The 257,185-nt window shown below is 39.7% G+C and overlaps 6 protein-coding genes and 1 long non-coding RNA gene across 38 annotated transcripts; 5 read left to right on the top strand and 2 right to left on the bottom strand.

The window, feature by feature from the left end:
- Positions 1-29,493: 29,493 nt before the first annotated feature.
- On the top strand, positions 29,494-39,331 carry LOC148222658 (uncharacterized). The gene is made up of 2 exons (XR_015805732.1): positions 29,494-36,818; positions 39,208-39,331. It is a non-coding gene; the product is annotated as an uncharacterized LOC148222658 (long non-coding RNA).
- A 5,412-nt stretch (positions 39,332-44,743) lies between these two features.
- Positions 44,744-188,556, top strand: DLG1 (discs large MAGUK scaffold protein 1). 29 transcript variants are annotated; one of them, XM_088170838.1, is made up of 26 exons: positions 44,744-44,777; positions 45,044-45,175; positions 59,295-59,461; positions 96,220-96,384; positions 129,965-130,057; positions 133,093-133,146; positions 135,547-135,597; positions 136,521-136,645; positions 137,736-137,905; positions 138,426-138,562; positions 140,008-140,152; positions 147,562-147,688; positions 149,447-149,603; positions 150,666-150,768; positions 161,201-161,315; positions 167,635-167,811; positions 168,599-168,668; positions 173,626-173,659; positions 175,230-175,271; positions 176,824-176,859; positions 178,409-178,459; positions 180,477-180,578; positions 180,822-180,994; positions 184,524-184,633; positions 185,000-185,091; positions 186,828-188,556. In XM_088170838.1, the coding sequence occupies exons 1-26, from the start codon at positions 44,759-44,761 to the stop codon at positions 186,932-186,934; spliced, it is 2,754 nt and encodes a 917-aa protein (XP_088026964.1). In that variant the 5' UTR covers positions 44,744-44,758; the 3' UTR covers positions 186,935-188,556. The 29 variants fall into 29 exon arrangements, with proteins under 29 accessions (XP_088026964.1, XP_088026962.1, XP_088026961.1 ...); XM_088170836.1 differs by lacking the exon at positions 173,626-173,659 and adding an exon at positions 172,886-172,982; XM_088170835.1 differs by lacking the exon at positions 173,626-173,659 and adding an exon at positions 172,883-172,982.
- Positions 188,557-188,697: 141 nt separating this feature from the next.
- MELTF (melanotransferrin) lies at positions 188,698-210,357 on the top strand. 3 transcript variants are annotated; one of them, XM_014891688.2, is made up of 15 exons: positions 188,698-191,462; positions 193,957-194,111; positions 197,644-197,743; positions 199,090-199,272; positions 199,584-199,740; positions 200,602-200,669; positions 201,353-201,540; positions 201,723-201,903; positions 202,854-203,005; positions 203,267-203,363; positions 204,220-204,414; positions 205,557-205,713; positions 207,822-207,889; positions 207,987-208,174; positions 208,985-210,357. In XM_014891688.2, the coding sequence occupies exons 1-15, from the start codon at positions 191,417-191,419 to the stop codon at positions 209,261-209,263; spliced, it is 2,214 nt and encodes a 737-aa protein (XP_014747174.2). In that variant the 5' UTR covers positions 188,698-191,416; the 3' UTR covers positions 209,264-210,357. The 3 variants fall into 3 exon arrangements, with proteins under 3 accessions (XP_014747174.2, XP_088026987.1, XP_088026986.1); XM_088170861.1 differs by having other exon boundaries at positions 188,698-194,111; positions 208,985-209,183; positions 210,181-210,357; XM_088170860.1 differs by having other exon boundaries at positions 188,698-194,111.
- Positions 210,358-211,263: 906 nt separating this feature from the next.
- Positions 211,264-215,871, top strand: PIGZ (phosphatidylinositol glycan anchor biosynthesis class Z (Gwada blood group)). Its single transcript, XM_014891680.2, has 2 exons — positions 211,264-211,408; positions 211,821-215,871. Exons 1-2 carry the CDS (start codon positions 211,291-211,293, stop codon positions 213,380-213,382), a joined length of 1,680 nt encoding a protein of 559 aa, XP_014747166.2. The 5' UTR covers positions 211,264-211,290; the 3' UTR covers positions 213,383-215,871.
- Position 215,872: 1 nt separating this feature from the next.
- NCBP2AS2 (NCBP2 antisense 2 (head to head)) lies at positions 215,873-216,555 on the bottom strand. Its single transcript, XM_088170862.1, has one exon. The coding sequence runs from the start codon at positions 216,544-216,546 to the stop codon at positions 216,292-216,294; it is 255 nt and encodes an 84-aa protein (XP_088026988.1). The 5' UTR covers positions 216,547-216,555; the 3' UTR covers positions 215,873-216,291.
- A 59-nt stretch (positions 216,556-216,614) lies between these two features.
- On the top strand, positions 216,615-220,177 carry NCBP2 (nuclear cap binding protein subunit 2). 2 transcript variants are annotated; one of them, XM_014891692.2, is made up of 4 exons: positions 216,615-216,860; positions 216,950-217,131; positions 217,861-217,999; positions 218,574-220,177. In XM_014891692.2, the coding sequence occupies exons 1-4, from the start codon at positions 216,780-216,782 to the stop codon at positions 218,643-218,645; spliced, it is 474 nt and encodes a 157-aa protein (XP_014747178.1). In that variant the 5' UTR covers positions 216,615-216,779; the 3' UTR covers positions 218,646-220,177. The 2 variants fall into 2 exon arrangements, with proteins under 2 accessions (XP_014747178.1, XP_014747177.1); XM_014891691.2 differs by lacking the exon at positions 218,574-220,177 and having other exon boundaries at positions 216,661-216,860; positions 217,861-218,567.
- An 11,134-nt stretch (positions 220,178-231,311) lies between these two features.
- LOC106862580 (carboxypeptidase B-like) lies at positions 231,312-250,470 on the bottom strand. Its single transcript, XM_014891689.2, has 11 exons — positions 250,325-250,470; positions 250,155-250,230; positions 248,409-248,533; positions 246,007-246,106; positions 245,365-245,466; positions 244,372-244,473; positions 241,975-242,085; positions 241,802-241,892; positions 240,918-241,120; positions 232,818-232,902; positions 231,312-231,574 (listed from the first exon to the last, which is right to left on the bottom strand). Exons 1-11 carry the CDS (start codon positions 250,405-250,407, stop codon positions 231,387-231,389), a joined length of 1,266 nt encoding a protein of 421 aa, XP_014747175.2. The 5' UTR covers positions 250,408-250,470; the 3' UTR covers positions 231,312-231,386.
- Positions 250,471-257,185: the final 6,715 nt, after the last annotated feature.

The following is a 257,185-nucleotide window of genomic DNA, read 5'->3' as shown; positions in this document are numbered from 1 at the left end:
CTGATTTTCTCCAGAATCCCAGCAGTGATAGCTACATCTTAAGTGCAGGGCATATTGCCTGTTTTCCAATACAAGGACTCTTCTCTTGGACAAAACATGAGTATGAACTACCCAGCAGTCACAAGGACTCAATTGCAAAGCAGTGCAAAATCCCTGGATAACACTGTCTGTTGCAGATGACACAGCAGAGAGAGAAAAGCCTTTACAAGGGAAGTTCTTGCAGTCTAAAATTTAGCTCTTAAAATGTTAAGTAGCATAAAAAAATGATGTAATTCCACCTGGGAAGCTAGCTCCCAGTTTTACTGCTGGGTTTTAATACAAACATCAGTGGAGTTAGAAATGGAGGAAACTCAGCCAAATTCTCTCAGTTTAGCTCAGAGACTCCGGGAGCAAGCGTAAACGAGCAAAGGTGTTCAACAGTACTGTGCTCATTCCCTGCCAGAAGGATAAAGCTGAGCAGGGATAACTGCACTCACATCTACATGGCATTTCTTCTGGAGCCTCCTGAACTTTCCCATGAGGTGGCCCCAGGGAGCTCTGGAGCTGTGCCACTGCGCCAGGGCCGGAGGAGATGTGACAGCCCTGCTGCCCTGCAGTGCAAGTCACAGGGAGCTGTGTGGTTTCATATGATGGGGAGGCAATGGCTGGGGTGCTCCTGTGCATCCACAGCTGTTCTAACATTTCTATGTGAGTTTTCCTGAGACTGGGAGAGTTTGGCAGTGGATCTGTGGTCAGGAGGGCAGCAAGCTGGCTGGTTTTTCTGCTGGGATCTTGGCAATCCCCCGATTTCAGGGTTTGCCCTGAGAAGCGCATTAAAAGCTAATCCCTTCTGGGTTTGCATGATTGTCCTTTTGACTCAGAGCACTTGAGCTCTGCCTGCACGGCAGCTTCTGTTCTCTCAGGAGGAGCTGGGTAGCCTAGAGGGGTCAGTTTGTAGGAGTGCACACACCTGAGCTCCAGTCTGCTCGCAGCTCGCTGCAGGAAGGGCTCTCTTCCCAAATTTCTTGCCAGGCGAAGACCCTTGGCAATGATGCAACAGATCTCACTGTGCAGTGTCCCTTAGGCAACCTGAAGTTAAAAATAACTTTCCCTTGGGCGGTGGGAAGTAGCAGAGATGGAGTAATTTTAACTACAGCTGTTACATCTTGTTCTGAGCCTTAATGTGGAAGTCATGAAGTCCTACCCACTTCAGAAGTCCTACCCACTTTTTGCTACTGGTGATGAGGGTAGTGAGTACCAGCCTTTAGTGACTCCTTACTCCCACCTTATCAGGATGAAGTGCAGGGATTTCCCAGTTGAACAGGAGATCATTTCAAAGCCAGAAATTCATACACCTTTAGGAGATCTGCTCCCAGGCCCATGCCTCAGCTCCCACATCCTGGCAGAGGTCTGGCTCAGGCTCCCTCCTAGGTCTCAGCCCCGTGGGTCTGGCTGAGACTTACCCTGGAGTGGCAGTTTGGAAACAGGACTGCTCTGGAAACAGAAAAGAGGAAAAGACTAGTCATGTTCAGGCATTGTTAAACAGCAGAGCATAGGATGTCTTCCCCAATTTAATTAAATATAACAATTTATATAGATCCTCAACTAAACATAGAAGTGGCTCAGTTGCTGAGCTACAAAGTCAAATCCCTTTTTGTCTGTTCTGAGGTTGGACTGAAGCCAAGGGGGCCTTGGTTCAAGGTGTTTGTGCAGCTGCTGTCACTTCGAGGTCTGTGGCTCTGAAAAGGAGGTATCTCTCCAGAAACACTTCCCTGAGAAGATACTCTCAACATCACTGCACTGTTTTCTCTCTTCTTTCCCAACAGTGATGTAGGGTTTGCTGTGCAGCCTTGAGGTGCTGTGGACTTAAACTGGCACTTCCCTGTACGAGAGGAAGTGCTGGCCTGGTACCATCAAAGCAGTAAGCAAGGAGTTCTTCCTCGCTGGGCAGGAGTGCAAGAAACAGGAGATGCCAAGGCCAGGAGCAGCCTGTGCACCTGTCACATGGATGGCCACCCTTTGCTTATCCCCAGCCGTCACCTGAGCATCGCAACCCCCTCTGGGTGGTGGGTGCAGGGGCTGCTGTGGGTATGCCCCGATGCTGGCAGGCAGATGGGGCAGCACATCCCCACTGTCAGCTGCAGGGACAGACTGACTGAAGCAGGCTCAGCACTGCCCCTGCCAGCAGTGAGGGTGGTGAAGGCAAACACAGGGATGCCAGCTTGGCCTGTGTTTCTAGGGACCTCCACCCCCACAATGCAGAGAGGGACATGCAGTGGCACAGATGCCATCCTGCAGCTCTCATGCAATCAATGAGGGGCAGTGGAGGTGGTTGCCTACCATTTTCTACTTTCCAAAGAGTCTCAGGACCTCAGGGCTGCCTGAAAACCACAAATCAGGCTGCTCTGCTTCCACAGCCAGCAGGCAGCTCCCTGCGGTCTGTGGGGAGCATAGGGGTGAGGAGTCTGGCTAAGGTGCAAGTTATCTTAAAATAATTTTTGCTAACATAGTTGTTTTGTTTGTGGTTATTTGAGGATGCCTTTTTGTCAGCATCTCTCCCTGATCACGTATTTCTGTCTTTCTGGGGCTCTACCACCATAACGAACTGCAAGAGGGAGTGGACTTGGCTACAGCCTCCTCCAGTCATCCTCTCCCTCCCTTCCCTGTCACAAGGTTGTGCAATTATTTGTGTGATTTCTACCTTCAGCAGAAAAGCTTGGGAGACCTGTGTCACCACCCACACGAGTCCTGGGGAAACAGAGCTCTCCCAAAGCGGGGGTGCTCTGGTTTCTCAGCCATGCAGCAAGCGGGTCAGCCCACCCACAGACCAGCTGGGATCTGTGGTGCTAAGGAGCTGTGCCCTGGGAATTGCAGCCTCCCTGCAGCCACCCCAGACAGGTGTAGGCCTTGACAGGGACTTCGGCTGTCCTCCCTTTGCTTGTCTGACAGGCTTCAGTGTGCTGGTCCCTGGGATGTTTGCTCCCCTCACTGCTTACCTCTCCATCAGGAAATGGGGCACTGAAGAGAGGGCTTGTCTTTCCCAACAATCTAGTCCCATGAATTTAGTGTGTCCAAGGAGGACATAGAAAACTAAAATCCTCCTCCTAATCTTGTGCAGGCATTCATCTATTTTCCAGCCCGTATTGCAAGTTGGGAACCAGAGCCTACTCGCCTCCTCTCCGAATACCCACACACCAAAAACCCCAGAAAGCTCCTTGCTGGAGCTGGAGGTGAAAGTGTAAATGTTCCCATCCTTGTTTCTTCCCCTGCTGTGAATGTCAGAGCCTAAAAATGCAGTAATATCCGGAGCGATCACTGTGGTGGTATTTCTGGCTTTGCCTGGAGCAAGCTGAACCATAAATCTTGTGAGATAACATGTTGCCACAGAGACTTCCAGCCAGTTTTTCAGGCCTTAGGAGTCTTAATGCTGCCAGAGCATCCAAGCCAGCCCACCCAGAGCTGGGTATTACTAGCACAGAAAGCAGCAGCTTTCTGTCATATCCATGAAAATAGGGTGAGTATTTGCTGCTTCCCCTATCTGAGATCTTGGAGGTATTGTGGGGAACTTTACAAGGATCCAATCTACCATACAGTGAAACTGGGGTATTTGTTGTCATGAGACTGAAAGTGTGACTGGTCTGAAGGACAGACCAGAAAAATTATACATTGGTTAAGCAAAACTTTTGGTTGTTCTTGATGTCTCACCTCTGAATCTGCACTGAGTTTAAAACCAAAGATCTTACTCCCTGATGGGTCGTCAGGACCTGGCTAGTGCCAGGTGGAGTTTCCCACCCTGACTATGGCTCAGGATCCCATTTCAGCCCTGCCTATGGCTGTGAATTCCATCTGGAGTGGGGATGGAGAATGCTGGTCTTCAGCCTCACTGGGCTGGATTCATCCCTACAATGCCTGCCTGACACCTCTCTCCAACGGACAGAGCCCCTGTTCCTGCTCAGGGCAGGAGCAGCACTCTGGGACACGGGGTGATCTGCTCTGATGGGGATGCTCCTGGCACGCTGACACTGCCTGCACTCAGCCTGCTGCACTCAGCAATGGAGCTCAGCACCTCTCTCTTTGTCCTGCCTCTGCTTCTTGACCCTCCTGCTGCTTCTCCCTGTGGAGAAGCCCTTGCTGTCCCCCTGTAGCCTGTGGATGTGGCTGTAGTGCATGTGCCTCTGGCTGGCTGCTGGCACACAGCAGAGGGTGCTGAATCAGCAGTAGCAGAGGGAGCTGCTTTCCTCTGGCTGGCAGTGCTTTCCCTGAAGCTCCTCTGGATGCCACCCTGCTCCTTGCCTCTCTGAGCCTGCTCTGTGGGAATTAGCTGTGCTTGGCAGAAACCTTTGCAGTTGAGGGAATCACCTTCCACCCCATAGAGACAGGGATTTGCATCCCCTTTGCTGATGTTTTGGGACAGCCCTACCTCTCTGTGTTGTTATCAGGAGTTTTCTGTAGCACTGAGTCCCTCAGCAAGGAGCTCACCTGCTTGGAGCAGTACTTCCCACAAGGAACACCACTGGCCTGCCTGGAAACCTGGGTTCTGCACAGGAGAGAGAGTGCCAAACCCCAGCACAACCCAACCCAGCCCTGCTTGGATTGATACTGCCTGGACAGCATTCCTAGAGATGCAACCCTTCCTCTTCACCTTTTGAGTCCTTCTGAACTCTTTCCTTGTTTCTCAGCTCCTGGGAGTTCCCTTGGGCCAATTCTCAGCCAGATCAATGCACTTGCAGCTGTGTTGTAGGCACTACTGAGTGAGTGGCTTGGCAGTATGAGTTGGGATGGTGGGGCAGCAAGAGGCTCCCAGGCTTTCCAGAGGTTGCTAGATATTCTTTTCTGCTGTTATTTCTACAAGCAGGTTTCCTGTGCACACTTGGTGCTGTTGGGAGGTGTGGGTGGGTGTTCTGTGGGGCAGCAGGGGATGCTGCAGGATGAGATGGGCACACAGGGATGTGGCAGGGGTGCCAGTGGGGGACAGTGGTATCTTGAGGAGGTTACAGGGATCCTGCCATAGGATGGGTGTGTGTCCTGCTCTGGCTGCCACTGGAAGACGGGGGATGGTGGTTGGGAGGACAGGCTGTCCCCAAGATGCCGGCCCTGAATTGAACCCCCTGGAGTCCTTCCAGCCACCTGCCATCAGTGCTGTGGCCCAGCTGGGTGTCCTGAGTGCTGGGTGGAGGTGAACAATCATCCCCAGGCCCTGAAAAGTTCCCTTTCAGCCCTGGCAGATGAGAACAAGGGGTGACACATCTGCCAGCGACGATTCAGTGCTGGCACAAAGCACAGACAGAGCAGAGCCATGCACTGGCGCTGCTGACCAGGCACGGGCTGGTACCACACCACGGGGCTGAGCCCCAGCCACCACCCTGAAAGGCCCTTTGTGGCCCTGGCTGCTGCCCCCAGACCCTGTGCCACAACCCTCGCTCCCAGCCTCTCACTTGTGGCTGCATCCTATACACAGATGCCTTTGTGACTTTCTGACATGCTGCAGTTGTGCTCTGGCTTGCACCACAATAGAAACCCAGGCTAAAATCCATCAGAAATTCCTCTAAGTGGAGTGTGAAGCAGGAGACGTGAGGTTTTGGGGGTTTCCTCTAGATGTGGCCACTCTCAAGCTGTGCTGAGCAGAAGGTCTCATGTGCCAGTGTCTGGGCTGTGATGCCCTCCCAGGACATGCATCCCATCTGAATGTCACATGTCCCACATGGCACTGAGGGTCACCAGCTCTGTTCCTGGCAAAGACCTGTGCCAGAGCTTCCCACATGGCCCCAAGATCTGTGTGCAGGAGCTGACTTGGCTCTGGGTGCCCACTTGCACACAGCTCTGCCCAGCAGCACTGGGGCTTTGCTTTGCTGCCCTGTCCCTCCCTGGAATGGAGAGCTTGCTGCTAATGCTGCTCCTTGGGAGCAAATGGGGCTGTAGGTGTCCCTAGGCTGGGCTCAGGGGTGTGGCTTGGCACGTACAGGGGGGTCACACTGGGGAGGCAGGAGTGGGCAAATGCCCTGGTGTCTGAGAATAACATCAGGCATTTTTCTTTCCCCTCCCAAGGAAATGTTAGGGCCCTGGAGGGACTGCACCTTCTGACTGCTGTTTCCTCTCCTGTGTCATTCTTTAGGAAAAACATCCAGGCATGCTAACTCCATCCCAGAAATAGAAGAAATGTACCATAATTCCCAGCCCAGATGATAGCCAGGTCTCTGAGGAGGTGGGACACATGATACAGCCTAGCATCTCCAGGGGATGTTCACCAGGCTGAGCTCCTGCTCCTGGAAAGCACCACTCCCTCACAGCCATCCAGCTCCCAGACATGGAGATGGGACTGCCAGGACTGCTGAGATCTTTTAAAAGTGCTTTTTGACAGGATTTGTTGTGGTTTGATAAAGCAGAGAGAAAGGGAATCCCCCAGGAATTACCCAGTGCCCCGTGAGTGTCTGTTAGACTGCAGTGAATATGAAAGCAGATGAAATTTTTTTAGGGCTTGGCTCCACTCTCGGCAGCACTTTGAGCTGTGCTGGCAGCTTTGATCCCTTGAGCAGTTGGGAGCACATGGGAGCTTCTGAGGCACTGCAGTGGTGAGCAGAGGGCAGACAGGGATTTTGCTTTGGCAATGCTGCTATTAGCTCAGTCACAGCTGTTTTGGAGAATTTCTGACAGCAAACAGGCAGAGCTGGACTTTAGCCAGCTGGTAACCAGGTGGTGGACGTGTCTTCAGCTGTAACTGTACCGGTACACATTGCAGCCTCACAGCAGAATTTTAAAAACATCACATTCCTTAAAAGACCTAATTTTAGAGGAAGTATGAGTGCCATCAGTGCCAACACCTACTGACTGAAGTGTCTGCAGCAGTCCCTGTGTATCCAGAGGGAAATGCAGATGTGGCAGTTTGTAGATGCTCCTCCCAGCCTCTCCTCGCAGTTGGGAACCAGCTGTGGGTCCCCCAGCAGAGGCTGTGACCCTTCTGACAGGCAGATCTGTCACCCTCCTGCCCTTTTAGGATCAGCCCTTCTGCAGCCTGATTACAGGCCTGGCTGGAAATGCAGACAGCGTGGTTTTAGTGTGAGTCACAGAGGGTTTGGTGGCTTCTCCCTCCTCCAGCTCTTGGCCCTCTGCTGCCAGCAGCAGCTCCTGGTCTCAAGGAGCAGATCTGCAGCAGATCTCTTTACTTGTGGAGAGAGGTTTGTATGAGTACTGAGCAGGCCCAGGGGAAGCAACTAAGAGTGCCAAGTATTATTCTGGAGATCTTTCATCTTTTTTGGGAGAAATGATCCCAGAGATGGGTGATGGAGAGGCTGGACTTTCCAGAGCTCCTCCGGGGGGGGGTCTGCTCCTGTGGCCTGGACATGGTGCCTGCCATGCTCCCTTTCCCATCCGTGAGGCAAGCAGAGCTTCTTGTCTTTCCTGGGAGCACAGAGACCTGCCCAACTTGCTCCTCTCTGCCAGCAGGAGTTCCTGATGTGCCTGGTTTGCAAGCAGGGGTGGGTTTTTAATTAAACTAAATGTTACAGGTGGGGGACGTGGACAAGTGAACAGATAGGAGAGCCTTTCCCTGTCAAACGGAAAGAGAAGCAGCATTTTTGGTGCACAGTGCTGCTCCAGAGGTCACATAACATCTGGGAGGTGAAGGCAAGCCTGACTGGACTGGTCAAGGAGCACTTCAGGGAGGGAATTTCTTGTTAGTGTGGTGTATACTGACTGCTGCATTTTATTTGGTGTGCTGTGTGGGGTGGGCACCGAGCTACACCAAGGTAGGGACCCACAGCTCAGCTGCTGGGAACAGGCACTGCCATCAGACATATCCTCTGCTCCCCAGTCTCCTAAACCCTGACAGGCACGTGTTTGAGCACCAAGTGTCTCAGGGCTGTGATGGATCCTGGTGCTTCCAGACACAGCTGCTCCAGACAGGCTCTCACCTGGAGTTTGCTCAGGTGCAACTGTGTCTGGGCCCCACGGTGTTTGCAGCACCTTCCAGCTCTGCAGCAGGCACTGGCTGTGCAGGACCCCAGACATTCCTCATCCCCTGATTTGTCTTTCCTCTACCCCTCACCCTGCTATGAGCCTCCTCCCTGGTCTGCAGCTCAGGCATCTTGGACTGTCCTGAGCTCCCTGCTCAGACTCTTGCCACTTTCACCAAGGCTTCTGCACCATCCAAGACTGTTCCCAACCTTGAGAAATGCTGATAATGCCCCACTTAGTACTCAAAGGCTTAGAGAACCTTGCAGCAGCTGTGAATTGTGGCAGCTGTCTTTTGTGTAGAACAAATGTTATTTTGTTTATACAAGAAATAGGTTGGAAGAACAACTAACAGCTTTGGAAACACATCCCAAAACAATATGAAGTATCCCAGGGTGCATATCCACAATGGGCGCCACCAATGTCCTGCCTGAGCTCCCACTGTCTCCAGCACCGTGTCCCCAGCTCCAGCATCAGTTCACAACATCAACATAAGCCTCTGGTATAATAGCAGCCCTGTCATTTGTGCTCACTTAGCAGTCTGTCTGTAATATTTCTAATCAAGCCCATTATTTATTGGTACAAAATAGGCTACCCAGAGCAACTGAAGGCTGCCCAGGGTCAGGAGGAACACGAACACCATTTTCTAACTCTGACACTCTGAGGCTCCCCACAGTGAAGGCTGTCAGTACTATTTGCAGACATCACTGTGCAAGAGGAAGACAATTACTGCAGAAGAACCACTTCTCCTGGGCTTGGTGATTCACCAGCCTGTGTGGGTGCCACTAATCCCCATGAGAGCGGGGGCAGGTGGCCTCACAAACACGCTGTTCTCTGATGGAGCATTGCAGTAATGCTGGCATTAGACAGGTTCCCCCTGCTCTGGGGAACCTTTTCCCTCTCAGAAAATACTCAGAGAGGGTGCAGGACTGCTCTGCAGCTCATGGCACGTTAGCTGGACTATGCTGTGGGCTTTTCCAGTGATTCCTGCCATCCTGCATTGGGAATTCTTTCTTGCCTGGCAATCTTTGCCATTGAGCTTTTCTCTGCAGCAGCAGCAGCAGCTGTGCTGTACAGAGTGAGGTGAAAAGCTCGTCATATTCACTCACCTTATAGGAGTTCAGGGAGCTCCTAGACCCTCTGTGGTTCCCCACAGGAGTCATCACAGGTAATCTTCCTGGATGAAGCACCTTGAGCCCCCTCCTCACAACAACACTGTCTGTGTTGCAGCCCCTGTGCCAGCTCCCGGGCCACTAGGGATGCTCCTGTCTGCCCTTGCACCCCTGGGGTGTCTTGGCTTTGGCAGTCAGGTCCTGCACCATTCTGCACTGGCTGGTCTGACACACACAGCACTTGGCACGAGCCATGGAATAGTCAGTTTGTAATAAAAATGTTGCCTGCAGAACTCCCTCTGCTCCTCAGCAGCACCTGAAATCTCTCTGCCTTATATTACATGGTTTGTATGAAAACATAGGTGATATCTAGTCACAAAAGGCACAAAAGGATTAAAGATAAGATGATACACAGATGAACTTAATCAGGGGAGCAAGCTGAAGAGATTCTCCTTCCCAGCAAATGCTTGTACTGTAAAAAAATCTGTAAAAATGATTTACTGACTGCCTTTGCAGAGAGGAGGCTTGTAGGAAAAAAAACAAACAACACCTTCTTTTTTTCCAAGCTTAAAAAGCCTGGAAAAATTCTGTGTTCATGTGTTATTTATTGCCAGAAAATATTTGTCTGAAAAATATAATCACTGCTAGTATCTCCAAAGTGTCTAAAGCTTAATTGCCTGATCATTTTTGTTAGCAGTGTGATAATTCTTGCCTCAACCAATAATTATCCCACAGCAGCTTATAGCACCTGTGTGCAGCAGCTCTGTGTGCTCAGGAAAGGCCATTTGCCAACTCTCCTGTGAGCCTCCATGAGGCATGGCATGGGCTGCAGAGCTGTGCTGTGGGTGGTGATGGAGGTGAGGAAACCTGGGGGAGGAGTGGCTGTGGGGACCAGGGAGGCAAGCAGCAATATAGGAGAGACAAAAACATGAAGAGTTAAGCCAGTGTGGATTCATCTGCCAGAGAGATCCACTCAGAGAGTGATGAAGTGCCCGTGGGCTGGTTTGTAGGGTTCCCTGGCAGGGTGCCACTGGGGCCGGCAGGGAGAGGAGGTGCTGCTACCCCTCAACACTGGGCAGAGAGGGCTGCACCCTCCTCACCCTTGCAAGAGGCGCTTTTGCTCACCTGAGCCCCAGAGATGACTCGGTGCTCACACAATCCCTGCAGCGACTCCATCTCGGGGCTCCCTTGGCAACGGCAAAGCCAGAGGAAAAAGTAATTGCCCTCTAGCATGTTCCAAAAGGCAGCATGCTGTAAAATTCATTACCCTCAGACTAGTTTTAGCCCTCCTGTAAAATACATTTTGTGTCTAATCTTGGTAACGTGTCGTCTCTTTGCCACCAGCCTGGCAGCGCGTTTCACTGCCGATGAGTAAGGAGAGAAGCCTCACTGCGGCAGGCACATGTGGTACCCTGCTCCTGGAGATGTTTCCAGGCTGCTTTGAGCTTTCTTGACTTGAAGTCAGCAGCCCTCGTCTAACAACGCATCCATCACGCGGCAGGTGCGACGCCGCCTCTCCGGCTCCGGGGGCGGATGGATGCGCCCAGGGATGACGAGCGAGGCTGAGCTTGGAGTCCAGCCCGGGCTCCCACAGCCCGGAGGGACACATGTGGCTTGCATCCCTTCAGGTCTGTCCTCCAGAATGAGCTGTGATGGCTGTGTCGCACCAAGACACAGTTCATTTGTCCTTGTGGGCACCTACAGCCCGTTTAAATCTATTTGAAGTGGTCTGCGGAGCGCAGCATCCCTCAGGCTCGGGGGCTCTGCTGAAACCAAACACCGAGGGAAGGCAGAGGAAATGCTGCTGCTTATGGGGGACCTTTGTTGAGAGAGGAAAGACAAACTCTCCTGGCCTGTATGGGCTGATGGATTTAGCAAGGAGGAAGCCAACCCCCGAGGGGCTGCAGAGCAGCCGAAATCTGCGCGTCCGGGGCCGTGGCCGCAGCTGCAGCGCTCTCCGCCCTCCGAGCCCCCGCTGCCTCCCGGGCCCTCCTCGCCTGCCCTGAGATGATCCCAGCCACAGATTCCTGCTTGGCTCCCGGTTTGCTGCAGGGGAGGAGGTTGTAGCACCCGCCTTTCGCTGCCGTCCGTGCTACGGAATGAGTCACGGTGATGAAGGAGCCGAGCGACTGGCGAGAGGCTGATTGGCCTTGTGACGGTGATTCAGCCCCTGCGGGGGGTGGCAGCGTGAACAGAGCTATTGTTTCTCCCCACCAGCTGATGACAAAATTGTTCTTGCCCCTCTCATTGTAGAGGAAGAAATATGAACAAATGATGTGTAAAACAGTGATGAGTGATGCCCAGGATGCCAGGGAACAGCCTGGGATTCTCAGGCTGCGCTACACGCGGGGCACCTTGCTGTGCCAGCAGCCAGCCCCCAGTGCCAGGGACGCTGCTGCCAGGCCAGGAGAAGCTCAAGGCACGCACGGGCTGGAGCTCCCAGGACTCAAAGGGACAGGGCTGCTCGGTCGGTGGCTGGGACAGCCTGGAAGTGCCATGCCAGCTGTTCCTGCAGAGCCAGCAGCAAGTCCCTGCAGCTGTGTGTGTCACCCAGCACCCTGGAGACACCCCCTGGAGCATCCCCTTCACGGAGGGATCTGCTGGGCCACGGCACAGCCACACACTGCAAATGGCATCTGGGATTTGGGCACTTCTACAGTCTACAAAATCAGTGAAGTCTGATACAGCCTGATGCTGTGACCAACAGGGAGTGGTTATCCTCTGCTTCTTGTCAAAAGAGGTTTGAGGGCATCAAGTGAAACTAGCAGAAATATGTTCATCGCAACAAAGGAGGAAAAACTCGTTTAAAACATTTGTACTTAAGTTGCTGTCTGTTGCATGGCAGAGAGGCTACAAAAATCTTACCAAGATTCAAAAAATGATTCATTGTATTTAGAGAAGATAATACCTGGTGGTCACTAATTCAAATACAATCCCTCAATTAGGAATTCCTTGAACCAAGTGTCAGTAGATGTGAGGAGAAGATGCAGGAGTCATGTTTGCAAACTCCTCTGGACATTCACCCTCCCCTTGACACACACTGAGGGACTGGAGAGGTTCTGCCAGTCCAACTCACTGTTTCCACATCCCTTTGCTCAACATATGTGTGAAATTTGTAGGTTCCTGCATAAGTAATATGTGGACTTAAAAAAATGCTCCAAAATCCAGCATGGCAAAATTAATATGAAGCTGAGCTGGAAAACCATAAATCATCTTTTACTGACTTTAGCATTTTATTCTCCCAGTTATTTACATTTTGCTCATTTTGTACTTGCAATTTAGATGAAGCCCAGGGAGCTGCATGTCAGATTAATGCATGACTGATAGCAGCTTCGGGATAGTCAGACAGCAGCAATATGTGTATCATTGACAGTGAATATTCATAGGGATAGATCAGCTTGGAGGATTAAAAGCCACATCCTAGAGGGATGGATATAATGAAAACAGGAGTAATCAAGTAAATGAAGCAGAAAAAGGTGTAGCTTTATTGGCTTTTTATAGTTACTGTCTCAGAGCCTCCTTCAGTTCCTAATTGCTATTGCCGGAAGATAACAGCTCTTAGCAGTGGCTACAGATCCTGGGCTCTTTGAAGTCCCGAACAATAGACCACAGGAGGTGCTACAGGACCTTCTTCATCTTCTCCCTAGTCTACACCACCCCTGGGTCATGCAAACTGCTGATGGCCGCTTCCACCAGCAGCGTTCCCTGTCACCTTTGACTGCAGCCACCCTTGCAATAGCTTCAAGGAAAAGGCTTTATTTTGATGGAATAAAAATAATTTGTTGCCTGATCATATAAAAACAACCCTGAGGAAGGCAGTCCCTGTATCTGCCTGGGCAGGGAAGGAATGCAAACTGTTTTGGGCAGTGCTGAGATCTCACAGGGAACCTTCCCCGCTCCTGACCACCTGGTTCAGCCCAGTGACCACAGCACCCCAAATTTGCCTTGGCCATGGCCATGTATGAGTGTGAAATAAAGCATCAGGCTCATTGTCAGATCCAATGGGCACAGTGAGATTCAGAGTGCACAGAAGGTCAGCACTTACATCTCAATTAAACCCGCAATCTAAAAATTAAAACCAAAATGGCTCTTTAATTCAAGTGTGTTTTCCTTAATTTCTAGGGAATTATAGGTTCTTGTTGTACACAACAAGAGCCACAGATATGTTTAAATTTCTCCATAAGATAAAAACACCTTCTAACCGTTCACCATATGTTTTTGCCCTTGTTTCACACCATTAAGATGTTAGAACACACAGCCCTTTTTCCACACACCACTTAGGTACAAGCAGATGTTTGGTTTCCTTGTCCACTGCCAGCTGATTTCATCTGTTTTGTCTAGGGCTTTGCAGCATCAGTAATAAATGATTCACTCTGAGCATGGGGTTTTTATGCTTTCCATGTGCAGAAACTATGGGAAGGATGGAGCTCTCCCTTCCTACGTACCTGACACCTGCCAGGTGCTGCTCATTCTGCAGCATTTTTGCACAACCCTTGTTCCAGTCTAGGAGCCCCAGCATCAGTGTGGCACAGCCTCACTTTTTACCTTGCTCTCATTCATTTGCACTGTCAAAAATTCTGGTGTTATTTACTGATTAATTGTCACTCCTCACTGCTCTACCTCTTCATCTGGCCCTAGGCTGTGCAGCTTTTCAGGGCTCCCTCCCCCATGAGCTAGAAGAGGCTGTGTGGATTTTCTTGTGCTACCAGCAAGTCTGTTTTTCCTCTGTGTTTGGGTTCAGCTTTCCCTGGGCTGTGCAGCACAGAGCTGCTTGGCTGCTGGTGGTGCTGCAAGCTGTCCCTGTGGTCTGGAGCTGCCTGTGATTCTGCTGTGTAAGAGGTTTCCTCACATCCCTGTTACTCTGAATTTTTCCTGCTCCTGTTACTTTGCCAGGAGCCTGCTTTGCCTTAGAAAACAAGAGGAAGCAGAGACAGTAGTGGCCCAGCTGTGTGCTGGGGCTGGCCTGGACGTGGACTGGCTGTGACCTGGGAATTAGCTGGATAAGGGCAGGTCTGTGGGTGGATGTTTGCTGGGAGGACATAAGTGAGGAGCTGTTGGAAGGAGTCTGGGCTATGACAGGTTTTATTGCTGGTCCTGGCAGCCCACACTAGTGAGTGTTCCCTTTTTTAAGCCTTTTATCAAAATCTCTAAATTTTTGTGATTTCTCTGCACTCTGTGGACTTGTGTTTCAATTTCTGATGAGCTGTATAAGGCTGATTTTTGCTGGAGTGTTTGAAAGTTTTCAGATGTTGCAAATGCTGCTTCTGTCCAGGTGTGAAACACTGCTCTGTGTTGGTGATGGGGAGCACTGCCCCAGGGCTGGGGCTCTAGTGTGACTCCATCAGAATCTGGCTCACAGGAGCATGCCAGGCTGACAGCAAGAAGGATGGGAGAACAGAACTGGGGTTCAAAATAATGACTAACTGAGGAATTCTTCAAATCTAGACTGTATAGTATATACATATACATATACATATACATATACATATACATATACATATACATATACATATACATATACATATACATATACATATACATATACATATACATATACATGTATGTATGTGTTTTCACTGGACTTGTGAAAACATCAACTTTATTCAGATTTTGCTGACATAAGTTGCTGTCAAATGACTTTTCCTCTTTCTCTCTGCAGTCCTATATTGCTGTAGATGTTGTCCTGCAGCAGGAGAAGCTGTCCTTGATGGCAGCACAAGAACTCTCTTGAGGGTACACTGTAGTGGGCGGCTTGTGGTGCAACCACCACGAGGTGTCACAGGTGTTACCTTCTGTACAGTTTTTTGGTTTTGTTATTTTTCCTGCCCTGATGAAGACCCCCGTGTGTTCTAATACTGTTTTGACTTTGTTACAGCTCTCACCCTTCAAAATGCTCTGTTGCTTTCAGGTTAGCCATCCCCTCCCAGCTCAGTTAATCAGACTCTCATTAGCTTTGGTCCCCTGCTGCTTTTCCCACTCTGCTGCTTTAATCCTGCTCTGATCTGACAAGCAAGGCACATGGAAACAGTGGCTAGGACATGTTCTGGAAATAGTTCTGCCCTTTAAAGCCCTTGGTCACGTTTTTCTCTGTGGTCCTGAAATCGTTCCGTATTGACCACTGTAATCTGCCACCAGAAACCTTCTCATGGAAACCACTGGTGCTTACATCCTCCATGATGTGTCTTGGGAACCCACGGGGAAAACTGCGTTGTTTTGACTGCAGTGAAGATGCAGGGGAATTGTTTCCTGAAAGGCAATCCCGTGCCATGTGTCCCCAGGGGCTCCTCAGCACCCTTGCTGGCAGCTCAAAGGTCTTGGCTCCTTTCTGTTCAGAAGGAGCTGACAAACATCAGCTCATGAGCAGAGCAGAGGCTGAGGCTGGCAGATCATCACAGGTGGGGCTGGGAGGCAGGAGAGGGGCAGCTGCACTGCAGGAGGTGCTGGGTTAGAGCCCTCAAGGGAGCAGCCTGGGAAACAGGGAGGGCTGAGTGGAGCACTGAATAGAGGCTTAAACTTTACAGTTTTTTAGGATTTTGCAGCTCTGATATTCAGTCAGAGATAAGTGTTCATTCACTCGATATCTTAGAAGCTATTGAGAAAAAGAAACATTATATGGAGTGCTGTTTTGCTTAAAAAATAAGTATTGATGTAACAGTGACAAAATTGTTCTAGCATCAGCTGACATATGCTAGTCAAAAATCTATTACGTGGAAAATCCAGAATCCAGTGATGGTACCTCTGTGACATGTGGCATCCTGTTCCTGCATATTCATTTTTTCCATGCTTTTGAGTTTTCATTCTCTTCAGCATCTGATGTGTGATGTAGGAGAGAAGGGGGAGAGATGAATAAATCAGAATAATGAGCAAGAAAATTTTCTCTACTTGCAATTCAGAGTTTTGAACAGCCTTTTTGATGAAACGCAGAATGTATGAGTGCTAGTTGTCAGCAAGGAACAGACAATTGCAAAATATTCTTTCCACAGGAAAGGGTCTTGCAGCCTGAGGCAATATTTCCACAGTTTTCCAATGTCTCAGGTCACTTATAATAGGTTTTCTCTGTTTTATGCAGCTGTGGTCTGGCATGCTGTATGACAGGGAAAATTTTCAACTTATGGTTTGCAGACACTGGATTATTTAATAAGTCCTGTGCAGACAGAATAATGGCTGCCTGTGGGGTTTTTCTGGTTTGGCTTTTTTTTAGATCCCTTCCCTGAGTTGGAATAATTTCTTTCTCAAAACAGCTCTGAATGTCTTTGCCTTTTCAAAATGCAGGATGATTCTGTCCTCTCTGGTGTGTGAAAACATGCAAAGAGTCATTCCACCTCCACTCCTAGCATGCAGGGTAGGGTGGAAAGGCTCCTGGATTTTGACTTCTGCAGAGATTACATAACTAAGTCATCTAGTCCTTTTTTGTGCCTATTTATGCTTGGGACACTTACCTACATTCCTCATATCCTGAAAAGCAGCCTGCAGGAACTGGGGTTCTTGTGCTGCGGGTATACAGAGCAAACAGCTGCTGCTCTCCTGTCGTGGTGCTGAGGGAGCAGGAGAAGTGACTGGGCAGGATGGGGCTGCTCCAGCAGCCAAGAGCTGTGCTCAGATCTGATGCTGGCAATGTGCACTGTAAGGTATAGGCCTGGGACTTCTGCCTCCTAACACTGAGATTTTATTTTACAACTTGATGGACAGAGCCAACTCTCCTTGTCAGTGCTATGGACAGCAGAGTACAGATGGATGCAACCATGGCATGGTGGGGCCCAAGCTCATAAAGGGCAGGTGTGATTTGCACAACATTCCAGCCTGCACTGACAATGTTCTTGTGGGGTGTAATGGCAGCTTCAGAAAACGCCTCATCCTACCAAGGAAGAGTCCTAGGCAGTAATGCAGAAATAATAGGTCTGTATTGATCCATAAAAGGGGAGCCATAAAGGCTGGGTTTAGCTTGTGCCACGGCACAATGGCAGGTGTTTGTTCCTGATATTTCCCTCCTTCATGCCTGGTTCCTGGATCCCACCTCAAAGTTGCACAGATGTAATAGTTCAAAAGACTTGTGTGAAAGAAAATCCAAGGAATGAATAAGGTAGCAGGAATTCTACTTAATCTTTATGATAAAAATTTTCTTGGGAGTAGCTCCCGTGCCCTCTTAAACTCACAGAGCAGCCCTGGGTGTCACTGGGGCTAGTGTCTGTCTCTAGAACTGTCTTGAACCATGTTTCCAGGCACTGACCCTCTGCAAGGCCTTGTGTCTCTGCCAGGTTTGGATTTGCAATGGAGGCAGCCCCTACCATCCCTCTACAATGCCATATTAATATACAGTGAATGGCAAAACTATGCATTAATAGCACTGAAAATTCAAAGCAAAGTATCCTGAAGGGTGTCCAGTTTCACCTGGTGTTGGAAAGGGAGTTTTTAAATCAACATCAGTGCTGCTTGTCTGGAGTGAAGAAAAGAGCAAGTTAATTATTCCCTGCTTGACACAGAACTGGTTTTGCGTGATTTGCAGATTCTGATCCTTGTCTCCTTAATCAGCCTCTTTTCTCTCTCACCACCCACACAAAGCTTCTCTTTCTACCTACTTCTAGTTCCTGCGTGATGATACTCGTTATTACTCCCATTCATGTGCCAGGCTCAGAACACTGACATCAGTCTCCTGCCACAGCTGATGGAGGCAGCCCTGTCCTGCTGGGCACCTGGGCAGAGCATCCCATAATCCAGGGGCTGGCCTGACCTGCTGCATGACCACAGGCACTGCTGAGCACCAAGATCTGTCCTTCCACCAGCACAGGGATGGATGGCTGCTGTGCCCAGGGCATTGCTGAGTGTTCTGCAGGCAGCACAGCTGTATGGCCATAGACAGGCAAAAAAAAAGATAACTGACTTGCAGCCTGGAAGATTCTATTCAAACCTAACCCTAGAAAACCTGTCTGACTCAAATAGAGACTTACTTTTGTGAAAATTCTTTACAACACCTCAGTTGCTCCTCTGTGTGCTCAAACCTGGAGGAATGTGTTGTTTTCTGCATAAATATACACAGGAACAGCAGCAAACAAATTTCAATATGAGTAAGAATAAGATAATATTGTATATGTGAAGTTTTGCTGATGTTGTTTCTCAGCCAGGGTGTTATACTATGGGTTATGGCTTGGGTAACCCAGAAAAAAGCCTTCACTGTGTATTGCAAAAACTCATTTTCCGTGAACAAGCCATGTCAGAGATTTCTAGGAGATAATTCTACAGCTACTTTCTGTACTCAGAACAGCTGAGTAAACCTCTTTTACCACAATATAAAGCAGTTCAGCAAATGCATGTCATCTGGAAAGCAGTTTTAAGACATGGGATCATGAGGCCAAATTCCAGGAGCAGGAATGTTGATGGTCTTGTACCAGGACATTTTGTTGGAAGATCTGTCCCCACCTCTTTGCTTCCTGGAAAGAGATGTGATACTTATGGATTTATAACAGAGGAAACCCTTGCTCAGATGCTCTGACTTTTTAGAAGAAACCCTTCTAATCTGGAAGTCAGGTGGGAGGAGGGGCAGTAAACACACAAGTGATGCTGCTGTAGGAATGCAGGTGTTCAATCTGCTGCTGCTGTTGTCCCTGAAGAGCCAAGGCTGGATGGGGGAGATGTTTTAGTGTGAAAAAAGATTAGGTTATGCTGACTATGGGGTGAAGCAAAGTCTTGACTCAGATTTATCTGGTTGGAGGCTGTGCCAATTAGCACCATCTCCTAACCTGCATCCCCAGCCATCTTTCTATACCCACTTGATGGTCTCAAAAAGCATCCACCTTCAAAGATGATGAATCCCTCAGCTCCTATTGGCTTTAAAGGTGGTTGTTTTGTGGTTTTTTTACTGCTTGGTACACTGACTCATGTTTCAGGTATTATTAGCATGTACTTAAAGGGTATTTTCTAGGTGCTACTTTTAAGATCTGTCTCACTGAACCAGTACAATCCTGTTGTGTTTTTTTAAAGTCAACTGGTAGAAAAGTTATTGCATGTGCTCCTGAGGTCCTTGGTTTTGCCTTGTATTTCTGGTAGGAGGTAAATCAGGAAGCTTTTGGCAATTAAACTCAAAGCTTTTTCTTTACCTGCTCCCTTCTCATGCAGACAACAAACCAGAATCAAGTTGTACTGATTATGCCAAGGAATTGCTGCTTCAGACAAAAATTAGAAAGAGAATTGGGGGTACAACCTGAAGTTATTAATGTGAATTTACGTATGAAAACTTGTTTTTAATAGCTTTCCACATCACAAAAATTTCTCACTGGAGAAATAGGTCACTTGAAAAAACTTACCTATTTGAATATTTTTCTGGTTCTCCAGGAGGCTTGCTATTTTGACACTGCAAATATTTTGATGTTAATTCAGCTGGCACTGCAGTGAGTTATAGCTGTTGTTGAAATAAGTGCACAAGAAGGGAAATAGAAGAACAAAGATGCTTTGAAATATGCAATTCTGTGAACACAATTACTAGAGGAGACATGAATATAAAACTAAACTTCACTATTAAAGTGAGTGTTTATTATTTCTCAAGGTTGTTGTTTTACCAAAAAAGAACAAACACGTATCCTTTTGCTGCCCAGATGTTTCCAGAGGTCTGTGTCCAAGTCATTCCTGCTAAGTGCAAGGCAAGTGAGGCAAGGAATTAATGGGCAGCAGAACAGAGAAATGCTGTGGTGCTTGCAGGGGAGGATAATGACCCAGGACAAACCCTTGCTCTGCCCCAAATGCTGCACGTGCATCTCCCTACAGGCTCCTGAAAAGAACAGCAAATTATTCTCTTCTGAGAAGGGTTTATGTAATTGCTACTCCAAGTGAAAGAAATCTTGTAATGGATTTAGAACCAAAACTGTAATTTCCAGTTTTCCCCTGCCCTAGCCTTCTATTAGAAAGATTCAGACCTGTTTGGGGAGCAGGGGACCAGATTGCTTTTGTTTCTGGCTGTTGCTGCAACAATGCTCACCTTCCCCTCCTTCAATCCTGTCCCCAGGGAGTCCAGACGGAGCAGGTGGGACCTTCCTACCCTTGATCCATGACAGGCAGCAACAAGTACACCACAGAAATGCAGATAGGGTGTATTTTTTTCCCCTGTAGAAGCCTTTTGGCATGCCTGAGCTCCTCTTTGAATCCAAGCTCTGCTCCTGAAGGGCGGGGGCTGCTCTGCAGCGGTGGGTGGGACAGGGGTGTCTTTCCTCTGGTATGTCCCTGGCTGTCCAGCTACCACTTGTAGTGTCTCTGTCGGGTTCTTCTGGTCACTGCTGCAACCTTTCCAAAACTGTTGTTTCCCCAGCTGTTTGGCAGTTTCACTGTGACTGTGACTGATGGAGACTGCTAACCTGCAGGAACTGGGGCATTACCAAGAGACAGGATTTGGGAGGTAGAAAAGTTGTCCCAGATTGCAAGGTTTATAGACTGTGAACAGCATTCATTTATGGATTTAATTGTGACTTCACTGTCTTGCCTGGCAGAGCTGAAGTTGAGTGGTATCACGGGCATGGATAGCTCTGGTAGATGTGGAGAGCTTTGGGGGACACAGCTTGGGGCTGTTGCTTGAACTGAAGGGCTTGAAGGTATGGAATAACTGAGGGTCCTACAAACACATACAAATAATAAGCTGCCCCACTGCAATGGCAAAATGTCCTGGTGCTCAGACCCTATGGATAATCTCTCATCAGCTCCATGAACTGAATGCAGCCTCTCCATTTATGTTCTGTGCCATCAAGTGCTGAAGAAACCTGGTGTGGGCAGCACAAGGGAAGGCTGGGGAAAACTCAGCTCTCCTTCCTGAGCATGGTGGTGGTTTCAGTGTTGCTACCCAGGCTTGCTGAGAGCTTACTGGCACTGAGAGCTCATCGTTTTAGGAGCAGTGCGAGAGCTCTTTGCTACCTTGACAAAAACCACACTGGCTGAGCAGTACTTGGTGTCCTTGCAGCTGTCTGGTAGAACAGAGAACTTTTTAAATTGTTATTATTAGCAGTAAATTATAGTGTCCAGCCTCTGAAAGGACTGGTGGTGGTGGAGCAAAACCCCAAGAGATTAGTGCTCCTGCTCTCACTGTGGCACTGCTGGGATGGGTGTAGGACCATGTGGGGACAGCCAGAATGGCCCCGCTTAGATCAAATCCCTGTCTGAATATTGTTTTTTGTAGAACTCTGCTTTTCTGCTCAGTTCTGTAATTCTGAATTGCAAAGGCACAGTCATGACTGACTACACTTCTAAATATTGTGATAGTAAAAGTCTTTTCTGCTGCTGGCCTGACACAAAGCACTGCACCACTAGCAGGCAGCAGCAGCTTTAGATGAGCTCTGCAGACTCAAAGGGACAAGATGATGGCTCCAAAGGGGATATAGCTTTAGGGTGAGGGCTGGACAGTCTGTATGACCACATTAGTTAAATAGTGATGGGGAAATGGCTGGTGAATGTCTGAAGGAAGCTGTGAGGGAAAAGCACTAGGTGGATAAACGTGTTGGGAAGTCTGGTCTCTGGAGGAGATGAAGAAATCTCTGCACATTTCCCACAGTTGTTTCAAACCAAGAATTTTTAATTTTCTGGCTATGCAATTAGCCTTGCTGTGAAGCCTCAGCAATAGATATTTTACCATGTCCCTTGGGAACATTAGTTCATTAGTTAATTAGTTTACAATTTTAATTAAAATTGTGCTGCCTAATTTCTTTGAACTGTACTGACTTCAGTGGCGTGGTGCCATTATCTCACAGAACAGAAGGACACACCTGATGCTGGCTGGTTCTCACCATTGCTATGTGCAGGCCCTAAGGAAAACCAGGAGGTCCAGGGACTTTTAGTGCTCACAGGCACATGGTGTTTCTGGGAGCATTTCCCTGATACATGGTGATTTCACCTTCTGCACCCAGCCAAGGCACCTTTGGGTCCCATTGCTTTTCCCACCCTTGCTGAAGAAGTCCTGGATTTACTTGGTTCTGCAGAGCTCTGGACATGTCTCTGGTGGTGAGGAGACAGGTCAGAGATGCAAGGGGCAGAAAGGCAGGCTGGGTTTGTGCAGTCTCATAGTGTGCTGCTGGCTGTGGAGATGGGACAGAAAAAGAACCTATGGGTAAAGAGCTTCCTCTACACCTTAACTGGCAATGCCTGGTTGGTACTCAGCCACATCAGCCACAGCCTCTACTGGAGATTAACAGGGCAGAGATGTATTAAGTGCTCTGCAGAGCCTGAACAATGTAATTACCCTCCAAGTAAGGCAAGAGTTTGTGCCAAGAGATTTTTATCTTCCATGAATGAGCTGGAGGGTGAAGGGCTCCTGGCTTTTATGAAAGGCAGGAAACTCCAACTCTCCAACTACTATTTTATGAGCCAAGAGATTTGACCACCACGAAGCAATGTCTGTGTCATTAACTTGGCCAGACAGCCAGAATTTGTCAGGACAAGGGTGGTGACTAACGCTGCTAGAAATGCTCCTGAACTACTCGTAAGCTGCTGCTCCTGGAGCACCTGCTGTCACCAAGGGGTCTGTCCTGGCAGCACCAGAGCACCTTTGCCAGCTCCCAGCTCTTGCTGGCAGTGCTGCAGGTACTGTGGCCCTACAAGCACTTTGGCACAGTCTGAAGTGAAGCTCCACAGGAGGAGAGAAGCAGGCAGCAAGAGAGGAATGGCGTTTCTAGGGAACGGGAGGACTTTGCTGGTGTGGGTGTCTCTAACTGCACCCAATATCCTGCCCTGTCTGCTGCTCTTCACAAGTGAATCCCCTTTGGTCTGGAAATGCGTTTGGCTTCTTGCCCTGCTGTCCCAGTGGTGGGAGGGCTGCTGCTGCACCCCAGCCAATCTGGCCACTGCTGCTCTGAAATAACTGTTTCCTCTCTTGTGCCTGCTCTCTGGTGTGTTCTACAGAGGAACGAGGTCTCCCCTGTTGTGTTTTGCAGAACTATCCAGCCATTTAGTCCTTGCTAGAGCAGGCTGGTTTCCTGCTGGTCTGCTCTTTCATGTCTATTGAAATTAATCCAGCACTCCTTAATGTGGGCAGCAAGAGCAAACTTCTCTTGTGCCAGAGAGACAAACTACACATCAGACTTGATGGCAGACCCTTATGGACCCGTGATAGTGATTTCTCTTCAGGCTCATCCTGCCTCTCTCAACACTTGTTTCTATTTCCTCCCTCGTAGCCGGTTCCTTTTTGTTCCTTGTCTTTTAGCAGAAGCATCTTCAGTTTGTTAATCCCCCTTTGATGGCAGGTCATCTGCTTCTCTGAAGTCCAAAGGGATGGGCTCCAAGTCTTCACTTGACTTTCAAAGGAAGAAAGAACAAAGTCTGGCAACATTCCTCTTTGCACAGTCCACATTCATTGTTACTGTATTCTTAATTATCTATTTCAAAATTTGTTTTAAGGTCTGGCTTTCAACTGCAGTTAAACTACCAAGCCTCAACCTTTCCTCATCACTTCTTCCTTCTTAAGATCTTCTCAAAATCCCTTTTTAAGTTTTGCATTTCCCTAGTCACATCCTAATGCCCCAGATGTGCTCAAACCCTGCTACTTCTGCAGCTTGTTATGTCAGTGCACTCCAGTATGCAAAACTATGTTTTTTTTTCCCCCGGAAGATGGGCTGAAAAATGGTGAATTAGTGTTTATCACATTATCCATCTTGCTTCTTACATCATGTCCAGCATTATTGGTTTTATATTGTAAAGTAAGGCAAAGAGTTAACTTGGCTTGGGGCCATCCTGAGATTAGCATTTACCCCATTTTCTCTGTAGAAAGACCCTCCCTTCTCCCTCCTTTGATCTACTTTTTCTCATGTAGCTGACTAAGCTTGTCTGCTGTGTAATACCTCCTGTGAAGTGTCATTTGGTCTGAGGATTGCCGGAGGTGATAACCAGATGCTTTTGACCCGTGTTTATTGGTGCCTTTTCTCTTATTCCCTATTCTCTTCCATTGCAAATTTCTGCATGCTCCAACTATTCTTCTGAGGTGCTTAAGTGTGCCTTTGGCTGCTCTGCTGCTTCAGACCCTTCACCTCTTTTGCAGGAGATACATACCACAGCAGCTTAATAGCTTTTCTTCCACTTTTGGTCTTGAATTCCTCAGCTTAGCTGATTTCTCATTTCCTAGAGATGACCAATTTGCCTTTTGGAATTGGGAATTTGGGATCATGTTTCTTTGAGGTTTGTTGTAAATTAGTATGTGCTCAATGGATAATAATTATTGTTATCCACTCCTTTTCACAGGCTGTGCCAGTGCATGCTGCAGCACCCATCACCATGTGTCTCTCTGCAGGGTTCCATGGATCCTGTGGCACTGCAGCCTCCTGTCTCTCTGCACTCCCTTCTCTCTGTAATCATCCTCACCTTTGTCTCTGTTTCTGAGGCAGATAAATCTCTGCCCTCCTGTTCACTGGCTGGTGACTGCTTAACTCCTTGGCTCCCCTGCCTGCATCAGCCCTGCCCTTTCAGTCAGGGCTCAGCAGTTCATGGTCCACCAGCTGGGAGTGAAGCTTAAAGAGGAAAAGGCCTATTCATGCGGATCAGGTGATGGGGCACTCCTACAAAGCCTTGCCTGGGGAACAAAGCATTTTTGGGGCTTGCCAAGTTGCCTCTAAGGATGCAAAAACCACCTCCTGTGCAATTCCTTCCCTTTACAGAGGGAATTTAAACCTGTCCACACAGCCATGTAGTGCCTGTGATTATGTGGGCACAGTGCAACCTTCGTGGCTGCTGTGTCCTTAGAGGAACTGGCAGAGAGGATCACAGCTGGTTTCAGCCTTCTCTCTGTCAGCTTTAGCTAAAAATTAATAGCATACAAGCTTCCTCCATACCCTCAAACTTGGACAGCCAAAGCCTTCCCCCGTGGCAGTTTGCAGATATTCACATTCTGGTTAATGATATAATTGAGATGTTTCTAGTGATTTAAAAGACTTCTGACTAAGCTCTTGGCATAAAGAGGAAAAAGTGAAAGCCAGAGTCGGGGGGAATCAAGAATTCAACAGAGCCTTTGAACCAGCTTTTGATTTACATATGAATAACATCGATCTGCAAAGGGAATTGTGTCCAGTCATCTCCAACAGAGGCGCCAGGCAAGAACTGGTTCCATGCTGGGAGTCTCCCCCAGCTCCTACTAGGATTATTTTCTCCACCGTGCTTTTGTGACTGTGCACTTCTGCCTACTTACACAGGATCTCACACAGATACGAATTCCCTTGATCTCAGGGGCAGTGAACCACAGAGTCCGGAGTGACAGTGGTATGCAGAACAGGGATAGATGTACAGTCCTGGAGGTCTGAAAGGTGTCACACGATGATACAAAGAAGGTGTTTCAGTGGCTCGGTGCCTGTGCTGGTGGTGGGACAGCCCGGCAGGGACATCTGCTCTGCTGCCAGGCAGTGCCTCTGTGCTGGGTGCTGACCCAGAGACTTGTGTCAGCTCCTTGCCTGGCTTCTTGTCAGTTCTGCTCCTGAAGGTGCTGGAGATGAAGGATTTTGCAGGTTTTTACTTAGAGGAGGCACTCGAGCAGAACGTACAGCCTATAAACTGCTTAGAAGCCTCTAAGCTTTACTTACCGTTCCTTCTGGGGTAACCAGCGTCATGTGCCAATCTGACTAATGCTTTTTAAAATGCACTAGATTAAAGGTGAATGTGTTGTTATGGATTTAGCATTGGAATGACAGCATTTCTCACTGCTGTTCACATACAGCTTATCAGGGATGATGAGCACTTCCTCTTCCTGAACTCTGCCAGTCATCTCTGAACGTGACAACAGCAGTTCAGTGATTTCATCCCTGCCCTTTCCACACACATCCATAAAACACACCTGCATGCTGTCAGCCCAGCCTCACACTACATGAGAATATATTAGCAAGCCAAACCTAGAATTCTCATATCTAGGCGTTCTGTTTTTTTATATTTCTGGGTTTTTTTCTGAATATCAGCCTACAGGGGTTGATAGTCCATCCCTGAAGGGGTCTGCAGCTGCACATCTTCACTCCCAGCTGCAGTAATGTTAGCAATGACTGCAACTGAGGCTGAAACTGTACTTTAATTCCCACAGGAGCTGTGCAAGCCTTGTTTGTATCTGGGTGTCACTCCAGATCCCTCTGATTGTGTAGAAGGTAGCAACCAGTGATTTCAGACTACACCAGGACCCTCCCTACTCACTTGGCTTCTTTCCTTTCTGGTCACTGTTCCCTGTGTTTTACTGCTTCAAAACTTATATTTTCCAATGCTCCAAAGTATTTTCAGCACCAATAGCTTTTAACTGAACAAGACTTTGATTTGGGATTTCTTACTTGGGTTGCAGGGAAAAGAGGGGAGGTATTTTTACTTATGAGCACTCTGCTCTCTGTGCTGCACTGTTCTGCAGGACATCTCATTCCTGTCTTGCTGGAGCTGGTTTAGACCAACCTTACATTCATGGCAGTTTATATTTAATCTGCTGTCCAGATCTAGTGCTTCTGAGCCACTTCAGTTCACGCGCCTCCTTCTCCTTCCTATTTTGGGCTCCTGGGCGCTTTGACGCTTCCTCTGTGTAGCTCAGCCTTCCAAGCTTCAGCTTACGTGAAATCCCCCAGACAGCCAGCTTATGTCACCATCATCCATCAGGGACAGCCACAAAGAAATCTGCAGCTCAGTAGAGCTGCTCTTGCTCCCATTCCTCTGGAAAGGGGCAATGTAAGTTTAGGGAGAAGGCAGGCATGCTGCAGAGCTGCATATGTGATGCTATGGCATTTGAATCAAAGAAAATAATGTAAAACTCATTTGCTACAAACCCCACTTTTGAGCATATGAGTGTTATATAAAGCAATCATTTACTGTGGTGTTAGAATAAAGAACTGCCAAACATCCTGTACAGATGTGATGGTTCTTCTCTCAGCAATAGGAAGTGTCTTTGCTCACAAGATGAGGTGAAAGAGAACTTGTTGAGCTTGTCTGAGCATATGTCCAGGGTATCAAAACCACAGACAATGTATGTCTCCTGCCCTGCTTTGCTGCAACCTGGATTTATCCCATTCCCCTTTTTTGTCCTTCTGGCTAAGAGCTATTGAAGGCTCTAAGTGAGGAGTTGCAGCTCTTTCTCTTGCTCTGCCAGAATTTTGAAGGGTGTCACCTGAAAGGCTGGAAACTTGTGTCCGGCTACAAATGAACTGTCCCTGCCCTGGAGAAGACTTGGGGCACTGTGTCCAGATCTTGGTCGTTCAACATTCAACAGAACCTTGCACATGGCTCTGCTGCTGGCCTGCTGGGTCACCTTGCTTAAGTCACTTTGCCACTCAGGTCACTTCTTTCCTGCTCTTTGCCCTGCCAACACACAGGGACGGGACTGCTCCTGCAGTACAGAAGAGAGACAGCCCAGAGGTTCAGCTGCACCACGGGCTCCTCATGGGTGCCAAGAGCAGGGCACAGAACAGCAGCTCTTGTGCCTGCACTGCCCAGAGCAACAGGAACCTGGCCTTTGTGAGAGCAGGCTGCCACTGCAGATCTCATGGAATATAACACCTCCTCTTACTAATCAAGTAGCTGTTATCTGTCTCTCCAATGCTCATGGCCCCTACCAGGCTCAAACCTGTTTGTTTCTTAAACAGCCCCATACCATGCTGTTCAATAATGTGAGAATTTTCTGCTTGAGGAGCTGGATGCAGCGCTGCTCTCTTAAATGGCTGCTGTCCTGTGTTGCAAATTATCAAGATTGCACTGAGTTTTTAATCAACAGCAATTAACTTGCCACAGAGGTTGCAAGAGAAATCTTTTGCCCACATCACAGGCTCCTCTGATCTTTTTCACGGCACCCAAAGCCATAGTACAATGTCTTGCACAGAGCTCTTTTCTGAGCAGCAGCAGGGCTTGGGGTGTCTGCAGGGCTCTGTCCCCTGAGCCAAAGTCACCACTGGGGAGTGGTGAAGAAGAAGACAGCCCAGAGTTACTGGTGTCCCACAGAAACCTGCTCTGTGTCCTGCTGTCCGTGCATGTGTGACCCCTGTGACAGCCTGATCAGCTGCAAGGTGAGTGCCCACTGGACTGCTCCCAGTAACAGTGAGGTGCAGGCCAGCCTGAACTCCCCACAGATCCCACAGGGAGGATCACACCATGCCCACTGCCTTTCTACCCCAACCTGGCACTTCTTTCACTTATTCTCATGATGGAAAGCACTTAGAACACCTGCACCTAAGTCTCCATCCAAGGACCTACTAAACTTCAGGTGAATTTTCTTTTAAAAAGGTCTGACATCCCTTCTGAGTCTCCACTTCTGCCCTTCCTGGGCTGTGCTGCTGTAGTGAAACCCCTCCAGTAGATGCACATTGGTCTGAGGAGGTCTCTGACCCCTGGGATGGCATAGCATGCCAGGTTGTTGCTTAGGGAATGTGCCATTCCTGGAGCAGAGCTCAGTGCTCTGCCTTTCCAGTGAAGGCAGGGACCCAGCTGACCAGCCAGCTGCTTCTGCAGATAATTGCAGTATCAGTGAGATAGAATTAGATTACATTTATTTCACGATCAGTTATGTTCAAGCTCTTACACAGATATCTTTACTATGTTAAATGAAAATTAATTAATTGCTTATTCTGGGAAAAGATTAACATCTAAAAGCTACATAAGACTTTCAGGACTTGTTTGTTTAGTAGTGCTTGACTTGCTTCTACAAGGCTTGATCTTGCCGAGTCAAGAATGAAACATAAAGTGTATTCACTATAAGTGAACTGGATGTAGCACCCTAGTTTGTACTCCACACATTGTTGGTAATTGCCTGCTTTGTCTTTGCTGGTGTGCCTGAAGTGTCCTAGATATAAACTGGCTCAGATGGTGGATGATGATCAGTGATGTGCCTGAGAAGGGCAGCTAGGAGGCAGCTCCTTTTGAGATAGGGCAAGGGGTAATACATGGCATAGTATCTCTTTCCCACATCAGAAGTGCTTCTGCCAATGAGTATTTTCCTCATCCCTCTCTGCCCACTGCTGGGGGACAGGTCATGTCCAAGCAGATCCAGCAGATATCTCTAATGTGAGAAAATATCTCATTTTTTACCTTAATTGTCCTGAAATTTCAAGGTCTTAAGGTGTCATAGTTGTCCAGGCAGCTGGAAGAGAGACCTTCTAATCCATATTCTCTACATCCACTAACTAAAACATGGAGCAGCAATGCTCTGAAAAACTCCTGCTAATACAGTATCAGCAATATATTTCAAAGTAGAGAATGCTGCTCCTGCAGAGGCCAACAGGATATAGTGGATGGGCATCCTAATCAGCTTCTGTACATGGGGCTCACTATTGAGTGTCTGTACTTTTCAAGTAGCTTTTGGAAGTAGAATTTCATGGTTGATAACAGTTTTTGTAGCCTGTTCTCCCTCTTCCTGCCTGTTCCCATATCAGCGTAGATATTCTAACAGCCCAGAGACTGGTGTTTTATTTCTGTCATTCCAGTTTTTCTCATGTATTATTAGATCAAGATGGTTGTCTCTGTCTCTTTTACTTCACTGAATCTGCTGTAATGTAAAAGCAGCACTCACCTCCTCTACAAGTGTTTGTCAGGAAAATTCTAACCCCTAAACCAGGGTATAACTTTATACTATCTGTGTTTCCTGCACTTTGGTGAGAAGGGGTTTTCCAATTGGAAAGCCACAGCGATGGACATGCCCTGGGTCAAATGCCACAGAGGGATTATTTCTTTAAGCACAGATCTCAAAAGGCGATTTGCATCCCACTACACAGGCTTTCCCCAGGCTTTTCATACTTTCAGGCAGAACAGGCCCCATTTTTTTTGTGTGAGTTTTCTTTGGAGAGGGACTCCAAGGACTTGTGCTGTGCAGAGAAGGTGTGACCCCAGCTCTGCAGCAGATCAGGTTTCCTGTGGTAAATAAGATGTCCCATCTCCTGGCACTCAATACCATTAGATCCAAAGCAGGATGAAGGCCCCTTTTCCCCAGGTACCTTTGGCTGACAAAATAAACATGAACTCATCCTGGTTTTCTCACCTCTCTCCTGTCATGTCAGAGGTGAGACTGAAGCTGTATGAGCAAATGCACCGTGTCCACCAGATTCTGTGTTGCAGAGATATTGACTATTAACTAAAAACAGCCTCCTTTCGAGTGTCATAACAGTAACTGCTACTTAACTCTTCCTTTTCAAAGTGGGGGGGAATTTGCTGTAGGAAGAATATTGGGAAAAATAGCCACTCTTTTTCTTCATTTTTCTTTTGCCTTGCTGGAATGACAGGCTGCAGCTGTCAATATGACATTCACACACTCTTACACACACTCAGACACACTTTTACACAATCACACACACTCAGATACACTCTTACACGTTCTTACATGTTCTTACACACACATATTCACACTTTTGGTTGACAAGGGTCTGCCCTGGCTCCCACTCCTTGTGTAAAGTCACAAAATCCACAAAGTCTCTGTTTCACCTCCTTGTTCCTTTCCCCTGAAGGAAAACAACCTTGTAAATTCTTGTGGCTCTTGGGAGAGGTGGGTATTGACTTCCCTGGTGTTGTAGCTGCTTTTCAAACTTCCCTCATCCTCAGCAGACAGTGGGTCTGTACTGGCTAGTGCCAGGAAGTGACAACTGCAATATGTCCCTTCTTGGGCTGTAGGAGTTCCCCTGAATACTTCATTACAGTATTTCACAGCACATTTAGACACAGCTAAGCAAGTTCAGCTCCTTTGGCTCTGTGGGGTAGGTATCTTGCTCCAAGCTTGGCTGTGCATTTTTAAACATTATTAGAGTTCAGATGGAATTGCTTCCAGCTGCTTTCACAAAGCTTAAATATTTCCAGGGCACCATATAATGTTCCTTTTCTGCCAGATTGTGGCCTCCTATAGAGAGGTCTTCAAAGACCAGTTTCAACAAAATCAAATTATTTTAGAATATAATTACCTCTCACCCCCTTAAATTTCATTGTGTTCCAAAGAGTTTCCTGTAAATAGATCCCACTCTTTAAAGGAGCCATGCTATTCTGCAGAGCTGGTGGGAGCCAGCCCTCACCAGGCTCCCCTGCATTAGCAATTCTTGGACAGACAGTGCCTGAGTAGCCTGTTATGTGATAAAACGTCACATTTCTTCTCCCCAGCACTGCTTGTGCTGATATTCAGCAGGAAACCATATGGCTTCCAGAAGCCTACCCACATACCTGTATGTGCCCACGCAGTCCGTGAGTCACTTTTACTGTTTGGATGCCCCTTGAGTCATCTGAAAATCTGTGAAATTTCCATGTCTATTTTCCATGCAATCTCTTAAGAGCTTTAGACAGTTACATATAAGGATTTACATATGTATCTTTTTTTCTAGTCTGTTTTTGGTTTCATGGGTGGTAATACACTGGCAGTTCTTGTTTTGAAGGAAATTGAATCTTGATGAGAGCAGAGCACTGGCTGCAGCTGTGTGGGGAAGGGATGAAACTGAAAAAGTGAGACCCTTTTGAAAGAAGGGTTTTAGGAGCAGGAAATCCAACACTCGGGCTTCCACCCTTCCTTTCTGCTCTGACAGGACCATACCAGATCACTGCTGACCCTTGGTGTGTTTCTGTGCCCAAAGGCAGCTGCAGTGCTGCCTTCAGTGGGATGTGAGTACTTTGGGAGCCCCTGACAAGATTTTGCAGCACTAAGGAATGGCACAGATGGAGCACACTTGGGTCACTCAGGGCATTCTGGGGACTGACCCAGGGCAGCATGGCTTGGGGTAGATGTCTGTCTTCATGCTCCTTCAGCTCCTCAACTGCAGGGACTCCAGCCTCAGACAAGTCTATCTGTCCTTTATCAATCTCATGACAAGATGATTTTGCTGCCTCAGGCCAGCATAGGTGATGTGTAATCTTTGTCTGTTGCTTTTGCTGATGAAAGAAAAGACAGTTCTTTCTCTTTCCTCTATGATGGGCCAGCACTGAAGGTGCATTATAGCCCAAATTAAAACCAGCAGCCCCAAGGTTTGCTGCAGCAGCATGGAATGATGTAACCAGCCTGCCAGAACCAGCTACTTTTGCAGCTGTACCCCAAATGCAGGCAGTGTCAGGTGTTTAACAGAATAATCTCGCAGCTGAAGGGGAAGGAATGTGTAGATAGATTGTTCTCCCATGGAGTGTGGGAGCTGACTGCATTAAAAACATCTATATCTCTTCATAAGCGTTCTACAACCAAATGGTGATTCCGTGGCCTTATAGAGCCAGAAAAATTGTCAGAGGTACAAGTATGAGTGTTTTGCAGAGCTGGAAGCAGCAGTGTCCGTTTGTAGAGAACTTCTTGTTGTAACTTAGCTTAGTCAAATTGCCAATAATATTCATTAGAGCAAACAATCAGGCAACTTCACCCTATTTGAGAGAGATTGTGCTGCCTTATTCATCTATCCCAAAATGCTGCTCAGTACAGGCAGGGACGTTCCTACTGTTTCTGTACTGTTGAGAAGCATGTGTGACCTGGAAAGCTGAAATGAGCACACAAAAGCATTGCTAATTTATACCCTTCCCACCCTTCATTCTGACTAGCACTGTTTAAAAAAATTCACTCTATAAAATAATAAATGAACCCCAACCAACAAACCCATGATATTTTCAAACTGCAATAGTAAACCTTAATAACTTGCTGTATAGTTTTTAGTCAAACGAATTGGTAAAATGTGAGTTTTAATATAGCTACAAGATATATCTACTGATATATAGAGCATGCAGCATGTATACATATACACATGTATGTATGCAAAATATACGAGGTATGCTCCATAGAAATAGAGCAGGAATGTGAAGAGCAGAGCTAGAGGAACATGAGAGGATGGGAGAGCTTCAAGAGAAGGCTTCACTGAAAGCTACTTCAGTGCAGAGGGTTCTGGGGAGCTGAACCCCTTACAGCCCTGCTGGGGAGCTGCTCTGCCTGCAGATGGAAACTCACCACTCAATAGGCAGCTGCTTGAAATACTGACAGCAATGTGCTAGCTAATAAAAGGAGGAATAAGAAGTTGAATATGTAGAGATAAAATTTCCTATCTGAATGTATGCTTTTGCACAAGCAACAGAAATGAGCTGAGTGGTTGTTTTTAGGAAGGTTTTTTCCTCAAGTGCTGCTGGAGGGATCAGTGTAACAGATCTAAGCCCATGTAATGTGCTCCTTAGTGAGAAGGAGAAAGTTTAAAGGTTGTTTTTGGCAGAGTCTGTTACTGCTCACGGCAAAAGGAATGCTCTGGTGGATGCCTGTGTCCCAGGAAGCCTCTGGCAGCTCCCAAGGGCCCCTGGTGCCCTCTCAGGCCCTGGGCAGCCCTGTAAGACAGCACACCCCACTACTTACAGCCCTGCCCCAGCTGTTCCCATTCCTCAGGGCACTTCTGGAGCTGCCTCTTGTTCAGCCCCAGAGAGCTTAATTGATCTTGGCTATTTAGGGGAGCTTGGTGCCCAGCTGAGCCTCTCAGTAACTCCTAGGGAATGGTGGTGTCTCCTTACAGTTTTCCAGGATGAAGAGGCCACCAGGAGCAGCAAGCTTGAGATAGAAATGATAAGACTGGGCACTCTGGATCCCTGCTGGTTTGTGCTACTCCATCAACAGACTAGTAGGGACTCATTTGCACTTCCCAAATGTCACCTCATCTTTCCTTCCAGCTGAGTGGTGGTCCTCAAATGATCTGTGGATCTCTGTAGGATGGGCTGCTTTTGTAAATTTTTACATGGCAAGCGTGCTCTATTGTTTAATGAGCCTAGAAATTACTCCCCAGGCCTGCACAGATATTGAAAATATTTTAGAGGCCTGTAAAATGAAAACCAGTGTCCTGCTTTCAATATATATCACTGGTGAAACTGTCATGGACCAAGGCAGGTGATTTCACTCTGACTGTGGTGATGGTGGAGTGATTTCCCTGGCTTTAGCAGAGATGCTTTTGTGAGACATTGGACTCTAGCTGCCTGGACCTGAAGTTTGCTTTCCTCTTAGCCACCAGCACTGAAATGGAATTGGTTCATGTGTGGGATGGTAAAATCTGCAGGGGAGTGATATGCTTTCCACATTTTCAAAAGTATTTCTACCCATCCAAAGAGTTTACAGAAATAACCTGCTGCAAAATTTAAAAAAGCAGCAAGTGTTTGTATTATGTGGAAAAGTTAAACTTACTGGGGGCTAGACCACATAGTTTGCTTACCATACTGCTTGGGTGGTGAAATTTCTGAATTTCTGTGAGTCAGTAGGGGCTGAGGGCTGGATCTCCTCCTGTCCCTCCCTGGTGTGGCTGCAGCCACAGGGTGTTGTGGCCCAGCATGGACAGCACAGGGCTGGGAAGTCTGGGCAGTGAGGAGCAGAACTGAACTCTTCCTGGCTGATTGCAGAAACTCCAAGAAGTTCACATAAGGAATCAAGTGAGAGTTGAGGTTGCTTTATACTCATGCAACATTGCTTTGATCCTTACAGTTCTGTGGACCTATATATAAAACAAACACAATGGGTATCTAGCAGCTAATTCTAGCCACAGATATAAAAATTAGCCCACCTCAGTTGCTAATTCCTTGAAGGTATGAGCTGCTTCTGATGTAATTATGAGCATGTGGCTTGCTTAGCAGAGACTAGCCACAAAATTTTCATTTTTAGTTGCACTTAGCCAAAGCAGACAAAAATAAAATCTGCAAAGGCAAAGATGCATCAGAAATTCACTGGAATTACACTGAAGTTGTATCCTACATAAATAGCCTTAGCAAACAATAATTAACACAGCCAGCATGCTTCATTGTGTTGTTAAAGAGAGTAGAAACAGAGATAATCCCTTCTGAATTGTAATGTAAGGCCATACATAATGATTGGACTACTAGTTTTGTTTTCCATGATGGAATGTCTTCAGAGAGTTTAAATGAACTGTTTGCAATGAAACTGGATGCTTCCTCCAGCATGTAATAATCATAACCAAATGAGATGCTAATTAATAATTGAATAAATCCTTAGTGAGTTTCTGAAATAAGAGGCATGCTCTACATCTGCATGATGCCAGGAGATCTGTGAGAATACTGAGCTTTTTTTTATTAGGAAGCTGAGAAGTTGTCCTTGAATGCAGACCAATGATGGTGGACTGAGTTCTTCTCTTAAGCCTACCCTTAGTGCACAGGCCTGGAATTTCTCAGCTATCCTAAAGCAGAAATGTAAATTCAGTGCAGCTTTGGTAAGCAGAACTACTGTCAGTAGCTGTTTTCTATTCCATCCTTGATAAGATTAAATATAAAGCAGTAAAAAAACAATCCCAAACCTGTCAGAGGATTTATCCTGTCCCCTCCCAGTCATCTGGGAGGAGCTTATCTAGTGTTCTACCATGTAAGAGATGTCCTCAGCAATCAGAATAGTCCTTGGGACCCGTGACTTTCAACAAGTTGTCTTGAAGCTGCTGTACACCACAACACTGTCCAAACCACCTACCAGGGGACCCCAGAAATGTCACGATTAAAGGCCCATAAACTCTTAATGAAAAAGAATGTGCTGTAATGAAGCCAACCCAAAATCTAAATCTTTGTACCGTGTTATGCTTCAATACAGAGAAATTTCAATGTAGATGCAGCCCAAATCTGGCTGTGAAATTTACTTTTCTGTTTAAATAATCGATGTCTGTTTAATTAATAAATGTCTGTGAGTACCTCAGGTGAAAGGCACCAAACCTCCAGGAGATGGAAATGAAAGGACACCGTGTGCTCAGAGAGGAACATTTTACTGTGTTCTGTCTATGGTGATGTGTGACTGCATCAAGTCCCGCCTTGAAACCAGCTCAGTGCCTTGTCTTCACTCTTCTAGTTGGAAGCAGCTCCCAGCCTCACTGTTCTTGTCCCAGGACGCTTTCTGGGGGACCTTTGTTCTTTTTTGCTCAATAGCTTTACTGACCTGAAGGTATCCTGTGAGATTGTCCACTCTGGAAATCCCAGATTTCCTGCTCTGCCACCTTCTAGTGCAAATTCATTTAGCTGGATACAGAAGGCCATGGTTATATAAAACTCTAGGTGAGGTCTCACTAGTGTTTTGTGCAGGACCATTAGTATACCCCAGTCTGGTGTAAATCTCACTCCTGAGGCCCCTTCAATTGTCTTCCCCTTTCATGGCCTTAGAAGGGCTCACAGTCATCCTTTGTTGACTGCTTTTGTTTCTTGCCTTTCTCTCCTGTCTGGTGTGACTTTGATCTCTTCTATTTCAACTTCACAGCATTTCTTTTTGCTGTAGCATGTCATCCCATGCTTCTTCTATAAGCTTATCTCTGTGAAATATAAAATATTTACTGATTAAAGAAAAAGGAAAATATTTTACCTCTTAGTCCGCATAGTCTCTGCATCCATTTAAAGAAACTTTGTTGATTTCAGCATTAAGTAATTACATAAATACAAGCCATTCCAGGACAGAGGCCTGCACACCCTCAAGTTAATGTTTTATTTGGCCACATTTCCAAATTATCAGGAAAAATAATTGCAAGCATACACCTGTCTTCCAACTTTTCTTGTCCTTATGAGTCAGTCTTGGTATCAGACAAATTTGTTACTCAGTGCTCTCTGCTGTTGCAGAAGTGCAGTTCTGAGAAGGAATGTGGTACAGCTCTGGTGGTATTACTTTTGACCTTGCAAAAATCAGGTAAGTAACCTGATGGTAAGTGGAAGATATTTTTCCCCCAGTAATGAAAATCTGAAAAAAAGGAAGGTTGATGGATTACTTCCAGAAATGCTGTATTTTGAGGACAAAAGGCAAATAAAAGGAATTATGTTGTCTCTGAGTGTGCATATTTGATTATTGCAGCCAGCTTCCCTGTAGCTTTCTGGAGCATCTCGCTGGACCCCTGGACCCATCTGGAGAAGTTAGCTGTCCATGCAGCTCTGCCAACAGCAGCAGGCACTTAGGTCAGTGTACTCAGAAGTAGTGGGAATCTAGTATAAACTCTTTTGGAATTTAGAACCAGAAGATGTTAAAATTTTTATTGGTCTCAACTTGCAACAGTGTTTGATAAAGAAATTGGAGAAAGATAAATGATATGGAATCAACAAAGCTTAAATGAGTTTTCTATAACAGAGGATTTACTGAAAGGACAAACAAGAATCTGCTTGTGAGTCAGTAACAGGACTTTGGACTCTGATAACTTCTTTTATAGTCATTAAGAGTAGGCACAATACCACTAGGATTTAAAGTGGTTTTTACAAGACCCACATGAAGGCTCTCTGCAGAGGCCTTTCTTGAAAAATGGGCAGGTTCACAAGGATTTTCTGCACCTAAACACAAATCAAAATATAACAGAAAAGCTGTGTGGCCACTGCAGGGTCTCAGCACCACTGAATGCTCACTCCTGGAGTGAAAGGCAGGATTCATTAACTGTGGGCAGTTCCCACAGACCCTAGGTCCTCTTTATCAGTAGATCCCTTCAAGCTGGACTGTTTCCCAGGTTTCTTCACTGTTCCAGCTCTGCAGTTGTTCAGTGGGACACTGGAGGACTCACCCCTCAGCTTCAGTTACTGGCAGCCTCTCCCTTTAATTATTTGTAAAATTCTAAACAAGATTAAATTTTTTTCTTGAATTATCCAGCTGCATTCCATTTTAACACCCCTCTTTTCACATATCTGTGGTACATATTTGCTTTTATCCTCCCAAAGCTTCTACACAAACAAGGAGGGAAAAAAACCCATTAAAGGGAAGGTGTGCCTGATAATTCAATTACCTGCTCACCACCAGTGAGCCGGGAGGGCCAACTTATGCTGACTCCAGTAACTCCTGCTCTCAAGTGACCTCTGCAGAAAACTTCCACAATCTCAAGGAGCAGGGAGTGGGGCAGGCCAGGGGATGGGAAAATTGGGCCCTGTGCACCCATAGCCCAGCTTGTAGCCAGTGACAGGCACAATGCTGCAGGTGGAGGCATGATTTGTGAAGGGCGAGCCAGCAATCTGCTGGCTGTGCTCCTGCTCATTGTCCTCAGATATGTATTTCCCCATTTGGGTGAGCTCAAATGGTAGGTGTTAGCACAGGAAGAAGGAATTTTAAACAAGTTTAGCTGTCTGTCATTGCAGGAGAGAGAGGGCTTACTATAAGAGCTCCACACACTCGGTGTGTTTCTGCAATGTTCAGAAATACTCATGTTTGGTGTGAAGTAGAATGTCTCAATACATTGCAACAAAACACTTTATTTGGAGAGTGACTCTTAGCTTTGAAACAAGGTACTTTCTGACAAGTATGATTTTGATTCCTATAAAAATCATTGCCAAACGCCCTTTGTATTTTTCCCACTCACCTAGTCTAGGTGCACGTGTCTGTAATCCCAAAATACAAAGATTTTTGTCTTTTCAGGTGCACATGATGGACAATGTGGTAGTAGCAGAGCATGGATCTCTCACCCTTGTGGAAGAGGCATAAGGCTGGGAACAATCCCATACTTTCTGCTACAAATACTGCATTGTTTGGGTTGGGAAAACAAAAGTGTCTTGATATGTTATGCTGTGATGTCATTTTGCTGTTCTGCTGGATCTCGTGGTTCAGCACACCAGTTTCTGTACTCCAGGGGTGGTGAAACTCAGCACACAGCAAACTGAGCCATTGACTGCAGCTCTGTTTAAAGGCATGCTGGGGACTGTGCCACAGAAAAAAGTAAAAGCACTTCCATGTTATTTACCCTAATTCCATAGAGTAAGAGTGGCTTCTGCCCTTTCCAGGAGACGGTGCTGCTTTACATAGCCTATGCCTGAATCCCACAGCGAGGTTTAATAGCCCTTTCTTGTGCTTTGTCTGAACTAGACTGCCTTGCTATTTTGGGGGCATTTGTTATCTTTTCATAGGATGTGAAGAGTTTAATTAATTTTTAGTAGCTGATATTTTAACTAGGTAAAGTGGTCATTAAAAAATCCATGAATTTACTTTCTCAGCACTCTCCTTAGCATCTGGTCAGGCAAACCCCACAGCAACTGCTGCCTTCCTCCCAGGAAAACACTGCTCAAGAGCCTCTAATGTGCTCTTTGAAGGTTCATTTCTTGCATTGGGTTTTCACACAGGCAAACTCACTTCATACAACACACCAACCTCTCTGCTTCATTTGACTGGGAAAGTTAAAATAGGCAGGTTATATAATGATGTTTATCTTTACATCAGGAAGTCAACTAAGAAGCTGTTAAGCTGATATTATATAACACAGCCCTGATTATAGAAAGTGTGGAGGAAGATGGTCTAGGCTTATGCATGTCATATTGGCAGTAATTGATAACAGTTATAACTAATATTGTTTTGTATGCTTTTGTTTTTGATGTTTTGCAGCCTTCCAGAAGATGTTGGACCATTAGCAGCCAGGAACTGAATTTTAATTGTTTATAAAAATTGCAATTGCACTCTTCTATACATTAGGTACATATATTTAAATAAAACATTCTATATAAGGAAATGGAAGTCTCTTATTTTTTATAATGCCCTAGTTCCTGAGGTTGCTGGAGTAGTAAAACTCACTCTTTTGTAGGACTGTGAACTGTCCCAAACCCAATAGACAAATCTTACTACAACAGCAAAAGAAAGATGAGTTTGCTGTATACACATGGCATACAATCCCTCATAGAACAAGAGCTCAAACAACTCCAGCACACACAAACTGCACAATGATAGAGGAAAAAATTGTCTTTTAGACAAAAAAAAGTCCAGTTTTCTCTTACTCTCCTTGTAAACAGGAACACGTTCATCTACTAGCCATGCCCAGCTGGACTCTCTAATTCTAAGAATAAAGACATCCTTTTATTCTGATGGAGATTGAATTAACCTAAGACAAGTTTCAGTTATGAGGACATACTGGATATACATTTCACAAATGAAAATTATGAAGATTTTATTACTGGGGAAACTGTCTTCTCTGTATTAAAAAAAAGAGTAAAATTAAATAAGCAGAGATGTGTAAGAGGATCCCATAAGAATTCCATTGAGTAGGTTTAATTAAATTTGTTGAACTGTGATTTTTTTAAAATAGAACTTTGATTTTAACAACAGAAGATCAGATCCTTTCCCATGTAATAGGCAGTAACTTATTTTATCCATAAGAGTGAAGATGACAGACAAAAGTGAGCTGGTATTTCAACTGTTAGCAGTATCTGTGACAAGCACGTGACTCATTGGGTGGTGTGACAGAATAACTCCAGACTGTGTTGGAAAGAGTAGCTTTAGTCTTTAATGGCCTAATGAAAATTTTCCATTTATAATAGCTTTTGCAGGGAAAAAAAGACACTTTACCATTCCATGTTTTGATTCAAGTGGAATGTTTCTACAAGAAGTTGTTTGCATCTCTTATAACCCACAACATTACAGATGATAATGAAAAGATGCCCTTCTGAAAAAACAGCTCCTGGAAGGTAAGTCTGTGGCACACGATCCAAACTTATCAGACATCAGAGAATCCAGATGAGTGGAGGCATAATGAACAAGCTAAGTTCACTCAGGCTTCATTCCTTGTTAGGCAGGGGAAATGAGGCTTCATTAGTTTCATTGCTTCTCCAGCTACCTGTGAAGATTTGCACTGAGTTTGCAGGGAAGTGAAAGCTTTTCTGCAGCTGTCAGAGATCCTTTCATGAGCATGAACTCCCAGTTCCGAATGAATAAGGGAAATCATCTGCTTTGTATGGTGACTGCTAGTGCTATATGGTGACTTTGAACACTAAATCTTGACAATTAAGAGAGCAGCAATTTTATTGTTCTTGTGTTTTCTTTCATTAGAAAGCCCAACACAAAAAAATATTGAAAAATGAGTTTTACTTTTTATTCTTCAACAGCTAGCATTTCTTTTTACTAAAATTAATACCATAATTGTATTATTCTAGAAATATTTCACCTTACACACCAGTGTCCATCTTTAATTATGAACAGCTGTACCTATGTTTATTTAATCTATCCCACCTTCTGGTGTAATGGAGTTTAGATCAGCTTGTAACTACTGTATTTTTTTGGCCGTACTAATAACTGTAAATTCTTGTCATGTGATGATGTCTGTAGTCCTTTTTACTTGGTGTTCTTGTGTTGATTGACATTATATGTGGATCTAGGGAATGTTTTTTGAATTCTCCTGTTCTGAGTTCATTATACCTCTGCAGTTACTGTGTGGGACACCAGCTGCAACACATCCAGTGCCACTGCCAGTTTGAGAAGTCTACATTGTCAGCTGGCTCCAGTGGGACTTAGGGGGTTCACTAGGTAGTTGGCATGAAGTCAAATCCCTCCATGTCCTGCTGCCCTGCCTGTGGCCAAAGTGTGACTGCCTCAACACATAAGGAACCTGGCAGCGTTCATTCTCCCCGTGGTGTGGTGCCAGCTGACCAGGCGATGTTTCCAAAGCAGAAAGAGCCATTTTTAAAGTGGCAGCTGGACTGCTTTGAGGACTAGGAGCTGGTGTAGGATCAGGTACAAATCTGTGGCAGGGCTCACTACTGTGATCACTTGCCAGAGCAGGCAGCTGCCAACAAGCTCTGGCATAGTTTCTCAACGTGGGAAAACATCGTCTCTATTTCACTATAGTTTATGAAACTGAGGTTATTAGGCTCTGACACAGGGCTGCTTTTTCCCCATGTACAAATGGCATGGGCTAGGATCAGGTGGCTGTTACAGAAGGTTTTCCAGGGTAAAAAGCTTATGCTGTACTGGCCTCCCTGCTGCCAAAAGCTGCCTGGTCCTGTATCACACATCCCCCCGAAGCATTACGTGTGCTGTAACAAGCTGCCCGTCCCTGCCAGAGACTGTCCCAGGCAGGACATCCCAGACATGCTCCTGGCAGCGGCTCCAAAAGAAGGAATTTTAAAGGGGAAATCTGAGAGCAGTGAGAAAAGGCCATTGGTCACATCCTCAGATGTCTCGGAGGACTACAGAGGTGATGGGATGCTGCTTTGTGTAATTGTCCTAGAGTTCCTATGTCAAGGGTCATTTTGGACCAGCCAGGGCATGTTAAGCACAGCATCATGCTGACTTCTATACTGACCACACCAGTCACAATTTAAGTACAAGCTTTTGTGTATGCTGCTTGTAGTGGTTTGGTAAAAATGATATTGCTTAAGTTGTGACACAAATGATGCTCTGGTTCACACTCAGTTTTCCCCTCCTCCAAGGGAACTACAGAATTTCCTGAGAGATGGAACCTGAAAAAGATGATGTGCAATACAGGATAGTTTTGCAACACTGGCTCTAGCTGCAATGTTGCCAGTAAAAATGTCATTTGCCGTACATGGAATATTTTCTATATGTGCTGGAATTTCAAGCCCACTTTTCATACTGAAGTTTAATACTGTGCTTTCTGGTTCAACTGCTTTCAATCAGCAAACACACTCCTAGAAGAGAAACAGAAGTGCCAGGAACCCACATGGTTCTCTGAGGTACAATAAGGCTCACCTAATTGCTTCCTGACTTGCTGATCCATCATCCTGACCCCTTCTTTGATGTATTTTTTTTTTCCTAGATCATTAGTAACAAGTGAGAAATGCTGTCTCAGGGTGTTATATATGGGATTATTTCTCTATCCCCAGCACAGTGACCGTATGTAATGGGATTATCTCTTATTTAAAATAAAAAAGATTTGGAAACATCAAATACCGTGTATGAAAAAGTAGTTTCCTTATGGAGGTTCCTTTAATTGTTAAAAAGTTCGTTTTTTTGTTTTGTAATAATACATTTATGTCAGTCAGCAAAACCAACCTAAATGCTGCAGATGTCTCCTTTCTGCTCTCTAAATTTAGATTGTTCTTCCTCTCCTTCTGTATATATATTCCTCTGACATCAAGAGGGCTATTGCCCCTTTACAGCATATTTATTGCTGTTGTAAACACTGAAAACTGATGAGGCCAGATGATGGAGGCTTCTGCCAATGCCTCTTCTTAGCCTGCTTTCATTTCAAAATATCTGAACTGGTACCAGCTGGTGCCAAAATTCTGAGATATGAAAATACAACTAAAAAGGAAGAAAATGGGCAATGTGTGTTAGCACTAAATGTCTGCTTGTTTCAATGAGATATGTGAACACTTTCACAGTACATAGCTATGGGAGGAGGAGTAACTCCTGGCACAAATCAAAGAACAAAACATAGGACTATTGGGGAGGGAAAAGTTATTTTCTAGATCTGGGTTAGATCTGTCATGGTGTAAGTTTCCTTAAGATTAGGTCTCTGCCAAAGAGAAGTCTAGTTCTGATTTTTAGACTTCAAATTTGCAAGAGTTGCCCAGGAGACTCTTTTTAGGTTCTTTGGATAAGTTCTTGAACATTTTCAGTTGTGCTTAAATCTAAAAAGTGTAAATGGAAATGCGAGCTTGGGTTTAAAAAAAAAAAGAAAAAACCACATCAGTATTTGCCTTGAACTTTCAAGTCTCTTCCTGCCTCTCATATGTGTATACATAAAGCGTTTGAAGTGTGTCAGATCAGAGGCTCTGGTTGACTGTCCATCTGATTGAAAGAGAAGTTAAATTCCCTCTCAGAACAAGAGTTACCCCCACTGCCTTTAATACACATTACATTACGTGCTTTAATATATATTTCCTTTTAATGGGTGTATAGAGTATGCTGCAAAGACCATTTAGCTCACATCCAAGGCACTCATTTCTATGCTCTGTCACCTCTTTGCCATCTTGCAAAAAGGCAAACTGTTTAGCCTTTGAGGTAACTCCTTACCATGCCAGTTTTGAGACAGTAGCTATCATGATTCTGACCGGTTCCCTATGTCAGCCTATACAGCGTATTTCTTAGACTTCTCAAGAGCAAGACTTTTCATGTTTTCTCCATGATGTCCTTATGTCCTCTGTTAAGTGCAGCAAAGCTATTTCTTTATCTTTCTTCGAGTCCTTCCTCCTCATCCTGGTCTTTATAAGGATGGCTGAAGGAAAAAACCCCAGCAACAGGTGGATGCCAGTGCCAGTGTATTACTTATTGTGGGGGCCGGGGAGGTCTGTGAGATATCTCTGTGCCCTGCTTGTCCCTTGACCTCCCGCCCTGTAATGCGGCTCTGGGCTACCTGCGGCTGGGCACGGCTCTCACTGTGCTCCTTCACCGCGGGAGCTGCTCCGTGTCCGGCACTCCCACAGCACCATTTCACTTTGGTGGTGTTGCCCAGAAACTGCCGCAGTTTAACAGGGACGAGCGATACCGCAGGTACCGGCGCACACCTGGAGCTGTCCCGCCCTCCCGCAGCCCACGCCGGGCACCACCAGCGGCGCGCCGGGGACTGCGGAGATCAGCTGCGGGGACTCTCGGGGCGGGTTCCGCCGGAGGAGGAGTCGGTTCCCATGGAGTTCCCGTTGCCGTCCCGGTGCCCGTCGCTGGCCGCGGGCGCGCCGCGGGCCGGGCGCGGCGGGGCGGGGCGGGCCGGCCCCTTTAAGGCGGGGAGCGCTCACCTGCCTCCTCCCCCGCCCGCCGCCAAGGTACCGGCCCCGCGCCGGGCCCTGATTGGGCGCCCGCCGGGCCCGGTCACGTGGGGGGGGCGCGCTCCCCCAGCCTCCAGGCCGCCATTTTGGCTGGAAAGTTTGGAATTTCCGAGCAGTGCGGGCGGGAGGCGGCGGGAGCGCCCCAGCCCTGCCCGTCCCGGCCCCGGTCCGCCGCGCCGCCTGCACCGCGCTGTCCCGTGCGGCTCGACCCGGCCCGGTTTGCCCCGCGTAGCGCCGAAGCGGCGCCGGCGGGAGCCCCGCGCGGAGCCGCTCGCTTGCTGGGCGGCGGGGCCGGTCAGGCGGGGCCGCTCAGTCGGGGCGGCCGCCGCCCCCCCGCGCCCGGCCGGCAGGGGGCGCCGCCCCCCGCGCTGCCCCGGGCCGCGCTCCCGGTCGGCGCGGCGGAGCCGCGGGGCAGCCCCGGGCGGGGGGCGCGGGGCGCGATGCCCGTCAGGAAGCAAGGTGAGCGCCGCACGCCCGGGGCCGCGGCCGCCGGAGCCGCCGGCTGACAGCGCTGCCGCGGCGGGACGGGCTGGGGGGGGAAGCTGGAAGGAGCCGCGGGCGTTGCGAGCGCGCCGAGGGCACCGTCCCGCCCGCGCTCTCCCGGCTGCGAACAAAGGAGCTGCCGCGCCGGGCTGGGGCGGTCCCGGCCGCGGGGGGCTTGTTGCATCCCCGGCGCTCCTGCCCGGTGCGCACCGGTCAGCCTTGTGTCTGGTCTCTGCTTGCAGATACCCAGCGAGCCCTGCGCCTCCTGGAGGAATACCGCTCCAAGCTGAGCCAGGCGGAGGATCGGCAACTGCGGAACTCCATCGAGCGGGTCATCAGCATCTTCCAAAGTAACCTTTTCCAGGCTTTGATAGGTAAAGGTTGGCTTCTTTCAGTTTGTGCGCAAGCCGGTCGGTTCTTGCTGATGCTGTCAGTTGTGGTGTTCAGAGCAAAAGGTGTTTTACCCGTAAGTTAGAAGCCATGTGCTTCTTGTGGTTGTGTTTTTGTTTTGCATAGTAACACACGTGTTGTTACAGATCAACAGTTCACTTGTTACACGTACTTTCTTTGTTTGAGGCTTTTAACTGGTCCAAACTGCTTAAAACTGTGGAGTAGTTTCAAATTCTGTGACATGTTATCCTAGATTTCTTTAGATTTAGATGCATGTTTCTCCATACATCTTTGTTCACCTAATAAATTTCTAAGGAGAGTGGGTTTTTTTTTCTGTCTGTATGTAACAGGTTAGTGAATGAATTGAAATATTTTTAGTCTAAGGAATCAGACAATTCCTGTTGAAGAGTCTCTAAAAACATCACAAAGTGCATAACTGAAGTGCAAATTTAACCTAAAGTAAATGAGAAGGAACCTCTAATGCTTCAGGGAGTACTACAGTCGTCTCTTCTCCTTCGTTGCACATTCAAGTATAGTGAAAACACTATTCATTCTCAGTTTACAGTCCTAATAGTGCTTGACTTAATATGTTCCCATAAGTTCTTAGAAGCACTTACATGTAATTTTGAATTTCCTGCCGGTCTGTTTGTAAAAAAACCCCTGAGCATAAATAGAACTTGCAGAATCCTGTCTTTATTTGGAAGCTTCTGCAGAGAAACAGTGAGAAGTGGTTTCTTCTTGATTGATTGTCACTATCTTTATGACAGCTAATGTTAGTTTACCCTCAAGAATAAAATTTGTTCTGCATCCTTGTCTTTTAATAGTAACCAGTGTCTGAATTGGACTGATGGCAAACATTGTAGCTATATTTGTTACTTGACTTACTACTTGGTTACTGTGCTAGGGTGCACATCTTCCTTCGCAGGGCTGCAGCTTCTTTGAACCTGTGTTGTGGTGAAAGCACAGGGACAGGCAAAACAATCATTGCTGCTGAATGCTTTCTTCTGGAGCATTTATTTCATCTTGTGTAGAATTTCAGAAAACAGTGGTTATGCTGGGTTTTTTTCTTATCATGTAACTTCGTGACGGGTAGTTGTGAAAATAGGTCAGTTTAAAGAATCTTTTCCTTATAGGAATTCTGCATTTCTCTTCACTACACAATTGCTGCCAATCAGCTCCATGATGAAGAACTAAACACAATCTTTGTGGGACACGTATGAACAGATTCACTCATTGACAGATCAGAATGTTGAAATCTTGTATCAAATATTTCATGTACAGCAGCAATACTTTTTATTTTCACCCAGAAAATTTCAGTGTTGATCGCCATTTTTCTTATTCTGGGTGTGTGTTTGTGTGAGGGTTTTTTATTTTAAAACTCTTCAAGGTCCATGCTGTACTCTGTTTTCTCCCCTTCATTGAAAGGTACCAATCTGTTAACCTTTGATATTCATACTGCAAGATGTAGTTTCTTCTCATATCCACGTATGAATCTTCATTGTTTATAACTGTACACCTAGTAGTAGTAGTAGACTTGAACTAGCAGGCAACTTCATGTCTGCTGGCTTTGCTCTGCAAGAGCAGAAAGAAGGAATGTGTTGTTGTCTGGGTGGGCTCTGTGGCCTGTTTAATGGATTTGTAAGAAGTTGCACATTGCAACCACAGGAGCCTAGTTTTTATTGAGTTCAGTTCATTTGTCCATGCACAACAGGTACTTTTTGGGCATGTTGCATTAACTTTGCATTTCCTGGGTCACTGCATGATTGTTTATTAGATTGCACACATGTTCCCAAACCATCTGGCAGAAGGCTGGTACTTGCAAAGCAATTAATGCTGTCAACTTGGGTCTTTCTCCTTTAACCTGCTACTTTCTATGGGAATATGTCAGGGGAGTATTCGTTCCTAGCAGGCTGCTCCTGGCTGTTGTTTTCCTGGAAGCACCTTCTGTTATGGTGTGATTACTGCATGATAGGGGTAAGGAGTGGGGAGAGTCCCTGGAAAAGATGTGATCTGGAGGATGGCTACAGTAACTGGGAAGACCTTGAGCTGGCTCCTGCTTGTCCTGTTTCCATGAAGATCTGGGAGCAGACTGGATGAAGTATTCAGTTGTGCTGGGGGTTAGACTTACCTGGAATTCTTCATTGGTCATTGCTTTATGGCTGAATTTGAAGTGTGCATTTTATAGGAGTTGTGATGTGTTCCCAACTGGAATAGCCAGTGCTGTTCTGACAGCAACTTTCAGGCTCAACAATACCAAGTTATTGCTCTTATAGATACTTCTTCCAGAAAGTGTGCTACTTTTAGTTTCTGGTTTGGGTGCTTTTTTTTCTTTTTCTTAAAATTAACAATCCTAAAAAAATCCCTACTAAACTTCATCCATTTATTTTCTGCTTTTTCTGCCAAGTTACTGTACTATATCCAGGACTTGTTTGCCCATAGTAGGTAGGCTTGTGAAGGTTGTAGTCAGGATCTGCTGTCAACTTCTTGTATCTTTTTTAGTATAATTTTTGACTTGGCAATCAAATGCTGTTCTTTCAAGCAATAAATAGCATCATATACAGAAATACATCTTTGGGTTTATAATGGAGGAAATTAAATATTCCTGAAAACTACAAATTTCAACAGTGTTTCATGTTTTTAGATGAAAAGGTTTTAGAAACTAAAGAGGTTTTAGAAATTGAAACTGTATTTTTTGTAATGCCCATTTGGATGCTGAAGTACAAGTAATACTAATTTTTCATTTGAACCTTTTTTATGTTATTCTCTTGGTTCTCTCAATAAAATTTTAGTTCAGCAATCTACAAGATGACCTTGTTCTTGAATTATGGCTTTAAATGGTTTGAATTAGACCAGTAACTAGTCAGTGTGAACAGTCAGTGTCACCAGCTCGACATTGCAACTGTTACATTTTAAGTGATGTAACTGTAAGAACTTTGAATCGGTAACAAAAGTTGTAACCACATGTGACCTCCTTAAAACAGACTCTGAAGAAGCCCATTTTTATATTTTCTGTGTTGTTTTCCATTCCTTCAACCAGCTATGTGTAATAATGAATGTCTAGAACTTTAATTAAATTGATACTAAGGACCTGTAATTCAAAGCATCTTGAGAATAGTGTCACTTTTAAGTCAATTTCCTTTTGTACAGGCTCAAAAATGTGTGCTATCTTTACTTGTTTTTGATTTCTTGTTTTCAGTTAAAATGGCTTGTTCCCAATATTCTGATCATTGGTGAGCCAATTTATTAAGAGACCAAAAGAAAATATCCATGTATAGAATCACGGGGTAAACTTATTTCACTTTGGTATGGTATTTGATATTTATCTTCAAATAGTGAGGTAATAATTCTGCAGGTGACTTCTCTTCTCAGCTTAGGCACTCTCTTACCTTTTCAGAAGCTACAGGTTCTTGAAAAAGTATAGATATATTTATCTTTTTGAAAATACAGGAAGAAAAACACTTGCATGCAAAAGTAACACTTCTGAGAGGAAAACATATGAAGCAGACTTCTGTTTATACACATAATATTTTTGTTTAATTAAGATCTGCTTTTAATGGGTGTCATGTTGAGGTTTGCCATATTAAAATAGACTTCTAAAATTAAAAATATTACAGTTATAGCTAGAGACATAAGGTAGTTTGCTACTTCAGAAGCGTTCATTTTCATGACAAGAACTAACTCCATGTGCACTAGTGCCAGAAAAAGGGAATTCTAGGAGAGTCTCTACATACACTGGCAATACAGTTGGTAATGCTGCCCTTCTTGCCTGAAGTAGGGTGTTTTTATCTATCTGTTTATCTATCTATCTATCTGTCTAATTTTGTAGCTATTAATATACAGGATTTTTAGTATAAAATGGCAAATCTGACTAGGAAAGGTTCAATGTGTTGGATTTCATTGTGTAAGCAGTCTCATTTGTTTCACTTAGAGTCCTTTTGCATGAAGACCTGCCTTGAAAATTGTGCTTATGCACTGGCTCTTCCTCTTCCTGGTACTAAACATCCAGTGTAGGAAATTTAAAAAAAAAAAAAAGTAGTTATTTCAGTAATCCTTACTAAACCAAAGAACGGCTTCTCCCAGTAAACATGAAGGTGCTTTTAACCATAGTTTGCATGATCCTTATTAATTGAACAAAACATATTACAAATGCTGTTAATACATTTTTACACCTGAGAAAAGTAAGTCCTGTCTCTGGAAATTTTGAAAAAAAGTTGATGATTGCATAAAGTAAACTCTTTGTTCAGGTTTCTCAGCAGTGTGATTCAGACTGAAAATTCGAGGAATATAAAACTTAGCCTACCGATTTCTCATTTCTGTCCGCATTGGCTTTCTGAACTAAATTAGGAAAACAACCCTAGATTTTAGACTGAAGTAGATTGGATGAGGTCAGCACTCCTCCAAGTTGGTCCATTTTGGAGTGGACTGGCCACATTCCTACTACCTGGCATGTGGTCTCAGCTCAGCTGTGTGTGGCAGCTCTTCTTGCTCCTCCTCACTCCTTCACACTTTATCCTTTGGGATATTTCCTACACTTGCTGGCTAACTGGAAATCAAACACAGTTAAACACAAGCTCCTCTTCTGAACTGAAACCAAGAGTACTTGCTCTTAGGGAGACCTCAGTTAGAACTTTTATTTCAGCAGTGTAGTTAATAGAGCATGTGCCATGATGACGCAGTTAACTCTGCAAATCCTTCCCATTTTCAAAGGTTACTGCAGCCTTAGTGCCTTTCAGGCTCTGCTAAATAAGATTTATATAAAGGATCCTTAAATTCTTGACAGTAAGTTGAGGATCTTGTTAGATAGTCAGTGAATTGCTGGGGCTTGTTTTTCTTAGAGGAAGGTTTGGGGAGAAATGGATCTTTGGTAACATTGGATAGTACTGAAATTATTGCAGGTGCTAAATTGGTTATTTTCACATCGAAATCTAATCCTTGCTGCATTTTTGTGAATTTTTCCCCAGGTTGCAGCTTCTGTGATACAACATCTTTACTCATATTTGAGGCTGAAACATGCATGCAGTATAGTCCTTGCAACTTTGAGGTGTTCATTGACTTCTGGACAGGTTTCCTAAGGCTTATACTATGGTTATGCTTGCTTTGGTCTCCTTTGAATACACAAAAGTTGGTCAGTTTTACAGAAATTTGACTTAGGGTTGTGTTTACAAAAGTGGTTAAGTACTTGATTACTTTCATCCAGATGGAGGGAGGATAAATATTTTAGTTGGTGTCCAGATTGGAATGTTAATTCAGTCATCTATGTTTCTGCTGTGTAGATTGTCTGAATGTCCCAGTCTTTGGAAGGACTTCATGTCTTACTCTTCAAGGAACCTAATAATAAGTGAAATAATCTCATTGCTCGTCTTTTTCTTTTTTTTTAAAGGATTACTTACTATTTTGTATGTAGGACAGTTTGATAGCTAGCTTGCTTTTTAAAGTGTTTTCCATCCTGTATTGCATGTGTGTGTGCGACAGGGCAATGTATTGAATTTTTGGGATTAGGTGCTGCTTTTGGTAGCCTAAAATAGCAAGTAAGTAGTAAGTTGAGTAGCTACTGGTATGCAGATAAATAGTATTGTGGCAAAAGTTTATCCTTGTGGTATTTCACGGACTGTGTATTCACATTGAATAGCTGTACTGTAGAATATATCAATTGCAGTATTCTCTTCCCAGGCTTACCATTGAAAAGGTCTGCTGACAAAAAAACCTTGTCAATAAATCTGCTGTTCATCCAGGGGCTGAAAAGAGTAGAAATTTTGAATAATTGGTGTAGTTTCCAGGTTCTGGGCAAGTTTGGCTTCTGGCCTGTCCTTGCTTTATTTCCCATGTTCTTTCACTTCTTTTCCCTAGGTGTGCTGCCTCTCTCCTCCCATGCTTCTGTGTTCCTGGATTTGCTCCTAATGTCCCTCATCATTTGCTTCAGTGCTGGGTACAATGTAGAAGAAGAGGGAAAGCACAAGTGAGGATATTTGTCCTCATCTTAGTTTTGCTTCCACGGTGGTCCTAGCAGGAATTGCAGAACAACTTATTCAAGTTTGCAGCTGGAATACCATGTGCCCCCTGTGCTTCTGGTTTGCCTGTATTTTGAGAGATGGAGCTTGTTTTGGTGCAAAGGAATCTTTAAAGAAACTGAACTGTAGCAGCTGACTAGGAGTCTCCTGACACAGATGGTTTCCTGAATTATAACTAGGCCAAGTTTGCAAGATTGTTAGGAGACTGCAGAAGGTGTAGGGCTGACACTGGAATAACCTCCTTAGCTTCGTGCTCTTTCCTCAAGTTTAGGGGAGGCTCTAGAGCTCTCTGGTAAAGCTTCATAGGAATCTTATGTGCAAGTGTCTTCCCAGCCATGCCCTCGAAACAGCTGACTTATTTTGGCTTGAAATGAAGTAGTCAGCCTAAGACAGAGCAACAGCAAGGACAGTGTGTGAGCAAATTGTAAAAGCACTGCAACTTTAAGTGTTTTTCAGAAATTTGTGTTAAAATTTAGCTGCAGGAGAAGCACAAGTGTTAGTGCTGGAGGAGATGCTACTCTGTGGCACACCCAGCCTTGTGTTGCCACTGCTGCCACATAATTACCTTGGAGCCTGAGCTTTCTATAGGTAGAAGAAATTAATGCTTGTGCAGTCTCATCAAAGCAAAGCTATGCACCTGCATGGAAGCTCAACTAGGAGGGTTGAATGAACTCATCCCAAAACTAGTTTGATTTTTTGAATGCATTTGTCTGGTGAGAAACATCATCAGTCCTGTATACTGACATTATCTAGGGGACATACTACAAATGAGACTTAATAATAAGGGTTTTGTTGCCACTGAAGACAGTAGTAAATGCATCCCCTTTAAGAAAAAAGTACATTGTCATAGTGGCTGCTGGTTTGCAACTAGTGTTGATAATATGGGGAGGGTAAATAGCTTGGAGTTAATTTTTAGTTTGGATACTTGTTTGTTGGGGGGGGTGGGGGGTTCTTTTTAAGGCTTAGGCTGATGACTAAGTGTGCATGAGCCAATGTTAAATCAGAAAGTTTAGACAGCAGAATATTGTGTCAATTTTCATCTGTGTGTGACAGTTTTTCCTACCTTAATTCTGGACATAGAAAACCCTGTGAGTTTCTGAAGGAAAATTGGATAGAGACAATGTGAAGCACTTTTTAAGGAAAGATGGGATGTGACACGTGGTATTGTTGACATGGTGGTGTTAGGTCATAGATTGGACTTGATCTCGGCATTCTTTTTACTAAACTAACTGATTCTGTGAACATATGGTGAAGGAGGGATTAGGAAGCAAAGAGGAAAATATGAATAAGTAGTTTGGAAAGTCTAAGTGGTCAGGCTGGTAAGGAGTTGAATTTGTCTGAATGTAAAAAGCAACTAGAGGAATAAAAGACAACAATTCGATTAAACACCAATTAATGAGAACTGGAAGTGAAAAGTGGAAAATAACCTCTTCTGAAATTTGAGTTAAGCAGAGAAGTGTGTGCAGAAAGGATGTTCAAAGGGTAGGACAGTTACTGAAGCTGGTGAAAGAGCTGGGGATCAGTAGCTGGATGCTGCAGCTTGTTGCAAAGGATCTTGTAGAACAGAATGTGTAGTGAGAAAGCTGCACCACGAGTTGCTCCTTAAAATTTTAAGAAGTCTTGATTGTGTGCAGCAGTTTTAAAGAAGAAATAGATCTCCAAACAGCCAACACTGAAAGGGGCTTTAGAGGGGTTGTAATGAGGCTGGTTTTCAGTTCTCATAGTACAAATGCAAACATTTATTTTTGATCAGACACACACACCATGACAACATAACCATTAAATACACAAAGAGAATGCTTTCTTAACTGTGGTCATTGTCTTGGTAAATGGACATGAACCTTTTCTTGGTCTTTGTATTTTTTTGTTGATCACTAATCATGCACTTTTTGAACTGTGCTCTACTTGTATTAAATGGATATTCTTTGCTTGACATAGCAGATGAAGTAAGCATGCATGATTGAGCCTTCCTTGGAGTTAGTAGGAGTTCCTTATGACTGAAGAATGAAAGTCTATAGTGTTGGCAGACTCTTTGGCCTGTTCTGGCAGTGGTCATGATTCTGTTTTGTCTGTACATTTGTTATGTTGGGCTGTTAAGAATTTGGCAGATACCATTTATCTCAAATTGCTCTCAACTGAAATAGTGTGTTGACCTTTGTTTTCTTTCTAGTAGTTTTAAGACTTGAATTTTCAAGTGCTTTGGGTGCTTTGGCAGGAAGCCCTAGGAAATAAAGCTGTCTTTCCCTCCCCTCCTTGATTTAGAGAAGTACTTAATTTATAATGGGATGGCACCTTTTCCTGGACAACATACAGGTAGTCAAATTCTTAACGAACCTTTTTTTTCAAATATGGGTAACATCGTAAACAAAACCAGGCATTTGCATGTGCTCCATTTAGCTGAACAAATGTCTGAGAAAAGGCAGGCCAATGAGAGATGACAAAGGATTTGCTTACATGGACTGAACTGAAATAAGTCAATTTCTGATGGAATTCATAAGCTCCTTGGTTGTTTGCAAGTCTGAAGGAGGGCAGTGGCTGTGAGAAATTCTCTTGAAGGAAGCTGGTATTGAAAAGCTTTGTGTGGTAAAGCCTGTATGGTGATGCTAAGTTATCTAGTGTTTTGCTGACTTGCTGGCTTTGGCTGAAATTGGTTTGTCCTGCTGTTGAAGATCTATCAGAAAAGGAACATCTGTCGAGTGCAGGATTAACTAAGTAGCTGAAGCATGTAAATCCTGGCCATGCTGCCATGCAGAAGGACCTTGACAAGCTGAGGAAATGGGCTGACAGGAAACTCATGGAGTTCAACAAGTAGAAATGTAGAGTCCAGCACCTGGGGAGGAGCAATCCTATATACCAACATTATACTGTGTGTCACCCAGATGGAAAGCAGTGCTGCAACAAGGGATGTGAGGGTCCTGGTGACAAAAAGTTGACCATGAACTATCAGTGTGCCTTGGGGCAAAGGTGGTGAATATTCTCCTGGGTTGCATTAGACAGCCAGCGTTAGAACTGCCAGCAGGTAAACCCTCCCCCTTTGCATTTTAGCAGCAAAACATGAATTTAGATTTTATTAAAAAAATGAACAAACGGATAAGAAACATGAGCTTCCTAAATTAATTCTTGCTTGTATGCAAAGCTGTTAACTACATTAAAACTGAAAACCTTCAGACGGGGATACAATTAATACAGCATACACAAATGGGATTGTTAAGTTCACATATATTGTGGTAGCAGTTTATATCTTTGTGTAGTGCATGATGTAAGGACAACAGTTCACTGGTTCACATGGACAGTGTCCAAAGCAGTCTGTTGTAGTAAATGTGTTACTGTTTAAGTTCATGAAATGCTAAGCTTGCGTGGAATTTCCTGGCATTTATTTAAGAAAAACCATCTATAACTCATGAATGGTCAAGATGCTTAAAACCAGTAGGTTACTGTGATCATTAGAGGAATACTTTCAATTTAAAAAAGAATGATCCACAGAATCATTTGAGGTACAAAGGACCTTTATGATCATTGAGTGCAACCTTTCACACAGCACTGCCAAGTGCACCATTAAACCATATCCCTAAGCACCACGCCTGCAGTCTTTTAAACACCTCTTGAGACTCAACCATTCTCCTGGACAGCGTGTTGCAATGCTTGACGACTCTTTCAGTGAAGAAATTTTTTATTATTTCCAATCTAAACCTTCCCTGGCACCACTTGAGGTCATTTCTTCTTGTCCTATCACTTGTTGCTTTGAGACTGACACTCACCTAAGCTACAACCTTGTTTCTGATAAATAGTAAATGCCAATGGAATTTAATTGATTGTACTATGGTATAGAGGAAAAGGTTCAGTATCAGAAATCTGAAACCAACACCATATTAAAAAATTACATGGAGTTGCTTGATGCTTGTTTGAAAACCAGAACATATGAAAAGATGGTCAGAAAAACAGGGAGTGGGAGACTGAGTAAAGGGAATCTCTCCCGTGGAGGTGTGCAGTGTTGACTGTTTCTTTCTCCTCACTGTTACATTTTGCTGAGGTTATTGTTTGCTGACATATTCTATGCTTCACTCTTTCTTTTCTACTTTGCAGTTGCATTTGAATTTCTTGTATATACTGTGTGTTTTATATATGCTGGATGTTCTTTTTTTCTGTTACCCCTGAACTTTTTTTTGCCCAGCTCTCAAGGTTGGCTTCCTTTAACCAGTAATTTGCAGTTGCTGAGTTGTTTGTGGACTTAAGGCCTCTGATACCATCCTGTGTCTTTTTTTTTTCAAGGCCTCTCTTGTCGTGCTATGCCTTTGCTCTTCTATGCAGCTTTTTGTTCTGGGGTCATAGGTAATCCATTCTCTACAGAATAACCTGCTTTTATTGGTATGTATTAGCTGTTACACACACAAATGTAAATTTATACATTCAGTCTCTGTGTGTGCTTGTACTTGTATTTATGTACAGCTTTTAGTTAGCTTTGGACAATTGTGTGATGTAACGCTGAATGATTTCACATATATTTATGTATACTATTTATGGAATATATGTAGCAAATATTTGTGTGTTATATATAAGAATATTTATAGAAATAGGTGTTAGCTCACACAGGTGTCTGAAGCTAAGTAAAAGCCATGCAAGTTAGATGAGTCACCTGGTCTTTAGATAGTTGGTGGTAGAGTTGGACAAGCTAAAACAAAGCTCTGGGCAGGCCAGGACGAGTGCAGGGTCCTGGTTATTCACTTACTACAAGGCCTGCTATCAGCAATGCCAACGCCTTGTATATAGAGTTATACCATTCCCTTAAGAAAATGCTGCTATAGGCATCCCATCTTTCACTGACAGAGTTACAGTTATCAAAAGGTTCATGCATAACTGAACACAATGAGATTTTTTTAGTACATGCACTGATCTAATGTTATCCTGATTACAATTACTCCCCACTGAATACATAGCAAAAAGTAGCAGACACTGCACATACCTATAACAAATCATAAGCAGAGGCCTTATGTTTGATTTCTAAGAAGCAGGGAAGAAATTGATCTTAGACTGGTATCATGTTGCTAGTTGGAATCCTTGTCCTTGGAGGCAGATTCTTTAGACAGAATTGATGTAGCCTATTGAAGTGCCCTCAAATATACTTTAGAAAAGAAAATAATTTGTTTCTGCACTTCTGATGTTCTTTTAATTACTGTGCTGTGGAGCTGGATCTCCCTTGTAAAGTGGATTTGGGTTCCAGTTTGTATATGGCAGATAACTCCTTGTTGACTTTAAAAGTGAGCAGTTTTAGCTTCTGTCATATCATGTTACTGGTGAATAAGCCTGTTCAAAGAACAAAACTAAGATGAGTGGAGAACATGAGAAGGGCGTGAACAATACACCAGTAGATTTCTTTTAGAGTAAAAAAATCCCGGTTTGTTACCATTCCTTAGTTTTTCACACTGCTAATAGGCTAAGAAATATAGTTTTCTTTTTCATCAGAGTCCTCCATTGCAGACCTGGTGGTCTGTCACTTGCTTTGTATAGGCTTTTATTCTTTGTGCTGTCAAACTTATTTCTGATTTGACTACTTAATGTGGTTTTACTTGTAGGCAGACCAAATTCCAGAATGGTTTTCTCTATTGCCTACCATTCATCACTTTTTTTCACTTTGGATTCCTAAAACTCTGTGCTCCTATTTTTCAAGTTTCAGCTGTTCTTTTCATGTTCCCCTCTAGTTTCTAAATGTTCCCCATCTGTGTTTTCTTTTAGTGTTGTGTGATACCTGGTTTGAGTCAGTTTTCTGTAACTTAGTTTGAGATATAATCTCTCTTGGAATTGATATGGGAGAAAAATGCTGTAATATAAAAATAGCACATCCTAGTTTGAAAAGGGAATCTGACCATAAATACAACTAAAACTTAGTATTTTGCTATCTGCTATTTGTAATAATTAGGAAAATATTAGAATTTTTCATATGCTAATGCATCCTCACATCATTAACATGTGTTCAGTACATATTCAATTGTGTTGATGTGTTCAAATATTTTTGTGAGCTGATATGTAGCTGTAGACAATAAGAAGAAATTTTTAGGTTTAATTTAGTATGGTCTAGGTTTCTGGCTTTATAAAAATAGAATTGTCAACTTTTATTCTTTTGGACCTAATGTGTTCAGAGTTCATAGGTGGCTTGCCTACACTTGTACATACTTAATGTTTGCATTCTGAATAGTAAAACTGGAAACTTTTTTTTTAGAAGGTAGATATTATCATATAGACACCAAGTTTGTAGAAACTTTGTGGATTTGGAGCGAGTCCAGGATAAACAGAAACTAATCCCCTCATTAAGTGGTGCATATATGTCTTGTCATCTTTCAATAACGAGTCTATTGTGGTGTCCTCCTTGGAGAAGTGGAGGTAAGGTATGGGAAATGCTGTGCTTTTTGAAGCGAGAGTTCTGCAGGAGGAATAAAGGCTACCTCCTCTGGCAGGGACTTAAAAGAATAGTAGCAGAATTGAAAATCAGTGTCCTAGATTTCTGTTGCAAAATAGTTGCACAAATAACCCCTTCCCATAAATAATGTAGTGATCTTCCTGGCTTGGTTGCTGTGGACTGCAGCTATAGAATCAACTTAAACCACTGCTATTTTAATACACAAAGTACTCTCATTGGGGGGAAAAAAAAAGATCTTTACTGGGTGTGCTTGATTGATGTATTGATGTTAATGCAGCTACAAGACAAATTTGCAGCTGAGGGAGCTAATGTGAAAGATAGATTTAAAGGCAATTTGTCTCTCTTAGGCTGCTTTGCTCCTGTATATCTAGGTCACTTAACGTCTTCTGCAACCCTCACTGCTATTTCTTCCAATCAGCAGCGCTAAGAGCATGTATAACTTTAAAAATTAATGTCAGCTGTTGGTAGGAATTCGACTCTTGCTCAGAGGAAAGATACAAGTGGAGTTTGAGGATTTCGGTTTTCTGAACTGGTAGAGAGCAGAAGTGCAATGTCTATAAGAACACATAAGACTGGTATTCCAGCAACAGTAGTTGCAGCTGTTAGTTGTGTGGTCTTTCGTTTGTGGGGTGGCTCTATAAAGGAATTGGTTGTAGTGCCTCTGTTACTGACTCTGGGCTGTTGCTGGAAAACTACAAAACTGCAGCTTAGACTCCTTGTTCATTGCTGGGTCCTATTTCCTTTGGCTTACTGTGCTTGTATGTTTATCTTCTATGAAGTTGGTGCGATTAAAAATCAAGAGTTTGCAAATCTGTTTAGCAGAGTTTTACTTTGAATAAGAGACTAAAAGCTTTACAGGACAACTTCATTTGTTTGCCCTTCCCTTATCCTATACCTTTTTTATTTTTTTTTTCATATGTGTGTTTATGGATGTGATTGCAGTTGTGGTAGCAAGTTTGATACACCTATACTTCATAGGAACACTTTTGGTGCTTCTTTGTATTATGTTATTTTTATTGATGCTTCGTGGAGTGAATAGATAATGTAATACAGCCAAATTTTTGTTTCCCAGAAGTTTCCAGCTGAGTCTTCAGGTTATAGAGGAAGCTGTTAATTAGTTCACAGCTATGATGGTAATTCATACTGTTAAGTTTCATCCTACTTCTGGTACTTAAGACTGAAAAAGCAGATGATGACCTATCCTAATCAATTTTCCCTTTCCTAACTTTTTGCAGCTTCTCTCTCTCTCCTGCTGATTTCATCAGTGTACTTCTATTTCCGTGGTCATTTAATTGAAACATGTACAAAATAGACCTGCTAACATTGCCCTTGAACACTAGATTTCAGCTGACCATTAGGCTACATTAGTTGAAATTATGTATACCAGAACTTGAAACATAGACACCCAGCCCTTCTGCTATTCCACTGCAGTTATTTTATGTGCTTTTGCTGTTCCTGCTGCATCTTGTGCTCCTGGGCTCGGTGGCAGAAGCCCAGAGTGAGTGGGGGCACAGAGGGCGAGTTGTGTGTGCAGTGGAGGAGGTTCATGGTGATCATGGTGATCCCTACGAATTTACCCACAGATGAAACCGTGTCTAATTTGTTGTGTAGGAGGAAGATGTAGTTAAAATCAGATTGTTAGAGTAATCATCAAGCCTAACTACAATTTTTTTGCATGTTTAGATATTCAAGAATTTTATGAAGTGACCTTATTGGACAATCCAAAATGCATTGATCACTCTCAGCCATCTGAACCAATACAGCCTGTGAATACCTGGGACTTCTCCAGCCTTCCAAGCACAACAGTGACATCAGAAACATTGCCAAGCAGCCTTAGCCCAAGTGTAGAGGTATGATCTAGAAATCTGTTTTATTTTTCTTGTTGAGACCATTAGTTCGACATTGTTCTCTAAGTTTCCTTCATTTTATAAAATATTAATTTTCAAAGAAAATGTACATTATTAAGATCAATAGTCATAGGGGATTTAATAATTGAAATGTTTTATAACATGTATGCATTTTGCTTGGTCAAAAATTTATAAACTCGTTTGTCAAATGTACCATTAAGTGACCATTAAATTGGATTTATGCTTTGAATTTGGAACCTCACTGACAGGTTTAGTATGGTTATACTCATCCATACTTGTGACTCTTGAGTCATTACTTCATTAATTATTTGGGAAATCTGAAGCTGTGTCTTTCTGGTTAGGAACCTTTCCAGTCTGATCATAAGAAATTCTCTGTTGCTTCTATATCTAGAAGGATTTGTTTTTGGAAACTATATGCAGCCAGTTGTCACTAGTGAGTGGTGAGAAAGCTCATCAGGAAAATGGACATTGATATACATTTGCCACTAAAACAAGATCACCCTGCTCAATTTAAACTTAAAATGTTCCTTGAATATTTTCACATCAGAGCTATTTTTTGTTCCCAAAAGGGGTGAACCTAGTTCGAAGTGTGACCTGGAAACTGACAGCACTGGAAAAAGTGTGTGAATTTCTCAGTAACTGAAGGCAGTGTGCTTTGTTGATCCATTTTCATGCAATGATTGTAGAACTCAGGAGGAGTACTGGGAGAGATCAGCCAAAGGGCTGGTGCTGGAGCCTGCAGGGAAGCTTGAGAACTTGTATTGCTCAGCAAGATAAAGTGGCTGGGATGCCTTAATGAGTGAACCTTTATCAGGAGCTGTTGGGACTGTACAAGAAGGTTCACTTAGCTGCAGATCAGAAGTGTGTGATGTGCTAATGAGTTTGTACAGTTAAAAAAATGCTTGTGCTCGATCTAGCTTTCTTCAAATCTATCATGCCGATGGTAGTGTGAAATATATCAGGAATGCTTTAAAGGAAACTGTAGATGAAATCCAAAACTTGTATTCTTTTGGAAAGTAAAAAATGGCCAGTACATAAAAGGTCAACCAAGCCAGGGGCATGAGTTATGTATTGCAAAGAACAGCCATTAAAATATCTTTAAATGAAAAAAACTGAGAAGCCTAGGCATTTGGGTTATTAATGAAAACATTCTGATTAAATTACAAATTTGAACCATGGGAAGAGATGGTATGTTGCTGCTTTACCAGCTAAGACTAGAATGAAGCCTTGGGCAGTTAAAGTAATTAATGAAGTAATTAATGTCCTACATTTTGGCTAAACTAATAGAAGTTAAATAGTTAACAATTGGTTTCTCAGGAAAGGTCTAGGCAATTTTTGAACCTTAAGGTGAGTCAACCATGGCATGTTAATAGATGAAAAGAGCACATTATTGACATAAGTATGGTGTAAAACTCTGCTGTTCTCCTTGGTCTGCATAAGGCTTTACTGAAGATACTGTCAAATTTGAGGTACCATGGTATGAAAAAGATATTTAATTTCAGTGTTTAGAAGAGATTGACATGAAGGATCTAAAGACTGGAAAGAAGTGAAGATTGGGAAGGTTTTCTGCTGCTTGAAAGAATTGAACACTTAATTGGGAAAGAGAAACTTCCTGTATCTATAGAATGTGAAAAATATAATAGTTTACTCTTATACAAAATGTGCTAGACTTACAAAAGCATTTTAAAATGTTTTCCTGAGCACCAGAAGAGCATAGTACATGGCCAGTGTCCCTTACTGAAGGTCTTTTAAGGCAGCATAATGGTCTTAAAGGGCTTAAATGTTTTGGGGGGCTTTTATCATCCCTGTAATGTGCCTAAGAACAGTGTAATGGAATTGAAGAGTCATGGCCCTACCAAACCATTTTTTTATTAGCAAATATACTCTAAATTCTAGCAGCCTGGACTTGAAGCACATATTTGCTGCTATGAGATTTGTCTTATGATGTTGCCCCTGTAGGATGTTTTGTGCTTCCTCTATAGGAGAAACGGATGTCTGAGGTGAGGAATAGTCTGTGATGTTAAATCCAGACTTTGTGATTATTCACTCCCAGCCCCCTGCAGAAACTGTTTCCAGCCCTATACAAGTGTAGTGTTGTCCTTGTAACTTAATTACAAAGTTACATCTTTAGTGTTTTTTTTTTTTTTTTTCTCTCGTGCAATTGAACTGCCAGGAATACAAGGCCTTGTCCTTAACGCTGCACCAATGACAACAGGCACATTATCATGGCAAGGTCACTAATGCCTTGAAAGGAAGAATTGCCTGGTTTGGGAAAGCTCACCAGAGATGTGAGTGTCTGTTCTCAGCTGCAATGTTTGCTTCTCCACTACAGTCTGGTGGCCATGCTGGTGTTACCTAACAGAACCTGATATGGTGTGGATTACTTTGTTATTTTTCTAAGTGGCCTGGATTTGAACATTTATGACAAAGCCACCTGTCTTCCTTCGTATTTTTTTGTCTTGAGTATCATGTGAAAATCACAGTTGCTTGACTGTCAGTATATGAAAGTCAGGTTTTAGATTTACTTCCAGTATTTAAAAACATAGCTGCATATATTGGTGTTGATCCCAACATGCATTCAGTTTCATGTGAAACTGAAAGCAAGCTTTTCTCCCCATTTCTATCCCTTACAGAAAATGTTACCTTCTATTTCATTAGTTAGAATACTGTTTCCATGTAAAGTTGGAAGGTGAGCAAATTTGAAAAATGGTAGTTTGGTGTTGGTTTCATTTTCTAGTACATCTGAATGTCTTAGTCAATATAAGAAAATTGTTACATATAATCTTGTACATTTTTATTGACCTTAATTCCTTCTTTGGTGACTGCTTTTTTTTCTTTGTATACCTGCTAGGCAATACTTTTCCCTCAATATTTTAAAATTTAATAAAAATTACGGGGAGAAATTCCCATGTATTCACAGCTTATATTCCACATACTTGCTATGTATAGTCTGTGAAAATTTATATTTTAATGCTTAAAGTATTTCGATTTCAGTAATGCCTTTTTTAGCTACTTAGAATATTTTAAAAATTTGTTTTATATTTGGTTTTAATAAACCCAAGGGCATAATAATTCCAGTATAGCATGTGTTTAATTGAGTGATTTGTTTTGCTTACTGAAATTTACTAGAGACTGGGGGGGATTTGGGTTTAGCATATCTGATTTTGTTCATAGCTAGCTTTTTAAAAATAAATTCTCACTTTTCAGCCTTTCAAGGCTGCTGTCCACTTAGTGTTAGTTCATTAACCAGACACAAGCAGATTGGCACACTGTATGCACTTTGAGATTATTTTTACTCTATTCTGTGTCTTGCCAGGCTGGTGAGTCTGCAGGTGATATGAATGGAATGTTTTTTTTTTCTTGCTTGGACATTGTTAGCCTTTGAAGTAATGTATTTCAACCCTGTTTCTTTTACCTTGCTGATAATTTTTTGTTGTAGTTACTGCGGGCCGAATGAATATTCTTCCAGTTGACACTTCGATGGTGTGTGTGAGAGTTGCTTGAGAGTGGGAATATAATGCTCCCCTAAAGAGATTGAGGATTGAATTACAAGAACTTTCTACACAGCTGACTTCGGGAATGACTTTTTAGCAATGTGTGCTTGTGTATATACATAGAATAGTGGTATACAAGCTTAGGTTGCCTGAGGACTTCTCATGGCACGTAGCCTACTTGTGTTTTCCGTCCTGCTCCTGAATCCAAAGACTGGCGTTTGAAGTCCCCATAGGCTGTGTATTAGAACTTTTCCTGCTCACAGCAATCTGTTTTCTTTTCCATGCTCTGTGTTCCCTGGAACATTAACAGTTTTATTTGTTTCAATCTCCAGTACAAAATGATGAGGAAAAAAAAACGCTGAAAAAAGAGGGTGATTCAAGACAGTGATAAAGCAGGAAAGGAATGTTAATCCTTTCAGTACTAGGAACTAGTTTAAAAAACCGAATGTTTGCAATCTGAAAAGGACGATTGGTTCATCCCTTTGCTTGTGTACATTAAATACTGAACTCAAGTGTGCCTGGCAAAGCGAACAAATGTGAAACAAGAACCCGGCGCTGTGTGAGAGCCGAGCGGGAGGGAGGGAGCGGCCTCGGGAGCTGTTTGCAGTGAGCTGTGGTGCCATCTGTAGGTGCGACACTTGGTGTCTGACAAGTACACGGTGAAACTCGAATCGCTGCAAGAAACCCCTGACCTAATTGAGTAGTGTGTTGCTAAGGAAATAGTCTTATGACATTCTTTTTTATGTTTAAATCAGTAGGATTTGTTTTAGTATTTTAATTGTTTTAAACCAGAGAAGTTAAGATGTCTGCTGTTTAGCTTGAATTTAAAAGTAGCTACAATAATTTGATTTTAGGTGTTGGAAAAAGCCCCTCTGAACAATGTCTCAAAGGAAATTTTTTGCTTTAGGACACGGGACTCAATCTGGAGTGTCCTGCAGTTGGATGAGGACATTTGTGTTTAGTGGGTGAAGGACTTTGGTCTGATCTGTGGTTTTCCCATCTATTTGCACATGCCCGTGTGTTTAATGTCTGGCATGTAGAGACAGGCTAGCTCACTCTCTTCTAGGGCCTTGTGCCAAATTCTTTTTTCAAAAAAAGAAAGCAAAAGAGGCAATAATGAAACAGCTGATATATCTGCAATTTCAGCTAAAATTTGATGCCAAGGCAGAGTGGAAAGGAAACTTGTTACACATCTTGCAATTACAAAATAGATCAGTATCACCTATGAGATCAATCACATTGTGAAGGATTTTGATCAGCTAAGTCTTGAAAATCTCAAGAACTGGAAATGCAAAACTTTTCCGGTTCATCTGTTCCAATGCTTGACTATCCTCATGGTGAAAAAACTTAGCCCTATTTTTGATTGAAATTTCTGTTTCAATTTATTTGTAGTTTCTAGGGTTTTTCCATCATGCAAAATGGGCGTGGCTTTGTCTTCTGGCTAACCCCACTGTAGGTACTGGAGGGCTACTTTTAGGTTCTTGTTTTGGGGCCCCAAAATGGAATGCAGTGTTCCAGATGCCCTACTGGAAGTGCCAAGCAAAGGGAAATAATAGTTTTATGTTACTACTGGCTAGGTTTCTGTTAATGCAGCTCCTGTTTGCCTCCTTTGCTGTTAAGGCTTGCTGATGGCTTGTTTGCTTTGCTCAGTATCTGTCAACATGAGTATTTTGAAAAGGGATAAAGTTAAACTAACCTCATTTTCACCTACAATATGGGAGTTGTCTTTGTTTACAAAGCAACTAGTAATGTCTTCTTAATCTTTTAAAAATTGTGATAATTTTGTATAACTTAATAAGATTATGTGGTCTGGAGGAAAGAATTTTGGATGTCTGGTTTCTAGTGCAATGAAAAAATCTGCATTTAATCAGTAGCAGTTTGTATTCAGAATGGAATGGTACATCAAGCAGTTAATCAGGATCTTAGTGGAAGTCTTATGAGGAGATACCTGCATATGTAGAGTACATTATTAAAGTGCAGGATGCTCTAGTTGTGTTTTTCTGTTTCTGAATTTTAACTCCAATATCTTCACTTTCACATTACAAAACCATTCTTCCTGTTATATTAACAAGCTGTTCTGGTGAAAATCCCTGACCTATTGTACTGTGTTCAAATATCTTCTTTGCCTTAAGGTTTATAAAGATTCAGTACTTGTTAGCTTGATTATATGCTATGTCTGATTGTTGTGCTCCTTGTTATTGTACTGGTCCTTTATGCCTGTATCTGTATGTGTGTATTTCCTGTTATTTATATCAACCCTTTCTCTGCACTCATGATGTGCTTGTTTTATTTGAACAGCTAGTATAGTCCTGGGTTACTCAGGAGCTTTATTGCTTTCTGTGTGTTAACTTTACAGTGAGGAAATGGTATTTGGCTTGCTATGTATTTTGCCTTCAATATTTGAAATCCAGGCTTTTGTACAAAGAAAAGAATGTAAGTCTTGAACCAAAGCTGAAAAAGTCTTCCAGGGGCAGGCTTCTGATCAAAGTGAATTCAAAAGCAAATAAACAGAATCCTGATGCTCAGTTCAGGATGTATACACGAGCAGTAAACCCCTGCTATTTCTAAATTTGTCAGTTTAGATGGAAATAGACAACTCACGAATTCACTTTTTTAAAAAAAAATCTAATTAGTTTTTATGAACTTGTAATAATTACATCTTGCAGCCTGATTCAAAGGTAGTTATATAAATTATGACATCTTACACTTCTAGTGCTTTCTTTACTAAAGTAGCTGAGAAAATGCTTGCAGATATGATAGTGCTTGATTTTCACTAAGTCTTTGATATGTCTCCTCAAATATGCTGAGGTTGAGCATTTGACATGCCCTTGTGAGGCTGAGCTGAGCCTGCTTCTCTGGTTACACCTGTGACAACTTAGTGTTGTGTGGCTTTTCTCATAGAATCCAAGAGCAAATTAGCATTTAAATAACCGCATGCACTTTTAGATTTGTGGATAGATGAAGAAATTATTTATCTGCAAAATCAGTATTTTCCAAAGCATTGTTTTCTTTTGCATGATTTATTTTGGCACATAGTTTATCTATGCATGAATTTTCTTTAATAGTTATCTGGTGGCTTTGTAGATAGAATCTGCCACACTGTAAAAATAATAAGATTGTGAAGGTACAAAAAGTGTCTGCCAAACATAACCTGAAAGAATTAATAAGTAATTCAAGAAAAGAAAAACCCATCTCTTACCTTTGTGTTTCTCACGTGAGAATCATCCTTTGTTTCTTTAATATTAATGCCATTAATAGTGGTGACTGGAAATGCATTTTTTCCTTCTGGCCAAGCTGTATAGAATAGTTTTTACTGAGATCACTTGGAGCTGACAGGACAGAAAGATTTGTTTTTAATAAGAATGAATGACATTGAAGAAATCACAATGTTTCTCACAAATTCAGTAGAATAATAATTATTTTAATGACTAACAGTATTATGTGAAAATGTCTTACTCTTCAGTGCATGAAAGGATGACTTTTCATGCATTTCATGATTATGATTCAAGTTTTGGTGTGCTCTTTAATATCTTTCTGTTCCTTCTCACAATACAATTTAAATGAAAGTTCTTTTATTAAATTGTTTAATTACAGTAGTCTTACATCTGAGTTTTTTACCCATTTCTCATTTTGAAAAACTTTGTTTTGATCTCAAATTTAACACATACTTGCTCATTCAAGGAGTTGTATGATTTGTTTTCAAAAAGCTGTATTATTTTTTCTTTTGAAAATGCTAAACCTCCTGAATATTTGAGTCTTGGTCAATATTTTTTTAACATTTATTTCTTCTATATACAGTATTTCCAGAGAAAAGGCTGCAGAAAATGCTTTTGGGCTAGGAAATACTTTTTTTTAATGCATAGTGCTCTTATCTTTGAGTGCTTATCTCTCTATACACTGTGTTTATGAAAATGTGTATTGGTGTTTGCCACAAAATCTTTTGGTCTACTGGTATGGAATTTCTTCCCCTGTGTGTGGACACTGTTAGCTGAAGCTGGGTCTTGAGAGAGCCATGTACAATTACCAGAAGAACTGTAAATCAATTGTAGTGGTGCAGTGCTTGGTAAAGGGCTCTAATGTACCTCGGTTGTGCATCCTGCTCCGATTTGGGCAGTGCATGCATTACTGCATTTCAAGCACACTTGTTATGAGATGACTTTCTGCCTGCTCTGAAGTGTTTAGAGTGCTTGGTCATGATAAGCAGCCTGATCCACAAATCCTCAGCAAAGAAATGCCTTTTCTTTACCTCTCTGGTTAGATCTCTTCTACATCCCATAGTCTGCATCGGCAACTTGAAGGGAGTTGTGTGCTTGCTATGACAGGACTAATGGGTCTTGTTGGAAGGGTGGTGGCAAGTGGGAGAGGAGAAAAATGATATGATAATGATCCTTAGTTCTAAAAGTGTCCCAAAGAAGGCAAGAGAACAAAAGTGATTAATTCTTAATTTAAGATAATTGTAGGCAGGATTAATCTGCAGAAGCTTAATCTTGTACCGAGGTGGCTGAGAGAAATTTCAGTGATGAGCAGGATTGTTAATCTTTTCCCTTCATGGACAGAGCATGAGGGACAAGGCAAGTTTCCATGTGCTATTTGGGTTCCTCGAGCTGTTTGTGCAAGAAATGTGCATTTGGACTGACTGCATGTCTTGTCGTAGTCATTGAAGATGCTTCTGGCCTAGATACTGGATATGTGCCAAGTTACCTAAAAATGCATTTCCTTAGTTTTAATTAACTTTTTGGAAACTTGCACTTTGTTAATTTGTCCCAACCTTGCAGTTTTGCCAAAAGAATACTTGGGCTATGCAAGAATTTCTTTGTGAGATACATTTTGTGCATTCAGATATGAAGGTAATTCCTCCCTCTCTTTTCTGACGCAGCAGTGTTTCATCAGCTTAACTTGTTCTTTTTTTGCTTTTTGAAGTTAGAACTTTTAGCCTTCTGTCTGGGTTCAGCCAGTTTCAGCAGTCTGATAGATGCATACTTTTCTCCCTGATGCTTTGTAGTAGTGATAACTTCACCTACATGGTCACAGTAGAAATTCTTCACAGATTTTATAGACAGTGTAAAAAGGAAAAATATCTCTGGATTGATTTGGACACACAGGGTAAAAATCATCGTCTTAGTGGTTGAATGGTGTAAGATTTATCTTAAAATTGCATTCAGGTTTGTCCTATAAAGAGATCACCTGCCCACAGAATAAAATGTGTGATTTTGGAAAGATTGGTTTCCTTATATACCAGGTCAGCCCCTTTCCCACCTCTAGCAGCCCCCCACACCCCACCACTTCTCCCAAAAGGTATGGAAGAGCTGGGAGCAGAATTGCAGAAAGTTTAACAGGAGTGCTCTAGAAGCCCAGTATATTCTAGAGTTGTTTTGATATAAAATACAGTCAATTGTACATCTTGGGATAAAAGCAAAATGATGCAGATAAGATTTAATAGCTTGAAATTGCTCGTTGAATTTTTTCTATATACTTCATTATGTTTGCAGCAAAGGTGTTAGTGGGGGACCTAATGGGACAAGATAGTGGGAACTGAGTTTACGAGCTGCTTTCAATGTCTCTTGTGGAAAATTAATGTAATAAGGTTCTTACTGCTGTATGGAACTGTCAGGTTAATGTTTCAGAGGACACAGGAGGTTGTTTTGTGCCCAAATGTTACTTTTCCCATCTGTGCTAATTAGGCTGAGAATACAATGCCTGCGAGTTCAAACTTTGCCTTGTCACTGCATTACAGCCTTACAAAAGGAAATGAAATTCTAGGTTAATTCAAGGCTCAAAATAGCATTTCTCTTGCAATATGCATTACTCTTTCCTTGCCACTTTCTTCTCTCCCTGATCTACATGGAATATTCCATTCATTACTGCTTAGGAAATCAGTTATTTTGCAGTCTGCAAATGCTGAAATGACGTTAGAGGAGAAATACTTGTTTGCAACCAAAACTATTTTTGAACAAACGCTTCATTTTAGAAATTGTAGCCAGCTAAGAAGAGCTGAATTGAGATTTTTTGCTGTAAAATAATTTTGTATTGCATTTCATCAAATGATTCCCTGTGATGCTCATGTGTTAGGTAATCCTGACAGAGGAGTATATGAAATAGAATACGAAGAGGTACTTAACTGGTATGGAACAGGATTTGACATCTTTTGTAGAATATTTGCAAGGATACATTTAAGTTTTTCAGACATAGATAACCAAAACAGGTTAAGAATTTTTTGTGAAACTTAAAGGATTTGTATTTTAGCCTGCTGCTTTTTCTCCACGGTGTTTCTACCTCTGAATGAATCCAAAGGGAACCCTGGCACTCACTCAACTGTTTTGACTATTAAAGAAGTGTGCTTTTTCTCATTCTGTTGAGATGGTGTTTAGCTGTGACTGAAAATAAACCTTTTAAATGTTTGGAAATATACCTGCTATGCTGAAACGATGGATTGCTTATGCATTGTAACAACAAAGGTAAGATGATAAAGCTTTTGATTAATGCCTACAATGTTGGAAGTTCTCGTTGAAGCTTTCTTCCAGTTTTTACTACCTGTAATGAAAATGCCTTGATGGTTTTCTGGTTGATGTTTTTTACACTTTAAACTGCACAGATCGTCAAAATAAATTCCGTAGTTGTTGCTAAGAACAATCATAGATGTTAATGTTTTGAAGAGCTAATTATGCACATATTGAAAAGTGTAGTAGAATGATTTTTTCTTTTCCCCTCGTTCTGCAGTAAGGCACTTTCTTGTAAAAATTCACTCTCTTTAAATGTGCTAAAATAGTAGTTTGCTTTTTATTCCAGAATAAGAAATTCCAAATTATGTTTTACATAACCTTTATTAGGATATGTTTAAAATAATAATCAAAGAGAAAAAGATTAATCTGGCAAATCGTGTTAGGGATGGATATATTTCAAGATGCTTTATTATTTTGACGTCTTGCTGCTTTGAGATGAAGCCACTCAGATAACTTAGTGTCATTATTTCTGTGCTAGGATAAAGTTTTATGTAAGTTTGTTTTTAATGCAAACCACTTGTAACTGCTAAAGATAAAATCTGATGCATAAATGTAATATATTAGTACTGTGCTTCTGAAACATTGGCTTGGTGAGGTTTTTTTTGGAGGCTTTTTATTTTCCTTTAAGTAGTAAAATTGTTCTATATTGCTCCCCTTTCCCTGGATGTTGAGATAGTTTCTGGTTTATTTTTTTTTATAAATTGATTTAACTTCTAAGCATTCTTCTGGATAATTTGAAGCCATAAAATTTGCTTATACAAACTTCTCAAGAAGTAGAATAAAATTGAACATCTTTGAGAATATTTGGTGAATTTAATGATAGCTTTTATAAAAGGAAAGATTCTTTCCATATTTTTTGAAACAAGGAACCAAAGGCTGACTGTGGAATGAATGAAATTACCTTGTCTCTCACAAGCAAAGGAGTCTTTCTGGTGTCTGAACTGTCACAGTTTTTTTGGAAGTTAAATATACCCTTTTAAGTCATGTTTGAGTGATATTCGTTTGTAGCATTTTAGAATAGTCTCTTTTGTACAGTGAGATGGGGATTGGATATTAATTGCTTCACTTCATTTATATTGATATGTACCTTAATTTTATTGTACTTATTTTTAACAATGCAGAGACAGAGCTGTCGTTTTTATAACTAAAGTGCTTAACTTTCGTTTTATTTTGTGTATTTGTTCACCTTCACATATCTACTTGTCTGAGAGCAGGAAGACAATTTATATGGAAAGTTAAGTCAACAGAAAACATTCTGTGAAAAAAAAGTTGTTTTTTGTATGATTAGCCTAGCTAAGAAAGTAACACTGCTCACAAAAATGTTGAGGAGAGGGAGAGATCATCTCTGCACAGCACAGACTTACATGGGGGTAGACTGATGGTGCATTTCCACCTGCAGTTATAAGCACTTCATCCTTCCTGCCTGCTCCTGGTGAACCTTTTGCCTCATTTAACGAGTACCTTGCAGCTTCAACTAAAGCTATTTAGTTAAAGTGGGGCTTAGAAAAGAACTGTTTGCTTCCATGTGTACCTGTGTGTATTTAATTACTCAGAAGTTTGTCATCTAATGAAAAGTACATTCCTTGGTTTTGTGCATAAACCTATATTTCAAATCTCAAGAAAAATCGATGCATGTAAGGAAGGCAATTTTGAAATCGGCATTAATGTAAAATGTATGATAGGATTAGTAAAAATGTTAAATGCTTTCCCTTTTTCTACCTTGAGTGGAAGCATATTTGAAACAATTCATTGTTACTCTTTATTTCTGACTAGGGAAGAGAAGAATTTGGCCAGTGAGATGCATTTTCTAGTGGATATGAGAAGTCTTTTGTAATTTGATCTTTGACATTTGTTTTGCTTAATTCAGAATTCAGATCTAGTCACAATAGATGAACAGGTCCTTAAACTAATTTCTGTCCTGTCTTCAAAGGTTCTAACTGGTTTACTTTGCCCACATCTAGTGCAAAGAATACTGATTAATACAGTATTTTTTCCTCCTTATGTGGGCACATTGGTTTGATGTAGGTAGGCAAATTTGCATCACTGCAACCATGGATACTATTAAGAGCAGGCACGTGGGCTGAGCTTACAGTAATGATTTTTATTTAAGTCACAGTTTTAAATGAATTCATGGCACTTAAAAATACAGAATATGAAAAGTCGTTGATTTTTCCAGAAAAAGCAATTTTTAGCAGTCATTCTTAACTTTGTTCCATAGTATACTTCCAGTGAAGCAGTTGAATTTAAAATGACAATGATCTAGAATAGCTTTAAATAATATATCTAGCCTGACAAGTGTGAAAAAACAATTGTTTTGCACCATTTTTATTTCAAAATACTAAGAGGCATCCTGCTTGGACTGCTCCAGAGCAGTATCAGTGTGAAACTGCTTTTTTCTGACAGTAGCCAAACTCCAGTATTTTGGGAGAGGAAAATGTAAAATGCATCAACCTGTTACTAAGGGAGAAAGGTGAAGGGGTTTTTCCTAAATTGTAAAACTTAAACCTCATAAATTCTGGGTCTAAGCTCATGGTGTGGGTGCAAGGTGCCTGACCACAGGAGCACAGTTACAGCTGGCATGGCTGAAGTGGGGTAGGTGACACTGAGTTTGCGTGATTCCTGCAGCTTTCCTCACTTGGCTGTGCCTTTCACTGTAGTTCAGAATCCCACTGTTGTTCTAGTCAGTTTTTGGAATTTGCCTCAGCTTAAATGAATTGTGCGTACTTGAATTTGCACTGAAAGTGATCTTGTCCAACCATCTGCTTAAAGATGGGGCAGCATCAACTTAGACCAGGTCACTTAGGGCTTTGATTTGGTTTTGTAAGCACCCTCAGCCTGTCTCACTTAGAGTAGTCTCTCCTCCTGCTGTGCACAACAAGGGCCCAGTTTTGTTTTCTTACTGTTTCCTCTTGGATATGAGAAGGCTGTTACCAGCTCCTGCCCAGTGCCTTTCTCTGGGTGAACAAGCCCAGTTCCCTGAACCTTTCTTCACTGTGCTTCAGCCGAGAGACCATCTTGGTGGTTTTCCACTGTAACACATCCTATATTCCAGGTCTAACAAGTGTCTGAAGAAACATAAAGAGAGGTTGCAATGCAAGTTTTAGCCTTTGGTATTATGTACTCTGTGCATAATACCTGAAAGCTTTGCTGTTGGTAGGAAATAAAATGTGAGAGGCAATTGTGTGAAAATAGAAACAGTGAAAAGCAAGCTTTATGTATAAACTTGATGGAGAAATTACTTGGTGGGCCCAAAAGAATTTGTTTTCTTAAGTGGAGGAACAAAATACAGAATTTTGAATTTAAAATTGTAGATGAGATGTAAATGAGTTATGTGGGTAATTTTTACACTGAAAGCTTAAGAAATGATTTCAGTACTTAATAGTACACAGCAGCTCTTCCAAGTTGGCACATGTGGCTGGTGTGTCATAATGGGTTTTGGCCAAGGACTTTTTGCCAACATTCCATGTCCTCAATAAAAAGCAAATTGCTTTCCAAACGTATTTGATTGGATAAGTCCAAGCTTTCTGGTAAGCAAGTTGAATAATGCTAATAGTAAATCATTTGACTTTGCTATGTCATCTGGTTACAGTGTTGAAGAAAAGGGTACAGAATCAGTCATAAGAGCTTTGGGAAGTGAAAAAATGGTGCAACTCTAATGTTGGCAGCATCCACAGATGGTATGATACTGCTCTTGCATGTAAGCTTGATCTATATTGCAATGCCAAAGAAAACGCTGCCTACTAGATAGTTGGGAAGTGTTAAAATCAAGGATGGTTGTCTGCAGTCTAAAGGATTGGCCAACTTTGATGTGGAATAGGAGACCAAGTGTGTGAGGAATGTTTACCATATTTGGTTTAAAGGTTATTTGACAAAATCAGTGAAAATACTGACTTGGTGGTCATGCCAGGAGAAATGATGTCCCAACTGTCTGTATTTGTGGTTGTGAACAGCCCTTTAAAGAGTTTGAAGTTTGAATATACAGAATTAACTTAGGCAGAGGGTCATGCTTCTAATCTCTACAGGACAAATAAAGAAGCCCAGTGCAACGTCAGATAGCTGGTGGTCAGTTCCAGAGGTTGCAGCTAAAGAAATTAAGAAATACTATGTTTTGGATTCTATGGATGGAACTGTAAGTGGTTTCTCAGAGTTTTGAAGAATGAATGAATATGTTTGATAAATATGTTTTAAGGCCATTACTGATGGCATCAAGAGTGATGCAGGTGGCAGAGAGTGATGATGGAGGAAATTATTGAAGGTACCTGATACGCAAAATCTGAAAAGCTGTATGACGAAGTATGGGAAAACTTTGAGAAAACTTAGACTAACTTAAGGCAAATCATTAGTAGAAGTTTACATTAGATAGTGTATCAATTACAAGGATATAATAAGCTTTCTGCATTTAACTTCTTTCTAAGGAAGTTCTCTGGATTTCAGAGTTCTCTTTCTGTTAACTTGTTATTTGGTATTCTCCTAACCAACAGCAATTTAGAACTCAAGAACTTCCTGAGCCAGAGGCACTTGCTCTGTAGTATTCTTTAGCTTTCCCTTATGTGGATTATCTAGTCTCATCAAAATGTGCATAGACTATAAAACAAAGGTATAAATCTGTGGTGTTTGCTTTTTATACAGAGCATCTTTTAAGTTAATCTTTGTTTACTTGTGTTTTCTTGCTCTCTCTGAATGGCTGCAAGTACACAGGTTTGCTTAATTGATAACCAAGGAGTTAATAGGACTGTGTAGTTATTCACACTGGCATCAGTGATACTGGTATTTATTGGAGTTTTTTTACTCCAAGAAACTGGATACCAGGCACCCAAGATATGTATATGAAGCTGATGAATTTTACATGAGGCTCTTGTGTTATTGTGTGTGTTTGTACTTATTTCTCCCTTCTGCTTTAAATGAAAAAGCTGCTAATTAATACTAGAAATAAGTGACAAATGGGTTATATTTGGTTATTGCACCAGGGAGTTGGACTGACTCTGAGAACATGGTGTGGAACATGTTTGGACTAGAGATGCTGAATACAGTAGTAAAATAGGAGAATAACTTCCTGAAATCAATCCTACAAATAAGGCCCTTTCAAAGCATTTTTGTCACTCCATTTGCCTGGTTGGAACTGTGTGGATTTATTTCAGGGAAGCTGATGATCATCACCTGAGTAATTTTCCAAGTATTAATGGTAGCAGAGTGGTGAAGCATTCATTCCTGATCACTTTTGCTTTGCTGACCTTATTTATTTTGGGAAAAGAATTCAATCTGTGGCTTCACAAGTGACTGAAGCCCAGTTGGTGCTGCTGAGAATGGTTCTACCCCGTTCTGTTCACTGATCACCTGCTAGGAACCTGGTAGGACTCTGGTAGAACTCATCTGCTGGCTACTGAGTGAAAAGAAGCTCATGGAAAAGTCAAACAAGCACTATTGAAAGATAGCTGCTGGGATGGAGAGTTGTTAACTGTTGAGCATTCAAGTGAGTCAGATGCCTGTGAAAAGGCAGGTAAAATGGTAAGACTTAACAGCTCAACACTTTAGGAAGGAGAAAGTGAGAAGAGCAGTGATTCTCTGCTGCAGAATCAAACTGTTTGCTCAGTTTGGCTGCTGCTCATGGAACTGGACCCTCTGAGTGAACAACTTTGGCATAGTTTCCTGTTGTAATGAAAACAGTGGGAGAAAACAGTGGGTGAATAAACGTAGGGTTGTTCGTAGTTGGGCATATGGTCTCCAACATGATTCCTTCAGTAGACAGAGCTATTTCAATTTCCTCATGGCAAAAACCCCAAAAGGCTTCCTCTCTTATTTGAAGTGAGATTTCAGGATGGCTGAGCTCACTGGCTGATTATCTGGTATGCTGCTAGTCAGATTTGTTTTACTAGCCAGCACTGTACTTGATCACTTCTTTTGTCAATGCAGTGCATTGCACCAGGGCTTTGTTAGCATGAGGGGTGTTTTTACACTTTATTTGAGGCTTAATCATAGTCTGATGTTTTGTCAGGGAGTATTACTCATACTTTCATAAGTGGGAATAACATTACTTGAATCTCGTTCCTAGAACTGGTATTTACCAGACCAAAAAAAAGTAAAATGTTTAAAACATGTTCAGGTGGAGACCATCACCTATTTAAGGGATATTCAACCTTGTTAGGTTTGTGTTTGTAAGATATATTTCTTTCAAGACCATACATTGCCATATCGTGGTTTGGAGGAGGGAAGGACATTCTTTAATGAAATTCTAATGCATACTTGAAGTATAACTGAGAGCTGCTTTCCAAAGGGTCAGTGTGGGCAGGAATCCATCAGCATTTTCTGAATTAATCAAAACGCCCAACAAAGAATGAAGAGGCCTTAGGGGGTTTTAGTGACAAACCTGCATTGCCTGGAAGAATGATTCCCTACCCTCTATGCTGTGAAAACATTAGAACAATAATTACTTCCTTGCTTCAATCTTTGTGCTCTAACAGTGAGTTTACGTGTGCCACAAATAAGATTTGTTGAGGACATTTTTGGTCTTGTCGGGGCTGCATGCGCCAGCCTTCATTCACAGTTCTCTCAAATGTGCCATTGAGATGGAGAACCACTGCAGAGAATTCTTACTCCTCTGGCTATTCTTTCTTGCCTGTTGGAAAAATTGTGTGATAATAGCATTTAGTCACCAGCATTTGGGGTGCTTTTATTACCTGGTGAAGACACCACTGCTGGGGAGTGCTTTGTTTGCACCTTGTGCAGGTGGCACACCACTTGCACATCTTGTATCTCAAGCTCCATAGCTTTTCTCTTAAGCAGACTCCAAAAGCTCTTCTGACCTGGGCTTTCCAGCTGCTGGGGTGGTGGGTTGTGGTAGCACTGAATTTGGAATAGAACAGTCACTTCTTGCATTCTTGCAAGATTCTTGTACTTTATTTATCTGTGGAATAGATAGCACACTGTAGCTAGTGTTATAATAATTAACTTGGTCTGTTTTTCTCCTGTAATTAAAAGATTGCCTTTCACTTTTGTATGCTCAAAACTGTACACATTTGACTTGTAGTATATTCCTGTATGTTTTTGTAAATGTTTTACCCAGAAGGAGACTTCTTTCTGATTCTTCAGTCTGCTATTTTTCCATTTGGAAAAAAAAACAAAAAAACTGAAACCCAAGCCATTCAGTTGTGGTAAAATGCAAATATTTATCATGTGACTGAGTCTGGAAAATATACTTCTTTGCTTGCTTTAGCTTTAGTTTAGTTAGTTCAGGTACAGTTCTCCTCAAAAGACCTCCAGACTCAAAATGAAGAAGAAATTTCTGTTGTAATTCTGCAGTCTGAAGTGATGATGCTGTTGTAGTTAATTTTAAAAAGAATTCCCAACCAAATCACCTTTCTGCTGCTATTTGTAATTAAGCTCTATAATAATAGTTACTCAAGAAGGCAAAAAGAGGACTATTTTATTATATGAAATGTCTTACCTGCTGGGTTTCATCTTTCTTCAGGCAAAGGAAATGGCGAGGGAATACTTAGTCATCTAACGAAGTAGTTAACTTAGTATTTAACTTAGTGATCTGTTATTAATAAATGCATCTTAAAAGCTGTTTGTAGAAAATATCCTGGAAATAAACGTCACTTGTATGGTGAGAAGTGGATCAATTTCTTTATTCTTATCTTCCTAATAGCTTGTTTACAGGATCTGATGTACACAGCTGGTTTTAGGCCAGGAACTACAATTCAGGTAATGGAAAGAAGTCTGTAGTTGAGCTAGAACCTCCATGGTCTTTATAACTCTGTTCCTGATCTTATTTTGACTGATTGAAATGCTCTTTGGAGGCCATCAGGGTATTCTGAGGAGATGGAAAAGTTCTGTTTTACAGTGTGTTAAATAAGGGCCACTGCAAATTGCACACACACAGCTGGAAGCCACTGCATGTACACTATTAGAGTGGTGAGGGAAGTGCTGTCTGGGAAGGAGGGGCAGGAAAAATAAAAAGCTGGAAGACTTTGTCTTGATGGCTTAGGGAATATGTTTCCAAACCCAAAAGATGGTAGTGACTTTTCAAATGAGATGATGCTGAAATGGGAACAATATGAATTAAGCCAAAATAAATTAAAGCTGGAAATCAAAAGGATCCTTGCTGCTAAAGTAATTAGTTAATAAAAGACTTTTATAACAATAATGTAGATAACACAAGTTCATTATGATGTAGCTAGATGATTTTAAAGATCATATTAAATTGTTTATTATGTCTTTAGGTTGTGTGAGAGACCTAGCTGAAAAATCTGTCCCACTCTGCATTTTGAACAAAAATAATCAGATTGGGTTGGATCCAAAAATAAGGATTTTCAGTCATCTCAAATCCTTTAAGTACCATTTTTAGCATATTCTAATGTATCTCTACTGTCACAGGGATTGTAAAAGTACATATCTGATAACTCTAAACAGGAAAGTTAATTTCAAAATAGGATTGTTTCAACTCTGACTGCTAACTGGCAATCTGAAAGCCTTTATATTTTCTACCGCTAATTAAATGTTTCTTCATCTGTTCATTCAGGGACTCAAAGAAAATTTAGGTTCTGTGCATCGGCTTACCAGTGCTCTGCGATTTATAAACAGCACATTGAAACAACTTGGGCACCAGATTGTGACTGTAACGAAGGAAATGAAAACCTTGTTTTTCCCTGGTTTTGTTTTTAGTTCAGATCTGACGCTTGTATATCATAGTGATATTTTGGTTTTTGGTTTTTTTTTTGGTCGGTCTCTGTAGAGATTGAACTGTACTTCTGTAAAAAGAAGTCTTGGGAAGCAGGAATATACTCTCGTCTTGAGTGGTTTGCATTCTTACCTTTAAAGGCTGCTGTTACAAGCAGGGAAATGCGGCAGTGGAGAACTGCTGCCCTCTGCTGTGTTCAGTGTGCTTTGCTCAAGTTAACAAACCGGGACAATGCGGAATCTGCTTCCCAGAATTTGCAAAGCTTCCTCATCCCTCTGACATTTGAAGTAGGTGAGGATGTTCTTTTGAATGATAGAAAGAAGTGAAGTGTTAACTACAGGTTACAGAGCTGATGCTAATTTGTTGACTTGCTGATCATGAAGCTGTAAAATCTTCTGGATATTACATGTTTTTTATGTATTCCTATATTATTTTGGAAATTCCTTTATATAGTTAATGTTCATCCACATCCCTCGTACAAATATATGCATGTGGCAATTTTCATTAAAATTGGATTATCCCAGCCTTCATTAGCCTAGTTAATGATTTTCTGTAATATGACAATGGGTGACACTAAACCACCTTTATTTTGGTGTTCTCTGCTTTTTTTAATGAAATGTCTTAAAGGGCTTTTGAAAACTGTGCCAAGTGTTGTTCATATCTCTTCCTTTCTTAATTTAAACTTGTGTGTCCTCAGTAATCCAAGTGCTATGAAAGAATTCAACACTGTGATGACTTTCCTTAGAGCATCAAATAAACATACAAGGAATGTGAAAACTTTCTTGCCTGCATTCTGTGTTGTATGGCTTTGCTGCTCAGCACTGCAGTGCACAAATGTATTAAGCTTTTTATAATTTTCATTCCCTTTGCCTTTTCCCTTTCTGTTTGCTGTTTTATCAGCCTTTCTCTAACCAAAATTTAAGATGCCCAGGGGAAGCCTTGAGTTGATCTGAATCTCTGACAGAACGTGATGCAAATTGAATTTTTCACAATATAGGTACTCCTTAAAAATGGAGTTGGGCTTGTGGGTAAGCTTTGTGGATTCTTTCCAGCTATGACTGGTAATTCATCTTAAGATGAGGCTTAGATTAGATATTAGGAAAAAATTCTTCACTAAAAGGAGAGTTACGCATTGAAATGAGAGCCCAGGGAAGTGATGAATTCCCCATCCCTGGAAGCATTCAAAAGGCACGTGGATATTGAACTTGGGGATGTGGTTTAGTGGTGAACATGGTAGGGCCTGGCTAATAGTTGGACCTGATGAACTTTGAGGTCTCTTGCAGCCCTAGTGATTCTATCTGCTAATTGTAAATGAAGGACAAGTGCCCACTCTAGTTGTTGTCCCACTCCTGAGATAGTGATTACACATATTTATTAGATCCTGATTTGTTGATTTACTCTGTTCCTTTTTGATTTGATATTTTTGGCAGTGAGCTCTGCAGTACTTTCTTTTCTTTGCTTTCAAACATCTGCTGGGTAATTTAATTGTCTGCTAATGCCTGTGTTGTCTTAAATAGTTAGTAGTTGCGTTTTATATGCCTTTTCTCTGCCATTCATCTTTTCAAAGATTGAGTGTCATATTCCCAACTCAGCTGCTTGCTTTTTATAAGATGAAGAGCTTTGTCAGTTAAGCTTCTCAAATAGAAGCCACTGATTATCTTTATCCTTGATGTTATTCCCTGTAATTTTTTTTTATTTTTGTGGTTTTTATGAGATGAGATGATCAAAGATGTTTCCAATAGGCAAGATTTATTATTCTCTCAAAATGATACAGAAAAGTAATACTTCCTGGTTTTCTTTTTCTTTTTTTCCAAGTTACTAGTTTTGTTCTACTTGGTGGTTTAAAACCCCTCTATAATTTTAGTTGAGGTTCTGTTTTCTAGGTGTTTTAAAGGTTGCAGAGGGAAGGAAGAAGTGGAGAATGACCTACATTAGCTATAACATGCTGTCACGTTCACTCTGGTATTTGGGTCCTAACTGAAGTAATTTCAAAGCTGAAGTAGGGTGTTATTTTCTGTAGCATCTTGCTAAAACATACTAAGAAGAAATATTCTGTTTTGAACAGTTGTGCAATTAGTTTGACAACAGCAGCTGGTGTTTTTTAAGGACTGGTGCCTGCCAGGAGTGTTGCCCTAGATTCCTGCTGAAATGCTGTGGTTTAGAAACCTGTATTAATATGCAGAAGCTCTGGGGTCGATAAGTAGCTTTGAGTCCAGGATCAATATTTTGAAAGTTTGTTTGTGGTCAGGGAAATGGCACTAGGTAGTAATAAAGTATTTAATGCATCATTGCTTCAATTCTTAACAAAGTTTGGCTGTGACTTGACAGTAATTTTCATTGTAAGAATAAGTATTTTATGTTAATGAGCATTTAGATAATTCAACCTGCTATAAGAAAATGTGATATGAGATTCCTCTGTGGAGCTAAGTTCAGATCAAGTAACAGTCCCCCACACTTCTCACTTAAGCTGCCCTGTCATGGTGATTCAGTTGTAATTTGTAGTTTCAGTTTTTAAAGTTATATCCTTCATCCCTCAACTCTATTTTTCAGCTTGTTTATTAAGGTATTTCCTCCTTATATACAAGTTCTGAAACTGTTACTGCAATGGTGACTGCAATTAGTGAGCACTACATAGGAGAATGTATCTTCTAAAAGCAGCAGAAATACTTAAAAAAATACTTTTTAAAAACTGGAGAGAAGTGATACTAATTTATTAGCAGTGTCAGTGCTATCCTAAACTGCTTATGGCTTGCCCTCATCTCTCCCCTTTACATTTTAGTTTCCCAGGAAGTGGCAGAAGAGTCAATGACCTGCAGGCAATAACAGCCTTCCTTACTTGTTCTCGGTTAATAACAAAGTGTAAATCACCAGCATCCTTACCAGTTGCATTGGATAGAGATGGCAATCGTAGTCCTTGCCCATAAGAAGACTTGCATTTTAAGATGGGGAAAGTGATGGAGTTGCAGTGAATTAAAACTGTAGGCTAGCAAATGCTTTTATTAATTGGAATCAAAAATTAGCAGTATGAATCTTTTCCATTTAGAGCAAGGTGTCACCTCTGATTTTGAAATGTTTAGATTCATTAGAATGGTGAAAGAAATAAACTATTGGCATTTCAGTTTTAAGCATTGTACCAACTTTGCTGTATGAAAAAGTATTTTAAAAACAATTGTGGTAGAACTTAATGACAGTCCTCTGTGTATTCAGAAATGTATGGCAAGTGTCTGAACATCCAAAGAACAGCACTGCTGTTGAGATTCCATCCTGATCTCAGCAGATTATTTTATAATTGAGATGTGATCAGTTTTCACTGTTTTTAAAACAGCGGGACTGAAGGATTGAGTTGCATTTGTCTCTGGGAACAACCTTCTCACTGTCTGCAAGGGGAGAAAAATCCCCACCATTGCTTACTAGTATTGTGCAAGCACTTCATCTCCTGGCTATGAGAGGTTGTTAGCCTCATCTCTTTTCTGCTCTGCTGCTTTGATATAGCACCAAATATGTCAAATTGCAGTCTCTTCTTGATGTGGTGTTAAGCAAGCATGAACAGCAATTGAGATGAATCTGGAGTAGTTTGAGGTTTCACCAGATAAAAGACATGTATTATTAATATATTTTCTCTCACTCATTTTCACTTGTTTTTTTTACTGGTCTGCCCTTATTTTTTTCGGGGGAGGCACAGATGCTTTATTAATTCTTTGTGAATTATTCAGCAGCAGATCTACTTTTTGTGGCTACTTTGCACGGACCATTTAGAAAGCATTCCACTACTGAAAACTGCTTCTCTTGAAGGGGCTCGTTAAGAAAGATAGGACAGGATGAATCAGATTCTGAGCAATTGTACAATAACTGAAGGATCTTCATATGTTATCCACACTGGAATAAACCTCAAAGGTGTTGTCCCTCTTTCCTCCCATCACACTCCCCCTCCAACAGTCCCACACGACAGTCTTGATCAAGCCAGACTTCTCTTAAGGCCCAATAGGTACATAAGGAAAACCATGTTTTGGAGGATATGCTTAGCCTAGTCAGCCTGGATCCTACAGGGAACAATCCAGAGTGAAATCATATCCTTGCTCCTTGACACTGTGGAGAGCAGTTCCAGCTAATCACACCCTGCTGGATTTAATCTTTCCCACTGAGTATAGCCTTGAGAATATAACCTTGCTTGGCTGATAATTACTGCTTGAGATTAGAGTCCATCCACATCAAATACAGACTGGGTGAAATCTTCATTGAAGGTGTGGGGAAGGGATGAGACAAGACCATAAAACTTTTGGGTCTTTCAGGAGGGCTTTTATCGTTTAGCAGTTTTATCTTTGTGATTCAGTGTCTGTTGTTCACTAGAAATCTTTCTGAGTGTTTCATGGAACCATTTAGGGCTATATATCAATACTTTTTTTTCTTCTGTATGGACAGATGGAACCAACACATCAAAAGCAGCTTTAGATTACTCACATACTTTCACTTGAATGATTTCAGTAATGTTTTTTGAATGCAAAGATCTCATAGTTTTTAATACTAAAGGACTTTTCAGGTCAGACTGGTAGCAGGTTTGGCTGGGATGGAGTTAATTTTCCTCTCAGGAGCCCATATGGTGCTCTGTTTTGGATTGTGACAAACTGTTGATGAACACGCCAGTGTTTTAGCTATTGCTGAATAGCACTCACACCATGTCAGGGCTTCTTACTTTCTCACTCTGCTGCCCTGGCAAGTAGACTGGGAGTGGGCAAGAGGTTGTGAGGGGATACAGCTGGAGCCTCTGACCCAAAATGACTGAAAAGATACTCCATATATTTTAATATCTTGCTCAGCAATAATTTAGGAGGAAGTGGCTGTTGCTGAGGTTGGCCATTGATCTGCTGGTGGTTAGTGATTTGGCTTGCCTTACTTGTATGTGTGGTTGGTTGGGTTTTGGTTTTAAAAAAAAATTGTTTCCCCTTTCACTTATTTATCTTGACCTACGAGGTTTCTCCTCTTGATTTTGCCGTTCTGATTCTCTCCCTCATCCCTCTGGGAGTGAGTGAGTGGCTGGTTAGATGCTTACCTGTCATCTAGGCTCATGTTTCTGGACATGTTAAGTATGTTTGAAGCAATGTAGTACATTCCTATTTTAGGATTTTTCTGGTTGAGTTCTGTTCTAATCACAGTACAGTGTATTCAAAATACAGTAATTTTTTTTTCTCATTGAGATGTTGCTAATATAATGCAATAATTTTCTGCAGTGAGTTTAACAGAAGGTCAGACACCTATCTGCTGCATGTACAGTGTTTTTATTGGATCAAACTTCAAGTATTGCAAAAGGAACCATTTATTTTCAGTCATTTCCTAGTCTGTGTTGAAGATGTTCTCCTGACTCTGGTGGTTTCCAGCTAGGAAAAAATAACGTTGAGTTTTGGCTTTCATAGTAGTCATGCCAGCCAATTCTGTGACCTCTCTTATTCTCAGGAAGTTCTTGTGTGAAAGCTAAAGATGTAAAGCATGCTCCCTCCAGTAGTGCTAAAATACTTTCAAAACATCAAAAGAAAAGGAAGATAATTCATTCAGGGCATTTTTAATTCCAAAACATGCAATGGCTTCATGCTTGCCTTAGAAAACAGACTATCTGTAACTTTTGGTCAAGGAATGCTTCTGTTTCAATATAAACCCCTATATAGCATTTTGCTAGACGTTGCCTCCTTTGATATTCTTAATCCCCTTCTTGTTATATAAAATCTGCCTTGCCCTCTCACTTGTTTCCCCTTCTGGTGGGGGGGATTTTTTTGTTGTTTTTCTATGCTTGTTACATACTTTTGAGAAAATTGCACATGATTGATATGCTCAGAGACCTCTATTCCTCCAGTCAGTTTGGCTGAAGTTAAACTGTAGTGTTAGCATTACTAAGAGGCAGGAACTGACAGATGAATGATATGATGAAATAGCTTTGAAATCACACTTGGAATATGTAGGACCTCTATTCAGTGGTAATTGTCAGGAAAGTCTGTTTTTCATGAAGTTTGCTTCTGAATGCTCTTCAGTCTGTCACCACATATTTTGAAGCATGATTATTTTTGCATTTAGAAGACATGATAATGCAGACATGTCTGGGTTCTTTCTCCAATATGGCATTATATTTTTCTCCTCTGTTTTGGACTGAAAAACTCCTAAAGCAGGCTTATACAAATGCCCATAGTGGTGGTCACTCAATTGGGAAGGGAGACAGGCTTGCCTGTTTTTTTGGCTTGACTTATCAAGGCTTATGGAGGACCTCATCGGACTGATGTCCCAGATCTGTCTTATATGTAACAATTTAAGACTTGGAATAAACTGGGAGAAAAATCACAAACACCCACTGAAAAGTTTCTATTCATAGGACCTGTTCTGGGCTTAAATGCCATTGCAGGGCAAGTTTGAAAAACAAAAATGGCAACAGTTAATCAGCTTTCTCTTTCCAAAGTAACATTTCACATTCCTTCTGAAGTTAGTGAGGCTGTGGTTTTGGAAACTTAAGACACAGACAGCTGTGTTCTGCAAATTTTTATATGAGAGTATTAAGCTTCTTAAAAAGGACATATGTGCATCAGCATTCTGAACTGGACATGCAGCAGTGGCTGCTGGTTTAATTCCTGCAAACATGTTTACCTGCCAAGCTCACAAAAATATGTTTCTAAACTATGGAGACCTGTTAAAGATTCCCTTTAGAAGGGGAATTTCAGCTCACAGAGTTTTGAGTTTATAAACCTCTTTGCCTGAAAGAACGGTGCAAATGATTTTTTTGGCAGTTTAGGAGCATGCAGGAACAAGCAGTACATTTTTTGGCTACTCTCAAAACTGGCTTGGATGGTCATCTGATACTTCAGGGAGCAAGAACTGCAGAGCCAAAGAGCTTCGTGGGTGCTGATGGATGCAGTTTGCACCAGACATCAGTTGTTCTCAAACTAGTGTTCAAATTTCATTTGCCTTATAGAAATTGCTTATAAAATTACTACTCCTTGAGTAAGACAGCATTAAAGGCATTACATCAGAGCTCTGTGCTAGTATGGGGTAATCTTACACGAGTGTCCAAGCCGTTTTGCTCTTTATCATTTTGGAATTCTGTGTACTCTTTGAAGACCTTACAGACTACAATTATGCAGAAAAGAGGATAAAATAAGTTTATTAGATTTAAATGATTCCAATGATAAAAAGTGTATTTTAAAAAAAATTTGATTATGTTACATATCCCAGAAGTGCACCAGCTCAGGCTTCTGGGGTAGGGGGCACCTAAGCTTGAGTCCCACCAGCTTGACAGGTGCCTGCAGTGGTACTTAAGGGACATGCTCTGTCTGAAGAATTATAAAGCATTTTCCCCTTTTGTTTGGCAGTCTGAACATTGGTACATTTGTCAGGTTAGGCCTTCACTACTCATTTCATTAAAAGCTCCAGGTCTTGCTGCTTATGAGATGGCCATTTCCTCACCTGTGTTGTATTGAGGATACAGGTGGAACGCATGAATCGATGAAACTCCGTACTGCTTGTGTTCCATCAAGAATAGTTGGCAAGTGCTGAACTGAAGCATTAAGTTTCTGTGAAAGTCCCATAGTCTGGTTTTTTTGATGCTATATAGCTCTTGTTTCTCTCTATCCAATATTCTGAATGCTCAGGGAGACTTCGAAGTAGGAGCTTTATTTTAAGACAACAAAATTAATCTTGCTCACTAAATGAAAACCATAGTGATGTGGGTATTTTTATTGTGCATGTGGGAGCCATACATAAAGCTGAGTTATTGCCAAGTAAACATTCAAACAAAACCTGAAATAAAGACAATTCATTTTAGGTAGTGTTTTTGTAAGGATCAAACCAGTTATTTTTCACTCGTAACACGTTTGAGGAAACACTGAAATGGTGAGCTCTGACTGTAGGAACTTTGATGTGATAATACAAAATGCAGACTAAAAATTGGCAATGAGAAGTGATAGGTAGTTAAGGCCATATTCTTCCAATTAATGGCTTAGTCATTGTGTTAATACATTGTTTTTTTTGTTTTGAAATGTTAATTCAACCTTCAGTTTGAATCAGAGCACTAATTAAGTGTGCATATGTTTCTGTAGAGCTCAAAAGTAGACTTGGAAATCTTCTGTTTCATATGTTTCTCTGTATGAGAACATACTTTATGTTCATATTTCAGAAAGATTTATGTTAACAGTTTTTTTTTTTTTTTTTTTTAAAAAAAAGCTTTTGAGCACAAGTAATTGTTTTGAACAAGTGAAACCATTGCAGTTAAATCTCAGGATTTAGTCAGCAAAACATGTAAGAATAGATGTTAATGTTATAAGTTTAAACATTGTATTTTTAAGCTTGTGGGCCGGCAAATGTGTAAAAAGTTTCATCTTTGTATGAAGGTCAAGATGATTTTGTAGTGTGACCAATTTATTTATCTACAGCTGCAAATAGATATGGCTGAAAGATTCAGATGTTTTATGTGGTCTTCATCAACAATGTAGATGTAATTGCCTGAAGTTACTTAAGCTTTCTCTTCCTTATTGTATCTTACTGATGGAATCCTTTGTGGATATGTAGACTGTATCTTCCTCTTATTGATTCTTCTATGCCCACGGCACATTTAGAGCTTATATTTTCTGCATCACAAAAAGCTATTTCTGCAACATTCAAGAACTGCTTTTGGCTCTTTGACTTTATTTGTTGTCATGAAATTGCCATGCATTTGACTGTGTGTTATTTCAGTGAGAAATTATGTTATTACAATGCGATTAGAGGTATGGAAGTAAGATGGATTGTAGATCTATAGTGCATATTAAAGGTTGTTCAGTGGGATAGGAACATTGTTATGTTTGGCAAGAGACAGCACTCTGTGCCTGTGTTCCTTCCCCTTGTGCAGTGTTCCACGTGAGGTGTTTGTGTATGTGCTCAGTTGTGCTCTGCCCTGTTTCTTCAGTCAGGAGTCTGTTTACTGGGACCCCCAGCCAGAAGAAGGAACATAAAGGAGTTTTAGGTTCCTCTGTCAGCCTTTCTATTTAGGGTAACCCCTAGATATTCTTGCAAGAAAAACATAATCTAACTTAGCTAGACAAAGAAGATGCATTTTTTTTTCTTTACGTTCTTTGTTTCTTTTTTTGGTGACAATTAAGTTCAGGGTTAGATTTTTTTTCTTTTCGTCCTGCTCATATTGCTGCACTGGCGTGCAGAAGATCTGCTGTGGGAAATCATGTCTAAGGCTATTTGGTGAAAAATTGTAGGTCACAGCACATGGTGGAAAGTAAACCATGTTTATTAATATGGAAATACTGTCATCGGTAATCCTTGGAGAGTCTACCAAGAACGAGGTCCTCATGCAAATGAAGTTTATTTTGAGGTTTACTGTGGGCTGAGTTACACATTTTTCTCTAGACATCTTGCCTTAGTTTTGGTTTCATCAATCTGCACATTTATATAAAGATGACTGTCTCAGTATAATTCATGAAGTTACTAGTTTGAGCTGGAAGTGTGGATGCAATTTTACACTACACTAAACTTGCTACCTCAGGGGGTGCTTATCAGGTAAACCAAACAAAGTAAAAGGCAGATGACAAAAAGCTGCTACAGACGTAAACTTAAGCGAACTTAACATCCTAAAGAGAGTTCTTTACAATACTGCTTAATGCAATAAAAAATAGAAACGATGGCTAGTGTTATTTTATTAAAGTTTTTTGCAAAGGCAAGTTGACTTATGGTACAAGAGCAGAGTAATTGCAGGGAGCATGACTTCAATTTCATAATTTTTTGCAATTTATTAAAATATATAAATAGATTGAAATCTTGTAGAGACCCTTGAACTTGTAAAAAAGGAAATAAAGTTAGAATCTTATAGGGCTTGATTAAAAAACAAACCCCAAACAAGCCATTTAAAATTTTTTGCATCTTAGATTTGTTAGCACACAGTAAAGAACAACAAATTCTAAGGAGACTATTACAGTATTTACCTCAGTTCCAAGGAAAAAGGCTTTTTTTCTTGAACTCTTTTAAGTGTTCTGTGCAGTTGTTGGAAATGCTTTACCAAGAGCTCTTCATAATCAAATCGATGCATACTCCAGACTGTTCATGATTTCATAGTACTAACGGGGAAAAATAGCAGTTTCTGATTTTATTGTGTTGGAGAGTATTCATGCATTTCTGTACTGTTTCTTTATTACTTTTGCTAGACCATTAGGAATTTTACTCAGCAGTTAAAAAACATTTGTTTGACGTGTCAAATAACCTTGAATTTTTAATGTTTGAAAATGAGGATTAAATATCCCAGAGCCATTCATTTTGTGGTCTGCTGACACTTCCTTGAAAAAGCTAGTGTAAATTGCAGATCAGCAAATTCCCTGCTGTCAAGCTTACGACGTCCCTGGTTTTATAATTACACACAGCTGATTTGAAAGTGGGTTTTCACATGCTCATTGGTGCAGTGCGAAAGCACCTTGCAGGAAGCGTTGGGTTTATCTCTATCGGGCCGTGTAACGAGTCCCTTGCTGCAACATCTCGCCCCTCCCCTAAGCAGGCAGCACACACGGAGCAGGGCTCTGCTGGAGTTGCTTCTGTTTTCATGGAGGAGATAGCGGTCCTTGCACTGCAGCAGGTGGAGCTGCCTTGGATCTAACCCGGGCTTCTGGCTGAGAGGATCTGAGTATTACTTTGGGCCGTGAGACAGTTGTCACTTCAAGCTGGCGCTAACGTAATTAAATATAAAGCTGACTCAAACATTTTAAAAATGGACACGGGATTTTTTCTTTGCTTTTTTAATAAGATCTGTTTTCTAACGTGAAGCAACATTTTTTTCCTGAAGGATTCAACCTATTTATATAAAGGCTTATTTTGAACACTATGGACCTAGATTAAATGTCAAAGACAGGCAGCAAGCAGCGCTTACAGAGGCATTTTTCTGGAATCTCAGTCACGGATCGATTGAAGTGCACAGGGTCTGAAAAAATGTCTCCTAGCATAAAAAACTTGGATTGTTTTTCTCCGATGCTATGCCACTGTAAAGTAGCATGTACCAACAACACAATATCTTTAATGTTTGGATGTAAGGTGGGTCTATAAAAGGACTTTCCTGGAAATGTAAGCTGCATTTAATGAATAATTGCCTTTGTGTCTAATGTAATTGTGCCTTAAATTTCTGGTTAAATAAGTGTGTTTTGTTCCATGCCTTACTCAATTATGTGAGCTCTTAGTGATGGTGACAGAAGTAATGAATTATCATGCCTACTGTTTAGAGATCCCTTTGAACAACATTTTGAATTTACTGAATGCCGCATGTAAAATGTCGTCATTCTTCATTAATCAGCATTAATCATCATGTAATCAGTTTATTGCACTTGGCTTTCATTTTCTTCAGCTGTAGAGAATTATATACACAGGAGACTTGCACTGAGATACAGGGCTGGAAATGCCTCCTGACATCATTTTGATGGAAGCAATTGTTAGTGGCAGGTTTGGGTTTAACAGTGCCCTCGGGCATTTAGTCATTTTAGGACTACATCAACTGTTTAGGTTTCAGAGGAATAAAACATATATAATTTGGTAACCATTAGAATGATAAACAGAATGTACTCAGTGTTGTGTTGAAAATGTTTTATTTCTTTTCAGTAAAATTAACATGCAATGTCAAAAATATGAGGAGAATGTTAAGTTCTGGAAAGCCACTTTAAAAGGATGTGTGTATGAAGTTACTTTTGAGGCAGAAATCAGGAAATCCTTTCTCTCTAAAACTTTCTTTATATATTCAGGGTTTCCAAGTCGTGTGTTATTTTTAACAAAAAAATATTTCAACTAGATTTTACTTTGTAAAGTAGGATCAGTTGTGTGTGTACATAGATACTCACATATATGCATGTGTGATGCGTTTATATATACATATATATATGTGTGTGTGTGTGTATACATGTATATACACATATATATCACAGAATTTTGAGTGGTGAATAAATGTTACTTACATTGCAAGGGAGGAATCTAAATTTTTATGGCTCTTTTGATAGCGTAAATATTATAAAACTTTAAGTTGAATTCTTTATTTGCAGGAGGAAGACTTTGCCTTGTTTTGAGTCTGCTTATCCTTCCTGTGTCCAAAGCATTTTTCAGTTGGAAATATGTACCTATTTATTGATGCCGTTTGGAAACTACTTGATATAACACTAAGCTTTCTTCTCTTTATTTTTTTGTTTTGTGGAACATGCTCGTGTGTAACTCTGGCGGAAGGCGGTGCGTGTCGGGCCGCCGTTGCCTTTGAGCGCAGCGCACGCAGCCCGCGCTGGGGGCATGTTGTGCCGCGGCTCGGCCATGGCGGCGGCTGCGCGCGGGGCGGCCGCCGGGGGGCGCTGCAGGCAACGCCCGTGCCCCGCTCGCCTTCACGGCGTCCTTGGGCCGCGCCGGGCAGCGGGCAGGGCGGGCACGGCCTCCCCCCGAGCTGTGGGGAGCTGTGGGCGGCACTCGCCACGGCGTCTTCACAGTGTCCTGGGCTGCGTGTGCACAGCCTCGAGTAATCCGCCAGTGTCTCGCGGTTAGTGCCGAGCGGGTGCTCCGTGCTACCGCTACCGCCTACACTGCACCTCTCTGCTGCATCCCAGCAAAGCGAACGGAAGGATTTCTGTCTGAACTGCCGGCAGGGCACAGACATGCACTAGGCACTTGTCAATTTTTGAATAAAAGTTGTAGGGCTGGATAGTACTAAAAATAAAATGCTTTTGTCCTCTGAGAAGATACAGCCTTTGAATACTGGGTAAATATTTAAATGGCAGTGTGAAACGGAAATACAGCGTACCTGGTACAGCCCTTCACGTAATAAAACAAATAATTTCACACAAGTATCCACATGAAATACTGGTTTCAATCTTCCTTATTTAGACCACATGCAAAGAACATTCAGAATCTGAGCGTACCTTCTTTATTCTCTTTTCCTTGGCCTTCTGGAACATGTGAACTTTATAACAAGTATTTGTGGAGTTTCTGTAAATGTAAAATATACTTCTCTTCAATTGTTTTATTGTTTGTGGATGTCCATGACATGAAGCATTACATGAATAAGTTTAACACTAGTTGTGCATTCTGACATATGATGGAACACTGTGACCTAAATAAGCGTGTTATAAGCAGTTATAGTGAAGATACAATGTCAAACTGAAACTGTTCAAGAAGGGTGAAATGCCTTCTGTCTTTGTCATTCCCTAGTTATTAGAGAAAACTTAGTGCATTTATTTGAGAATGAAGCAGTTAGTTTATCGAAGTACTGAACTTGGGTTTGAAAAAGCAAACCCAAAGATCAAAAACTCTCTCCCAATTTTGCAAATCATTCAGTTTATCATATGCTGATGCCTAAGTTGAAAATAATACCGAGTGTTCTATTCCATGATCAGTGAAGTTCTAAAAAGACACGAACACTGTCAACTTTTCTTACATTGCTTAAGTTTCTTTTGTTATTCACAGCCTTTTAACTTATCCATATGAATTGCTGTTTACCTGCAAAGAGATTTTATTTGGCTTTCATAATCTTCTTATTTTTACAAATAAGATGTTTTCAAGTTGACTTCACTTCTGCAATAGTGGAGCATACCTTTAGTTTTGTGTCCTTTTTTTCCTATGTGTGGAAGGCATTATTATTTTCCTAAGCACTAGTTTCTAGTTTAGCACTAGACTACAGGAAAGACTTGTACAAAATGCATTAGCCTCTTTAATATACTATTTATGTTTGATTATTTTTGTTTTAGCAAGGTATGCAAAATGTTCTGTATTGCTGCTTTTGTTATTGGTTGTTGAAATTACTTTCTTTTGAAGGGTGACAGTTGTGAAAGCTGGGGAGATGTGAGAGCTGTAGATATTTAGTCTTCTCTACCTGTTTTTGACATTACATCCAGGTCATTTTATGCAGGAGTGGAGGTGTTGCATGTCAAACAGTGCTTCTCAATAACTTCAGTTGCTGGAATGGTCTTTGGAGGGTCCTTTCAGATTTAGTTTAACTGGTAAAATGGAGAAGTAATTTAAAAAGGACAAGTATTTGAACTTGGGGAATTCTGTGCAAGTGATCTAGAACTACTTGGTTTCTTCAAGCTGCCTGTTCATCCTGCCTCAGAAAGGGTCTGGCCCTGTGAGCTTCTGCATATTTATCAAATTCAAATTATTAGATTTACTTATTCAAGTCTTCTTTTATTCAAGTCTTCTTAACCTCTTTCTAACCATGGTTGGACCTGTACAGTGGAAATGAAAATTTTACCCAGTGACAGACTAAGTCAGACTGTGTTTTCCTGGGATTTGTTGCTTTTGTTGTTGGAAGTGAGCACTAACTTGTATAGAGTTGTATAGCTGGTGGGTGGGGAGGGCTAAAGTCTGGAGAAGGGAGTTTGAGATATCATCTTTTTACAATACAGATAAGAGATTAGGAAGACTAAAGTGAGCCTCTTAGAATGCGTTTCCTAAAACTTTCTGTGCTTTTCTTGTGAACAGGTGATCTCTGTTCTGAAAAATGATGCTGTAAAATGCCTAGAAAATCCTTGTTTGTCCTGCATATTGTTGCAGATAGTTTGTTTTTTCCTTGTTTTTGTCTAACTTTGCTAGGCCTGAGAGTTGAAGCAAGCATGTTGTGGGCCTGAAAAATGATTTCACTGTGGTGAATTGTGTTCATTCTTGAGTTTCATCTCATACAAATTAGCACTGGTTTATTAAAGTAAATAGATTTTTCAGTAGTTTACACTAGTGACCAAAGAGTTTGGTGACATTTCAAAACTTAGAGGGTAAAATTTAGCCTGAATATATCCTATAAACTATGTTGCATCAAAAGATAAATGTTTTAAATTAATTTTTGACACACCTGTATTATGGTATTATGCAACAGAATCCCTTGGGGCAGTGTCTCTGTCAGAAGTATGCATTAAGTGTTTAGCACTTGGTTTCTTTGGACTTAAAATTAAGGCTATAAATTGTAAAGCAGTCCATAAAGCCACTTAAAATGGAGTTCAATTACTTGGCCACTACCTAATTGAGTGCTGGGAGGTGTGCAGTTGAGACTGTCTGCAAGTTGAGAACTGCTCTGCCACACCTTTTTCTTTCCTTTGATGTGTCCCTTGCTCAGCTGGCTCTTGTAAATTAGGGTCTCCTTGGAGCCTGGGTTTGGGTATGGGATTGCATTCTCTTACTTGTAAGCAGAGGAATGCCCTGCTCCTAGCTACTGGAGGTGGGTTGGCCTTAGGCTTTACCTTCTTTTCTCCCTGTTATGCCAGCATTGCTGTGTGCCTCAGCTTGTCATGAGCCACTTCAGGGAACTACAGAAAATTTGTTACTGCTGGAAGAGGGGAAGAAACATTCTGCTGGATAAGCTTGCTGAGCTTGCTCACTGTCTGGAGTCAGCTGTGTGCTCCCAGCAAGGGGCAGGGAGATGAAGCTGTACAGCCTGACCAAGAGCAAGTGAATGGGTTCTGCTTCTTCAGACCCTGGCTGTCCTTGGAGAGAGCTGGGCTGCACTGTGAAATTGTGTCTTTAGACCCCTATGGAGGGGAGCTTGCACAGGGCTTTGGATGCAGCAGCACAATTAACTTGGCATGACTGGAACAGCTGACTGAGTTCTTGTTCAGGGGCTGGCAGCTCCCGGGAGAGGAAAGGAAGGGGCAGTGGTGAGTGGTGGCTGTTTGACCAACCAGCTCACTTGAATGTGCTGCCTCAGACAAGAGGCACTGTGTTCAGGGGTGGTGCTCTGTACTAAAGCAGTAGAAACACTTCCATGGAGCATTAGCTGTTACAAGATACAGTAGTTTGCTTTACTTAAAGCACTTTGCTCAAAAGTAGTTTCTGTGAAGGGCTGGGCTACCTTTCAGAATAGGTCCTAGCTTGGATATTATGTTTTCATGCATTTCACAGAATCACAGAATCAACGAGATTGGAAAAGACCTGTGAGATGTTCTTGTCCAACCCATGACCTAACACCACCTTGTCAACCACACCATGGCACTAAGTCTTTTCTTAAACAACTTCATGTCAAATAGTAATGTCAGTCTCAAATACTACATCAGAATGTAATTAGCAGTTCACTTTAAAAAAATTTTTGAGAAGATTGTAGGCCCTGTCACTGCCTTTTAGGGGAGAATTCTTTATCACAACATTTTTTGATTTTTTAATCAAAATAATGAAACACTGATCTATTAAAACTTCATATGCACTATTATAAGCACTGATATACTCTATAAAGAACCATATATCTATTAGTGAAATCTAGAGCCTGTTTGCATTCAGTTACGTTCAAGTATTTTTTTTCTAAAAGTACCTTTTTCTAAGAAATATGTCTGATTTCAGGGAAAAAAAGCAAGGTAATTCTGTGCTTTGTCTAAAGATATTAACTGTTCTATAAAGGAAATCAGTTTTTATTGACCTATGACTATTTGATTAATTAGTGTGTTCAGGGTTTGGTTTTTTTTTTGTGTGGATGTTGCTGTATGTGCCCTGACTCCCCCCAGTAAAACTGTAATGATCCACTTCTAGCTTCTACAGGACCTTGTCTGAGATGATCTGGAAACTAAATCCTCTTTCAAATAATTTTCCTGTATTTCATAATGAAATCAAAGCTTAAGGTCTGCTAGGGATATTTTGGATCTTGAGTACAGCCAAATACAGGCTTCATCAGTGGAGCAGGGTGCTTTAAGCTTGCAGAATTCCTACATTCTCTGGTGCTGCAAGACATTTTCTTTGCTTCTTGGAGCTCCAATGTTTATTTTCTCTAATTGCCAATGTGGTCTAATTTATACTCTGGTTACATACCCGTGTATTTTGGCCAACGTTTTGTTTAAATTATAATTCTTCTCTGTTTCCCGTGTTTAATATGGCTGCTGTAGAGAGCTAATGTCAACTCCTTTCAGGATTTTATTTTGATAAGTGATAAACAAGTCAATCTCAGAAAAAAAGATGAATGGCAGCAGTCTGAGGCTGAGCAATCCAGCATCTCACTGCTGCAGGGAAAGGAAAAACTTTTATCTTCTGGTAGTAGTGAGTTATTAAGTTGATTATCTCATGAAACCTCTCTGCTAAAAATTTGAAAAATTAGGGCTTTTGGAGTAGCCACTGCAATTTTTTGTAACTGTCAAGACTTTACCATTTCTCCTTTGGTATATCCAGCTGAGGAGAAGGTCTGGAAGTGTTTGGAGTTTGGTTCTGGTGGTAACAGAAGTTGTAATGCTCTTGCTTTTTTTTTTAGGAGTTATTTCTTATGCTGGAGGAAGTGGGGCTTGTGCTTCTCTGCTAGTTAGTATTTTTACAGAAAATACATTTGAATGGCTTCTACTGTACAGCTGGGTTAAGAATGTGATAAGCATTACAGGAGCTGATAACTGATAGATCATTTCGAGCAGTTTCTTTGTAGTTTATCCTGTAGATCTTAACTTTGTAATGTTGCAGGTTTTTTTTGATGAAGGGAATGGATCTTTATGGTAACCTGAAATAGAAATTGTATGTAACTCTTGAGAGGGTTAGAAGTTATTCACTGTTTGTCAGATACTACCTTGGTGTGGTGTTCCTTGGTTACTTGCAGTTATCCACTGGGTCATGATATATAAAAGAATTACCAGAAAAATGTCTACTTTTTACTTAAGCTGTAGTATGTAGATTTTGGAATTCTGTTTAAAAGAAACCCTGAGGAAATATCTTCTATCCTAAACATACTTCAGTAACAGGAATGACTTTTCCCAAGATTAATATGAGTATGTGTTTAGAAGGTTTTTTTGTATCTTTAATAATATGACATGCTTTCCCTATAAGCTATTAATAACTATTTATGTACTTGGGAGTATAGTAGCAGTGTGTGAAAGTGAATGTGCTTAGAAAATGCTGGGGTGTTTCTTATGGACACAGTAATCCCTGCTGGGGTTTAGGTAGCTTTACAGTAATCCCAGGTGGGACTAAAAGGGCTGGAACATTTTTGAATAGGACCAATCTTTAAACTAAAAATACTAATTGAAATTTTTATTTATAGATTTTATTGCCTTGAAGCCAGCAAGATCAGAAGAACAACTATTTCTGTCTGACTTAGGTTTGTTGGATAATCTTTTCTCATTTCTGTGGTGGTCTGATCTTTTTCTATACTTTTTATTTCAGAAATACCGCTATCAGGATGAAGATACACCCCCACAGGAGCACAGCTCTCCACACATTGCCAATGAGGTGACGGGTCCAGAGCTGGTCCATGTATCAGAGAAGAATCTGTCACAGATTGAGAATGTCCATGGATTTGTTTCCCATTCTCATATTTCACCAGTAAAGGTAGGCATTTTTAAAGTTAGAGTGAACTGTTTTGGTATGCTCCTCAGGAATTTAATTTTGTGGGGCAAAAAAATGCATGCAGAACACCTCTGTTTTTTATGGAGCTGTTCATTTGTGAAATTTACTTTGTAGACATTAAAGCATTGACTTAGTTCCACACATTCTAACTAGACATGCATAGTAGTAAAATGCCCAGAAAACAACTATAGGTAACTTAAGATTTTTGATGTAGTTTTCAGGGGCACTGTAGTTCGTGCTGTTGGTTTCATTTTGGATTTTTGGTCAGAAACCTGTAGAGTCAATTCAGAGTTTGTTTCTAGTAAATATTTTCATTGGGAATCTCTGTCTAATATGTAATAAGCCAAGTGCAATATATGTCTCTGTAGTTTTTCAGCATGCAGCACCGTTATTTTCAAGATTGCTTTAGAAACTTGAAGACAGATTTAATGATCTGAGTGTGAGGTTTGTGAGGGGGTAATAATAGGCAGTTTTATTTACTGTGTTAGTAGATAGGTGTAGCTCAATCATGTTCTCAATAGCAGAGTGTTTTTGTGTGTCAGACTAAATGCTGTTTTCTGTAACATCTCTGAGTCTTTATGGCTGATTTTGAGGGAAAAGTGGAGAAATAATTTGATACTGGGGAGTGTTTGGGCTTTAGAGTGATGAGATGGGCTTACATTGTGGTAGGCTTATAGCTTGGTACTTTCAGCATGAATTGTTTGTGTGTGATAGTGTCCTTGGTAACTGCAAAGAACAAATGCTGTTACACTGAGAGCAGCCCTGGGGAGAAGGACTTGGGGGGATGCTGGATGAGAGGCTGGACATGACCCAGCAATGTGCACTCATAGCCTAGAAAGCCAAACGTGATCTGAGCTGCATCCAAGGCAGAATGGGCAATGGGGGGAGGGAGAGGATTCTGCCCCTCTGCACTGCTCTGCTGAGACCCCACCCGCAGTGGGGTCCCCAACAAAAGAAGGACATGGACCTGCTGGAGCAGGCCCAGAGGAGGGCACAAAGATGATCAGAGGGCTGGAGCACCTCTCCTGTGAAGAAAGGCTGAGAGAGTTGGGGCTGTTCATCCTGGAATGCAGAAAACTCTATGGAGACCTTAGAGCCCCTTCCAGCACATAAAGTGGCTGCAAGAAAGCTGGAGAGGGAATTTTTGCAAGGTCATGTAGTGATAGGAAAAGATGGGGAATGACTTTAAACTGAAAGAGGGTAGATTTAGATTAGGTATTAGTAAGAAATTCTTTCCCGTGAGTGATGAGGCACTGGCACAGGTTGCCTACCCCATTCCTGGAAGTGTTCAAGGCCAGGTTGGGTGGGGCTTTGAGCAACCTGGTCTAGTGCAGGGTCTTCAAGCCCATGGTAGGGAGTTTGATCTGGATTATCTTTAAGCCCCTTCCAACCCAACCCATTCTATAATATTTTAAGAAAAAAAAATTGTTTTGAACCTAGTTATATTTTCATTTTTTCAATTATGAGGAAAAGTTTTGTTGAATGTATCATCTTTTTATCATTAACTTGTAAGGATTCTGTAGAAAAACCAATTGTAGTGTGTGAGTGCATTTAGTAATTGTTATCCAGCTTTTCTAAAAGTTTTAAAATGTATATGATGATATTGAACCAGTAATTTTTTTACTTATATCTCCAAAATGAACTCTCAGTATTTTTCCATAGTTTTGAGCTAGACGAGCTGAATTCTTTAAGCCCTAATGAATACCCTTTTAGAATTGGGAAGTATTGCCCTCTGAAGAGCCTTCTGAGAATACTCATGTGACAAAACTTTCATTTTTGGGAATGGCTAAGACTTAAGTTTTCTTGCTTATGAAGCTAGACACACAATAACACACTTTCAAATGTCTAATTCCCTAATTTATTGATGTTAGGAAAGTAATGGAACACCTTTTTATGTGTAACCATTAGAAATAAATTTAAAAAAAAAACCTTCCTCTGGGGACTTAAGGTGTACTCTGTTTATTCACAAGCTTTTCCTAATTCCTAGAGCAGTTAGTCTTGCCCTTTAGAAAGCATAAAGGGATCAAAAAGGCAAAGAGGAGAGCTGTAAAACTGTCTGGAAGAAAGAAAACTATTTTCGAAATAGAATTAAGGAAAATTGAGAATTAAATATAGTTACAAAATATGTTGAGGCCTTTTCAAAATACTGTGTGTCTTAGGTCTCTGAGAAGGATTGCTATTATCTGTCTCCCATTGGTAAATGCTGGAAAATCATCACTCAATAGGGAAGAATGTTCATAAGGGAAGTGTTATCACTCAGTTTGTATTACCATTTTTAGCATATATCTAATTATTTTCGGGTAACTCGTCTCTATTAATTTCAAAGCAATATATGGTTAATTTAAATTGTTCAAAGCTCTGTTCATCTGGAAACTGGGAAGGGTGTTCCAGGTTTCAGTTGTTTACCAGTGTTTTGTGTAATTTTAAATTCTTATGCTAATTGACTGCTGGCTTGCTTCTCTCTTGAAGAAAAAACTCAAGGTTGCTGTTGTATTATTAGCATAACTGGTCTGCTCTGCTTTTGGTCTGATGATCTGCAAGGTGTTCATAGTTTTGGCATAGCTTGTGCTGAAGATCAATTTAGCAACAACAGCTCTGATTTAAGAGTGCTTTGTGTGATTTATTTGGTAGGTTGGCTTGGTGCACTATGCAAGGAACCAGGTCTTGGCTGGTATACAAGATCTCAATCGGCTTTCTTCAACAGTTCATTGCTTAAAGGAACTAAATGTAATAGAGAATGTTGTGTTTATGTCATGAATAAAATAATAAGAGGAATTGGTTTTTTGTTTTAAGTATAAATAATAAATGCACTTAAAATTTCAAGTACAGAGTTAGTAGTTTGAAAAAGTCAGTGGTTTTATGATTATATGTTGCTCTTTAAGTAATGCTGCAGAGGCCATTAGAATTGGATTTTGAGGAATACTTTCTCTTATAGCAAGCTCTCTGCAGTATGGAGCAATAATATAGAAGAACAGAAGGAAAGGGAGATGCCTGGTTCTGACTAGTTTGCATTTTGTTCCTGAGAGAAGCTTTCAAACACTCTAGGACTTAAAACAGCCTTTATAACTTGCTTGAACAGGTGGATGCTATTTCAAAGAGTATTTCAATGACCAAAAATATAAATGTGTATCCCAAACTTTTAGATGACAAGTATGTAATTGTTATTTGTCAAATGTTAAGTACTGTAGTAAATGAAGGTAGTTTATCTTCTTGACAGGGGAATGGGCTACCTCAGATTTAGATTGGGTTCAAATATTGCATGTTTGCAATAAGCATAGAGAGAATAGCTTTACCGATTTAAAGTTTGAGTCAGAGGTTTTGTCTTGTTAGAGTGGAGCTTTGTCAGTTTAAGAAGAAATGTTTGCTTCCTGTGTCTCAAGTAACAAAGAAGTAAACTTGGCCTCTCTCCTCTAATACTGTGTGAAATGGAACGCTAATGCTGTAAAGCAGCTTTTCAAAAGGTATTTAATGTTAGAGAATCATGAAGAAATAGTGAAAATTATCAAATTCCAAGTCCTTCACAAATATTCTGTCCCAAAGGTTTTGAAGAATATTTTCCGGTAGGTAGGCAGCGAGTACTGGAATTTCTCCAATGTGGGGTTTCCAGACTCCACCTGGAAACGCGTGTTTCCAACGTGAGGTCCCGAGCTCTGAAATGCTCTGCTCTGCACATTGGCCGCGAGATGGCGATGCTGGACAGGATTTGCTTGGATGTGACATTGAATTTAGCGCTGTAGGACAGTGCGATCACAGCCCCTTCCGAGGGACGGCTTCACCGTGTTATTACACAGCTGTTATGTTATGGCATTATTACACAGCTCCAATCAAGCGAAATCGGTCACAGATATGATATGGTACCAAGCAAACTTTTAGAGTGGAAGCTGAAGTTTTCTATCAAGGACAAAAGCTTTGAATAACAGATTATTACAAGGCTATAAAATAATGGGTCATGTTGCATGATAAGACAGAAGAAAAAAAGTCAGCAATCTTTATTTAGAGCAACCTGGACATGACAGATTATTCATCATATGTATATATGATGTGATATGGCAATTGAGTATTTAAGTGTAGAACCTGATTATGGTTCCCATATTTTTCTGTAACATGTTTGTGTATTGTGTGTTGGTATTTGGGGCTTATATTTCACTGCTAATACAGAAACTCTAAAGAGATTGTGCAATAATTTGTAGGCTAAATATATCTTGTACTGGAAAAATATACCATGACTAGCATGACAAATCTTTATCTTGCCCTGAAATGAATTCTTAATATTGCAATATTAAGTGCATTTCAATTATATCCATTAATTCCTATTTGAAATTTGCTCAGGTTCTTAAAAACTTTCCAAAGTAGTTGATAAGTTTATAAATTACATTATCATATGGCTGCATGTGGTAACAGGAAGCTAGACTTACTGGTTGAGAAAAATTTCTGCCATTCTTCTTCCTTTAATCAAATCTTTTTCAGTCATCTATCTCTGGAGATTTTCACCATAGCACCAATCTTCAAAGGGTGTAAGGAAAGTGCCTGCTTCTGGTTTGTTCCTTTCATGTATTACAGATATGGACAGCTGAACAGAGATGTTTTAGTTGGAACATTGTACTGGCTTCCTTAGTGTAGTAAGGGGCCTAAAGTTGTTTTTTCATGCTATACATGAAAATTGTTATTACAGAGAGAATCATACATCTATAAGGAGGTAAAGACGTTCTACTGGTTGAATATTTGGCATCTCTGGAACAGCTTTGTGCAATTATCAGTGGAGTTGTGGAACACTCTAGGAATTGTGAGAAGTATGTTTGAGTTGCTGGGGGAAGTCTGTAACTTGTAGTTGCATAATCATGGACTCTTGTCTGAATTTCATGCAGCACAGTTGGCTGCTTTCCTCTCCTCACATGTTCCCAGGAATGGTCATCCCTGTGTGGGGGACAGGCAGTGCAGGGATTGGCCTTCCCATTGCTGGCTGCCTGTTGATGTCCTGCACAGAGCTGTCATTCTGGCTGGGGCTGTTGTGTTCTGCTACAGCACATGTGCTTCAGGTGATGCAGTAAAAATCCCCACTTCCCTTTACCATAGGGAACATGTGGATTAATATTGTTTATCCATTAAAGCAATTGGAAGACTCTTTTGTAGTTACATAAACTTATGTCAGTGAATAAGACTATGACTTCATAATATTATGACATTAAATGCAAATGACTTACTATTTTCCTGTCTCTGAACAGTGAAAGGCTTCAAACTGAGGTGAAATAGTGTTCCCCATTGAATAAGAGATTGAAGTTTTACCCCCAAATTCTAGCCAAAGGAATCTTCTTACCCAGGTAAAGTACCCAGGGAATATCTTTGAAGCAGTAGCTATGCCCAGTGCTAGTGCCCCTGTGTTTTATCTGTTTTTACCCCTTGCAGTGTCAGATCTGGGAAAAAATATTCAGCCTCAATTTGCATTAGAATGCAACTAGTCTTTTATTAGAATAAGAGCAGTAAGACACTTTGCCTTCTTTGCCTCTGTGAACCTCTATTGGAGCTTGTGATGGTGTACTGAGCAGGAGAGGATCACTCTACACCTTCATTGTTCACTGCTGAGAGAGAGTCAGTAGGTTAGTTGGGCATTTCATTTGACCTAGTGCTGTGAGTGCCTGTAGGGTGAGAAGTATGTCCTTCAGCCTTTCCTCTGCTCTTGTTTAGAAGCAGCAGCTTGTGGTTTTGTGCCCAGTATCCTGTACTTTGTGAAGTGGACACATAGTTTCAAAAAAATGTCTAATAGTGTGTCAGCTGTACCTAAACCTTTGCCGAGACAGGCTTTGTAATGCTAGCACATCAGTTCTGCTGACTACGTGCACTGTCTGTGAAATAAGTATCTTGTGCCCACTCACTGTATGCCTGCTTTTTTTCATGTTTAGTCATCTTTGGAAAAGTATTTCCAGGACCTAATGGTATTTAAGCTTGATGGTTTTGAATTAACCCTGATTTGAAATTGCTTATCTATTAGTGCTGCAGTGCTGTGTAATAACCCACTTATACTGACTTTGGTAACACAGGAATGAGATATGGAAAGGTGGTACTTGTTCTTAAAATAGCTTCCAGAAGGGAGAGGAGAAATTGGAACTTGCTCTCATTTCTGTACTGGCAAAACACAGTGAAACTGTTCTAAAGAGTGGAATCAGTAAGCATGTGGAGAGATGAGAGAGTGATGAATGCATTGCAAAGAGAATTTCTGCTGCACAAATCCCTTAGAGCATGTGCTTAAAGATCATCTTGTTGATGCAAGTTTCTAGGTTTTCTTAGATGCACACTATAGACACACTCAAAAAAGATTATGGAAAAACTTAAGTCATGAAATAAGAAAAAAAAAAGGGATTTAGTTGTTAAACCAAAGCAAACAAAAATGCCCCACCAAAACCCAACGAACAGCTAAAGGAAAGTAAAGGGTAAGGAACATGATTGGTGATCGTGGATGGAGGTTACCAGAAGGATCTCGGGAGAACTTGTGTTCTTATTGCATCATCTAAGAGGAATAAGAGCTCAGAGTTATAACAGATTAATGGAATAATCATCTCAGTACTCAATTTACAGTCAAAAAGGCAAATGGAATACAACGAATAATCAGCGAAGCAAATGGGAATAAAAGTGCATTATCTTATCACTCCAGAAATCTGCACCATTCATTATCTTGATTAAGAAGGCAAATTTAGACACTCAAAGTAGAACAACAAGAATGATCAGAGATAGAGGGCAGCTACTGGGGAATGAAGAATGAACTAGTTTGACCCCTCTGTTTGGTAAAGAGTTGACTCAGGAGATACCAATGAAACTACAGTCAGTAATGCTAAGTCTCTGAAATTATGAAAATGACTAGGGAATGGTTATTTCAGAAATTAAAATTTATATCCAGAACTATAGATTAGCAGGTGATAGCTGTTTTATAGCCCATAAACACAGTGACCTACAGTCAGCCTCTGACTTTGAAATAATCTTTCAACTGTTGGTAGTCTTCTAGTTTCTGAATATACCAACCAATGTATTGCAACATACATTGCTTGTTTCTTCAACTGCAAACAAGCACTTTTATTTAACTCCTTCCCATTAAGCTATATGGAAATAGCTGTTATATAAATGTGCATATTTGCACATCCTTCCTTCAATGCTAACAATCTCCTTTCCATATGAACCCAAATCTTGTGCTGATAATAATAGATTCCCTTCCTTTTATCTCCTGGTGTGTCTTCTCTCCAATCCCCTCTGTTTTCTCCAGTGCTTCCCCAGAAGTCTTTTAGAGCTTGTGAAGCTGCTGTTAAAAGTCTTCTCTGTTAATTGGGAGAGTTTTTCTGCTCTCAGGAGGGCTAATGGTCTTTGTGATTTGAACCGTGCATGTTCAAGGTTAGCCAACAGTCAAAGTAATTTTAATTTCCTCTTTGCCCAAGTAGATTTTCTTGTCCTGCTCCAGTCTGAACAGGTAGGTGAGGTTAACCTAAAGATGAAGATACCTTTCCATTTAGAAATCAAAGATGACATGTAATTTGCAAGTTGGGTTATGATTGTGAGAAGGTTGCAATCTGTTACTTTTTTCTAAATTGAGAACTTTGTAAAGTTTTGCCATCTTCAGCACAAAGTGCTTCTGGTGTTAGGAACATACATAGAATACTGGGAATCATAAAGAAAAACTTGAAGATACTCTCAGGCATATTTATTTTTAGACTAGTATTGTACTTCAGTGGTCACACTTGAGAGGATCTGTTATGCAGTCTCTAATTAAAATGCATTGCTCAGGTTCTTGATAGGTTTTTGATTTTAAACTCCTGTAATTGAAGAATGTGGAAATACTAAGGTGTCAGTTTGTGTTTTATAGTGAGAAGCAGTTGATTGACCAAATCTGCCCAATTCTCCATAAGGATCTGCTCAATAAATTCTTTTCAACAGAGACAAGAAAGAAAAACTGTAACAGATGGACTGTGGATTAATCCAAACATTAGAACAACCTAAGAAACAGTAATCAACATCAAGTCGTCCTAGAAAGGGGTTGCACTGTTTTCACCAGAGATTTTCCCTGAGCTCTTGGTGCAGTTGGGTTCATTTTGATGACTGAAGCAAGCCTAAGGAGACTTGCATTAAACACAAGATGTTTTTATCAGTCTGGCGTGCCAAAAAGATGGGCAGGAGATTCATGAGCAGGGTGCGGAAGACCAGGCAGTTTAATCTGCCCAGATTGGTAGGTTGCCTGAGGTGTATTGTGAGTAATAAGGTAATGATCTTTTATATTAAATATTTATACTAAAACAGATCATTATAGAATAATTGTGCTGGAATGTTTACTTGTAAGTTGGTTTCAGCATTAAGGTATATACTTTTTATTGATTATGTAAATGACACTTAGTCAAGAACTATCCTTCAGTCTTATCTGAACTAAAAGTTAAAATAGACTTTCTAGCATCTCTTAGCAAAAAGGCTTAACAATTTTTTTTTCCTCCACAGTATTTGAGTCCTGAACTCCTGGGCTTTGGCTTAGAATGCTGCATAGACTTGTTTATGAGACTTAGACTTATGAAGTTTGCTAAATCTAGAATTCTGAAAAGTGTAAGAGAGAAACATGAGTTTGTATCTACATTTTCAGTATTGTTTTTGTTCCCATGCCTGAAGAATTTAAGTGGTGTAGTCTTATGTTTGAATATCCAAGTTCTGAACGTTTCTTTTGCCTCTGTCTTTGGGCAAAACCTAACTGATATTGAAAATAAGTCCCTACCCTAAATTTTAGGTGATTCTTGAATTTGCTCTGTTAAGACAGTCAGATTTTTTTCCTTTAGAATCTGTACTTATTTTAGCCAATATTCTGTTTAGCCGAATGGTAGTAAAACTAATATAAGACACTTTTCAAATGCTTCGGGGAGACTGCTGGTTTTTGTTTAGAAAGGGTAATTGAGATGTAACTGCTATTTCTGTTCACAAACAGTATTTGTTGCTGTGCCTTTTTAATTTTAGGTGTGCATACTGCTCGTAAAGTTATGCCCAGGAGACCTTTATGTGAGGGATTAAAATACAGCAGTATGTCATGTTTTGACTTGTCTCAGCAAGCTGATAATACCAGTTTGCTTGGATACAAATTCAGAGGAATTCTAGTCCAAGTATTTGATGTTGATTTTTGCATTTAGTAACCACTGTGATTACTGTATCTTGCTAATTTGCCACAGAACAAATAATATTACTCTGCAGCCTCTACAAATGCAAACGAATCTTGAAGTCAATTTCTTAACCTGTAGAGGTATGTGTACTGATGTAGAAATCTTAATTAAGTGCTGTTTTGTTTTGGGGCGGGAATCTTTTCAAATCTGCAAACTCTCAATTCTTGCCTAACAGTAAATAGTATTTTTTGTTTTGTTTTAGTGTGTGGTGCTTTTTGTTGGCTTTGCTTTTAATTTTAGTCCCATCAGTTCAATAGCCAGAATATGAAAAAGGGATCAGGGAAGCTCTCTACTCCTTTTAGGACTTCCTGCCGTTTCCTGATGAGCCTCCTGACTCTGGAGGCTATCATTCACAGATGCAATTCCAGTTGCGACATCTGTGTTGACAATTTTCCTTTCTCTGGATATTGCCTTTTCTGTGCAAATAGAACTTTTTCCAATTTCTACTTTTAGGTGTTTGAGCCCTTGTTTTTACAACCTCCCACTGTTCTTTCAACTCTCCAAGTGACCATTCTTCTAATCTGGACTCCTTTGTGTGGTATCCTGATTTTGTGCCATCTCTAGAGCTAGGCTCTGCCTTTTTCTTCAGGTTGCTTTGTAACATGTAAAAATCAGGGTCTCATCACCACAGTACCAACTCCTTCTACAAATAACTGCAACTGTATGTGCTTAGGCGTCAGCAAATCTTGCTCGATATCATTACATCCATATGGAGTGTAGGTGACACAGATTGCTGCCTTGCATCACCAGCGGGATTGCATAACCTCTTCCTTAAGTACTTTTCTGGATTTCTCTCTGAATTGAAATTAAATCATCATTGCTTCACTTTCAGGAAGCTTTTTGTCCATGTGATGCTTTCCTGAAGTGCTGATTTCTAAAATGACTTTGTAATTGATGCCATAGTGGATTGTTGGTTGTGTAGGAATCATCCTTGAAAAAAACTACCTTGAAATGCAACAAACCTCTCTTCTCTTCAGATAGATTGATATAACAATAAAAAAATACCTACTTGGTACATTTCTTGTCCATGTATTGTGGTGTTTTCTTCCAGAATTTTTCACAATATTCTTCCATGTGACTTTGTTTGGAGCCTATGGGGAGAAACAGAGACAAAAATCAATTCTTGAAGTTATTTTGAATGTTAGACAAATTCTTATGCTCTAAGATATTTAATAAAGTGTATAGCAGTGTTGACATTCAGGGCTAGATGTAGAAAAAGATAAAAAATATTTTCACCTTGACTCTTTATAAAAAGACTTGGAACTCAAAACATGTCATTTGTACATTGTTCCAAACACCTTCTATCATAGTCAGGGATTAATCAATTTCTCTGGTAATAAATTTATAGCATTTTTCAGACTAGGTATGTTTTTTGTGTCTGGAAAAAGGTAGGGCTCAGGAAGTGCTGTAGTCTTCCTGTGAAAAAATTCCCATTATGAAAAGCTTTTCCATTTGAAAGGGTCATTGTATCTACTGTGTCTCAGGCATTTCTCAACCTTCATTATCTATCTTATGCTCATAGCTTTAATGACACTGCACAAGTCAGACCCAGTTTCATATGACTTACAGTGATAAGCCATTGTATTTTATAAATATTAATAAAGTCTGTCTGAAAGGTGTGCTCAGAATATTGGCATGTGGTGTGTTATTGAGCTGTGCTGGTGAGTAGAAGTAAATGGTGCATTGATCTCACTACAATAGATCTCAATTAATGTACTTTTTTTTTCTGCTTGTAAGAGAAGCCGGCATGAAAAAAACTGTTACTCAGACTAGGATAGCTGTCAGTAAAAATTTGTTAAACAGCAGATTATGTTGCACCCCAAAAAGTATGTGAGGGAATTTGGTAATTCCACTAAAATGCACATCATGAATCAGTGGATTTTTAGAGTTATGTGGCTGTAAGTTGTGGCTGAAGGAATTTTTCTGCCTTTGTTTATCATACGGGAAGTTCTCTGCTTTTTTTAAAATGTTTGCACTGGTGCTATGATCATGACTGTAGAAATATACCACAAATGGTTTTGATCACTTTCTGCTTTCCAGAGATGAGCTGGTATTGAAAGCTTGACATTTAACTGATTTCCAAAATAATCCCTCCAATGTGAGCTGGAGGATTTTTTTTAAATGGTTGGCTATAGAAATTTGAATGGTGAGTTCTGTGAGGTAACTTGAGTTCCATATAATCTTTCAGATAATTATTCTGAATTATTTTTTGCTATGAAGAGAGCAGAGAAAACTTATAACAGTAGTACTTGTCATGTACATGGGAGATCAAAGTAATCTTACTGAAAAGTCATTAGTGAATAGTAAGAATTTTTTGGTTTTGAATTATTTTTCTACTTTTCGGAAGTAATATTTAGTCAGAAAGATTTATATGTATTTATTGTTTTCATAATATGCTTACAGTAGTCACAGAAATTTGGGTATATATTATGTAGGTGTTATGAACATGACACATTATTTACAGAATAAGAACAACAGAGTGTGAACTTGTGTTTAATCTTAAGCCTCTGATTTTCTTGAGGATTAAAAAAACCCCAAACCACAGTAGAACAACTTCAGTAGGCATCTTCTGTTACAAAACACAAAACGAATGTTTCATGGCACTGTGATTCACTCTCTATAGTTGTTTTATGCACAAAAGAACAGGGAAAATAAGAAGAAATCAGCAAATAGTTGTTTCTTAAGTGTTTTTGAATATTGTGTTAAAGCAATTTTGCTCTGTGGAATGTTTTTCATAAAGACAGAATCAGTGAAAAGTGCAGTTCTGCTTTCTATTCCCTGTTTTGTTTGCTTCAGGTTCATAATTTATGCAGGCAAGGAAGTGAAAAGATGCTATTGGATATTTCTACAGGCAGTGATTGAAACTTGGTTATTTTTGATCTGTGCTTTCTCCACCCAGTAGCTGTTATCATCCACCACCATCCTCATAGCTGTGAATTTGTAACGTTGTACTGTACCTGCTACCCAGTTTCCCTTAAATATCTGTTGGCAGCTAGGAAGAGAAAGCAAGGTTTTCATTCTGTGCATTCTGAAAAGGAAATATAAGGAAAACCTTTGCTTGCTGCTTTTTTTTTTCTTTTTTTTTTTTTTTTCAATTGCTCAAGATTATATTCATCATTGTAATCATAGGTAGAGAGGGAATGTAAGAGGTGGAAAGCTTTGGAAGAAAAATAGCACCAGCTAGCAAGAATTTTGTTTTCCTGGTTTGTAAACGATGCTGCTGTAATTCTATCTGCATTTTTTTTTTTTCCCTGCTCATTCACCACTCAGCAGCTGGTAGGGAATTAAGACTGCCTGGCAACCACCTGCAGAGCTGCAGAGATGAATTACATTTTCGGCAATAACACACTCCTCTATTCTCGCGCCAGTCGAGGCAACACTGGCTCCAGCCACAGCTCTGTAGGCCCCAAACAGAAGCAGTGGGCAAAGAAAGGCTCAACAGATGAGTTACGGACTGAGCCTTCCCGGTGGCAGCAGATTGTGGCATTTTTCACTCGGAGACATGGCTTCATTGACTGCATTTCTGTCGCTGCCAGCTCCACCCAGGTAATATGCCACATATTAAAGCAATTGTGTCTGCATGTTTTCTGGTTACTTGGTAGTCAGAAAAAGCAATTATTTATATATGCATGATTTCATATAATCTCTTATTTATGAATGGCATTTTCTGTCTGCTTTCATTTTCATATTTTAAAGAGCTCTGTATAATTTCTAGCATTAAAGAATGGAATTGAAACACTAAGTGAGGTCTGATTTTTATTTATTTTGCAAGCCATGAGCCTTCAGCTATTTTAAATATGAGATATCCTAACGAAAGAGTGAAGTATTGAAAATGTAGTTTGCATTCTGCTGCCTAGCTCTGGAGGGCAATAACATAGTTAAGAAATAGCAATTCCATAGCTCTAGTAAGATATCAAATAGACTACATATTTAATGGTTAAGGAATTTTATCTAAAGAATTAAATAATTTAAAAGCTTAACTCTCCAGGTAGCACAAATTCAATTCTGTAACAGCTTTCTAGGTTTTTTTGGCTACTAATAATACAGAGATGAAGGAATGTCTCCCTTACATACAGGGTGTGCATTCAATAGTGCAGTCTGTAAGGAAAACATGACATTTTTCAACTTCACTGTTGAAAATCTGCTCTATGTAATGTTTGTGTTAATCATCATTCAAAGTCAGGTAAAAGCAAACAAGCTAAATTTCAATTGTGTGGCTTTTGGATGACTTTTTAAGGTTGACACAGAGAAGTTTAAACTCATTGGCATTAGAAAATTAGTATCTCCCTGGAAAATATGACTAAGACCTATGGAACAATGCTGAAATGTCAGAATTATTTAAACATGGGAGATTAAGTTTGTTTTGCTACTGTCAAGTGAAATTCATCATTAGTCAAGATGTCTTGAATGATTTAACCTGAAATACTACAAAAACTTAGAAGGAAAAATTTATTACCCTCAGATACTGTAATTTTATTAGGATAATTTCTATCTGTTAGTAGTTGATTCAGAGATGGTAAACTGGCACTTCCTCTGAAGTCTGCTTATTGTTACTGGTTTTTTTGCTTAGGAATTTGGAGTAAACAATGAATAGGAGAGCTTAGAGGGGAATTTTGACTTTCTTGTTGCATCTTGTACATGATGTGGAAGATGGATCTTGTAGTTTCTCTAATGGATCGTTATACAACTCCAAGTGGTGCATTAGATAGACATAATAGCTTTTAAATACTGAGGGGTTTTTTAAAGTTAAGATATACAGTATTAGCCTTTTGAAGAAAAATTGTAATTGCTCTCATTTGTTTAAAGCTTGAAGAAGTAATATTGGAATGCATGAAGCTTGCAACTGGACTGACTAGTCAGGCCTAGAAATCTGTTCATATATAAAATATGGAATACCTTCTGCTTTGAGTGAGGGTTGGACCAGGTAAAGTTCACTTCAAACCAAAGCCATGATTCCATGAATATCCCAGTGTTTCTTCTATTTTTCTGCTATGAAAAACATTACCTACCTCTGGGAAAACCTGCCAATTTTTTTCATAGCTCTGATAGTTCTTCATTAAAAAGAACTGCTTATACATGTTCATGGTCAGAAGGAGGGGAAAAAACATAAGATATTTTGAAGTGGTTGTTAAAAAAACCTTAATGAGCATATTCAGAAGTCATGCTCTAAAAACATAAGAGCTTGTTGAAGCCACTTCCTCTGGAAGGATGCTGTATTGTCATTGCACCTTATCATTCATTGCAGCTGTTCTAGCCTCAGCAGGGAAAAAGGCATTTGGAGGTTGTTCATTGTAGTGCAATTTTGTTTTTCAGTTCTCTTCAGTTTGTGTTCTGTGTTGCAGTATTCTGAACATTTTTGCTGCTTTTTATTTGTTCGTTTGAGATACATCCCTATCATTTGAATGTAATCACACTCGCAGAGTCCAAATAAGTAATTAGATATTATGTACTTCTCTAACCTGGCCTGTAGAAATTGTGTGTGTGATTGTGGGCTTTATCGAGTCTTGTTGTGGTGACATCACAATTTTTAAGAGATACAAAATCATTTGATGATTTTTAAAGTAATTGTCTCCTGCTTCCCCTGTGAATCTGCTACAAAGCCCCCAGTTTTAGCTGTCCCTTAGTTTGCTTGGCTTTCTTGGATGTCATTAAATGGTCATGCTTACTTTGTTCCCTCCATCTCCAGTGAAAGGGAAATGACTCCTGGAGCTGGGGCAGCACATGCCTGTTGTTCTCTGGGACTGACTTGGGTCACCCTGGCCCCAGCAAGGTGGTAAGAGGACTTTGAGGTAGGGGATTTTTTGAGTAGGGTCTTGTATCCTAGAGGAGCAAGGCTGCAGTTGATGATGGATAGGGTAGCACTGCTTCTTGCTGTACTTATCCCTTGGTTTATGCCCAAAAGAATGCACACACGCCCAAGTGCATGGTGCCCAGCTAACCACACCAGACTTCTTTATTAGTCCTGGAAGCAGATTTAACATCTCAGTAATTCGAGGCCTTTATTATTTCTTCCGTTTCATTTTCTGTGATGTGGTGTTAGTCACTCAAATAGAAGAATTAAGGAATTTGATTAGGAGCTGATATATTAATTTTTGTCAGCAAATTTTAAATTTTTCTGAATAACAGAAAATCTGTGTTACAAAAATGTAAGGTAATGATAAAACCAAGCATACAACAAATTTATACTGTCACCAGGGTGAATAACTGTGCCATGAGCTTAGTAAATACACCATTATGCAATGACAAATACTGGGTAATTGAAATTAATTATATCTTGTCCTAACAAGAGATATTCACAGTGCATCAAGGATGATAGCTCTATCAAGAGCACTGCTTTTTCCTGAAGTCTTTCCAGAGCTCTGAGAAGCCCCTATTCTTGACAGTCAATCCCAGCTATCGTGTCTCAGAAAGCATTTTAACTGTTGGTATTTGGCCCATGGTGTGCTACAAATGCAGAAACTGATTTGTCTGAATCCCACATGTTGTTAAACTGGTTCTAACAGCAACGCACTGAGGCTGTTCTTAGTGCGTAACTGAGCATACACTTGCAGCATTTGATACTGAAAAATTATTTAGCTCCTTGAATATCCTGTGCTCATTTTTACTTCTATTTTCTAGGATATATTTTAGGAAAGATGAAAAGGATCAGGGCAGAAAAATCATCTGAAATCTGCTTAACCATTTCAAAAACTTAATTTTAAATCTCAGAGCTTATTAATTGTGAGTTGTTTGAGCTTAGTAATTTCTCAGCTATGCATATCTTCCTTTTAAGATCTTGATCAAAGTTTTACTGCATCATTAATCCTAGGCTATTGCTCTCAGAGTCATTGGAATATTATGGATGTAGTTCTAGCATGTACAAAATGCTATGTCTAATCACACAACAACATAGAGGTGTTGTAAGGCATGTTAAAATGACAATGATAAAAAAGTCAGGTCTCTACCCTAATCCCTCTTTTATTCTTGAAAAACTAATTTCTTAGTGCAGTATTTATTATCCTTCCTGTATTTTGATATATATTGAAGTATTTATATATTGTTGCTGCTAAGATTGTGATGCATGCAGGAAAAAGCTTTAAATAGTACGTGCTTTGGATGATTTTCTGTATAACAATGCACCTTCTGAAACTGAAACATGAGTTTTCTTGTACTAAGTTTCCCTCTTATTCTTGATTTTTAGCTATGTAAAAATCACGCATTTGTAAAAGCATGAGTTTATTTTGCAAATTAGGTCTGCCACTGGTTGCATTTTCTGTAAGATGGCATTGTAGCAGTGATAAAAGCAGTATGAATTTATTCTGTAAGAGGAATGCATTAATACGTGTTCCAATTGTTTAACCAAAGTATTAGATAGAGGACTTTGTCTGGAACCTTTGGTTCATTTTGTAAACATCTTCTGTGTATAGTAGAGATGAAAACTTCTCAAAACTGTGACATTTGCTTAACATTTTAGAGATAGGGAATTTTAAAATCGTAACGGTATCAAAACATTTTAGGAATATTTGGCATGACTCATGTAATGCCACGTAGACTCTGTCAGCATCCTGCTGGTTCCCTGCTGTGGGCAGTGGTCCCCTGTGCAGCCGTGGGGCTGTGCTGCTTCCTTGCAAGCCCTGTGTGACTGCAGTGCTGGCATGTGCAGGTTGTTACCTCAGCTAATCACCTGCAGCACCGCAGTGCTGGTAGCAGCTGAGGGAGTGCTGTAAGAACTGAACCGGTGCTCCAGCTACCTGCAGGCACTGCTTCCTGCCAGAGGGGTTTACCTTCCACTTTCTCTTTCCTGTTCTCTCACACCTCTGTCTCCCTCAGAGTTGGTAACATAATTTCTTCATATTTCTGTTGCATTGTATCTCAAGAAAATTACATTTTCCAGAATGAGCCAGAAAGCTGGCAAACAAAGAAGGAGACACAGAATTTTTTGCTTTTGGAATTCTGCTGCTGCTACTGCTGGGGCTTTCTGTCTGCACTGTGCCCAAGAGTCTGAATCTTCAGGCAAGGCAGACACTGGATCCCCTCTTAATCCATTGTCTTCAGCTAATAATTCATGTGGACTAACGAGCTCTTGCTGTATGAAGCCCAGTGAATGGAAGGCTGTGAAAAAGGTAGGACTCTTTAGGCTGTTATACAACTTTCCTAATTTATTTTATATTGTGATAGTTGCCCTCACAGTTGAGGCTTGTATTGATTGACAAAGTGTTTTGAAAGTCAAATACAGGCCAGTCTGTCTTTCACCAGCTGTCAGCATAGTGAACAGCTCTAGCATGGCTCTTCTAGTATAGCATTTCTGCTTTGCTGCCAAAGCTGCTGTACATGTTTCAGTTAATACAATTATTAGCTAATTTACTGTCTGACAGAACCACTGAATCTAAAGTGAAAACCATCTTCTTCCTGTTCTTCTATTTTGGTCCACATCATCAAGAGCACTCTCAATTATGATTAGGAATGGGCAGGATATTTCCTTTACTTTGAAGATTTTAGCTCAACAGAAGCTTCTTAGATGTTTTTAAAAAACATGACCTTGTCTTTTAGAATGATCTGTGCATCCATGTTTGGGAGCTGACATGGTATCCTGTTATGCAATTTAAGACTTCTAGTGTAGACCCAGCTCAAAGTTCTGGTAAACTTTGTATCCACAGCCTTTTTGGGATTTACACAAACTCAAGGACAGAAATTGTTTTGTTAAACAAGAGAAATTAAAATCTTTATGTGCACACCAGCTGTGCAGTATCTTTTGAGAAGGATTTGGTTCTTTTTCCTAGAACCTCTGCTGGGTCATTGCTTTTAACTGTATTCCAAATCAAAGAAGGAACTTAAATTTCTCCTGATGAATAACAATTACTTTTAAAAATTTTCAGGTAAGCATTTAGGCTCTTGAACTCTCTTATTTTTTTCCTTCTTTTTTTTAAGACAGGCATTATAGCCTGAGTGAAGAATGTGGCCATCACTACTTTCCATGGGAGAGAATTCAAACTAATTTCAACATGCTGCTGATTGCTAAATTTCAAGTGTAATCATACTGTGAAGCATTTCCAGTGCAGTTGAATTTTGAATTACTTTGACAGATCCACAAAAGATGACAATGCAAGGAAAACATCAGCTTCCTCATGTTATGTTTCTTATGTGCAATTGAAATGAAGTGCCTCATTCTTGTTTATTGGTATAACCACATAATTCACATTTTGTTTGTCATGTTACGGCTCTGTAGCAAAGGGGTCCCAGTGGATGCATTCCTCCCTTGAGGAAGGATGCTCCTTTTAAAGCTGCTTCTAATATATCTTTCCAAATTTAATTCAAGTGAAGATTGCTTAGTTCTATAGCTGATATTAAGAATGCTCTACAGATTTCTCCAGTTAGATTTTAGGAGAAATTCTTTTGATCAGTTGGCACTGTTCCTCCATTTTATTCCTTACAGAATTCCTGTTTCACAACAAAGGCTGATAACCTTGTGCAATCTCTCATGGAAGCTCAGAAAATATAATACAGAGGCCAAATTAAGTAGTGAGATTTGATGACTTGTTAATACCCCACCACCTAGCAAGCTGTCCCTGAATCCTTTTGAAGAGCTGCTTTTTCTGGTCTTTCCCAAAATAGCATTAGCAACAGTCAGTTCTATACAGATCAAAATTAATTACGTCAATGTTCTCCCTGAAAGTAGTTTGTCGTGGCAAAAACCAAAAAATACTGCCTAATCTTTGATATACTCAGCTGCAATATCCTTTAAACTATACCTTTGTTTACTTGGGATCATCCACTGACCTCTTGAGTGGTCACCTCTTGCTGCTATTTGAGTTTCTTCCAGGATCAGCATGTTTGGACTCCAAGACAAACCAAGAGTGTTTCCTGACTCTCCTGAGCCACAGAAGTTTTCATGTGGCAGAATTACCTACTGGAAACTGCTGCTACAGTTAAAGTTTTTACTTGTTAAAGTTTTAATCCCCACTTGACCAGCATGGCCATCTGACCACATGATGGTTCATTCCCTGAGAAACTGTCAAAAATGCCCAATCTGGTGCAGTTCTGTCACTTGCCTTTTGAAAGAGCTAAGGCCTCCTTCCATCTACCAGGTTTTTGTGGCTGCACACACAAGGCTCAATATCCAAAGAGCTTAGAAGGACTGAAAGAATGCTCTGAAAGCAGAGCAAGGATTCCCTTCTGTCTATCTTGTGTAATAAAAAAAAAAAAAGCATTTGCCACCAACCAAAGCAGCTCTGGACTTGTTTTCCAGTTTGGTATTCCTCAGGGTGTCTCTGTGCTGTTTATTGCTATTCCATGTGACTTGTTGTCAGTATTGAATTTCATCTCGTTTCCTATAACCCACTTGTCTAATACATCAGCCTTGCTCTACAGCTTGTTTCTGTTGTGCATTTGCTGTCCTTCTCTTTTTGTTGGTGTTTAAATGCACACTGGGATGTAGTTGAGCTTATGTGTTCTCCAGACAGATAACAGATATTTATGACTCATTTTGTCTCTTGTAATCTGATCATGGCAGTTATGAATTTTCAGTCTATTGCAGTGTTTCCTTTGTATATTCTTGACCCTTGCAAGTGTCTTTTTGGAAATGATGCATTTAAGCAATGCTTTCCATAAAATTAGATTGCCTTATACATACTTTTCATAGGAAAACACCCCAGAACACTGGTAAAATAGAATTGCTTATTAATTTTTTTCATGTCCTACTAATCAGCTTAAGCTGATTGTAATCTGCTTTTGGGTTGTTTTGTCAGTTTCCAATAATTTTTAAACTGTATAGAAGTTAGTATTATTGTTGTTATTGGAGATTAGTATCTGTGCAGCTGTGTCAGTCTTCTCAATAGGACTTCAGACATTTTATGGGATGCAGGTATAATAGAGGATTTTTAATTCATGATGGAATCTTCACTCTTGTCCCACTGCTTTGTGTGGTACTTCCTGGAAACTGCCATACCGTGGGAATGAGTCTTCTGGCTTCTCGTCTTGTATTCTCTTTATCAGTGCTGCCTCACAATGTGTGCATTTGCTTATTCAAAATTGTTTCTCTGAGACTGATCCTGCAGAAGTCAGTTGAGGATCATGTGTTCTGTTGCTCCAAGGTAGTAGTGTTTGCCTTTCATAGCAAAGCAGGGAGGGGAGTAAAGGTTGCTTGTGCTTCTGGGCTACAGTTCTACTTCAAAGCAAATTTAATTTACCAAGTAAATTGTACTTTTTTTCCTTAGGTAACTGACTCTATCTGAATACCCAGTGTGATGTAGCAGGTGAGAAGGGAATCAGCTTTCTCACTGGAGAAAGAAGGAACTCTGGATTCTCTCTGTAGTGTGTAGGGTAATCAGTCTGAAATAATGATAAGTGACTGGAGTGTTCAGAGAAATATTCTATAACTGTAGATGATATTCAGGAACACCTGCTATATAATGAAAACTTAAGAAGCTCTGCTTAGTTCATGCAAAGAAAAGTCAGGAGATGATATGGTCACAGATTATAAATATGTAGGGATAGATTTCAGAAACTAGAAAGCTTATTTATTTAGTAGAAAAAGGCATCTGTATTACAAATCAGATAGAAAACTTAAAGATTGATACTAATATAATAAACATTTTGGAAGCTTAGTGGGACATGATGTAGTTGCCAAATCCGGGTAATAAATTAGTATTTTAAAAGTATAATGATAAATAAAGTTTCTACTTGAGAATGTAAAATACATCATAATCTCTGATCCATCATCTAATATAATGGCTTTAAACTGCTCTTTGAAAGCTGTAAACTGCTAGAAAGCAATTTACATTTAAAAAAAAATCCCTCTATTTATTGCACTTTTTTGCAACTGCTTTTAATTTCCTTTTTAACTCTGTAATTTAAAAAGATGAATCCAGGAGAAATTCTGTGTACAGCTTTTTAGACTTTGAGCACATTAAGCCTCGTTACAGAGCAGCACTTTGAGTAGTTAGATGCTGAATCAAGTGCTGTGCAAAGTGACCGTGAAATACTGCTGATGAAGTGATAGTACAGACCTAAAACTATATTCCCAGATAGGTGTGGAATGCCAGAGTAGATGCCTATCTCCAAGCAGAAAACTAGCTAGGGCAGTCCCAGCTTTGAGCTCAGAATATTTTCTACTACTCATTTTACTGTATGAAAAATAATAAGATTCAGGTGCCAATAGAACTTAGATTAATGTCTTAAGAGGCACACATGATCAATAGGAGATGACATTTATTCAGGCTTTCTTATGAAACTTCAGTTTAATATGGCTGAACTGTCTGTTATGTTGTATGTGACCCTTTTGTTTAAACTCTTGGTATTCCTAGAACAAAAATTTTGAAGAGGCATATATGATTCTCTTTTAAAAAGGAGCAAAGGTTTACTATATGAAACTGTACCTAAGCAGGTCTGATTTCCTTATTGTATGAACTTTGGGAAATCCTTTATTATTACAAATCGATCTACAGGTAGAGAGATAAACAGGTATGCTTAAGACAAGTCAGTTTCTTTTTATAATGGGAAAATAAGGATTTGCAGATTATCCAGACGTCTTTGAAAACAGAGATCATGTAGATCAAAATCTCTACATGGGCACATGTGCTCATCAGAATGTTTTTATAATTACAGAAGTGTTGGATAACTATGGTTCTTGCATCAAAGTCTGTTAGAATTCATGATGCCATGAGATAAAAGGTATATTATAGGCTACAAATGAAGTACTTCAATTCCAGAAAGAGACTTTGGATTTGTCACTGATGATTGTATAAAAATGTCTCCTTAGTACCATGCAGTAATGAAAAAGGTAAATGAAATGTTGGGTATTAAAGTAGTAGAAAATAACACAGAAGATGATCCGAGTATATTTATTGTGTATTATTCTAATTTCTAATTCTGTTTTTCTTGTCTTAGAAAGGATATAGCATAAGTAAAAAGGAAAAGAGTTATAAAGCATCAAGAGGAATAATCTAGTTATCTATAAGGGTAGATAACTTAAAAATAAGCCAGAAAAAAAACCCCAACCCCTGAGGGAAAATATGATGAAATAGACAAAATGAAAATGAAGTTAAGAGGATTCTCAACTAGAAATTCTGCAATAGATACCTAATTCTAAATCTGTCCTTCTAACGTTGTGAAAGGAACTGACACAAAACACTGTGGACAAAATGCTCTTTTTGAAGGCTCAAAAAGAAAATTACTTACAAGTGGAGTTAAATGGATTTGCAAAGAGCAGGTGTCACAAAGCTGTTACAGAGAGTGGCTCTGGAAGACCTTGACTGTCAGGTTCTGAGATGGTTTTCTGGGAAAATTACTGGGCATATGTCTAATTCCTCCTTGCCCATCTGTCAGTTTTTACTGCTGGTAAGACTCTTGACCAGTCGGGCCTTTGCTCTCATCCAGTATAGCAACTTTTACTGGTTATGTGGAGTGCTGCTTCTTCCAGTGGAGAGGGACATGAGCTATCAGAATAATTTATTTCTCACTGTACTGTACTGTGTTATTTGATGTTTTTGAATAAATTACACTAGGAAAAAAAAAGTCTAGAGGATGTTTGGAAGCCTGTCAAGGGTGCAAGTTAAATGCAGGGAAATAGAATCTCAGTTTCTGGCCTTTTTTTGTCACTCAGCACTCATGATCATCCGACCTAGAAATCTCAAAGTCTTATAAGGAAATGCGATCTGAGAGATTCATCCCCTGAGTGAGGCGTCAGTCATGAGATGATCAGAGTGGCAGGAATTAATATTGAAATGTATCTGGAAAGGTTAAATTAATAGTCTCAGAGAATGTGATTAATGATACCAGTAACAGGTGAATTCACAGCTGCTGCCCTAAGGCATTTCTGAATTAGAAATATTATTAATTTTTCTTGCTTTACCATCTCCTAAGTACAGTAGATACAATGCTGCCCATCTTGGAACCACAGATGGTACATCCTGTGTTCTGGTGCAGTTGGGAAATGGCAGGAGTGCTGGCAGGTTGGGTTTTGTCTGGTGTTAATTTTTCTACAATACATTACTGCTGTCACTTAAATTCAAGTAATGCAGGACTTGAAAAACTTAATTGACAACTGCTAATTTGGCTTTGAGCCTCAGAAACCAGCACAAAAAGAGATACATTTTGTTTTCTGGTTCTTGAAATTTAAAACAAGTAAGTAGTTATATGTTTATAGTCTGACCACTTAATTTGTTTTTTGCCTATCTGTTAGTGCACTTTATTATTTCATAGTTTTCAGTGTTAATTTTTCATGTTTCACCCTATTTCTTCGCCTGCTCCTTTTTACCATTGTCACAGCGCTCAATTTTTTCAACTTTTTGGCCTTCAACTTCAGCAACCATAATCAGATGAAGTAGAATGTACTGTAAAATATACTTTTCTACTTGCTTTTTTGCTCATTGGAAAAGAAAAACTGCAGAAGAAAACGACTGGCATGTCTGTCAAGCTGGTGCCCTGGTTTGAGCAGCAGCAGCAGCCAGAACGGAAGGTGGGGGAAGAGTATAAACCCAGGCCAAAGAGCTGGGATATTTGCTCTGGAGGCTTTCAGAGCTTTCTGCCTATTCCAGTACAGGGTTCCACGAGCTGGAGATGACTTGTGTGTTTAATAATGCTGAATCCATGGGTTTTCATGAATTTGGACAGTATTCTTTTAGTGGCAAGGATTCAACAATCGAAGAGCAGCTTCTGCTTGTTTGTAGCCTAATGAAGGGGAGGAGAGTTGAGGTTATGGCAGCTGTTCTTCTGCATTTTGTTCAAAGTTTTTTAAATACAAGACAGTGTTGGAAAGAGAATTAAGCGTATTTTTAAAGGAAATAGGAATGAAATCAGCTGAGGTACCAAGCTGGAAGTTGTGGGTAGCAATAAGAAGCCATCAGGACTGTAGTGAAAGTAGCAGTGTATGTTTGTGAAGAATTCAGCTTGTGTCAACATAAAATGCTACTGCCACTGATATGTGCAAAGCCTTTTGTTAATGAAGGAGTGGCTTTAGTATAAAGCCAGTTTAAGTGTAAATCAAATAATTAATTTTCCTTTTTTTCCTGACATTTATGTCCTGAAAGCTAATGGATTTCAATTAATGAGTTATTATAGATGACTTTCCTGATGTGGTTTTCTGTTTGCTGTTCATTAATGTGTGGTAAATGATGTTCTGCTCATGCTTAGTGTTCTAGGGCAAATTTATTTATTTTATAAATTTTTTTTTAGATAATAGATTGTTCATAGGTTAATACAGTTTTCAATAAAATAATGAATACTTAAAATGGGAAACACTAGCTCTGATTCACTGACTTGCTTTCAGATCATTTTACTACTCCTTCTTTTAAGACTGTCCTTTGAGTACTTTGAGGGCATTGGGGTTCTATAAGGAAGTGAACCTCAGTGTTTCTTATCCTAATTGTACTTTAGATTAAAAAAACATCCCCACAAAAAAACTTTTGGAGCAGAATAGTGAGATAGTTGTGACAATTAATTGGCACGTTTCTAGTATTGAGCGAGATCGCTTTTCAGTATCAGAGCTAGATAGGTATAGGATTTCCTTGATATTTAAATGAACTATGAATAACAGAATGGGCATTCTCTCTAGGTTTACTTACTTCCTGAATAATTGAAAAATGATTGTAAATTATGTGTTCTGAGAAACATATAAACAGTACCCTGCCTTTAACGTTGTATTTTGATTCAATAATGTTCCTAGGAGTGAACAGTTTATCACATCTCAATTTCGTAGCACAGCATACCCTTTCTACTGTGAATATCCAAAACAAAAATATTGACACCTTAGAGCTGCCATTATTTTTCTATAATAAAGTCTTAGAATGTGTTTTTTCTTTGTCTTGGCTTTTTCCGTTGTTAAGCCCTGCTTGTGCTTCTTTGTGGATACATTAGCATTATAATGAAAGCTATTATTCTTAAGGCTGATGTTATTTAAAAGGAGCTTTCTAGGTCTTGCTTTAAGTTGCAAATTAAATGCATTAAATTCATTCTCAATAGCACTTATGAACTTAATGAGGAGCCTTGTAATTCTGCTTTGAGCTCAGAATGTTGAGTTGCTTGGTGAATATAGATGACTGACCTACTGCGAAGGGTTCAGTATTGGACTTTTGCTTAGTATTTGAAAAGCAAAAGCCACAAGTTAGTTTTATTAAAACTAATATTAACTTTGTGTACATTTTTTGTTATGGATCTGGAATATGACTGAGATTAAACTCAGTCCCTGAGAGATGTGACAGGACAAATTAATTTGAGCGAGGTCTTTCTGAATACCTCATATAAAAAAGCAAGTTTTCGATCTTAACAGTGAGAGAACAGGTTGGTTGATGAAACCTTTGTTCTGTTGAGACTGTTGTTTGTATTTGCATGAGATTCATAGGTTGATTTTTGTAGATAAAGACTGCAATGAAGAATTGAAAGAGTAAATACAGTGTGTTTGTCTTCAAATCAGTTCAGGTCATCCTCATGGTCTATGATTTTACTGATACTCTGCTGCCTTTATTTTCCTCCTTCAAAGCTATTTATTTATATTTAAAGTTTAGAGTTTTAAGTTCATTTAAGTTCATTGTAAAATGCTGTGGGGTTTGAGGAGGAAACTAGGTTAGAGAATCAATTTGTTGACTGAGTTAAAAAAAAACTAACAACACAAAATCAAGCAACCAGATAACCCCTACAGTTTAGAATATCTAGCATGCTAATGGTGTGCTTTTAAAATAGTCTGCTCACACAGATATAAGATTTTCAAGAGCTATGATTCACTCTGAAAAAGGTGAGAGCTAAAGTCACAAGCATTCAGACTAGTCCTTTTAATCCACAGGGTCTGGGTGGGTATGTCTTTTCGGGATGCAAAAAAACTTTCATATCTTTGTTAAAGTACTTACCTGAACTGATGTTGGAGCTCCAAGATGATCTTGCCTGTCCTCAAAATTTCATTGTCAAGCCATTGTGTACTAACTTACCCCTCCCTATGTAGGCCGACTATGACAAGCTTCAGACTCAGCTTCTTTGTTGCTGTGCTTTCTGTCCAAACTCTTTGGAGAGACCTGGATATCATCCAGGTGGAGATCTAGGGGTTTTTATTCCTTTATCCTGGGGACACCATAGTAATCAGTCTTTGCTCTATCATGGCAAGGTACCACAAGAGCCCTTGAAAGGGGTAGGAGTTAGAAACCCAAAGTTATCTTTGCATCAGTGCAGAATGTTAGGAAGGCTTAATCCTAACCAACCATGGGTTGAGGCCATCCTGATCAAGCTTATAATTTCCTGTGATCAGGTAATAGTGATTTGTTCTTCTATTAATGGTGTTGTCTTGTTTGGTGTTTTGGCTCCCATTCTGTGTATTCAGCATATTTTGCTCTCTAAACTGGTTTATCAACGACAGGACTCCTGCTTGGCCAGAATTAGGGCTTGTGTCTGTGCAGTTCTGAAAATTCAGATACATTCTTCAATACTTGACTTGAGACATGATTGCTTATGTTCAGATACTTCTACATGGTTTTAGTTCTTGTGAAACTTGATAATTTTTTTTTAAATTTCTTTGGAATGTTGGGGCTGTAGGAGAGTACTTGTTACATTTAATTTTCAAATGCTCTTGAAGCTACATTTTGTTTAAAGTAGTGCAGAAATACACACAGGAAAAATATGCATGTCTTTAAATTTATGGCTTAACAGCACAAATCACTGACATCGTGGTACTAAGGACTTGCCAAGGCCATGGGCTGGCACAGACTTAGGGAGGGATAAAACAGATGGTACATGAGTTTAGTGCTAGCTGTGTGTTCAGAGTTAGATCCTCTGGGCAGCACACTTGGACAGCATGGATTGGCAATGAGGATGAACAGCAATTGTGCTTTATTCTTGTCACTGTCAGACTCCATGAAATGGTCTATAAATCCCTGAAGGTATTTTTAGATGAGTATTGACTTTTGTGATTTTGAGGAAGATGGATGCAAAGTTCTGAAAATAGCACACTTCAGTAGTGACATGTCCTGTGGCATTCTAGGATGTAGTTCAGAGAAAAAATACAAAACTACACTGCCAGACCTAACACCATATATCCCTAGAAAGAATCTATGCCTTTAAAATTCAGCTTTGTCAGTGGGTATTGGATCAAAATTGTTTCTTAGCACTTTTAAACTTTTGTGCACTTTGGAAGATATTTTATTTCCTACTTTCAAAAAGAATATGGACTTGTTTTCATCAGTCAAGTCATATTAACAGAAGTTGATGATTTCATAGTAAATGCTTGAAGGCAGTAGGAAGGGTGAAGTACGGAATTATTTCTGGAGCATTCTTCTGGCTATTAGAAATGCTTTTTGAAGTCACGAAAGTTGGTCATCAAAGCTTTAAAAAAGACAGTTGCAGAAGACATTGCTGGTGAAATATTAGTACTATTTTCCCTTTCTACAAGTATTGTTGTTATTCAGCTGTTGAGTGGGTGGTAGAGAATGTGGAAAGAAAATGATTCTTGAAGAAAAACTACTTATAGAAGATTGCTGGTACTTTAACAGATTGCTGCAAAGTGTGCACTGTATATTTGATACAGTAATTTAAAGAATAAAATATTGATGATTCAGCTTTGTGTTAGCAACAAATTGTTCAGAGTTGGTATTTCATATGAAAGCACAACCTGATCTTGAACCCCTTCTGGTTATGAAAAATCACTTAGCACTTGATATTAGAGTAGAGCAGCTCATGCTAGTAATTAAAGCAGTCTGCAGAGAACTCTTGCTTTCTGCAGTCAAAGATGATCTGCCAAACCTGTGCAGCTTCGCTTACACAACCACATTTTTTAGCTTTGGCTTGTGCATGTGTCCCACTGCTTTGCAAGAGTTTTTTATTCTACCAGTGTGACTCCAAGGCAGACTCTGCCTTACTGCACATGTGAATATAATTGGGCAGACTGATCCTATGCCTCTCAAATATCTCATTAATCTCTTTTAGTAACATTCTTCTTGTCTTCTCTTCCTTTTCTTCTGTTTTTTTGTAATGTTTTCATTTTCTTTACACCGTGATTGTTCTATATAAGCATTACTACATTTTGATTATGCTGTAGTCACTTACCATATTGAAATTTCACTGCAGCCTGAGCTTTTTCACTGGAAAGCCTTAAGGCACACCATGCAGCCCTGCGTGGACGAGGTATTTTGCTGTACATCTTGTTCCTTGAGTGTGTTTTGGTACTTGGACTGTTGCTTTTGGAACTACAATTGCTTTCAAGTTTTTGTTTTCTTTTAATTGTCGATACCTTATTGATATCACCTCAGGGACCAAAGGCATGATGACTGTCAGAAAAAAAATCACTGCCCTTAGCAGTTTTCTGCCGCATCATGTTTGTTCTTTTGCCACTGAGGTCAAAAGGTCTTAAAGCACACTGCAGACATGTGAATTCTTTTGCATTGTATCTTCCCCTTTTCTGTTTGGAGGAGGATATAGGAAGCCAGACAGCTAAGTTTCCAAGAATGTGATAGTCAGTCTTCCCCTTGCCCTCAATTTTCTTATTTAGCACTCTTAAAAGCTAATTTATTTTTTGTTTTAATGAACACACTACTTGGTCTATGTGTTTTCAACAAAATTGATGCCTCCAGGAATAAAATGTTCCTTTTGAATCTGGAACATCATGTATTTTGGGATTTATTTATGTATGCAAGAGAAAAGCCTTATACCCCAAGCCCCTCTTCTGCTTCTTTTCTACATTTTAGTAATTTGACAATGTCATGCTGGGTACTGATATGGAAGTAAAATAGATGCATCCATCAAGCAGTCTTGAATGTCTCTGGAAAAGAGACTTTTGTGGTCTACAAAAACTGCCATTTAGCATGCTGTTGCCAAAAAAGATACTTACACAGGTGCTTCAACACAAGCCAGCTCCATCCAAGTAATCCCTGCAGGCTGGAGAATGTATCTCAGAGCTGCTCAGTATTAATGAGTCTGTGGACATGTCTCAAAGGAGAAAAAGTTATGATGTGCTGCTTTTGAACTATTTACCTTCATGCACATTCACAACGTGAACTTATCTTCATCTCTGCATCTGCCCTTCAGTATCAAAATCCAGAGGTTCCAGGGCTCTCTGGAACAGAACAACCTGGGTGCACCTGCCCACATGTATTAGGGGGACCCAGTCCTCCAGCTCCTGAATGCTTCACAGGCCAAGGACAGCCCTGCCATGTGCCTGCACAAGTCTGAGAATGTTGGTATGGCCAATACAGTTCTGGTTTCCTGTCACTAGCCAGAAACATTTCTGTCTCTGCATTATGAATATTGCATTAATGGTATGGTCTGCAGCTCTTGATTACATCCCTTCTGGATAGAAGATGAGACATGGCAGCTCTTGGTGATTAGAGGAGCATCTGTCAGTACCTATTTATCTCTTAATATTCATGCTATAAATAACTGGAAATGTTTATACTTAGGTCTGTATGTCTGTTCCTTTATTCTGCATGTAAAAATTCTGCTGACTCCTAATTTAAATATTCACATTTGCTGTAGGAAGGTGTAATGTGAGATGGAGAATAACCATGTTTTAATGCTGATGAAATCTCTCCATGTTATCTAAACACAGCTGAATTTATCAAGTTTCCTATGGGCTGGTGTCCTTCATTGTCATCACACCCAGCACCAGAAATTCAGATCCACAGCATATTCTTAGAACAGACCCACTGGGCAAGAGGCAGGTGGTGCAGGTGTTGGTTGTGTGTCCCTGCTGAGAAGATTCTGTGCCACTGATTTGAGCTGATTTCTTTCCTCTCTAAGGATGGGAATATAGGTGTATTTAGCTGTCAATTTTCATATAGATGCTGGGAAATGACCTTTGACCCTTCTGGTTTTCTAGAATTTAAAATAGGCTAGTAAAATTAAATATTCAACAATGTGATTAAATCAAGCTAGTTCATCTTTTTGTACTTTGTTTTGGGAATGGGGGAGGGATTAATTCTGGAGCTTTTTGGGTTTTGAATATTGGAATAAAAATGTAATATAGAGATCATGCATCCTTAGCATTAAAAATTGAATGAATAATAAAAAACTCATGTTCATTTAAATATCTTAAATTTTAAAAAAATTAAAAATTAATTAAACAAATGAAATTAAATAAAACAACATTGTGTGCCTGAAAATTGTGGTTTCATGGTGCTGTTTCATTTCAGGGAAATGCAACTCTTAAAATTATTAGCACAAAGTATTTCTTGTTATTATTATGGTAGTAACAGATTTATTTTCTTTGACATTTTAATGTTGAAATCTTGAACAATTTATCTGCCCATTCACAATTCATACATTTTACATGATAAACTTCTTGTAAACTCATTAATTTTCTGCCCCCATTAAGCATTCAGAAAAGCAGAAGAATTAAAAAAATTTCTAGATGTAAGCCTTGGAGAAGTTTTGAAGTGGTAAAATGGAGAAAAATTAAGGGATTGTAGGAGCTTATGGGAGAAATAACCTTTTGTAGCTTCTTTGTAATAGTCAGATGACTTTTGCCTTCTATTCAATAATTTGTGCATTGCATTGATTATTTATGCCCAGCAAATTGACTGTTGTGTGGTGGTTCAATGGTGCTCTTTAAATAGAGTGAGAGAGCACACAACATGCAGACCTAGTTAATGCAGAGCATGTACAGTTTCCTCCTATAACCATAATCTAGAAAACATATTCTCAACTTCCTCAGGAAAAAATATTTTCATTTCTTTTCCCTCCGTAGTTTGGTTAGGTGTTTCTGGTTGGGTGTTTGGTGGGGAGTTTTTTTATAATTTGGGGGTTCTTTGATGACTGCTCGTGGAGGTGAGATGGGAACGCTCAAGCGCTCTGATTTAATGAGGAGCCCAAGAGTGGAAATGCACCAAAATCCTCACATGCAGCCCAAACAGCTGCTCTGGTACCCACAGTGGGCACCAAGCACTCGGGCACCTTTCAGTTCCTCCACGCTGCCAGTGTCTGCCAAACACAGAGGGAAATTTGTAAATCTGCGGGACAGTGTGAAAAAGAGCCCTACAAAAAGCACAGCAAAAGTAAAAGCTGCTAGTGGCTGGGTGTCTGACGGCTCGTGCTCTAATTGCTCTCTAGGAAAGGTAGGTGTTGCACTACGTGCTTGGAGATGTGCATTTTTGTACAAACTGTAGAAAGTATGTTGCATTTTGTTTTCTGTCGTTTTATCCCTGCTGTTTCTAATGGCTTCCTTTCTTAATTTCCTTTTGTATTTTATTGCTAGAAATCAAAGTAGCAATTATTGAAATCAGATTGGCAAAGGAATACTTGCTCTCGTGTTTTCCAGTAAAGGTTGCTGTGCTTTATACAGTATGGGGTTTTACAGTAATTTCTTGAAAGCAAGGAAAGTTTAGTTTGCTGGATTTTTGTTCTCCAAAGTGTGTCTTGTTGTTGTTTACTAAGAACAGTATTATAGAATTTGCTGGCTTAGTTGGTCTCCTTGAGGATGTCTATGATACTCTGATTTACCTCCATATGAGTTGTAGTGGAGGAGGCTCTACAGGAACACAGCCAGGATGCTTGGAGGAGCAGGGAGCTTTTAAGGTTCAGTGGATCCTAAACCAACAGCACAAAGGGAAAATACAATAACAGTATGAATAACTTCGGAGATTGGACCCCGGAAGAATTAAAGGACCATGAAAAAAGTCAGTTTTAAAATAATAACAGTAAAATTTGAAACTGGTTGGGAGAGTTTTTGAAGCATTTGAGGATGAGAAAACCATAGAGAAGAGAGAGTTAGAGATTAGGGAAAGAAAGGAAGCAGAAAAATAAAGCTGACATTTGTTGCAAAGAGAAGGGTGCAAGTTGTTTGGTCCATAAGGAAATCCGTTGAAACAATGGTAATTTTTTTTGCCAGGTGAAAGGTCAGGGAAGTGAATGGTCAGGGTCTCAGAAGAACTTCAATTCAGTTTTAACCTTCTCTTACTGCAGGAGTCTAGCTGTAAAGCTAATGCTTAGCTGTTCAGCCTTAAGTTGTAGTGCATTTTGGTATATAGTATATCTGAAATTTTGGTTAATAGGCTTTTTACTGTGTACCTACATGTAAAGCCACTTGCTTTGGAACAAGGCAGACTTAAAGGGGTGGCTCATTTTTTGGATGTGTAGGGCCGAGTGGTTGCTTGAGCTGTTTACTTTGATCTGTCATCTAAAGGCTGCGTCGTTCTTTCAGTAGCCACAGGTTTATTGCACTGAGCATTTCCCACATCCTTTGCAAAAGACATTATTTTTTCATAGCAACTTAGATTCTCCCTCACCTTCCTCTTTTTGAACACTTGAAATATTGTGCTTTAGTCTGTAAATGTAAGAATGCTTTAATGACATTAGGATTACCTCTCAAGATACCAAATGTGTTTTGTTTTTGCATCTTTCAGTAATTGCAACATTTTTCACTAGCTTTCATATTGGGGGGATTGACTTTGAGCTGAAAAAACCCTGTAGAAATACCATATGTACATTTAATATGTGCTGCTGTTCTTGGACTGTTAATGCAAATAGCATTATTTGCTATTACTCTTTAATTTGGTGGCTGCTGTTGATGTATGCTGCTTTGTATTTTAAGATATCTCAAACTTTTCAAATGTTTAATACTGTTCTGTTCTGGGGCTTTTGTTCACTTTTGGGACCTAGTATTTTCTTTTGTCATTATGCTTCATTATTTTTAAAGATTACAAGAATGTCTTGGAACAACTAAATTGTAAGAGCTTTGGTCTCCTGTTCAGCTTGTAATGTTGATGACAGTTGCCAGCAGTTGGTGTTGCTGACAGCTTGTTGACAACCAGTATGTGAACATCTCAAAAATATTTGAGTCGAAGTTTTGCTCAAAATGCTGTTTGGAATCTTATTCCCTTGCAGCTGAAGTGTCAGTATGTTTCCTGCTTCCTATTTGAATGAAGATTCCTAAGACCAAAATTCTCCTAGTTCAGTAAATCTGTGTGAAGATCTTTGAGAGATAAATTGAATCTTTTAGGACCTTCCACACATTTGAGTGAAATGTTTTCTTTGATTTTTGCTAAGTTTAGAAACCATAAGGTACTTCTGCTTTTTCTTCTTTATCAAAGAGGAATATTAGCTTTGTTGAGTGCTGTTGACTTCAGCCCGTTTCCCTGCTTTTGCACTCTGTTGTATATTGGTGAAGGGCTTCTGCTGTGAAGCCAGCACACAAAAAGCCTGACCCTATTCATTGACCTGAGCAGGTTTTTTTATTGGACCCCAAAGTCTCAGTGCTGCAGGGGGAGTGCCTTGGTGTGAATAATCCTTCTGGGCATGTCCAGCTACTCTGGGTTGCTCGCCATCAGTGCAGTGCTGGGAATGTGCTGCCATGAACAGTGTGGGTCAAGGGGGCTGTCTGCATTATAGCTGATCTCCAAAGCCATGTGCTAGCTCATAGTTGTTTAAGCTGTTAAATTTGAGTCTTGTTTGTTTTAAATTGTTTTTCTAGTTTTTCTTATTTTTGACATTTTGTTGGTAATTTTTAGCCCACAGAAGCTGTTCCTTCCTCTTCTCCCATTGTCCCTGTGATCCCTGTCCCACCAGTCCCTGCTGAGACCATCCCATCCACCATACCACAGGTTTTTATGCTGTTTTGTTTTATTTTCTTAAACTTGTTCTATTTTTATTTCTTTAATTTATTTTGTTGCTTTGTTGAAATACGCCTTTTGCTACTCCACACTCAAGTTTGAGGTGAACTGTTAAATACAGTAGAATTTCACCATAACGTTTGTTCATTTTAAGGCAGCTTTTAGTACATTTAAATATTTATGTTTTCATATGGAAGTGACTAGTAAGTCGTGAAAGAAATAAAGAAAAAATAACCAAAAGAATGGGAAGAACCAATAGGATATTTTGTGTTCGCATAATAACTTTAGAGTAATTTCACCCTTGCTAAAGTGTTATTGCTTGATTTATTTATAAAGAAAATGCTTTCTCATCTCCTATAAATACTTAATACATTTTTCTTCCATTGCACTCACATGGTCTTTATCATGTTCTCCACCCATTTGTTGGTATTACTGTTTTGGTGGGCATTTAGAATACGAAAGAGGTATTTTTTACCTTTCCATTTGACTTATAAAGTCAAATATAAGTCATATATTTGATCTATAAAATCTGTTTCCCTTTTGAGACTTCATCCTTTAGGTCCCATAATGTCCACACACACCCCTAAAACAAAAACCAAACCCTGTCAAGACCGGTGAAGGCGGTAACATGGGTTAATGTTAGTGTTTCACATGTAATTTGGAATATGTGACCACAGCATGGCAAGCTATGGAACAATCCAGGATAGACAGCAGTAACATTTTTGCAAATAGATTGTCACTCTCCTTTTAGTTTTTTGTAACTTTGTAATCTGTCACCTGTAATTCTTCCAGCAGGAAGACCAGAAATTTGATTAGTTTTAGAAATACTCCCTTTTTATTGGGGGATTCTGCCCACATCAAGATTTGAGGTGGACAGGCCAGTGCAACCATGCCCACATAGTCCCTTTGGAATGCCTGGCCCAGCTTTTCTCATTCATCTTTGAAAAAGATGGTAAATTGCTGCTTCTTGATGGAGACTTTGGATAAATGTAGGAGTGTTAGGAACAATAATTTAACTTACAGAAAGGGTTTTGCATTCGTTGTCTGATTTGTATCTCAAACATACTGTTCACCAAACCTTGCCTACTAACAGCAATTTTGCTTTTAGTTGCCTTTTTTTTTAACACAAAAAGAAGAATGCTTGTCTGCCTCAGAAATAAAAATCATGGGCAATCAGCTTTCACTGGCCACTGCATAAACTGAATGTAATTGAATGTTGCAGAAATCCTAATACTAAATAAAAATACATTCCAAAATGGAGTGAAAAGAACATGACTGAGCAATTAAACCTTGCTTTCTTCTGAGCAAAAACATAAAACCATATGATTTAACTATATTTATTGCAACCTTAACAATTAATTATTGTGATGAATAATAGATTGAGTTTTTGAGTACAGGATATTATTTTTAATTTACTCTCATTTTAATAGAACCTGCACTTGAATAAGAAGCAGAAAAGGAAATTTAGCTTAATGGCAGAAAATGATTGTGAGGGATAGTGTTTTGACAGATTTTTATTGTGACATTAGTAACTAGTGCTTAATGCCTTTACTGCATGAAGTGTGCCTATGCTTCTATTGAGAGAATTGCTGGGTGAGAAAGGCTTTTGATGGCATTTTGACAGTCACATGTGTCATCCTTTTTGTTTCCTCTTACTTTTAATTGTCTGCTCTCTTAATGTGTGTAGGTCCTACCCGATTTTAGTACTTATTAAATGACACAGGCTTAATTTCTGACACTTGTTAGCAGACTGATGGCTCCTGTCTATGGTGGGAGATTATTCATCTCAGCCTTTTGAAAGCCACTTCTGATTCATCACTTCCTAGGTTTAAGAGCTTTTAAAAATCATAAATTCTTCAGAAGTATGTTGCTGTCATAGTAATGAAACAAAAATGCAGCATATGAATAGGTTAATGCAATTGTCATGTTTTGTAGGTCTTAACTTCATCTTTCCATGAGTTTAATACTGGCTCCTTTTACAGCCTATTAAACTACCCCTAAATTTATTTATATATGCCTAGGAGATTAAAAGAAGGAATGACTTAATTTTAAAGATAATGCATTTTTATGCGTATTAAAAATCCCCTTAGATTCATTACAACAATAAGGAGATTAACTTTGTTTAGTGCCACTGAACTTAGTAATTAGCAGTATTTGAAGTCTGGAATATATCTGGACACTGTTTCTTTTGCTTATGTTCCTAGAGCAGGCTAGATGCTGCCTATTTTAAAGGCAGATAGTTGATGGATAAATGGGAAATCTGTTTATTTGGAAACATTTCAGAGAAGTGCCATCAGTTCCTATGGATTTTCTTTCAGTTGAAACCACATTTTTCACAGAGAAATTCTCAGTGGTAAGGGCCTCAAAGTATAAGCTGAAAGTGTAAACTTACTCTAATGGTTCCTGGCTTGTAAGAATTCTAATATTATTTCAGCTTTCTGTGGCAATAATCTCTGACTGCTTCTGGCTTGTTAATCCTTAACAATTTTCTGATGGAATCGCGTGTTGCTGTGTGGTAAATGAATGTCTGCTGTGGGTTTGCTTTTGCAAGTCAGTTTTGTAGGTCCTTTCTTGCTTAAGTTGCACTTCTGCAGGTTTCTATTTTGCAGTTTGTGGAGGGGGTAATTCACGATTCCTGATGGGAACAAAGGAAAATCAAATCCACCAAAAATTGGTTTTGAGATATTGAGTGATAAAACAACCTCTGCATATCATACCACAAGTACTGGGGTAACTGGCATCATGTCAAATGGTAGCATGACTCAGGTTTTCTTTTGAAAAACAAGGTAATAAATGTCAGAACTTAGATATTAAATATGATCTCAGACTGTCCTAACGGTGTGGTTTTATGTCAGGGAAGCAATTTGTCCAGGATAGTAACAAGTGTTTTAGAAGGTCAGTTTTGAGATTCTCAAAGTCAAGGCTACCTTTTAACAGAACTTGGAGAAAGCCAGTAAGTTAAATGCTGTAAAATTATCATTAATAGCGCATTTTCTTATGCTGTAATTTTTTTTTCATTTTTAAAGGCAAATCCCCCTCCAGTGCTGGTGAATACAGATTCTTTGGAGACTTCAACATATGTAAGTCTACACTTGCTTTCAATTATAAATTTTAAATCATGTTTTATGAATGTAGTTGTGTACGCCTGTTGCTGCTGTTTAAGGAGACCTATTTTTTCTCTCTCATGCTGCTTGGTTTTGTCAGTTCTCATGATGGTTATTTCAACTTCTTAAATAGCCATTTCATGAAAAAAAAATGTTGCAGATTGCAGGTGGGAATTTTTGTGTACCAATATGTGACGGTGCAAAACACAATTGAGGTTCAGTGTTCAGAGAACAATCTGTTTCTTCAACTGTGCAGGCAGATGCTTTAATATTTCATGTGCCATTTCTGTTGCACTTCTCATAAAAAACATTTCTTCATGCAGTGGCTATACTTCAGGTTTTAGTGCTCTAAATGTTCATAAAAAGGAGTTGGTTCTGTTTGAAACATTAAGGTAATAAGTGTAGTTACGTGAGGCTGCGATTTTCATTTATAATTGCAGGATTTATATAGAAAGTCCTTCATCCAGGGGAAGGCACTGTAAATAAAGCTTAGCTTAGTGAGTCTGAGATACCTTTAAAATTTGGAAAAGAGAGACTAGGTCAGTGATTTTTATCATGTAATACATCCTTGCTCCTGTCTCTGCTAACGTTTGGTTTGTTAGATGAATAAATTCACAGGTAATTTTTCAAAACAAGAGAGTATAGGACTGAACTAAAGAAGAAGATAAAAATGATTGTTTATGTAGAAGATATTTTAAATTGAATTACCGAGCTTTGTACATGGAAATAAGAGACTGCTTAAATATATTAGGATCGGCTTTGTTTTGTGTAATGGCAATGAAAAGGGAAATGATTAATCATCCTTGTTATTTATTTAATAAAAAAGAATAGAAAAGAGTGCTGCACACTGATCAATCATCATGAACCTTTTGCAGGTACTGTAACACTGGATGACTGCTTCAGTTAGCACATGTTGTCATTCCTGTAGATAATAGCTCAAGGACCAAGCTGCCATAAAAACGTCTTGATCACAGTGGCTTCTTTTGTGTTGGTGCAGCAATAGATTCAGTTTCATGTATTCAGAAGGTCAGGACCTCGTCCCTTTTTAATAGAGAAATATCATGTGTTAAAACCACCAACAAACTACTCAGGACATAATCATTTTTGAGGTACTTTGCAAAGATGATGATCTGTCATGTGTGGAATGGATATGGCTTCCATTGTATTAGGGGAGATATAACTAAAGAGCGAGGGATAAAAGAGCTTGATATTAGACAGCCTGTAAAAGTCATGGCATTACCAGCTTTTGGAGTATTTAAATATGTTAAATAAACATAGGAGGAAGGAAGTAGCTTGATCTTAATTTTATTTGGGGTGAATTTAATTCCCTTTTAAAATTCTCTGCTAGAAAATGGTCGGATTTTAAAATGCTTTCTTCTATACATCTTTTTTATCTTTAGTGTATTAAGACTACAGAAATCTTAGATATTCTGTATCTTAAGAATAGACAAGGTCCTTTGTAAAATAATAGTATAAATGTTGTTTCTTACCTTGTTAAATAATTCATCCTAAAAGGCTGAAATAGGGAGCTGTCTATAGCTGCTGTAGGTAACTGTGGAGGAAAGAATTTGACTTCCAAGATATCTTGTAAAAAAGCTTACTCTTGAATATTAAATATTAATGAGATTTTTTTTTAATTGATTTTGCTTAGTTTTGATATTTTTTTTGCTTCTGGTATTTGCTTCTTTTCTTGTTCTGTAAGCAGCAAAGAATGTGCGTATTCTTTCTAACCAGAGGATGACAAGGCTGCTTTCTAGGATTTCAGTTTTTTGTCAAGCTTTATAAAGTATTCTTCTAAACTCTTCTTCTCTTTTTGTCCCTATTTTAAATTGCTGAACTTTAGTATGTATGAAACATGTTTGATAGTAGTATAAACAGTTGTTAAATGTTATTTTAGAAGGGTCTGACCTATTTCTCATGAGAAGGTGATATAAAGCATCAGTCTTTCTCTTTTTTTTTTTTTTTTCTCTGCTCAGTGTGGAAAAGCAATAGGAGAATGCTGCTCTGTTCTTCCTTACAGTTCTTCTCTACCCTACATCCTCTTTCTTTTTTCTCAGTTTCAAGTTGCTGTATAGCCTGAGGAACACCTGAGGATCTCAAGAACATTTTTTCTTTCTGGCAAGCAGAAGCTGAGAGCCTGTGCCCTACAGTAGTTATGTAGAACAGTCTGCTCTCTGAAGAGGCAACTTTTAAACTTGTACAAAAAAGTTGTCTGATTCATAAATACAGAGAGGTGTGAAAATCACATGTCCCTTCTGAGCCCAGTGGTCACTGTCAGTCAGCTGAGATTTGTTGGGAATGAACTGCCAGCCAGGCAAACTGAGTTGTGTAAAGTGTAGGATTCTCTGAAATCTCACTTCTCTTTTTTTTTTATAGGTCAATGGCACGGATGCAGATTATGAGTATGAAGAAATTACTCTTGAAAGGGTAACATGCTGAATGTCCTCTGTACTCTGTTTGAAATGGGATTTGTAATACTTTAATATGAAAAGTAGCAATTCAAACCAATTCTTACTCTTTTTATATTTTAGATAGATTATTTGACCTAATGAAAAAAAAGTACATTCAGTTGCTAAGCAGGAATTGAAAGTTTTATTAATATCCTTGACCACTGAGAGTAAGATAGGGGAATGACCTCCTGTAAGACATCCTGCATTTAATATTGCTACCTAGACTTGTAGAAACTAACAACACAGATTCGGATTTAATCTCCTATATTGCTTTTTTTAATAGGCTTTTACTTATATACCAGTGACACCTTGGCTCATGCATTTCTTTTTTAGGTTTTCTACACTGAGATCTAGCACAGTTCACTTGAGGTGCTCTGTTAACAAAAGACAGAAAGAAATTATTGTATCTAATACCTGTGCAGTTCTGGTGGTTACTGAGAGGGTGAAGAGGTCTTGCAGTTGATAGTAAGGGCAAGCAATCCTTGAAGAGAAAAATGTCAGTCTGAATCTCTGCATCTGTGGGAATATATTAGACGTGGGACACAAGCTATTTAAAGGCTTTTCTCTGGGAAAAATAATGTGTCACTAATAATTTAATGAGGAGAAAATATTTGTATGAATAATTTGAAAAATCTGGCACATTAGAGATAGAAGATTTTATGTATTTTATCAAGTTCAATGAGAAAGCTTGGGCTAGAACTGTCTCTTACAGTTACACAATGACTTTTTACTTATCTTCATAGAAGTAAGTTATGTATGTAGCATGCTACTTAAACTGTCTTTAAATTTTTTGTTGTCAGTGAAAATGATGTAGATTTGGTTCTATATTGTATCAAATACACCAGAATACCTTGTCCCCAAAATACAAATGTGTAAATTTTTTTTCTCCTCTATCTGTAGGGAAATTCAGGACTTGGCTTTAGCATTGCAGGTGGTACAGACAACCCACATATTGGGGATGATGCAAGTATTTTCATTACGAAAATTATCGCTGGGGGTGCAGCTGCACAGGATGGAAGATTACGGTAGGATGAATTTCTGTGTTGGGTTTCTGGGTCCTGTTACTGTATTTTGAAAAGTGGATAGAAAATTTTCTGTTACTTTTAATAGTTTTGTCCTCCTGCATTAAATGCTAAATAGGTTTTCCTTACAGAAGTGTTTTGTAAATAATGAAGAATGTTTGAGTGAATCAATATATGTCTCCCAAACTAATAATATCTGCAGTTTAGGAAAATTAAGTGAACCTTTTCTATTCTGTGGTACAAATTTATTATGCTATATGTTTCATAGTCCTTAATTCAAGAAAAAGCTTAGACAGGTAGGATAGGTAACTCGTGGTTATCCATGTGTGCATTTTCAACAAGGTAGTTGAGTTTATTAAAAACACTTTTTTATGCTTGGTAATAATTCATCATCTTAATTTTTCAAAGATACCCATCCACACTGACTGTAGGACTATTTTTTTTTCTCTTTGTGTTACCAAGAACTTGCCCCATCATTTCATGTGCAAATACCTGATGTATTATGGGTTTTAGTCCTAATGAGCTTATTTCAAGGCTTCATTTTAGCTTGTTGGCCATTGTCAGAGGTACATCTGGCAGGACGTAGTGACAGGTGGGCCTGGCATTGCACTTAGTGTAATGAGGGCTCAGTGTTACTGCAGCATCATGTTAAATGGAGTGGAAGGCCAGCACTTAAACTGCTTGTGGAAAAGCAAGATTGACTTGTTCATATCATGGCTTAAAACTAGTGTGTTTTCATTGTGTGCCTTCTAGGTTTTGATTTTTTAAATTCTGCTTTGTTAACTGTAAACAAAAGGTTATTTTTACAAACATTTGTTAAAACACTGTCAAAATGAGCCATATATAATAAGGTGCCCTCTTCGGCTGTGAATTGAATGTTTCTCTTTAATGTTTTGTAGTGATCCTTGATTTATTTTTAAGTACTAATAATTAATTTTAGAGCAATGTCTTGAATGAGTATAATTTTGGAGCTAAATCTCTCTATTTTCAAGTGTTGACATGTATTTTAGTGTATTATAGATAAAACATGAGGCTCCTGATGTGTGCACTCTGCTGTAACACAACAGCTGAGCATGACTGTTGCTGTCTCCAGGGTTAACGATTGTATCCTACGAGTAAATGAGGTGGATGTTCGGGATGTGACACACAGCAAAGCAGTGGAAGCATTGAAAGAAGCAGGATCAATTGTACGATTGTATGTCAAAAGAAGAAAACCAGTCACGGAAAAAATAGTGGAAATCAAACTTGTGAAAGGCCCCAAAGGTACGTTGGAAATAGAAAGTTTCTGTTTTGTAAGGATAGAATTGAAACTGTTCTTGTAGAATGTAGAGTATTCTTTTAAATGATAAAAATGTTTCTGATTGTATTTAGTAATTTTTAAGTACATTAAAATTGGAGGAAAATACTTAATTGGATTACCTAGTAAGGATGTTTGTGAGACTAAAAATAATTTAGGGAAAGTAATTACTGGGCAGTATGTCTATAAATATATAGATGCTATAGCAAGGTGATGCTTATAGCTCTGCTGTACCCATACTTCACAAAGCATGAAGTAAATAATGTAGCTTTTGGTTTTCAGAACTTGTGTATGAGTTACATCTTTTCTAGAGCTTTATTTTCTAGAAAATGATGGAGTTCACTTGAAAAGGCATCAGAATTACTTTAGCCAGACCCTGATATTATATATGTTTGTGTCATGCAAGGAGTGTTGTTATTTATACAAGAATTTAAATCCAATGAATGCGAAAAGGGTTTCTTGAGTAATGCCTTTATCTTCAAGCAGGTCTTGGTTTCAGTATTGCTGGTGGTGTAGGAAATCAGCATATACCTGGGGACAACAGCATTTATGTAACCAAAATCATCGAAGGTGGGGCAGCACATAAAGATGGCAAACTTCAGATTGGAGACAAACTTTTAGCTGTAAGTAAGAGCTGCATTTTTTAAATGGTCATTCACTTTTAGGCTCAATAGGGGCATGATTCAATTTGTGGTTAAGCTGCCTGGAAATCAGTGATAAAATTAAATCTGCGTCATTCAACACCATCTCATCAGGAAATCTGAAATCTGTTCCTCATCCCAATGTTCCATGCAAAACCTGTATAAATCAGCATGTTTATTTCTGATGCCTGCTATTATTTTTCTGAGTTCTGAGTGACAGAATTGTAAAAAAACATACAATGGGATTGTTTCTCTTCTCAAAAAAAAAAGAATGGAATGGAACTCCTTGTACTGGTGGCTGGCCAGCCTTTAGCCAGCCTGTACTGAAACTGCTGCTTATATTGCATTTCAGTGTTTGTAACGTTTCTGAATGGCATTCTTATTTTTTTTAAAGCTTAAAATAGGCTTCAAAGTTGAAGCTATTTTCTGTCTTCTTTGCACAAAGTAAAAATAACTTTCAACTTCCTTAAATTCAATCCACAATTTTTTTGCCCAGATAGAAAAATGAGAGCCACAGCCAGAAATTTCTGAATGTATTTCTGAATTGTTAACTCTTGTAAGGTTAATTGCTCTACACTCCTTCTTCTACCAGTATTAGCTTCTGTAAGAGATTTGCATCTGTATTCTTAAAGAATATATTTAAGGAATAGAGTTTTCCCCCCACAACTAACAATTGGCAAAGCCCAGTTTTTCTTACAAATTACGAAGTTAAATGATGAAAGTGTCTTTAGCCCCTTGGGTTCAGTGCAGTACAAGCTTTATTTCTTGTGTTGCCTGGCATTATCTGCAGAAGTTTCTTCTCTTTCACAATAAGAGAGGGTCAGCAACTCAATTCATTAAGGCACATTCACTAAGTAATTGTTAAGGGATTTTTTAAAATCGAAGTTGTAGTGTTTCACTCTAATAGCAATAGCTTAAAATAGTTGTTGTTTATAGTTGAACTAGTTCTTGTTACTTGGCATGTAAATCAGTTATTCTGGGACCTTCTCAAGTTTTGACCTGTGCTTTTTGACATCATGCCAGAATATATTGGCCCATTATAGTGTCTAGAATATAATTATGCCATGACAAGTTGATGTGGGGTTTATTCTTATTAGAGGAAACTTTTCTCTATGTAATGCTTGGAGTAACACGCTGTGTAAACCTGTACACTTAGAACATTCTGAGTGTCTGAGCTTTAGCTCCCCAAAGTCATGTGTGCCTTCTTTACAATGTTGTGGTCAGTAGAGTTTATTATAATCTTTCATAGGAATGCTTGTCTTTCTCATACTTAACAAAGCATCTCATATAATTTTATGTAACCAGTTATGTCTGTGGCACATGAATCCTAATAAAGACTCTCGATGCCAGTGTTCCAACAGCCTTCAGTGAGCATCCTATGAAAAGAGTATATATTCTGGGTTAAGAGTGTTGGTTTTTCTCTTCAGGTCAACAGTGTTTGCTTAGAAGAAGTTACTCATGAAGAAGCAGTGACTGCCTTAAAAAACACATCTGACTTTGTATATCTGAAGGTTGCAAAACCCACCAGCATGTTTATGAATGACAGTTATGCCCCTCCTGACATCACAAACTGTAAGTTAATCTTATCTTTCTGATTTAATTAATTTTCTCTTTAAGGCTTTAACATATTTCATTTTAGTATTTTAAGTATTGCAAGCTTTTAAAAATTATGAGGCAAAAATCTGATATAAGTTGGCTATTGAGGAAAATTATATACTATACAGAACAACATCCTATAGCTTGTGTACTGAAAAGACAGCAGCAGCAGGGTCCAGGTATGCTTTTGTGGCTGTCATGGCCCAGCCCTAGAGACTCAGTGTTACTCATCACTTGCTGATGAGTGCAAGGGGAGAGAGCAAGTGCCTCATGCTCTTGGGGGTGTGAAGAGTAGAAAGCAATGCACTGGGAGGACGTTCAGTGAACTAAAGAGGTTGGTGATACTCTGATGTTTTTCATGAACTTACACGGACTTGAATAAACTGAACTGGGAGGATGGGAAGTTGTTGTTCAGGTGCCTGCCCGTGAATGTGTTAAAAAAATCCGTGTTAACTTATTTGAAGTCTGACTTCACTTGTAACATAATTATTGACAATTTGAATCAAAACCCAGTGAACACTATATCATAAAGTAGTTACAAGAATTTCTTGTTGACATAAAGGTACTACTGACAAGAATATTTTCAAAGTCAAACATATAAATCCAGAAAGTTCAGGGTTGAACTACAATGTAGAGAAATATTTGAATTGAGTATACTTCAAGAGGGTTATTATCATTTGGTAGTGGGAGAAAAGGAAGATAATGATATAACTATATTTCCAAGGCTGAATAGACTGACTTTTCTGGATGACTAGTTTTACTCATGTTGTCACATGAAATGGTTCTAGGGGAAGAGTTATTTTATGTATTGCTTTGTTTCCTGCCATTACATCTGTGCAACTGATATGTAGCACTGATCTGTTTAGGTACTACTTCGTATGAGAAAAAGGAGCACTTTGGGACTGACAGATGTAACTGAAAACATTATGTGAACAGCAAACAAAAGTGCAGCACAACAAATGAAGTACCTTATAAGCCCATCGTTTATTGGCAATAGCTACAGTATCTTAAAATCTATTTGTAAGCTTATTGAATTACAATTTGGAGCTAATTAGGTTTTATCTCCATTGTATTATTAGAAGGATGCTCTTGAAGGCTCCATTCTTTGACATATCTAATTTTCGGCCTCCACTGATTCTTCCCCAGTTTTCTATTCATATATATTATGGTTAGAGAGCAGCCATTTTCCCTTGCTGTATCTAGTTTGTTCAATTTTCCCACTGTTTCCTAGGAAAGTAGATTTCCTGTTCTCTCTCTCCATATAATTAGTCTTTTCATATATTTCACCTGGAATTCATATTTTTTGGAACAGATTTTTACAGTGTTCCTAGTAATGTTGCAGTAATGCAGTTACAATACTGTGGACTGGGATGTGACAAACATTGAAGTATATAATCTCTTATTACTGCACCTTAACTCAATCATTGGAATATTTACTTTGTTACTCTTTTGTGGGGACAAAGGCAAATCCTGTAGAAAGTTTGAGGGGAGGAAGGTAGAGAAGGAGCTGATTCCTGGTAATTTGCTCAGTGCTAATAAATCAATGACAGTGGCAAAGGTGCCTGTTGGTTGTTGGACCTCTTGTCATGATCATGTCAGAGATATTAATTTCTCTCACTCAAATGGTGCATGAACTGGAGACTCAATTCGTTGCAGATAATTGCATCATAACATGGAGCCATAAGAGACACAGTGACATCTTCAAGAACACTTTCTCATCATGTCCATTGGCTGGACAGATCAAGAAAGTTCTGTCAAGGGTAATCCCACATAACTGCCATGAATCATTAATTTCTCAGTCAGTATGACTTAATGCCACATCCATTACTGGAGATAAATGGCCTGGTCACACGTGTAGGCTCCTTTTGTCCCATTACCACCCTTTCTCCAGAGTTTCTTTGTTTGCTCTCCCTCTAAGGGTGATTTGAGAGATGGTGGCATTCTGTGCAGCCCAGTGTCCCATCCTTTGTGGGAAGTGTCACTTCTATCCTTTTACTGAGAAGTGAAAAGCCCCTCTCCTGACTTTGTCATGTACTTCAAGCTCCAGCAGCTGCTTCTGGGAACCTTTCTCCTCCCACTCAAGCATTCTGAGAAAAGTCATGGAAGTTTTTCTCAGATTCCAGGCATCTTGTCTATCTTTGTCCTTTAGAGACCCTTGTCAAGATTTGGGAGCTGTCTGTACTTTTAAGTAGATTTTCTGAGTTTTATTTCCTTTAGCTACAGTTCCCTTGAGTTGTCTATCTGAAGATACTCTGTTTTTTACTGTTTCTCACAGACCAAAGAACATTCCTCTGCAAAATGCTGGGTACTTTGATGAAACTTTAGTCTGTTTCTTTTCCTTACAACAGGAAAACCTTTTCTACCCAAAGCTCCATGAGCTTGTGTCTCTTTTGATCAAAGTACAGCTGCCTGTTACTGCAGCTGGTGTGGAGACTGAACCTGTTGCTGGAATTTTGAACCCAAAGCAGACCTAAAGGTCTTGCTGAAGTATTTAATGACTTAATTCCAGGAAATCAGTTTAGTCTTTTCCTCAGTCTTTCACTTATGAAAAACAACTGTGTGTGTGTCTGAGCTGCTAAACGCTATTTTTCTAATACAGAACAGAGGAAAAGCTTTTCCAGTACCTCTCAGAATTTGCACATTTACAGTGGAAATCTCAGAAGGACACATCAGTCTCCTCAAAGGCTAATTCTGCTTTATAAATAATATGATAAATTTGCAATTAGAAAGCCTCTGCTTTCTGCAAGAAGCTGCTCAGTTAGATAGAACTCTTACCAAAAAATGGTGGCACCTATTTATAGTATTTTATACTGCATTTAGCAGAGCAGTACAGGGCTCAAGAGCTTTAGATTGGGAATTCTGAAGTGCTTTTACCAGGTGGCAGATATTAAAGAGGTATTTTCTAGGATCACCTGGATTGTGAGTCAGTGTTGAAACTACCAGGTTTCTTTCTTCACCTACTCATCTGCAGCTGTTTTGAGGCATGTATTTGCAATCTTCCTTCGTGTTTTTGTCCATGAGAATCCTTTCAGCCGGGTTCTTAGGAGTTCAGTCCTACCTTAAAGGAGAAGTAAGATGTGCACAGAGGCTCCCTGTGAGCATGTCTATTACAAATAGTAGAAACTCTGCTACTTGAGTTTATATGTGAACTGCTCACTTACAGAAACTCCTTGGGAGGGTTTTTTGTTTGCTTATTTTATTTCTGGGTTTGTTTTTTTTTCTTTTTTTAAAAGTTTCATTTCATCAGAAATATCTAAAAGCACAGTGAGCAGTACTTGGTACTTTGCAGAACATGCAGTAGATTGTTCACTGTGCTAACTTGTGTTGACATGGTAGTTAATTCAAAAGTCCAAATTCAGAACTTGCTTTGTCTCTAAGCTTTTCCCTCTGGAACTGGTCTTGTTTAGTTATAGGGCTGCCTCACTTGCCCTGGTGATGAGGATTTAAAATGCAGAGCTAAGGATCTCCTATAGTAAGAGTATCAGCTACACAATAGTGTGGCCTTGTCAGGTGATCTGATGGCTCAAATGAAAGGACCAAATAAGTTAGTATCCATATAGATAATTAAATCATTTGATATTTCCTTATGTTAGTGCCTTAGAATCAAGGGATGTTTGATCAAGATGTTTCTGAGATTCTGATTTATGGCACTATTTATTGGGAAGAGTGCAGGTGTTGTGCCAACATTGTGCACCTGAGGCTGAAAATTGACCTCTGTTGTTTGATATTTATCAGAGTGAGTGAATGGCTTCCAGCTGCCTGTGGGGGAAGTTACTGTTGAAAATCTCGTTACAGAAGAGTTGGGGCTGTTTGAGACTAGAGATTCATCAAGGAATGAATGTGGAAAAAAAAAGCATATGGTTGTGTGCTGTTGCTTTAGAGACTGGGATGTGAATGGGTGATAAAAGCTTGGCCATAGACCTGGAACAGCTGATTGCTCTGCCTGTTTCTATTGCTTCTGTGAGATTTATGTTTTAGTTCTTGAGGTGTGGATTGCCAGGCTAAACAGTTACTTGACAGTGCTCTGTATTTTCTGAATCAAGAAGAATGCAATTAAGAAAGATTATTCTTTCTGAGCACATTGCCCTCTGAGTGCTGTTCTCCACTCTCTGTCAGGCTGAAATATGAGAACTTCCAGTATATAAAATATGGAAATGCAACAGAAGTCCCCTCCCCATGTTGATGGTGTGCAGAGGACAGCACTGTGGGTGGGGTGGTCCTGTGGAGCATTGGGCTCAGCTGATGTGTGTGTGATAATCACAGCTGTTAGCCTGCTGAGGGGTCATGGAGCAGTAGGAGTGTAAACTGCCTCCCTCATCTATACATGAATGGTGGTCATTAAATGGTTCCTGGAACAAATATCCAGTAATTTGTTCATATAAATGCTTTTAAAGTTATTTAGTTGAAATATTACTAAGGAGGTGTAGTACTTGCTGTTTAAGCAACAACATTACTTGTGCAGTGCGTGTAGTAGAATATCAGAGTCAGAAAGGTGGCTAAATGGTTTTTGAGAGAGAGAACTTGTTTCCAATACAGACCTTCTTTGAAGATGCAACAATGATGTATTTTTGACTCCTAATTAATTTCAAAGTATTTTTTCCTTTGTGTTTTTGTGCATTGGTACAGTATTTCCACCCTGCATTGAGAAATAAAATACTGGAAGGTAGGGAATGATCAGTTTCTTCATTAGACATGAATGCTTTATCATTTCTTAAATGGCCTAAGTACAGGAAGAAAAGAATATGTAATAACAGTAAAAGACAATAAAGTTTTAATTTTATTGCCCATTTTAGAGATTATACAGATAATAGGAAAATAATAGGAAATCTTCCATTTTTTCTTTATATCTAGAACTGTCTTAGGTAAAGGAGAGAATGGATTTGGAAAAGGAATTTCTTCTTAAGTGTTTGACTTTTCCTATCAAAGCAAGTTGATTTTATGCATGCAGTTTTCTATTCATCCAAAAGACAGTTCCTTTATCAGTTCCATCAGTAATAATATTTCCTGGAAATAGAAGTTTGGATTAAGATTCAAAAAGTGATGGGTTGCCTTTTATTTCTGTCATGTTCCTCTTGAATATGCTTCAGCTATAATTTCCATCTGAAACAGTTTCAGGACAGGTGCAGGCACGGTTTTGTGCAGGAGCTCCACAGAGCAGCCTCTTTGTGCCTTGTATAGGTTTGTCTTCATAGCACTGAGCACACCAGCCTTGAGAAAGGATCAGACTGTTTCAAGCAAGTAGCATATGTAAAACGTTATAAAGGATGCAGCCAGTGCTGGTGTGGAACCATCCACAGGTCTGAAATAATAAACTGCTATATTGATGGATAGGTGACTTTTAGTCACATGGTGAAAGGATAAAAAAATGTAAAAAATAAGGTTATGTAATAGATTGTGTGTATGTTTCTCAACACAGTGCAGTTAAAAGCTTCAGGAACCCAAAAAACAATCAAATGAGAAGTACTGTAAGTCAATGAATATAGAATTTGCATCTAATTACTTCCTTTAAAATATGCATCATTATGGCTACCATTGACTTGTTAAAAACAATTTCAAATTCATTTTGAGGAGTGAGATAATTTAGTGCAGGAACAGAATGTACAGAGCTGCTATACTGTGCAACAGTTGTTCAGGTTTTTTAATCAACACTCATTTTCCTGCAGTTGGAAAATAGCTCATAATGTCTTTCATTTTATTTTTTTGTGCTTTAGCTTTACAATTTTCTGAGAAAAAAACTGTATTTATGTGTGGTTTTGTTTCAAGCAAAAAGTGTACAATGACATGGTAATAATAATGTTGTGTTAAAAACCATTTTCCTTTAAGTGAAAAGCAAATACTGCGATATGGTTTTGTAATCATTGTGGAAATCTGCTAAATTGCTAAATTTATCTGCTTAATCGCTAAAATTCCAGTGTGTTTAAAAATGCCCCAAGATTTGAAGTTGACAGTTAGGTGTCCAAATCTCTTACCAGTGCACAGAACCTATGCATTGTACTGGAAGGAAGGAAGTGGGATCTATAGAATCCTTGCAGGGAGTACAAGGATGAAGATGCAATGTGTGTTACTGCTGTTACAAAAAACTGTATTAGGAATTTTGTATGTTGAACAGCTCCTAATTTTTAGGGAATTCTCTAAGGTGAATGCTTATGTAGATCACTTGGTTTTAGCATAAGCAGCATTCTCTTTGCTTTAGACCTCATGAAGCCAATCAACGTGAGGGAGCTTCCTTCTGTCTTTGTTATCAGTTCTGAATTTTGCTGAAACCTCTTGTGTATCCAGAATTATGATTTCCAGAAGTTCTGCACAGTCTCATAGAGCTAACTGAGGGCTGATGTGTCTGAATAGCACAATTCATTTATCAGCCAGTGCTTCTAAATTGCTGAAGCTGTTAATAGTGGATTTTAGTGCCTGCTGAGATGTTGATATGTTGACCTGATGCATGTGCCATGTGAAGAATTTACTGCACACGGGTCTACTAGGAATCTAGAACAATATAGGCACAATTCAGCCCAGATTGAGTGGTTTGAAAGATGGCTATTTAGCAAATATATCGTGTATATGTATCAAGAATACTCTTGATAAGTTTATATGTGATCCAAACTTTTTGAAAATGGTTTAAACAAGAAAATAGGAGAATATGCAGATTGCTTCAGCAATCTGTGTCATGTATGTTCAGTTAAAGAGCTTTGGGTTTAGTATAAATTCTCATAGGTCAATTACTCCATCAGATACAGCAAGTAAGGGCAAAGAGTCTGGCGACTTTAATAATACTGAATCTGTGAAGAGTCCCCACCCTTCGTGTTTAAGCCTCAAAGTCTGAAGCACATATTCCAGGAAAAAACCTTTCCAGTTATAGAAGATGCTTTGTAATAGCAAGCAGTGGTATGACTGTGCCTTAATAAGCACTGAAAATTGATGTGCCTAACTTGGAAATATCATGCACCTTCTTAATTATTTATTGGAACAATTCTCCTGGTGTTGCAGAATATTTTCCATCAATTGTATTCACTAAGATGCTAAATTTCTTCTGGTATATGTATTGTGGTTCAGTTAAAACTTTGCATCAGTCAAGTTAAAAATAGCTTTAAAATAGATAAATCTCCAGACTGTTCCCATGGGCTTCAATGATCCACAGTAGCTGTTCTTAAAAAAGTTTTATTTGAGACACAATGAAACTGAAAAAGTTGCTTACTGACTTAGTGAGGAGACTGGGGAATATACAGGTTCAACACTCTATTTTAGAACTATGATATTTATAATATATAATTTAAAATGCTACAGTTTCTTTTTAAAAGAGGTCACTCATTTTTTTTTTTTCAGTTCCTCCATCTCTTTTTTGGTATTATCCTAATGTCTTTTATTGTCTTCTTTCCCCCTGTCTGAAGCTTATTCTCAGCCAGTGGATAACCATATCAGTCCATCTGCCTACCTGGGACAGTCCCTGCCCCCAGCATCACCAGGGCGATATTCACCAGTTCCCAAGGGAATGCTTGGAGATGATGAGATTACCAGGTAATGAAGAACCAAAGCTGAGTGTCAAATTGAAAAACCAGGGGAGCTCCACGATGTGTTAGTGGGCAAAATACTAGTGAAAGCTATATTTTATTTCAAGAAATAGATGTTAGTTTTTTAACTCTTGTACCATGGTTGTAAGGATAAAACTAGGTATATTTATATGTTTATATATATACATAGACACACTTTATTTATCAGTCCAAGAACAGCATCAAAAACAGAAAGCCCTGGAAATGCTGCATGCAATGACAGATTTTTAGGATGGTAGTATGAGCAGACCAGAGATTTTCTTATTTTAAAGCAAGCATGTTTGGGTCTTCCCTGCCCCCACAGACAAGAATTTCTTATGATGGGTTCTAAATCCAGAAAGGCTGGAGAGCTCTTAATCCTTTTGCATTAACAGAGCGTTCATTCCTTCACTGTTTCAGTAGATTGCATTAATCTTTTGTTCATCATTGCTGATAAAGGGAAGCTCTTGTAATTTTGTTGCCCTTCTGTTCTGCAAGTATAGGGATGTTATACTGCACTTTCAGTATGCTGTTGCTGAATTCTGTGTCACACCATCATCTGATATGGATAATGTCACTCAGATTCCGAGGCAGGGTCCACCAGGATTGAAACCTAAGTGGCATAATAAATTGGAGAATTGATTTTAGTATAGTGGAAGGTAGGATATGTCTTTGTACTGATTTTTAACTTAGGGTTAGGTAGACATATAAGCAAAAATTATTCTCTCTTGTTGATATCATTGTGGTTTTATTGCTTTCCCTTAAAATTACTGTAAAAGACTGTTTTTAAATTTTTTCTGAAATGCAAGGGCTATTGAGAAATTGTTTAGGTTTTCTTTAAATTACCTTCTCATATTACACTCTATCTCAAAAAGAGATTTATAAATTTTGAGAGTTATTTTAAAAGATGCTGCATCTTGCTATTCTGTCTTCTTTTCTGTTTTTGTTAATGTGTTGGTATGATCCAGAGCAATATGCACAGAGATTTTCATAATGTAATTTGTTTGTAATAGAATAGTACTCTGAAAAAATGAATATAATATTTGATGGAGGTGAAATTTAAGAATTTGACCTTAAGATGATTTAATAGCTAGTGCAAAAATTGAGTGATTTTTAAAGATTGGACTATATAATACTTTTTGTTTTGGAGAATAAAACAGTTTCTTACTTTATGCTGTAAATTAATAATTAATGCTGCCAAATACCTAATGTCCATTAATTGTTCTTTAGTGCTCTCTAGTGATTTTTGAAATGCAGCGTACAGTTTCTTTGTTTTATTAGAAATGTCTTTTTCTGAGGTCATTTGTGCTTTACTTGTATTAAATTGAGTAGCAGATAATAGATTTTTGGAAGGAGTCTTTCTGCATTAGAATTTGATTTGCCTTATCAATATTTCTTCTTTCCTCCACGCATTCAAGTCAGGAGGGGATCCTAAAAAAAGAGTGCAACAACTTGGTTTAGTTTAACTTCTTCAATTGCAGTCGCTTTGCTGAAATTGAAAATGTATTTGAGAATGTCACAACCTACACTGGTGTTCTTGAGCAATATGGAAAAATATTAAGTAATGACATTTACTGCTGAATAGGATTATAGCATAGTAGGAATTTATTGATTTATACAGATTTGTTCAGTTCACCTAACAATAGGGAGGGTATTTTGTTTTGCATCTAGAAGCTTTTCTAATTGTTTATTTTACTTTTACTCATATCTAGTGACCAAGATTTCATATTCCTTTCTTTTCCTTCAGGGAGCCTAGAAAGGTTGTCCTACATCGAGGATCAACAGGTCTTGGTTTCAACATTGTTGGTGGAGAAGATGGAGAAGGAATTTTCATCTCTTTCATCCTTGCAGGAGGGCCAGCTGACCTGAGTGGAGAGCTTAGGAAAGGAGATCGTATAATTTCTGTAGGATTCTTTGTTTCTTTTATTTAAACAGCAACAAAAGTTTCCCCATCCCTGCATATTAATACTGATTATTGATAAACAAAAAATGTTATTAACTGAGCTAAATTTGAGTTAATGGAACAGATGCCAATATACTTCCAAACTATCTTTGAGAACTTGAATCTGCCTCAGTTTCTCATCTATAACCTGATTAAAATAGCACTTCCCTCTCTGTGACATTCAGTGAAGACATTAACTTACCTTAGTCTCATAGCTGAGGGCTGTATGTGTCTAAACTGAAAGAATACAGGTTTCAGAAATAGCCCTTCTAATGAGATGGAGACACTTGGCAGCAGTGTCTAAAGCTGGGTCTTGACTTCCTGAGCAGCTGCTGAACCTCCTATTAGTCTTAAAAAGATCCATCTCATACCTCTCTAAGAGCTTTTACTGTAATAGTATTGAAGATCATAAATATTTTGTGTGTTTCTTTGTGAAATTGCTTAATTTATGGAGAATAATTTCTTTGGACAATTGCATTGTATTTTGGAAGTTATTTAAGAGGAATTATATCCTTTTAACAGCTGTTACTATAACTGATATTAAAGCACATATTTATTTTAATTTGAGCTATGAAAACTGCTTTTGGTCTAAAATGTAGAACACACATTTCTGAGTCTTTTTTGTGATGCTGTTTTTAAATCTGCTGTATTGAAAATGTCAGATTCACAGAGGTTGTCTGTCCCTGGGTGTGGTGACAGCATGGTCTGTAGGCATTATTTGGCTAAGAAGGTCCCTGAACCATGACAAAAAGTAACATTCTCTATTTCTCCTTAAAAAGAAAGAAAATACTCTTAAACAAGAAGGAAATTGAGCATTCAACATTGATAGTCTCAGTAATTCTTAAGAGGGGTATATGTGAGAGAGGATTTTATTGACTTTTGATTTCAGAAACAATGGAAACAGGAAATATACATGACATGGAAACTAGTTTGTATCCAGTTAATTTCTTTCCACAGGTGTGTATTCTGTGGTGATAAATACAAGAATTAATTTTGATAAAGAGCTTTTCTGTATTACTTGTAGGTAAATGGAGTAGATCTAAAAGCAGCAACCCATGAACAGGCAGCAGCAGCCCTGAAGAACGCAGGCCAAGCAGTGACTATTGTAGCTCAGTACCGTCCAGAAGGTAAGGGTTGCTTTAGACATTCCATTCTCTTGTACAAATTGAAACTCAGAGAAAGATAATCTACAGTGTCCTTCCACCAAACACCTCCTCTGAAACAAATAATGTAATGGATGTTGTCACTTATATCTATAAGTGCCTAGATTTGAATATCTGCAAGTGTTGCTGCCATGGCTTGCTACATTTCTTGCTTTCACCATTACAGAATTTCTGTTTCTTGAGTAAACACTGCCACTAAACATGAAAATTAATCCAGTAAATCCAGAACTTAATAGAAATACCCTATTGTTCTTTGGTATTTCCAGTTGTCTTCATCCTTTAATATAGTGGTTTTATATGCTTTACTAGTAGGAAGATAGAAGATGAATTATTTCTTTGTTGTGTTGATTCAGATGACCTAAGGAGGCTATCAGGTTTTCGTTTCATACTGAGCTGTTATTTCTATTTATGCAGCAGTTTCTTCTGGTCCAGATTAGACTACAGCTGATGCTGATTAACCATCCTTGTGTGTTCTGCAGAACACTACATCATCAATACACTTATTTGTCCTCTTGTATTTCTGCAGCACATTTCAAATGCCTCTATTTGAAACTTAAAGAATTTGATGGTCTAAAATGAAATGCTTGAGTCTGTAAACTCATCAATTATTGGTATTATATATGCTAAGATGTGTTTGCTGTTTTATGAACTGTGATGATCAGCAAATTTCTCCAATTTTGCTGAATTTGTTGGCCCAGCACTGAATCTTCCTTGCAGAGACTTGTCTGTTTGAAACTTTCCTTTAGCAGTACTGTCAAGGGGTAAGTGTAGGTATCCATCAGGACTGGACATGGAGCAGAACTGCTGCCTTCATCTGTTAGGTGGCTGATAGCAGCACACTTATAGTCGTTCTTTATTTTTTCTTTTCTGTTGTGTTTCTTCTATCCTCATCTCTTCAAATGTTTGAAGCATTATCTTTCACATTCCCCAACCCCACGACCTGCATCAACATCACATCTCTTCCCTTACCCAGGAACAATGTCCACAATTAGGCCAAATGATTAGTTTGTCTGCTTCCTGGTCAAATCCCTGCAGCCAGCCCGTGTTGCCAATGCCTGTATTGTCTCAGGAGGCTGTATCTTGGTCACATGTTCCATCTGTACATTGCTGTGTTCCAGGATTCCTTTTCTAGGAGTACTCACTCTGAGGCTGCCTTTTAAAAAGAACAGTAAGGTCAGCCCTGGTTCTGAAATACTTGCTTTGGCTTTGTGTCAGAATTGCCAAATATTTCTGTTGATGCACATTTGATCTATCCTCTGCTTGGCTCTTCAGTGTTGTCATGGGTGGTTCAAATTGTTGCACCTTCTTGCTTCTTGGGTAGGGGCCCCTCACCTTATTGAGCAATAAAATGTATGCTTTTACTTATCTCTGAGTTGTCCTTCTGAGCACCTGACCACTTTTTTTATTCAAAGAGGTGCTTTCAGGACTAAAACACTTTGTTTCACTTGCCCAAGGATATATGCAGACTTCATACAAAATCAGCAGTTTTTCAGTCCTTTCTTTCTAGGATTCAGGCTTAATATGAAAAGAATCCTTTCGTACTTTGCAAGTCAGAACCTTTTAGAAGAAGAGAACTAAACATTTTGGATGGTTTCTGCTTTTTCTGAATTGGTAATAACAGCTTTCTTCATTATCATTTGTCCAAGGAGATTTATTTTCTTGCAATGTGTATTGAGGTGCTTGACTGACTGCTGAGATTTTGAGTCATTGCACAGAGATTTGCCCAGAGCAACATCCACTGCCTGTTAGGAATTACTCAGTAACTGTCACTTGTAGATTTCAAGGCTAGAGCTGTACTTACTCCTTCATGGCTATGGACAAGACTGTACAGCTGAGCTGTATTGAGAATTTAGTTCTCAAAGATTTATATGGCCCTTGAGAGGATGCATGTGAAAGTTACTCAAATTACCAAAGATTATGGGCAGACATCTGACAAAATAATCAAAAGTATTGATTCCCCCCATTCCCCTCAAGATGCTTGGTCTGCATTGAGCATCTTTCCTTCTGAAACAGTGATACCTTAAAATCTCCATTTGGAGTGAAGATGTTAAAATCACATTAGGGCTCACTCTACCCTTTCGAGATATGCCTTGAAGGAAAAGTGTAACTACAAAATTGAGATAATTGTACTTTGGAGGCAAAGTATAAATTGACTCATGGCCAACCTACCTCACAGAGCTTTAGTTACTGGTGTCTGATGTCTCTGCCTTATTCTTACTCCTCATAAAATAAGTTTGCATGGAAGTCCAGCTATCAGCTTGGTTAGGTCTGGTGTGGGAGGCAAATGCAATCAGATGCTCATTGTTTAGATCTTAGAGATTAGTGAAGAGAATGTTTCCTTAAAGGTTACTCTTTGTTGGCATAGGAAAGCAGTCTGTTTGTGATTTGACTTTTCAGATAGAAAATACCATCTGTGTGATTGAGTGCACTTGATAAAAGTGTGTGTGTTCTTTGTTCCTCTTCATATTTCCTAAATGATAGCTTCACATGGTAGTGTTTTGTCCTCACTAGATTCATTTAAATGATAAACTTTTTATGTGTATATATATATATGTGTGTGTGTTTTTATAATTACCCTCATTTTTTGTTTCTGCCATTTGGAAACAGGTTAACAAGTGTTAAAATATTCATAAAGTTGTTGGTCATTATTGGTGTTTGTCAAATGTCTTCATAAAGATGGAGAGCATCAGTTATAACTGTTTGTATTGCATATGTATTTTATTTATATTTATGAATCCAGCAGGATTTTGTAAAAGATGCTGACAGCTAGGACAGATCAAGGAGATTCTAGACATCCATCAGAGTTCATTATAATTGAGTAAAGAGATTCAGTATGATAGGAGCATTTGGAAGACACATGAGACTGGCTCACTTCACTCCCTGTAATTGTATATGACAGTTTGTATGTTCATAGATGTGGTGGGGAATGTTAATTTACGTTTTTACATTCTATCACATTTCCTATTTTCCTATTAGAAATTTCCTGTTTGTCTTTATCCTCCTATTTTTGAGAAAAGAGGATTTTTGCAAGCAGTTCTCTCAGGAAAGCCTGAGTTAGGCTATAGAAAAATGAATCTCTGGAAAGCTCTTCTCATGCAAGAGCTTGAATTTTCCGTATCTCTCTCTTCAAATCCATGGTAACTAAACTCTAATTGCTGGGTTTGGGGTAGGCAGTTATGGCTGAATTAAATTGATTTTATTAAATTTGGGCTCAAATTATGTAACCACTGACTTTTCTTTCCCTTAAATCTCCACAATGTTCCTTGTTTATGGAATTGGGTGAAAACAGATGTAATTGCATTCTTTAAAATGTCCTCCTGGGCATTCCTTTAGTTTCCAAGTGTTCAGTAAATTTGAGGGATGCCTTACAAAGTTTTTCTACTCCACTGAATTGAATTTCAGCAAATTGCCAGCACTCTTAGGGGCAAGTAAAAGCCAAACATAGAATGTGAGTGTGTTCTGTTGTTTACAGAAGTGGCTCATGCACTAGGCACCCCACAATTGTACTCAGTTGACCTAAGGCTTTCTCCTTGTAGACTCCAGGCTTTATCTTGCAATTTGCCTGCAGCTAATGCTAGAAACTGGTCACCTACTGGGTTGTACTGGTACATCCTTCTGTGGTACATACATGCCATGGGTGTCATACAGAGTCTCCCTAGCTGGACAGATCAGTGGGTTTGGACCTGTTGGAGCTGCATGCTGCAGAGGAGGGAGCTGTAGTAGATGAGCAGGAGTTAAAAGGAAAAAGGAATTATCCTGCAGAAATATGGTTGGGAAGTCAGGATGTTGTTCTCATTTTCATTTTATTTTCAAGCTTTATTTGGAAGCTTTTCCTTACTCCCTCACTTGTACAACAAATTTCTACCTCCTTTCAAGACATCACTAATGAATAAAAAGGGATTTTGCTTTACTGTGAATTCATCTGGAAAAGAAATACTGTGACCTGGAGCAGTTCCAAAACAGGCCATGTTGCTTCAGTGCACAAAAGTGTTTTGATAAGCTATTTTAATTTGTAGTGGCTTCTAATCCATTTCATTTTCATGTTGCTCCCTGGCTCTGCAGACACCTCAATGCCACACTGCTGTGTCTCTTGGTTTCCTGCAGAGGTAGGATGGCAAGGAAGAGTTGTAATGTTGGTGCAGAGGAATGAGAGGAAGCAGTAAGCAATTTGAGTATATGTGTGTTTCCTGGGAGTGGAGATTCAGAATGGTCAGAATTATGATCATGCTGCATAGCAGGGATACAGGAGCTTGAGTGCCTGAAGGGAATGTAGTGAGGAGAGGAGCAGCAAGGGGGAAGTATAGGACTGCAGAGGCTTACAGTTCTTGGAGGGCTCTGTGTGTCACATTGACATCCATTGTTACATTCATTCAAATTAAAAGGTCATCTGAAATGCAATAATAATACTGCCTCAAAATTCAGAATTTCTGGAAGGTTAGATTTTGCCATTTGTGTTATAGTTTGAGTGCATTTAAGTGTTTAAAAATAATAGACTAGCCAAACAAATATATTAAAAATATGAAAATATATTTGATTGAAATTAGATATAAAGTAATTTAGCGAGTTAAGCTTTCTTTTGTAGTTATACTCAGCTAAATCAGAACTGAGCTGTATTAAGGATGTGGATAACATTAATTGCCGTTACATAAACTGTGAAGCCTGCTCTTGGAGGGCCTTGAAGAAGGCAGCAGGCCAAATCTTTTCACATCAGCAGTCATTCACTGGTCACTTCATCTTTCCCCAAAGCAGGGCAAAATTCAGATAAGCCTGTCATGACAGAAAAGGGTACCAGTCCTTTCTGTTTCCCAAGGATTACCAAAAAATAATTATAGTATCTTTTCTGAAAGAGTAGTAAGATGTTTAAGTGATCAGATTAGCTTCATGTTCTTAGGTGATCTGGTGGATCAGTGTAAGATTAGGAGAAGGTGGAACCAAAACATCCAGAGAAGATTTCAAAGTATTTTTGTAAAGGATCTGCTTCTGAACCTGCCTTGTTCATATAGGTAGTTAACACACATTCTTTTAGTTTTAGTAGTGGAAACTGTGTATTTTTCATTCTCTCTTGTCTTTAAAACAAATGACTCAAAAGAAAAAAAAAAAAAAGGAGGTAAACCAAAATTTTGTTAGAGCTCTCTGCTCTATGGCCAGTGTGTGGCTGATTTTTCTGGTTACAATGCTGCATCTTTGTACTGTTTTCTAATGGAATTCCAAAGAGGATAACTGAGCTCTGGGAAATGGTGTCATTTTCATATGTATAAGCTAAGATTGTTTTCTGCATTGAAATACATTGTAAACCTTCTGTCTGCAAAAGTCCAGCTGGAGTAGCATGATGCCAATAATGCCAGTACAAAACTTAGTTTTCAGTAACTTTTTTATCAAGGCTGAGCTTCCTTTGCTTTCTAGATGAGGACATGGATTTTCTTAAACAAAGGTGGTTCAAAAGATCAGTGCATCCTGATTCCATAAAATGAAAAATTCTTTAAAAATATACTTCCAAAAAAATTTGCCCTGTGTTTGGGTATGTCGTCTCTGGTTTTCCAGATTTCTGTTCTTGCTTGTTTTGTACCTGGTTCTACTCATTTGCAAGTAATCTAGATTAGTCAATTAGAGTATCTTCAAAACTGGACCCATTAAGATTAGAAAAAGGGTTTTACTATATATAGCCCTGATAGACACTATAAGGCGGCTTACACATGTTTTAATCCTTTAAAACCTCACTCCTACTCTTTAATATACTAAATAAAATTGCTTGTGAATGCTTGCTAAGCCTTCAGCAACATTTTTAGTGGGTTCAGGTCAGCAGTGACTGGACCTAGTCTCATTCTGAGTTTTCCATGGTCTATGGGAGGTGTTCTTAACTAAATACAAATGCAGTTTTTCCTAATATTTTGAAATTTCTTCTTTGAAGTGATTAATGAAATACAAGCTCATTAAACATTAGAGTGCATGAAAGTCACCAACAGCATGTGGAATTCATTGTGGTCTGTCCCAGGCAATGTTAATATCAAATGGCAAGCATTGAAGCAAAATATTATCTCCTCAAAAATGATTTATGATGTTTGTATTGTGGTTCATGCCTTTTAAAAGAAAAATGGAAGATCAATACAGGATCAGTGTGATGGTGGCCATCCTAGCTACCAGACTCCATTTATCTCTTTGCAGGCACCATGAAAAGGAAAATTGAATATTCAGAGAGTCGAGAAAAGAATATAGATCAGTAGTTATATAAAATTGTCAGCACAAGAGTCCTGCTTAGACAGATCCAGTGAGTCCTGCTAAAGAGGGCTTTCCATAGACAGATGGGAAGAGGGAAGCAAGGGGCATACTTTTTTAATTTAAGTGCACTTTTTCAGCTCTACGTGGGTTCAGTGTATGTAAGGATCTCTGCTTCTCAGCGCTGTGCTGCCATCTGTTCCCTGTGCACATCCCGGCTTCCTTGAGTCGCTGTTCCTTCTGTGCTGTTTGCTGAATTTCCCATCTCTGGTGTAGCCTTCTGCTCTCCTGCCCCGTTTGCTAGAATGTGTGTTCCAGACCAGATGCATTTTCATTTCAGCCTCATTTTCCTCTTCCCCTGCCTGCACAGACAGTTCATCACTTTTCTGTGTATCCGTGTTTCGCTGCCCACAAGATGGGCAGTCCAGGAGAGTTTCAGTGATCAGATCCTTTCTGGAGTTCTGATTTTCTGTTCAAGTAAATATTGACATTGAAAACATTACAGATTTCTAGGTAAAATCACTTTAGCAGCTTGGAATCAGAGTAATCTTCCAGGATTTGCTAATCTTCACTCCTTTTTGTTTCTTGTTGTGGAATACATACAGACATGAAATAGAACAGATTTAGTCTAGTTTTGCACCATCTGCTTATCCAGTGTAATTTTAATGTTTAAACTTGAGCCCAGATGTGTTCATCCTCTGCTCTCAACAACTGATTGTGTAAACCTGAGTAGGCTTTGGGTTTTTTCCTTTGGTGATGGTGGGGTTCTGTGGGATAAATGTCATGAATTGAAGCAGGAGGTGCTTGTGCTTCCTCGATTCTGTTATGACAGTAGATGCTATTCAGTCCCTACCTCTAAACTTCTTGGAAACTTTGAGAAAATTCTAGTCAAGAAAAGATGCCCTTATTCTAATGTTCTTACTTTATTGTGTTTCATGGTAGTTTTGCTGCCTATTATCCTTAGTTTGATGTATATCATCAGCAGCTTTCCTAAAGTTCAGACCTTAAAAGTTGATTCTGAGTGAAGTTTCATTCACTGCTGTTGCATATACATCCGGTTTTGGAGCCTGACCAAATTCTTACTGAAAGTATTGAGAGCTTGGATTGTGTGGTTTTCTTTCCATTTTGAATTTCTTTTTAGGCGTCTGTGTTTCTTGTATCACCATAGTTCTTATTAAAACAGTATTTCAGAATCTCAGTGTTTTGATGGCTGTGGAAATTGGAAGCATATTTGTAGATGGAGTTCCAATGACCAACCTGCTTCATTTGGGTTAAAATCACTTTTTCATATAAATTAGCATATGCCCTTTCTCTTTGGTTACCCTTATAACATTACACCAGAAGTCGAACACATTCCTTCCCTGCCAAGCTCTTCATTTCCTGTTGACCAAGAAAGCAGAGTGACCTTTTCATCTTGTTCACTGTGCCTGTTCCCCCTCCAAATTTCTGGAATGTTGATGTGACTAAACTTTCTTTAAAAGTTACATATTTATATGTGCATTTTATGATTTTGTCACAGCCAAGTGGAAGTTTGTTCTGCTGTTCACTGTGATGTAGAGGGAGCAAATATCAAATTTGTCATACACTATATATGGCTATTATGCATAACATAAGTAAGAAAGGAATTGTAAAGAGTAGTTCTCTAGCATTTGTGAGAATCTAGGGATGATAAGCTGAAAGAAAGTAAGAGATTGAAGATGCAAAAGACACTTGATATCCAATTCTTCTTAATCACAGAGGTAGAAATAGAACCTTAGACAAATTATAACTTCTAGATAAATTAGCAAAGCTCACACTTTGCTTTATAAAGATGATGTTGAACCAACCCTACTTTGTCAACAGGGCACAGGTGCTGCTCTTTTGGGTATTGGGCTAACACTGCTTTTCTGATGCCGGTAAGAGTCCTGCTGCTGTCTTATTTTCTGTCTCCAGCATTCGTTTCAGTACCACTATACCTAATACTAAGGTTTCTTTTTCTAAAACCCAAAATCCTGTGTACTTTTCAGCTCCAAACCCAGTGATGGTTGGAATTCTATCCATCCTGTTCCTCCCAAAACCTTCTGTTAAGAGGAATGTAACTCAAAATGTAGCTAGCTCTGCATCAAAGGAGCTCACCAGATTCTGACTGCACAGTGCTTAAGCTTCTCCTAAATAAGAAATTTCTTGGCACTCCTTCTTTTTGAACATAAAGCCTTCTCAGTCCCAGCCCATTAGTTTCCTTTTTCTGCTTTATTCATATGGCAGGAACCTCTGTTGTGAATTTATTCTCCTCCTTACTCCTACAGATGTCCTTGTCACTCATTCAGCACTTACTTCCCAGGAGTTCTCATGAGAAAAATTAAAATTAGTTCAGGAAACTCTAAGACCAGCAACCAGAGGATGAAATTTAGGATAGAGCAATACTGGGAAATAGCTTCCCTGGTAGCTCTCTTCCATCTATGTGCTGCATAGGAGGAAGTCTAATTCTTCAATAAAATGACACATGATACAGAAATTTATATTTTTTCCAGTAGCTATTGCAAAGAGCTGCAGATAATTTTAGCATCGAATAGGCTGTAGCACAAGAAAACGCTGGGATTATCTGATCTTTTCCATGCTTACTTTCCTTTAACACAGGGGCATACAAAAATCTTTTAGATTTATAGTTCCTTGGGTATAAATGAGTAAAATGAGGTGACTTACCCAGGGCCCTGGAGGGCAGCAGTAGCATAGGAGGAGTGGCCTGTTCTCTCACTGCACCTGAGCCCTTCCCCTAAGGAATGCTGCTTTCTAAAAAATGTCGTTTTCTCGCATTCCTCTTTGGTTACTGTCCTATTATCTTACATTCTTTTGTTATTAGTGATAGCATTGGTACTAGTGGAAATAATGGTCTTGATTCTCTTGTCAAACAACCTCATCAGTTTGATTTAGTGCTGGTAAAGTGTTTGATCTGAACTTTATTTGTAAAAAGGCACTTGGTGCTATTTTAAAAACTAGGATATCTTAAAAGCTACGAGCTTTTGCTTATAAAGGACAAAAGTTAGGGTTATTGAAGAGACTGTTCATATTGTCATAATGTGGTTAGGGTTAATTATAGATGCTGTTGGTGCTCACTGTTTGATGAGTGTGTGCAGAGAAAGGGCTACAGAACATGATATGTTAAAACATTCAGTTTTTAGATGGCTGTTGAAGGAACCTTAGTTTAGAGATTTTCTGAAGATTTTTTTCTCTTGGAGCCCTTTCTCAGTCTTGCATTCCCGAATAGCCTGCAGGGAGTGCGGGTGCAGCTCGGGAGAGCAGCGCATTGCCCGGCGCAGCAGCTGCCTGCAGCACACACCCCTGCCTCTCCCAGTGTTGACTTGTTATAATCTGGCATCACGTGGGGAAGGTGGTGGCTGCACAACATTTCCTTTGACTAGGAAGGGTTTACAAGTGGGTCTGTTGATCCTGAAGTCCAAACTGTTCAGCTGAAGGAAAAACTTACTTGCTCTGAGTTCATATTTTATGCTGACGGCATGTAAGTACCTCGCTTCAGGAGATGGTTGTCCTGAAGCAATTAGTGTTTTCCTGCCTGCCTTTGTAGCTAAAATCAAATGCATTTAGCATAGTTTTATTAGTACACGGTGCTGCTTAAGAACACAATCCGTTTTTCCAGGATTAACATTGAACATAATTCTGTGGGGGCAGTTTGAATCTCTAATGCCGTTTACAAGTGGATTGAAATTCATGCCAGAATTCTGGCTATTTTTTTCCTTTCCTGAGCTCCCAGAGGAACATGATCTTATTTCAGAAGATGTTTTGCATATTTCCCACCTTGTAGTGTTAAATTCTTTATCTCAATCAAATCCAGTAATTTTGAAGTACAGACATTTTTCATTTCCATTTCTTAACATTTTAAATTTAAAGTAGTTCTTGATTATAAACATGTTTTTCACACGTATGTTCTGAAGTTTCCTTTCTGTCATGGATTAAAATTTAATGGTATCTGTCTTTTTATTACTATGAAATTGATAATTATTAGTAGAAATGTTTGTCTTAATTTGAAAAAATAGTTGCTGTGAACTATAGATTACAGTCACAGAATTTTGAAGTATAACATTCTTGTGTGGTTTTTTTTGTCTAATCAAAATTATTTCAGATTCTCTTTCTGTTTAACTGCTGAAGTTGGGCAGGAATTTAATTGCCATGCCTGTCTTTGTTACAGAATACAGTCGTTTTGAAGCTAAAATCCATGATTTACGGGAGCAGATGATGAACAGTAGCATTAGTTCAGGATCAGGATCTTTGCGAACAAGCCAGAAGAGATCCCTCTATGTCAGGTAATCATCTTTTTCATAGCATTGCTACTGTGTTTTTCTGCTTTCCTGTAGACTTACTATTTTGGTATTTGTATTTTCATACAATTATTTATAAGTATTAATAAAGGGAGACTTCTATGCAAATATAACAAAAATAAAATTTTATCTAGACTGATTAATATAGCTGAAAAAAGAAGTAATATCCCTGAGAACCCTATATGAACTTTGAAGACTGGTGCTATTATTTGCTTTCTGCCCTTCTATTTGGGAGAGATGATAATCCTTCAGCAAAACCATACATTTCTTCTTTAGGTCAGTGTATGTGAAGTCTTAAGAACTTGCTTAATTCAGTTTGTGTTTTTGTGATGTTAGTCTTCATATTCTTCCTTGTTCAGTACTTGAATTAAGATTTATAGTCTTCTCTTTCTTAAGGTTTGACAGATTTCCATCTTATTTTCTCCAGCTTACTTTAGTTGTTTTCTCAGCTTTATTACAGAACCTTATTTCTCTATCCAATTGAATTTTGTTATGGATTATTTTTACTTGGTAACCAAGAGAGAAAATGCAAAGTAAATGAACTGAGTATACCTCATTAATTTCTTTATATCAAGTTAAACATAAAGGAAGCTGAAAGGAAGTGGAAACATAAGAGCATGAAGCAGATGAAAAAATAGGTGGTTTCACAGGGAAATTATGGCAGGGTGTAGCTTATTCATGTGTCATTCAACTCCTACATTGGTTATCAGGTACTGATAAAGGCTAACATTTCAAGTATGGAGAATGGGTAAAAGGATTGCATTTTAAAAAATAAATTGGTTTTTGATTTCCCCAAATCATCTCATCTCTGGATTGAATCAGGGCCAGCAGTAGCTTCTTGGCAGGGGCTAAAATGTTTCAGTAGATCAAGTAAGCCTTCAAGTAGTTCTGGTGTTTGGGTGAAATGTGATTTTAAAATGTTGTAGGACCTCACTGGTTTATCTCCTAAAAGTAAGTAGACTCAGATGCTGTTGACTTTTCCCATCCAAAGCAGAGAGTGTTTTGTCCATGGTGTGCTCTGTCTGCAGAGCTATGAGAAAGGAAGCAATTCATAACAAAGCAGCTTCCTGAGTAATTGCACTGAAACTGAACAAAGTCGTGGTCCTTTGTAACTATTTCTGAATGCTGGACACAAATGTAGGATAATACTCATAGGGCTTTGGTTTAGCTTCACTCTAACAGGTAGTTTCTATGTTTTGACCGATTATTTCAATAGCTGGATTCTGTTTTCTCAGATCTGAGCCTACTTTTCTACTTCTGTTTGCCTTAAATATTTTGAGGGTCAAAATTTAAATCTTTAAAAACAAATACCTTAAAACCACAGTTGTCCATATATTTTAATTTCCACAGGTAGGTAGGGGAACATATGGATATTGTGCCAAGACCTTCATTTCCATAATCTCAAGATTTATTGCTTTAGGTCTCATCATATAACTAAGCCTAAACAATTCTAAATGCTTTTATTTTGCTTGGTTAGCTATAGCCTGATTAGATTCTAAACCGCTTATGCTCCTGTTCACACATCTGATATTTTGACCCACTGACAAGCATTTTATCTTCGAGTATCTTTTATTCTACTGATGGAACGTGTTGAGCTTTTGACTTTGCCAGCTGCTGCAGAACTTGCAGCCTTATCCAGGCTGTTGGCAGCCCCCCTGTTGTGGGGACTGGTTTCATTGAAGGGTTTTGAGGCTCAATAATCAATGTTGCTATAAGTCAGTACAAACGTCTAAAATGAAAAAATTCCACAGCAAAAGTATTTTTTTACCCACATCTCGTTACAGAGGGTGCTACTAGGGCTTTTGAGATCTGCTTGTGTCATCACACCAAAAGTTGCCAAAGGCTGGGAGGCCACTTTATGTGCACAAAAAGGATTCACATCTTTTCTGTCTGGTTTCTGATGTAATTTTGACCCCATTGAAGTAACTTTTATGAATATTTTCACATATTGCAAGATACTGACAGAACATATTAGTTACCCACTTTATTCCTTATAATAAGTCACTCTGGTGTAGTCATACTGTACCCTTAATTGTAGCAATTCAGAGCCAATTTTAATAACTTCAGATATCTTTTTTTCAGTAGTGCTGGATTTTGAATGTGCCTTAAAGGATTGCCAGTTATGTAACAAAATGCTGAATTGAGTGGTAAATCCAACAGTAAAATGTTTATAGGCGTTCAATCGCAATTGCAGAAAAGCTATTAAATAAAAATACCCTGAAAATCATCTCTGCTGCTTTCTCAAAATCATTGTAACAAATTAGGAAATAAAATCAGATACATTATTGCATCCCTGTAAACATGATATCTTTAAGATTAGTCTGCCTGCAGACAGCACTTTTTGGTATTATGTAATATTAAGGAAAAGGCAATTGTGCTTGCCTGAAAACACAATTTGGAGTAAAATGGCAGATTTTTCTTTGTAATTGTATGTGTATCAAAAAAATGATACACAGCAATTTAGGAAACAGCCCTTGGAGGGCAATATAAATACAGCAATTTAGCAGCAGCTGACTCTCCATTTGCACGTCCTACTATCCTTCCATACCACCCCCTGGCCCCAGCTAATTCAGATGTACTGATATGTCTTCTCTTATTTTACTTTATATTTCTTCTGATCTTTGTTCTGAGACAGGTTCTCTCATAATAATGTTTCTGGGTTTGCATCTGATCTATATATAGATATATATGCTCATCTAGAGATTCAAAAAGCACATGTGAGATACCCTCATGGTATCAAGTTTCTGTGATAATACATGGAGAGTGAGAGTAAATCTATTCCATATTTAATCTCATCTTCTGTGGCAAATCTTAGTCTGCAATGTGTGTAGCATTCAAAATCAAAAATTACTTTTACCTTTGTGCATTTTTCTGACCAACACAATACATTCCAAATTCAAACAATGGCGCTGATTTGTGCTTGAATTGGAGCAAAAAATGGTGATGTCTCTAAGTTGAAGTAATGTAACAGTTTTAAAATGACTAAGAAATTTAAAATAAATCCTTTGGAAAAATAAGATCTGCTACTAGCAGCAGGCTAAGTGTACTTGCCTGCAGTTTAATTGGGCCATCTCTGTTATTCTCACAGTTCAAATATTAAGTTTCAAACAACTTTCCCAAAAACTCAGAAAAACCTCCTCTACAAGCTGACCTTCATTTATTGTGAAATGGTAAAATTAATTCATATTTAATGAAATGAAACGGAGAGATGCTTTGCTGCAGGAATTCCTGGTTGCTTGGTTTGTTGAAGAAATGCTTCAGTAAAACTTGGTCAATGGTCTATGATACTGAAAGTAATGAGTATGGCAGGTAAAAAGATATTCTAGAAAATTTGGCAATGTTACACAGCCATTACATATATGGCTTTGAAGCATAAACACTCATGAAATATGCAACCTAATTCCAGTTTCTCTAGACTTGTGGATGAAGGAGCTGAGTTACCTTTTTAGTACTCTTTAGTTCCTGAGTAATACAAAGTGAAATAAAAAGGAGGATTTGGTTCTTTCTCTAGAAAATAATTTTTAGGACTTCCCATTTAAATTTAAATAGAACTTTACACTAAATATCATGGGTCTGCATTCAAAGCAGTAGTTGATCAGGATTATTAAATTTATTCTTAAGTTAATTTGTGTTTATAACTTAAAATAAGTAAATGTATACATGGTATTTTTAATCTGTAATAAAAGTCTGCATGCAGGAAGTTAATAGAAGCAGTATTTTTTATATTCCTGCTTGTAGATAAAAGCCTCATCTGGGCTGTGAAGTGAGTTCTTGGTTGATGATGTGCCAGGCATACAGGAAAAGCCATGTTAATCACTTGAAATCGAAATAAATTTTTGTTAATTGTCTTGCTTTTTGAGGTCATTTATAGGATCATTAGCAGTTCCTGGTATTCCTATAAGTGTTAACTGCGTGGTTTTGTCACTATTGAGTGATGCCCTAAATGATCTTTTTATAAAATTATCTTCATCAGCCTTGACTTTTTTGCCCAATAAAATTATTTTTCTTGAAGTGACTTCACCAGAGGAAATATTTGATGGAACTTCCTTTCATTGTGCAAAACCTGCTCTGTGTAACTATTTATCTAGTTGGTAATAATGAATTCATCAGTTTCTGCTTCCATTTCAATCCTGAGCATTTTTTCTCATGCAGTCAACATGTATGTTAATGCTTTTAGGCCAAGCTCACAGTGTTTATAAATTTATATGCAAATTCAAAAATAGAAGTTAAAAGTGGAGCTGGTAGAAATCATTGCATGAATGCTAACAAGAAATCTCAGGAAATAAATGTCACGATGCATGTAATTAATTCAGTGAAAATGTATACAACTTGAATCTGCATTGAAAGTACATCCTGGATTATGTGTGGTTTATTTTGAGATATGAAATGATATTTGTCCAAAGTGTTTCTTGAAGAAACATGAATGTAGAGGAATAACTACTTCCTATTGATATCATTTTTGTTACCTGCAATATTTTGGCTGTTTCAAAGAAAAAAATAGCTCTGATTTTTAAAAAATAACCAGGATATCTTAACTATGCTGTGGATTAAGCCAAAAGATCTTATGGATCCTATTATGAAGGTTAGAAGTGTACTTCTAAGGAAGGTGATATTTCAACCTCCAAGATATTTCAAAATTGAAAGTCTAAATTTAGTTATAAACTTAAATTAAAAGTATTGCAGATTTAAGTATAAGGCTCTTTGTATCAGAAGAGCAAATATTTTGAAGTAATTTAAAAATTTCTGTCTTTTTTAAGACATTCTAAAAATCATTATTAAAACCTTTAATCTAGTAGGAAATTTTTTTTGTATTTTAGAGCCCAAAAAAGGCATGGTGTCTCAAATAACTCTGGTTTTGCAATAGGTGCTGGAGGTGAATTGGTCTCATAATATTTTGAATTTTTTCCCTGTAAACAATTTGTTATTGGTTAATAATAAATACAGTTCACTCAGTGCTTCAGGAAGGGGAAATTCATAAAGCTGAAGTACATTTTTGAGCAAACAGGTTTTGACTAACATGGGTTAAAAATTTCTGTGGTATGAAAAATCTAGCAGAAAAAAGTATGCAAGACCAGTGTTTGGGATGAAGAAACACGCTGAATATGAACACGGAAAGTGACACCCTTTTAAATCATCACATTGTAATCTGTTGTACTACTTTGGCTTGGTATAGAATAAGTTGAATTCAGGTGTTGTTCAGAAAGTGCAGCACTGACAGCACACGAGCTGGCAGATTAAATAATGTTGAGGATTTTTTGGACTGTGTCATACAAGCACTTATGTCACAAAGATGAGGTTCATGAACTATTTTCAAATGTACAAGAAGAGTCCTTTAGAAGGCAGAACCAAAGCAGTATCTCTGCTGTTTGCTAAGAGACTCCTGTCATCTTCCATTTCCACATCCTCATTAAACCCTCAGTTGTGCTGGGGAGAAACATACTGCAGATATCTTCATTTCCTCAGGGAACTTGTCCAGGTAGAAAATGATCCAAAAGGCAGAAAAGATATGACCTGTAAACCAGATCAGTTCCATAGTGTTGTGGACCATGTCCTTTACCAGACAACTGTGCTTTCTTTAGCAAAAAGGGAAACAGGAGTCAGTTGCATAAACCAATCTCGCTGCCAGAGGGAATGTTAATAAAACTGTAGTCACGCAGCTGCTGTTCAGGTATTGTGAGTGCCTATTATTTGAAAACAGGCTTACCTTAGGAAAAAGGATGAGATTCTCTCAAAATGGCCAGGAATTTCCTAAAAGAATGTGCATAAGGCTCTCTGCCTCTAGGTACTACAGTAGCAAAGTGGTGATCAGATATTTCTAAGTTGAGTTTTTTCCTGTGAGCAGGATACTGACTTTTATTTTAAAGACAGTACTAAACTGTACTAAATTGCTAAATAATTTCAATTTCTAACTTGATATGAAACAGCATACTTTACAGAACTTTTGACAGTGCTGTATGCTTTAAATACTTGCTTGTCTTTTTTATCCTAGACTGACATGTAACTTGCTCTGTGCAAAGCACTTATTGAATTGCAGGAGGTATCTTCTGTAGAACTTTCGTAAAGCACTAGAGGTTTGCTCTGGATGAAGTTTTTCTCATTCATTAAAGCTTAGAAGTGTGTGGGGGTACTGTACTACACATTCTGTGTGTGTATGAAAGCTTATTCAGCCTTCTTGTGAGTACCTGTCAGAATGATGCAATCATTTATGAATAGCACAGGCAACTTGCTTCATATTTTGTGCTATTTATACTCTCCTGGCTTTTTCTTGCTTTTTTATATGTTTAATTTTTTCTTTTCAATGTAGAGCTCTTTTTGATTATGACAAGACTAAAGATAGTGGCCTTCCGAGTCAAGGATTGAACTTCAAATTTGGTGATATTCTCCATGTCATTAATGCTTCTGATGATGAATGGTGGCAGGCACGGCAGGTAACTCCAGATGGAGAAAGTGATGAAATTGGAGTCATCCCAAGCAAACGGAGGTATGTCATACTTGATTGACTTGGAGATGTGTGCCATGAAACATCTGATCTGATAATACATATACTGTATATGTTTTTCTTTGTTGTTAATTCTGTACCAGATTAGCCATTTGTTTGATTTTTTTTTTCTTTTTTAGTAATCTGTAGTGGGATTCTCATTTACTCAGTGAGAAGTTTATTAAAACCCTATTTAGCCTTAGGAGTTATGTGCTGAGGTTAATAAAGGTGGTCAACATCCACCCTCTCTGTTCTCACTGTAAGTAAGTTGTGGGTTTAATAACATTACATGTGGGTTTAATATCAGTTTAGCAATCATTTTTATATGAAAAGGTGCAAAGTATGAATGAATTTTATTCAAGTCACGACACTATGATTAATTCTTTCTACCCAGAACTTTGAAAACTGGAAAATCTTTGGTAGCCAGAGCCAATGGAGATGAGATTTTTGTTGGCATACTGGAGACTCAAATAAGAGTTTAGGTGCTCTGAATCTTAATATCTGCTATTGACTGACAACTGAGGCTGTTCACTTACTGTGTTATGTTTTCTCTTTGCACTCTATGGATTTATTGAACATGTATAGCCACAAAATATTCCCAATACTCTCACAGCTCATCACTTGTGAAATAACAGTTTTCCATTAGCAGGCTTCCATTTTCTGAATGTGTCATAAGAAATAAAATGTATAGTACAAAAGATACTCCAATATGCTTCTGGTGGAACAAGTGGTAACTTGAAGTTCTGGAGTTTTGCTGATTCTGACATTTTTGTGTGTGTTTTTGTGGTAGAGTTGAGAAGAAAGAACGAGCCCGTTTGAAGACAGTGAAATTCAATTCCAAAACAAGAGGAGATAAAGGGGTGAGTTAATGAAGTGCTAATTACACCTGGCATTGTGAATAGTAACATTTTTCAGCCGTTTGTTGTGTGTAGAATCACTTTAAGATTTGAGTGAAATAACTCAATTCTATCAAATAGAAATGAAATAATTCTGAGCACCAAAGCAGCCTTTAATTGCTAAAACACTGCAAATTGTTTAAAGAATTAGTATAGAAATACATATGCTTCTTAGTACTGTAATGTAGTAGGAGCTGTATATCTTATTATTATTATTATTAAGTATTGAATAGCACCATTTTTAACAGCTCTGCACCATATGTGATTCTGAAATTTGAGAAACAATTCCACAAACTTACCATTTCTACCAGTAGCATGTGACTAGTAATTTCAGGACTTAGGCACGTGCATTTTAGATTTAAGAGTCTTCTAAAATAATAATATATTGCCATTTAAAAAAATCTGAAGTGTGCTTTAAGCTCTGAGGAAGCTATTTCTTAAATAGTGATTATATTTTTTATTACACTAATGCTGTAGCATTGGCTAGTCGTTATTGTAAATCCCACAAATGCTTTTTAGGAATTTGTTTCAGTTACAATGTTTACATAACTTCGGAAATCACATATATAAAATATTAAAACTTCAGTATTATATCCTGATAGTGTAGGACTGCAAAGTATAAAGACTCTAAAACTCATATCTGCTACATGGCAAAGGTTTCAGTTACTAATGAAATGTCATGTTTTTCCCCTATAAGTATTTGCTTAAAAGGAAATCAATACCTCTGACTACTTTCTGATTCACAATTATGGTACTGCCCTGGAGATTCACTGGATCACTTGTAGTTTTTTTCTGTTTTGGTGCATTTGTAGTTTGGTATTGGAATAAAATGTTATCAATAGAAGTCATATAAAGAGAGGCTTAAATAGTTCAGATTATTTTCATTCCATTAAATAATTTTTGAAATGTTACCATGTTCTTTGAAAGATGATTGGATGGTTTTAGAGTGTGTCTACCAATTAACTATGAGCAGTTAATTACTGATGCGTTTGAAATAGCATTTTGACAAAAGCAGAGTTGGTGCACAGTCCCTGTGTACTGAGAGAGCACCAAAGCAATGCATGGAATACTGAGTGGAAAAGCAACTACGCTTGCCATTGATGCAGAACTGCAGTTCTCTTTCTTTAGTAACATTTCATTTTGCAAACACTTACATTGTTCACAGTCTTTTGCTTCAGCTGTAAATGTTTTAACATCAGAGTTTCTTCTTGAAGTGTTCCTCCTTTATTTGTAACGACGATACTTTTCCCAGTAAGTTGACTGCACTGAACATGTCCTCATGGACCATGTGCCTTCCTCTGTCTGTGTGTGCTAATACTCCATGAACAGGATGAAATACCAATTTGATACAGTTTTTGAAAATTTCTACATTAAGATCTTGAAGAGTAACCCTAGTGATGTCTAACATTAAAATCTATGTTCCTTTCATTGTAAGGAAACCTAAAAAAGTCTGGAGCAAAGATGGTTTCATTTTTTCTTGTTTGTTCCTTTCGTTTACACATTTATCTCATTTTCTGTGCTGCTTCTGATTTAATGTATTCCCACTTATGATGCCTGTCAATGATTGCCAGTGGGCTTATGAAAAATTTAATGCAATTACTATGCATTTTCAACTAATAAGCAAATCCTTCTAGCTTTTTATAATCATGGTATCTTTTAAAGTAATCCTTTGCCTAATCTTTTATGCAAAATCAGTATAATATTACTTTTATTTTCTCTTTTTTTTGGCAATGGAACTGACTCTGACCATTTTACATGCAGTATATAAAGTTTCGTATTAGCTCAGAAAGGCTTACTGTACAGACAGTTAAAATAATTATTATGAAATATTTTCAAAACTATAATGAACTTGATTATGTTTTATAAAGTACAATAAATCAGCTACTCCTTTTAACTGTACAAGATTGCACATTCTCACCACCTCAGCTAAACTGCACCATTTTAGCTTTATTACATTTGTCTCCTTTTACCAAACTTATGGACTTGCCTAAATGAAACACAGATGTGAATATTCTACCTTTTGAATTTATATTACAGTATTATTCAGTATACAGTGAGGATCTCCTTTGGACATATTTCTGTGTTGTCCTTATTCTCTAGATTACATTACCCTTCCTGGTTGTGAGAAATCATTTGCAGTGTCTTCACTTCCGTAAAAGAAGGTCAGGAGGACCATAACATAAAAACTTGCCTGTGCCAAGTGTGGTTCCTGCAGGCATATGATTGGCTTGAAACTGATCTTTTGTCTATGTGCCAGGTTGATAATTTATCCATTTTTACAGTGGAACAACAGTTTTAGTCGAACACAGATACAAGGCAATTAAAGGTTTTATGGATTTCCTCCTTAGCACAGTATTGTTATTTCCAGAGCTCAATGTCACTGATTGTGCTCCCATGGTATCATGTGCCTGTTTAACACCTTGTAATTTTAAGTAATTTTTAAACAAACTTGGTAATGCAAATACCACTGGATGTTTAAGTATCTGCTATTGCCAAGCAGGTCTGTGTTAAACAGATGGCCAGAAGGATAGCAGGGTGCAGCTTTGGCGTTGCACTGTAGGAAAGAAGCACAACTACAGACATTCTCTTTAGGAAGGTCAAGTACTAGTTTTCAATTGTACCAAAAAACGTGGCACATGACTTGAAAATGCTTTGTCCTGTTTGACCCCTAGTTGTCACTGTAATTCATTTCATACTTAATGCTGGTAGAAAGGAGAATGTGCCTTTTTGCCGCTGTACTGCATATAAAGGAATGTGAGCTCACATTAGCTGAAGAAAGGCAAACAATTACTTGAAAGCTAACATGTTCCAAATTTAGGAACAGTTGTTAATAGAGTCTTGAATACGTGTTTTTTTTTTTACAATACCTTTTAAAAGATGTTTCTGTGGTGCTTTTCTTACTTCCTGCTGCACATAGGCTCTGTTGAGCTTAGAAATAAATAGTCCCCTGCAACACAGGGTCTCAAGACCAAGTTGGGTGTTTTTCTGTTTTGCCATCCTTTCTATTGTAGTTTTTCTTTTGCAAACCAAGTGACAAAAATATGGCAAATTTTATGTGTTTCCAAAACTGGGCAGATGAATCACTCATGCCTAAAGATGGAAGGGAATTTCTGCTGACTTTAAGTTAGCTGCATTAGCTCTAGTTCTGGGCATAATTGCAATTAAAACATTACTGATTTATTTATACTTTAAGGTTTTTTATTGACTTGGAACATCAAATTAAAGGTGCTGTAGTCACATGATGTCTTCAGCAGAAGATATGGCGGATATTACTAAAATATGTGCTAATTAACTATAGAGATACCTATATAGGAATGAAAATGCATTGATGCTCTCCATCACTTGGACAAGTATCACAATAATAGTTTATATTCACATGGATGTAAATGTCTATGTAAGTAACTCTAGAAATGTTTGTTGCAACTGAGATGCAGAAATTCTTCAGCAACACGAGCAATTAATGTCAAAAGTTGCTGAACATGATCCTTGATATAGAGGGTTTTTCATGTGGCAATTATAAGTGCACTCTTGAAAAACATAATTGCCACAATAAACCAATGAAATTAGTTTGTGTCTTTTGAAAGGTAATCATTGTATTAGGATGCAGACTTACATAGAACAGTAATTCCTTTCAGTGAACTTGCAATGAATTGCAATAGTAAAAAACACTGACACAAATTCTGGAGCTTTTTTTTTTTTAGTTGGTTGGTAATACTGTCCATGATACTTCTGATATTCTGTTATAATATCAGCTCTTTGCAAAAGCCTCAGCTTGGTTTTTTGGTTCTTTTTTTGTTTTTTTCAATACTGTAAGCCCTAAATGAGATAATATCAGTGGTTTAATTGACTTTGAGTCAAGTTTATGGTTTGTCCATCTTACAGCAGCCTAGTTTTCCATCTTTTTTAAACACTCACAGCAAGCCTAAATTTGTGAAGTACAGGTCGGTCTGTATAGGATGAACCAGTTTTCTTAATACTAAGCATGTGAAACATGGAGGATATGAGCAAAGTCATGATCCCAGTCTCTCTTTCTAGTGAGCTGAGAAGATGAGTGTTAAACTGAGATATGCACTGCATAATGTGGTTGTAGGAGTCAGCTTCCACAAAGCTGCTGGTCTGGGCCTTTGTTCACACAGACATTAGACATCCTTTGTTTTGCCCCTCCTTCTCTTCTTCAGCAGTCATTCAATGACAAGCGTAAAAAGAACCTCTTTTCCCGAAAATTTCCCTTCTACAAGAACAAGGACCAGAGTGAGCAGGAAACCAGTGATATTGACCGTAAGTATGTGGCATTGGATGGAGAGCGAAGCGCAGTAGAAGGGCCTGCTAGACTGCACTAGGGTGTTACCATGGAGACAGTTCCACGAGCTGCAACAGGCTGAGGAGCAAACCAGTCTACAAAACAAAACTTTACACAAGAGTATCCCAGTTTGAAATAAACTGGCAATACTGTTGACAAACTGGAGGAGATAATTGCCTTCCAGTGCTGTCAGTGATGCTTTCCCATTTCTGACTTGGAGGAGAAGGCATAGTATTCATAAAAGTATAATGGAGCTTACCAGCTTCTCAAATCAGTCCTTTACACTGGTTTTTCAAAGTAATTCATTCTGATTTGATCTTCCTAATGAAGAGAGGTTGCTCTGATTTTCATTGCTCTTGCTAGCACTAAAAAAAGTATATTCTCAAAACGTAGTTGCGTAAATTTGCTAATTCAGACCAGGTTCAAAACAAACTCTCTTCTCTGCCATTTGCATTACTGATTGCACTTCATGTGCCAGTCAAGTCAAATTCTGTAGACTTTTTTTTCCCTGTGATGTTCTAGGAACTGTCTCCCGTCGTAGCGCCAATTTTATATATTACTGACAATTATTTTCTTTGTGATTGTCTTTTTATTGCTTGCCCTCTGGGGACTACTCTGCAGGAGGTCCCTGACGACATGGGATCAAAAGGCCTGAGTAAGTGATCAAAATACTCCCAAGTTATTTTAACCTCCATCTGAAAAATTACTATTTTTTTTTTGACAGATCTCTTTGAGATTGGTGCTCTACTGGTATAAGGAGGTTGACTAAAACTGGTTCATAAGTTTTTCCTAGTTTGCAATCTTTTGGGGTTTTTGCTTTCAGGAACATGTAAAGTTTATGTGACTGTCACGTTAGATTTTTTTGTTTTGTTTTGTTTACAGAAGCTTACCAGTGCTTTCTTGTTTGTCCTTAACAGTACTGTGTTTTTAATTTGGTGATTATTGTTTAATGTTACTTATATCTTGTCCTCATATTTTTATTTATTTAAAAATAACCTTATGGCTTTTTACAGTAATAGTACAACCATTGCTGTGCTACTTTAACTAGTAAGTTTTCATTCCTCTTTCTAGGCGACTGATGTTTACAGCTACTTAAAGCAAACAAAACTTTTCCTTAACATATGCCATGGGAGTTTTTCTGTCTGACTTGAACTTATGATGCTTTTAGACCAGGTAGAGGGCTGATTTGAAGCATATTTTGTATTTCTTTTTGTATCCAGTAAGATTCAAAAGTTGCTGCGTACTCTTAGAAGATTTGTGTGTACACACCCCACCACTGAATGTATTAAAATGACAAGTAAAAAAAGCCAAGACCTTGCTTTCATCACAAATATTAAATACATATGCTCTTAGGCACTTATGCAATAGAAAAAAGAGTCTCTGAAAGGATGTGGCTAAGGGTCCTTAAGGATAGCATTTCTTCCCAAGGTGTAACTGTAAGGCACAGTGTTTGTGAAATTACTTTTAAGGACCAGTGTACTTCTGTATCTGTCCTCAATCGTGAAGCAGAAATTCTAGTAGCTGTAACATTCATTTTTCAGTTCTGAAATGACTAGTTTCAAAGGAATTCTTGGTCTAGACCAGAAGACTTCAGCAACCATTACAGCCTTATGGTTTAGAATATAAGATCATAAACGGCTTTTGTGGCTTTATGATCATACCTAGTTAGAACTATGCAATATGGTCCACAAGTATCTAGATGATTCTGTTCTATAAGCAATTGGTTTCTTGTCTGTTTTGCAGAACAGACTTTTAAAAACTGCCTTACCACACCTAATACAAGTTGTGTTACGTGGTACAGTGTATTTCCTCTAATATAGTCCAGTATTTTCTCTACAAGAGATTAAATGTAATCAATAAATTGCCTGCATAGAAGTTGAAATGCATAATCCTAAGATTTTTACACAACAGAATTAATCCTGAAGTGAAAATTTAAAAATTGCAGGGTTACATGTGAATTATGAGTGTACTTTTTGTAATCTTATTTTACGTGCTATTTAATGTTTTTCTTTTTATTAACATCAATTCCCTTCATATGAAATTAAGCTTGATCCTGAGAGCTATGAGAAGTACGTTAAAACTTTTATATGCAGTATGTATTGATTTCAGCACATTGATATGAGTATTGTCTTTCATCTGGATTATTTTCTGTTGATTTTCTTTCTGTTTGACTCATGCCATTGGTGTATGTTCCTTATTTTTTTCCCATTGTGTTGCAATTTCAGAGCATGTAACCTCTAATGCCAGCGATAGTGAAAGTAGTTACCGTAAGTGTTTTTAAGTTCTTTGTTTATTCAGAACCTTTGTTTTGTAGCTCTTTCTTTGGTTTTGTTTGTCTGTCTTTTCTGGGTATTTACATGTTAAATAAAACTTCCCAGACAGCTTCAGATGAAATCTGTGTTTGTTTATTTGATGGAGTACTGCAAATTGTTCCATGTCTTTGTTTTTAAAAAACTCCCTAGAATCACTGCAAACCTCCTTTATGGATATTTTTATTGTCTGTGATTTTTCTTCAGTTCAGCCTAATTTGAAACTACTCCTATTTTTTTTTTTAATTACACAAGCTAGCTAGACCTGTTAAATTTAAATGTAAATTTAATGCTGACAAATATAATTATATGTAGCTGAGCCTTAATACTGGAAGTGTAACCAAACTGTGTAATCTGTTAAATAATGCCATAACTATCTAAAGTTTTTCACAACTGATACTCAGATTTAATATGTATATACTTAAGTGAAAGTACAGATAAGCAAACATGTATTTACCCTTGCTTTCAGCTCATTTATTTTGTCAAGTGTGGATGCTTAGTATGAACTGTCTTCAAAGCATACGACACACATTCAGTGCTGGAGTCAGTTTGATAAATCAGCATGCTAGTTCTCTCTCTCTCTCTCTGAAGACATAGTGTCTTCTAAATACCACACTCAGTTTGCTTTTACTACTAGGAAAAGCTCCAGTAGTGTTTCCTATTACCTGAGCTGCAGCAGCACTCCATGCTAATGGTGGGTAATAGGCTGCATGGTGCTGCTCTACTGTGCTTTGACATGCCTTAAACCAGAGCCAGAACTTGAATCCCCCTATTCAGTTCCAGTGAACAGCTTCCCAGTAAGTTTCCAGTCTAGACCTGGAAGCCACGATAGACCAGAGCAGGACCACAGGAAAGTGGAGGATTTGAAGAGAAATATGAAAAGAAGGAACAGTGAAAGTCATACAGTGGTTTGCTGCTCAGCTCCTGGCTGCCTGCTGTGTGATGAGCACTGCAGAAATGAGTAATTTATGTCAGGATAATAAGGAAGGTGGTTCATTAACAGATATATTTGTTTGGCTGTAGATCTTTACAGAGGTGATGAGCCACATATTTTCTTCCAGATGATGGCACTGAAGGAGAGAATGTATATACATGTATGAAAAAGGCTGGTGGTGTTGCAGACTGCAATTGAAAAGAAACCAATTGAGGGAGGCATCTGTGTTCCATGAGAATAACACAGAATTGAGAACATATGGAAATTGCCTTTGACAAACAGAAATTTTAATAATTTTTAATGATACACCATGAAAACTCTCTGACTATGTCTGTTTCTTCATAAATTTGCTGCTTCCCTCTCTTCGCTCACTTCCAAGGTTTTTCTGAGAGCTTACTTTGTTTACATTTAAAGCTCATTATTGGTACTACCAGTTAGTTTTTTACTTTATTGTTACTTGAGAAGTCATGATTTTTTTAATGAATGTCATGGATTTGTTTATCTTAATGTGTAATTCCGAGCACTTTTTATTAAAATATTATTTTAATTTCTTCTTACTGCTGTCTAATATGAAAGTTATCTTGATTACAGATGAGTACGGTTGTTCAAAAGGTTCATTCTGTTAATACTAAATTTTCCAAAGTATTGAAAAACAGTGACACTATATACTTTTGCCCTCAATCAGGGGATTCTTTTTACATATTCTTATCTCTTTAGTAGTTTGAATAACTAAATAACTAGTTCATAGTCTTTGGCCTTATAGCAATATGACTTCTCCAAAGAAGTATCTAATTCTGTGTGAGCTGGATCTTTCATAGATGAGTTGGTAGTTGGTGATTCCCTATTCCTCTCCCTAGTCTAAAAAGGGTTCTGAAAGTATATACTGTCCTTCTAAAATCCATTTGCATGAGTAACTTTGAGATATTAAAATGTACAGGTTGCATGGTTTTGTGTCTGTCTTAAGGTATTCCTCACTTGCAACAATTTAGGAAATTAAAGTCTTCCTTCATATATTGCTTCAGGACAGTTTGAATGCAAATTTACTGCAAAATAAGAGAAATATTTCTGTTAATGAAATGGTAACATTTAGATTTAAAATATCAGTGGCATTTGCCTTGAAATAGTGAATAGATAGAAGCACTATATGCATTTATTAAAGCCTTCATTTGCCTTCTGTTTCTACATAAACTGTGGTATAGCCTCGGTATGTTACTTTGCCTGTTTTAAGTATGGCTTATGAACATCAGTATTCCAAAATTAGACAAGTGAAATATTGGAGGACTGTATTTTCTTCAGTTCAAAGCAATGTCATTTTTAATTTGAGCTTGTGTCTTCAGAATTATAAATTCTCTGCTGTCACAGTTAATTTTTAGTTATTTCATTGAAAGAAATTTTACTCAGAGTTATCATGTTAGACTAGAAGTAATCTTTTAGAGAGACAGCAACTGAGGTATATTTCAAATGCTTTCACTAACATTTAAAAAGCCTACAGCTGTCAAAATTTAAGATTCAGTTATTTTAGTTTCATTCACTGCTAATGTGCTTCCTGGAGCTGAGAACAATCCAAAGCATTCTTTGCTTTCAATTTTGTCTTTAAAAATTAATTGATAAAATAGTAGTTGTTTAGTATATACAATCATAGCTTTTTTGGTAGAATTAGAGTGGCTGAAGATGTTTAAATGCCAATTCACAATAAAGTTAATGGAATTTCTATACACCTTGACATAAATGGTTGCCAGCCATGTATAAATATAGAAAATGTTATTGTAAGTGCTGGCTTTAGAGAATGGAGAGCATTCCTGATGCAGGTGGCATTGCTCTAGCAGTGAATGACAGCATGCATGCATTGCATCCAGGATACGTGGGGAACAGCACCTCAGCAATGCCTGAAAATTCTTCTTGTGCTTGATGTCAGCTTGACATGCCAGCCTACACCAGGAACTTATTTCTATTGTATGTGTCTTATGCTTTAAAGCTCGGTGTTTGGCTTAGCTTTGTGAGTTTTATAATTCATTGCTCTTGAAAGATGTCCCTCATCAGTATCATTGTAATGCATATTGCTGAGCAGTGTCTGTATCATCATAGTCCATGGAATGACTCAGTTGAAATATGTTGCTGTAGGAAAAAAATACATTGATATGTCTTTGCATTTGCATTTTAGGTGGCCAGGAGGAATATGTGTTGTCATATGAACCAGTCAATCAACAGGAAGGTTTGTAGATCTCACTCAGTATAAAATAATCTGAATTGTTAGATTGCTTCGCATGCCCTTGTGTACTAAGCATCAGGATAAACTTCTTCACCCTTTTTCACTTCTAACTAACTGTTATTCAAATGAATAAATCATAAAGGCTTAAATTATTAAATAAAATATCTAAATTATTTAGTGCAGAATCCAATGTGCTACTTCAATAATTTCTTGTGTGGTTTATATTGTGGAAAGAAAATACAGTATGCTTAACAGTTTTGTCAGTGAGAACCCCATAAATTATTGTTTTCTTCTGTTTCATATTGCTTTAGCATTCTCACTGCTTCTGTCATAGCAGAAAGTATATGAATAGATAATTTGTCTATTTACCAACTTCAATTGAAATGTTTCTAAACAGTCTCCCATTTCTGTACGGTTTTCTTTTATGGCTAATTTGGTTAGTAATTGCCAAGGGATTTTTTCCGGAAAAAAAGTAAAATTAAATGAAAATTAAAATCAATAGGAGAAAATATTTTCTCACACTTGTATTTAAAGAATTGATTTTTTACTGATTTTCAGTGGAATGGTTTTGTGTCTTTTCACCTTGGTCTTGATTGTAATTCACTGTGTAAATATAGACACAGAATTTTCAGTGTTCCAAATCACTAGCACAGGTGCTACCAGTTGATTTACATTATTTGATACATAGTTCATATACTCGTAAATTATTCTGATGAAGGAATGTCCTTTCTTAGAATAAGAATACTTTGTCTCTTACCTATCAAATAATGTGGCAGTCAAAGTAAACATACATCACATACTAACAGGAATTTTGGGTACCAAGATTTCATGTCTGGCTTCTTTGCAGTGAGTGGCCAAGTTGTTTTTAATAGCACTGTGGCACATTCACCTGTATAGACTTTCCACTCTGACTTGATAATCATGGCACAAAGGCCCCAGTTTATCTTCCAGAAGCAGTAAAAATTGTTATATGATGCTAATAGAGACTGTATTATTTATATCATATAATTTGAAATACTGTAAGATGCCAAATAAAATTATGGATGAGAAATGCTTAAGACCCTACTAGAAACTGGGAATTAGTAGCCAGCTTTGATGTAAAGTAAGTTATGCCTAAAGTAGGGAACTGGAGTTTTGTCACCCTCACAGGAGCAGCTGCTGGTCTGTGCTGTGCCCCCTCACCAGAGGAGCTCACAAAGGGAGAAACAGCAAAGATATTTGTTATTTAATTAATGAGTTAATAGATACTGAATTCTAGACATTTCTCTTACGAATATAGTAATACAGTAGAAAGGAAACAGCTCTGAGTCAAATTCAAATATATTTAATAGGCCAGACTTTTAATTAATTGTTACTTATTTGTGCAGACAGATTGAACCTAAAATTAAAATTTGTACTGCTGAAATTGCATGATCATGGCAGGATACTTAGGCATTATTGTCTTAATGGTTCTTACAGTGTGATTAGACACAATCTGCTTAAACTTAATTTTCAACCAAAATTCCTCTATTATAAATAATTAAACTGCTTTTAAAAGGTACTACACTGAATTTTGTAAGGGTGTTAATAGTTAGAGAAACTATTTCTGTTTGAGTTGTTTTGTATGTGAGTGCTTAATTGTGGTCTTAGAGGAAAAGGAGCTTCTCCCAACACAGACATAGAATTTTATGAACTGTGCTGCTGCTTAGGTGCCCCTTTGAACTGGAAAAATTTTCAAACCACCCCTCTTTTTCCCTTAGAATTTAGGATGTTTGTGAAAAGGTTTTTTTTCCCCAAAGGCTTCATAATTTAAGACTCATTTTCAATCACTGAGAATGGTGATTTGAGAGTGAAGGTCTGTCATCTTACTGTGACTGTGGTATTTACTGATTGATGTTCTTCAACATGTTTTTATTCTCTTTAGAAGTACATATTCTTTTAAGTATTAAAATCATTGCTATGTGAGAAAGCTCATTTGATGAATTCTTAAAAGTTAGCAGTCATATGAAATACAACTGACATTATTCCTTTTGTTTATTAGTCAGTTACACTCGACCTGTGATTGTTTTGGGACCCATGAAAGACAGAATAAATGATGACCTGATCTCAGAATTTCCAGACAAATTTGGTTCATGTGTTCCACGTAAGTCTCAGCAAATACTGAAGCAATTTTAGATTATATTTCTCTTAATTTTTTTATAGACATCCTCTGCATGTTGGGTTAAAAAAAAAGATAATATATTGTTTAAACTTCATAGACTTATCTTAATATTGTCAATCTCTTTGTGACAATATTGCAGTATAAATGGAAGACTTTTTGGATATTGTAGAGAAAAAAGTCACTGTTTTTTGTTTTACTTTAAAAACTACTGGTTTATATTTCAAGATACTACTAGACCAAAACGCGATTATGAGGTGGATGGACGTGATTACCATTTTGTCACTTCTCGAGAGCAAATGGAGAAGGATATTCAGGATCACAAATTCATTGAAGCTGGCCAGTACAATAATCATCTTTATGGAACAAGTGTCCAATCAGTGCGAGAAGTAGCAGAAAAGGTAAATCAATGCCCACTTCCTTTAATTTACTGAGGTGATTATATACCTGTGCTGACAGAGAAAAAGGGGAGAATGGCAAGAAGCCATTAGGAACATTCTGACTTTTAGAGGAATTTGTATAAAACTAGAAACAAAGCGTATTGTCACAGATGCATTTAGGGAAATAATGAAGCTTTGGAATAATGAAAGTATCATTATTAAAAGCAACCACAATGTTGCCCTCTCATTTAAAGAGAATATAGATGAAATAATTGGAATTATAGGCTAATTACCCTTGTTCACATACACAGTTCATTAACTAATTAAGAGTAGTGCTGGTGGAGTTAATTAACATGATGATCCTTTTGACATAGACCTGTGCAGAACACTTGCAAAAATGTTTTTCTTTGTGCTCCTTATGGTTTTAGCTAACAAAAGAGAGTAAATGTAAAGAATTAAACTTTAAAAGTATTTTTTCCCATAACTACCCATATATTCTGAAGATTAACCTTACTGTTTCTATCCCAAAGCAATTTCAATTAACTATTTCTTACAAATTATAATTATTTCTGAAGTCTTATTAAGTTGACTTGATCTGTCTGAAAAAAAAAGTGGGAAAAAGAAAGTGTATTTCTGAGAGTAAGGTGCTTGTCTTAAAGAAAATCTTTTGGTGAAAATTTTTTGTAAATGTTCCGTGTTGAGTTGATGAGTGCTGTTCTGGTGCTTACAAATCCAGTGCATTTACAGCAGCCAATGTTATCTGATCTCTCTGAGAGAAAGGCCAGCTATTTTTTAGGTGGGAACTCCAAGTGAGGGCACTGTCAGTCTGGACATGAAGAGGGTAAGTGTGGGCAGTGACCCATGTGCCACAGGGCTGTAGTTTAGTCCTCTGGAGAACTCTGTGTACCATTTTGACCAAATGGGTGAGTATCACTATTTCTGGCAACTGAATTTACTAGAAGCAAAACCAGAGCAAATACAGTGAGATTCTGTGGGTCAAGTGAGGTTTTCTTCTTCTGTCTTTGTCACCATATGGAATGGAACCTGGTCTCATGGGATATAAAGAGAAAAGGAAAGAAAAGAATATTAATTACAGAATTGTTCAAGTAAATGAACAGTACATTGTTTGGGAGGCTGAACAAAGCTGTGAAACTATCATACGTGGTTAAATGATGAAATTATTGAACAGCTTAAACATTATAAATGTGTTGGCAGTTGCTTTACTTGGTAGCACAATACAATCCTTCAGTTTTGTCCTGGACCTGAAACTGGATCTGTTGTTTTGTTTATCTGTTGGGATTAGTAAGGTACAAAATTGCTATGAATCTTCATAAATGGATATGAAGAGCAAAGTATTACCAGATGTCTCCATGCAGTTAAATCTCTTGCACAGGCACCGTGGGACTTTGGGTAGATGCAGCAATTTCTCAGTTACAGCTTTCATTATTTTTCTGGGAAACAATGGCCTGTCTTTCAGAACTTTATTTCATGACTGCACTGACAGGGCTGCAAACTGGTTGATCTGGAATTACTCCCATCCTTGTATTCTTCTCCATCTTGCTGAAAAGATGAGTATTTTCAGTGGGTTTTATTGCTGGAATACAAAAGGTGATTTCCAAGTTTTCTACAATCAGTTTAGGAGAAGACAGAAGAGAAGTAACTGCTATTACCCCTAAAGAACCAGAAACAATATTCTTAAAATAGCCTTCAGTTGTGTTCATTTGCCCATGCTTCCAACTGATCCCTGTCTCTCTCATTTCCTTACCCACAATGGACACAGCTAAAGATGTTTTCTGATGTTGTTGTTCAGTTATAGAAGGCACTGGCTGCTGTGCTGTGCTTCTCAATCAGATGCAGTACAAGAAGGGAACTAAAATATATAAAATATTATTCTAAATGCACTGTGCAAAGTGCAAAATAGCTTCCCTGGATGAAAACATGATTGTATCATGATGTGCTTGTGTTTCTTTTCCTTGTCTTTCAAATCTTCACTTGAAAAGAATTTTCATATCCACTTTCCTTGGGAATCATCAGCAGTTTGCAAATCTCTGTGTCTCGAGGCCACAGTTAATGCACATTCATTGTTGATTTGGAATAAACTGTCACAGTTATATCCCATAAGGTGCAGCACAGCTACTGTGCTGCCTCTCCAGCCTTCCACCCTTTGGCTCCTGGCATAAGCTGTTGGGCCAAACACAGCAAATAGTGTTTTATTTGAAAAATAAAAAAGGATCAAGTAATACCCTTAATTCTCAGTTCTTGGAGCATATGCCACTTTAAAGACATGGACAGATCAGTACACATAAAATACTCTGATAGGACATACAGACACCTTTTTAAAATGTTACCAGTTGGCATCCAAACCCATGGGAAACAGCTATCATCAGCTGAAAGGAAACAGACATATATATTTTTTGTGCAGGAAGAACACTTCTCTTTAAAAATTCCTGAAATAAAATTCTGCTTTTCTAGGGAAAGAGAACAAATGTAAATGATCCTAGTTATTTCTTCTGTCAGGAAGCAGAAGCATGTCAGTAATTTCAGACATTACTCCAGGAATGATCTCCCAGGAGTTCAGGAATGGTGTTGTATGTTATGAATAACCTTTGATTATATGGTACTTGTAGGTTTGTATCCTGGCTCACAGATTTCTGCTATTCACATTGGTCTCCTGCTAAAGAAAAAGCTTTTCTTAATGTAGTCACCTGAGAGTGCTTTTCTGTTCCTCTTCCCCTGTACCTTTCTAAAATGATGGTATGCAAAATTAATCCTATGCTACTCAGAAAGGAAAGAAATAAAAATGTGTGAGGTGGAAATGAGCATATCTGAGATGAGCTGAGAACAGGAAGCTTGAGATGAAGCTGGAAAATTCTTTATAGAGGGAGAATAGAGAGGGGGTGGAAAGCAGCCTTACCTTGTCTAACTTGTCTAACTGCCCAAGGAACAGTCAAGTTATATTTGTTTCTCAAGAGATGAATGATAAATCAACCATCAGCCAGTGATAATCCACCATCTCCAATGTGTATTTCTACTGGCTGGTACCTGGAGGAGGAGAGGGCTTGTGTGCAGTTCTTGAATAGGGTGGCTTGTTTCCCTGCCAGCAGGGGTGGGCACTCCCTCAGGTATGCCAGTTAAGCCATCTGGCTCCTCTCTGAACTGTCTGTGACATGGCCACCTCCCTACAGCACCCTCAGATTAGTACTGAAATAAAATACTTTGGTGGTGTGGCTGAAGTCCAGCCGTTCCACCATAGGATTCTGCATTGCTGACTGGGCTGTGACCTGTGCGGGCGGGCGGAAGGAAGGAAGGAAGGAAGGAAGGAAGGAGGGAGGGAGGGAGGGAGGGTCGGGAACATCTCAAATGATGTGTGATCCAGTAGAGGAGACTGGGGGTCCTTGTGCCAAAGTGGTGAAATCGAAGTATCGTTGATGCAATACTCTAATTTTCTTTGTTTCAGTGGAGATGTGTTTTCTCTTCTAAATTATTATGCTATGCTACTTGTGACTTAAACTTTGCTTAGTGCCATTTTCCCTTCTCTCTCACTCTTTAGGGTAAACATTGCATTCTTGATGTTTCTGGTAATGCCATCAAAAGGTTGCAGATTGCCCAGCTGTACCCAATCTCCATTTTTATTAAACCCAAAACAGTGGAAAATATCATGTGAGTAAAAGTGAAGTACCTCATGCTAAATTGTTTGAGACTGTTGTATTTGAAAAGCCAGCCACAAATTATATGCAGACAATTGTAATGTTTGCATTTTAAATAATATTTAATTCCCTGAATTTAGCTTTTAGGGACTTTAAGTCCAGGCTTCTAATCCAAATGAGAGAGCTTGCAAACAAATGTCATTGAATGAAATTCCATGCAGCATAATGCCAGAGCAGTTAATTTCCACTACAGTTCTTGCTTGGTGTCTTTAGGGTTTAATCCTTTTATTAGGATTAATACTCAAACAACAGTTTAAAACTTTAAAGACTCCAAGTATTTGAGAGTGGCTTATAAAAGGTATAATGTTTTCACTTTCAGGGAAATGAATAAACGCTTAACAGAAGAGCAAGCCAGGAAGACATTTGAGAGGGCCATGAAACTGGAGCAAGAATTCACTGAACACTTCACAGGTGTGTTTTGCTTGTGACTGCTCGCTTGCAGAGTTGAAATTTTATGCTTGCTGTAAAAATAGTGCTTGCCTAACCACTGAGATAGTGAGCTTTGTTTTTCAGGTGATCTGTGATTACTTTGAGATATAGAACCATCTTAGTATCTCTACACCAATTTTACTTTGATCAATTGATTTAATATTAAAAAATATACAAAAATTTACTGGGAGCTATATATTATATATAGGGCATTATATAGGACACTTCTCCAAGAAATTTCCACTTTCTCCAAGAAATTAAGGGACTTAAATTATGATGTTTCAAAAACCTAAAAGACTTTTTGAGTGCTCAAGTGTTTAGAGCCATGATTTTTCTCTGGAGACTTGTTGACAAACGAAGATGGTCAGACTTCTCTCCTTGATAATCCCATTCAAGCCAGAAATACTTTTCTGAATCTGTTTGAGATACTTGAAGCCATTACAGATTTTAATTACAATTTGGAGGCTGCCACCCTCCTGAGTTTACCACCCCTGAGTTGGGTGGTAAAACAAAATACGAGTATTCCCTTATCTGTTGGAAAATATCACATCATGTGTGTGAAGTGAAACCAACTTCATCAGCAGGTTCTGTTTCCACAGACTTAAACTTTACACTGAAGCACATGAAAAGCACATCCTTTTTCAGCTTTGAGGTTACTGACATTTGGAAGAGGTGTGCTTGAACTTAGCTGGAGAGAAGATGCTTAACATTATACTTGGCCTATAACAATGGAGCAGCCTCCTCCCACAGGCAGTACAGCAGCGCCAGGAGAGAAGGTTTTTAAGAGATAAGAATGGAATGGTAGGAATAAAAGGGAACTAATTTGCATGAAAGCAAAGCTCAGAAGCAGCAGTACTCTATTCATGCACAGAAGAGTGAGTCTGACCTGCCTCCAAAACTGTCTTTCATGTTAAACTTTACTTCTTGGATTATTGACACTGAGATTGTGACACTAATTAAAAAGAAGTTGCTGTCTCACAGCGATTGTTCTTCCAGTGTTGAAGTGGAAGAAGTGTTGGTAAGAACAGCTCAAGCTTCATTTTCACCAGACTATATTTTATTCTGATATGTCAAACACATCCATATTGGCTCATTTCTAATTAATTTCTAGCCTTGGCAAAAATACATCAACTAACACGATAGGAATGATAATAGATTGGACTTTTAACTGTATAAGGAAGCCTCTTGTCTATAAAACTTGAATCTGTTGTCTGGACAACAAACTCCACGAGTTCCTCCTTTTTTCAAAGGCAAAGGTAGAGCTAGGTAGACATCTCAAGATCAGCCAGCCTTGCTGTGCAGCTTCAGGGTTGAGCTGAGTTCACGAGCCTGTGAGGACACAGCCCTGCACTGTCTTGCTTTGTGCTGGAAACACAAATGAAAGCTGAGCCAGAAAGAATACTGGAGGATGTAAATTGACTCAGGCAAATTGGAACATGTGGCTAGGAAAAGGTTAAAAAACCTCATCAATTGTACGTATATACTTGGTAGGACAATGGAAGCCACTCCCTGTCCCCAAGGAAGTGCTTTGTGTGTCCTGCAGTACCACTCTATGCTTCACTCCAGCACAGAAACCAGGAATGTCCACGGGTGTCTGTTCCTTCATCAACCAGAAATCCTCCTGCCACTTTGAGGGGAAGGAGCAGCTTGGTGTGGAGCAGCCTGGTTTCTGCACCAACCAGAGGGATGATTGCTGATTGCCACATTATGTTTTGCAGCTATTGTCCAGGGAGACACTCTGGAAGAAATCTACAACCAAGTGAAACAGATCATAGAGGAACAGTCTGGTCCTTACATCTGGGTTCCAGCAAAGGAAAAATTATGAAAACAGATTTTTATTTTTCATTTTCTAACTGACATCACCTACTACATCTGACGACTCTTAAGCCCTTCCAGTGGAGCCTGCTCTAGTTCTTTCCAGCGTGGTTCATACCCTAACCATCACATTCTGCAGTTCCCATAATGCTTTACATTTGGTGTCTCTCTTAGTTTAAATAATTTGTATTATTGTGTGTTGTTGGTTTGCCATTTTTCAAACATGATAGTGGAATGGCCTGACCAGCTATTAGTTTAGGGTGGGGGTGGGAGGGAATTGCTTGGTAAAATTCCTTAATGTTTAAGGGAAAGTAACTTTCAAAGATTTTTCACAAAAGCTTTATAGACATTCTTTTAAAATTTCATAACAATTGAAAGAAAAGTTGTATTCAAGGAAGTTGTAAATTATGAGTAACTTTGCACGCTTAACTTTAATAGCATGGTTTGGTCAGGGCAATCAATTTCAGGTTTTATTTTCTGAGTTCAATCCTATTGTCACGGTATCTTTTTTTCTTTCCAGGCAGTTAGAAAGAAACTTTCAAATTTTGAGTTAGCATTTTCATTAAGTCCCATTACTACTCCTAAAGGGATATTCATTTTCATAATTTCATACGGATATTCTTATAATCTATTTTTTCATTTTTTGCCAATAAAATTGCTAGGGAAAAGATGTGTAATGTTTTTAATCTTCCTCATGAAACACTATTTATAGTGTGTTACAGAAATTCTTTATAGATAATGGTCATCACAGTTTTTGAGCCTAAAAATATGTTTAGGTGCTAGGAAACCTGTATTTTTCAGAGGAATGCCAAATTTCCATTGGCAGTAATTCAGAAAACAGCTGCAGAGATGGTCATTAGGGCAATGAGAGAATGATTCATAGCCTAAAAATGTGTGTGTTCTTAGGGGTCAGATTTTAATGAATATTTTACCCACAATAACTGCCTATTTTGTTATAATAAATATATATATATTAAACTTTCTTTAACTAAACTCTGTAACTATGGGAATTATTTTCTTTACATAGTTGCGCACACGTATAAATATATATATATAAAATATATATTTTTCTTTTACCACCTACTCCTAGCTTTTTGTTTTGAATAAAAATAAAAAAAACAAATTAGAATTTACCTTCCTTAATCATGGAAAAATCAAATGGTCTGTGATGGCTGGGCATGAAGTCCAGGGAATATTAGTACAAGAAAAAAAAATACATGCAAGTTCTCCTCTTTTCTACGCAATTCCGGGTGTTTGTCTTCCCGTGTCCCCTTTGTAATATGCATGTCTTAACCAAAGGGAGAATTCAGAGTCAACAATATATTTTTTTTTCTGTACATGTTCGTCTCGGATTGCACTGGCATAAGATCTTCCATTTACAATGCACAAATTTCTGTGCTGAATGTTATGAATACGTTGTACCAAAACCTTCAATAATGAAATTCTCTAATTCGTATTATTTGGTACCTGCCATTGCTTGTTTGCAACTGATTGTTTTTGAGAGGGATGTACTTATGGCAGTCATGGGGCAGTCACACAACCAAATCAGCTTTGGTTTGTAAAGAATTATCAACACTATCCATTCCATTTGTTAGAAAGAGGAGAACAGCTAATAAACTTTATTGTACAATATATTTGTCAAGTGTGTTTTTAATTATGATAAATGTGGTGTAGCACTGCAGAATAATTGAACAAGACTGTAAACAAAAATCAGGTGTTAGGCAAACACTTGTGGCCACACTGGGGCTACTGAAGTTACTGCATTAAAAGCAGGTTTAAACTTGTGACACAATTATTGCTGATGTTGGGATGCTAATGAGGCTTGCAGGAGTTTAAAACTGCTGGTGCATACCCCAGAAGAGTTTCTGGTTTTCAGATCTGGGAAATCAGGTGTGCAGCCTTTCTGAGACTTCCTGCCCATGAAAGTGCGTGGTGTACTGGATTGATGCAGCTTTTCATAAATAATGTCATAAATTTTTAAGGTAGCTAGAAGTGTACTGTTGTCTCCCTCTTTGAAAATGACTGTTTGAGGTATCTTGTGTGACATCTTAAAAGAACAACTGTAAAAAAAAAAAAAAGAGATGGATATGAATAGCTATCAAATCTGCAAACACATCTGAGATCACTGTACTGTATACATTTCTTTTTATATCTTTCTTTAACCCATCAGAAAGAGCCCTATTCAGCTGAGTAGCTCTGTGAGGAATTGCTCTTTCATATATTGGAGTGTCTGAGTAGCTGTCACCAAACTTTGCCCCCAGGCACTTGTTGTATAGTTGCCAGGTATCACCAAACACTCCACTCTGACTGAAGTCCACAGCAGTTACCTTGCACCATTGTCATGGGGGAGTGAAAACAAGTCTTCAAGAAAACCCAAAGGACTCTGGAGTGTTTGCTTTGGTTTTTTAGTTTTCTTTGTTTGTTTGATGTTACCTTTGAACACTGGCAGCAAAGTTGATTCTGAGACCCCTGATGCTCCTTCTTGTCCTATCTTGTGTAATTGTTAGGGTTTTGCATTACTTAGTGTTTCTCTGGGTCTCATTTTTCCAGCATTGGGTGCTGATATATCTTTGATTCTTGAGTACACTTTTCTCTATTTTAGTGCTATATTTTACAATACATGTACTTTGCTAAAGGCTTCTAATTTAACAACTAGAGTAATTAGGAAATCCAAATGGCATCATACTGATGCATTACCACTCTTTTGCTAGCCCAGTGAAGGCATCGTGGATTTTCTTCTTGCCTGATAACCCAACTATTTGCAATTGCTATACAGACACATGCTTGTTAAAGTATTTATTACTTTCTATTATTATTGTAAATTATATTATTTCCTTGTTGGCATTTTTGCTAAATTAAACTGAAAACTAGGTTCAGAAATTTAATATCTCCTTAAAGCACAGATACTTACAGAGTTAAGAATGAAATAAGAAAATTATCTAAATTCTGATAAACTGTGCTTGTGTGCTTGATTAGAGGGGGTTGTGTTTGGAATAGACTTCTTGTACAAAAAAAGCTGCTCCTTTGCCTTCCAAACCATTTCCATAAAGAATTAGAAGAACCACAGGAGAGCCCTGGTACCAGATTCGTATCTTAATAATCCTACCTTTCAGTCTGAAGCAACTGGTGCTAGGACTGTCAGTCTTGTCATTTGTATTTGAATGTAAGCCCTTCTGCAAACATCAGGGAGAGGAGGGCTTCAGATGTTATCTGGCCAGTAGGAAGGGTACAGGAAGGATCTGAGCAATCCTTGGGTCCTTGAAAACATTTGGAAATACTCCAGTGGCACCAGGTTATTCTTTAATACTTAAGACAACAAAAGGGCAATTCATTCCAGATGGTCTAGGGAGCCAAGATCAGAGTTCAGCCATAAGGTTTTGTCTGGAGGGATCATTCTCTTTTTTAAAATTTTTTTTTGAAAATTGAAACAGCAATTAATTGACTCAGCTGTTGTCTTACAGGTGCTAGTCAGGGCTAGAGCCAGCATCCTGCCAAACTGCAGTCAGGCAGCTGATGAGTGCTGGAGGCCTCCTGCCACACTCCCCTACGGGCTGCTGGGGGATGTTCTCCCTGGGTGTGAGGACTCAAGAGACACAGCCCTTCTGTTTCTGTGCAGCTTTTATCTAATCTTTTATCTTTTGTCTAATGACTCAATGGCTTTTATCTAAACAAAGTGTTACAGCCACCTGCAGTTCGTTGACTAATAAGAAATGAATAAAAGGGCAGCACAAACCAGGGTTGCTCTGTGAAATTTACACTAAAATTCACAGTAAATTTTAACAGAGCTACTGGCGCCAGTTTTGATTCTTTTTGGGAGAGAGTTCATCCTGGGCCTTCTCTTAGACCTTAAAATAAGTAAGAATGATTCAGTTATTTTATAGCAATTGCTATTAAGTTTCAGGAAGTGTGCACCTAGCATGTGCTGTACCACGTGTAGAGTGCACAGGCTTTGCTGTTGTAAGAGCCTGGGCTTCTGATGATGGCTTTATGCAATTTGTGACAATGATGAGAATGTAGCATCAAGTGACTGTACTCTGCCAGATAAACTGCTTATCTTGAATCTCCTTCTGCTTCCTGAGCCCCAGGTATAGGGAATACACAGAGCTCCGAGTGAGGATGTGCTTCCACAGCCCTGCCCCACCCCTGTGTGCCCGTGTGCAGCAGTTCATTGAATAAAGTCTGTGGGTGGTGCCAAGGCAGTAGCAACCTCATTGGTGCCTCAGATATTTTGCAATTTCCAGGTCTGATGTTTTTTTTCCAAGTGTAGAGGCAGTGTGAAGAGAGGCATGCTTTCTTTTCCAGTAGTCATTGCGAGGTGACGTGTGCCGAGGTAAGCAGGGTATATTTATGTTGTTGGACAAAGTGCATTGGCAATAGAATGCAACTGATTTTCACCTAAGACCAGGCTGGAGAGAGCACTCTTGCAGGAGCCTTGATCTCTGGGAGTTCTGAAGACTGGAAAAAAAAAATCACAGATCCCAACATTTTCATCATGAAGAGCTCCAGAAATGTTTTCTGTCTTCTCTTCTTTCATGCTGGTAAGTGTCCTCCAAATGCTTTTGCTGTGGCATGGGATCTCTGTGGGATGTGACAGAGCAGAAAGAAACTCGAACCACTTCAGAGCCAATCTCATATCGCCAGGAAAATAAACAGAAGGAAGTAATGGAAAAGCAGTAGGAAAGACTGTATTGAACACCATGTATATATTTTGACTCATTGGTGCCAAATGTATTTCCTCAGCACTGGATCAGTTTCTGGTTCAGTGGTGTCTGTTTTACACAACAAGGAGCAGTTAAATGATAACTGGAAAAATAGAAATAATTGCTTTATTTCACTTCTCGTGCTCTATGCAACACATTGGCTTTCTCCTGTCACTCCCAAATTGTATTCGTGAGTGCTTTTAATTTCATCAGGTGTAAGGTGCTGTTTCAGAAGCGCTCTTCAGTTCTTCAGAAAAGAAGTGATCCTAGTTAATGATTTTCGTCTTTTTTTCCCCCATTTTTTTCTGTTGAAAGCCTTTGATACTGCAGTAGTAGCAGCTGTATACATAGGCATTTGATAAAATGTTACACAATGTAGTTCCATTACTTGGAGGAGTTACTGGGAGTTTGTCAGTGATAGTTATGGGTGTGTTAGGACTCTGAGCATAATTTCAAATGGAAGTTGCTAGCTTCTGCCATTTCAAGCTTTAAATATATATATCTGCTGATATACAGATGGGCCAAAATTGAGAATAAACCTGACCTGATATTTTAAGCTGATTTGCCTTGACAATAGGAAGAGAGGCTAACTGCAGGCCTTGTCTGATCAAGCCCATTTCAGAGGCTAACTTGTAAGGAAGGAACCAGGATATTGCCCAGATCTGACTTTCATCTAACAACAAAATTCAGCAATTTGGAAAGAGACCAATAAAGACTTAGTTTTGATGAGTGAGGTAAAAACCAACAGATTCATGCTGTTTTGCTATTTTTGCTGAAATATAGAGCTAAATGAACTTTATGTTTCAGATGTATGGTTAATGATTTTTTCATACAGTTCATGCTTTACCCCCTATGTGTCTATGTGTAAAATCAGAATGCTGAGGCTGAAAAATGGCACTTAGCATACATGCACACTGAGATGCTGACTCCCCAGTTTAATTTCTGTTTGCTTATATTTATAAAAAGAAAATGCCAAAATGAAAAACAGGTTTTTTCTTCCAGTCCCAAGGAATTAATGGTGAAAATTTCACCCCGACAGATGAGGTAGTGCAAACATTAAGTTTCTGTGAGATATATTGTTACCATGACCTCTTGTGCCTTTCTCCCAGCCCTCTTGGTTCTAGAATTCCTGCAGCTTAGAGGTGGGCAGTTGTTTCTCCCTCTACTGGCATATGCTGCTGGGAAAGCTCCCTGTAAACTTTCCAAGTCTGACTTAGTATTTGTTGACAGCAGTAGAGTTGGCTCTGTGTCGCAGAGGAGCAGCAAGCCAAACCCACTGTTTCAGTATTGGATCTTTTGGCATCAACAGCCTTGTTTAGTCTGCACCACTAAGTCAGGAGGTGTGCACGGAGCACTATCGGGCACCAGTGGAGTCATTTTTAACTTGCACAGTCAGATGTGGCATCTCAGCTGCATGGCACTGGGGGGGAAGCAGGGGACCAGTTAGAGGTATTAGAAAACCACATGATAAATGGTTTACAACAGACTCCAGCTTAAAAATGGAAATTGTAGACAAGCAGTGGAATATTGTGTCCCTGCTTACGAAAATGACCGTGCCTGTTTGTCAGTGTAACCCACGCTTGTGTTTCCATTTCACCGCACTGTCTGTGCACGATGACATCTCCCTGCAAAAGCAACCAAGTGTTTGTAGCTTTGGCACTTAGCAGAGTGACGTTTGGGGCCACTGAAAGGCACTTTTCTTTGCTAATTAATGGAAATCTCCACTACTCAACTTGAGTCTTTTCATTCATGGCTCTGCCTTCCCCTTTTCCTGACTGTGGTTATGATCTCTTATGAAAGACTGTTTTGAAGGGCCAAGTTTACTTTTTAAGTTTTCATAATAAGCCTAGTGGCAAGGCTTTTGAGCACCTAAGGTTGCTTTTTAAATTCAGACCAATAAGGGCTTGTGCAGGACTCCAGATACTAACAAGTAATACTTGAGACAAGAGTTGTCTTTGGACAGTCTCTTTGGTCTTGTAGCATATAATTTTAAATAATAATTTCACGTGCTTTTAACTTGATTAAGATGGTGTATTCTGCAAGGTGTTTAAAACAGTCTGGATGCCCTGATCTATTCCATAGTACGATATTTCTTATGTGAGAAATAATCAGTATCTGAGTCTGATCTTGTGGTCAGTCCAAAAAAACTTCAGTATTCATGTTAATTGAAATGAAAGTAGGAGTCATCACTAAAGATTCACAGTAAAGTGAGCCCTGATTTTTTTTCTGTTTGGGGGGAGAAGTGGAATGAAAGTTTGTCTCTAAATGGTAAGCTCTGTTACAAAAGCTCTGATATGTTTTGTAATATTTTCCCTTGGTGTTGTGTTTGCAGCTCTCGGCCTGGAGCGTGTCCGGTGGTGCACGGTGTCTGAGCAAGAACTTGCCAAGTGTAATGGCATGAGCAAGGCCTTTAGTGAGGCTGGCATTCTTCCCCCTCTGGAGTGTACAGCAGGGGGGTCGGCTGCTAACTGTACCCAGATGATCAAGGTGAGCTGTGAGTGACACCAGTGTCATTAGTTTTATTTCTCCATGTGCCTGATAATATCCACTGGCAAGGTGCACAGTTCTGTGGTGAGTGTGTGGCCATCCAGGCAATGCTTCCTGGCATTCATGGTTCTGAAAAATCAAGGCATATCTTTTTTAAAAAAGGCACAGAAGTATATATATGAATTTGAATGTCAAAATGGCCCTCTGTCATTTGTTTGGCTGCTCACATATGACCAGTCATTAAGAACACAGCTAAGGTCTTAAAAATTTCCTCCCAAATAGTAATCTTTTATTTGGCAGTTGTGTCAGATTTATTTAGCAGATATTTAAGAAGGGATGTAGCTACAAGATGCAGACAGTAGTTAAGGCTGTGCTGCTTAGGCTCTAAGTAGACTGTATCTTGATAAAATCTGGCTCAAACTCTCATTTCAGGGTCCTGTTATGGAAATTGCTGTATAAACACATGAGCTGAGTGTAATCAAATCAAATCTCCCAATACTGAGTACAAGAGGGAGGCAAAGTAGTAAGTTGGGTGAGCAAAGGGCAAACCTCTGCATTAAGCTGTATTAATTCAGCTGCCCAGAGTGTGCTCACGTTCCAAAAGGAGCATGCTTCTGGGGAAGGTTTTAAAGACTGTGAACATGTGAATTTGCAAAATGATGTATGCAAAATAATTCCGTCCTTTGGAGGGGGTAGGAGGTAAAAAGTGGATGTTGGAAGAAGTGTGGAGGCAGGTAATCATGGTTGTCAGGTAATCACTGGCAGAGTGTGGGGGAAGGAAAGGCTGGCTGGCTGTGCTAATAAAGAATGTTCTTTGTAGATATGCCCGAGAACCAGGTTTTTCTGGAGATCTAGCCTGTCAAGGACAAGAGGTTCAGAGGAAGGAAAGGAGATCTGAGAGAATAGTTTGAAGGGAGATGAAGCAGATGATTGTGTAGCTAGAAAAAAGGAACAGATTTCAAAAACTGATATCTTGTAATTTTTGTAAATGAAGCAGAATGGTCGTCTGACTCCTAAGACTGCTTCATTGCCTCTTGATAAATACTGTTCTGAGCAAGGGTGTCAAGACTATTGAAGAATGCTGCGAGCAGATACTGATGCAGATCTTGGAATTAGACAGGACATTTTAATGTCAGATCCTCCCCAAATCGCTTGGCTGATTGCTGCATTGCACAGAGGGACCTATTAGACTCTGCAAAGCAGATTATATAAAGGGTTGATGAGTGTCTGCTTCTGAAATACAGAGCTCACAGAATTGCATTTGCTAGCCATTGGAAATAGCAGGCAGGCAGATAGCATGAGTAAGTTGCTTTCTGATAAAATTAATTTTCACTGTAAGATTTCAGACAAGACTTTGTCCTTTAGATCTTCTTTTTCCCCCCTTGTGCTAATAATCTACTAAACATTCAAGCAGGCCTACTCTGTGTAGGACTGTGTGGAATCCCTGAGCTGGTATCTGCACTGAACTCTGATCTTTGAAGCCAAGAAGGGAGCAGGACACAGTGGCTGAAGAGGCAGATGCTGTTTTGTAACACTGCATAACTTGGACTTAGACCTGTGAATGTGTTAGCACATAGATAAAGGAAAAAGCTGTTTTAATTGAAGGTGTGTAAAAATTAAGAAATACCTGAATATTTAACTAGGGAACCTGACAATATTTAATGTGACCAGAGCTGATTTTCAGCAGGTCTTTAAAACACTTATGTAGGTAATTCTCAAATGTTGTGACACACAGAAATAAACTTCCTCTGAAAATAATGGAGAGAGTATTACCATCACACGTATACTTAAAAATTGTAGGTGAGTCCCACGCTTTTGTTAAATTTATTGACAAATGCTTGCTGGAAAAAAAATGCCCACACTGCTATGTTACATCAGCAATAATTATGTGTCATTTAAAGGAGAGATCTGTGGCCTGAAAACTAATTCAAGTTAAGTACAACAATAGACCTTTTATGTCTTGTTGTGATATTTTTACAAAAGCTATTTATCAGAGGCTCTGTGTCAAAATAGAGCTCAAAAGTTCAGCTTTTCAGTCAGAAAAGGGCTATTTCCTATGAAAATATGGCCCTATAACATATCTCATGGTTTCTGTGACAGTCCTTTTCATTTTATCTGCTCTACTTTTGGGTCACCACCAATTCTAGGAGCTCATTTTATTCTCCCTGAGGATAAGAGCCTTCTAACTCCCACCTCCTCTCCTGTCAGGTGTCCCTCCTAAACCACAGGTTGTGTTTGATTCCTACACTGTCCTGTTCTCTGACCCTCACCAGTGGAATATGACATCTGGCTATTCAGAAAGATTGTGTCTGTTCTTTAAGATGCAAATATCTCCCAACCCCAAATCTGCTTCAGGTTCCCTTGGATTTGTTCACCTCTCATGATACTTGTTGTTTCAGCTGATTAATGAATATCATCTTTTTTCCTCCTTCAAGCCAAACAAGTAAAAGATTTCAAATTACGTGGCAACTTCAAATCTGGTTTAGATTTTAACATTGACATATTACCTGTGCTCTCACACAATCCCTTAAAAATGTTCTAGCTCTTTATGTGGTTCAGCCTGTGGGAAGTTGCTGTGGTGTGCTAGGCAGTCCTAGACCTGCCCTGGCCAGTGCTTTGCAAGCTCCCAGGAGATGGGGAAACTAAATGACCTCTCCGGGGCCAAACCAGAGGTTAAGCAAACTGATAAGAAACTTGGAATCAGCTTAGAAATGCAAAATGTCACACTGGTGATTATTTTCGCAGCAGTATCTTGTCTGTGTGTGACATGCCCTCTCCTGGCTCCCATAGGTTCAGTACACAGTGGGAGCTGATTCTGCTGCCAGGGGTGTGTACAGCAGTTCTGGCCTTGCTGCTGGGGGAGCCCCCATCCTGTGCTATCCTGCAGCTGTAGCAGGATACCAGCAAGCTTGGTGTTACAGCCAACAGAAAACATGTGGTGGTGTTGGACACATTCCCCAAAGTGGATGCCTCAGATTTGTATTCTCCCAGTTTGAACAATGTTTTTAGATACTTTCCTCCTTCTCATTGCCACCTGCTCTCCCACTCACAAATCATGTCTGGCTTGTGCTGAGCTACAAGCCAGCAGACTCTAAGAGTGCTTTGGAGTGCACTTTGGCATTTGCAGCCTCAAAAGATATTTTTTGAACTATCTGTGTATGATCTAAAAATGTATCTACATTATTTAAATCTTCAAGCTTTGGGGCACTAGCTACAAAGAAATTTCAAATTGCTGGGCTTTAAGATCCCACAGAGAGCTGCAGCATCCATTTCTAAAGTTCTTTTGAACTATTAAGACTAGTGAAGCCGTCATTGTGCAGGGCTGGCTTCTGCATTGCTTCTGCAGGAAGGCAGTTTTGAAGATCTAAAATCCCTCTTGGTAAGAGTTCTTCAGAAATTCGTGTGCCCTTAAAATAAAAGAAAGCACAAATGCATGTTAACTAAGGTCTCTTCTAAATGCATGGGTACTCTGGTTGTTGATAACTACTGATAATTAAGCTTTAACATGTATTCTGCTCTTGTGTCTGCACAGGATGACTTGGCAGATGCAGTGACCCTCGATGGCCGTTTGATTTTCCAGGCTGGAAGGGAGCATGGTCTGAAACCTGTGGTTGGGGAAGTATATGATCAAGGTATATGCTGACTAAATACCTTTTAGATTACTTAAAATCCATAAGAAAAAACTTGTATTTACTGTTTGCATTTTATTTGGAGTCTTCTTGAAGACTCTAAACAGTGGGTAGTAGTCAGGTTCCCTCTTGGTTGCTCCTGCCTGTAACAGACTGGAGAAACAGGAGACACAGGGCTGTGGCTGAGCCTGTCCTGAAGCATTTGAGTCAGAGAAGCTGTTCCTGTCATAAGTTTGTTGGGTTGGTTTTTGTTTGGTTTTTACTTTCTCTCTGCTTTCTGTGTTCTCTATTCCATACTTTTCAGATTAATGAGTTAAGCATAAATCACTAGGTTTATGTCTCAGTCCTATACATTAGAATAATTAGATTTTGTTTTTACTAATGTATGATTACCTGCTGGAAGAAAGGAAGTATTAGATTCTGCTTCTCGTCTGGGTGACCTTAAGCTTTGAGTTCCTTTCAAGGCAGAGACAATAATTCAGTGGTGACTTGTTGTCCTGACTAAGGGCTCAGTATCAACATATTTGTGTAGTTCAGAGCTGGATGATACCTCCCTAACTTAAAGATGCAAGGGAAGGGAGAGCTCTGGAAGCAGTTTGCTGGCAGTGATGTCCCATCACTGTTGTGAGATGGAGCTGGATTTGTTTTGTAGCTGAGTCTTAGTGTTACCTGGCCAAAGGCATCCTCAGAAGTGGCTGTTGGGGTCAGTCTGTAGGCTCTTGGATCATCTGCAGCAGCCTCCCACCCCATTAAACACATCATGACTCTGGTGAGGAACCTGTAGTTTGGCTTCTCAGAACCAAATGGGCCTCAGGATGCAGAGGCTGGCTCAAATCAGAGAAAAATGGAAGAAATTTAATTATTTCTGATCTAATTAAAGTCAGATTGAATGATTTTATGATCACTTCAGACCCTCAGATCTTGACTCTGAGTTATATTAAACTGTAAAACAAGGAGAATAAAATCAGCTGTGATGCTCCAGAGACATCAGTTGACTCTGCTGTTACAAAATTAAGATCAACTGGGGAGTAAATGATATTTGTTTTAATTCAATCCAAATTTATTTAGAGTCATAGAAAACTTCTTCCTGAAAGGAACCTTACTTTCAAAGCAGAATGACCTCCAAAGTTGGAATAGATTGCCTGTGGACTAATTGTGTCTGTTAATTGTCTAAGACAATTCACACTGAAAAGAAACCTACTTTCACAGTCAACAGGTTCTCAGCAAGGATGTGAATACAGTGACTTCCTTGTGGGTAGGGCAGGCACAAGAGTCCAAAAATCAGTGTATGTCACTGTTATGCTGCTGTGAGGCTACTTAGGTTGCTTCTCTTTCTTCCTGTGCTGCAGAGATTGGAACTTCCTATTATGCTGTGGCTGTGGTGAAGAGGAGCTCCAACATCACCATCAACAGCTTGAAGGGTGTGCGCTCCTGTCACACCGGCATCAACAGGACTGCAGGCTGGGATGTGCCCGTGGGTTACCTCACTGACACCGGGCACCTGGCAGCAATGGCGTGTGACCTTCCAACAGGCAAGAGTTACAGGGCAAAGATCTCTTCAGCACTGCTCTCCCAATGCTCTTGGGATCCTCTGCGTGTGTACAGAAATGTGTGACTTGGCTGCTGTTTTGTTCTTTGACTTTGATGTTCCTTGTACAATCCTAATGTAGGTCTGATGAAGACTGCAGGGATTTGTTTTTTTTAAACTTGGAAATTATCTTTTAAGAAGAAAATAACTTGTACCTTCTGGGTCTTTTTAAAGATGTACTGTGTGGATGTGTTAAAATGAAATTGATCTTGTTTATTCATTGCTAAAAATGCCTCATTCTAATTTTGTATTTAGCTGTAAGTGACTATTTCAATGCAAGCTGTGTTCCTGGAGCAAATGGTGTGAACTACCCCGAATCCCTCTGTCAGCTCTGCAAAGGGGACTCAGAAGGACAGAACAAATGTGTACGAAATTCCCAAGAGCAATACTATGACTACAGTGGTGCTTTCAGGTAAAAATCATGTTTGTCAGTTTTTTTATTGCTGTACCATCTCCATAGTCATCATGTTCAAGTCTCACTGACAGTAAACTGAAGCTACAGAGCTTCTAGTTGATCTTGTTAGAAAATCTGTAGTTTTGTTAGGATAGCCATGCTTTTAACCTGACCGATCAAAAGTAATTCTTAAAAGTAATTCTTAATTCTTCAGGTACTCATACTTGAATATTAAAATCAAATGGATATTAGCACATACAATGGGCAGGGAAAGCCCACTGCTATTTGCTTTGTCCAGCAGCTGTTGACACAATCCGAGTGTTTCAGCAAGCTTTACTGACTCATCTTTCCCAGTAAAACCTGATGATCTTTGGAGCCTGAGAGCTGAACTGCTGCCCTACTTGGCTATTTCAGTTATCCCACCTCAGCTGCTCTGAATTATCAAGTTGTTCTGCCCTCCATTTCTGCACACCCGTCTTTATTTTCCTCTTTCCTGTCTCTGTGCTGTGTTGCAGCTCCCAGTCATAGCATTAACAAGGGCAGAATTTGCTTATGAGAAACACTTGCTCCTCCCTGTGTATTCCCCAAAGGATTGTGTGACTACCTTAGACACAGAGCTGTCCTGGACAAAGAAGGTCGTGGTGTTTGTCCCAGGCAGCACTGAACATGTTGTTCATATTCACCAAATGACAATGATAGTTTGCTTCATGCTCTAACAGCCACTAGTCTCTGCCTTGAGCAAAACTCTCAGCAGAAGGAAATAGGTCAGTGTCTGTGGCTGATGGAATGGAGCACAGAGCCCTTGGGCTGTCAGCCGGTGGTGGCCAGAGCACAGAGGTTTTATAATGCATCTTTGTGGTTGGATTTATATTTTATTAGGTGTTTGGCTGAAAATGCTGGAGAGGTTGCTTTTGTGAAGCACAGCACAGTGCCTGAATATACAGATGGTGAGTAATTCTGAAGCTTGTTGAATAATGACTGCAAGGTCTGAAATACTGTGTTTGTAATGACAGTATAATATCAAATCCTTGATGTATTTGGAATTGAGGAATTGACAAAAAAATGCTGTAATAGTGAAAACAGATGTACCCTCTGAGGTGTGCACCAGGAGATAAAGATTTTTTAAAATGCTTGATAGTTTCAGTATAAGGTGAAAGGTGGAATCTTAAGCTGTTTCTGGAAATAGACCTTCAACAGCAGAAAACTTTTTGTATAGATCTGGGCTGTTACATTGCTCCAGCCTGCCAAGGGATTCAGTGGAGACTAGGAGAGAGTTAACTTCCCTACCTGGCACTGTGTGAAAACTACCTTGAGCATAACATTGCTTTAATATCATGGTGTTATCTGACCCAGGGGGAAAAACGCAAAAAAAAGCTGTACGTGATCGTAAACTAGGGATGCTCTTGATCCTGCTGCAGACCCCAGCTACAGCTCAGTGCAGTCTCACGAATGTTACAGGACTAAAGGACCACGAAGATGCACGGGATATGCTGTGCAGTCAGAAATGGTTCAGAGATGCTCAGATGCGCGTTCTGCTCCACATGTGCAATTGAGGCTTAGAGCAGGCTTGGAGCCAGAAGCATCACTCCACCTGATGTGTGTTCCTTAAGCACATCCTGTCTGATTGCAGGGAGAAGCCTTTCTTCCTGGGCCCAGCGGCTCCGCTCCCGGGACTTCCAGCTGCTGTGTCGCGATGGCAGAAGAGCTGATGTGACAGAGTGGAGAAGCTGCCACCTGGCCCGAGTCCCTGCTCGGGCTGTGGTTGTGCGTCCTGACACAGATGGGACAGTTCTCTTCCAGCTCCTAAACCAGGGACAAGTAGGAGGCCTTTTCTTCATTGCTCCTTTGCATCTTAGGAGAGTTCTCCCAGCTATCTAACGAAACAGAGAACAGGATATCTGAGCACCTTTGGCTCTGCGGGGTTTGAAGGGGTATGGGATGTCACACATCCCAGACAGAGCAATGTGTGACAGGTGCTTCTTTCTTCTTTAACATTACAGCAAAGATTTAATGAGTTAGGCGCCAAGTTTCAGATGTTTGACTCTGCAGTCTATGGTGCCCAAAATCTTTTGTTCCGAGATGCCACCACGGAGCTTGTTGAAATCACAGTTCAGAATTACCAGGCATGGCTGGGTGATGAGTATCTTCGTGTCATGCAAGCCCTGAGCTGCAACCCCTACAGTAAGTTGTGTATAGATTCCTCTTTATAAGCAAGAAAAAAGATAGCTGATAACATAGATCATCTTGATTCTGCTTTATTTTCTTCTCACTCTTGGAGTGTTACAGCAAGATGCCAGTCTGATCTTTGAGAATGGGCAAAGATCATTTTTTGACCTAGAAACAGTACTGCGTTGCAGACCATTTTCTTGTGCAAACTGGCCAACTTTGTTATAAGATGCAGGCATATTCTACCCTTTCCTGGTGTATGAGAGGCATTAATCTGGTAAGATGCTACTGCTGCCTGGTGCTTAATTTCTTACCTGCTGACAAGGGGAGATAATAATGTGCTGCTGCACAAATCCCAAGGTATTCTATAAAAATGGATGAATGGATTCCTAGCAGAAGATTTCCTCCCTAAGCTGAAGGAAACCCTCAGTTGCTCTTTGTTGAAGCATTATGGTCTTTCCTGCTATCAGAAGAAAGTAGAAATTACTTGATACACATTCTGGGAAAGCCAGAAACACAAGTTGCAATAATCTTTGCCTTAAGAAGCTTAAAAATCCTTGCAACTGAGCCTCCCAGATGTGATCTGTGCTGTGGCAAAGCCCCTCACCTTCCTGATTTGTCTCTTCTAGGCTTTGCTCTGTGACTGTCGGATGTGAGAAAGCTTGTGTTCAGGGTGGCTTTTTGCTGAACTCAGCTAACATATTACAGCTGGGTTTAATGGTCAGTAATTATAGGAGTTTTTCCTTTGCTATGGAGAGGTTTGCAGTGTGGATATAACTGCTTACCAGGGAGTAAGTACCCTGGTTCCTGGTCAGGTGTAATTTTGAGCTGGAGGGATGGGGAGCAACACAGAAGCAAATATTTTCAATAACATGTATGGGACACATGTGAGAGTGGGCAGTGTGAATCCTCGCTGTCCATTGCAAAGAAAGTGAATGTTGCATTTGCTTTTCAACTTTGTACAGCAATACCAGAAAGCCTGAACTGGTGTGTTGTATCCACTGAGGAGATTTGGAAATGTGGTGAAATGGCCGTTGCCTTTAGAAAAAAGAATTTGAAGCCAGCAATTCAGTGTATTTCAGCCGAGACAAAGCAAAAGTGCATGGAGCTGATCCAGGTAGGCTGCTACAATCCTTGTGCCATAAACCAGATGAACAGAAGCTGCTCTCTGCTGGGTGGGTGGGGTTAGATATGTGCACTCACTTTGACAGGTGGGAACACTGGATTTCAAGGAGATGATTCTTTAGCAGTGTGATGCTCTTTTTCTGTAAGCCTTGCCCCTCAAGGTGCTACAGGTGTGACCATAAAGGTGTCGTCATTGTAGCAGGGAAAGTATGTGCTGGGTTTTTTCACAGAAATCCTATATTTTATTTTTCAGAAAAAGGAAAGTGATGCTGTAGTTCTGGGTGGAGCTGATATTTACACAGCTGGGAAGACATACGGCCTTGTGCCAGCTGCTGGAGAAAGTTACTCTGGTAAGAAGATCCAGAAATATCAATATTGACTTCATTTTTCCAGGTGGTTTGGAAACAGCACTAAAAGCACAGTCCTTTGTTCCCAGCCCAGCTGGGAAGGCTGTTTTCAAAGGAAATAAGAATTATTACCCTCCCATCATGGATAGAGGAGGATATGAGATGAGCTTCTACAGTGAGGCTAAGGCTACTTTCATCTGTCCTGCTGCAGGACCAGGCTGAGTCTTTGGCAATTTTGAGTCTTGTACCTCTTCATTTGTTTAATTAATTCTGAAAAAAAATATTTTCAGTGGGAAAAAATAGTATTCACAAAGTCAAAATATTTTTAAGAGAAGCAAAAATACAAAAATTGCATGGTAGATTCTAGTTAGAAGCAAATTCTTCCTGTTAATGTGGCTGCTTTAGAGTCACTGATTCAAAGAGGGCATGTGTCCACAGTGTCACCAAGGCAGAGTTTAAATTTGCTGCCAAACTTGTAGAAGTTTTAATGTAGGTTTGAAGTTTTCACATAAAAGTAACTTCTTGAAGCAGATTTGCTGAGTTACTTATGCCCCAACCATTGTTTTTCAGAAGGATGTATTTATAAGAGCTGGTGGGAACAAGAACACTTTCATCATCTGTTTGTAGATTATTCAGCTCAGGTGTGTAGCAGTCCCAGCTTACAGACCAGAGGTGAATGCAGCAGTGTGAGGCAGCAGAAGTGCAGAGTAATTCCATGTACCTCTATGCTGCCTGACCAGCAGATTGTTGGTGCAATTGAAGTTGCCACCTTATAAGTGTAATGGATCCACAGATCACTGAGCTGAGGGAGTCCTTAAGGGAAGCTCTAATGTGTTGTTTTTTTTTTTTATTTTACAAGCTAATGACAGCAGCAATGCATACTATGCTGTGGTGTTAGTGAAACGAAATCTGTCCAATGCATTCACCATCAGTGACCTGAGAGGGAAGAAGTCCTGCCACACAGGGCTGGGGAGAAATGCTGGATGGAATATTCCCATTGGTATACTAATTAAGAGGGGGATTATTAAGAACAGAGACTGTAATATTCCTCAAGGTAAGACAACAATATCACATATCAATAAGATAGTAATAGTCTACTGATAAACTTTAATTAGGCAGTAGTTTTGATATTTCATACCTTTATATTAATCATATCTGTTTGTGAAGGGGTATTGTGTTTTTAATATAATGATTTGAAATTTTAAGTTTGCCACCAGTGTCGTCTAATGGAGGGGGTCTGAGAATGTTACATCTAACACGAAAGTATTCCTTTCCTTTATCATAAAATAATTGTCTAATTTAGGGTAGAAGGGACAGTTTGAGGTCATTTATTCCAAGCAACTGCTTAAAGGTCTGGTAATTCATATTGCTCAGGGCTGTGTCCAGGCAGGTTCTGAGTAACTCCTAGGACAGAGATTACACACAACCTCTCTGGGCCCTGTCCCACTACTTGACCATCCTTGGTATAAAGGATTTCTTTTCTTATGTCTAATCAGAATTTTCCTTCTCATAACTTTGGTCTGTTGCTTCTCATCCTTTTGCTCTGCATCCCTGAGAAGGATCTGTCTCTGTCTTCCTGAAAAACCCACTATATAGATTAAGATAACAATACACTGTTAATTGTCTTATCTCCAGGCTGACCAAATCCAGCTCTCAGCCTGGTAAGTGCAAGTTGTGCTTCTGCCCTCTGAGCATCCTACTGTCCTTCCATTGTATTAGCTCTAGACTGTCCATGTCCTTTTAACACTGGGAGCTCAGAGCTTGCCACAGATGTCAGAGGAGAACCTTCACTTCCCTGACTGCTCCCCCAGCACACACCATTATCCTAAGCACTGATGATGCGTCCCTGTGCCCCTGTCCAGGATTTTATTGCATTTATTTTCAAACTGCATTAGGTAATGAAACAATGTAGCATAACAGAAGATCTGTGAACATAGAACTCCACATTCTAATTTTGCTTGCCTACTTCTTATCAATCACCTATGAAGCTCTTTGGTTTGATTACATAGTCAGCTAAATAGTGCTCTAAAAATATTTTAGAAGTTCTAGTTTGTGAATTCCAGTAAGGTAGCTGTAACTTGTATTTCTACTGTGCTACTGAAACCTGCATTGTTTACAACTTCATGATGTATCTGCCTTTTTTTTGGTGAAGAGCCCACACTTTTCACTCTTTATATTGTTTCTGTCTTTCCCCAGCTGTGAGTGAGTTTTTCTCTGCCAGCTGTGTGCCCTCCGCTGAGCAGGACAATTACCCAGCAAATCTCTGTCAGCTCTGTATTGGAGATGAGAGTGGAAACAACAAGTGCAGTGCAAGTAGCCAAGAACGTTATTACAGCTACAGTGGAGCCTTCAGGTAACTGATACCTACGGTTGTCATTCAGTCTGTCAGCCTGCCAAAATGCAACGAGCACCTGATTTCCATCCCAGTCAGCAGACAGAGGTTGTTGCTGCTGCAGCAGGTGCCATAAATGAGGTGGGATGTGTGTCCCCAGATGTTCTCACCAACACAGGTATGGTGTAAGGCATTACACTGGCTCACCACACAGCCCTTGCCAGTGTCCTTGCAGACAGCCAGGTGGCCAACAGCCCAAACCATATGTCTGTGCACAGAGCACCCATCCTGTGAGGACCAAGTAGACTGTTGTTGGCATCCAGTCTTGCTTTAATCTAGTGGGACAGCGAGTCTGCCACTCTGGATGGGCAGGTCATCCATAGGGAGCTCTAGCAGGGAAGCAGGCACACAGTAGCCAGGATCTGGCTGCTGTAAGTCCCTGCAGAGAGTGACAGGATCATGACAGGGAGCCTGCAGTCTTCACTACTCTGATTCATTGGTGGCTGTAGCTGAAGATAGATTTCTGTACAGCACAAACACTGTGGCAAATGTTCAGCTACCAAATCCTCTTCAAAACAAAGTATGTTAAAAATAGAGGGGGGGAAATAATATAAAATGGAACAAATACTTTGTGCAACAGTGTACATGTACAGATGGGGCCATACCCAAAGACTGTGAAACTCTTAGATATGGAAGGAGTACTTCCTTTTCCTGACCTTCACCTCAGAAGGCAATGGTGCATGTTACAGCTGGCAGAAAGCCCCCTTTTTCCTTCAGGGGAGGAGACTTCAACAGCAGCTGCCTGGTAAATAATGAAGTGTTAGATTTGGATAACTACTTTTTGCAAATCTTTTTAGTAGAGTCCAGCTGCTCTGCTGGGTACATGCCTTGCAGGCAAACTCCAGATCCTCTGCTGTACTTCATGGATTAACAGAGCCAGCTCCCAGTCACCAGATGAATGAGCAACAAATGCTGCTACAGGCTGTGTGAGCCTTGCTCATAATTCTAAGACTGTGCACTTAATAATAGTGCCCATACAGTCAAACTTTCTATGGAGGTCACTTTTTGTTTTTAATAGAGAAGGTGCTTAATTCATTGAGTGATGTGGGAAGTTTTAAGTATTTAAAAGGGTCGAATTTGGATGAAAAATTGGAGGACTGTAGTCTTCTACAAGGCAGAGGTAGGTCTATCTGTGACACTTAGGTGATCCTCTCTGAAAGAAGAATGAATTATGGAAGGTGATTCAGATGGACTTAAAATTCAGATTTCCAGATTCCTTCAACTTTGGCTGTCTTCAGACTAATTTGATAGAGGTGTGAGATGCCATTCAGTTTGTGTATATCCCACTGCTTGGGGCAAATTAAACTTGACAGAGTAGGGAAAAAATCTGTTAAGAAAGCTTTTTCTGATGTGAGTCCTTGTTCTCTGCATGACAGTATCAGCCTGAACTGTTTATTAGAACTGTTGATGTTAAATTAGGTGCAATTGAAATATATGTATTTTTAGTAACTGTTACCAGTAATAACTTTCCCTTGTATTTTGTACTGCATAAGCCATGCACAGTTACAGCTCTACATCTATTTCATTGGTTTCATGATTTTGTTTTAGGAAATGCTTCTTGAAAACACTTATAGAATAAGGTATATAGGAGAAGAGGTGGTTTTAGGGTCCCTTGGCATGTTGGGCTACTTCTGCTTCAGAAAATTAGAAGAAACTGAACTCAGTTCTGGAACAATACCCTTAGAAATTGCAGTTAGATTAACCAGAGATCTCCAATGTACAGGGATGCAAGTGCTGCACTGAATATGACATAATAGATCTTCTGTTTCTTCACTAATCTAATACTGGTCTTTTTTGTTGTTTTTCACAGTGCTTTTAATAAAATTTTTCTACTCTATTCCACTCTTGAAATTTGTAATTCAGAATATTTTTTATTAAATTTTGTTGCTTTTCTCTCCATCGAAGTTGCTAAATTTTTCTGGTTTTTCTTACTAACTGTGGGTCCAGTAAATTTGTTTACAAGAATGCCTGTAAAGAATTTGCATTCTAAACTTATGAGTTATTTTAAAAATGTGGTTCACATAAAGATCCTTTGACTTGAAAGCATTTATATCTTTGACTTCCTTTAGGTGCCTGGTAGAGGATTCTGGGGATGTGGCCTTTGTGAAGCACTCGACAGTGTTTGAGAACACAGATGGTACTTAGTTTTACATATCTCTTTATTATAATTAAATTAATTTTTCTTGCTCTAAAGCATTCATTGCTTGACAGTGACCAGTTTATTTTTTTTTCAGGTAAAAACACTGCTAGTTGGGCCCAAAAGCTGAAGTCCAGTGATTTCCAGTTACTGTGTCCAAATGGTGCCCGTGCTGAAGTCACTCAGTTTGCCAGTTGTCACCTGGCTCAGGTGCCAGCTCAGGCTGTCATGGTTCACCCAGATGTCAATGTTTTTGCTCTATATGGACTACTGGACAGAGCCCAGGTACTAATAATCCATTTATTTTTGAGGGGAGTTATATATGGTCTTGCACAGTCCAAGGATAAAGACCATGCTGCCATATCCTGCCTCATGGCACGGGCAGCTTATGGGTAGTGCACAGCCTGTTGGGAGTGTGACAGAGAAGGTAAAGGACAACCCATGTAACTCACCCAGTAAAACCACACTGGTGCACAAGGGATTTCAACTTTTTGCCCAGCCACTGGTGCAGTAGTAATTTCCCTGGAACTTAAGGTGTTTTCCTATGTGTTTCTCCTGTTTCTGTGTTACTTTGAGGTGTGCAAGAAACAGAGTATGTGCTAATGCTTTTCCATTCTGGAATCTTCCTTGGAATGCAATAGAACTTTGCTGGGTTTGTTTATGCTGCAGCATGTACATGGTAAACCATGCAGGCAGAGAGTGCCTGGCTGCCACAGTGAGGTTCCTTCTTCTCCACCCTGAAGACCCCAAAATCAAGACTGAGCAATATCTCCATGTCAGTCATGTCTGTAACTCCTGGGCAGCCAAACCCTATATTGCATAACAATATTGAGGCAGGAGAATTTTAAAAAAACTACAGCTCTTTTTCCAGATAGCAACTAAAAACACAAAATCACAAATACTGTTCTTGTAATTGCCAGTGGCAGAATTCTGTATCTGATCTACTGAAGCATCTAAAAGCAAACGCATAAGAGAGATTCTGCAATTGTGTATGAATTTTTCATCTACAAAACGGTTCCTGTCATCTTTCATGTTGTATGACAGGAACATGGCACTTCATCTTGCAAAATGCTGAGAATTTTTCATTATTTTCAGGTCTACTTTGGAAATAGCAGCAATGAAAATGGATTCAAAATGTTTGATTCTTCAACTTTTCAGGGAAAAGACTTGATTTTTAAGGATTCTACTCTTGAGATTGTGCCAGTAGAAGAGAAGAGAACATACACAGACTGGCTGGGGAGTGAATATATTGAGTCCCTTGAAGGGATGCAAACACCCCAGTGCTCTGGGGCAGGTAGTAAAATAACACAATACTCACTCATGGCTACTCTCATTCCCCTGCTTGTTTTATGTCAGATACAAGGCTTGGACTAGCACAGTGGGAACTTCCAGGCCACCTCTGCCCTGCCACCTTCTCTTCAGAAAAGCTGCTGTCTGGATAACATGCTGTGCTACCATGTGAATGCCTCTTCCTGCCTCTTTGCAGGGCAAATGCCAACAGCATCTGCTCATCAGGGAGTGGGGCAGGGCTAAAAGCTGCCCCTGTCTGTGTGGATGGGTTGGAATTTGGGGCAGAAACCAGCAATACAGTATCAACATGGTTTACAAGATCAGTCTAAAACTGGAGCATCTCTGCCATTGTTGCTGATACTGAACCACCCAGAATTCCCAAGAACTGTTAGGTGGATACTGGGTTTCTGACCTGTAGAAGAATTTCTTGGAAGGCAATATCAAAACTCCCGTCTAGTGAATTCTCTCTATAGTGGCCTCCTGGCTGGTTATGTTCAAACTCCACATCCCTGCTTTACCTATCTGACCTTGTTTCTCCTGAGCTCCACTACCACAGAGGTAAGTGCACAGAGAATGGACAGGCTGTGAACAGAGACCAGTCCAGCTTCTGCCATGGACAAAGTATTCTACCTTCCAGCAGAAGAAAGTAGAAGAAATTTCCAAAGTCACTGGATGAAAAAGAAGCCCAGAGAGACTGGAAGGGGGTCTGCATTTTGACAGAGAAAAGAACAAAGCCGAACATGAGCATCCACTGAGCTTATTGACTTTCCACACCCAGTGCTCTCATGGCTCGCCAGAGATGTCCTGTGATCTTTAGTTTCATGCAGCATTCATCAAGAACCTCATGACTGTCCTCCTTCCACACGGGGCAATCCTGAGTGCCTTGTGCATGAAACTTGTATTTGCTGTAGATGAAACAAAGTACTTTACTAAAGTACTTTTACAGTAGAAAGTAGACATTTCTACTGGCTATAGCATTCAGATTTTATTTTTATCCGTAGCTGCACTAACCACAGACCTTGCTGTGCTGCTGGCAGGCACCGTCCTCCTGACTGCAGAGACCACCTCATGATCCTGGGATGAACAGACATTTGGTTAATAAAAACCTGGTAAAGCCAGATAGTAATCATGTAAACAATGAAAATAGCAAATAAACATGAGAAGTAATCACACTTTAACCAGCCTGGTAGCTAAACTACTGCTTTTCTGGGACATGAACATTTGCCTTTCCCTTTCACTGCCCGCTGTTCCGTTGCTCCCAGTTACTGGGGCTCTGGTAGGACACAGAGGGATGCCAGCCCCCGGCTGTGCCTGCTGGGGCGAGTGTGTCTGTGAGGGAGCCGTGCCCAGCACTCAAAGCCGAGACTGCTGGCAGGCTGTGCCCAGCTGCGGCCCCTGCTGTGCTGCTGCTCCTTGTGCTTTTGGTCAATTATGGAACAGCAGCTGGACAGGAGCCGGCGTGTGGCCAGGAAGGCCAGTGGCATCCTGCCTGGCCTGTATCAGGAACAGTGTGACCAGCAAGATCAGGGCAATGATTGTCCCCTGCACTTGGCACTGGTGAGTGCTGTGTCCTTCAGTTCAGGAAGGACATTGGAGTGCTGGGATGTACCCAGAGAAGGGTCTGGAGCACAAGTCCCACGAAGCGAGCGGCTCCGGGGCTGGGGGTGTTTAGCCTGGACGAGGCTCCAGGGTGACCTTATCCCTTATCCTGACAGGAGGGTACAACCTGGTGGGCACTGGGCTCTTCTCCCAGGCCGTGACAGGACGAGAGAACATACTCATAGAACTCTCAAACCGTTCCGGGGGACTTCAGGATGGACGTCAGGACGAATTCACAGAAAGGGTGATTAGACACAGGAATGGATTTCCCGGGAGGTGGTGGTCACCGTCCCTGGAGGTATTTAAGGAAAGGGGAAAGGCTGGCCATGCGCTGGTGTTGGCCGTGGGCTGGACCCGGTGATCCCGGAGTCACCTCCAGCCTCATTGATCCCGGCATCCCGGGAGCTTCAGCCGCCGGGAGGCGCTGCGCATGCGTGCCGGGCTCCCGCTGCGGCGCCTCGTCCGTGCGCCGCGCGCCCCCTGGTGGTGCGGCGTGAGGGGCCGTGGCCGCCATGGTGGCGCGGGCGCTGTGGGCGCTGCTGGCGGCGCTGCGGGCGGGCTGGTGCCTCCTGCCGCAGAGCGGGTACCTGCACCCCGACGAGTTCTTCCAGGCACCCGAGGTCATGGCAGGTAAGACGTGCGCCCGGGACGGGGTGGCCCCAGGAGGGCGCGAGGGGACGCGAAGCGGCGCGGCTACGGGCACCGTGTCCCCCATCGCCGGCCAGGCGGGTGTTCCCGAGGGATCCCGCTCTGCCACACAGCGAGTCCCGCAAGCCGGGCAGGAGAGGATCCGCAGGGCTGGCCGGCTGGGTGGGTCCTGCTCTGTGCAGTCCACAGCGAGTGACGCCTCGAATCACATTACTGTAGCAGGCTTCTCGATGCTTTGTGAAAATGAATGGTACGCTCCTAAAGATGTCAAGGTTGACACCAGTTTCAAAAGTTTAGGAGCTGCTCTGTATTGTGATACCTCTTTTACCAAGTAGTATCCTTAACGCTGAATAAAGCATATTATCTATGTATGTATTTTTCTCTTCCTTTGTAGGAGATATTTTAAACCTTCAGGTCTATTATCCATGGGAGTTCCTTTCCAGCTCTCCTTGCAGAACAGTTGTTTTCCCGTTAATGACATCAGGAGTTACATACTGGCTGATGAAATCTTTGCAGCAGTTGGATGTATGTTCAAGTTGCATCAACAGCTACACTCTCCTTGTATCTCCTCGCCTGCTCATTACAGTCTTTTCTTTCATACTCGACTATAGTGTTTATCGATTGGCCCCTTTCTGGGAAGCAGATCCGTGGAAAGCACTGGTACTTCTTGCTGGATCATATGTCACGCTGGTGTTTTATACAAGAACGTTTACCAACACACTCGAAGGACTTCTCTTTGCTGTTCTCATGGTACTGGTTTCTTCAAGGAAGTCCAGTGGCAGCTCAGCAGAGCCTACAAGCAGCTCTCTCATAGGTGTCATAACAACTGCTGGGTTTTTCAACAGGCCAACCTTTCTGGCATTTGCTCTAATGCCCCTGCTTTACTGGGCCGGTTTAATTGTTGACTCTCAAAAGAGCATTAAAACTCTCATAAACCACTTTTTGAAGTTTATCCTATGTACATGTTTTACTGCTTTTGTTTTCATAACTGCTGACACCTTCTATTTTACCTCTGTGAGCTTAGACAACCTCTGCAGCACTAACAAGAGCAGCCTAGTTGATGTAATAGTTCAATTACATGACAAAATGGTAGTAACTCCCTTCAATTTTCTCAGCTATAATCTTAATCCTCATAATCTTGCACTGCATGGAAGTCACCCACGAGTTACACATTTTACAGTCAACGGAGTAATGTTGTTTGGGATCTTACATATTCTGGCCATTGGTGCTGGCTTTAAAATGCTAAAGAAATATGTCCGTCAGTTAATGCTGGTCAGATGGTGTTACCATGGGCTGCCCGAGCTGTTGATGCATTCTGAGGGCAGTGCAACATTGCTGCTGTTTTATTTTGTTCCTCTGGCATTTCTCTCTCTGTTCAGTCACCAGGAGCCTCGGTTTCTCATCCCTCTCATCCTGCCGTTGGTGCTGTTCAGCGCGTCACCAAACAGGGCTGTGAAATGGAAACTCCTCATTGTTCTGTTCAACCTTCTGGGGGCACTGCTGTTCGGGTGCTTACACCAGGGAGGGCTCATTCCCTGTTTGTTTCACTTGGAGCAGCTCATCCATTCTCCAGCATCCTCAAGCCACCCGCGGCATTACACTCTGCTCTTTGCACACACCTACATGCCTCCAAGGTCTCTGCTCAATATCAAGAAGACAGACGTGCATGTGGAAGTCATTGACATGGCTGGAGCTGGAGAAGAAGCCCTCTGCCAGACAGTAGAGCAGCGAGCAAGCAATTTTACCTGTGGAGACTGTCATATCTTTATTATAATCCCTGGTACAGTCAGAGCCACAATTACAAAATGTGGTGTCTCATTCAAGAACGAGACTTTGATATTTCCTCACTTATCAATGGAAGACCCACCACAAATACCTGTACTATCCAGTGGAAATTGGAGGAGTCAGTTAGGACTTTACATCCTTGAGCTAAACAGAGATCATCAGAGCCTTTAGATTTTTGGAGAACAAAATTTTAGTATTTTAGTCCATTTGGATTCTGTCTGATGGTGGTGTGAGACCTTCCTCATTCATACACCTTCCTTTCAGCACTGGCACTGGGAGCTCTCCCAAGTCACTTTATTCCCATTCCTCACACTCTTAGGGTAGCCAGTTCTGGATAGAACCTGCTTAAAATCTGACTTACTCAGCCCTGTGGTGTTTCATATGAACTTTTATAATTCTCCTGATGAGAGAGAATGAAATTGGAGCCCACCAAAACTGTGATTGAAGCTTAGCTGTTTCCATGTGAGATTTATTTTTGAAAGCTCTTATAATCTCTGACAGGGTTTGGGGACTGTGGGGTGTTTACTGATAATAGGCATTAATTCAGCTGCTGGAGAGAGATTACAGGGTTAGACAAAAGCTGGTCTGACTCAGTAATCTTTTATTTTATGTTCTTAAAAATTCATTAGACCAGACTGCAGTTATAGTACTGTACCACTGCCTTGGATGGTGGGTCTGTCTTGAAAAATCCCCAGCATTGATCTGGCAGAATCAGATTTAGAACATGGAAGATGCTTCAGCCGAAGTACTTGTGCTAAATCCTAAAATCTAAGCTTTGCCTGTTTAGCCTCCCTTGCCACAGTTCCATCCTCGTGAACGTGCTACCCACGTACTGAGCCGGGCAGCGCTGGGATGGCATTAAGCGTGCGCGGTGTTCCGCGGCTGCAGCTCGGGCAGTCCTTCCCTTGCGCGCTCCTGCCGCTCGTCTCGCATCTGTCGCTGCTGTCACGACTGTCACCCCGGCAGAGCGCACGGCAGGTCCTGCGGGAGCTGGATCGAGGAGCTGCGCAGACAGAAAGCGGTAACTGGGAGGGATTTGATCCTTCGTGCCATTGGACCAGAAGCATCTCTGAACGGGCTCAGCACAGGGTCAGAGATGCCTGGTTCTGCTGCCGTGCAGGGAAGGCAGCCCCGAGGAGGAGCCGCATCTCCTGCGCCCTCTCTCCATGCACTAACTGCTCCCCATTAAATCAGCTCAGTGGGAATGACAGCTTATATCCTGGCTTTCCACTGGGGAGCGGTCTCTTTTAAAACTGGACACCAATAACTGGGCTTCAGCTACAATCTTTAGTTTTGCCTATGAGAACTGGATCCAAAACATCCTGAACTGGCACATGCATTGTAGATCAACCCTCTCTCTCTGAAACAAATCTGACACTTGAATTATTTCTGCTCACAAAGGTGGTAATGCTTTTGGCAGTTCTTCACCCACACAACCTTACGTAAGGTCTTAAGACCCAGGTTTTCAACAGAGACAAGAATAATACAGGTTGATGCCAAGCTCTAAGGAGAATCTAGGAAAAATGAATGTGTGACTGATTTGCCTGTATTTTCCAAACTATAGGAATGATCTAGATGTTTAGGGAACATTGTTCTTGTTCTCTTGTAAAGCATTTTGCCTTATGTTCTCTGTATGTTCATCCCACATCTTTCATTCCTCACTGCTGGTCTGCCTGTAAATTAAAGGTGAGTGTTTGGGGGGAGGCAGGGGGAGAGAAGGTGCCTATCTATTTGTACTGGTGACTCACAAAGTCGTGTAAGTAGTTGTGAAAGCATCGTGACAGCAAATGTCTTTTCCAAGGTAATTTTCTTTTTGCCCTCTTACACTGGGACAACGCAACCGTGTGCCATAGCTGGTACTCCATGTCCTGCTTCCCACTTTCAGCTTTCTTAAACAACTTAAATCTTGAACATTATTTTCAGAAAACTTACAAATTCTGGCAGTGTGAGTGGGGTACATCGTGAAACTCTTGGGGGATGTAATGGAGCACCATTCCCATGGGATAATGGCTTCTCTCTACCACTACACAGGTAACCTGCAGAGAGCCAGCAAGAGAACCTGTACTACAAATACCAGCTCAGATTAACAATATACTGCTTTTGTCTCGCCAGCCAGACCTTTGAATTTACACTGTAGATGCAGTTTCTCCATCCATCCACACCTGTCTTTGTTGCTGGAAGTTTAATTTTACCAGCAATACAGGAAACTGTATCTCAGACAAAGTACAACGTTCTCCTCACCTGGGATGATACAAGAAATGGAAATAACCCTCCCCAGTAACAGAGCCTCTACTCAGCTGGATCAAACAGTGAAACATGCTCTGAAAGAAGGTTAACTGCTGTAATGTCATGGATGTCATCAGATCAACATTTTAAGCAAACCTGCTTAATGCATTACACATGATAGATGCATCCTTTTCCATTATGTATCTGTATTCCCATTTTTATGGAGGGTGGCTCTATTGGTGATTTTTTCCCTATAAACCCTTCTTGCTACAACAGACTTGAGGTGTGCTTTTAGGATAGCTACTGGATCGCTTTTTACCTTCCTGTAAGATGTCCCTCATCCTGTGCCTCATCATCAACACTTAAAACCCTTTTTGTAACAAAACTGTATCAAATATAGAGTTTTACTTCTGTATACACAGACATTACAGGTACTCCCGTGAGAATTGTGGTTTTATTTCAAGTTTCTTATCAGCATTTAAAGTGACAATCTTCACAGCATTGTGGATGATTATAAAGTGAGTCTGCTTGTTCCTGAGAACCGTAGAACATGTATACTGTCTTTGAAATAGAAATCCATGAAACCGATGAGGAGCAGCTTCCCGTGTTCATGCTTTCCCGAGGAGTCGCTCCAGGCCATGCCATGTGGAACGCATTGTCCAGTCCGCAGCTCGCCATCCACAGTTCGGGCACCGCTGGGGTCCGGAGCGACTGCCAGGGTGCCCCGTCACCAGCGCCTTGGGCCCTTCTCCCGCCGGTTCCAATGCGCTCCGGGCACTCGGCGCAGGGAAGCAGCGGCGGTTCCCGTCTCCTCCCGGGCGCGGTCCGCAGCTGCCTACCGCTCGGAGCGGCGATCACGGCGCTGATCCGGGGCGGCCGCCGCGGCCCGGCCCGCGCGGCCACGGCCACCCCCGCGCGCGGGCGCCGTCCTTGAGCTCGGAGAGGAAGGCGTCACGCAGGCGAAGCAGGCGCGGGGCCAGGTCGCGCTGGCCGCGGGTGAGGGCTGCGGCGGTGACCCGGGCGGCGGCACGGATGGGCCTCGACTCCGAGAGCCGTTCTACGAGCCGCGGGCTGGAGAGCAGCAGCAGCAGCGCCCGCAGCAGCGCCATGGCCGCCGCTCTCGCGAGATCCAGCGCCGGAGCGCCCCCACACGCGGGATTACCTCGCCGCGCTCGCGAGAGCCGCGCACCGCCTCGCCATTGGCTGCACGCCCGGCGGCTACGGGGCGCTTGCGCGGGGCGCGGGAAGAGGCCGAGAGGCGGCTGCGCCGGGTGGTGTCGGTCGGTTCGGTGCTGGGCACGGCCGGGCCGGGTTGGGCTGGCCTCGCCTCGGCAGCGTCGCCATGAGCTCCAGCGGGACGCTGAGCATCTTGCGCAGCGACTCCTACGCCGAACTCAGCCAGTACCGGGACCAGCATTTCCGGGTGAGCCGCGGCTGGGGGCGGGCGCCGCGCGGTCAGGCCGGACCGGACCGGACCGGGCCGGGAGGTGACGCTGTGTCCTTGCGGCCCAGGGTACGCGGTACGACCAGGAGCGGCTGCTGAGGAAGAGCTGCACCCTGTACGTGGGGAACCTCTCCTTCTACACCACGGAGGAGCAGATCCACGAACTCTTCGGCAAAAGCGGCGACATCAAGAAGGTCATCATGGGGCTGGACAAAGTGAAGAAAACCGCCTGCGGCTTCTGCTTCGTGGAGTATCCTTGTGCGGGGTCAGGGTGTGGGTGAACTGCTCTGCACTGCAGGCTCTGAGTCACGGGGGAGTTCTCCGAGGATAAAATTAATCGTTTGCTAAAGTGTCTGTGGGAGACCTTGGCGAGAGAGAGCAATGCTGGGCTCACGGTTGGACGTGATGATCTTACAGATCTTTTCCAACCGTGGTTCTGTGATTCGAGCATACACTGCATGTCGAGCGGGGTTAGCAGATTGCTTACACTTTGATACTTTATCCCAGACATCTGTTAGGTGGTTGACCTCTGCAGTAAATTCGTATTCTCCGTGCCGAGGTAAAAAGGTTTTTCTTTTCGTACAAATACACTTGTAAAGTTTCTTTAGGCATCTTTCATTTCGTCTGTGTGCACTTTTCTGAGGATCGTTCTGTTACTGGTTCCAGTGAACTCACCAGAGGTGAAAGTTTGCAGCATGAACGGAGCATATGTGGAGCTTCCCACTCTTTAACAAGATAACTTTGTTCTGTTAAATGTCGGCATTTGTCGGTTGACAAATATACCAATTAATCCAATTTACGTATTTTTAATGCTTGAACTGCTGCATGTTCCTCCCTTTCACTAGCAGTTTCTTAGTAGCTGGTGTAGCTTCATAAAAGCGGTTCAAGCAAAGATTTGGTTTTGTAGCCGATTTGATACAGTTCCTTTTTCCGTGTGGTGAAAATAGAGGTCCATTTTTTTTCATTAACCAATCCTAAGGTATTATGCCAGAGGAGATGCTGAAAATGCAATGCGATACATCAACGGGACCAGACTTGATGACAGGATCATAAGGACAGACTGGGATGCAGGATTTAAGGAGGGTAGGCAGTATGGCCGTGGAAGATCAGGGGGGCAGGTAAGTTGTTGTACAGCCTGGGGTTTTAAGGGAATAGTGACTTTGCCAAACTTCTTGGTTTTGAATGAACACAGAACAATTTCAGAAACAGCCGCTTAGGAGTCATTGTTTAAGATAACACTGGAGGACATCTGATCAAGGGCAGTATACTCCACTAGGAATAAATAACTCTTTCATAAATTTCACTAAAAGTACTCGCAGAAATAATTCTTGGCTGCCTGGGGAGATAATGCTTTTAAGTAAGCCCAGAAAATGTAAGGGGCTGTCAGGAACACACAGGACAGCAGTTGGCTTACCCCAAGTGGAGCAGGTGGCAGTGGCTTTTACTGCCAAAGCCCAAGGCTGGCCATCCTTGTGTTGATTAGAGAGTCCCCAGAAATGATGAAAGAGAAAATTGGTTTATGCTAATCTGGACTTCTGCCTGATGCACTTTGCCTTCTGTTTGGTCAGTCAGCTCCATGTAGGCACTTAGGTGTTGTGATGTCAGTATGACTGTATTCTAATAGTGTAACAATTTTTGAGAAATGGCTTTTCATTGTCTTTCCTGGACTTCCCTTTCTCCCTCCTTCATTAGGTCCGAGATGAGTATCGGCAAGACTATGATGCTGGAAGAGGTGGCTATGGCAAAACTGTTCAGTGCCAGTGACTCCTCGGCTTCACAAGAGAACCGAATCTGCATTCTAAATGTCCCCAGGCACAAAGTAGATCTTTTGCACACAATTCACAGAAACTCCTATCCATGTTCCTGTGAGCATGCTATGTTCAATACCTCTTCTGTTTTAACACCAGGATCCAAAGCATTGCAGAGGACCTAGGAGCCAGGCTTTAAGCTTTGGAATGCTGAGGCTTTGGTCTCGAAATGCTGCTATAACTTACTGAAAGGAGTGCAGATGTAACATTATGGTGCTTTTTTTTTTCCCTGGCAAAACTTGATTATTCTACTGGGTTTTGTTTACATTGGTATCCCAGGGTGGAGAGCAGTGATAAAGGATGATTGGTGGATTTTTCACAGGTGAAAGCAAAAGGCAAAGAGCCTGAAAGTGGAATTTCTAGGGAAATTTTTCAGTTTCTAGGAAGACTTTTAAGTTGCAGATTTTCTGGGGTTACTGAATTAGCATCTTTTTCTACTGGTGCTGTTCCTAGAATATTTACATGAACAGCCATAATAAAACAAATCAGATTGACTTCAGGAGTCATGAAGTTGAAAACCAGCTGAGCAGAGAGCAGGAAACAGACCTCTGCTGTCTTCTACAAAGTGTCGTTGTGATTGCATGACAGAAGAGCAAATGCAAGAATTACAGTGCTATTATTTCACAGTTTGAGTATTAGTGTTTTGCCCTATCTGTTATTCTCTACAACCTTAATATTTGAGGACAGTATCTTCCCTGTGCCTGTAAGGGTTGCATGAATCCAAGTTACCCCCCAAATGGGATGTTTATGGAATTGGGTTTATAATGAGAAAGTTTCTTCCCAAAATAGGTTTTCTATTTGAGAAACACGTGACAAGAATGGTAAAAGAATTTCAGGATTGCGTAGCTTGTGTTTTTCTCTTTCCCTGCTGGGTCCTATTCATACTGCTTGTTGGTGTGTTGGAATTTGGATATATTGCAGACGTAGGTTTAAAAAATATGATCCCAAGATCAATAAAATTTATCTGATGAAACGAAATAGTTTAAAAAGAACTGTTACAGGGCTTTGGAATATCTTCATGGATTTCTGAGTTCAATGTAAATATCAATTCCTAAAACTTTGTGTAAATGCCTTGTTGTCCATGACTCCTTATAAGCTTTCAGAGGTGTACAAAAGTTGATCTTTACTCACTGAAGGTATTGTAGGAAACCTTGATGTGTTTCTTGCATACAGTTCATCACAACTGTTACTGTAAATTGGAAGACAAGTAAGATTGAACAACTCCTTACTTAGGAAGTGTGGGTTTGATGGTTTTTGTCATGTAGACTAAAGCTAGACTTTTGAGATCATTTGGTGCTGGTCTGCAAATAAGATTTAAACAAAGCTACATTTTCCAATATAGTACATTTGATTATTATGAGTTTACAGCCTGTAATCTACTGTAGAACACTGCTGAAGTTTATTTTTCATTGTATCAATTTTGTATAAAAAATGTTACCAAAAACTCTAAAGTCACTTTCTTTTAAATAAAGCTTTTAAATAAAGCAACATTAAAATTGTTTGTTACTTTTTTTTTAACAGAATCAGTGAACTAAAGGAGCTATATTCAGAGTTTTGGTCACATCCTTTGTTTTAGTCTCTTTTAAGATGGAAAGAATGAATATTCTTTCCCTTTGATTGTATTTTCAGTCTTGTTCTGTTCTTACCTGGATTCTGAAAGGTGTTTGGGTAATGCTCTTCGTTATGGTTTGAATTGCTTTGAATTAAAGGACAAAAATTGTTTTTTGATAGTGAAGTAAATGTGAAAGTCTTTGGTGTGTAAGAAGTACTTTTCAAGGTGATCTTCCTTATAAAAATGAGGTTTAAAATTGTTTTTTATTGTAAGTACTGCCAGTACTTCTCAAAAATTCATTCTCAAATGAGATGGAGGTGGTAATAAGATTGTCTGCCACAACAATCACTGTTCTTTGCTGCTTGTGTGCAATGGGTCTGAAATGAGTATGTTTTAAAGTGAGATTATCTGTTTTGAGAGATACCAATCACAATGGGATTTAAAACCACATGAACTCTTGTGAACTCTTAAAATCTCAAAAGCTCATATAGTAGAAATTGAACATGGTTTGATTGTTGCCTTCTGTAATTGAAATCAGATCTGGGTCTGCTGAACCTAGTGCTTAATGAAGGGATCTGAATCAAGTCTTTGAAAGTTCTCTAGGGATTTATTCAGCTTTCTGACATCCTGGTGCATTGTGATTAGGTTGTCTCGGAAGGACAGAATCTCCCATGCTTCTTGGACGAGCTACTTCCTTGCAATTATGAACACTTTAATGGAAGTTCAAGCTGTGTTAGTGTTTCTTAGTACTTCATCCTAATTAGCTAATTTTATGGATTGTATCCATAAAGAAACCCAGCAGCTAAGAATATGAGTGGAAACTTAGATATCCCTTGATGGAAGGGAGGCTGTAAGAATTTAAAGCAGTGACAGCTTCAGTCTCTCCCTCAGACTGGTGCAGGCTCATGGGATGATTTACATGCCTGTCTTAGGCAGCAGTGACTGCAAATAAGATTTGTAATCACAGCATTTGAGTCTTAGTATTACAGGGTAAAATCAGTGGAGTTTAAAAGCATTAGAGACATTTGTTTTCAACGACTGACACAATAATGACATCAGCAGTGTCTCACTGCAGGCTCATTCCGAGGTGGTCTGTGTGTTAGGTTACTTCACTGCCCTGTGCAGACAGTTCCCGCTCAGGTTGGTGCAGGCACAACTGTTGGTGTTAATGGTCCTTTCTACACAGACAATTCTGGAAAAAATACTGAAACTAGTGAAGCTAATATCCAGCACCTCATCTTCCACATCTTGTCAGATTTGACTTCTTGTAAAGGAAAAGATTGATGAAAACTACTAAAATTGACATGGTTTGTTCATGGTTTCATCTCTCAAGGAAAGACAGTCCTAGTCAAAGGAATGCAGTCCACAGGGACTGCTCATGAACTCTTACCTATTTGAGTTTCTAAAGCACAAGTTGTACCTTATGCCAGAGCATGTAAATTAAAACAAAATAGGGTGTGCATTTTTCTTTGCACGCTCAGGTTTCTGCTCCTAGCTGAGTGTGTTTGGTACTTTCAGGTAAGTCTAGGGCCAAGCCACTGTAGGTGGTGTATCAAAAAATTAGTGGGGATGGTGGAGAGAAGTGTCCTTGGCTTCAAAACGTGTTTTTGAATCCATGACATGATAGTATTTTTGCATTAAGACTATGTAACTGTACAAAGATATGAAGTATATTGCACCCCTGCCAGTAGAGGACAGAGTTACATGAGAAGAAGGTTTGCTGATCTTGAGAAACTCCCTTCTGAAAGCAGAAGAAATCGGTTCTTGTGTCAGGGTTCCACAGTTCATGAGGATGACCTTCCTGCCACTCTGCTTCTCAACCTGCTTTCTGAGACAAAGATGTGCTTTATTTTACTGAGGTAATTTCGCTGAGGTAATACTATTCTCCAAGGTTCTTTTAGCTTCCGCCTGAAGGCCATTTGAGTGTCTATTTGGGTCCTTTACAGGGGAAAAAAAAAAAACGAACCAAAAAAAAAGATAAATAGGAAGCCAAAGTCTTCTTTGCAGCTCGAGTGGCTGGTGAGTTCAGATGTGATGCGAATGTTTCTTTCAGCAGGAGGATGAAGTTTGGCAGTGGAGCACTCCGGCACAGATGAAGCGCCCGTGGCCCCCTCTGGTGGTGACATCGCCACCGGCAGGGGGGCGGCTGCCGGCAGCGGGGCAGGGACTGTCCTTGTGCTGTCGAGATTTTGCCTCGATTTGGTTGTAGAAATGATCGAAAACCCGATTTTCATCACGAAGTATGTAGACCATTTCTCAGAGTGGGGGCAAATGGAGGTCAGGATTTATGGGTTTGTAGCCCATGGCTGTTCCTCTGTTTAGCAACAGCTTAGTTACCTTTTCCACTGGATATTGCAATATGCAGTGTCTGTGGTAACTTCTCTTCCTGCTCCCAGCAACCTCTTCGGATCTTGCCAAAGCATTCCGTGATACTGGAAGACAGCTTGACTCCATCCATGCTTCAGACGCCCAATCCATGCTTCACAGTCTCACATAAATTGTAGTTTGTGTAACTGTGCCAGCAAATCTTCTTGGGCCAGCATTCCGTTTTTCAGTCTCTAGTTGGCTATAAGTTGAAGTTCTGTATGGCACACAAAGTAAATGTCTGCAGGTTGACAAGAGATTGGGCAGGGCTTAAAATATCTGGTTTGTTTCTCTGGAGACACAGTAGTCCTTCAAGGACTTTGCAGACTTAAATGTCTGTTGCTTCTGAGTATTACTGTAAAAAAAGGAGAAATGCCCTTTTTTTTATCTTAGAAAATTTTTATCTGGTTCATAGGGTGCTGATGCTGTGTGTGACAAGCCTGTTGTGGATGAGGTGCTTTGTGTCCTCAGTCCTGGTGTTGACAGGGCTGTCTTTGCTAACTCTAATGTGTTTCCCAACACAGTAACAGGTGAGAATAATGACGACAGGCAAAGAGATTCAGTAATCTCAGTATGCGTGACCTGAGTGAAATGTAGATTATTATTTTTTTTCACATCTGAAGGACAGATATGAGTTATTCCTGGTGTAGCGTTTTATTGCTTTGAGGGTGCTGCAGCAAATGCTTTTGAAAACCCTTTCATGACTGTTCAGTAGGAGTTGCAGTCCTGCTTGAATATTCCTCTCAGAAACTTTCTCTTTGTCCTCCAGTGGTCATCTCTGACTGCATAAAACCTGTTGGTATTTTATTCTGTTATCCTCCAACCAAGTCTAGGCAAAGCCAGCTGTTTCTGCCCTGACAGGAAAAACTGCCACTGTTCCAGAAGTTCTATGAGGGGCTGAGGATTCCAGGCACCAAGTTGCATAGAGAGAAAGTGAAATACTTTCCATCAAAAACCAGTGTGAATTGAGGTTTACTCAGTTAAAGACTGAGAAAACATCCTTCTTGTGTGCCTTGATGAAGATGTTTGTGAAAATAAGACTATATATGAAATATTTTTGGGGGGTTTATTTAATTTATTTAATTAGGGGTATTTCTGATTTCTTTTTCAAGGTGTGCCATCTATTAATTCTTCTGAGACTGATGTGTTTGCAGTAGAATAGTATTGAACCACAGTTTTTGTTTTTTAAGTTATAATTAAAAGACATCTCAAAACAATTTGAAAACAAATGGGAAATAAGATATGCTATTTTGCTGTTTATCCAGTTTTGTGCAACATAAATATCAGAATAAATTAGCCTGATTGAGTCAGCTTGTCCTTGCGTTTCTGGGCAATGAAGCTTTTCCCTTCTCTACCAATGTCTTCCTGGAAGCAACAAAGTGCAAAGAAAATTCTAATTTTCTAGTTAGAGTAGGTAGGAATATGTTAAGTGTTAATAATGCACACTTGTATAATTGTAGTTGTCCATCTGTAGCTCACATGCATTTCAAATTGCATTAGATTGTTTCAGTTTTCTGAATTTATGACTTTAAAATAATGCTCCTATTGTTTTATACTTTGTGTCTTTATACGCAATTTTCCTGGTTTGAAAATTGTTGCTATTCTGTTCAAATTAATAAGTTAGTGCTTTTTGTTTTGCGTTTGATTTTCTGCAATACCATTGTGTCGCATCTTAAATTACTTTTTTGAAGACAAAAGCCCTGTCAGGTGGTCCTGCAGCCACAAGATGTCGTGAGAAGCCGCGTCTGGCTGCAGGGGAGTGGGGGCTGCCAGGATTCTCAGTCAGCTGAGGAGCTGTTGTGGAAGGAGCGACGTGTTCTGAAACGGCCTCATTTCACTGTGCAGCTAAGGCAGCGTCTGCGCTTCTTGAAGAAACTCTCGCATCTTAGAATTCCGCTTGAAACAAAAATGTCTGGTGACTGATAAAATACACCCTGAAGCAGTAGAGTTAGGAGCGCCTTAAGGTTGCTGATGTGTAGGATGCCTCGCAACACCAAGCACCATACAACTGAAAGATTGTGCTGGCTGGGAAAGGACTGACTTGTGCTTTGGGTTTTTTAGAGTTTTTTCTCCCTCTGAATTTACTCCAGTAGGAGGAGGAATAGGTTTCCATGAACTGGAACGAACTTCTTCCCATTAAGTCTGCACTTTTGCTTCTGCTTTAAATTTCCAGCTGAATTTGCTCTTTGGAATCTCCTTATTAATGTGAAAAAGCCTTCAAGCAGCAGTCTTACAACGTTCCATCCTGCACAGCTGCCAGGAGCAGGTGTGTACTGTGTCTGAGCTTTCCAGGGGGAGGTTCAGCAGAGATTTTTTGAAGTTACTCAGATCTCTCATACTCACTCTGCAAGTCATGGTGGAATTTTTGATGAATTGTTTAATAGGGTGCGGTCCTGTCAGGAACTTAGTTTTATCTCCCTTGGAGTTCAGTGAGATCTCTGTGCTTAGTGCTAAAGTACTGAATGTGTTTTAATGAACTTTGTCTGCTTATTTCTCCATAAATTAAACATGTAACATGCTGGCATACCACGAGAATTCTTGAAAGGCCTTTGGGAGCAGCACTGACTCCTGAGTTCTATCTCAAAGCAAGTTAGGGAAGCTGAGAAAAACAGTGTCACAAAAAGTAATGAGGGTATTTTGAAAGGGATTCCAAAAGGTCCTCAGGATAATTGTCCATAATCACTTCCAGGACAAAATTTTCCTCAGAATCCAAGGCCATGATGGGCAGCAAATATTACTTGGTTTACAGAGTTTGGTAGGAAAGACACTGCTTCAGAAGAGTGAGAGTGCAGAAACCTGGAAAGATATGAAAAGTGAGGGAAGATTCCAGCTAATTTGTCTATAATTCAAGCTTTAGACACAAAATGGTCATGAAGGCAAAATTAAACATTAAAAAAAGTCCAGAAGCCTGAATAAATATGTGGTGTCCATCAGCAGTCCCTGGATACAGTGTTGATTCTGTGTTTAATCATAAATTATCCCCTAAAGATGTTTAATTGAACTTAAACAGGCGTGAGAATGACTCATTCCCTGTTAGAAAACAAATCACTTTGTCATCTGTGGAGGAGTGGTGCTCTTCCTTGTGCTTTGTGAATTGTCCTCCTGGCTGGGCCAAGAGCTGGGCAGGCTGGAGCTCTCCCTGAGCAGTGACACAACACCCTCCTTGGTGACAATATGGAACTGAGAATGGACAAATGAGCCAGGGCTCCAACTTCAGACAAATCTGAAGGTAATTAGCGATTCCCAGACACAGAGTTGTCTTGAAAGAGGAGAAATCATATGGAAAGCAGAAAGCTGCAGGTACCAAAGCTTTCAGGTGCTCAGGGCTGTGGTGGCCCTGACAGTGGAGTTGGCTGGGCAGCACTGCAGAGAGCTGATTTGCACTGGAGGTTTACAGATACATCCACATGCAGTTTAGTCTGGATTGAACTTAATGTGAGAATACTGGAATCTGTATTTCGGGTTTTAAATATTTTACATTTTAATAGATTTTAAGTGAATATGTTAGTGCACATAAAATGCAGAATTGCCTCTCAAGAACTGCTTTTTCATTATTAGCCAGGAGTTTATACTGGGCCATGCAATTAACAAGGAAGTTCTCTCTTAGCTGCCTATCATTGCAATCCTAGGGAATGAGCTTCTTTGTGTTTTCCAAATACACAATATCTGAACAAAGTCGAGTGTAAGTATAGTGTAATAGGGCATTTTAAAAAGCAAGTTTTAATTTATTTTTCAAATTCTAAGGTGTAACTTATTTCCTAGTTTAGAAAGCATATAATAAAATGCGTTTTGTGTTAATATTTTAAAATAATTCATTATTTAAAAACATTTTTATTGCTGAATATGTTGTTGCCAGAACTTCTATCAGTGACAGGATAACATAGAGATGTGAGAGACTGAAACTGCAAAGGAATAGGGGTGACAAAAGCTAAAGGTAAAGCATCAATTTCTATTCATTCTTCCTTTTAAATGGAGGAAAGGTGTTCTGCATTTGTAAGGATTACATTATTGCTTTTCAGACATGATTCAAAGATGGGTATTGAAAGAGGGATGGTATAAAACATCGTTATGTCATTAGGAATTCTAGTTCCATTCAAATAAGAAATGTTCTATTTATGATCCTTAAAGAGAGCCCTCAGGTCATGAACAGTATTTCCATTTGTTGAGAAAAATGTCAGAATAGTTTCCTGAAAGTCTGTACAAAATGAATATTCCTTTTGAACCCTTTATTCATTCAATTTCTGGGCATATTTAAAAAAATCATTGAAGAATTAATAAAAGCTGTGTGTAAACTTACATAAACTCCCTCTGTGAAATTCCAATGTTTTTTAGAGTATTCACGGCTTAGTTTCTGAGTGAAATAACTGTTGATTTCAGTGGGCCTGAACTTGTTAGTCGAATACACCAAAAGGAGGACCCACTTTTCCTTTGATTTTCTTTAGGGTACATGAAAAATTAATTCAGAGACCTTCATGGCATTACTGTGTATAGGTCAGGGAAGGAAATGGGGGACAGATTTTTTGCTGTCATATATGGGGAATAGTTTTTTTTAAGAGAAAAGGATTTTGGTTTCTACATTTGAGTGATATTAGAATATTTTTGCTAAGCTTGCTGAGCACTTAAACTTCTAAAACTTCACATATGTGAGGTTATTTTCTTTAGAAAGAAAACACATCCTATAAACAGGGACATAAACCTAGACGTGAAAAGCTTTTTGCATCTACTGCTGTGTTTGCACTTCTGTGAGTACACAGCACCTTTGCAATGGGGAAAAAGGATCCATGCTGCAATATATGTGTCAGCAATGACAGCATTGCTGTGCTGCACAGCAACACATTTGTCTTTTGAGTTCTGAATACCATTTATAAAATTCACTAGCATCTCTTGATCTTTGTAGAAGGCTGGTTTGGTTCTGGGCTAACTCTGGTAGGAGCAGAGATGCTCTGAGCTGTATCACCTCTGGACATGAAGTGGTGGGTCACTGTGATATGGAGCTGTACTCAGTGGCTTCACTCTCTCATGTCAGCAGCTGCAATACAGAGATCTGTGGGAATGACAGCCGTTATTCCCAAATTGTTATCAATTTTTTTTCCATTACACCCTAACATATCAGTGTATTAAAGAGAAACCTGAATATTTGATTTTTTTTCCCCATGAAGCCAGGAAATTGCAAGCTGATTTTTTTGTTAAAGCAGCGTGATTCATACTTTCCTTGAAGAATTCCAGTTAATCTTACTTCTTCTGCTAAATGCTGAAATAAAAGCTTTAGTGCATGCCAACTGTTGAATTCCCTATTTCCCTATTTCTTGGCTAAGCTGTGTATATTCACTTACTGATAGCAAATTTTCTGTTTTCTGTGGTTGCAAAGTTTACCACAAGTAGCCTGGCATCCTTCCTGTGAAGAACAGGAGCCAGTCCCCTTCTCAAAAGCATTTGGCTGTTTCCTCTCCTCCTGTAGTAAATGCTGTATGCAGCTGTAATGCAGCTGTTCTGAGTGCAGCAGGGAACACAGGCACAACCTGCTTCAATGCACAGCCCACATCTGTCCTTGGAAGAATTCAAAGTGACAGGAAGCATGCTGAGGCCATATGTCAGCAAAACAGAGTTCAGAGCAGGCTGCACTGTAAGCACAGGTTTAATTTCTAGCACAGTTTTGGAGACAGTTGTGTCTGGATCATTAAGAGCAAAAGTTGCTTTCTCTGAATTACCATTATGTATCAGCAGTAGATTTATAACTGAGCCAACTTGGAAATACCTTCCCCAGAAGCTCATGTTTAACTTTCACACAACTATTGGGACTTAACTGCATTTCATTCATTTTTGTGTGTGATTTACCTTTTTATGTATTAAAGAATCAAGAATTTGAAAGTGTTGCTTTTGTTAAGGGCCTTTGCAGCTGTGATTTGTACTGAAGGGACATTTCCTCTGTGAGTGGTCTGGTATCTCCAATATCACTTCTGGGAGACCTGGCAGAGGGACAGTACATTGTCTTTAAAGCACTTCATCAGGTCTTAATCCCTTTTGAGTTTGGGAACACTGAAATGAATTGGCTGTTTGAATGCATTTGACTAAACAATAGCTTAATATGAGAAAGATTGCAACTTTTTGATGTGATTCTTAATCAAGAAAACATAACGTTCCCTTTCTATTTATCTGATTAAAGGAGCAGTATAAATCAAACAGGAAAAGCTGAAATAGTTCATCTCAGTCCTTGGTTGACCTGTATCAGGCAGACGTTAACAGGATAGCACAAAGCAGGTTGCCCAGGGCCTTGTCCAGCCAAGTTTTGAGCAACGTCTCCAGGGAGGGAGACTCCACAACATTTCTGGGCAACCTATTCTGGTTTTTGGGCATCTATGATAAAAAGGTATTTTCTTGTATTCACATGGAGTTTCATGTGCTTTAATTTGAAAGCAGGTTATCAATCAGTTTTGCATGTGAAATTTCCATGTTTTTTGAAAGTGATGCTAGGGTTTGAAGCAATGTGACTTCCTGATGAACTTTTGCTTTCTCTCCATGTTTTCTTTTGGTGTCTCTGCTCTAGCAGCTTACCTGCTAGCACAATGTCCTTTCCTGCTTAAAATTCTCCCATCTATGCTTCAGTTTATGTTCCAAGCTGCATGGATGATAATACCACATTTGATTGCTCTTCTCTGCATCTGTGTAATTTGATCAGCAGTGCTAGTGAGTGCCTTCTGGGGAGAATTTAATTGATAAAGCCAGATTTGTCTGCTGAAAATGAGGAAAGCATAAGGTGACCTAATGGGAAGCTAAGGCCAAAATATGAACTTCTGGGGAGAAGGCACAGAAAAGCTGCAGATCTCTGCCTTGCTGTGACTTGATTTGTGAATGTCAGAGCCACCAAATGTATACCATATTCTGCCTCAGAGTCACACATTTAAGTTAACTGGGGTAATTCTAATGTTGTTGGAACTGCTGGGTGCTGTGACCTGGCCCTCAACTGCATTTGTAGCTGTGCATTTGCCTGCCTGCTACTGGATACTGGAATCATAGAATCATTAAGGTTGGAAAAGATCTCAAAGTTCATCAAGCTGATGGAACTTGTCAACTCCACCATAGTACTAAGTGCTGATTATCAAGAGTTCACATTGCAGTTGGTGTAAAACCTGTGACATCTTCCCAAATAACATAGTTACAGTCAGGATAGTCCCTGGATAGTTGTTAATACTTAGCTAAAATTAGCAAAATATTTTATATTCTGAGAAATTTGCTTGCCATTTGTGACGTGTTTGGCTCTGGCCAGTATGTTCTGTTCATATCCTGTGCTATTTTTAGTAATGGTGATTGTCCTTCAACCCACTTCTTTTGCAAAACAGAATGATACGTCTTTTTATTGGTATGTGTTACTTTCACACGTGGGTTCAGTTTCACCAGTGATGAAAACCAGATGGATCAGTCATGTGTGAGGAATAGTTCAATCTGAATGCTTCTGGGCTAATTGGAGGGGGCTAGTGGATGTGTGCCTTTTTTTCTCTTATACATGCAAATGAAAGTGTAATTTTAAATTGGACCCTGCCTTCCTATTTCCTTCCACTGAAAAGGGACAAAAAGGCAGAACATGTAGTTTTTTACAGGTCTTGAATTTGATGATTTTCTTTAGAGAAGCATTTTCTGTAAAATGCATTTCTGGGGCTGTGTTGAGTGGATTAGCTAAGGATCTGCCAGAAATAGGGTTAATTCCAGGACCATCAATGGACAGTGGAAGACTCTGTCAGAGCTTCCTGCAGTGGCAGGGAGATCAGCCAGGTTCTGTGTTGACATAAGGTTTTCCCTATCATTGTGCAGAGTGTGTCCCATATTAGCCAAGCTCCAAACAGTATTAATAGATGTCAAACACATTTTCTGCAGCTCTGTGGGAAAGATGTCAAGTGGCAATTTATCACTTTCACTCACTCTGACCCAATCAGACCCGCATTACCTGTACAGAAAATTGATTGGGAGGGTGTAATTCTCTACAGCTTTCCATGAAAGAAACTGTCACTCATTTATCACCAGACTTAGTCTTTATGGCTGTTTATGATTCTTCTGCTCATGACAGTAGGAACATGTGGCGACCCAGGAAGTACCAGGACTCTGAGAACACTTTGGGAGATGCTACTGTAGTGAGCATGAGAGCCTTAAATGCAGAGTAGCATGATTTATATCAAGTTTTGGCCATTAATAGTAATTATAATTTTCATAATTGTGTCCAGATTGGACTAGCAGTGACTGCAGATCCAAATTATTTTTCAGTGATGGGACAGATCCAAGATAGGTTTTGAGAAAATTCACAAGAGCACATCACATCTAATATAATTTTAAAAGTATGTGAGCTTCTCCTTGCTACTGTTGCCATTGAGGCAATGAATGTTTGGGTGAAAGTCCATCTATGTGAATTACCTGGTTGTTTTCATTCTGGTTAACAGTCAGGTTGTGTAAGCTCATGCTTAGCCCATATTCTATGTGTAAAGATAATTTTAATCAATAAGGTGACCTTTACCGTAGGTAAATCTTGTGCTCCTTTTTCAACCCCCCAACTATGTCAGTTGCCTTAATAAAAATGTTATAATTGTATTGAATTTCTAAAATTTCTCTTGAAAAGTTTGTAGTTCTAGTGACCCGCAATGGACTAAGAATATGACTAAGAATACTAAGTATAGAGAAATAAAAATGTAATTTTTAGAGAAGAAAAAAAAGGAAGGCATCTTTGGATAAAGCCTTGTTTAATAGTTTTTAGAACTCCATTCTAATACAAGTTATTCTGATACAAGTGCTTGTATTCTAATACAAGTGCTCAAGGACATAGTTGGCAATATATTTCACAGCAAGTAAAGTCTCTTCACAGGTTGGCTTTATCTGAGATTCAGGGAGAAGGAAACCGTACCTCCCGGTGTCCCGGAGCTCGAAAGTGAAGGAGTACTTGATGCCTTGGTTGTAAGCCCAGTCATCAGAGCCCCCTGCAGCAGGGTCTGTTGGGAAAGAAATTAAATAAAGCTTAACTGGGAAAGAGTGGCTACACATCAAATAAGAAATACTTTGGAGTCAAGTCACATGGCCAGGAATGCAGAAAGGACAGATAAAAAGAAATATTCTGTGAATTGATTGATTTATCCTGCTCATGGGAAAGCTGCTGCGATTTTAGGCCATTTATGAGCTTTGCTCCAGCTGATTTGTGCAAGCAAATGTCAACAAGCTAAAGTGCTCCCTCCTTGTCACTACTGTGGGGAAACCATGTGAGAAATGTCTAAGGAACTGGAGAATGGTGTGGCTATATGAGGATGTTTAGAAACACTTGGTATCAGAAGCAAATACCCTCTCAAAAGGTGGCTTTTTGAGGTTCATAGAGATGGGAAAGAGCTGCATATCTGGGATTTCAGCTCCACCTTTTTCTGCTGGACAAATAGTACCTTCCCTGTTCAGTAGCTGGTACAATAAAAACAGTCTCTCTTGCTAAGGAAGGAGCCTCCAGAATTGCCAAGTGTCACTAATACATTTCTAAAGGAAGAATCTCCAAAAATATTGTAAAAATTGGAAGAAACTGTTTTTTAAAATGTTTTGTCTTTTAAAACTATTTGTGGAAGGAAAAACAGGCAAGAGAAATAAGCTTCCCTATTTACTTTAGGAGGTCTTAAATATGGGAGATATTAAAGTTCTATAAATCTAGATTTGGCAACCCCAACTTGGCTTTTGGCACTGCAAAGGCCATATCCACAGCTGAGTTCCCAAGAAGGGTAGAATAATTAGTCATTACAAATTACAAATAGGATTGTAATTAGTATGTGCCTCAGAATGCAATGCAAAATAAAATTGGTGTTACTAGACTGGTTGAAGGATTCACATCACACAGCGGAATCAAAGGATTCACATCATCTTTGACTTGGAGATACTGGAAATGCAGAAAATCTCAGTCCAAGGTTTTTATGTTTAAATCTAAGCTATGTCTGATTTAGGAATTCATGCTATGCACACGAATTCATAAACATTTTACTACATCACTTGACTTTCCAGGGGGTCACACACTTCCTGGGATCCCTAAGGAATGAATGATCCCATAATTTAGAAATGACAGGTCCCATATATACCTCTTAGCATATGCATGTGAAGAAAGAAGGGGACTACTTAGAAAGAGGAATAAGAATCACTAGAAAATTGCATTTTATAGTCCTAGTACCACTTAATATAGAATGTCAGTGTATTTAGGTCAATACTTACAGATTGTTGTCGCTCCTGGACCATATGTATATTTAGTGTTGTACAAACTGGCCAGCTTTTTGGAAGCAGCACTAGCTATGGAATTCTGTAAGAAAAGAAGAACAATAAATGCAGATTTTCAGAAGTTTTCTAAGTGAATTTAAGCAATTATGCTGTTGTATAAATTGAAAAGCCATGCTGGAGAAGCTTTTATTTGAAAACTGTTGTTGACCTCTCAGCATGACTAGGTGTCAGTGGCTGACAAAGCCCAGCTTGTCCTGGTGTTGTGGAAAGAGTTTGTCAGTAAAGAACTTGTTCTCAAAGGTTTAATGGAGTGTGCTCCAGTTTGTGTATGGTCTGTTGCAGCCTGGTGTGCAGTCCAGGAGGGGTTGGACAGATAAGGGGACAAGAGGTAGCAGCACTTTCTAGACTTAGAAGAACCTTGTACACGGTTAAAACTAAATAAAGAACCTTACTTAGAGATAAGAGAATCTAGGGAATGGTAATAATGTGGCACAGTAAATTGAAAACATACAATAGCCTTTCTTTTCCTTCTGTTCATGCAACTATAAATTCAGAGTAGAGTCAGCTCAGTCAGGGGAGCTGAACATTGAACTTGATACAAGTGGAAGCAGATTAAGGTCTTATAAATATTAACAGCCAAAAAAGGTATAAATTACCCTGAAACCATATGTAGTCTCATTAATTTAAATTCATTTCCTGTGCACAGAGGGACTCATTCAACTCCCACTGATTCAGTGAGGGTTGGATCAGGCCCATCAATAGTACTATGAAGCTTTGTATGTTTGCATTTAGGAAAATTACAGACTTTTCTTTGGAACGTGTGGCTTTTCCAATTCTTCATTATACAACATGTTGGTAATAAAACATGAAAACTATTACTAACAGATGATAAATATGAATGATTTTTGAAAGCATATGTTCAATATAAGAATAAGCAATGGGTTATCATATATTTCTTTATAGCTTGCAGCCGAATGGCTGACTATTCCAGGAATTTCCTCAAGCCCTTTCCTTCTCTGTAGGTTACACTCTGGCTTACTTCCCAGTGGAAGATATTATTGTAAAATATTCTCTATTCATCCTTATGCTTCAAGTGTTCTTCTAAATTACTCAAAAAGATATATTGGACAATGTATTTAGAAAATGTTAGTAAACTGAGAGAACTTTCTCAGCTTCTAAAAAACAACATCACAACATGTTTGTATTACTGTGGCAGCCTACTCTCTATCAGAATTGTGAGTGTTTCCCCATTCCCAAATATTTGGTTTTGAACATTTTAGAATTATGAGAGTTTGCTCTAGGAATTTGTGGTCCTTTAGCATATGAAGGATATTTAAACAAGGCAGACCAAAGCATACTTGAAGCTTGTCTTTCCACCTATATAATTGACTGTGCCTGAATGTAGGGTTTGGTTTCTGGCCTCTCTATTGCACAAAGACAAGCAATTGCAAAGAAGAATGTTGTTGCTCTGCATTTCACAATCTTGGATCCAGAGTAATTGGAGTAGCTGAGCTCTCTCCTGTGGTCTTCTCTTTGTTTGGTTTGGTTTGATTTTTTCCTTTCTTTTTAAATCCCTCAACAAATTGATTTTTCTAAAATCCAATATTTTTAACACGTGTTGAGGGAATTGTAGAGGTTGGAGTCTGCTGTTAGCAATGCTATGTTTTCTTCAGCCATCTGTTGTTTATAATATACATGTTTAATTAGCAGCTGAAATTGAGTCAAATCTTCTCTCAATGAAAAATGCATTTTTAAATGTAAACCGATTCTTCCTCTCTTCAAATATATGTAAAGTGGAAATAAAATTTGCAAAGTTTGTCAGGTACAATATGCAGACCTCTTGGTAACTGGTATTTGCTCTCTTTAGTTAACTGAAGTAGGAGCAATAGAACAGCAGAGCTGCTTTGTGGGGCTGTTTGACCCAGGGCGTTTGTTCCACCCCGTGGACAAATGACAGCTTTAAATCATACCAGAACAGATACCGGAAAAAGTATGTCAGGAAATCTTTCTACCTGAGGGATTTGCTTATTGTTGGTCAGGAAGTTGTAAAAAGAGAGATTTGTAGAAAGAACAGTCAAGATTTCCAGCTGTTTAGAGCCTAGAATCCAAATGAATAGCTTCCTCAAGCTCTCCAGGCTGGAGATAACGATGGTGTTTCAAACGACCCTCTCTAAGTGAAAAACATGCCTAAACATTTATGACTTCTTCATGAAATTAAACTTTATCAGATGTTTTGGTATATTTTTGTTTTCCTTTAAGTGATTCTCTAACATTTACATGCCTAATAGATTTACAGTCCAAAACCTAACGGTAGAAAAATAAATTTCAACTTTATAGTAACTAATGTAATTTCTTAATAATATTATATAAATCAGCAGGAATAATATGTATTAAGTAAATACTTTTGAGTATAAATACAAAATATGAGGAAAATTTAGTTTCTTTTTCAAAATAGCTCAGTTTCTCAAAGCAATCCATAAGAAGGAAATAATAGGGAGGTCTATACAGAGGTGTATAAATGATGTCCAAAGTTTTCCAAAAGGGTGAAAAGTAGTTTGGGTTTTCAAGCCTGTAAATTATTTAGAATACACCTGCAAGGAAAAACGTTGTTTTTCTTTTGACCTTTGAGGATACTCTTTGTTGCTCAATGATTTTCTACATCTCTTGACATAATAGGTTTAACTGAATTGTGGTTTGTTTGGAGTTTGTTTCTTTGGGGTTTTATACTGTTAAGAATCCTTCCTTTGCAAGGAAAATTTTGCTGAGATTTATAGTAGCAGAGAAATAAGTGGCGCCCTGCAGTCGAAGAAATAAGTCCAGAGTAATACCTTGTAACTGGGAGCAGAAATGGCTTTTCAGCTCCTGACTCCCAGCTGGGCTCTCAGAGCTGGTCATTTCAGCAGAAGGCAGAATTTCCTGTGCTCATCACCCATCTGTGTTTACACTGCAATTACCAATATTTCACTTGATCTTGTGTACAGAGTGCATGAGCCAGGGACACAGCAGAGTTGTGTTCTCAGTTGTCATTATCTTACATAATTAACAACTTTCAAACCTAGGTTTTTTCAGTTATTAGCTTTTAATGAAAGATGTGGTACTGGCATCTCTTTTCTCACCACATTGGAAGTTTGAACTAACAAGATAAATTATCAGGCTAAGCATATTTTGTATGTTAATAGGTAATTTTAATGGGAGCATCTCTCTCATTTTACTCTTGTATCATCAAAGTGGATTTGCCAGCAAACTGTGACCATTTAGAAACACTCCACAGATGCTGATATGCAGCTGCTGTTTGTGGACAACTCCCCTCTCAATCTGAGAGTGGTCTGGAGAAGCCTTTCCACTGCTTGACTGGACCCTTTGCTTTCTTCCCTCACTGGACTACAAACTGATTTGTCCAAGGCTGAAAACTGTATTTCCCCTTTACATCAGTCTTGCTTGCTTTACTTGTTAAGTAAAGGGACCCTCAACTTCCTTTGTAATGAAAGTCTGAAAATGTGGATTTGCTAAGCTAGCTTTAGCCAAGTGAATTGAAACTTTTGAGCCTTCTTGTTTTGCCAATAAAAAAAGACTCTCCCCTCAAGGGTCCATGATGATGTGTAATTTAGTTCACTCTTCTGTTCTTGCTCATATGCTCCAACAGCCCAGAGAATCCAGCCAGTGAGGACTTCAGTGGAATGATTCTTTTTCTTTACAAGCCTTTTTTTCTGTGACAGTTTCTACAGTGCTTAAGAAATCAGTCTCTGGTGAGGGAGTTTCCACTGCAACTCATTTGGGCCCTACACCTGTTGGGGACTCTATCAGCCAGACTCACACATGAACTTCATCTGGAAGATGCTGCTACTAAACACATCCTTCTCATAATTTTAAGACTGACAGTACAGAACAGTTCTGTTGTGGTAAACTCAGTGGAGTTTGCCAGTGGAGGAGCTGTGAGGCCAATTTCAAATACTGCTTTACTGCCCACTTTCCTGTTTATTGTGCTTCCCAATTGACTTTAACAATATTTAATGTAACAAGTAGTACAATCACAGTAATGTAATCTGTGCAATAGCACAGATACAACAGCAGCAGATTGCAGCTCCTCATTGGCTTGTCTGAGTCTTGTAGATGTAGGATTTTTGCTATCCAACAATTCTTACCCACAGATCTTTATATGTCTTAAGCATATTCAGGACTTCACAACCAGGCACTAAATTAAATAATCAGACTGATATTCACAGTCATGCTATATATTTGAAATTCACTCTTGAAGACTGTACAGACTCTGTACAGCTTATCTCCACTTTCTAATATGTCCTCTTTTAAGCATCAAGAGGAAGTGAAATGATAGACTGGCCCCATATGAAAGGTTAATTTTGGCGAGTTGAAACAACAACCCATGCAGCCAGTATGCATACAAGTAATAGAGACTGGAAGTATCTTGGATTGTAAATGAATGTAATATTCTGCAGCCTGTGAAACTGTAATATACCTACATTAATCTGATGAGTGAGTATGAGCTGCACACATGTATTTGGTGCTGAATTTAACTGAGAGATGGAATTGGACTGGAAAGGAAGGACACGATGCACATGCCTCTGCTCTCTCGAACTACAGTTCAGAGCCAATTCAAATACAAACAACTGATAAAGCTAGATTTGTCTGCTGAAAATTAGAATAGCATAGGGTGACCTAATGGGAAGCTAAGGCAAATATATGAAGAGATTGAAAAATATGGGCTGAATTGTTTATGAAAAGTCTGATTAAATACATAGTTCTTTATTACAAGAGGACAAAAATGTCAATAGTAAAATAAAGATGAAAATAGTCTTTTTGGGGTGTGGAGAGATACTGGTCTTGCCAAACATGTTTTGCTATTGTGCAAAGCTAATGCTTCTGTTCCCTGTAGGAGAGGGATTCAAGTGTGTTTTCTGTGTTCAGGGCATTATGCCAGGGTATAGTAAAGAATGAGCCAAGAGGATTGTGAAGCAGACAAAATGTGATTCTCCAAAAGGATGACATATTTCTTTAAGGATGTCATCACAAGGATATTGTGTAACTTCTGAGAAATTCCTGACCTAGATTTTCCTGTCTTGGGTGTTTTTATTTTTGTTGTTTGGATAACAGTGAAAGTTTTGTGGAACTCCTAGGTTGGGGAGACAAAACAACAACCCTGAATAAAGGGAGACAAATTTGGGGAAAATACTTGTGAGCTGTGGGATTTATAACCTTACCGCTCCTCTTGCATCTCTGGGGAAGAGGGGGAAGTTGTGGGAAGGAAGGAACATACGTGACTGGTTGAGGGGTAGCTCTAATCCCTGGCTCTAAGTAAGTTACAAAACTTTGATTTGTTTTGATTTGCTGAGCAATGCAGTGGAACATAAAGGGGTTCTCAGAGTGCCCTGCTCTACCTGACAAACCAAAACAGTTTTAGGACTTCTGGTGATTTCTTGAGGCTGTAAACAGAAAGTCTTTCGAGCCCCAAGGACACATTGTTCACTACATGTTTAGGGAAGGAAGGTACAGGCATTCTCTGGACCTTTCTCTTCTGCAGACTAAGTGTCCTTAACTCAGATTACTCGATTTTTGCACCCTTCTGTGTCTTGGACACTGGAATGCAACATAAGGCCCATAGTATTATGTTACCTTTAATTAAATACAATGGAACAAAATGTTATTAATGAGTAGCAGACATGTGAGGTTTTGTTTAAACACATGTCCAGTTACTCACTGAAAGAGATAAGAAATTGCAGCTATATTTCCTTTAATTTATTAGATCTGTCAGGGTAAAAATAACATCTAAGATAAGATAATGGCACTGTAAATTTTGCTTCTTCATTTAAAAATTGATTTATTATTATTTTATTTGCCCAAACAATATCTATTAAAAGTTAAGATTCTCATTCTTCAGCATTTCTCCAAATTCTAAATTTAGACAGAACTTTTAGACATTAAACACAGCAATTGGCATATAAAGTAATTCCTCTTTTTGTAGGTATCTTGCCTCAAGAAAGTACAGTTGTTGATTGAAAATGTTAAATTTTCTTTAGTCACATCTTAAATGAATGTATGTTAGTTATTTGAACTAACCCAAAGACCTGACCCACAGCTTGTGGAAGTCAATTTTCTATTTAATTCACTGACATTGGAGTGCATAAGGTCCTTTCTGTTTAATTACCTCAAGTAGAGGTAATGCTGATTGGGTGGATACTCTGGCCTCATTGTCCAAAAGGACTTTTGGCAACAAGTCTTCCCATGAAAAGTCAGATACTGCACAGGTTGAACACCTCTAGGATCCTGCTGTCTCTGTTGGGATCATCAACAGAGGAAATAATTTCCCTCAATTAAGATGTGAAAAGCACTCATAAGGTCCTCTTGTCATAGTGCTGAGATTTGTGGTTGCTCTGTAGAAGATTATAATGGAACTCCATCTGGTATCAGTGTAAGTGATTTAAAGTATAGGATAAAGTGATATTGGAAAGACTAATATCCAAAGAGAAATCAAATGGCTGAAGAGGAAATTGTGTCCTATATTCCTGAGCAATTTAGTTTTTACGCTCTGTGGTAACAGCAGAATTGTCTTCTATGGCAGGAAAGGGGAGTTTAAGTTTTACTGTGTATTAGAACAGTGACAATGTAAAATTTTAATTTAAGAATTTTAAAACTTAGCAAGTCACATAGGTTCTTTCTTACTGCTAAAGATTGTTTTAGTAATGAGTTGTCAATGTACTTTTTCCATTTAATACTGTGAGAAACACACTGCACTTCTAGTTACATTTCATCACATTTGCTCTTCATTCAAAAAATGGGGGCAGAATTTCATGCAAATTTTTGACAAATAAGAACTTTATGATCTTAACAACAAAGCAGCTTCAAGTGTTTAGTGCTGTTTAATACTTTAGACTGAACTGTAATGTGTGAATTATGAAGCTTTTGTAAAAAATGAAGGCAAGATATTACTACCACTCCCTGGAATAACTTCAGTTACAAAATTCCTGGAATATAAATTAAGAAAACAAAATATTCATTTTAATTTAACCTTCTCTTTTAGGCTGCAAAATAATCTAACAAGAAACTTCACTCTTGGCCCCAGTTTGTATTTGTGTTCAGAACCAAGATATGTATTTGGGAGCACTCATAAATCTGTCAAACCTGCCCAGCAGAGAAACACACATTGTTGTTTGCCTTGGACTTTTGGCAGCATCGAAGAAAGAGGGGGGATGAAAATGTGTTTGTTTTGTCTTGCTGTGTTGTTTTCCCTGCCAACAGATTCTAATTGCTAATATGCCAGAGAGCTGAAGTCATTTTATTATTCATGATTGTTGATTCTTGGCCTATGAAATGCTTAAAGCTTTTATACACATTTTATAGTTCTAAACTTTCTATCTGTTTTTAAGGATCAAAAATAAATCTTTCTTAAATGGCATTAGAGTGTGGCTTTTCTCTATAATTGATAAAAGAGGAATTGTCCATTAAAATACCACATTCATCCTCTATTCTAAATAAAATGTTTGTGTTTAAATCCAGACCTCTTGGAAAAGGTCTCAAAACTGAAACTTTTAATGTCTTCTGTATCTGTTTTCAATTATACTTTTGTCAAGAACTGCCTCATTGTCTTAACCCTGTACCAATAGGAGTTTCACCATTTTACTTCAGTGAGAGCTAAGGTTCAGTAGAAAGTGGTAGACAGAGATCCTTGCCTGCTGTTGTTACCAGTTGAATTATTTCACAGTTATTACAGTCTGTCAAGCTGCTAGCTTGGCTTACAGGCCATAGTGTTTTCATGTAGAATATTAAAGGTACACATACAGCAGCCTCTGGAGTCAGCAAGAGGCAGTGCTGCACAGCAGAGTGGATGACTGGAAGACAGAACTGACATTGTGTCAAGTTCATTGTGCAAGTGGAAATTATATAAGGCTCTGAAATTCATCTCGTGCTTGAGCTATCTTGAAACCATCATGGTTTCCCTTGTTCTTGCTAAGACTAAAATATTTTCCAAAACTGGTGATATGGATTCTTTCCAGATGTTAAAAAAACTGCTTGAAGTTACAGGAACCTAGGTAGCAAGTGATTTTTGCTTATTCTATTCATTAAGTCAAAATGACAGAGACTTACCAGTTCCTGGTAATTCGATGGCAAATCGTAAGTGTATGAGTAAGGGAACAGGAGCAGCTGGGAATAGGAGTGAATTGTCAAGTAGGCCTTGATTGTAGAAAGGTGTTCACGAATAAAATCAGCCAAAGCCTTGGTCTCCTTTTCAGACTCAGGTGCAGAGCCACAGTAAGTGGAAGCACAGGGGGATTTTGAGGCCCCAAGAGCTGAGAAGAAAGATGAATTTAATGAGCACTTAATGAAGAAGTAGATTGTTAGGAGAGTCATGTTACACTACTTTTGTAGGTAAGCCTTGGAATCCTGCTAGTACACATGCCATATCAGAGGAGGGAATATTTTATGGCATAGTTAAGATGCTGGGAAACATCCCATAGCAATGAATAAATATGGTCTTTACAGTGTGCATAGTTGGAAGAGCATGAATATAGATATAAAGACCTATATTATGGGAATGTTTTGGAATATTGATTTGCTTCAATACTTAACAGTCCCCTCCTTGCACATCTTCTCCATTTCTAAGGCACTTTCACAGAACAGAGAAGTGGAAACCACTCAAAAGAGACCTCTTTTCATGAAAGCAGGCTCCTTTGGTTTCTGTTCTGAGCTCATAGCTCTGTGTGTGTTTATATGTATATATGTGTATACATGTGTGTAAGTATATATACATGTTTGTGCAGGTATGTTCATAGAAGTAGCCATACTGATGATGCTAGTAGGCAAAGTTTGGCTTTTTACCCCCAAACTGCTCTATAAATTAAAGACAAGCTACTCCACAACGCTTCATTCAAGCTGAAGCTGGACCATCAGGTAGAGAAAATCCATAATTAGGTATATTGGCTATTGCACTTGTGTGTAATTACTTGTAACTCTTGTTAGGAGACACTTACTGCACCAGCCAGCATCAAAATTCCTGTTGGGATCAGTCCCATAGCAAGTGGTCCCAGCATTTTTAGAGCGTGTCTTTCTCCACATGCGGTCCTGTGACAGGATCACAGATGAAAACTATGAGTAAGTTCTGACAGTTGACTTTTCCAACAATAAGAAAGAAGAATGTACTTACATTTGTCCAAGTGTAAACGTAACCATCAATGTTAATAACAGGCAGAACATAGAAGTCCAGCTTGTCGAGAAGGGTGGTCATGGCAGTATCTTTTCCGTAGGTGTCCACAGCCTATTTGGAGACAAGCAGAAAAAGCTAATGATGCCTGCACAGATGTGCACCTCCTGTGTGTGTGTAAAGGCCCGGGTCTGGGTCAGGAATTAATGAATGTGGTAGAAAAAGTCATCCAGGCCACTCCAGTACATGAGATGGCACCCCTGTGTTATTGCATGTGCTTAGATTTGCACTGACTCAAACCACACTGCTGTCAGAAAACTGCTAAATAAATTATAAGATGAAGGAATGTTGATTTTGAACAGGAAAATAGATGACTGGAAAGAGATTTCCATCTACTAGCTTCTTGATTACAGGCAGAACAATATTGCTGTCCATATATATTCCTACATTCTAACACCTTAGAGGTTTAATTTGTGTGAGAAGGAGAAATCATTATTTCCATTTTTTTTAACCGTTGTGCAGAAATTTCATCAACAACCAGAATTATAGAGAATATTTCTAAGCATCCTAACACATTTCCAATCAGAATTTTGTGGACGCATTTTTTCATAGGGAGACAGATTTTTCCCTGCACTTTCCCAGACACAGATATTGAGTAACAAACAGGAACTCTTGCAATGTCCTCTATATCCTAATTGTTCTTGGTCTGCCACTTGCTATGCTTGTTCACAGATTCATATCAGTGTTGAGAGACTGCACAATGATCATGGAAATTTGCTCAAAGTTTTTTGCACCTGTGCTTTGTTTACACAGCCATTAAGGGCAACACAGGGGGTAATGCAATGGAATAAAGCATTTTCTGTCCTTTAACTGACATGTAGGAGGGTGGGATATAAAATCTAGAAAAGCAGTTTCATATCACTTGAAATTATTTTTCTTGGGTTTTATTTTATGCTTGTTTTGGTTTTTTGTTGTTGTTGCTGTCTGGGTGGGTTTCTTTTTTGAGATACCTCTAATAATCCACTTTGCTCATGTTTTTCTCTATTTTATTTTTTTTTTCTTATGTCTAGAAGCAGTTCCACGTGAAATTCTGATGATACTCAGAGGTCTGCACTTTTAAAGCACTTCTGCCTATGGACACACTGAGCAGAGGCACTGCTGGTGTCAGGTGCACCCATGAATTAAGTGACCAGACAGTGAAAATGACAGCTACAGTGACGTGAATTGCTGAGAGAAAAATGGTACCACATACTGTCTGCAGCCTTATTAGGCACTAATGAAATCATATTCCCATTGACTCCACGAGATGTCACTTCCAATTTCCACTGCTCCCTACACAAAACCTCATGCCTGTCTGATAACACTGAGATTTTATACTTGCCACTAAGACCTCTGCCAGCAGAGCTGGCTCATGTAGATTGGCTTTCCTTTCCTTGGGTTTGAAATTCCAGCTGCTGCTTCTGGTGTGGTTTTATTTATTTGGTTGGTTGGTTTTGTTGGTGTTTTTTTTCTTTAATATTCCAACAGAAGTTATTAAAAAATTTGAGATTCAGTCAGTAAGTTGCTCTGCTAAATTAACTGATCTTCCCCATCTGAGGAGTAATATACCTGTCTCTGTGAAGATGACTGTGCAGCATTTGATAATCCCCACCTGCTTTATAGTGGTGGTGAGAAAGAAAATATAAAGGACATAAAATTATTTAATTTAAGACCTAAAGTATCCCAGGCTGAAGCGAAACTAATTTCCCTTGTGCAGCTCTTCCTTGAATATGGTTTCATGTTTTAGCACCTTTCTGTGCAGCCTGAGGTGGCAGCTCAAAGGGGTGTAAATGCATTTCCCTCTTCCTTTGTGGAGCTTAGGGAGTTTCATGTATGGTCTTTCTCCTTTCTTGGGTACATTTCCTCAGTGCTGAGCTGAGGGTAGGTTTCCATCCTCGCTGCTGCCTTACTGAATAAAGCTGCTCACAAGGAATCCACCACCTGGCACTGTAGCAAGTCAGCTCTTCTGAAGTGCATTCAGGTGCCTCCTGGTGTGCCCTTGAATTTTCTTATTCCTTATGTCTGTGTACAGAACATGGATGTGTTTATAGTGTTACTATTCCCTTTTCTCTCACCTTTCTCTGACTACAGGTGCAAAAAAAATTTACAGAGTGACCATTGCAGTTCTCAGTACCTCTTAGACATGCTTCAGGTTGTCTTAAGCTGCTGAAAGATTACAGGTCCAAGCACAAAGATCTGGTTTAAGTAGTTTCACCTTAACCCTCTGAGGTGGGAAGAAGGCATGAGCAGACACGTATTTCGAGGGAAAAAAAGCAGTGGTCTGAGCTCTTGCTCATTTAAGATTTTCTTAAGCATAGTTGCATTTTTGTAAAATATTTTTTCACCATTAAGCTTACTGACCTCTTTCACAAACCACTGGCAGAAAGCAGGGCTGATCCACTCTCTTGCATGGAAACCACAATCTATAAAGATTGCCTTCTTATTTGGATTGTTTTTTCCGACCTAGGAAAAAAAAAACCAAAACAACAAAAACAACATCCCAGGGCTTGAACAAAATAAATTGTATGCAGAACAACTCAGTCAGCTTGCTGACCTAAAAAGTCAAACTTTTTACAAATATAACATTCCTTGTTTAAATGGAAATCTATGGAGTGCTCCCAATTGTAGCTGACCATGATATTAAAGCTTAAAAAATACTCTTAATAAGTTCATTTTTATTAATGCAGATAAGCTTCCCCCAATTATTTGATTATCCTGCACTGTTGATTTATTTCCTGTAGTGTCTCTAAAAGTAGGTTTAACTTGTATGTTTAAATGATATATTGTTATAAATACTTATGCATTTTGGAATAAATATTCCTTATTCTTTCACCTTTAAGTTATGTCTTATTAATTCATAAGAGTTATGGAAAAAAAAAAACCTCTGTGGTTTAAACCCAGCTAACAACTAAGCACAACAGCGTAGCTCACTCAGACCCCCATACAAGCTACTGAAAACAAAATTAGCCCTACCCCAGTCAAAACCAGCTCAAAATTATGTATGGTGGAGATACAAATTCGATTTCCGTTGGCAGACACTGACATTTTTAGATGCTTTTAGAGCAAATGGATTTACAAAGAACAGATCGAGGGAACACAAAGGTAGATGATCATTCAAATAGCTCTAAGTAGTAAGACTGAATTTATGTCTGAACTTCTAATAATTCATTATGTCCCTTTAAAAAATAGAAAATTTTTAAAAATCATAATAGTAGTAAACAAAATATATTGTTTTCTGCAAAATGTCTATTACTTTAGACATTTTGTTAGCATCATTGGTGTTTTACCTAGACATCATAATCTTGCAGAGGTTAATAAGGGAAGGGTCTGGCATGAAGAAATCAAGTCACTTACTTTGAGAAGGTATATCGACCGTCCTTCATATGTTTCCCCAATTACACTACGAGAGACAAGGTCTGGGTTCTGAGCAGCAATATCAGCAGTCCAAGCAGCTATCTGTTTGATAAAGAGGTTAAATCTATTGATGTCTCTGTTCCTCAGGTCCAGGTGCTCAGTCTTTCTGAGCATCTAATGTGGCCTAACATTAATACAATTTGTAGCTTTCCAAGTAGCCACTGCAAAGATGTGAAGAGTAACATGGCTGGGATTACATGTCAGGAAAAATGAGCATGGCTGTGAAAAAAGGAGGAAGGGATCTTATGGTAGGACATGAAGGCCTAGAACTGAGGCAGGGAATGGATTGAGTTGTTTAGCAGAAGAGATGGGAAAAGTAGTGAAAAGGAAAGAGGAAATTAATAGTGAAGCATTTCAGCCTGGTCATTGATTTCTGCCAGAGGTTCTTTGCAGCACTGGGAGCAGAAGTAGAGGAAATAAGTGTAGGTTACACAAACTAGCTCAGTAATGAAGAGAAAGGAGTTTGAACGCATTGTTATATCAATGGATGGAGCAGAAGAGGAAAAGGAAAGAAGACTGGAAGCATTTATACCACAGAAGTGAAGGTACCAAGGTGATAATGTGGTAAATTCTAGACTTTACCGTGTCCCAGTTGTTGTACTTTTCATAGCTGTGGCTGGTGGCACGAACTTTGCTGTCAAACTGGGCATCCATTGCAGCTTGCAGGTTGTCAATCAGAACTCTGCAAGAAGGCACCATGAAAACTATGAAACATACAGCAACCCAGCAGGAAAGCAAGACATTTCAAGGTCTGCCCAGCATTTGGGCTGCAGAGATTGTGAAAGGAAAGGTGGGCAGGTTGAAAATAAGATATCTTAGTTTCAAGTTTCAGTCTTGTCCTGCCTCAACCTTGCCACCAGAAGGACCAAGGAGCAATAGGCTCCTGCCAATTAGCACCTGCCTCACTCCCATGCTAACAAACCTCCAGGATGGCAACAGTTTGGTTTCAGAAAAATGGCAGTGTGTCTCAAAATGAGCTCTAGGCTGCCCTTATGTTGCCAGTTGACTCTGCCTCAATAGGAAAAGGGCCTTCTTGAACTTTTTGGCACTGGAAGAGAGTTAGACTGCAGCAACGTTTCAAAACCAGCAACCCAGAGATGTTTGCCTGATGAAATTCCCTGTCAAATCAAACTTCCAAAGGTTAGATGTGGTTTGACAGCTCTATTGCAGGTGGCATTTTCCATCCTCCAAGCTACTTTATTGCATGTGAGGTGAGCTATGAAATAGAACACACAATTGCAAAAAAACCTCAACATTCTGTCTGGATTGGTTGGATCTCTCCTGTTCATTTTTCCCTGGGAGTGACACAAAGGCACCACTTATCACTAAGCATGCTCTTGAGGATCTTTTGCTTATATTTCAACCTTGGCTATCAAAAAATGAAGTTCTCTTCTTTTTCCAGCGCCTGTCTTGAAACTCTTACAAATCTTATTAATCCAGGATATGTCCTTGATCATTTGTGATTTGGATAGAGGAACAGGAGGCCAATTTGTGAGGCACCAGCAGCCTTCAGAACAAACATTGCAAGTGACATGATGTCATGGCACTGCAGCTGCACTTCAAAAGAATTTTAACAGCTTGGGTTGTCACAAGGACGATCCACTCAAGTTTGTCAGGGGCAGCTTCCAGACATTCTGGCCTTTTGTTACAATCAAAAGATTTGTGCATGGACCTGAGGTAATTAATGAATATTATAGGAAAACTAACACATGTAGAGTAACCCCTTTGCTAAAGAGGAAATTCCACTGAAATGGGATTCTTGTGCTGTATGTGCTCTGTGGGATTATTGAAAACCATTTATTCTAGAGTGTTTTTAGATTCTGGTCCTGCAGAGGCATGCAAATCATACACAATTGACATGAGGCCAGTAAATTTAGGGATGGATTAACTTTGGATTTAGCAGATCATGAAAGTTATCCTGAGAACTGTGTAATGTCCAATGAAGGAGTTTGGTCTAGTAGCAACAAGAGTGGGGCTGAGAGACAAAAACTTTACGCTCAGCCAAATGAAATAATAAAAACTTGATCAAATACTACTGACTTTTAGTGTCTGAGTACGTGATGCTGACAGACTGTACTTTGCACATCAAAGAAACCTGATACTGAAGCTGGGCAGAGACATTTTACAATGCTTAAGTGGAGTGAAAGAAGAAATGAAGACAGACAACCCCGCTCCACTCCAGCTCAAAGTCAATTTCTCATCCTCAGTTAATGCTTACACAATGATTGGAAGATATGAAGTAAAGAACAGGATCAGGCAATTCCTCATTCTCCTTATTCTTCCATTAGTGCTACTCACTGCAGTGCTTCTGTTCCCAGTGATGTGCAATGTGGCAGTGTGCTCTGTTTGCTCCACTTGTGCAGTCATATTTGATCAAGTCTCTCTTTGGAGACATCCTTGCCATTGATCTGCTATGTGACTTCAGTCAGCTCAAGGCTGTCCTGGGAATCTGTTTTCCACATTTCCTTGGCCCTTCACCTGGCAGCTGTCTTCTGTCTGTCACCTGTTGGGGTGTTTTGGCCCTCTAGCTGTTGTTCTGCAATGCAGTGGGGACCTGCTCATGGTAGCCCTTGGGGTTCACCGTTTTATTTTCTAGCTTCAGTTTCCTGTCCATTTCCCTCACCTGGTGTATTTTCTGACTCTTTCTAGACCTTTGCTTCATTTTGTCTGTAGTAGGAAATATTTCTATCCCCTCCACACTCCAGCCTTGTGTATTGCAGTGAACTTTCACCTCAGGGAAAATTCTTGTACTGCATCTCTGCTTCCTGTCTCTTGCCTCTATCAGCATTTCATCTCAGCCCTTCAATGCAGAGTAGTTACAGACCATTTGAACTGTCATAGGAAAGCTGAACCCAGTGGAGGCATCCACAGGAGGGATGAAGTTTGTGACAGAAAAATCAGTTGACTAATATGAAAAGTTCAAACACATCCTCCATAGTATTTAGTCCCCTTCTTCAGAGTACAGTAGTGAGGAAAAAACTTACTTGTACTCCATTCCACTTTCCTTCAGAAGATCTTCAACATCAAAAGACTTCTCAGCTTCAACTCGGAAATCAACTTGCATTTTTGGCCTTATCAGTGTCACAGAGTCTGGCTTCCAAAAGTCAACCTGAAAGAAGACCAAATGAATACATAAACAAATAAATACATACATGCATGAGGATTTTTAGATTAGGGTATGTGTGCTGATGAGGTTGTGATTAATATACTGAATTTCATGCCTATCCTGTTACACTGATTCAGCATTGCTTCCCACAAGTATCAACCTAAATTTTAACTGGAAATTGATTTAGATTTTCTTAGGCCCTGTGTTTTATATGCCAGATTTCTGGAGATGGCAGTGCCGATTTCACAAATGTCAAGAATTCTCCAGCATCTGCATTCATACAGAATTGTGAATATTATAACTATATTTACAACTTCATTAGTTTTTGCATCTTCTTTCATTTTTTTTCTCAATTTTTTGCCTACAAATCTTGGAGAGAAATTAATATCAGGGGTGAACTGTATGAGTATTTTACATAAATCATCTGAAAAAGACTGTTGTCTGTATGAGTGCTTTTAAAAGAGATCTCTAAAGTTGATATGAGGAACCTATGCCTTTGCAGATGTTTCATTCCAAGTGGACAAACAAGTGTTATTACTACTTCACTTATTTTTGCTGAAGTAAGCATCCAAGCCTCTGGATTTAGTGCCCTGTTGAAGGCCAATGGAAACAAAGCTGGTTTACCAGCCTGATGCCTTTTCACCCTTTCATCTCGTGAAGGTAAAAGAAATTTGGGTTGGTTATTCACAAATTATATGCCATCAAGTGAGGTGATTGTTCCAGAGTATAAAATTACACCACTCCTGACTGGCTTCTTTGTATGACAATGGTATTTCAGGGATATTTTCTTAAAAGAAAAAGAAAGCAAACAATCCTTTGATACTTCACAGTTAAAAGCAAGCATGGTATATATTAATTTTCTTAATATTGGCAGCCCCATTGCAGTAGTACGTTTTGCTACACAAAGCTGTTCCAGCATGCTGTAGTAGCCTGTTGATGATAGGTCTTCACATCTGTACTTCATTAAAAATACTATTCTTTCATCCTACAGCTAATGGTGTCTTTTTCACCAACAGCTATTTTACAACATCAAAGCTGAAGAGAAATATTGAAAACACATTTGCTGTCTTTATTGTTTTTCATCATGTCATTGTGCCATCATATATCTACATCAAGGTCAGTGAGAAACATGCCACTTAGAGAGAAAGGAAGCTTTAAAGGAAAGTCAGAGAAGAAAAGTTGACATGAGAGACTAGAGGCCAAGAGAAAATTCATTTCGCTGGGAGTATAAATTTTTGGATTATTTTTATGAGGAAAACGTTTCGCCTGTAACAGTAAAAGTTCTGGTAGTTGGACTTTCCATGATTTATCTAATACTTTCTTGAAAGCACCCCATACTGAATACAGCATTTAAGATTTATTTATTCTATTAATAAATTCTGATGGGCACTTTGACATTCAGACGGGGTAAACCTGACTTCCTTGTAAGGTATTTGAATGTTTTGTATAGCTCTACTTTTATCAATTTGTCCTATTCCTTCCAAAGAAACAATAGAGCTGACTTGAATGAAATCAAGATTAGGTTTTTAATTCACTAGCACAATTAAAAAAGAAATCTGTTATTTGAGCAAAAGGAGAAATATTTATTTCAACTACAATGTTACCACTTCCCCAAGTCCTTTACCTCCATGATGTTGGCAAGGAAATTGAGGGTTTCCACCTGCTCATCATTCTGCGGAATCACACGAAACACCTTCTGTCTGTATGGGGAGAAAAAGATTCGATTTGAAACAGTTGAAAACCTTTGATCATGCAGAAGAAATCACAAATATAAAACCTGATGTCTGTCCTTACCTATCAAAGGAAAGATCCTGCAGGTGAGCAGAAACAGATGCAGCACCTATGAGAACCAAGAGTGCCCACATTTTTCTGAACATCTTTTCTGTTCTTTTTGTGCTTCTTCTCGTGCTGCTTTTATAACTTGTTTTGTCTTGCTTTTTATCAATTGTACGTCAGAACAACCCACTGATTAACTGATAGTTTATTCCCTTGGCCTTGTTTTATTTGCATACTATTTATAGTTTGTGTTTTCTTCTACACCTGTGAAAACAGCTGAACGTCTCACAGGGGCCTGGCTAAAGAATCTTGCTATTTGAGTGGATAAACTCTTGATATGAGAAAGTGAATTTAATTTACTTTGTTATTTTCTAATACATGTTTCTAAAACATATTGTTTTATGTGAATTTAGATTAATTTTTAATAACCTGGTTGCTGAATTACAAACTTTGTAATATTTTATTGTTACTTTATGTAATGGTATATGTCCATCAGATGTTGTTGTAGTGTGCCTGGTCTTAATCACAACATTTGTCTTCCTGAATAATATAGGTTTGACTTTGACATGTGATCAAAGAGGAATCTACCAATTGGAATATATACCAATTAGCTTTTTCTTTACCCAACAGAGAAGGAAAGTACTGAATTGGTTCTTTGCTCACTTCACTGAAATGTAAGGCAGGTGTCTGCAGAACTGAAAGTGCAGAAATTTCTAGTAGCAGTAGGGTTGTACAAATACTCCATGTAATTCAGCTGCTGATTCTTATACATTCTCTAATTTCATCAGGTGTGGATTGGAGGTAAATATCTTACAGGTTGTGCAATACCGCGGGATTTACTGAGAAGATCAAATGAAATGTGGTCATACAAATGCATTTTTATCTTTAACTTTCATGTTGTGCCTACTCTGAAGGGCAGTGATGTGTTTGCATCAATGCTCTTGCATCTGTTTAGTTTTCATTAACGAGTACTTGGCATTGAATGTAACGTTAATTGTCTGTTGATTTTGTGTCCTGATGTGACTAATGTTTTTGACAGGGAGCCTCTAAATGAATCAGTGTACAGATAAATAAAAAAATGGAATTTACAAGCTCAGTTCTGTCTCCTGTTATGCCTAAGTAACCAGGCAAATTAAAGGAGTTCAGACACAGATACTCTCTCTATATATATGTGTATTACATAATATGAGAAAATTTATGAGAAAATTTACTAAGTAAAATAATATAGTTTGTCTCAGATTAGAAGATGTAGTTACAGTTTTACAGTTTCAAGGTACAGAAATTTTAATTGTCATTGAGCATTTTAAGAATGAATGTGGCATCAGACTTGACACCTAATTTTTTATTAGGTTCTCTGGAGTCAGCTCACTAAAGCAGCCTTAGATACAGAATAACTAGAAATATATTTTAAAATCAGTGTAGAGTTCATGCTTATCAACATGATCCGTAATTAATACTTCCCTAAAAGGAGAGTGAAAAAGTCTACTGGGCCTACTCATAGAAAACCGTATTTTCCAAGCCATATGATTTAAACTTAGGTTGCAATTAATGGCCTAATTTGTAGCACTGCAAGCTCCTGCCCAGTAATAATCTTACTGAGAGACAAGCCTTTGAAGACAGAGGACATCAGGAGCTGTTCTGACGGTGTCAAAACAATACTGCAAGGCCTTCAGAAGTTTTAATTTTACGGTGATGAGATCATCACTACAGATATAAGTATCAGATATCTGATCCCATGAAGACAATTGCAAACAGAATAACGTGGAGATGATTAAGCACAGATCTTGTAATGAATAAATGATCTCAAGAAGTAATCAAACAATTTGCACATGGCATTATTCCCTGTTGAGAAGCATTTTGGAAATAGAAATTGCCAGATTTCAAAGTCTGAGTTTACTTTTAATAAATTGCTTCATGCAGTTGGAGATTATGGGGTGTTTTTTTGTTTGGGTTTTTTTTCTCCCAATCTCCCAACAATCAGTGATGCAGCATCGACTACTGAGTTGGCAAGCATCACTGAATACTGGAATTTGTAATAGCAGTTTTTGCAGTTTCCATCCCAGACTACATAAAAAACAAACACTGACCTGGAATCCTACTGAAGTGATTTATTTTGCATCTCAGGATGGATATTTGTCAGCTTAGCTCATACACTAGCTCTAAACATTGTCTTGTTCTTCTAACTGTATAGCATAAGTGTTTAATACTTGTATGATTAAGGGGCAGCATAAGGATAAATAAAATAGCAAATCAGATTTGGTTAAGCCATCTGTTCTTTTTAACATCTGATTACAAGCCAACACCATCAGTTGGCCATGGCTGAGTAAACCTTGGCCTATCACAGAGAGCAGAGCATTACCTATATCTCTGAATAGACTTAGAAGGAAAAAATAATTTTATTGCAATGAAGGAAGTAACAAAATCCAAAAGGAGAATGTGTGGTTATTTCCTTCAGGACATGCATTTTTTTCTTATACTTAACATAACTGAAGCTAAAAACAGTATCAGCAATTGCAATTTTGTTGTAGTTGTTTGCTTTTCAGATGATTAAAAATACAGCCTTCTGTGATGTTGTCACTCACAAAGAATATTCCCTGTAAATAACTGGCTACATTCCAGCTGAAATTCATCTTTGTAGTAATTTCTTATTTCAGTTTTTGGAAGAGAATTACTCTGGTACTCCACTTTGAAAAGCATATGAAGGCTAACCACAGACTGATAAAAGGAAAAAATACACATCAATGTTAGCATTTCAGAAGCATCCTTTATCCTACGAAGTCTTTCATCCCGTTTGTTATCAAACTGAGTCCAAAAGTCTGAGGGTAAATAAGGTCTGTTTTTTTGGAGTTTCAGTAGATAGAGATTTCCTGAATCCAATAGTTTGTTGATCTACATTTTAAAAAAATCCACCATCTTTTAGTTGTCAGTTCTAACAATCTCTGATTGAAAAATTTATCTTAATATTGTTGAATTTTATTATGTTCCAAAAGGTCAGCAATGTGCAAATCAACACTGCTTATGTAGCAAAGTCCTAGCATGTGCCCCAGAGCAGGCACATGTATTTGATGTATGGGCACCCTCTTATGATCATTTATTTGTTAAGGTAATATATTCTAACCTTAGTTTTGAAGAGTAATACTATTGACTGTATTCTGAAGACCTTTGAGAGTACTTTGAAGAGGCCAGGATCAGCAGAATCTGCTATCCAGCATATGATCCAAGCTGTCTTGGTACTTTCTTTTTATTTCTATATTATTAATAGTGCATTTTTTAATTCATCAAAGGCTTTTTCAACTTTAGGGCCCTGGGACATGCTCACATCCTACTGTTTTGGTAGCTATGTGTGGGTATCTTCTTTTAAATTTTTTTTCTGATTTGCAGATGCAACTTAATAGGTGAACAGGTACAGGATAAGAAGATAAAATAATAGAAGTGACGAGTTCAAAGGTATGGAGCAAAAAAAAGAGGGAGCTCTCATGGCTTTGGGATGTGTTTGTACTTTTGTTATTGACTCATCAGCTGAGAAACAGCAGAACTTATAACTTGTTATTTTATATAGTCAGTGGATTCTTGCCAATGTATCTCCTGTGAAATAAGTATAATATTTTTACTATTAACCTCTAGGAATCAGGATTGGGTGTGGTATTGAAGCTTCATTGTGTGATCCATGCACAGCTTGCTTAGGATTTAGAAAATATTTCATTACCCTAGCTAGAAGTCAAATATATAATATGCATTCAAATTCGTATTTGTTTGGGAAAAAAAAGCATGAATTATACTAAAATAGAAGCGCTGAATAAAGGTATTTGCAGTACCAGAATTCCCAGAAACCAAGCAGGGACAATATGTTTAGTGCCAAACAGAAAAAAGATGTTTAATGAAGCAATGAGAAGGACTGACCTCACACCCTTTGGTTATGGACATCTCCTTGGGTTGAGCTTTCTGTTAGTACAAGACTGTGGCCAGTTCTCACACTTGAGCCTATGCCATGATCTCTGTGAGGTTGGCAGGGTCATGGCAGGACTCAGTGACAGCTCCAGAACACACTAAAGGCTCTTCCCCTTACAAATTTAAGGCACTGAGATCAGCATGTGGTGTGAAGTGAGATCATAACTACAGCAGAATGTTCCTTCTCCAGAAAACTGCAGGAGTAAGTAGACACTTAATGCTCTTACTGATAGAAGACAGTTTCAACTCCTGTCTTTGTGCAGGTTCTATCTGATGGGTCTAGGAGTTTCTCTTCTGAGGTGGATCAGCAGATCATTCACACCTATAAATATCTCCAACAAATGCCAGAACCAGTTACTGCTGAGGTGGTGCTAGAATTATTCTGTAACAAGACACAGGAGTGTCTGCCCACTGCTGAGACCTCTCCAGGGTGTGTAATTCAGATTGTTAGCATGTTGTCTTCCTCAGTATTCCCCCAATTCCCATCATGGGCTCTACAGGGGATGAAGGTAAATCAGACTGTCAGTGTGCACTCATCCACCTCCACTTTTTACAGAAGGGTTTAGACAGACAGATGGATCTCCATTTCATCCCACTGAATATGATCCAGACAGTGATGCTCTATTGGTGTTAACCGAGCACAGCAGGATCACCTGGAGTGGGAGCAGAGGCAGATGACAGCTAACAGGAGAGTCCAGGATGCATTAAAAAAATATCAACAGGAAAGGTTCAAGGAAGAGAGTGGATTGAGTAGCTTGATTCCACCCATAGGCCTAACTGAAATTTCTTTTTACAGATTGCTGGGTAATTTACTGTTCTGTTTTGCTTTTTGCATGTGATGGCCTTCATGGGTGATGTAAATCATGAACATCCTGCAGAGCTTGTTTTCCATCTGCAAACTTGACAGATCTGAAGCCTAGTGCTTAGACAGTCACCTTCAGCTCCAGATGATTTTGAAATCCAGTGCCCTTTGCTGAGAGACAGGTTATATCAGCTGGTGTTATACCTGGGCAATGGTCAGAGTTTTACCATCTCAGAAAAACAAGACTATTTAGAAATAATAAAGTTTCCCGTTCACATCTACTGAAATAACCCAAATTCACAAGCTACAGATGAAAGTAGAACTCTACTATAATCAAATAAAACTTTGGCTAATTCTCTGGCTTCCTTCCCAACAAAACATACATGAAAAGATCAGTTAAATTAGTTCCCTTCTTACTTTCTAGATTGGAGTTAGACTTCAAAAAACATACAGAAATAAAAAAGAGGGGAAAAAAACCCCCAAAATCACACTGAAAGAAGTACATAAAAAATACCAAACAAAAAAATTTCAAATAGATTCTGCACATCAATTTGTTCATTTAAAAATATATTCCTTCTTAAACAGTCTGGCAGTCATTAATTGATCACAAGTATTCATAAAACTCTTCTCAAAGCAATTAATTGGAATAATAATCTCTACTTGGACAGCCTTATTAAAACATACTAATTGCAAAAATTAGTGAGAGCTCACTCATTACAAGAGTATGGGGTAGCAAATTAAGTCGAATGAATTAATATTGTCACTCTTTGTTCCTCTGTGAACATGTAAGTAAACAAAACTCAAACTGAGCAGAGAACCTGTCTGACTTAAGCAATTATATTAGTTATTTGTGAGATATCATGGGGAAAAATGAACAACAAATCAAATGCATGCTACTGAGGGGTGTGGAACAAAATCTGACTGAAGTATGGATTTGTTCCTAGGTTCCTTTTATTCAAAGGAATTCAACTACAAAAGATAAAAGTGGACTTTTCAAAAAATTTATAATTTGCTATTTTTAGTAAACAGTAGGTATCACAGAACAAAGGAAAATACAGAGTGCAAACAATTTAATCTTGTCACCATAGTCAAATCTCATTTCCATTAATTTATCCAAAAATAAATTCAGTTGGACAAATATCTGTTAGACTTGTCTGAAAAGGGCCTCAGTGATGTAAAAGAGAAGCAAGCTTCGGAGCATAAAGTGCACCATTCTTGGGAAATACTTTTGCCTGCACACATGGAAATATTAAGCATCACAGATAAGAGAGCTGCTTTAAATTCAGCATCCATATTCTTCTGTATTACACCCAGGCAACTCCAGATGTTTAAATGATTTCCCCTTTTTGCTTGGTAAAGCATGATCAAGAGAAAATATTCCCTATACCAACTTGATTTGAAACAGTTTATGAAACTAGGTTGTAATACACAAACACTGGGACTGAGCAGGTCAGTTTTAGACACAGGCCTTTTGCTACTAATTTATCTCTGCTTCTTAGTTATATTTTGGTGCACTTCTCAGCTTCCAACCCTGAAATCAGATCTACTAGGAAGGGGTGAAGGAGGAGTAAAGAGAGAGACCATGCTTTGATCCACTGCCTTCTGAAACATCACAGCTACCCGAAATCCTTACATTTCCTGTGAATTATTTAAACCATTTTTGGAAAGAAAAAAAAAATAGATAAGAAAAGTATTTTGATGTGGAAATGTTGCTGTAGTAGGGCTTCACAGAAACGGTAGAAAAGCATCCCAAGGCCCAGAGCTGTATTCTGCAGCCAGTGTGTCACACCCCTGATGTTCTGTGACTAAGGACTCCAGCCATGGAGCTGCTCAGCTGCAGGTTGTGTGCAAGTGTCATCAGGAAATCTGGTCCAAGAGCCTGGCCAGATAAAATAGCAATTAAAATATGGAAAATAGAATCTTTAGATATAGATATAAAAATACTATTTTTTCCCCTGTGAAACTTCATAATACCTTACCTTGAGAAGTCTCATAGTGAAAGGTGATGTTTCTTCCCTGTTGTGGTTAGCTGATTTTTACTACTATGCAGCTTCTAGAAGAGTTGGGGAATCTTTTCCTCTTGGTTTCCTGCTAAAGATTTTCCTACCTTAGCAAAGTTGCCTCTTGGT

The sequence above is a fragment of the Sturnus vulgaris genome, chromosome 10, assembly GCF_052056855.1.
Source record: "Sturnus vulgaris isolate bStuVul1 chromosome 10, bStuVul1.hap1, whole genome shotgun sequence".
NCBI lineage: Eukaryota > Metazoa > Chordata > Aves > Passeriformes > Sturnidae > Sturnus > Sturnus vulgaris.
Note: the sequence above shows the minus strand (reverse complement) of the source record. Positions and strands in the feature narration are given on the sequence as shown.

Coding starts and splice junctions, on each gene's coding strand:
- LOC106862580 (XM_014891689.2), bottom strand. CDS start 250,407: ATGTTCAGAAAAATGTGGGCACTCTTGGTTCTCATAGGTGCTGCATCT. Junction 244,474..245,364: donor GGTCGATATACCTTCTCAAA/GTAAGTGACTTG, acceptor TTTTTTTCCTAG/GTCGGAAAAAACAATCCAAA. Junction 241,893..241,974: donor ACGTTTACACTTGGACAAAT/GTAAGTACATTC, acceptor ATCCTGTCACAG/GACCGCATGTGGAGAAAGAC.
- DLG1 (XM_088170835.1), top strand. Junction 133,147..135,546: donor CTTTGGAGACTTCAACATAT/GTAAGTCTACAC, acceptor TTTTTTTTATAG/GTCAATGGCACGGATGCAGA. Junction 150,769..161,200: donor AGCTCAGTACCGTCCAGAAG/GTAAGGGTTGCT, acceptor TCTTTGTTACAG/AATACAGTCGTTTTGAAGCT.
- MELTF (XM_088170860.1), top strand. CDS start 193,890: ATGGTAAGCTCTGTTACAAAAGCTCTGATATGTTTTGTAATATTTTCC. Junction 197,744..199,089: donor TGGGGAAGTATATGATCAAG/GTATATGCTGAC, acceptor CCTGTGCTGCAG/AGATTGGAACTTCCTATTAT. Junction 204,415..205,556: donor AGACTGTAATATTCCTCAAG/GTAAGACAACAA, acceptor GTCTTTCCCCAG/CTGTGAGTGAGTTTTTCTCT.
- NCBP2AS2 (XM_088170862.1), bottom strand. CDS start 216,546: ATGGCGCTGCTGCGGGCGCTGCTGCTGCTGCTCTCCAGCCCGCGGCTC.
- NCBP2 (XM_014891691.2), top strand. CDS start 216,780: ATGAGCTCCAGCGGGACGCTGAGCATCTTGCGCAGCGACTCCTACGCC. Junction 216,861..216,949: donor ACCGGGACCAGCATTTCCGG/GTGAGCCGCGGC, acceptor CTTGCGGCCCAG/GGTACGCGGTACGACCAGGA. Junction 217,132..217,860: donor TGCGGCTTCTGCTTCGTGGA/GTATCCTTGTGC, acceptor ACCAATCCTAAG/GTATTATGCCAGAGGAGATG.
- PIGZ (XM_014891680.2), top strand. CDS start 211,291: ATGGTGGCGCGGGCGCTGTGGGCGCTGCTGGCGGCGCTGCGGGCGGGC. Junction 211,409..211,820: donor GGCACCCGAGGTCATGGCAG/GTAAGACGTGCG, acceptor CTTCCTTTGTAG/GAGATATTTTAAACCTTCAG.